At 40.0% G+C, this 288358-nt stretch overlaps 3 protein-coding genes across 9 annotated transcripts in view; all 3 read left to right on the top strand.

The window, feature by feature from the left end:
• Positions 1–68728: 68728 nt before the first annotated feature.
• On the top strand, positions 68729–225984 carry thsd7ba (thrombospondin, type I, domain containing 7Ba). 7 transcript variants are annotated; one of them, XM_035392652.1, is made up of 30 exons: positions 68729–69176; positions 115531–115818; positions 119460–119637; positions 146035–146875; positions 151697–151945; positions 152508–152677; positions 153437–153592; positions 157669–157869; positions 169003–169194; positions 170630–170864; positions 177127–177242; positions 179500–179632; positions 179799–179902; positions 192911–193105; positions 199906–200172; positions 200567–200745; positions 208335–208340; positions 210259–210392; positions 210484–210637; positions 212643–212784; positions 213127–213242; positions 213634–213751; positions 214779–214924; positions 217023–217194; positions 219492–219665; positions 220882–220977; positions 222012–222094; positions 223597–223789; positions 223989–224076; positions 225158–225984. In XM_035392652.1, the coding sequence occupies exons 3-30, from the start codon at positions 119484–119486 to the stop codon at positions 225237–225239; spliced, it is 4896 nt and encodes a 1631-aa protein (XP_035248543.1). In that variant the 5' UTR covers positions 68729–69176; positions 115531–115818; positions 119460–119483; the 3' UTR covers positions 225240–225984. The 7 variants fall into 7 exon arrangements, with proteins under 7 accessions (XP_035248543.1, XP_035248538.1, XP_035248545.1 ...); XM_035392647.1 differs by having other exon boundaries at positions 157666–157869; XM_035392649.1 differs by lacking the exon at positions 68729–69176 and adding an exon at positions 69890–69990 and having other exon boundaries at positions 157666–157869.
• Positions 225985–235044: 9060 nt separating this feature from the next.
• hnmt (histamine N-methyltransferase) lies at positions 235045–239333 on the top strand. Its single transcript, XM_035392692.1, has 7 exons — positions 235045–235282; positions 235963–236105; positions 237156–237208; positions 237691–237798; positions 238050–238180; positions 238449–238542; positions 238678–239333. Exons 2-7 carry the CDS (start codon positions 235969–235971, stop codon positions 239031–239033), a joined length of 879 nt encoding a protein of 292 aa, XP_035248583.1. The 5' UTR covers positions 235045–235282; positions 235963–235968; the 3' UTR covers positions 239034–239333.
• Positions 239334–284530: 45197 nt separating this feature from the next.
• Positions 284531–288358, top strand: part of spopla (speckle type BTB/POZ protein like a) — a 14878-nt gene continuing 11050 nt past the window's right edge. Inside the window, exon 1 of the mRNA XM_035394219.1 lies at positions 284531–284733. The gene's annotated coding sequence lies outside the window, so the exon portion shown is untranslated. The remainder of the gene's footprint in view (positions 284734–288358) is intronic.

Raw genomic sequence — 288358 nt, 5'->3', positions numbered from 1 at the left:
GCTTCCTTTTCAAAATGGAAGTCACCTGGGGAGAATTCTAAGATCTCTGAGGATTCTTCAGTGCTAAGTGGTTCTGGCAGGAGAGGCGAGGCGGGGGATTTTTTTTTTTTTTTCATTTACAAGTCATCTGAAGGTGAAATAGTGCTTGTTATAGAAAGCAATTATGCTCCGTTATAAAAGGGGAAGTCTCATCGCAGTTCTCAAAATGTAATTGTTTTTTTTTTTTTTTCTTCTGGGGTTGGCTTAGTGTCGTTCTTCATCATTCACCTCCAAAACGGGGTGGCGGTATTTATAGGAATCTGTCAAATTACGTGAGGCGACTGTCCTTTGTTTGGACAAATAAATTGCTTTCAGGGGATTAAAGGGGATTTGGGTAACAATTCACACGCTGCTATGGTCCAGACAGTCCTTTAGTTCTGCCCTGGCCTGGCCATCATGGGTGTAGTCTTTATTGAGCATCAATTATTTATACAGAGTTGCCACTAGATGGCACCTTTACTTCTTAGAATAAGCTACTTGGAGACGTGTGGGAGAAAGCACTTTTTTTATTTTCAGAAGAGATTTTGATGTCAATACATTTTATATCCATCACAAATCTCAATTATGAACGCTGTGCCAGAACAGCATTCCTATTATAAGTTATTTGCCATGTTTGATGAGCCCAGCATGGAGCTTGCTCTGAAACACCATATTGCCCATGTCTGTGGGAAGATCCTTCTTATTCCTTTGTATTTCCAAATGCCGTTATCCATACAGTTATGCAACAGCAAAGTTAACTCAGACAACAATAACTGAATCGTTACTGTAACCTGCTGATCCTTCACCAGTATTTTGCATATTTGGCCATATGATCCACTCTCAGTGTCAGGGAAGAATGCTAATGTTTCTTCCCCCTGCATCCGAAAACACTTTTCAAACTGTCAGTCAATGATGTCGTGATGAGAGATGGTATCTGTTGTTTGGCCTGGGCCTTTTCTTTCTGATCTGACTGCCCTGCATTTTTCCATGCAGCTGGGAGCGGTCAATGGGAGGTGGCCTTGTCCTGCTCTATCACGTTAGAGAACCAGGAAACCCCACCCCTATAAGCAGGAGTGGAGCAGTGGGGTAGCGTACCTAGAGTCTGCAGAGTTGTGTATGTCACAGTGAATCACACAGGTCCAGAGATTTTTTATAAAGCATGGGGCTGCCCTGGCTGTTTGGCTGCTTCTTTTCTTTTTTTGTGCAGTCATTTTCCTGTCACTGACATGCCAGGAACATCTGCTATGGTTTAGAGCATCTCGTATGGCTATTGAAGTGATGTCTTGTCCTTTATTTACAAAATACAGGCCAATTGTGCAAGCAGACACAAAAATGGGTGTACATCGGGTACAGATCCTGTAATTGTAAGATCTAGTCAGTGAAAACCAATATTGATCAAGTGCAAATCAGGCTTTTGAAAAACTGTCATACCTTGTTTTTAATGAAATAATTTTAAAACAATAATAGAAAACTAAATTCCAAAATGATCAGTTTCCATTCGAAAACCGGAAATACAGCTGAAAGTTGTGATGTAGATGAAAAGGGGGAAATGGAAGGGACCAAGAAAGGTGCAATATTCCAGGAAAAATCTAAATATCAATAAAAATGACATCATGGTTTTCCTTCACACTGGTTCGGTAATAAATAAAAAAAATCCTGGACACGAAGTCTACAGTTGTCCATAGGTTAGAAAGGACATAAGTGTCTCGGTAGAAGAACAGGGCTTTTGAAGTAATCCAATTGTCAGCACTAAGCCTGTTTTCTCTGTTTTGTAGCGGAGTGTGGGGGTGTGGGGGGGGGGGGGGGGGATGTTGGGGGTGGGGGGTGCGGGCGGTGGTGGGGTGCCAGCAGGTGCTCAGCAGCTCGCCAAAAGTAAGCTCTGCTATATTTATTGTAATTAGGAGATAATGGAACCTCGTTCAAGCCTCATAAATTCAACTTTACAGTTAAGCTGTCAAATACACAGTGGTACCTTCTTACGATCCTCTGCCTGCCTTCCAGTCTGTCGCTAAACTTTTTAAACTTTCCTTTGAACAGTTTGCTTTAATGTGTTCAAAGTTTCAGAGACAAAGAAAAAATAGAGGAAACGGCAAGGCTTCATTTAGAAATGTATGGTCAATGGATTAGGAAAATTCTTCTAAAGTTTCTGCTGTAAATTCTCTTGGAAATACCTAAAATAAAACAAATGCCATTATTTATGAACAGTCATCATTTCGAAGTTGTTAGTGCAGTTGAAACTGCAAATGATGATATATTATTTCCTGTTTTCCTGTAAAGAGTCTTTGTGACAGTGTTTATAAAAAGCAATTTTCTAGTAAAACTGAATGTTAGATGTGTGTATGTGTATACACTCAGTAACCACTTTATTAGGTACAACTGATTCTGAACGCAAATAGCCTGCTCCTCCAAACAGTGGCGGTAACTAAATATACAAAGCATGCAGACACAGTGAAGAGGTTTAGTTGTTGTTCATTCGAACATGAGAATGGACAAGAAAGATACATGGTATTGATCACTTGCCCACTGTAGCCTCATCTTCCTGTTCTTAGCTGACAGGAGTGGAACCCGGCATGGCTTTCTGTCGCTGTAGCCCATCTGCTTCAAGGTTCTACACGTTGTGCATTCAGAGATGACCTTCTGTCCAGCACTGTTGTAAACAGCTGTTATTTGAGCATGTGTGGCCTTTCTGTTAGCTTGAATGAGTCTGCCCATTCTCCTCTGACCTCTCTCATTAACTCATTAATATTAAATGCTTTTCCCACAGCACTGCTCTTGGTTCATCGCACCGTTATCTGTAAACTCTAACCACTGAAGTGTGTGAAAATCCCAAGAGGGCATCTGTATCCGAGGTGCTGGAACACCACCCCTGGCACTGAACATAGTACCACAGTCAAAGTCACTTAGATCACACATTTCACACATTCTCATGTTTAGTCAAACAACAGCTACATCTTTCACCATGTTTGCATGCTGTATATATTGAGTTGCAGCAACATGATTCGCTGTTCGGAGGTGCTGACTATTTGCATTACCGAGCAGGCATTCCTAATAAAATGGCCACTGATGGTGTGCTGTCAAACATATGCAGAGCAGGAGCAGTGGTTTTGCATCACTCAATTTTCTTTGCCTCACCTCTCCAAATCCATTGCTGCAACCTTCAAATACACCAGACATTTATGACTTGCTAGCTAATCAATCACTGCACATAACATCTTTGACAGTGATTCACACATCACCTCAGCAAGGTGCAACTTTTTCAGAAGTCCTTACCTGGCTCCTGGTGACTTCAAATTTTTGGATATGGCTGTAACCAGGGGTTATATTGAGATATTGGATACAGTATACAATATATTGCACAAATGTTAGATGGGCTCCTAGTCCTTGTCCATCCCATTAATAATAAAAAGATACATTTTCTAACCGTCCACAATATGTCTAAAGTACGTATTTTGTAATGCATGCCTTATATTTATATTTATAAACACAGATACATCTTTTTTAGCCACAAAAAAAGATCTTCCATTTCCTCCCCCCCCCCCCTCATTTTTCTATTTTTCTTATAAAGGAAATGTAAAAAAAAAAAAAAAAAAACCTGATGATATCTTTATGTTAAAGCTATTTTATAATTTTACAGGGACTCAGAACTGGGGAGAGAGAGAGAGAGAGAGAGAGAGAGAGAGAGAGAGAGAGAGAGAGAGAGAGAGAGAGAGAGAGAGAGAGAGAGAGAGAGAGAGAGAGAGAGAGAGAGAGAGAGAGAGAGAGAGAGAGAGAGAGAGAGAGAGAGAGAGAGAGAGAGAGAGAGAGAGAGAGAGAGAGAGAGAGAGAGAGAGAGAGAGAGAGAGAGAGAGAGAGAGAGAGAGAGAGAGAGAGAGAGAGAGAGAGAGAGAGAGAGAGAGAGAGAGAGAGAGAGAGAGAGAGAGAGAGAGAGAGCGAGCAGTGAGCAGAGCTGCAGGGAACCTCTGTCCTCGCTCCGGAAAGCGCTGCAGCCTCCTCGGGTGTGATGTCCACTGTCCATAGAGCCAGCCGCTCATCCTGCGCTTTTGAAATGAATCTGTCAGCTCACCTATTCCCTGGAAAGCCACACTGCTTTGGTTTCTCCAGCACTGTTTTTCAATTTGCTTGCTAGGATTTTGCTGTTTAGGTCGAAGAAATCTAATAACATGCTTGATTATTACTCTGTGGCTCCAACTTTGTAATGGGTGGAAGATAAAAAGAGAGAGAAGTCTCATGCTGTTTTGCAGTATTAATACTAATGGTGTTTTTGAGAGTCTCAAGGAATTGTGCCTTTTTGACAAGTGAAACAAAAGATCAGTTTGCATCTTTAGATATTTGTTTTCTTCTTTATATTTCAGGGATAGTATATTGTATAAGGGGAACATTTCTGTATCACTCTATATCAAACTGCACTTTACGGTCACCCTACACTCAGATTCTGCAGAATCAGACCTGTGCCTGTGCAGTCTGTGGAAACTCTTAGCCGAGGAGAGCTTGAAAAGCTAAAGCCAGTGTCATGTTTACCAGATTGAAAATTATTGCACTGTGTCCTTTTAAGATCTCTCAAAAATAACTGAAGCTTTTGATAAAAAATACATCTACCAGGCTAAGTGGAACAAAGACTGGTGTGTTAAAAAAAACCTACTGCTTTTCGAAAGGCTCAGTAATTCATTTCCTAAGTGGGTCTCCATTTTGCTGTGCTCGCAGGCTATTTAAATAGCGCATGCAGTGTCACCGGGTTAAGCTGCATGTTTAAGTCAACTGTCATGTTGGGACAAAGTCGACCTGCCCCTAAAAACAGGCACCCTGCCTTTTATATTATTCTGGAGCAAGACAGTTAGAGTGCCACTAGAATTAAGATTATAGGACAATACATCTTGCCCCTGCTTTCCACATCTGTCTGGTTTTACAACAGACTCGGATAATTATGTGAGAACAAGAGAACTGCACTGTACTTAAATTACAGAACCAATTAAGTGCATAGTAATGGTGTGCTTCTGTTATAATAAGTGTTGCTAATTATCAGTCCTAATTTCTACATTTAAAAAAAATTAAAAACATAATGGGCCCTATTTTGAAGGTGCAAAAAGCCAATGTGTAGCTATTATTATTGCAATTATAACAATTAGCAGACACACTGCTGTATAACAGCGTCAATTGTATTCAGCGTTCATCTTGAAACATAAGTGGTCATGCTTTGTCTGCAATTAGCAATTTATTTGTGAAACCCTGACTGATGACCCACTGTTGGCAAAATAGACATGTGAGAGTAGCAAATAAGAGCAGGAGGGAGCATGAGATATGTGACACAGGCACTCATTAAAGGGTAAAAGGATCGTGGAAATTGTCCAGTGCCACACCTTCACACCTTTGCCTCAGTACAAAAGTAGACCTGCGCATTTTGCCCTGGGTGCTCACGCTGCCACAGATACCAAAACAATTTGACTGCTATTATTTATTTCTTTAATTCAATTTTCATTCAATTAAAAAAAAAACAATTGCATTACCATTTACATCCTTAAAATATGGCCCATTGTCTCTGTTAGAGAGTGGGGGATAGTATAGGCGATTTTACACTGCTACAGGCCCTGTATTTATATGTTTTGCGTGGGCTGCTGTCCCCAGTGAAGATGAGAAGGTTTAGCTGGAGCCCGTGTGGAATGCTCTCAGGAGATGGTCATTCTGGGGACACGGTGCCTTAGTTACCAGGATTCTGCCCGCTTCCCTGCGGTTGTCTCGCGGCTGCTGACAGCTCCTGTGCCATTTCAGCATGTCGCTACTTCCGCTTTGACTTGAGGTTCAGGTTAACACCGATCATTACACAGCTGCTCCATACTCTTAATAGCGATACTGAAAAACAGATTCTAACTATTTTGAAGCTAGGGTAATTTAAAGGTGTTGTATGGAAATGATTTAAAATCAAATATCCCTGATAGATCATGGCCATGATAGAATTATATCTGTGGCTAACAGGGAATGAGATTCAGTTGGATAAATTTAGTTCCTGTAGATCCACAAGGATCTGAGCCAAAGAAAAGAAGGAACTGGCTTGGTTAGTGAACTACCTAATTTAGTTACTACATAAATATGGATGCAAACCCAGCTTGAAAAGCTATCATTACAGAATCAGAAACCATTTTTACACATGCATTACCTGTTTCAAATCTTGACAGGATCTACTAGGACCACTGTGGGTTTTCCCCTAATAATACGAGTGTTGTTGATCCCAATATCTGACACGTCAGTTGTATTTTTATTTTTTATTTGAATGTTGGTGCTGTTCACTTTCTCTTGCCACTAGGGCATGCTGTACATTTTAAGTACATGTTAAAATGCATGAAATGATTGGTTTTCTAAACTAGAGCAGACCACATGGTACATGATGTAAGGATGCATGTAGTCGATGTTATGTATACAGCTGAACTGCGGTTTTCTGATTGGCATTCTTTACGAGTAGAAGAAAGCTGGGAACACACACGCGACTTGACTGTGATTCTGGATAATTATTGCATGCTCTACTAATGGCATAGGGCAAACTATGGAGGCGGGGTATTGGATGATTGATAGATGTTTTTTCATGGCAAACGATTATAACCTAATAATAATGCATTTGGTCAAACTGATATTGTCCCCAGACATCTTAAATAAATTATTATTGTTAGAGCAGACAGCGTAGATTGAGATACACGATCATATACTAAAGCATTTTAACTTTCTGTACTGTGTTTGGTTTTTACTACTCACAACATTTATTGGAAAATAACTCATGTGCCCTTATAAAGCAAGGTCTTTCTCCCTGACTGATTAACCTTATTACATAGGTATTACTATCATTGACTGCTTGTTCAAAATAAGTGTTTTCCATTCAATGCCAGTTGGCATATTATCTTGACATAAATAATATGCAGATAATGAACCAGGAAATTATCAATATTTTCTTTGCTTCAGGTTATTCTTTTTCATGTTATTTGAGTGTGATGGCTTTTCCATCCTCCCAAGGTTACACAAAAGGGCACTGTACCCTCTTGCACATGGCTAAGTTCTGAACAACGCTGGCAGGATATCTAACTGATGGCTCCAGGTTTTTCATGCATTATTCATTCAGCGAATGGGAAAGCAGTTTCTTCCAAGAATGACAGAATTACACAATCACACGTGATACTAAAGTTCCTTACTGGTTTTTTTTTTAGCTCTGAATATTTCATGAGGATATTTTTAAATCATGTATGTTAAACCTGTCTATGGACATCAATAGGTACTGAAGTCTTAGGTACATGTAAGTCAATCATCAACTACTCTTGATTTAAATGAACCATCTGTGATACAACTTACCATATAGTGGCAGTAGGTGCTGCCATGTGTTACTCATGAGAGGAAAATGTAACGATGGCTTTCTGTGAATTTCATGTGTCCCAGCCCCGGTTAATACCAGTTTATATGACATCGTCACTTTGAACAGACAATTTAAGAAACTGGAACTGCTCCTACAGACCTCAGTTTGCCACTGAAACATGCAATTTTATTTGGTTGTTACTTCAAGAATGTAAGCTTGGCAATTGTGGCTTTAGATTCACATAATTTCCTCAAATAAAATCATTTAAAATTCCAATCGTTTAGCGGCTGGCTCCCATGTCCTGTGTCACACAACAGTTTAGGTGTTGATTTTTGACCTTTTAGCAATGTCATATGTGTTTTATCTGGACAACAGGGGAGAACTGTGCGCTTGACCTTCTCGCCCGATCAAATGCCAATCTCACAGCCGCGACCGTCGCCCTCAAAACCTCTATCAGTCATCAAAAGTGTGTCTTCTGCGGTGGATCTCCTCAATGCAGAGAACTCTGCCCTTAGACGAATATAATGTGCCTTCTGACATTTCCAGCTGAATATCAGAGACAGTTTAGATGCAGATTGCGGTCCCTGCAGCTCTTCTCTGCCTGGGATAAAATCAGGTTTCTGAAGCTGAACTGTAGAGTCTCTTTTGCTTCCTGTCTACTGACCATTTTGAAACTTTTTTGAATGCTATTTAATTATCATAGAAATGACACACCGGGTAGGGCACAATCATTTTTTCTTATATTGCATACATTGTACTTTAGAAGAGTTTTCATTTGCACGCAGACAACAAACCGCATAGAAACACATTTTGACCACCTGAGACCATTGTGGCAAATGACATCTGCAAATATTAACAAAATCTATATCTCTAAAACCTATTTGCGTTGAAACATATATCCTTACAGTGGAAGATTCATTGATTAGATTTTTCCTCTAAAGACCCTAATGATAGGAATATCCTCAGGTCTTATCTGATTTTTATTGCGTTTAAAGTGCAATGTAGCATATCCTTTTCACTTCTTAACACTCTTCAATCTTCAAACCTAATAAAGCGCATGGAAAGGGTCAGTCAGAATGCAGGGAACCCCTGCCAAAAGTGCCGTATTGCACCGCAGTTGAGCACCTTAAGTCCGGCAATTCAGGACCCTGAAGTCACAGTTGTGGGACTAGAACAAGAGTCAGCCCACTCTCCCTCTGCACAAAAACCACATTATCCCCCAATGACCGAAGAGGCTGCAAACGGCGGCACTCAGTGGGCAATCTAAATGAAATTAGCTGAGCATTTGGTTTATTTATGGACAAATGGGTCTTCTCGATTAAAAGGCATCATTTCAGTTTGTTTTCAAAAGAGACTTTTGGCTCTCTACAACTTTTTATGAGACATTTGGCTCTATACAACTAACAGAATTTATTTTATTTTTTTTCAGTTATACAATGCGGTGGGTTAAGCATGTCCGGGAGTACATGGCAAAAGAAGAATGGATGGAAAGATGAATGCAAACCTCTTTCACAGACGGTGTTTTATGTCACAAATTAAGTAGGTGTGAATAGCGGCGTTTCCCTTCCCTCACAGATGGCTCGGCATTTGGATGCCCTGCAGTTCTGAGCGTAAACGCACAGGAGCAACCTGCTGGATGTTTCCCATTTTTAATATCCGTCGTTGACATGGCATGTTTCAGAAGGTTAAGCTTTAGGCCACCGCGGGTATTCATAACAACACATTTAAATCGCCAAAAAAAGCATGCGCGTCAGGAGAGAGTGCAAGGCCGCAAGCAAGGCAATTGCCCCAGCGGCTTCTTCGCAAGTCACCGGGTTTCAGGCAGGTCAAAGGAAATGTCGGCATCAACGCGCTTCAAAACACGAGTCTTCATATTACAAAATAATTCATTTTCATGGCTCGAGTCATTAAGATAACAATCAAACATAAAAGTAACTAATGGTGCCTAATGAAATAAAATTTAATTAATAAAGCTTCATAAGCTCCATAAGCTTCTACTGCCTGAAAATCGTAATTCACCAAATTAGCCAACACCTGCCCCCTCTTATTCCCTACTTCCTGTAAGGTGTTGTGCAGTGACCGATATGCACACTACAGGTAAGTGTTCAGGTATTTAGGCACTCTAGGTAAGTGTACTGTTTCTTCACAGAATGCAATGGCAAACATGCAACCAGAAAATAAAAATGTGCAAATCATAATATATATACAATAATACAATACTAAACCATGCCACCTATGAGGCTTAAGGCTCCAGAACCCTGTCCCTAATAGTGTATGGGATACATAATTACAATAGTGAAAATACTAAGGAGCCTATATCCATTTGTAATAGCCTATGATCATACCCATCAATAATGTTAAAAGTAACCATTCATAATGTGTAGTCGATAATAACCATTTTAGTTCATAGATTTCGATTAATCAAAAAGTTGACAGTAGTCTTTTCATTTATTATTTCTGGGGTCAGAGGTTCAAGAACATGACCCACTGTCGCAGCTCAATATTTACCCCAGAACCTTTCGATCAGAAGCCTCCACCACAGCCAGAGCTTGCTGACAGACCTCTGCAGTGCATTAGTCTTTGTTTTCACCAAGACACAGACCTTGAGCATCCGGTAGAGTTTTGATGATACATTCCATCACCCACGAGTTTCTGGGAGCTGTGTCATCTGCTATAAGCACCGGGCCCCCAGGAGAGAAGTTCCTTCTAGTTTGTCTCCATTTACTTATTTCCTGCATTACGGGCAGGTGTTCCAGCATTTCCAGAAAAGGTCTGCAATGTATTGAATTTGCTTCCATCTACAGTTCAAGTTCAAGTTCAAGTTTATTATTACCCACATGGCAGAGGTACACTGAATAGCATGGGCATTACAATAATAAGGTTATTCAGTAGAGATCTGGGGTTAGTGAAATACACCACCGGTAGGCTGGATCTTTCTGGTGACCGAGTATTATTCAAGTTATGATCAGGCTTGATTTGTATTAGATTATTGATATGAATGTAAGGGGACTTGTATGATCGATAATTTAGGGGTCTGTAACCTGCAATTGTTGAAATTGTTTTAAAAGATTTAAAAGATTTACGACCTGTATCACATAAGTACTGGCCATTATAGCATAAGTACAGGCCATTTTCTAGAATATTCCTGGTGGCATGATTGGCTGGTACTTTAACTGAAGAAAATGGTTGGGGAGGTAATGGTTCCAAGTCATTAGGATAATTTGACACTGAGGTTACAGGTTCATTGTTGCTTACATCCACTTTGCACATTTCTGTTCTTAAATTCTCATCATTAAGGGTCTGCTCTTTGGTCACTGAATGCAGAATCTTCTTAACAGATCTGAGTAATCTCTCGCAAACAACACCATAGTTTGCTCCAGTTGCAGGGTTTAATATCCATTCAAGAACAACTGTTGTCAGCATTTTAAAAAATCTTGCTGCGATACAGAATTTTCTCAAAGCATTTATACAGGGATCTGGATCAGGGAAGCTTTCGACTTCTAGATGGACAGCACATGTCACCAGGCAGATAGCTCTGTACCTTTTTACATAAGTACAATCTCTTTTGACCTCTATGGGGCCAGAGTAGTCAATGCTCACATGTCTAAATGGTGGAAGGTCTAACATGATGCAATGGAAGGTCTGCTATCTTTTGTTCTCCTACTTTTCTTTGAAAACATCTGCAGAAGATACACCAGTGAGTGATTTCTCTAGCTAAGCAGTTTCTCACTAACTAATAGCTTTGTCGTAGTTCGGACAGCACGTAAGTTCTACCAGAATGACCCATCCGTTCATTGTTAATTGAGCCCGCCTCCTACTTTGAGCAGTCCATTTTCCAGGATAAAACCCTCTAACTTTTATTTCCCCGCATTGTAGATCCTTCATTTCTTCTTTGAAATGTTGTCTTTGAATGCATCGGATGATTGACTGCTCTGCCCTTTTCTTCCTCTGAAAGATTTTGCCCTGAAATCATTGTTTTGAGGTCATAAACTATCAGAAATCACAGTAGTACCAACAATATTGTTTTTTTAAAAAAAAAATCTTATCTTAAGGATTTACTTAAATTTCAGAATCCATCCAACTGCTCTTTCTTTACTATTCCATTTTAGAACTCACGTACTTAGTCCATACAACGCTTTTCTTCTTACAGAGTTATAGTATTGACAGAAATAACTATTTTAACCTCAGGGTCATTTGAGGTGATACGGTGATGGAGTCCCTTAAAAGTTTAGGCCAATATTTGTCTTCCTTTTCTAGCAAGTCTGGGCCCATGTATCCAATGCTTATCATTTTAGGAAGATGTTGACATCCAGACCTCTGGATGCATCATCCTCTTGGTTGTCCTTTGAACTCACTTATCTCCATTGGCTTGGTTTAGATAGCTCTTAGACGATGGAATGCCTGCTGGCAAAAAAAGGTATGGAATATGGTGTTTTCATTATTGATGTACTTCAAAACTGATGGACTGTCCAGAAAATTGATTCTGCCAGTGGTATTTGCAGTTCCCTTTTCAACATTCTGTCCATAGATGGTGTTGCTACTGCTTTTCCCATCACAAAGGCTATACACAGCACATTTCATTCTTGTTATTTGGATATCTCAGATAGCTTTCTGACTCACTAACATCACAAAAATGATAGAGAGTTTGGACAGTTTTGACTCCACCGAAGTCTGTTGATTTCATGCATCTGCTGATTTGGAGACTGGGCAGCTAATTGAGATTGCCACAACTTACACAGAGACTCAGGTAAGGAAGCCAAGTGGATTGTATACTGAACTTATGACTGAGAGCATACCTCTTCTTGTTAGTGGCCTGCTCTTGACATTGGACTTGAAACTGAATCTATCCCTCTAAATATTACATTAGATACCAAGTGCTTGTTTTCAGGTAACTTTCCTCTGCCCAGGTGCAATTCTTGAATCAGCTTCCCTTTGTCATCATCAGGAAATGATGCTAGAATTATTCTGCTGTTAACTAATTCACTTAGACTAGTCCACTTGTATTCTTTATGATAGGGTTCATTTTTCTTCAGTTTTTTTGTGGAGGCTCATATCATGCTGCTGCTGGTTATTGGACATAACTACATACATCACCATGACAAAAGAGGAGAGGTAAGTAGTAATAGCCATCTTTAAGGCTTATGTTGTTGGATACAATATTCATAAAGATTCTGTCTTTCTCTGACATTTCACTTCTTATTTTGTAATGCTTTTTTGATTGTACTGTTTGATGAGTAGTTCCATGTTCGCTTCTGAAATTATGTTTGCTTTCACTTGTGGCCTACTTCATCGGTCACAGTGTAGTTGAGTGGGCCACTGACCACCCATCCCAAAAGTGTCTTTACTGCACATGGTCCATATGGTTAACTATTTGCCAAAGCTCCATAACTTTCAGAATAGTGACCCCCAATCAAAAGCACAATATCAGCATCAATCTGTGTTAACTGAACATCATTCATGGCTTTTCTGAGATCATTGGTGGTAAAGAATGTCTCCTTTAAAAACCAGAATTCTGCTTTGCATGTCTACTTTGGGTAATGTGATAAATGTGCTGCCTTGAATGTCAATGACTTCCAAGTAACTTACTTCAAAGCTAGTGACGGGGCTTTTTTGTGCCACAGTTTTCAGCGTGATTTCTCTTTTCTTTCCTTGAGCATTCAGCATTTTCATGAGGTTCTCCATGCAAATGGTTGGCAAACTGCTAGGATCCAGGAAGGCATAGGCTGTAATAATTTCACTTCCCTTTTCTACTTTCTCCTGTACTGGCATGATGGTGAGTGCCCTCTCCTCTCTGGCCCTGCTGTACTTACCAGGCCCATGTAAGATGAGAGCACTGTGGACTGAGGTTTCTTCTTGGGAGCCTTTACTTGACCGTGAGTACTTCTGCGGTTTAGAAGCAGTGTAAAAACATTTCTCATTGTGTGTCTTTTTTCTCTTTATCCTCCATGTCCATACCCAGCAGACTTGGATGTGTTCCCTGGCAACCTTGACAAAACATCCTCCTTTTGTAGTTCTTACTTAAGTGTTCCTTTGTAAGACATCCAAAGCAGAGTCCTTTTTCTTTTGAGAATCCACCATATCCTTGTTCTGCTGCACCCTTAATTGCTGGCAAGTGAATTCTCACCTGTAAAGAAGAGACAGGGTATGCTGAACACATCAGATGGTTTACTTTCTAGGTTGAATTCAATGGGTGTGACTGAACCTGTCACAGTTGTGACTGCTATAGCAAAGATGCTTCTATTGTTATCAGTTTTGTCACAATTGGCAGTTTAATGCCGGGCATAGTTTTCTGCTGCCTCCTAATGCAGTATCCTGAATATTGCCAAACATTGGATCTGAGGCCTTTTTTGCTTGCCTCTCCAGGAAGGCTACAAGATCTTGCCGGTTGATTACAACATTTCATAATATCATGGGCTACTGATCTCCATTCCTCCCTCATCTTAAGTGGCAGTTAGAGGGCATAAGCGAGTAGAGCGTGGTTATGCCATCATTTGATGTTTGCACGATTCAGAGTCTTGTCAATGTAAGCATTCTATCTCATCACCCAGATATTCCAGAAGCAGTTGTTGCCTCAGGCCCAGTGTATAGGCAGTTGCTGACTAGATCTCTAGGCTGAGCAGAAGTGTATTGCTCAAGGTAACAGAGCCTATTTGGTTGACTTGAGTTTTGTTCTTAATTCCATGCTCAAATGCCCTTTTAAAAGACCTGAAATAAAGAGGGTCTCCATTAAAACTGGTTTATCCTTGATGGGGAGTAGAGTTAGGGTTTCCTGCTCGATGAGTGTTGCCACCAGGTCATTCTGTCTCCACATGATGTTTGAAAGAATATGTTATAAAGATGAGTGCCAGTAATAGATATATTGATTGGTCATTGGATAGGTGCCTACTCAATCTTTTATTTTCTCATAAAGGCTATGAATATTCAACTTCGTGTTGGAACTTGGCTCCAATTATTTATTTATCATACAGTATGTAAAAAAGAAGAATTAAAATAGAGGATATTTCTTCATCTAATATTTACAGAATAAAGCAAATATATTTTGAAATGGATGTTTTGATTACGATTGTGCTTTTTTTGATAAGCCATTGTATAAGCGGGATAATGTCCAAGGGACGGAGCATTACGCAATCTGAATGCCCAGTGCTGACGTAAATTACCCAGGACAAATTTACTACCTCTGTCAATTGTATTGAAAATATGGTTTTCAAAATATGTGATTCCATTGCAGTGGAAGCGTTCCTTTAGTAATCCAGCAAATATTCCATACCCTATACCATTTAGCAAGGAACACGTATTTATAATACCTCAACCACGTTTTCCAGTATTAAAATTCAGTTTGGTTTTCAGTCGAGTTTGACAGCATGTTTGTTATCATGGATAGCTAGTTAACCAACGACTGAATCATATTCAAAGGCTAAACTATGTAGTCGAGCTATAACTAGACAAAGATACTCTATATGGGCATGCATGAGCATCAAGCTGACACTGTTGCAAGAATGATATTATAACTGTTGGGTTGCTTACTCTTACAAATTTCTATTTCATTGAGTCAGACCAATGGCCATTCATTTAGAACTCTGATTGAACTTTTGTAGGTGCTACTTCACAGCTAGGCGTCTAAGGAAAAAAAAAGATTCTTCCCCATGCTCGGAATCGCTTTGGAATCGAGCACATTGGTCGATCACTCGTTCTGTGAAAGAATATAAAGTCAACATCCCTAATATGGTGGTCTTTGCTGTTTTCATCAGCTGTCAATGGAAAGCTTTGATATTGTTTTTTTCTATCTCCTTCGCTTTGACACCGTGAAAAGGTGGTGGTGGTTGCTCAAGCACAGTTCTCTGAAGAGGAGTTTTTTGAATAGCGATACGGATGTATGTTCAACTGGTGCCTGTTTGGTGTCCACAGAGTGAGTGAGCTGCCTTATTCTTTCATTGAAGTATGATGTCATGTCATAACCTTATGCCACTGAGTTAATTTGAGAAGACATGTCAAAGCATTCAGGGGCTTTTATTTTGGCAGCAGCTGTGTTGGTTTTCTCCTTCAATGATTTTCCTCAGCATTTGCGCTCGATATTTGGCTTCCTCCATATCCAAAGGCTGCTTGATACTGAGTGCAGCAGCAGCTTTGTCTGCCTCAGCTTTCCTCAGTGCTGAGGAAGCAGTAGCTGATGAGGTAGATGGGTAACTAGATTTAGAAGTTGTTGAGACCTTTGAAGATGTTTTTTTATGTGTGACCACTGAAGAGGTGTCATCAGACATAACATTACATTTAGCAGCACGAGACTAATGAAGTGTTTGTTCTTCATTCATATTCATTCGTTTTAGAAAGGCAATCTTTTTCAATTTTTAATCCATGTTTTAGTTTCAAACAGAAATTCTCAGAAATATTCAACTTCTTGATCATCTTTTCTTTCCTCAACAGGAAGCAATGTTTGCGCTGACTCTTGAATTTGTTCAGACTCAACGAGAGCGCTGTCAAATGTTACCGTGAGCCGCTTCACCTCATCAACATTCCCTGTTTGGTTTTGCGGCTCTTTAATTTTGTTCATTTTACAAGTGCAAGGCGCTAGTATAACCCTACCTGACCCAACGAGTTTCATTAACATTCCCCCCTCTGTTGTAACAGCAGGAGCAACCTGTGCATTTATTTCACCCTTTCTGTACTTTACAATATTTTATATCTCATTAACTAGGTTATTTTAAGACACACCGTCTTTCATTGGATGAATTTATAGTATTCACATTACATTTGTAAGAGACTTTCATCATTGCATCCACAAAGAACAGTCAGTTCATTCATTTACTTACTCATGAAGCTCTGATCAATCTCATCCTGCAAGAAACTAGAAGCATTATATTTTTGAACAGAATATAATGGCAAAAATGCAATCAGCAAATAATAATGCAAAAATCCATATATATATATATATATATATATATGGTTTTGTTTAAGGGTATTTTTATACAGTTTGGCCTCACCTCATGTAGAAATTACAGCACTTTTTATACATAGTCGTCCCCCATTTCTGTGCACCATAATTTTTGGGACATGTTTATGTTATGCAAATGAAAGTATATGTTTAGTACTTTGTCACATATCCTTTGGATGCAATGACTGCTTGAAGTCTGTGACCCACAGACCCACAATACTAGAACACATAAATAATTCATTAAGATAAATATTTCCAGACACAAACAATTAAAATGATGCTTTTCTTCCATGACTTTGTTGATTCAGAAGAGTTAGCAGAGTTAAGTTTATCTGGTATTATTTTTGATTAGCAGAAGTATTAACCCTTGATTAAAATAATAAAAGATATGCTGATGATCAGAATTATCTGCCAAGAGTCGCAATAAACTAGCCCATAGCTGTGTGGGGCTACATGAATCTGTTCAGAATTTCACTTCTGATCTTGATATAACAAATTTGATTGTTAAGATCACAAGGGCTATATACCATATTGTTGAGAAAAAAGTGGTAATATCACAATAATTTAAACTGAGATTAATGTAATTTATGTCAGGGTACATAAATGTGACGCAAAGACGCATCTTTGACGCAAACCCGGAAGTCAAGTTTGCTGATCTGCAGAACATCAAGGCCTCCAGAACCAGGCATTCTGGTCTGTTGTTCACTGGGAAGTGAACAGTGATTAACATATTATTTTGGACCTGGATCTTTTATGTCCGTGTATGTTACCAATAAACCAAACTCACTTTTCTTGTTAACACATGCATAGAACTCTCACTGACAATACAGTGTTATTAGCATGCTCACACTAAGTATTTATCCATTGATGCACGTTGGTAATGCTAATGCATATAAAAGCACCTAAATAAAAACCATTGACTAGTAACAGGGAATCTCAGCCCCTTTTGCCACAGAAACATTAACAATGTTGTCATAAATAAACACTTATATCTTTAATATGTACAAGCTCTGTTTTCAGAGTGCAAAAGCTAGGTCAAGTACTTATGCAGATCAAAAACAGGTTTGTACAAATCTGTTGTTTTTTGTATTGTTTTTTTAAAAAAAATACGTGAACACACAAGTCGCAGCAGCCCTGAGTGGTTGCATCAAGTATCCTTGATCACTTAACGTATGATTTTGTACTCCTGGAAAATAGTAGGAAGCAAAATACTGCAAAAAAAAAAAAAAAAAAGTTGAAATACTCATGTCCTTAGACCAGCTCTTAGTGGAACTGTGGGGAAGGTGTCTACATATTTTTTTGCTACCTCACATTTCACGCATAACTTTTGTCACCGACGCAGCTGCAAGTAACTAAGTTACCTAGGTAGTAGCTAGCTACTGGAGGATTTATTTCTGTTTGCGTCTGTAACTGACATCATTCCAGCAGAAAGAGAGAAAGCTTGTCATCACTCTTGAAGCCCATCAGATCTTTCAGCTCTCGTCATTGTTAAAAAGCCAAACCTGTGTTCACTTGGTGCACTCCTGTTTTGTCTCTTTCTTGGTTAAAATTCTGTTTGGCAGAAATCTTCTTTTTTCATTTTTTTTTTTTTTTTGCTTTTTTAAAAAATCAGTATAAGCTGTTATAAGGTTGAGCTGATAATTTTAGCACCATCTCTGCAGTATCTTTGATCTGTGTAGCCCCATCCTGCCGGCTCTGGCAGCGAGGGGAACGTTCAGCAGTATTGACTGGCAGGTGGGGAAGCCTCCTTGCAAAGAATCTGGAATCACATACTGTCCTGATTGGTTGTTAAAATTCAAGCACTGTGGAATTTGGAGGGGTTATTTTCCTGCTAATGCAGAGTTTTAGTTAGCTCATAAGCAGATGTAGGTAATACAACCACAGTCTGGAAGGGCTGACATAAAAGCACTTTCCATTTCTATTCAAATGGTAAATGGACTGCATTTATATAGCGCTTTTATCCAAAGCACTTTACAATTGATGCCTCTCATTCGCCAGAGCAGTTCGGGGTTAGGTGTCTTGCTCAAGGACACTTCGACATGCCCAGGGCGGGGTTTGAACCGGCAACCCTACGACTACCAGACAATCGGTCTTACCTCCTGAGCTATGTCGCCCCCATATTCAAAATGTATTTAAATATTTTAATAATACGTAGTATTTATGTGGATTTGAAATAGATGGAAACATTCTATGGCACCTAGAACTATGCATGTAAAAATTCAGGTTATATATGCTAATATCATTATGAATATATGCTATCAAATGTAGTACTCTTATTTTGAAATTACCTTATACCCAGAGAAAACAGGTCCAGTGCCTGGAAAGGAAAATCCGCTCTTTAAAATTCTGTTAAATTAAATTTAAGCCCTGCCTGAGTCCATGTTCAAACATCCCTTACATCATTTCATAAGCAGATTATTAGTCTTATATTAATTAAAAAGGCTTAGTTGAACTCCTGTGCCTTTTGTTCCCTCTCTCCGCGCCCGTTCCGAGAACAACGTGTACATGGACTCGGCGTACCAGGCTAGGTTTTCAGCCTGGTGGGAGAGCCCTGTTTTTCAGCACATTTTTCAGTTCTAATCTGACTCTCCCCTGATCTCGGAGGGGCCAGCTTTCCTCAAAGACGGAAAGAACTGGATGCTGCAATGCAGTCGGCGCTCACAAAAGACTGGAGTATTTCATCGGCAGCGGTCTTGGTCTCTTGAGCTCTTTTTTAAAAGCGTGCATTCACTCAACTGCTCTGTTTCCTTCAGGTCTTAACTATGTGAAAGGTGGTTCTCGCTTACACATGGTTGCGCTTTTATGTTGTTAAATATATATTTCAGTGGTGTTGCCTTTGTTCAGGAAGAAAGAAATATAAAAACACAAGTAGAGACAGATGCAAAAAAGAGCTAAAGCTTGGCAATGCTTTGAGAGAGTGTGTTGCACAGTCTGAGGGAAAAGGCAGTTTGCTCTGTTGCAAAGGCATGTCCTGTGGTCTACAAGAAAAGTTGTACTTGTGAGACCTGGTTTTTTTAAGGTCTTAGAAAGTTATCAGGTCTTAGATCACAAAGAGTTGAGAGGATGCTGGATGGCACAGGGAGAAGAAGAATGAAAAATGTCATGTGCGCTGGCACCAGCCATGTGTGATATATCCGCGTTGCCGATAGGTGCTGAATGGATTGTGCAAACAGGAAGTTCCACCTAGGTTCAAAGCTGTAAAAAACCAGAGTGCATTCCAACTGAGTGCATTCCAACTGCTTATTTTCTTACCTTTCCTTGCCTCCTTTCATAGTATGGAAGGTCAAATATATGTGAAATTCGCATCTGGAATCTCACGTTGTCAACATGGGTGCTTTCCACTCACTTATCTTATTTGTCCTTTGTCTCCAAGGTCTCCTTGACTGACCCAGAAATCGATCACAGTGCGGCATCTTTAAGGAATTTCCAATCTGTTTAAACTCCTTCCAGGAGCTAGGATGCTCGCAAAGAATTCTTGAGCAAGGAAGCAAGAGTGCATCCTTTGCGTAAGTTTTTTTTTTTGGTATGCGTGACGTATAATGATTGACCTGTGGATCCACCTCTCCCCATCTGCTACCTCTGTAATTAATGTGGCTTCAAACTGATGCGTGATTGATCAAGGACTTTCCAATTGCCTTATACACATTTCCACGATTCCTCCATCTGCATGTCCTTTCCTTGCTCCCTTCCCTTGCATCCTACAATGAGTGGAGCTAGAAGCAAGGAAAGGAAGCAAGGAGATAAATTAAGCAAATCGAATGAGCCTATGTTGACAACACGTGATTGCAGACGTCACACATTTCACATATTTTTGACCCATTTGGCGTTCCATACTAGAAAAGGAGGCAAGAAAATGAAGCAAGGAGGTAAGAAAATAAGCGGTTGGAGTGCACTAGATCAACATGCATTTACCTTGGAAGAGGGACAATGATCAAACATTATGCAACAAGCACATGCTGCAACAGTGTTGAGCTCAGCTTTTAAGAACTAAACTTGAAAGTGGAACTAGACAGGAGTCACTGCTAATGAAATAGAAAAAAAAAAGCTTTTCTGTTCCCTGGCCTTCAGAACATTCTTAATAGGATTGTAGGAAGAGAACAACCCTTTATTTTATTATTTGTTGTGGTTAGATGTATTTACTTGTTTTATATCAACTTTATTTGGGGAAAAATCCTAGCGAGATCTTCCGGACAGGTAGTGTAGTTTATCATTCTAAGAGCTCTTTCACTACTGCTTTCATATTTCAGTTGTTGTAAGAATCGTACAGATAACTCACGTCAGTATTAAACAGCATGGTGTTGGAGTACTGCAGGCTCAGCACATTAGCTATATTTACAACCAGAGATTTCCAAAGGATATTGCCTTTGCAGAGGTAACCGTGTATCTTGGATCCATAAACATTAAATTTCCATCAGCATCTTTTTTTCTCCATTTTTTTAAAAACTTCCTTTTTTTGGGTTTGAGCAGCATTTCTCTCCCAATGTTGCTATTCTTGTAGGCTTTTAATTGTGTGAATTTGAACACTTTGCTTCCTTCCTCTGCATGGAGAGCCATGGGAAAGACAGTACATATTTAAATATGAAAAGCAGCTGAAAATCCACTCTTCCACATAATTGCCACACTAATGATTGTGAATGCCTCACATCCTCTCAGAGAACATAGCTAGAAATATGATCATATTTAATGCATGATATTTTCATCACAGTGACAGAAGAACATCACATCTTTGAGATGGCCTATGACATACCACAAGCAGAGGAAATGAACCTGTATTTCTTGTAGGAAGGATGGTTGCTAATTCTTCTAAATTCTCATGATAAAATGGAGGCACTGTGATCAGTACATCCGTCTGTCTGACGGTTTGTCTTTCCCCAGATTTGAATTTATTTGCCTTAGCGCCCATTTCGGGCGAAGCATGTGGAGTGGGTGCACTGCATTAGTAGCTCTCAAATAACCAAAAATGAATTCACAATAAATAAAAAACATCTTGTGTTCTGTCCTGTGCCTGCGTCACTGGCTATGGATGTGCGCTTGTTAGTTTTTTGTTTTATTCATCTCATTGTAATCTTAGCATCCCTGTGCCTGCATCACTGGTTATGGATGTGCACTTGTTAGTTTTTTTGTTTTATTCATCTCATTGTAATCTTAGCATCCATTTACTTAATAACTGTGCTTATGTATGTGCGTGTATGTGTGAAAGAGAGAGAGAATGTGTGTGTATGTGAGACAGAGAGAGAGAGAGTGTGTGTATATGAGAGAGAGAGAGAGAGAGAGAGAGAGAGAGTGTGTGTATATGAGAGAGAGAGAGAGAGAGTGTGTGTGTATATGAGAGAGAGAGAGTGTGTGTATATGAGAGAGAGAGAGAGAGAGAGAGTGAGTGTGTATATGAGAGAGAGAGAGAGAGAGAGAGAGTGTGTGTGTATATGAGAGAGAGAGAGAGAGAGAGAGAGAGTGTGTGTGTATATGAGAGAGAGAGAGAGAGAGAGAGAGAGAGAGTGTGTGTGTGTATATGAGAGAGAGAGAGAGAGAGAGAGAGTGTGTGTATATGAGAGAGAGAGAGAGAGAGAGAGAGAGAGTGTGTGTGTATATGAGAGAGAGAGAGAGAGAGTGATGAAATCACAAGATAAACAGCTGTCTGTGCTCTGTCAGGGGAGATGAGCAGAGGCCGATTGTGCTGAGGTAGCCGACAGCTCTGCAGGGCGATTAAGTAATATTTCTCCCCAGAAGACGTCAAGGGTTGGAAATATGTATGTGTTCTCTTGTGTTGGTGCACAGCTTTCAGTGGGAAAGGATGGGTTATTTTAGTTCACAAGGTCGAACCTAGCATCCCCACTCCAACAGTGTGTGTGCGGGGAGGGGGGGCAAGGGGTCTTCCACCCCAGGGCCCACTGACCTAGACAGCCCACTGAAAGGGTGGTGTTTTACTGTATTTTTTCCTCATATATAGATATATATTTTGTAATATGTTGCACTGTATAATGCGATAATACATGGCACATGATAATAGGCATTATCCCACAATGGGGCTTGCTTAGTGCTTTGTAAACAGAAAAAACAACATGCTCAATTTTAATATTGGCTCTAATGTTTGTTAACAAGAGTATGTGTGTGCACACCTGGGGCAGAAAGTGTATACCTTTGGCACAGACTCGATCACCAATGATTTAGCGTAAGTTCATTAATTGTGTTTCTTTTATTTCTCTTTCATCCCTGCATAGCTATATGTATGCATATATATATATAAATTAATGGTCCTTGTTTGTATGCAGGTCTTTCTAAGAAAGTAGAGAGTTTAGATTAAGAACAAAAGGCATGGTACGTCGCAAAAGTTTTCATTGTTGGAGTACAGCATCCGTATAATTTGCCCTGAATAGCCTTATGTATTTTTCTGATTTTCCAGTGACATATATTTCTTCCAAAAAAGTCTTCAAACACATTGTTGCTCATTTATTTCACTGTGGTTGTTCAATAAAGGTGATTTCTCATGCGTTGGAATCAATTAATTGCATTTTTTAATTTATTGCATTATTTTCACATTTTGGACATAAGCCTATAGCCTTATGTATTTTTCTGATTTTCCACTGACATATATTTCTTCCAAACAAGTCTTCAAACACATTGTTGCTCATTTATTTCACTGTGGTTGTTCAATAAAGGTGATTTCCCATGCATTGGAATTAATGAATTGCATTTTTAAAAATTTAGCATTATTTTCACATTTTGGACATAAGCCTATAGCCTTATGTATTTTTCTGATTTTCCACTGACATATATTTCTTCCAAAAAAGTCTTCAAACACATTGTTGCTCATTTATTTCACCGGGGTTGTTCAATAAAGATGATTTCCCATGCATTGGAATTAATGAATTGCATTTTTTAATTTATTGTATTTTTTTCACATTTTGGACATAAGCCTATAGCCTTATGTATTTTTCTGATTTTCCACTGACATATATTTCTTCCAAAAAAGTCTTCAAACACATTGTTGCTCATTTATTTCACTGTGGTTGTTCAATAAAGGTGATTTCTCATGCGTTGGAATCAATTAATTGCATTTTTTAATTTATTGCATTATTTTCACATTTTGGACATAAGCCTATAGCCTTATGTATTTTTCTGATTTTCCACTGACATATTTCTTCCAAAAAAGTTTTCAAACACATTGTTGCTCATTTATTTCACCGGGGTTGTTCAATAAAGATGATTTCCTATTGATCCAAATCAATTAATTGCATTTTTACATTTTTTGCATTATTTTCACATTTTGGCCATAAGCCTATAGCCTTATGTATTTTTCTAATTTTCCACTGACACTGATTTTTCTCCAGAAAAGTCTTCAAACACATTGTTGCTCATTTATTTCACTGTGGTTGTTCAATAAAGGTGATTTCCCATGCATTGGAATTAATGAATTGCATTTTAAAAAATTTAGCATTATTTTCAGATTTTGGACATAAGCCTATAGCCTTATGTATTTTTCTGATTTTCCACTGACATATATTTCTTCCAAAAAAGTCTTGAAACACACTGTTGCTCATTTATTTCACCGTGGTTGTTCAATAAAGATGATTTTCCATTGATCCAAATCAATTAATTGCATTTTTTAATTTATTGCATTATTTTCACATTTTGGACATAAGTCTATAGTCTTATGTATTTTTCTAATTTTCCACTGACACAGATTTTTATCCAGACAATTTTTCAAACACATTGTTGCTCATTTATTTCATTGTGGTTGTTCAATAAAGGTGATTTCCCATGCGTTGGAATTAATGAATTGCATTTTTAAAAATTTAGCATTATTTTCACATTTTGGACATAAGCCTATAGCCTTATGTATTTTTCTGATTTTCCACTGACATATATTTCTTCCAAAAAAGTCTTCAAACACATTGTTACTCATTTATTTCACCAGGGTTGTTCAATAAAGGTGATTTCTCATGCGTTGGAATCAATTAATTGCATTTTTTAATTTATTGCATTATTTTCACATTTTGGACATAAGCCTATAGCCTTATGTATTTTTCTGATTTTCCACTGACACTGATTTTTCTCCAGAAAAGTCTTCAAACACATTGTTGCTCATTTATTTCACTGTGGTTGTTCAATAAAGGTGATTTCCCATGCATTGGAATTAATGAATTGCATTTTAAAAAATTTAGCATTATTTTCACATTTTGGACATAATCCTATAGCCTTATGTATTTTTCTGATTTTCCACTGACATATATTTCTTCCAAAAAAGTCTTCAAACATATTGTTACTCATTTATTTCACCGGGGTTGTTCAATAAAGATGATTTCCTATTGATCCAAATCAATTAATTGCATTTTTACATTTGTTGCATTATTTTCACATTTTGGACATAAGCCTATAGCCTTATGTATTTTTCTGATTTTCCACTGACACTGATTTTTCTCCAGAAAAGTCTTCAAACACATTGTTGCTCATTTATTTCACTGTGGTTGTTCAATAAAGGTGATTTCCCATGCATTGGAATTAATGAATTGCATTTTTAAAGATTTAGCATTATTTTCACTTTTTGGACATAAGCCTTTAGCCTTATGTATTTTTCTGATTTTCCACTGACATATATTTCTTCCAAAAAAGTCTTCAAACACATTGTTGCTCATTTATTTCACCGGGGTTGTTCAATAAAGATGATTTCCCATGCATAGGAATTAATGAATTGCATTTTTTAATTTATTGTATTATTTTCACATTTTGGACATAAGCCTATAGCCTTATGTATTTTTCTGATTTTCCACTGACATATATTTCTTCCAAAAAAGTCTTCAAACACATTGTTGCTCATTTATTTCACCGTGGTTGTTCAATAAAGATGATTTTCCATTGATCCAAATCAATTATTTGCATTTTTTAATTTATTGCATTATTTTCACATTTTGGACATAAGCCTATAGCCTTATCTATTTTTCTGATTTTCCACTGACATATATTTCTTCCAAATAATTCTTCAAACACATTGTTGCTCATTTATTTCACCGGGGTTGTTCAATAAAGATGATTTCCCATGCATTGGGATTAATGAATTGCATTTATAAAAATTTAGCATTATTTTCACATTTTGGACATAAGCCTATAGCCTTATGTATTTTTCTGATTTTCCACTGACATATATTTCTTCCAAAAAAGTCTTCAAACACAATGTTACTCATTTATTTCACCGGGGTTGTTCAATAAAGATGATTTCCTATTGATCCAAATCAATTAATTGCATTTTTACATTTTTTGCATTATTTTCACATTTTGGACATAAGCCTATAGCCTTATGTATTTTTCTGATTTTCCAATGACACTGATTTTTCTCCAGAAAAGTCTTCAAACACATTGTTGCTCATTTATTTCACTGTGGTTGTTCAATAAAGGTGATTTCCCATGCATTGGAATTAATGAATTGCATTTTTAAAGATTTAGCATTATTTTCACATTTTGGACATAAGCCTATAGCCTTATGTATTTTTCTGATTTTCCACTGACATATATTTCTTCCAAAAAAGTCTTCAAACACATTGTTGCTCATTTATTTCACCGGGGTTGTTCAATAAAGATGATTTCCCATGCATTGGAATTAATGAATTGCATTTAGAAAAAATTTAGCATTATTTTCACATTTTGGACATAAGCCTATAGCCTTATGTATTTTTCTGATTTTCCACTGACATATATTTCTTCCAAAAAAGTCTTCACACACAATGTTACTCATTTATTTCACCGGGGTTGTTCAATAAAGATGATTTCCTATTGATCCAAATCAATTAATTGCATTTTTACATTTGTTGCATTATTTTCACATTTTGGACATAAGCCTATAGCCTTATGTATTTTTCTGATTTTCCACTGACACTGATTTTTCTCCAGAAAAGTCTTCAAACACATTGTTGCTCATTTATTTCACCGGGGTTGTTCAATAAAGGTGATTTCCCATGCATTGGAATTAATGAATTGCATTTTTAAAAATTTAGCATTATTTTCACATTTTGGACATAATCCTATAGCCTTATGTATTTTTCTGATTTTCCACTGACATATATTTCTTCCAAAAAAGTCTTCAAACATATTGTTACTCATTTATTTCACCGGGGTTGTTCAATACAGATGATTTCCTATTGATCCAAATCAATTAATTGCATTTTTACATTTGTTGCATTATTTTCACATTTTGGACATAAGCCTATAGCCTTATGTATTTTTCTGATTTTCCACTGACACTGATTTTTCTCCAGAAAAGTCTTCAAACACATTGTTGCTCATTTATTTCACTGTGGTTGTTCAATAAAGGTGATTTCCCATGCATTGGAATTAATGAATTGCATTTTTAAAGATTTAGCATTATTTTCACATTTTGGACATAAGCCTTTAGCCTTATGTATTTTTCTGATTTTCCACTGACATATATTTCTTCCAAAAAAGTCTTCAAACACATTGTTGCTCATTTATTTCACCGGGGTTGTTCAATAAAGATGATTTCCCATGCATAGGAAATAATGAATTGGATTTTTTAATTTATTGCATTATTTTCACATTTTGGACATAAGCCTTTAGCCTTATGTATTTTTCTGATTTTCCACTGACATATATTTCTTCCAAAAAAGTCTTCAAACACATTGTTGCTCATTTATTTCACCGGGGTTGTTCAATAAAGATGATTTCCCATGCATAGGAAATAATGAATTGCATTTTTTAATTTATTGCATTATTTTCACATTTTGGACATAAGCCTTTAGCCTTATGTATTTTTCTGATTTTCCACTGACATATATTTCTTCCAAAAAAGTCTTCAAACACATTGTTGCTCATTTATTTCACCGTGGTTGTTCAATAAAGATGAATTTCCATTGATCCAAATCAATTATTTGCATTTTTTAATTTATTGCATTATTTTCACATTTTGGACATAAGCCTAAAGCCTTATCTATTTTTCTGATTTTCCATTGACATATATTTCTTCCAAATAATTCTTCAAACACATTGTTGCTCATTTATTTCACCGGGGTTGTTCAATAAAGATGATTTCCTATTGATCCAAATCAATTAATTGCATTTTTACATTTTTTGCATTATTTTCACATTTTGGACATAAGCCTATAGCCTTATGTATTTTTCTGATTTTCCAATGACACTGATTTTTCTCCAGAAAAGTCTTCAAACACATTGTTGCTCATTTATTTCACTGTGGTTGTTCAATCAAGGTGATTTCCCATGCATTGGAATTAATGAATTGCATTTTTAAAGATTTAGCATTATTTTCACATTTTGGACATAAGCCTATAGCCTTATGTATTTTTCAGATTTTCCACTGACATATATTTCTTCCAAAAAAGTCTTCAAACACATTGTTGCTCATTTATTTCACCGGGGTTGTTCAATAAAGATGATTTCCCATGCATTGGAATTAATGAATTGCATTTATAAAAATTTAGCATTATTTTCACATTTTGGACATAAGCCTATAGCCTTATGTATTTTTCTGATTTTCCACTGACATATATTTCTTCCAAAAAAGTCTTCAAACACAATGTTACTCATTTATTTCACCGGGGTTGTTCAATAAAGATGATTTCCTATTGATCCAAATCAATTAATTGCATTTTTACATGTATTGCATTATTTTCACATTTTGGACATAAGCCTATAGCCTTATGTATTTTTCTGATTTTCCACTGACATATATTTCGTCCAAAAAAGTCTTCAAACACATTGTTGCTCATTTATTTCACCCGGGTTGTTCAATAAAGATGATTTCCCATGCATTGGAATTAATGAATTGCATTTTTAAAAATTTAGCATTATTTTCACATTTTTGACATAAGCCTATAGCCCTATGTATTTTTCTAATTTTCCACTGACACTGATTTTTCTCCAGAAAAGTCTTCAAACACATTGTTGCTCATTTATTTCACCGTGGTTGTTCAATAAAGATGATTTTCCATTGATCCAAATCAATTAATAGCATTTTTTAAATTATTGCATTATTTTCACATTTTGGACATACGCCTATAGCCTTATGTATTTTTCTGATTTTCCACTGACATATATTTCTTCCAAAAAAGTCTTCAAACACATTGTTGCTCATTTATTTCAACGGGGTTGTTCAATAAAGATGATTTCCCATGCATTGGAATTAATGAATTGCATTTTTAAAGATTTAGCATTATTTTCACATTTTGGACATAAGCCTATAGCCTTATGTATTTTTCTGATTTTCCACTGACATATATTTCGTCCAAAAAAGTCTTCAAACACATTGTTGCTCATTTATTTCACCCGGGTTGTTCAATAAAGATGATTTCCCATGCATTGGAATTAATGAATTGCATTTTTAAAAATTTAGCATTATTTTCACATTTTTGACATAAGCCTATAGCCCTATGTATTTTTCTAATTTTCCACTGACACTGATTTTTCTCCAGAAAAGTCTTCAAACACATTGTTGCTCATTTATTTCACTGTGGTTGTTCAATAAAGGTGATTTCTCATGCGTTGGAATCAATTAATTGCATTTTTTAATTTATTGCATTATTTTCACATTTTGGACATAAGCCTATAGCCTTATGTATTTTTCTGATTTTCCACTGACATATTTCTTCCAAAAAAGTCTTCAAACACATTGTTGCTCATTTATTTCACCGGGGTTGTTCAATAAAGATGATATCCCATGCATTGGAATTAATGAATTGCATTTTTAAAAATTTAGCATTATTTTCACATTTTGGACATAAGCCTATAGCCTTATGTATTTTTCTGATTTTCCACTGACATATATTTCTTCCAAAAAAGTCTTCAAACACATTGTTGCTCATTTATTTCACCGGGGTTGTTCAATAAAGATGATTTCCTATTGATCCAAATCAATTAATTGCATTTTTACATTCACTGCATTATTTTCACATTTTGGACATAAGCCTTTAGCCTTATGTATTTTTCTGATTTTCCACTGACACTGATTTTTCTCCAGAAAAGTCTTCAAACACATTGTTGCTCATTTATTTCACTGTGGTTGTTCAATAAAGATGATTTCCCATGCATTGGAATTAATGAATTGCATTTTTAAAAATTTAGCATTATTTTCACATTTTGGACATAAGCTTATAGCCTTATGTATTTTTCTGATTTTCCACTGACATATATTTCTTCCAAAAAAGTCTTCAAACACATTGTTGCTCATTTAATTCACCGGGGTTGTTCAATAAAGATGATATCCTATTGATCCAAATCAATTAATTGCATTTTTACATTTTTTGCATTATTTTCACATTTTGGACATAAGCCTATAGCCTTATGTATTTTTCTGATTTTCCAATGACACTGATTTTTCTCCAGAAAAGTCTTCAAACACATTGTTGCTCATTTATTTCACTGTGGTTGTTCAATAAAGGTGATTTCCCATGCATTGGAATTAATGAATTGCATTTTTAAAGATTTAGCATTATTTTCACATTTTGGACATAAGCCTATAGCCTTATGTATTTTTCTGATTTTCCACTGACATATATTTCTTCCAAAAAAGTCTTCAAACACATTGTTGCTCATTTATTTCACCGGGGTTGTTCAATAAAGATGATTTCCCATGCATTGGAAATAATGAATTGCATTTTTTAATTTATTGTATTATTTTCACATTTTGGACATAAGCCTATAGCCTTATGTATTTTTCTGATTTTCCACTGACATATATTTCTTCCAAAAAAGTCTTCAAACACAATGTTGCTCATTTATTTCACCGGGGTTGTTCAATAAAGATGATTTCCTATTGATCCAAATCAATTAATTGCATTTTTTATTTTATTGCATTATTTTCACATTTTGGACATAAGCCTATAGCCTTATGTATTTTTCTGATTTTCCACTGACATATATTTCTTCCAAAAAAGTCTTCAAACACATTGTTACTCATTTATTTCACCGGGGTTGTTCAATAAAGATGATTTCCTATTGATCCAAATCAATTAATTGCATTTTTACATTTATTGCATTATTTTCACATTTTGGACATAAGCCTTTAGCCTTATGTATTTTTCTGATTTTCCACTGACACTGATTTTTCTCCAGAAAAGTCTTCAAACACATTGTTGCTCATTTATTTCACCGGGGTTGTTCAATAAAGATGATTTCCTATTGATCCAAATCAATTAATTGCATTTTTACATTTTTTGCATTATTTTCACATTTTGGACATAAGCCTATAGCCTTATGTATTTTTCTGATTTTCCACTGACATATATTTCTTCCAAAAAAGTCTTCAAACACATTGTTGCTCATTTATTTCACCGGGGTTGTTCAATAAAGATGATTTCCCATGCATAGGAATTAATGAATTGCATTTTTTAATTTATTGTATTATTTTCACATTTTGGACATAAGCCTATAGCCTTATGTATTTTTCTGATTTTCCACTGACATATATTTCTTCCAAAAAAGTCTTCAAACACATTGTTGCTCATTTATTTCACCGTGGTTGTTCAATAAAGATGATTTTCCATTGATCCAAATCAATTATTTGCATTTTTTAATTTATTGCATTATTTTCACATTTTGGACATAAGCCTATAGCCTTATCTATTTTTCTGATTTTCCACTGACATATATTTCTTCCAAATAATTCTTCAAACACATTGTTGCTCATTTATTTCACCGGGGTTGTTCAATAAAGATGATTTCCCATGCATTGGGATTAATGAATTGCATTTATAAAAATTTAGCATTATTTTCACATTTTGGACATAAGCCTATAGCCTTATGTATTTTTCTGATTTTCCACTGACATATATTTCTTCCAAAAAAGTCTTCAAACACAATGTTACTCATTTATTTCACCGGGGTTGTTCAATAAAGATGATTTCCTATTGATCCAAATCAATTAATTGCATTTTTACATTTTTTGCATTATTTTCACATTTTGGACATAAGCCTATAGCCTTATGTATTTTTCTGATTTTCCAATGACATATATTTCTTCCAAAAAAGTCTTCAAACACATTGTTACTCATTTATTTCACCGGGGTTGTTCAATAAAGATGATTTCCTATTGATCCAAATCAATTAATTGCATTTTTACATTTATTGCATTATTTTCACATTTTGGACATAAGCCTTTAGCCTTATGTATTTTTCTGATTTTCCACTGACACTGATTTTTCTCCAGAAAAGTCTTCAAACACATTGTTGCTCATTTATTTCACTGTGGTTGTTCAATAAAGATGATTTCCCATGCATTGGGATTAATGAATTGCATTTAAAAAAAAATTAGCATTATTTTCACATTTTGGACATAAGCCTATAGCCTTATGTATTTTTCTGATTTTCCACTGACATATATTTCTTCCAAAAAAGTCTTCAAACACATTGTTACTCATTTATTTCACCGGGGTTGTTCAATAAAGATGATTTCCTATTGATCCAAATCAATTAATTGCATTTTTACATTTTTTGCATTATTTTCACATTTTGGACATAAGCCTATAGCCTTATGTATTTTTCTGATTTTCCAATGACACTGATTTTTCTCCAGAAAAGTCTTCAAACACATTGTTGCTCATTTATTTCACTGTGGTTGTTCAATAAAGGTGATTTCCCATGCATTGGAATTAATGAATTGCATTTTTAAAGATTTAGCATTATTTTCACATTTTGGACATAAGCCTATAGCCTTATGTATTTTTCTGATTTTCCACTGACACTGATTTTTCTCCAGAAAAGTCTTCAAACACATTGTTGCTCATTTATTTCACTGTGGTTGTTCAATAAAGATGATTTCCTATTGATCCAAATCAATTAATTGCATTTTTACATGTATTGCATTATTGTCACATTTTGGACATAAGCCTATATCCTTATGTATTTTTCTGATTTTCCACTGACATATATTTCTTCCAAAAAAGTCTTCAAACACATTGTTGCTCATTTATTTCACCGTGGTTGTTCAATAAAGATGATTTTCCATTGATCCAAATCAATTAATTGCATTTTTTAATTTATTGCATTATTTTCACGTTTTGGACATAAGCCTATAGCCTTATGTATTTTTCTGATTTTCCACTGACATATTTCTTCCAAAAAAGTCTTCAAACACATTGTTGCTCATTTATTTCACCGGGGTTGTTCAATAAAGATGATTTCCTATTGATCCAAATCAATTAATTGCATTTTTACATTTATTGCATTATTTTCACATTTTGGACATAAGCCTATAGCCTTATGTATTTTTCTGATTTTCCACTGACATATATTTATTCCAAAAAAGTCTTCAAACACATTGTTGCTCATTTATTTCACCGGGGTTGTTCAATAAAGATGATTTCCCATGCATTGGATTTAATGAATTGCATTTTTAAAAATTTAGCATTATTTTCACATTTTGGACATAAGCCTATAGCCTTATGTATTTTTCTGATTTTCCACTGACATATATTTCTTCCAAAAAAGTCTTCAAACACAATGTTACTCATTTATTTCAACGGGGTTGTTCAATAAAGATGATTTCCCATGCATTGGAATTAATGAATTGCATTTTTAAAAATTTAGCATTATTTTCACATTTTGGACATAAGCTTATAGCCTTATGTATTTTTCTGATTTTCCACTGACATATATTTCTTCCACAAAAGTCTTCAAACACATTGTTGCTCATTTATTTCACCGTGGTTGTTCAATAAAGATGATTTTCCATTGATCCAAATCAATTAATTGCATTTTTTAAATTATTGCATTATTTTCACATTTTGGACATACGCCTATAGCCTTATGTATTTTTCTGATTTTCCACTGACATATATTTCTTCCAAAAAAGTCTTCAAACACATTGTTGCTCATTTATTTCAACGGGGTTGTTCAATAAAGATGATTTCCCATGCATTGGAATTAATGAATTGCATTTTTAAAGATTTAGCATTATTTTCACATTTTGGACATAAGCCTATAGCCTTATGTATTTTTCTGATTTTCCACTGACATATATTTCGTCCAAAAAAGTCTTCAAACACATTGTTGCTCATTTATTTCACCCGGGTTGTTCAATAAAGATGATTTCCCATGCATTGGAATTAATGAATTGCATTTTTAAAAATTTAGCATTATTTTCACATTTTTGACATAAGCCTATAGCCCTATGTATTTTTCTAATTTTCCACTGACACTGATTTTTCTCCAGAAAAGTCTTCAAACACATTGTTGCTCATTTATTTCACTGTGGTTGTTCAATAAAGGTGATTTCTCATGCGTTGGAATCAATTAATTGCATTTTTTAATTTATTGCATTATTTTCACATTTTGGACATAAGCCTATAGCCTTATGTATTTTTCTGATTTTCCACTGACATATTTCTTCCAAAAAAGTTTTCAAACACATTGTTGCTCATTTATTTCACCGGGGTTGTTCAATAAAGATGATATCCCATGCATTGGAATTAATGAATTGCATTTTTAAAAATTTAGCATTATTTTCACATTTTGGACATAAGCCTATAGCCTTATGTATTTTTCTGATTTTCCACTGACATATATTTCTTCCAAAAAAGTCTTCAAACACATTGTTACTCATTTATTTCACCGGGGTTGTTCAATAAAGATGATTTCCTATTGATCCAAATCAATTAATTGCATTTTTACATTTATTGCATTATTTTCACATTTTGGACATAAGCCTTTAGCCTTATGTATTTTTCTGATTTTCCACTGACACTGATTTTTCTCCAGAAAAGTCTTCAAACACATTGTTGCTCATTTATTTCACTGTGGTTGTTCAATAAAGATGATTTCCCATGCATTGGAATTAATGAATTGCATTTTTAAAAATTTAGCATTATTTTCACATTTTGGACATAAGCTTATAGCCTTATGTATTTTTCTGATTTTCCACTGACATATATTTCTTCCAAAAAAGTCTTCAAACACATTGTTGCTCATTTATTTCACCGGGGTTGTTCAATAAAGATGATATCCTATTGATCCAAATCAATTAATTGCATTTTTACATTTTTTGCATTATTTTCACATTTTGGACATAAGCCTATAGCCTTATGTATTTTTCTGATTTTCCAATGACACTGATTTTTCTCCAGAAAAGTCTTCAAACACATTGTTGCTCATTTATTTCACTGTGGTTGTTCAATAAAGGTGATTTCCCATGCATTGGAATTAATGAATTGCATTTTTAAAGATTTAGCATTATTTTCACATTTTGGACATAAGCCTATAGCCTTATGTATTTTTCTGATTTTCCACTGACATATATTTCTTCCAAAAAAGTCTTCAAACACATTGTTGCTCATTTATTTCACCGGGGTTGTTCAATAAAGATGATTTCCCATGCATTGGAATTAATGAATTGCATTTATAAAAATTTAGCATTATTTTCACATTTTGGACATAAGCCTATAGCCTTATGTATTTTTCTGATTTTCCACTGACACTGATTTATCTCCAGAAAAGTCTTCAAACACATTGTTGCTCATTTATTTCACTGTGGTTGTTCAATAAAGATGATTTCCTATTGATCCAAATCAATTAATTGCATTTTTACATGTATTGCATTATTTTCACATTTTGGACATAAGCCTATAGCCTTATGTATTTTTCTGATTTTCCACTGACATATATTTCTTCCAAAAAAGTCTTCAAACACATTGTTGCTCATTTATTTCACCGTGGTTGTTCAATAAAGATGATTTTCCATTGATCCAAATCAATTAATTGCATTTTTTAATTTATTGCATTATTTTCACGTTTTGGACATAAGCCTATAGCCTTATGTATTTTTCTGATTTTCCACTGACATATTTCTTCCAAAAAAGTCTTCAAACACATTGTTGCTCATTTATTTCACCGGGGTTGTTCAATAAAGATGATTTCCTATTGATACAAATCAATTAATTGCATTTTTACATTTATTGTATTATTTTCACATTTTGGACATAAGCCTATAGCCTTATGTATTTTTCTGATTTTCCACTGACACTGATTTTTCTCCAGAAAAGTCTTCAAACACATTGTTGCTCATTTATTTCACTGTGGTTGTTCAATAAAGGTGATTTCTCATGCGTTGGAATCAATTAATTGCATTTTTTAATTTATTGCATTATTTTCACATTTTGGACATAAGCCTATAGCCTTATGTATTTTTCTGATTTTCCACTGACATATTTCTTCCAAAAAAGTCTTCAAACACATTGTTGCTCATTTATTTCACCGGGGTTGTTCAATAAAGATGATATCCCATGCATTGGAATTAATGAATTGCATTTTTAAAAATTTAGCATTATTTTCACATTTTGGACATAAGCCTATAGCCTTATGTATTTTTCTGATTTTCCACTGACATATATTTCTTCCAAAAAAGTCTTCAAACACATTGTTACTCATTTATTTCACCGGGGTTGTTCAATAAAGATGATTTCCTATTGATCCAAATCAATTAATTGCATTTTTACATTTATTGCATTATTTTCACATTTTGGACATAAGCCTTTAGCCTTATGTATTTTTCTGATTTTCCACTGACACTGATTTTTCTCCAGAAAAGTCTTCAAACACATTGTTGCTCATTTATTTCACTGTGGTTGTTCAATAAAGATGATTTCCCATGCATTGGGATTAATGAATTGCATTTAAAAAAAAATTAGCATTATTTTCACATTTTGGACATAAGCCTATAGCCTTATGTATTTTTCTGATTTTCCACTGACATATATTTCTTCCAAAAAAGTCTTCAAACACAATGTTACTCATTTATTTCACCGGGGTTGTTCAATAAAGATGATTTCCTATTGATCCAAATCAATTAATTGCATTTTTACATTTTTTGCATTATTTTCACATTTTGGACATAAGCCTATAGCCTTATGTATTTTTCTGATTTTCCAATGACACTGATTTTTCTCCAGAAAAGTCTTCAAACACATTGTTGCTCATTTATTTCACTGTGGTTGTTCAATAAAGGTGATTTCCCATGCATTGGAATTAATGAATTGCATTTTTAAAGATTTAGCATTATTTTCACATTTTGGACATAAGCCTATAGCCTTATGTATTTTTCAGATTTTCCACTGACATATATTTCTTCCAAAAAAGTCTTCAAACACATTGTTGCTCATTTATTTCACCGGGGTTGTTCAATAAAGATGATTTCCCATGCATTGGAATTAATGAATTGCATTTATAAAAATTTAGCATTATTTTCACATTTTGGACATAAGCCTATAGCCTTATGTATTTTTCTGATTTTCCACTGACACTGATTTTTCTCCAGAAAAGTCTTCAAACACATTGTTGCTCATTTATTTCACTGTGGTTGTTCAATAAAGATGATTTCCTATTGATCCAAATCAATTAATTGCATTTTTACATTTATTGCATTATTTTCACATTTTGGACATAAGCCTATATCCTTATGTATTTTTCTGATTTTCCACTGACATATATTTCTTCCAAAAAAGTCTTCAAACACATTGTTGCTCATTTATTTCACCGTGGTTGTTCAATAAAGATGATTTTCCATTGATCCAAATCAATTAATTGCATTTTTTAATTTATTGCATTATTTTCACATTTTGGACATAAGCCTATAGCCTTATGTATTTTTCTGATTTTCCACTGACATATATTTCTTCCAAAAAAGTCTTCAAACACAGTGTTGCTCATTTATTTCACCGGGGTTGTTCAATAAAGATGATTTCCTATTCATCCAAATCAATTAATTGCATTTTTACATTTTTTGCATTATTTTCACATTTTGGACATAAGCCTATAGCCTTACGTATTTTTCTGATTTTCCACTGACATATATTTCTTCCAAAAAAGTCTTCAAACACATTTTTGCTCATTTATTTCACTTTGGTTGTTCAATAAAGGTGATTTCTCATGCGTTGGAATCAATTAATTGCATTTTTTAATTTATTGCATTATTTTCACATTTTGGACATAAGCCTATAGCCTTATGTATTTTTCTGATTTTCCACTGACATATATTTCTTCCAAAAAAGTCTTCAAACACATTGTTGCTCATTTATTTCACTGTGGTTGTTCAATAAAGATGATTTCCTATTGATCCAAATCAATTAATTGCATTTTTTATTTTATTGCATTATTTTCACATTTTGGACATAAGCCTATAGCCTTATGTATTTTTCTGATTTTCCACTGACATATATTTCTTCCAAAAAAGTCTTCAAACACATTGTTACTCATTTATTTCACCGGGGTTGTTCAATAAAGATGATTTCCTATTGATCCAAATCAATTAATTGCATTTTTACATTTATTGCATTATTTTCACATTTTGGACATAAGCCTATATCCTTATGTATTTTTCTGATTTTCCACTGACATATATTTCTTCCAAAAAAGTCTTCAAACACAGTGTTGCTCATTTATTTCACCGGGGTTGTTCAATAAAGATGATTTCCTATTGATCCAAATCAATTAATTGCATTTTTACATTTATTGCATTATTTTCACATTTTGGACATAAGCCTATAGCCTTATGTCTTTTTCTGATTTTCCACTGACATATATTTCTTCCAAAAAAGTCTTCAAACACAATGTTACTCATTTATTTCAACGGGGTTGTTCAATAAAGATGATTTCCCATGCATTGGAATTAATGAATTGCATTTTTAAAGATTTAGCATTATTTTCAAATTTTGGACATAAGCCTATAGCCTTATGTATTTTTCTGATTTTCCACTGACATATATTTCTTCCAAAAAAGTCTTCAAACACATTGTTGCTCATTTATTTCACCGGGGTTGTTCAATAAAGATGATTTCCTATTGATCCAAATCAATTAATTGCATTTTTACATTTTTTGCATTATTTTCACATTTTGGACATAAGCGTATAGCCTTACGTATTTTTCTGATTTTCCACTGACATATATTTTTTCCAAAAAAGTCTTCAAACACATTGTTGCTCATTTATTCCACCGGGGTTATTCAATAAAGATGATTTCCCATGCATTGGAATTAATGAATTGCATTTTTAAAATTTAGCATTATTTTCACATTTTGGAGATAAGCCTATTGCCTTATGTATTTTTCTGATTTTCCACTGACATATATTTCTTCCAAAAAAGTCTTCAAACACATTGTTGCTCATTTATTTCACTGTGGTTGTTCAATAAAGGTGATTTCTCATGCGTTGGAATCAATTAATTGCATTTTTTAATTTATTGCATTATTTTCACATTTTGGACATAAGCCTATAGCCTTATGTATTTTTCTGATTTTCCACTGACATATATTTCTTCCAAAAAAGTCTTCAAACACATTGTTGCTCATTTATTTCACCGGGGTTGTTCAATAAAGATGATTTCCTATTGATCCAAATCAATTAATTGCATTTTTTATTTTATTGCATTATTTTCACATTTTGGACATAAGCCTATAGCCTTATGTATTTTTCTGATTTTCCACTGACATATATTTCTTCCAAAAAAGTCTTCAAACACATTGTTACTCATTTATTTCACCGGGGTTGTTCAATAAAGATGATTTCCTATTGATCCAAATCAATTAATTGCATTTTTACATTTTTTGCATTATTTTCACATTTTGGACATAAGCCTATAGCCTTATGTATTTTTCTGATTTTCCACTGACACTGATTTTTCTCCAGAAAAGTCTTCAAACACATTGTTGCTCATTTATTTCACTGTGGTTGTTCAATAAAGGTGATTTCCTATGCATTGGAATTAATGAATTGCTTTTTAAAAGATTTAGCATTATTTTCACATTTTGGACATAAGCCTATAGCCTTATGTATTTTTCTGATTTTCCACTGACATATATTTCTTCCAAAAAAGTTTTGAAACACATTGTTGCTCATTTATTTCACCGGGGTTGTTCAATAAAGATGATTTTCCATTGATCCAAATCAATTAATTGCATTTTTACTTTTTTTGCATTATTTTCACATTTTGGACATAAGCCTATAGTCTTATGTATTTTTCTAATTTTCCACTGACACAGATTTTTATCCAGAAAATTCTTCAAAGACATTGTTGCTCATTTATTTCATTGTGGTTGTTAAATAAAGGTGATTTCCCATGCATTGGAATTAATGAATTGCAATTTTAAAAATTTAGCATTATTTTCACATTTTGGACATAAGCCTTTAGCCTTATGTATTTTTCTAATGTTCCACTGACACTGATTTTTCTCCAGAAAAGTCTTCAAACACATTGTTGCTCATTTATTTCACCAGGGTTGTTCAATAAAGGTGATTTCTCATGCGTTGGAATCAATTAATTGCATTTTTTAATTTACAGCATTATTTTCACATTTTGGACATAAGCCTAGTTATGTATTTTTCTGATTTTCCACTGACATATATTTCTTCCAAAAAAGTCTTCAAACACATTGTTGCTCATTTATTTCACCGTGGTTGTTCAATAAAGATGATTTTCCATTGATCCAAATCAATTAATTGCATTTTTTAATTTATTGCATTATTTTCACATTTTGGACATAAGCCTATAGCCTTATGTATTTTTCTGATTTTCCACTGACATATATTTCTTCCAAAAAAGTCTTCAAACACATTGTTGCTCATTTATTTCACTGTGGTTGTTCAATAAAGGTGATTTCCCATGCATTGGAATTAATGAATTGCATTTTTAAAAATTTAGCATTATTTTCACATTTTGGACATAAGCCTATAGCCTTATGTATTTTTCTGATTATCCACTGACATATATTTCTTCCAAAAAAGTATTCAAACACATTGTTGCTCATTTATTTCACCGTGGTTGTTCAATAAAGATGATTTTCCATTGATCCAAATCAATTAATTGCATTTTTTAATTTATTGCATTATTTTCACATTTTGGACATAAGCCTATATGGCCTTATGTATTTTTCTGATTTTCCACTGACATATATTTCTTCCAAAAAAGTCTTCAAACACATTGTTGCTCATTTATTTCACCGGGGTTGTTCAATAAAGATGATTTCCCATGCATTGGAATTAATGAATTGCATTTTTTAATTTATTGTATTTTTTTCACATTTTGGACATAAGCCTATAGCCTTATGTATTTTTCTAATTTTCCACTGACACAGATTTTTATCCAGAAAAGTCTTCAAACACATTGTTGCTCATTTATTTCATTGTGGTTGTTCAATAAAGGTGATTTCCCATGCATTGGAATTAATGAATTGCATTTAAAAAAATTTAGCATTATTTTCACATTTTGGACATAAGCCTATAGCCTTATGTATTTTTCTAATTTTCCACTGACACAGATTTTTATCCAGAAAAGTCTTCAAACACATTGTTGCTCATTTATTTCACTGTGGTTGTTCAATAAAGGTGATTTCCCATGCATTGGAATTAATTAATTGCATTTTTAAAAATTTAGCATTATTTTCACATTTTGGACATAAGCCTATAGCCTTATGTATTTTTCTGATTTTCCACGGACATATATTTCTTCCAAAAAAGTCTTCAAACATATTGTTACTCATTTATTTCACTGGGGTTGTTCAATAAAGATGATTTCCTATTGATCCAAATCAATTAATTGCATTTTTACTTTTTTTGCATTATTTTCACATTTTGGACATAAGCCTATACTGCCGTCCAAAGGCTAACCGCAGTAACTACATTTTGGTCGAAATTGAGTTATAACTAAAAATGAACTTCTTGATATCTGTTTTATCTTGTGACAAAGTTTCAGAGTTAAATTTTGCTTTGTTTTAGAGAAAATACGGTATAAAAATTGCAGTAACTACAAAACCCGACTCAAAACCATGGCAGACCGCAGTAAGTGAAGTTACTGCGGTCTGCTTTGGGATTCTACCGGCCGATTTTACGATCTACCCATCTAAGTTACCTCACGCGACTGCTTTGGGATTCTACCACCAGCCGATTTCACCCATCTAACCTCACACAACAAAGCTGTTTAAGATGGCACTATCCAGGGGAAAGAGGATAGTGGAACTGGTGTTGAAAAGAAAATACCCAGGTAGGCTAAGTAACGATGACATTAAGCGTTGAGAAACTAGCAATCACATTATAAAACACCTGTCAGCCTCGCTATATATGCTGACTGACAGGCGATGTTTAGTTAGCTAGCGTTATCTTACCTGCTCCCTGTAGCTGTAACATTATCATCTGTAACTTCACATCATCGCCCATGCCATGTCATGCACTTAAAGATTGTTTACAATCTAGCCTACGCATTGTAGGAATACGAGTGCGGAGAAAGAAGCGCATGTATCCGCAAATAATATAGATTAAAAATGTGCACAATTTCGTACTGCAAATGAAAATAAATGTAGGCTATAAGGCCTAGGCTACTCGCTAAAACTGCCTATTTGGGGAGAGCTGGCTATATATGATAGTATTGAGTAGCCTATTTTGTGGATTAATTGTATTGATACTCAAGGAAAATCAGGGAAGTTTCTGCCACTGCTTAGTGATTAAAACGGATTTTTCTAAATCGCATTTATCATTTAATCTCCCTAACACAATACGAAGAAGCTGTCTGTCACTTTCCAATTGATTAGTCAGATCGTTTGCATGCTTGTTAATCACTGAAAATTAATTAAAACAGTTTGAGATCAATTAGTTTAAAGGAAAGTTTTGCGCTCCACCAAAACACGCCGCTGTTTAAAACATGTAATATAATGAACACATTGTACTGTGATTCAGTGTAGCCTTGTATTTATTCATTGTGTTAAATAGTAAAGACAAGGATAATGAAAATTATTAATGTGATTGTCATCAAGGCAACAACAGTGGTGGTGATGACAACGATGATGAAATTGAAGATGATGATGCAAAGTTTAATTGATAGGAAAATAATTATCTAGATAGGTGAATAAGTAAAAAAGTGAAATGAAATGATATTAAGACTAAACGTCTAAAATTCTCAATTTGTCCAGACTTAATTAAACATGCACAAATCCATAAGTAGAGTTGTTAAATAGCCTACTGTTAAATACAATTATAACAAAATCAGTGTCAAAATAGTTTTTGTTCACTGACAACACAATATAAAAGCTGAGAACATTGTAGTTACTGCACTTTGCTTTTGCATTGCTCTTAGAACCATTTAAGGCAATGCAAAGGCAAAGTGCAGTAACTACATTTATGGGGTTAAAGGTCAAATCAGCCATCATGGTTTTTGGGCATAAAATTTACCTCATGAATACATGTACAATTAGTGCAATATCACTGATATACCTATAACACATTTGGCTGGCCAGTTAAAATACTTTAAAGCCATTTTTCTCAGTTTTACCCTTTGCGTAGTTACTGCAGTTAGGCTTTGTAGGGCAGTATACTTCAGGCAATATGGAACTGTTAGACAGGCGAGCGTCCCGAGATAACGTTCCACGACTTGTACAACTGCTTTATTAATCCGCAGTCCTGTTTTACTGGGAAGGCTCTGAAGGTCTCGAGACTTATAAATGCTCTGTGGCCTGTTGGGTGAACGGGGATCGAGCTGTGGAAGGCATCAAACAAGTTCCCCTTTCTGATCCAGTGCAAAGTTCATTGTACTTTAGCCAGCCACATTTCACTAGCCTTGGCTCGATCCCGCCCCCAGAGTCGCCCACCTTTCCCCCTGTAACTGCTATAATTCGGTCCAGGCGATTCAGAATTGAATCAAATACAGGGTGTTGTCTAAATGCTCGACAGTAAGGAGTGCCCACTGTCCCAGGGCCACGATGAGATTGGTTTGGACCAGTTTATTGATCTGTCACTTTCCCTATCAAGCCAGGTCCCTAAATAATCCGAGTCGAAGAGAAAGAGATGTTTTACCAAGTGTCTTACCTTGAAATTCAAAATCTCTAGGCAAAGAAATCACCCACAATTCCCAAAATTTGGTATTTGTAATTGGTCAAAACCACTACGAAGGATGAAGCTTTGCCATAGTTTGGCAGTGGCAATTGGCTGAATTTTATATTTAATAAAGCACAACATTTTTTTCACCAGCATTGTAGATTGCCGTTTGACACTTTTTAATGCAAATAGTCTGTCATCGCCTTAAAAAACTGGTGCTATTTATTTTGGCAGCTGGACCAGTGGAAATGTAACTACCCGGAGCAAGTAGAGCTCTGCCCTTAACATTGAGACCTGTGATGTGGCACAGATACCAATCTATAGTAGGCTACTTCAGGGAGGTGCTGGTGCTTCAGAATGATTCAAACACAGAGCAGGAAAACCAGCACTCACAGAAACTGTAATTATTTTAGATAGGCAGCGTGTCAGTTTTAACCTTTTGGCTTCATCTTCCACCGAGGATGAAGCCATAGGAAACGGGGGTGGGGGTGTTATAGGCCCCACTCCCATACTCTTGCCCCTCCATCGTGACACACCTCCTCTGCCACTGCCCCTCCCCATCCTATACTTCAAAGACCCATTTTGAAATTTCAGAACATTGATTATGTGCATTTTTGACTTTGACGTCCTGCTTTTCATCACTTTCCTTAATTTGTCTCTGTGAAAGATGGTGAAAGGGCAGTCAGAGAATGAATTAATGGGGCTGATTCAATTAGCTCTTTGATCGCTCCCCTGTGATCTGCATAACCGCAAAAAAACTGTTCTATCAGCAGAAGAAATCAATTTACATTTCTTCTGCGCTTTCAACGAAACCACAGTAGAGAGCAGACCGATTTTGACCATTATCAGCCTGTAGATGAATATGAGATCATTTCACAATGGTTAATTATACTTTTTAACTTGTCCTTTTCAACTCACTTTTAACTCAATTTTCAATTAATTTCCAAGTCATTAAAGTCTATGTGATTTAAAGAAATACATATTTTCATTAAAATGTATTTATACATGTATATACAGCCTGGATTGGTGACCTACCCAGAGTGTGGGTGGGTTTTGCCTCTCACTCAAATAACCCCCCTGCCCCTGGGTGTGTGTGTGTGTGTGTGTGTGTGTGTGTATATATATATATACAGCAGAGGTAAGACATTCGTTTATTTCACAAAAAAAACCCAAAAAAAAACATACAGACTCAGGGGTAGAAATATACTTTTAATTAGTAATTAAATATTTTAAATGAGTAATTAACTATTTAATTCATAATTAAAGTGATGCATGTAGTCTTCATCAGAAAGCCATTTTAGCTATCTGTGGCATCCTGATATTTCCGTAGTTCTTCTATTAATGTTTCTTCTCATAAGTTTGGTATAAACCAAAACATAATACATCACATTATTCATATGTTACACTTACTTTAATAAGGGTATTATTATTATCCTTTACACTTTTCTAAGTCCTAGTAATACCAAATATGTGCACAAATGCAAACCATTTCCAATATTTTAAACAAATTGGCAACAAAATGAAGTGATGAGAAAGATAATAGAAGTTATTTAAATTCAGGGTACTTTACGCTTTTCCAGCTTTTTCAGTATACAGCAAAGAACTCAAATATATGGAAAACCGTGGTTACATCTTACCAATGGTCTAGATCAATTAAGGTTAATTGACCCAGTTAAAGAGAGCGTTTTTCTAAACTAAATTTAAACTTTATTTAAGATTTTTTCATCTGAATTGACAGTAACATTTTTTGTAACATTTTTTGAACTGAAGCAAGTTGAGCTCTCTGTTAAATTTGTATGTGAGGTATTGTGTGTCGTACGCATTATTGTTATTTACTCTCTTAGAAAACGCATTTACATAATGTGACTCTCATACCTTCAATCATCACTGCTTAATCAATTCACAGCCACTGCAGGGTGAGTGGTTCAGTCAATACACACTCGCACTGTGGAGGTTTTATTTTTGTTGTTTGTTTGTTAATCGTTTGGATCGCACGGGTCACTCAGAGGTCCATATAAATATTGACAGTGAAGTGATGGTTTGACACATGCCATCTCAAGTGAAGTAAATGTCAAATGACTCCTTGGAATCAGCCCTGTGACCCTTTGGTAACAAATTGTGCCTCTGAACCACTGTGTCCTGCTATTCCCTTGCATTTGCTGTTGCAAGCAAAGCTGTTTGTGATCCCTTGCCAAGATACGAGAAAGATTTGCTAATAAGGCTTTTTTTCTCCCATTTTTTTTTTTACCTTATCTTCAGCCGTGGGATATTCTCTTCCTCATCAGATAAATCCGAAGCAGTTGGCACAATTGCTAAATAGCTATAGATCACTTTAATTGCTGAAGTTTTTACATATTTACAAAAAAAAAAAAAAAAAAAATCTGTTAAAAAATTTCACGTTGATTAGCATTTTGTCCCTACAGGTTTCCTAAACTTGATTAATGCATTCATTTTCAGACTTTTCCCAAATCTAACTAAGGTGACCTGGCAGCGATCCAGCGCCCGCTTCTGTCTCTGATAGAACGCAAGAGGGAGCCTCTTCCTCCCCATTGGTTTTTCAATAATCCAATCCATTACAGCTGACAACCGTTCCCGAGGATGCAGAGAAGTATACAAATGAGTTTTCATGTCCGTATCGATTTTTCATCCCGCTATGGTGCTTTCCATTTTTCCTCTTCCTCTTTGCTGATGAATGCAGTCTCCCTCTGCACCTCTCCCCACTCAGGCTCACGCCGAGGCCTGTGCCATTCGCCTCAAATGGCGAGCAACCCTCCTCATGTTCACCTCGCATGCATTATTGATGGAAACAGTTCATGCTCTGAACCATAAAGACCATAACACGGGAGATGTATTCATATTCCTGATTGACGGTAAGTCGATTGCATCTCCCAAGTCCGCCTAGAGGGTGTTATCTTTGTAACACAATGCGTTTTGCCGGAATCACTTTTCCACGGTATGTTTTCTTTCGTATCACAGTTCGCTTCTGCAGTCCCTCCCCCGTGATACCTCTGCTTCTACACATTTATTCTATAACTCATCTTTTGATCTATGATTATACTACAAACCAGCTTTATATATCATTGACACAATTTCTACCTGAACAACGATGTTACGAACTATCATTGCAAATGAAAATCTTTATGGGACAGTTTATGAAAAGTTGTTATTTGTGGAAATCTCAAATTTCACACAATGGGATATTTACCAAAGAAGTCTGGTTTACGAATCTTTTTAAACTTGTTTCCTTTGGACTCCATTCTTTTGTTAATTTTTTTCCCCCTTTTCTCCAAATTTGGAATAGTATTAACTGGCAGCTCACTGCTGCCACCTACGCTGTTGATTCAGGACAGCGTAGACATGCACTCTCCTCTGAACCATGTCACGTCAGCTGCTTTTATATTCACACAGTGATCTACGATTCAAGCTTGAACAGACATGAGTCAGAGATATACACAGCTCAAAAGGCAGACTGTGGGTACCGGATCGACCAGCGGGGCTTGCTGGCGACCGACGAGATACTTTAATCCTGGCCATCTGAAGCCTTCCCTGCCCTGGGCAAAACTAAGCCTAATTATGCATCGCTCTGTGGGGCTGCCGGCTTATACATTACATGACATTTTATTTGGCAGACGCTTTTATCCAAAGCAATACAATAAGTGCATACCGAAGGTCATTAGAACAACTACAGTACACAGGTCGGATAAGATTCTCAATTCTCATTAAGTATCAGTTATCTGTAGCCATGAACTTCAAGTATAGGTCACACAGTAAGCATAGGCAAAGTCAGTAAAATCATGGCAAGTCAAACTAGAAGTGAGGCATGATTACAAGAGATATAGTAAAGAGATGCAACATCAAGATGACAGCGCAAGTGCAACACAAAAGTGCTAGATGAAGATACAAGTGTAGCATGAAAGTGTTTAGAAGATTGAGATACAAGGATACAAGTGATATAAGTGTGATCCGAGATTGGGAGAAACCCTGTGGTCAAGTAGTTTCAGAGTTAGTCAAGAGATGCGTCATAAGACCACGGTGGAAAATGGGCAGTGACTGAGTGGTTTGTAGATGAACGGGGAGTTTGTTCCACCACTGGGGAGCTAGGGTGGAGAAGCTCCATAGTCAGGACAAGTAAGAATCATACTTCCGGGTGGTAGGGGGTACAAGTCGCCCTGCTGCAGCTGAGCGGAGTGGTCTAGCTGGCGTGTAGGATTAAATCATGTCTTGTAAGTAGGCGGGGGCTGTCGTGTTCATTGCAGTGTAGGCCAGAGTCAGGACCTTGAACCTGATCCTGGTAGCGACCGGTAGCCAGTGGAATGACCTCTGCAGGGGATTGACTTGCGAGAACTTTGGAAGGTTAAAGACTAGTCTGGCAGCAGTGTTCTGGAAGAGTTGTAGTAGCTGTATGGCACAGGCTGGTAGGCTTGCAAGAAGAGATTTTCAGGGATTTCCAGAAAATGACAGGAGATTACCATAGCCTGGACTAGTAGTTTGGTGGAGTACGTGGTCAGGTATTGTCGAATCCTCCTTATGTTGTACAGGAGGAATCTGCAGGACCGTGATGTTGCCGTGATGTGCTCCTTGAAGACCAACTGGTCATCCAGGACCACCCCCTCTTCTTTGCAGAGTGAGAAGCAGCCACTGTGGTACCATCAACAGTGATGGAGAGCTCTCATAGAAAGGAGGTCTTGTGACGGATGAAGAACAGCTCCGTCTTGTTGAGATAAAAATTTAGCCACCCATAACCCATGTAAATTTTACATTAAAATCCAGGGCCATGGGGCTCACCCATGCTACAAAACCTTTCCTTAATAGGATAAGCCACCCAACAACCCCCTCGAATTAGGAGATTAATTCGAGTAAAATGAGCAGGAGTTACCAGTGTACAGTGTTAACAGAATGTCTTACTATAAACAGAATAATTCTTGATGTGAATTGCTAGCCTACTATAGGATTCTACACAAGAGTTAGGTAATTATTTCCTAGAAAAAAATATCAATCTGCTTTTTCTATTCACATATGCTAATTTATTTGATTAATTTAAATACCGTTGTGCTTTGATTATGCACTGCAATGTTATTTATTATACCAAAATCTAACAATGGATTAAATATTACAGACACATTTGGATCGTTGAATAACATGTAGCAAGCAAGCTATCACACTGGAGTGGAAAATCTGGTAATCATAAATCATAAAAATCATAAAATTGTGTCAATTAGTGATCTCAAATAATCAGCCAGTCAATTAATAGGTCAACCGCCCAACCAAAAGCCAAACACAGTCTGACATGCTTCCAGAAAGCACTTTATGCATCGTTGTCAATACAATACATCAAGAAAGTGTAATAAAAGGAAATAATGGACTCAAAATTTAAGCTGGAGGGTGCTATGGCCTTAAAACCCTTCCTTCTTGGCCTCTTTTTGAGATTTATCTGACCGTGGGGACCTTCTGTGATTGTGAAATGCAAGAACCGTACCTTACAATTGAGTTGCGTAACATTAGACGGATTGTGCCGAAATGCAGTGTTCCCAATCATACTGAATTGACAATGAGCGAGCCGCATTTTCCGCCCAAGTCCTTTCCTCCCAGAATTTTTCAGGGAGTCTTAATAAGCCCTGGTAATATCAGTGTTCTGTAAGGTCATCCTCCAGAAATCCATGCTGGTAAAGGGCAGGTAATTGACGATGTCGTGGGAGAGAGACACCCATCTTCCTCTGACAGCGGGACTAACTGGGCCCTGTCAATTAGTGTGCTCTTACGCCTTCAACATACCCTGCCTTCCCCTTGGGAGAGGCACAGCCGAGAGCAGGGCAGTAAAAACACATATGCCGGCTTATTTATTTTCTTTCCCGCATTCAGTTTTCATTGTTGCGGAAACAACTTTATTTTTGAGGTAAATGCGGAAGGAAATGTATTTCTCCAAAAGTGTGCTGAATTTGAATGGAAGCTTGAATAACCTGCAGTATATCAGGTGACATATTCTGTGGTACATGCTACAACGCACATGTACACGTATTGTGCACATGCACATGTATTGTAGTATCAGTAGTAACAGTATAGCACAATGGTTACAGAACTGGACTTGTAGAGGCTGCATGTTCAATTCACGTTGGTGAGGCACTGCCAGTTGTACCTTGTGTGAACAGGGTACATCACCCAGAGTGTAAGTCGCTCTGGATACAAGCAGTTGCTAAATGTCTAAATGTAAATATAAATGTATCCCAGCAGGCTGGGTGGGTTTTGGTCCATAGGGTTTTTCCTGTTTCACTCTGTAATGGTGGCTCCTCAGGTTAATTAGCCACCTGACGTGTAACAGCTTTCTCTCACCTGCAGTGGCTGCGCAGCTCGGCTGGGGGACTGCACAGTGAACAGGAGGCTGCAGCTGGGAGAATGCCCTTCGGTGCAGAGCACATGAGTGACTGCTCTCTCCTGAATTGAAGATAATATGAATATGATGGGGCAAATGAGGAGAAAAAAATGGTTTTGTACATCTGTAGCTAAGGAAGGCATTCCTTTCAATTGCTACTGCATCCCTTGTGCTACTTACTGTACGTTCAGTTATGAGTTCGTTTTTTTCGGTTCTCAGAGAGGGGCATCAGCTTTTCAACAGGAGCATTGTTCTGTTTTACTGTGAGCCCAGGGAGGCCAGTGGCAGAGAGAAAAAAGCCTCATAATGAATACCACTGAGGAAATTAACACAGGGACTGCTCCATTGTCTCTGAAAATCCAAACTAGAACGAGGGCCTGTGTTTATTTTGGAGAAATTAACCATGTTCAGTGAACGCGGCCATGTCTCATCTATACCGTATCACATCAGTGCTAATCTTTAGTATCTCAATTTCTGTCATTCCTGTCAAAACAGCAGATGGTTGTGCAGTGGGTTGAGCTAGCATGCAGAAGCGTTTAATATGCAAAGTGATCCATGATCTCCTCTGTGATTACCTACAGTTTACCACAATGCTGCTTTCAAAAACAATGAGCGTGGCACGTGCTGTAAGCTTTTAGTCCCTTTCGCCGATTCTGACAGGCTTTTCAAAATCACCTCTTGATTGATGACTCAGCCTTCAAATTATAAGGCAAGAGAGTCCTTTTGTCTCCGCGTCAGCCTCTGATGCTCACCGAGCCAAGCCTACCGAAACAACTGGAACTTTCCGGATCATTTGCATTGTTTTTAGTAGAGTGCTAATCAGTAGTTACCACCTGTCCCATATCACACGAAAGAATCTTTTTTTTTTTCCACTAAGAAGAATAAATCTTGTGGTGGTGGGTGGTAGAATAAAAGAGTTCTCCAGATGTAAATAATTGAGCGATCATTATACATATGCCTGCCAGGTGTACTACTGGGATGAACAACTGCACATCTTATATTTTGCACATACATCTCCATTTTCATTACTCTAAACATGATCTGCGTGCATTACGACAAGGTTTCTCTGGGCCCTCTTCCTTTAGCTCAAAGCTGAGCCTAGTGATAACTTCAGAAACTTTTGTTCAAAGTGCTTTTGGGAACTAATCATCTCCATTTTTCGAGCTAACTACCACTTCGAGTAGCGGTGAAAGTAAGCCCTCTGGGTGAATTGGAATAATTCAGATTCCTGGGAGATAGAAGTCACTGGAACCTGGCAGGGTGATTGAGGTCTAGTCTAGTATATCATTTAGTTCTCAAATGTTTGTCATGCTCTTAGCACCAGACTTTATGGGTTCACCCATTTATTCCGCTGCTGTTCAGAACTCATTTGCACATCAACGGGGTAATTTTGTTGTCTGAAACTGTATGGTAATCTAGATTTATGAAAATGATGACACATAACAAGGCATGCTTCTGGAGGATAATGGAACATTTTAGAATGACCTACAGCGGTGCCTTGATTTTTATTGTACAGAATGATGGATTATGATCGATTGGGTACGATATTGATCCTGAGCTTAGTCTTAGTCTTTTCAAACCCACAAATCCACCCAGGTTAAGTGAAATTTATGAAATTCTAAAATTGAATATGAAATTTAAGCATTTAATGAAAACCCCTTCCACGCAGACACAAAATTCTATTTTTTTTCCGGAGGAAATGATAAGATCAAAAATAGCACAATTTTAATCTGCACAATTTTCACAGGCACGCTCACGAACCCTGCACAATATCACCAGCCCCACCAACCAGCTGTTATAATTAGAATAAGCTCATCTTGTGCTTGTAAAGTAATTAAGGCTGTTTTCTTCAAGTGCCTTCATCTGTTTCCTGTGATCAGTGAGTTTAAGGAAGTGAAATAATTCTGTAAAATAACAGAACAAATGAAATGCTGGAAATATCACTGGCATCTCCACTTGGACATTCAAATGACTTGCTTTGTTTTGTGCTCTGTCTGACGGCTGTCTTACCACTCACACCGCACTGCAGCTGTTCATCTCTGGAGACAGAGATGTTGGCTAATCTTGACAACCGAGGAGACACAAAGTGAAGCATACACTGTACGATTACAAAGCTAGGCCTAGTAAGCCACGCAGTTATTTACCTTTCTGTGTAGATCTCTCCGAGCTGAGCCACAATAACACATTTTCTATGAACCATACGAATTAGCTGTCTTGCTATAAAGACTGTACATACTTCTATAATGGAATTATACATAATCTATACACATTAGAATACATGAATATATTTTTTATATAGAGCATTTACATTTTTCAAATAGTATTCCTTATTTTTGGAATTTTCTTAAATGCAGAGCTAGACATTGTACATTCTATAGCACAGTAAACTATACTTCATACTTTTCTGAAGGTGTTCTAACAGAGTTACCACGATATGTAAAGATTTTCACAGTATCCCATGACATGTGCACTTGAGGTCTGTTTCAGGGATTTGTTTGGTGGTCTCTGTAAGAGATACTCTTACACCAACAATGCTCACAGTAATATTTATACATTTTTTGCCAGTATTCAGGGCAGAACGGATAGTGATGTATCAGAGTAGTGTCAGAGGGACTAAACTGTAAAATGTAAAATTGCAGTACCTGTCAACAGTGGCAGTGAAAATAACTTCCTATTTGGAATCATAGCACTTCTTTTTGCAATGCTTATTTAAACGTCTTGCACTGCCAAATGTTTGAAATGTACAAATCCACACAGACCATGACATTTTTATATCCTTTCTCAATTTTTTGTTGTTTTTGGTTTCTCAAATGCCTTTGATATCATTCAACTTTGCCTCATAGCAAAACGGCTCAATTTATTTTTATTTTTATTTAACCTTTATTTACCCAGGGTAGGTTCGCTGAGCACGGATGCTCTTTTGCAGCAACGCCCTGCTTCACACTCATACATACAGTATTCACACCTGGGAGCTGCCCAGTACAACCACAATCCTCTATTGTTGGCCACTGAGCAGCTCCACTGGAGGGAGAGAACATTTTTTAGTCAATTAAATCAGGGGATGATTAGGTGGCAAGTTTTCGCGAGAGCCAGATATTTTAGCCAGGACACCGGGGAACCCCCTACTCTTTGCGAGTAGTGTCATGGGATATTTAATGACCACAGTGAGTCAGGACCTCGGTTTAATGTCTCATCCGAAAGACAGATTTTTTTAACTTGGATTTTGTGGTTTATTTTTCATAATGAATAGGACACAGTAAAGGTAAATGATTATGTTATGTTTCCTATTTACTCACCCCACCTGTTAGATCACAGGAAACATAACATTATCATTTACCTTTGCATGTCTTCTCATCCCTTCAATAAGTTATATATGGCGGGTGACATAGCATGCATGACTGCCGGCACATTATAGCATTTTAAAATGATTTGGTAATTTATAGTCTCCTTAAAGAAAACTAAATTAAAGTAGCTGAAGATTTCGTAAATGGATTGGTCATTTCTGTAATTCATGGTCAAATAATATTTACTTTTAAGGTAATTCAGTACTAAAACTCAAGATATGATAGTTTACTTCAATAACCCACAATAAGACACGGTAATAAGCAATCAGTGTGTAGAATATGTTGACAGCTGTGAATACCAAAGGACATTTATTGATTCAAACTGACCTTTGAGCAGAGAATCTTTCCAGTGCCAGGAAATCTTTTTGTGAACAGTTCAATGACACTTTTTAAAAATTTATTTTATTTATTGAGTTTCATTTCACCTTACATGTTATCTTTGTCTGGCAACTGGAACATTAAATACCGAAACAGGCTAAATCAAATTGAAGTGAAGCTGTATATCACTGGGAATCATTTGATTACAAAATAAAAATCTAAGCTGTCCAACAAATAATTTGTATACCGAGTTAAATGTTTTTTGTAAAATTGTATATATTCCTTTCACTTTGAATAAAGACATCGGCCATCTGGCCAGTGGTAGAGGGAGTTCCCAGGCTCAAGTATAACCATTATAAACATGATTGGCCCATCACCCTGTGTAATGAGAAATGAGTAGCTCTGCTTTGGCTCGTAATATAATTTAGAGATGGGGAGTGTTCATTCCCCAGTGGAAATTAGAAAGCAAAACATTTATTGTGATATCCTGATATTGCCTGTTTTTGCATTTATTGTGAATTATGTTTATTTATATTGATCTGTTCTGTTGCTCTGTGAAGCTGGATTGAAACGAGTAGTGGTGGCTTATCCATTTATCGGGGTCATCCTTGTGTACATTGAGCTTAATCCTATGCTCAGTCTTATGTCTGTTTATATGTCTGTTTTATTGTCCCTAGCTTCTATTGCCAAACATCAGCTTGCTTTTAGGTAGGAGCTAAGCTGGAGCCATTGATAGAGCTAACACTGTTAGCATGCTGCCCGTATTGCCGAATATCCTTGTACTGGATGCACAGGGACATGTACAATTGGCATCAGTCTTCTCATATGAATCTGTGCAGGATAGCAAAAAAGCAAATTTCCCCAAAAGTGCTCTGTTTGTTGGCTATGGGAATAATATTCCAACTCCAGTCACCTCTGGCTCAAATCTGAATGGCTGTTTTATAGTATCAGAATCAGTGATTATCTCTTCTACAGACTCATCAGAGTCAGAGTCACTGATAATGTCCTTTGATTCAGAATCAAATATTCCAATGCTCTCCATTCCTGTCATTCCTTCGACCAAATGCTGTCCATTTGTCATCCCTTCAACCTAAAGGTGCAATAGCAGAGCTGTTTGTGTTCCCCAATAATGTCACACATCACAGGATTAATTTTCTGGCATGACTTTGGGTATGTCCATCAGGGGTGTCAAATAATTTCAACAATTTCAGCTTAATTTAATGAAACACTTCTTGACTAAAAATAATTGGTGTAATATCTTTGAGAGATGCTGTTATGTGGTGCTTAAGAGCCCTTTAAAAGCTAACAAGTGAATATAAAGCCCAGGCTTTCACACACGTTCCGCATCTTAATCTTTAAATGTTTGGGCTGTGTTCCACGTCTGCAAAATATGTGTTTATTCATTGGTGTGCCCCCTGTGTGTCCCCCCTTCCCTCTTTAAAATGGGACTGGACAGGCCACTGCCTGTCATCAGGTCGGCACAGGGGGAAAGAGAAGGAGCAACAGCTACTGTGATTCTGAGACAAGAGTCAACGTTCGATTCGCTCAATTACATTGAAGGGAATCGGTAATTATTTGATTGGCCAGTGATATGCCAGTCAGTGACATTGACCAAGGAGATGTGAGTGGTGGTCTCAGCTAACCAGGAGCAATTTCCTCTATTCATTATTGGGTAAAGCTTTAGCAGTCAGTTTTGAGCTAGTGGAGGATATAATTTTATGCTTTTAAGATGTTACAAGTGTTGATCGAGCTGAACAAGTCCTTGTGCACCTGCAGAAATAATTAGTGGTACTGAAGACTCCAACTTGAGCAAGGGCACTGTCATGTGTGTGAATGGCCATTATTACACACATAACGTTTTTGCTTGCAGAAGTGAATTTACACATTACATTACATTACATTACAGGCATTTGGCAGACGCTCTTATCCAGAGCGACGTACAACAAAGTGTATAACCATAACCAGGAACAAGTATGACGAAACCCCTAGAGAGAAGTACCGGTCCAAGTACAGGGAACAACCGCATAGTTCAACCTGGACCCTGGTGGATAGACTGATTAACACTAACAACGAGAACGGCAACAACGCAATCTATGGAAAAATAAAAATAAATAAAAATACAAGTAGTCGTTAAGACTGGCGCATCAACTAAGTCACCTATTAAACAGCTGCCTAGTTACAACCCTAAGTTTAGTCATTTACAGGGGGGAAGGGATGGGGAGAGGTGCAGCCTGAAGAGGTGGGTCTTCAGTCGTCGTTTGAAATGGGTCACAGTCTCAGCTGTTCTGACCTCCACAGGGAGGTCATTCCACCATCGTGGGGCCAGAACAGAGAGGAGACGTGTTCTGGAAGTGCAGGTGCGAAGAGGGGGAGGTGCTAGGCGTCCTGAGGTAGCAGAACGGAGGGATCTGGCTGGCATGTAGGGTTTGAATATCTTGTGAAGGTATGCTGGGGCTGATCCCTTGACTGCCTGGTATGCTAGAACCAATGTTTTGAATTTGATGCGAGCTGTAACAGGCAGCCAGTGGAGGGTAGTGAGCAGGGGAGTTACGTGGGAGTGTCTGGGGAGGTTGAAGACCAGACGAGCCGCAGCATTCTGAATGAGCTGCAGGGGTCTGGTGGCAGATGCCGGTAGTCCAGCCAGAAGAGAGTTGCAGTAGTCCAGGCGGGATAGAACCATTGCTTGGACCAGGAGCTGGGTTGAGTAGGTGGTGAGAAAGGGGCGGATTCTGCGGATATTGTATAGGAAAAATCTGCATGCCCGGGTTACTGCTGCAATGTTGTTGGAGAGGGACAGCCTGTTGTCCATCATCACTCCGAGATTCTTGGCGCAGGGTGATGATGTCACTACGGTGTCCCCTAAGGAAATGGAAAAGTCGAGGAGGGGAGAGGATAGAGCAGGAATAAAGATTAGCTCCGTCTTTCCCGGGTTGAGCTTCAGGTGGTGATTGTCCATCCAGCTCTGTATGTCCCTCAGGCAAGCGGAGATGCGGGCGGGGACCTGTGTGTCCGATGGGGAGAAGGAGAGAAAGAGTTGCGTGTCGTCGGCATAGGAATGATAGGACAAGCCATGGGCATATTCCAGTGATATTTTTATTTCCTCAATAGTTTAGAAGTTGCATGCATGCAAATCACCTGTGTGCTCACAGCTTTTCAAATCTTCTATTCTCACGACACTTCTGCCAGGGATATAGCACAATGATAAATTAACCCGTATTCATTTCTATATTAGGGAAGAGGCAACTCAAGGGTTGTTATTCCTTGGTGTTCTCGAGAATGATTAGGTTCCTCAATTGTGGTATATTAAGTGATGAACAAAAGGTAATCATTTATTGATCTATGTCTCACTGCTCTTTAGAGGAGAATTGAATAGTGTGGCCTTTTGTGGCCAGTGCTAAAACAATAATGCTGCTAATTGGCAGTAGTTTGTGAGGAGTGCCCCAGCCGGCTATTGAAGGTCAACAGATGACGGTGGGTAATGGTTAAGTGAAGACCAGTACAATAAAATATTAATTAACAGTAATGTCTTTGCGGGTTACCATTTAAATATGACTTTAATTAAGCACTTTTCATTATTCAAATGCACCTCCCAGTCTCATTCCGTTACTATGGTCAGTAGGGGCGACATAGCTCAGGAGGTAAGACCGATTGTCTGGCAGTCGGAGGGTTGCCGGTTCAAACCCCGCCCTGGGCATGTCGAAGTGTCCTTGAGCAAGACACCTAACCCCTAACTGCTCTGGCGAATGAGAGGCATCAATTGTAAAGCGCTTTGGATAAAAGCCCTATATAAATGCAGTCCATTTACCATTTACCAGTTTTGTCTGTGAAAATGACTGAAATTACTGAAACTTACATTTCCACCTACAGTATATTCATACTAGATTTCCTTCAATGTTAAGGATTGTATATGAAGTAATATTTAAATTCATCAAAATCTCAGCATAAAAGACATTTAAATTTTATTTAAATGAAGGTACGCTGAGGACTCCATGGCAAGCCAATGCTGTACAATGAGTAATTTTGTTCTCTTTGCCTGTGTTGATTGTTTCTGGCACTCAGCAATAGGGCCAAGATAGATATCTATGATACCACAGCATTGCTATAAGCATGTTCAACAGTAAACCTGCTTTTCATTTTTCCTGATTGTATTTGTATTTAATCGCCATTACCATCCCTTTTGCAGCTTAAATGTTCTTCTTTTTTTTCTTTTGTACATATTCAAACATCAGTACATTCCAGAAGGGCAAGAAATCCAGACCACACAGAAAAACCACCATTTTATTTCCCTTTCTCGTTTACAGTAGATGGACCATTCATGAAACAGCTCATTTGCACTCCTTCTCAGTTTTCCTTTCCAAACTCAAACTTAACAAATCCATCTCACCCTTGAATCTACCCACATTATCCAAAGTGCCATGGAACTCCTTACCCATGTCACTTAGGAGTTCTGGGGCCACTAAGAATTGAATTGTGGCCACGCTACGGGCCTCATAATGGCCACACCTGCCAGGTTTTGGGGGGATGCTGAGCCTGACAAATTCTGTGTTGACGATACGATGATAGTAAGAATTCCTTAGCGTCCTGTTGCCATTTTTGTCACACAGACTTGTACAGATCATGCATTATTTGTCACAAAGTAGACCGGAGGTAGTTATTCAGTGCGTTCTGTGACTCACCATCAGGGGAAAAAAGACTAATTTGAACCCTTACTTTTTCCTTTCTTTTCTTCCTCTCATTTCCCCCTCTTCATCAGATTTCAGAGTACCAGTCAGGGAACTGTATTTCATGTGCTCTTGTTGTGCTCTGGCTTTTGACTGATGTCAAGCATATTAAAATAGAATGCCTTGCGCTCTACACTCAATTTTAAATCCTGAACTAAAATTAAGGGTGAGACCAAATGTCAAATGCTCGAGCAAGAGATATACATGAAATCACATTTTTTTGTTTTTAACTTAGTGGTTCTCTAAGGATTTTCATTCAATTTTGTAATTTTTATTTATTTATTCATACAAATAGAATCATTAATTAGTAGATCATATCATCATGAGTCTGTACGCCTTGATCAAAATCAATTAAAAGGTATGCGGCATTTTTCATATAAAATATATTTTTTAAATGCTTGTGTTTTTTGGAGGAAATACAATGCTCTGTTTTCCCATGTTGCTGCAGTCAGAGCCGGTCCCAGGCATAGGTGACAAAGGTAATTTTTTTATTATTTCATTTCTGAACACAATGTTAAAATGATTAAATTGTAAAAATCATTGGAATCAATATACATAAATGCAATGCAAATCAGTTCATTAATTTTGTTATTCATAGTTGCCTGAACAGACTCCAGTACATTTTCTGTGGAGTGATGCCATTATTATAATTCATAATCATGTGTTTATAAATATGGTTATTATAACAAATGCAATGAAATTCATATAAAAGTGTTTTCATATTTGCATTTGTAAAGCATTAATTCTTTTCCAGGGATTGCAGTTTCAAAATAAGGGCAGTGAATGTGCCTTAGATGCAAATCATTTTTAATGTGTCAGAACAAAAAGTGAAGCCAGGGACATTAACATGAGACATCCTTACAGGGGGGGTTGGAGCCTGTCCCAGAATTCACTGGGTGAGAGGAGAGGTTAATGGCTACATCCTGGATGGGTGACCAATCCGTCACAGGGCCCACACACCATTCACTCACAAACTCATGCCTACGGCCAATTTAAGAGTCTCCAGTTAGCCTGTTGCGTGTCTTTGGACTGTGGGAGGAAACTGGACGACCCCGAGGGAACCCGGGGAGAACATGGAAGCTCGATACCTTCTCTGTGAGGCGACAGTGCTATTCACTGCACCACATTGCCGCCCATTTTGAGACATCTCAGTTCCAAGTACCAAGTTTTGCTTCTTTTTTTGAGTCAAATTATTCCATCCATCCGTCCATTATCCCAGCGTGCATTGGGCGAGAGGCAGGAATACACCCTGGACAGGCCGCTAATCTATCACAGGGCACACACACCAGTCAAATTATTATTTTATTTAATTGTTTTTTTTTTATTTTTAAATTTAATTTAATTTAATTTAATTTAATTTAATTTAATTTAATTTTTCATTGCATTAACATTGTTGCACCCATACGCCAATCTACTCTCAGACGAGCAAGGACAGGTGATTATTGGAGACCAGTTAAAATTCTTAGCGGCACACAATGAGCAAGGACACCTTGGATGAATGGTCCTGCCTGGAAACGCTCTCAGTGTTTGAACGTGATTGAAAGTGAATGAATAGTGACAGTCCTTTTCTGCCAGTGCTAACTTCACACGTCCTCGTGTTGCGAGCTCCTGCTATCGCATTGGCTCATTGGCTGACCGAAGGTCTATAAGTGAAATCAAAGCAGATTGGTCTGGACTACACCCTTCATAACTGAATGGCATGGCCTACAAAAGGCATATCTTCTGAACTTGCCATCTGTTCTTTATAGATGCCTATAAAGGTCAGATATATGGCTTTATTATTACATCGTAAGTCAAGTGGCCTCTTTTACATGTAAACATCTGGTGGTTTCTTGCTTCAAAACCATATTTTTTTCACTGTGTGTTATCACTGTGTAATTACAATGACCACATTTTTTTTTGAGAATGTTTTCACATTATGGTCCATTATGAATTGACTTATTGGCATGGGAAAAAACCGAAATGACATACCTGCTTTATAAAAGGAGAAAGAAAGACAAGAACAGAATGTTTTTGTAGTTTCTTTTATTTTATTTTTGGTCCATTATGAAACGTGAAGTCTGTCATTTGTTCTTCATTAGTGTTGACAGAAAGATTCTCCTCAAATGATAAATGGTTTGAATTTAATGACACTGTAAGAGCATTAGGAGTGTTAAGCCATTGCATCGTTTAGCGCTTGGTCTATTCAGAGCTGACCCCCATTTTGAAAGGTTTGCTCCCTGTTGCATAAATAAAGAACCGCATTCGATGTGTCACTCTGTATTTATGAAGCTGTATTTTCATTGTCACCAGTGATACGCCTTCCATCATTTACAAAAAGGCATGTCAGCTTTGGTTTCCATGAGAACAGCAGTAAATAGAACATGTATATTTTGACTGACAGCACATAAGGCATTGTATTATGAATCTATCAGGGTCGTGATAGGTTCCACATTATATTACATTCACAGCCAACACTAATGGCGACAAGGTTTTTCTTTTCTTTTTTAATATTAACAGCATGCCCTTAATTAAACTGTCAGTATGACACGCCACATGTGCTAAATATACTGTACCAACGGGCTGTTTAGAAATAAAAGTCTGTGTATTATTATAATGTTTAAGCAAGCAATATACATAACATTGATTAGGAATTTACTTGACAGGTGTCATAATATAGATTTCTAAACGCAGGTCTGATTAAATCCTTATATAAATCATTCACAGCCTTTTCACATTATGTCTGACAACCCTACCAATAATGCTCAGAGAATATAAACTATTTTTTCCTTGAAATCAATTGGACAGTGTGAAAAGTGAAATAGATTTTCTTATATTACAGTCGTAAGTCAATGATCTTAGAGAGGGTCAATCTGTCGTTATGCATCGGCTTCATTACAATGCACTTTCAAGTTCTGACAGATCTTTATAGCAGAGGCGGTGCCACAGGGAAAGAAAAGATCAGACTTAAGCACAATATCTGTTTACCGAACATTTTACTTTATTTTATTTTTTCTATTTTTACAGTGAGATAACGTAAAAGTGTCATTAAGACTGTTTTAAAGCTTCTATTTTGACACTTTAATCATTTTTGTTTACTTAAATTACAGTAAATTATTGGGATTTTATATGGATTAAGAATTAGAAGGTAGGCCAATTACCTCATTTGTCAATATTAGTCTTTTCTGAACTATCCCATCTTTCTTTCATTAGAACCACTGTTGTGGTAGGAGGTTATACTTCTTTTCAATTAACAATTATGTAAGGTTTTAAAATTGTAAAAAATTACTACAATAAATTTTTTAAAAAAAGGAAATACACTTACCATTACTGTCTGCCCTATAGCATAGCACGTTACCAAGCTAACTGTAATGTGCAAGCTAGATAGGCATTAGTCGAATTAATTCATTAGTTTGCCAGATATATTTGTTGCTACCCAGTGGCCTGTTTCAGCTCAGTGTTCATCTTTAATCTGGACAAACTAGCTAAAACCCTTTCTGTTTCTTTGTACATGTACACATGCAAAATGTTTGTTATTACAAACTTATTTTTTACGTGTGTAATCCACATTTTTGTGTTGCAGCCACCGTTATGTGATGTTGTGACGTGCACACAATTTTCCCAGGTGGAAAAACACCTATAGCTATGCGAACTGTCTGAAAAATTAACTTAGTCATATGAATATGTATATTGACATGTATTTCCTTCAGTTATTGCTGTGGCAGTCGATACATTTTTGTTTCTAATTGAGTAGCCTTTTAGTAAGTCACTTTAGCATTATGATCCTATGAGATTTTATTTTTTTTACTTATTTATTTAAGTTACTTAATTACTTATTATTAATGTTTATTTTTGAATACCAGTAACTACTGTGGTACAAACAGGCCAAGCACATAAGAGCATGCTTGATTTGAAAGTAGTGGCTATTACTATTGATTTGCTTAGCAGACCCCATTTCTGGGGTGAGTTTACATTGTATAATCTTGGATATTATCCATGTATGTGTTCTGAAGCAATTCTGATCAAGTCATTTACCCAAAGGGATAATGGCTGACCTTCAAGCTACAGGTTTATTTGTTTCACCACTGTGCTGCTCTGTCTGTCATGGTTCTGTGTTTTCCTGTTTGTGTTTCCCTTGTTGGGCCGCCAGATGTTTTGTGTCCTGCTCCCCCCTGTTAATTGTATGATTGTTTTCAATTGTCTCGTTATTCTATCATTGTTCCCACCTGTGTCTTGTTATCCCCTCCTTTTCTGGTTTGATTGTTTTTTTGAGTTCACCTGTGTCTTGTTACCCCCTGTCTATTTAAGTTCTTTGTCCCCTTGACTCGGGTGCTGGTTCCTTGTGTTTGTTTCCGACTTGTGTTTGTTTCCTACTTGTGTTCATTTCTGAATGTATGTATTCTGCCCGCTTTGGTCCTGCTTGTGCGTCGTTTGTTTCTGACTTTGTTTCTGCCTGCATTCCTGCTTGTGTGTATTCTGTCCTGCCTGTGTTCCGCCCTGCCTGTGTTCTGTTTTGTTTTTTTTTAGCTTCTTAAGAATCTTTTTGTGTTTATGGTTTTGCCCCTCATGGCCTTTTGTTTGTTCCCTGTTTATTTAGTAAAGTCTTTGTTTGAATTTCCCTTTTGGAGTCTCCTGTGTTTTTTTTTACTCTGCGCCTGGGTCCAACCCCCCGAACCCCTGACACTGTCAGACATGCACACTCACAACTGCCATAGTAATCTGCCTGGAGATAAGACAACATTTTTTTTGCGATCAATATACAGACGGATCACAAATTAAAGGAAAAACCAACAAAAGAGTCTTAGTAAGGTGTTGGGCCACCACGAGCTGCCAGAACACCAATGTGCCTTGGCATAGATTCTACAAGTCTCTGAAACTCTGCTGGAGGAATGGAACATGGTGGTGGAGAGTGTTGTCTAACACGTTGGTCCAAAATTTCCCATAGGTGTTCATTTGGGTTGAGAACTGGTGACTGTGAAGGCCATAGCATATGATTCACATCATATGATTCACATCATTTTCATGCTCACCAAACCATTCAGTGACCCCTCATGCCCTGTGGATGGGGGGCATTGTCATCCTGGAAGAGACCACTCCCATCAGGATAGAAATGTTTCATCATAGGATAAAGGTGATAGAGAATAACTTTGTATTGATTTGCAGTATCCCTTCCCTTAAGGAGACAAGTGGACCCAAACCATGCCAGGAAAATGCCCCCCATAGCATAGCTGAGCCACCAGACCCTCTCACTGTAGAGATCAAGCGTTCAGGCCTGTCGAGAATATGGTTGACTATATCTCTTTTTTCCACATCTCTGTGGACCAGTGCCTATGGTTTTTGCACCATTGACCTCTCAAATGTGCATTCGTCTTTGTAATGAGGGGTTTCTGCACTGCAACCCTACTATAATATCCCCCTCTGTGTAGTTGTTGACAGACTGTTCTTGCTGACACAGTCCGATCATGTCCTGTGTTGACATTCTCAGTCACCTGAGGAAAAGTTGCTCTTCTGTTTTTCCTTACGTATCACACTAATTCAAAAGCATCACAAACATCGAATGTGAACTTTCGACTACAATTTTCAATCCTATTTACTGATGTCTTTCCCATAGATCTAAATGCAGATATCACTTTATTTGCCATTTCTATTGAAACACTAGTCAATTGAGCAGTCTTTGTGACTGAAGCTCCTGCCATCTATACCCCAGCAATGAACCCTTTTTCATAGTTGCTTAAATCTTTTCCTCCTGCCCTTTTGATCCAAATTCAAGGTCAACTGGGCCTGCTCAGCATTTCTATACATGCCACAGGGCATGATAGGATGTTAATTGCTTAATTGTATCATGCAGTACACCTGTATGAAAGCATCTGTATTCGTTTTGTGTCTCTACTCATTTATTCAGGTTTTTCCTGTAATTTGTCACCCGTCTGAATCTCCCAAGAAAATTGGAAGCAAATTCAATCTGAGCTACTGTATAAACATGGATTGTTCTTTAAAATACATGTAACCCTGGACATGTGATGTGTGTCTGTTTATAAGAAATTGAGAGCCCAGTGCCTTCACCTAAAAGTAAATAATATGTGTGTTGTGCCATTTGTGTGATTTACATAGGAAAATGTCAGGTATAATTTATCACACTGATATATATATATATATTCCATATAGAGCAGCTCACATCTCCTGAATGATACAAACATTGGAAGTGACAAAAAATTACACGGGGTGAGGAAAATGAAAATATTCTTTTGAAAATTAATATATTCATTGATGATTTTACATGTGATTCAATGAAAACACATGATTTGATTAAAGCAGTGTTTATCTGATTAAAAACAGAGCCACCTTTTATCATTCATCACCAGCCATTTATCGTTCCGTTTGTTATTCATCATGATGGGCAGACGAATGTCACACAAAAGCCACACCCATGGATGCAGATTCATGTTTTCGCCTCGGATGCCCATTTTTCCCCCCTGGCAGTCGAGTTCAAGGCTGCAGCCCCCTGGCGTTTCAGCCAATGAATTGTCGCCAGGCTCTTCCGCAAATTCGGCAACTTCAGTCTCCCAGCAAACAAGTCAGCTATCATGCTAATGCCACTGCATAGGCAATTCTTCTTTCGAATCTGTTTTGCTTGTCTGTGAACCGCTTCTTTAAAAGTCACCCGTTATTTCTTGGCTATCTGCACTACATGGCCAAAAGTATGTGGACACCAGACATCCAATATCCCATCCAAAATTATGGGCATTAATATGGAGTTGGTCCACCCTTTGCTGCTATAAACTCCATTCTTCTAGAATGTGATTGTATGGTGTAGCATTAAGATTTACCTTCATTGGAACTAAGGGGCCTAGCCCAAACCATGTAAAACATGGGGGATCCAGATACTTTTGGCCATATAGTGTAGCTTTGATGTCGAACACAAAACCCAATAGCTAACAAGCAAACTAGCTAGCTAACTGGCTGACTAGCTAGCATATCTAGCTTTGCTTAATTCAATTCAGTAACGTTACGGAGTCAAATAATACTCATGGATTATAGACTGATAGCGGTCTATAGTGATCAACTACTTTTCTGACCTCCTGCCAGTCTGATTATAGTAGTATACACAGCTTAAATCCGAAAAGTGTTAATCTGCAAGGCAATATTTGACTAATTACCTGCCTGTGATGCCTAAACTTTCCCATTACTTTGAAGGTATGTGGTTTACACTCAAAGGCTGGAACTGGGGCCAAACCTTCCAATACTGATCAAAATGGGACAAATCAGCTTTGAAGGAGAATGCACAGTGAACCACCGTGCTTAGTAGTCTTTATGATCTGCCTCAAAGGCTACACCAACCACTTCTGTAACCACCTGCTGGGTCAGTTATAGTAGATACAACCTCTGAGGAGGAAAAGAAATTGCTGTGGCATCATCAATGAATGTATTCATTTTCAAAAGAATATTTTCTTTTTCATCACCTCAGTTTCATTTGTGTAATTTTTGTCACTTCCACTATTCATAGAATGGATGCAGCTAGAGCAGATTTAAAAAAAAAAAAATATTCTCAAGTTTCTGCTTTGATTTAGATTTAAACTTGAGCACCATGCTGGGATGAAATCCAAATTAAACATGAATTAAAGGTCTAAGTTTAGTTTGAGCAGAGAGCGAGAGACAGGCCTTCGTTTCTTATTTAACTTTTTTTTGGGAAGAGGCAGAATCTGAGGCTTGTACAATGGATGCTTTGATGTTTCTAAGTTCCCAGACACATTCGTTATGAGTGGAGTGAGGAAAAAGTGTTAATAATATGCTCAAGTCTGGTGATTAATATTTATGAGGGTTGTGGAATCTGAGGAGATGTCTGACTTTGGACCACTGCTCCTGACTAAAGAGTCAGATTTTTTTTCTCAAATTCTGTAACTTCACTAGTGACTTCACTATCTGAGAAGCATATTAGAATTTCAAAGGGAATATATTTTCATGTAATTTTAAGGGCCTACCACAAAGTTACATAATACGTTATTGCTATAAAATGGCTTTTCTTATTTAAACAGATGGCAAGCACAAAATAAACATATAATTGGTGTTTTCTTATTATTATTTGGATTGCTGGTATGCTGCTTTGGTAAGAACAACCCATTATTTAACATTGTTTCAAATTTTAAACATGGCATTGGTTTGAAACATGAAATAGATGTACCTTGTTAAAATAATTATGTGTTGCCTAAATATTTGCTAGTGTTAAATTATAATTAAATTATAGTTTACTACCTATTTTTGTTAGATAACTACTTCAGAATTGTTTACATATATACATTTTCTTAAATTGTGACAAACAAAAATAAATATATATGTATTTTCCTTTCTAAGGCATTGTTGTTTATAAAATAATATTAATATGTTTCTTTACAAAAAGAAGCACATTCATATTTGAATACACTTAAAGGTTTTTTGGTGTATTTAAATAAGATTGATTTTAGATTTTAACGGTTTTTCCTTCTAAGCGCTTTCCGTTCATTTTTTGGCTCGACCACAACAGCGGGGCCAGCCCTACAAACGCGAATGTCTGTGACTGACTGAGTGACTGAGTGATGAAGTTACACCATTGGTCGGCTGGATCACGTGTGTTAGGTCCAGCCATATACTGGTTTTCCTAGTCTTGTTTCCCATGCTGCTTGAAAGTTTGCGTAAAAAGCATTCCTGTGAGTGTTTAAGAGTTTACCGTCAAACCTTTCCACGATGGGCACTTTTTGATCCTCTCTTTCACTTTTCTCTATATTACTACCTTTGCATAACAGTCACTTGCAATGAGGTCGGTGGCTATGTTGCTGCTCTCCCTCAGGAGTTTAATTGATGCCTATGACAGTCACTAGTCAGACCATAGTTTTGCTAATCTTTGGCTTATGAGAAGACACCTTAAGCCCTTTGGTGATTCTGATATATTTTATTTATTTTGTTTTTTTCTTGAGGGGTTGGTACTTTCATGAAAGATTGGTATTGTTATAGCAGCTTGCATTGTAGCTTACTAGCTTGCCACCGGCTGGCTAATGTTCTTTTGTAGATGTTTCTTCTCATCTGCATCTAACTGTGGGGCTGTCATGGGTAAGGGATGGCCGTGGGCCACTCCCCCTGTTTGTTAAGCTTGTATTCCAGATTCTAGTCTGATAATGGTTTCTGCTATATAAAGAAAGATGAGTGTTATCCCAGATTCATCTGGTCTTTGTCTCCAGTCAGTCACTACAGTACTTAAGGGTGCCGCCATTATTATTGCCATATTGTGGATCATAGTCTTGCTCTGTATACATTACTAGTATTGTTTTTAAAATGGCAACTGGGTTTAAATCTGACTAAACAAAGAATCAAAGTGATTAGAAATGTTGATGTTGCAAAAGTTCTAGGAAAATTACCCAAGCAATGGGTGTCGGTCATACACAAATACAGTAAAACCTGCCTTGGGATCACCATTGTACAGCGGTCACCTGCACTTGACAGCCATTTTTGATGTCTTCCCTGGTTTTGTGGTACTTGTGTAAACATGTAATTGTAAACATATATGGCAAATATGTAATTTTAGCAACAAAATAATCTCAGAATCCTAATTTATTGTTCCCAGGGAAAGTGGACTTGCGAAAGGCAAGCCAAATGGATCTACGGGAGTGCAGTTCCAATTATAGGCAGACGGCATATTTTTTTATAGGCAAAGAAGCGTGAGCACAGATGGACATCGTACGTGAGTGGCAGGGGTTCGAGGGGTTATCATCGGAACTGCCAATTACCACATTGTGGGTGAGGGGGGAAACAATGGGAAGATCAAAGAGTTGCTTCAAACATGCAATTATTGTTGGAACAAGAAAATGGCAGACGAGGCCCGTCTTCCTACAATAATACGTACTCTCTGCTGAAATCAATTAGGAGTCAAAGAAACAGGAATCAGAGACTCCCCGTGAAGCCCCTGGTGTATAAAGTGAGCGGTTTATTTCCTGTGGGAATCCTACGGGTTTGTTTGGTTCTTTTAATGAGGTTTCATACTAAAATTAGGTTAAATGTCACACGTGTATTAAGTCTAATTTTCACGATAAGAATAATTGGCATACAACAAGTGATGAAAGACATTTTCATTCATTCTGTTGTGCCAACCGCCTTTGTAAACAAATAGACATTCTGGTCAGGGTGACCTTTATCAAGGGTGAACCATGAAAAGTTGAAATCTGAAATTACAGTGCAGTAATTAACTTAGCCTCTGTTTTTGGCTTTTCTATACCGTGCATATTAAGCATGCTATGTCATATTGTTCTTCGGTTACATCACATTGCATTATTCATATTGTGTGAAGGCACCCTGAAGGCATTGATGCATTGCATAATGTGCAGTAGAACTGGAAGAGGGGGCTACAATAGAAAACGTGTTTCCTCTCCAGTCACAGAAAACAAACCATTCAGTTCTAGACTTAAAGAACGCATTTAAAATGCACATCACGTGATCAGTTTTTTCTGTGATGTCTGAGGTCATATCTTTATCATATGCGACCTGTGAATGGATTCTCCGCGCCCTTATGTTACGCTGCAGAAGTGTGATTCCATTGACCAGGTCTCCTAACAAGTATGTCCCATTTACATAAAATTGTTCCAACTGTTCCTGGTACAATATGGTTAAATACTTCTGTGTGAATCGTGCAAAGCTCATTTAAAGAATGACATATTTGGAAATGACTGTATACTGCCCTTGAAATCTCAAAAACCTAGGAAGGAAAAATATCAAGGGCAAGAGTAGAGATTTGAACGCATCTCTAGGGACACTAATTTTAGCAACGGTGAAGTACCTGTTTCACTGTGGCCATTTTGAACAGTTCAGTTTTGATGAGTGAAATGAGAAACAACTGGTCGGAGACTAGCACCAACAAAAGAAAGGCGACAAACAAAGAGCAGAGAGAGAGCAGCAGCAGAGAGAGGGCAGGAAGAAAAAAACAAAAGGGGTGCAAGAGGAGTTGAGGGCACAGAATGAGTGTCGAGCCGGACTGGAAACAGAGATAATAAAAAAAATAAAAAAAGGTTGGGAAGAGGAACGAGGGGGAGGGCAGACTCGTCGGGAGAGAGACGGCAGGGCTGGAAAACGGGAATCGCGCCTGTCAGCCAATGAGTTGAAAGGGAGAAGGCGATGTCATTAGGAGGAGAAGTTCCACCTCCGCACGCCGGAGCCTCTCCGGAGTGAAAAGAGCACGGGAAAGAACAGCACACTGGCACATCAGCAGCGGCAGCTGTCTCCTCCTCTCCTCTACTTACGCTCCCTCTCTCTCTCTCCCTCTCTCTCTCTCTCTCTCCCCCTCCCTCTCCCTCACGGTCTTTCTCTCATTCACAAGCGCGCATAGGAGCAGGAAGCAGCAACAGCACAGGTAAGTCTCTGCCCTGCCCTGCCTCCTGTTCTGCTGGGGCTGCTTTGCCGAGTTGTTGAGCCGGGAGGACGCCTTCAGTTCTGCCGCTGTCTCTGTTGTTGTCATTGTTGTTGTTGTTGTTGTTGATGTTGTTGTCGTCGTTATCGTGGTCTGGGCGTCTCTGCCGGTTTGGAGCTGCTCTGTGCCCGTGCGAGGTCGAAAGTGAAGTGGCACGCGAGCCACCCGTAGCCCGAGCGAGAGCGCGAGCGCCAAGTTGTGGGCAGACCCGGAGAGCGAGGGCGAGAGCGAGGGCGAGGGCGGGGGCGCGTGGCGGCGGCGGGCGGGAGGCGCGGAGGCGACCGCGTAGGCGCTCTCGCCGGGGAGAACCCCGCCAAATAAAAACGCGGACTGGCGGTAACTTCAGGACGCGCGCCGCAGAAGGGAGGGAAAGTAGATAAAAGCACAGAGGACGGCTTTGCGGAGGGATGCCGTCCTCGGCGGATGAATTATAGATAGCTGGAGGGGGGTTTTACTGGGATGGGTTTACGTCCAGGAGCCCCGTGGTCGTGAAGGGATGACAGGTGGGGAGTTGTGGCCAGCTCTGGAGACTGAGGCTCCAGACCCCTGGATTGTGATGCAGCTTAAAGCCTGGCTCCCCTGTTTCTGAGTCTGAGTGAGACTGTAGCTGCTGCATCCACCGTATGCTGAGCAGTGCTTATTCCTGAGTGTGGGCTATTTGTGAAAATGCCACAGACACCGTATAGCTGCTGCAGCCTGTGTGTCAAATGTGTTTGCTCTTGTTCAGGGCAGATGGGCTGATCGAGATAACATTTGGGTAAAGTATCTGAGCTTTTATGAAGCATCTTTCACTGTAGACTCTGGCTGTTATTACTTATAACTCTCTGGGCATGGAACATTAACTCTCAATATGCAGGAACTGGAGGGGAAAGTCTATTTGATTTTCTTCCCTTTTAACAGCCGTGAAGACATACTGACTGAAATTAAAAAAGTCAATTTATGACATGGCATTCATATTGATGTCTGCCATTTTTCATTAATCAATTGGGGACCCATATATCTGGTTTCATTGATCCTGTAACCAAGCACATTTCTGAAGGGGTATTTTACCAATGACAACAATTTGGCTTGATTGATATTAACCATTTTGATATGCAAGATCTGATAGCTGATATTCTTTTAAATATTTTTGTGCTGCAGTTTTAAACTGGAGCCACATGCCAAATATAGCATATATACGTTATTGTGGTATTTTAGCCTAATGATGCATATTGTTTCTGTCATCCAGAAACGTATGTGCAGGATCTTTAAGTGTTTTTAAAAAAACCATACTTTTTGCAGCAAAAAAAGACATAAAAACAAATGTCATTTTGCACCGAGGTTGTGTTGCATACCTGGAACACATAGTCTTTTCGCTAGTTGAACCAGATGTGCCCTTTATGTATTCAAAGCGCATGTTTTCTTTGTTTAATGCGAGGAAGGTGTCAGTATGATTAATATGTGTGTGAGAATGGCGTCAATACGGGAGCAGTTCTTCAGGTAACAAGCAGACTCCAGTCAGTCTGTGGGGAATTGTAGACTCATACTCGGTTAACTCCGAGAGATAAGCGGGGAAATGGGTTACACACATTTGCATTAAAATCTAATGCGGACTAAAAATATATGTACATGTGTTTCGTACTCCTGCTGTGGTTCATAACTAATGCAGTAGTGAACTTATATTTTATTTATGTTGGAGTTAATAGGTCGCAATGCAATAGAAATCTGATTGTGGTGGATGTGGTGGAGTGTGGCCATTTGCATGCTGGGGTAAAGTGTTTTAAGGGATGTTTTGTTTCATAATTCCGAGCTGTTCTGGAGACAGGATAGGGGAAGTGGCTGAATTAGGAAATGACTCAGAAAATGTGGCGGCAAAATGAGGTTGCTCAGAAGGGCAGCAAGGAGCGTGACCTTACGATGATGGGTCCATTTCTGGTCTTTTTTATGTTATTTATTTGTTTGTTTATTTATTTATTTATTTATTTATTGCATTTTTACCAAAAATGTGTTCAGGCAGCAATGAGGCATACTAGGCGATGTTCTTTTCATGGAAAAGAAAAAAGGCAACACAGTGATACCTCTATAACAGTCTACACAAGAGTGATATCTTGGAATTTCTGTTGGGAATTTATTTTACTACAACAAGACATTTCTCTGACGGTATTATCAGTGTGAGTGGCTGTAAATGAAATTTGATGGGAAACAGTACCAATTTGAGTTCTTTGTTCATGCCATTTAGTGCCATTGTGCCAAGTGTATGAATCTAAATGGCCTCTGTTTGCAGCAGAAGTACAATCAACACCAAGCTCAGTCTGTTGTGCATGATGGTAGATTTCATGGATTTTCTTGGATTATGCTTTTATTGGTTAATCCATGTAGCCACTGTGTGTAGTCTTTCCATAATACAGTAGCGTTCACACAGATGTGTACATTCTAGATGTTCCAGCACATTATTCACACCTACTGGGGATGTACACAGAGACCTTGACATGCTGACGTGTCTATGGTTCTGAGGTTTTGAAAAATGACTTGATCTTTTTTGGATTGTATGTTACAAGCACAAAGCAATGGGCAATGGCAGCAAGAGAGGCACGTGTGTCACTGGGGGTTTTGTCTTGCTTCCGAACGGCAGAGTACTGAAGTACTGAATTGCACTGATGTTTCTATCCTTTTTAATGGCATTGAGAAGAGTACGCTGTGTTATGAGGTCGCTCTCCTCTCTTGGCTGATTTAAAAATGCGCAGATTAATCGTGACAGCGCAATCATCCCGAAAGCTGCGTTCTGTCTGTGTGCTTGCGCTGAGATTCGGCGCCGCGGTCTTCGTTTCTTATCCTCAAGACCCAGTTCTGTTCAGTACGATTATCTGGGTCTCTTCAACGCGGAGCTGCGAATTTGGGTCTTTTAAAAAAACAGGAGCAATCGTTGCGCCGTCGCCCCCCGATAAAAGTTGGTGGACTTGCAAGGAGTGTCTATAAATTTTCATGCGCATCCTTGACTGCAGCTCAAAAGCTTTTATTTCATCCCGGCAGCACTGTCTGGGCTTATGGATGGTGACGTCAGCGCGATGTAAACGGATACCGCGCGTCATTCATCACGACAGCTGCTTCCAAGTGGGGCTCTCCTGCACCCGTAAGTAAGACACTTAATCTGGATGGCATCCATAAATATCCGGCCGTATAACCGCATAAGCGTATAAATAATGACGTCTGGCACTTGGGCAGTTACAGTGAGATGTTCTTGGAGTCCTGAGGCACTGTTTTCGCAGGGTTCCTCACCTCGGTCCGCCCTGGCCGACGTGACAGGTCGGTCGCAGGAATGCTCAGCCTCGTCGGGCAGGGGCATGCCCAGCCCCGAACACTTCACACAGATGACAGACTGCCGTGATTCCATCCGAGCTCGCCATACGGTTGCGCCGTGAATCACCTAAACGAGTTTTGAGCCCCTCCCCGGTGAACGGTCACGTGACCGACGATAGAATTATTTGCCGGCCGCTAACTGCATCCTGCCCCGGTAAATATTGATCTATCGCCGACGCTGGTATTTCGGAGCGTTCCGAGTGTTCTTCGGGGTATTGATTAGCTCGCGTGAATCCGGTCTGCTCTGTGACAAAGGCGGGCGGAAGCATGTGGTGTGCCGGGCTTCTGACCTATAGATGAAGTCATCGCAAATCCCCCATAATGCACATGGACTTCGCAAAAAGTGGAAACAGGGAAACAATAATGCATTGATCTGCTTGTGAAATCCATCATCCATCTGTTATGCCTCCACGTAGACCTGTAAATATTTGAGTATTGGTAGGAAGAAAACCCCCACGCACACACATACATACATATACGTATATCACATCACAAGAAGATGAGGGTTGTGCGTGCTGATATATACACAATAGTGTGTCTTCTGAGCCTTGTCAAACACAGACCATCTGTGCGAGCGTGAGGGAGCTGGTCCGAGCGTGCGCTCGCAAACGAAACGCCCGCCGTGCTGTTTCGCTTCTCCCCGCAATCTGCCGCGCGACATCCATCCGTACAGGGTTTCACTTCGGACGTCCATCTGCTCTCGGCTGAAGAGGGGGAAACCCATTTCCAGGGAGAATCGATTGGATTGCTCACTCCTTTCGGCAATACGATCCCTCTCCTCTCCTCTCCACTGCCCTGCCCTAGCCCCCGCCCCACCTCCACTCCGGAAACGCTTTCGACGGCCGTGGATGTGAGATCACGGCAATCACCCCGGGGGGCTAAAAGCCGCTCCTTATGTGATTATGCGAAGGCCGTCATTAATGGAGCTCGGAGGCCGTACGGATTCAGATGTGCCCCGTCGCCGTTGATCGGAGCTGAGCGAAGCGCCGCTCGCGTTGCAGTAACTTTGAGTCCAGCGGTCGATATATACGGGCATGAGCGCAACGGCAGCTTGTGTCGACGACAGTGATGTAGAATATCGCTGATTACAGGCAGCGCGGCGTTTGTCAGGATCTGCGCGGGATTTCGCCATCATTTACGGCGTACTTATTTATCTCGCGCGCGCATACGGCCGCCAGCGTTTCGCCGGCTGTTCTCCGCGCCCGAGTTTTTTCATTTTCTGCAGACACGGCGCTGACGAAGCCTTGAAATGTTATATTCGAGCTCTGACGGATTCGGCTGCGAAGCATCAGTCCTGTGAAGTGATTGACGCGGCGTTCAGTCACGCGCCCGGCGTTATCGGGCAGAAACTTGGCGATAAGGAGATGCGCGCGTGTTGAGTTTCGTACCTTTTCGGCTGTTTATCTCACGCGAGAGACAGCTCTCTCCCGCTTTCCGCCCGGCACCCAGTTAAAAGGCTTTCTTAGATCATTCCGGAGCTTCGGCCCGCGAAACGGATAGAGCGGCAGAATATGCTAATTGCTTATATACTTGTCAAAGAGCCGGAGGACTAGCGTGAAGAAGTTAAAACGGTACGGCGTGACATCGTCAGGCCTTCTGGCCGGGCTAGTCCAGGCGAAGCGCTGGACCTGAGTGGGGTGACAGTCCGAAATCAAATCTGCACTCTGGACTCCCGGAGGATGACACACGATCCTCTGCAGCGCTGCCTGGGGCGGGGGGGGGGGGGGGGGGGGGGGGGCTGGGGGGGAGAGAGCTATTGAGTCGGGAGGCGGCTCCCACCTTCCACGCGATGGTGACTTCTATGGTTGATCGCGCCCCTGCTGTCTGGCGGCGGCGGCGGGCGCGCCGGCGCCGGGGTCATCCGGTGCGACGGCTACACAGGTCAGCGAGCGGACTCGAAAGGAGAAGCGGCGAGACGCGCGTGCGGAGGACGCCGCGCCTTCCGTGCTCTTCCTGACCGACAAAGGAGGACTGCTGCAAAGTAACTGGCTTACCGCTGCGACAGGGAATTTCTATGATGGGATAAAGAAATGTAGTGTGTGTGTGTGTGTGCGTGTGTGTGAGTGTAAGTGTGTGTGTATGTATGTGTGTGTGTGTATGTGTGTGTCTGTATTGAATTCTATTCTATATACAGCATTATTATTTTGAGGTAGTCCCTTGGCTTGGTTGCTTGAGCACAGCTTTCTAAAACATGATGACGGTGTAAATTCTTGGACTTGGTAAGCACTAACGCGCATAGATTCATATATTATACTATATAGATTCATATATTATATTATGTTGAAGACCACTTTGAAAAAATGAAATTCAAATGAATGCTACTGGCCAGTGGATGCCATTTGAATATCTCAATAAACTCCTAATCCTTTTATTTATTTAAAGGATGAGACTCGCCAAGTCTTTTTGCTTTTTGCTCCCCAGGGTTTTCTTGTTCCCCTGGCAAGGAAAATACATGTGCATGCTGTGGCTTTTTACCTTTTGTCAATGCCATGATATAACGTCCGGTTAAGGGAAGGTGACAAAAGCCTTAATGCAAATGTAAATGTAAACATCAAGGTCACTGAGAAAAAAAAATGCCTCAGAAATGTTTGTCACATTAAAATCCCAATCCCAATCGCAGGGTCTTCTGGTGCGGGCGATCAATAGTTAAAAGTGGAGGGTCTGAAATAATGGGTGTTAACCCGTGTGTGCATTCGTGCTTCCCAGGGGGGGGTGAGAACATATCCGTCGGCCCCTGTGCGCTGTGGGGTCCTGGCAGCCGGGGGCATTAGCATTGCAGACGAGCGCGCGGCTCCCTGTTCTCATTACGGGCGCGGACACCCGGGGGGCAGCGGAGCCTCCGATAGGCATCGTCTGAAGGTCGGGTCCCCGGCAGCGCCCGCCCCGTCAATACCAGAGCCCTTGTGTCCTCCGCGTGCGTCTCTCGTGTCAGAGGCACTGGGCCAGCAAACACAAACACTCAGTAAAGTCTATTGGCTCTGCCCCCCCCCCCCCCCCGTCCATCCTCCAACCTCTCCATCCTCCCTCTCCCCTCCTTCTTTTTTCAATTACCCGACTCCCTACCCTACGGAATGCTAATTATCTGGCGCTTGATATCCGCCTGATCCCCTCATCGCGGGTGAAGAGGACGAGGGATCGGAAGGAGGGCCTTCCCTCTTGACCGCCGGCTGCTCGGGTCCGGGGGCGAAGGGGGGGGTGTGGGGGAGGAGGGAGATCCGTGTGCGGAAGCCTTGTGTGTGCGCTTGAACAGGTACTCGAGACCCTCAGAGATCCTGTTCTCGCCTTCTCCATTACTTTGGGTTCACAGAACAGTTTTTACACGCGGTCTCTGTGTTGGTTGACGGGAATTACAAGTACAAGCCGTTGTTAAAGTCCGTAGAGGCAGCTACACCCCCACTACACACAAATATTTCTCTTCCCTTAGTCTGCATGCAAGACCAGCCAGTCCCATATCAAGTAGTTGACCAAGCGAGTTCAGTTGTTAGTTGGAATGTTGCAAAGTTTAAAACTGGAAAATAATGAAGGAATTAAGTAAATGGTTGATACTGTGATGTCATGAGAGGCAGATTCTTAAACTTGCTCTGCCAGGGACTACAGGCCATCATGGCCACTCAGTTTGGAACTACAAAGCCCTGATAAGACAGCCTGAGAGGCAGTTCCTGCCCAGCTGGCATTGATTTGACTGATTTTGAATTGACTGAGAGAGGAAGTGTGTTTGTTGGAGCTCTCTAAAAGTTTCTTGGAAAAAGAGAACGATAGATGGATAACTGGGACAAACAAGGCCATGTTTTTTGTGCTTTATATTGAACTTTCAGATACTTGGAAGCCCTTTTTTGAGTTTGCCTCCTGAGACAAATCCTTGTTAAAAGTGTAAAGAATTTTTTTTTTTTTCAATCCAGTCTGGTTTGTGGATCAAGTCTCACCACCCACGTTCCACATGGCATGAAGGTAGGGTTCCCAAACTCTTGTGACACCACAGTACAGCCTAAATATAATTAGCAACAAGGCAATACCAAGGGTGACAGAGGGAGAAAAAAGCAGTCGTGATTAAAAGAAAGAACACACTGAAATATCCCAACTGTCTGTTAGATATGACGAAAAGAGAAAGATGAGTAATGTAATGTAATTTAATTTTCACATTTATTTACACATTTCACATTTGTTCAGTTTTCAAATTAAAATTTTGATAGTTTTAAAAAAAACTTCACTAGTCTTTACTCAAAAAAAAAAAAAAGCATGGAAATATATGTAGCAAACAGTGAGTGTAAAATCACAGTTTCTGTTTCACAGTAAACAACTGAATGACAACAAGGTAGCATATTAGCTCAATGATCATCTCTGGATAGGTAGCAGAGCCTTTTAGGGGGAAATCTGTGGTGTTCCCTGAGAGAAAACCAGAAATAATAATGATGAGCTTTGAAACTGTGTTGGAGTGACATTTAACCTCAGCAATGACTGGTCCAGGTTACATCATTAAGCCTAGCGGTAGAGCCTTTATCCAGGTGTCATACAAAGGCTTCTGTGTGCTGATTGCTTTCTACTATGTAGTTATGGTCTGGTTGGCACGGATGCCGTACTAATGAGATGGCTGAATATAATTTAGATTTGATGGTATGAGGAACTTACCACTAAATGGCAAACATATTTAAAGGGCATCTACTATTTCACTCATGTCAATGGCCAGTAATGGCTTGGCAAATAATGTTACCACCAAACTTACCAGTCAAATAGACCTAAGTTAATATTGGTCTGAGCATGTAAAACATCAAGTCTATTGAACCTATTGTTGATTGTTTAGGGGACTACTTTTCACTTTAACATAGTGAGCACTGAAGACATGCTATATGAGTGTCATGCGACTGTACCCTTTTAAAACTAAGCTGCTCAATTTATCTCCTGAAGAGACTGCAACCACAGACTAGGACCACAATTAGACAGCTTGTCTGTAACTTCAGTTCATTATTCATTGTTTGCTTTATTGGAAAGGGTTCTTTTTAAAATGGATAATTGTTAATGTCTTCTTTTAATGTATTCTGACGTCTGTATTTATAAGTAATTCATTAATTCATCCTAATTAGTCCGTAACTAATCCTTTATGAGGTGTGAGAGTTTTTTTTGAATGCTTTTATGAAGGTTGTTATTGATGTATTAACTGACATTTAGGAGGTCCCTCAATAGGATCGTTATTAGTCACAAGCTAATTACCCTTTCCTCATTATTAAAACAGACATCTCTCTCACTTTCTCTCCTCTGCCCCCATGGAGAATGACTGTACGTGACTTTACACGAATGCAAAGCTACACTCATAATCAGCAAAACGATGCGAGTTTCATCCGGTATATCAATCGTGCTAGAGGGCATATATACTATATATGATTAAAGCAGGAACGGTGAGTACAAACCAGGACCAGCGCAAACAACCGACTAATGTGCAAACAGTAATGTGTTGTGTTCTCTCTTTTCATACCCAAATATGTCTACTTCAAGTCATTGGTGAAACAGTATTAAAGTACAAAATCAATTTAGAGTTTAATGAGATAACTGAACATGGAAACATTAGATGCCAGCCTCTCTGATGGTAACTGATGGTCATAAAATCTGAATCCCTCGTGCATTAAAATAACAAAACGCACATTGAGTAAACTTTCTTCTTTATTTATCACAGTTGGGGTTTGTAAAGCTTGTCTGCTGCGTGCACAGCTTTTCTCTGAGGGTGAACGAGCCACTCGTTCCCTTGCAGGCCATTATCTGTCTACACCTGCACTCTCCCAATTTTGTCCCCGGACAACTCTGGGGTGAGCAAACTAAACGTTACAGACTCACAAATCAGCTTTTGTGTGTCTTTGCTCAGAGTAAATGCGATTTTGACCGCGGTTTTCTCCGCGGATAGCTGCTCTGCAGACGTGGGACCGATCCGCTGATCTGTGTAATTTACAGTCAGCCCTTGTGTAGTCATCTCGGCGAATACAAATACCAACAATCCATTCAGACGCATTAAAGATCAGTGAATCTTCTCAATAGCTGCTCAGCAAAGCCCACCAGACTAAAATAAATCAAAAGCCAAGTACAGTTGGGAATTGTAGCTGAAAAATGTATCAGTCTCCCAACAGCTTGATCAGAAGTGATTGTGTTTGGATACTGATAATTAAAAGCAGAAAATGTCAAAAATATTAAATTCTGTTGTGCCTTCTTTAATTAGATTTGTTTTGATTCTTTGTTCTGTGGAATACTGATCCCTTGTTATAGCTATTGAAGCAAACTGTTAAGTAAAACGTGAATAAATGGCAACTTTCTTGCAGTTATTGTTCTAAAGTTAATTGTATTAACTGCTATGCATTATTTAAACACATTCCCCAGTTGTGTGAAGCATTCAGGCTTTTTATTGAACTCGGTACTGTCTGTTTAATTGCCTGAAAGGGTTTTTTTTGCCTGCTGCAGATTCCTTCACAGCATTTAGATGTTAAAATTGCGAGTGAAAAAATCCTGTCGTGATTCTGTGGTGGTTGGAAGGTCATACTGATGACTCCGATTCAAGAGGAATTTCATGTCTCAAAAATGGAAACTGAGAAATGATGCCCGTTAGCACAGAATAAGCTCTGTAGCCTATATATTGCTTTAGTCTAATTCATTAGGCCATTGCAACCAACAGCAGAATTAGGTTTGGCCTGCTGCTGCGTGTGCTTATGGTCACTGTAGTTCATATGTGCCTGTAGTGGCTCGTAGTTTGGAAAATAGGCACTGGCTCATGTGATTGAGTTTCCCATGCAGTGCTTCCTGTACGTGTGGGAGGCACTGCAAAACAGATCCCCCCCCTCTCAACACCCCAATAGGGCACTAACCCCTTGCACACAAGGGAAAAAAATACAAGATTGTCCCATGGGGAACGCATGTACTGTAGTTGTAAATCAACAAGACGGGAAAAACGCCTACTCTGTGCCCTACAGTTCTCTGTACATACAGATTCCAGTTTTTACTCTACATACTGTAGAATCACACTACTGCTTACTGTTGTCCTGACAGTTATTGGTAATTACGGTCATTGTTGTGTACATATCTGCCTTTTTATTGGTTAATTATGGTGCTTGATGCTGCAGTGGTCATATGAAAACAGGCCCACATGCAAATCCAGAAAGGAGTCTTACGGGGGAATCTCACGTCTCAACCCATTTTATGCTTTGAGAGACCGTGGTTTTGACATGAGGTGAATACTGATAGACCACTGATAGACCCCCCCCCCACCCCACCCCCCCATTTTGAGTTGCGTGTGTCTCTGCTGGCATTCCCTTGATTTAACACCGTGCGTTAGAAGTTCATAATCCTTGTCAAGTCTTGGATTTCTCTGCTGCTCCTCAGTTCTCCCTCGCTCTGTTAAAACTGCCGAGTGTTTGGTTAAAGAACTTAAGAAGATAAGACTTGTGGGAATGAGAGAGGGATTTGTGGTCTGCTGGGACTCTCATCCTTGAGCGCCGTACAACCTCGTGCCTGCATCATGCTGCTTCTCGCAAGTGACCTCCGGGCATTCTGTTGTGTTTCCTGGGGGGATACTGGACAATTCCAGACATATTTGGTGATATCCACTGCCAAATGTTAGCTTGTACTTGTCTCCGTGTGTTTTTTTTGTTAATGTGTAGAGTAAAATCAGACATTACTGTGGATGTACGTACATAGCTAGTGTTGGATTATTCAGACTTGTACACACACCCTTTGATTTAGAGGTGCATTATTACATTTGTAAATTTTGTACTTGACAGTCAGGGCAGACTGTCAAATGGATTAGATTATTTACCTGACTGTCATGTACCGTACATCATTATTTTAAAAACCACAGGGGGACATGCATGCACTTAAGGATACGGTAGGAACCCCACTGCATTGATCCAAACTCAAGGAGAATATTGGCAAGCTGCAAAATGCACCTAATAGACAGAGCCAAAAAAGTTCATTTCTAAGTAGCATCAGTGCCACAACATATTTTATGACCACTCGCCAAAGATTTAATGTGGAAGTAACATCATAGTAGAGAAATGAAGTTTTCTTTTGAGGAAGAAGAGGAGTAGATACTGTATGCCTCTGTAGTCAAATTCTTAGCTGGAATGCTTGTTTTTACAGCAACTGTAACTTCCTTTGGCCTCATTCGTCAGTACCAGGGCGCTGTGCGACCTGCTCGGTCCTGTAATGGGTACCAGCTTCCATGCTGCCCCACAGCTTTCCATGTCGGTGGTGGTCCCCTGGCGATTCATTATTTCTTCATGGCTAACCGAGGAGCCGCCGGAATTACAGCTCTCTTCTGTCTCCGAAACCAGCCATGCTTGATCCCAAACAATAGGTTGCATTAGCTATAACCCTGAGATGGCTGTTCAGGGCCGCGGTTAATTACAGCACCTCAGATATAGAAAATGGCTTTAATGTGATTTGGACAATTTGCTAAGTGGGATATCCTCCAACAATTGACGGACCTTGGTTCATCGCCTCTTCCCTGCCGTGAAGCCGCTTGCGTCTTTGTAAGGTGAATTGCGGCGGCGATATGGGACTCGGGGGGGATTGCAGGTTTGAATCCCCACTGGGACCTGGGTCTTGTGCCTAATATTGAGATTACTGTTGATAGTCAGCAGTGTGGCGATACTCTGCGTCAGTGGTAACCAACCCTGTTCCTGGAGATCTACCATTCTGTAGGTTTTTCACTCCAACCCTAACAAAGGACACCTCATTCAACAGCTTGTTGAGCTGTTAATTAGTAGATGCAGGTGTGCCAAATTAGGGTTGAAAGGAAAACCTACAGGATGGTAGATCTCCAGGGACAGGGTTTGTAAACACTGCTCTATGTTATGAGTGGCATATAAATTCAGTGTAGTACATTACAAAATTGTGCCAGTGTCAGTTGTCTTGAATAATAGTGTTCTCTATGCAGATATTGAATGAAATGTTCAACATGTACCTCTTTAAGGAATTGCTCATAAAAAGAGGATATTCTAAAGCATGCGTCAGGTATTTCAAGATGGTTTTTTTTCTTGAAAAACAGACGACTCAGCGTTTTATTAAATGCGTGAATAACCCAGAAGTGCCTCTGAATATGCAATTATGAAAAGGACTCTGATGCTGTTGAGCAGTGTGGAGTACTCGCAAACATGACATTGCTCAAGTGGTTTCTCTTGTTCCATTAATTGCATCTTCATTAAAATGGCAGGCTGAAGTTCAGACTGTACTCATGGGAGTTTGGGCATATCCAGGCTATATTTGCATTTGAAACAACGCTTCTGTAAACCTCATGAAACTCGAGTGCTTCAGTTGCTGAAGAAGAACTCTCGACCCAACACTCTCTGCCCATTATCATCCAATTTTGTGAATCTCCAGGTTGCTACACAGATCAGGGCCTGAGTGTAACGGCTTGAGGAAGATTTAGACCGGTCTCAGTGTGAAGGATGCCTCAGCTTCACCTGTCACCCACAGAGAAAGTGGTCTATGTTCTGGGCACTACATAATTTTTCCAAATGCTCTTCAGGGAAGACACAGTCCTTAAATGTTTTAATCTTGGAAGGTCAAAGATTATTTTTATTTGCTTTTATACAATCCCGACTGTCAATTCCAATTCTTGTCTAATTCATTATTTTGACAAGAACTGCCACATTTATCCATGTGCTGATGTTGCAGATCTAGCAGCCAGCTTGCTCACTTGAACATTAAAACCTGTGCTTGCCAATGTTGTCAAGTAACACTAGCAATCACTTACAAGAGCATCTGCAGCAGTTTTTATGTGGACATAAAACATTTAGAAAATAATTTTCTCAATATGATTAAACGCGAGTGCCTTGCTTGAAGGCACAGCCTCTCTCTCTGTCTCTGTCTCTCTCTCTCTCTCTCTCTCTCTCTCACATGCTCTCTCTCCCTCCCTCTGTCTCTCTCTCTCTCTCCCTCCCTCCATCTCTCTCTGTCTCTCCCCCCCTCTCTCTCTCTGAGGGAGTTTTGTGTCGCTCTTTTCTGTTTACATTATTACGTAGCATCATTGCATAATTTCCAAACCTACAGTAGGTCGGTTCAATAGAAATGAAATACGAGTGCTTAAGGGCACAGCATCAGCGAAACCACCTGACCTGAGTCAGTGCTCGAGGCTCAGCGTAACTCTCTTCCCCCCAGACTCCGCAGCAGAAGAGCTGCTTCAGAGTGGCACGGTGGGTAGCGTCAGGGCAGCAAGAGCCGGTATAGCTCAAGCCCTCTCGGTGCCTGTAGGGTTTTCTGTGGGTGCTTCAGGGTCCTCCTAACACCCAAAAGACAATGCCGGGCCAAGGGTTATCCCATTCCTTGTGAGCGGGCTGGCTTCGTGAATGCTGCCTCATTGCCAGTGGTTTGTGAAGGCACAGAATATGGCATGTATTATGTATTTTTGTTTTGTTGTTGTTGTTTTACAGTAAACCAACATCAAGCTATCCGATTCAAGGATGCATTTTGTCCCGCCGTTTGACAGGAGAGTGGTAAAATGGCAGTCCGTATACCCTTTAAAGCACGGGTTCTTAAATAAAGACTCAAATTATAAATACTTTCTAGGATCGGGACCCAAATGATAAATTTGTTACGTTTCAGAACCCTGTCAGATACATACATACTAGCATAGCCTAGCGCACTACAGACTCCGGGACCTACCATGTACTCCCGTGACCCATATTGGGTCCCGACCCAAAGTTAAAGAAACACTGGATAAAAAAGAAAAAAAAAAAGCTTGAACCATCAAACTCAGCATGTTGCAGCCTGAAGTACAGGACTGCCACATAAATTAACCAACAGAAAATAAGTAATGGTGTTGACCAGGGTTCTGTGGCTGAACGCACTGGTAATTGAGCATAGGGAGTCGAGAGTATAATTTAATCTGGTTCTCAATATGTGTGCCTTTTTTTAATCTACATTATTTTGATTCATTTATTAAAATGTGCCCTGACAGCGAAAAAAAGGACTTAATAATTTTGGGAACAGTTCAGTTTCTCGTCTCGCTGATTCAATGAAATACTTTTGGGACAGAACGATTAGCTGGCTGACCTTGACGCGCTGGGGAGGTTCGAGCGGACCAATTGCAGGCAGACAGCTGCGAGCGTCGGCATGTCGAATGATTACAGTTCTGGTTAACGGTTTCTGAGTGACAATCATTGTCGTCTCCTGTAAGTTAATCTTCTGAAAATAGCGTAATAAGATTTGTATTAGCATGGTGATTGATTTTTTTTTTTTTTAAAGGAGAAGGGGACAGCCTGCCCTATTTTCATATTTATCAGCCCTCCTTTCATATTTTCTTCCTTCATTCAGACAGGTATACATGCAGAGAGGGTAGCTGATAGAGAAGGAAAAGGAAGTGCCGTGGTGGGGAAACGAATCCCAGGAGGCACGTGGGGGGGCGGGTGGGGGTGGGGGGGTTTGGCAATGGTGGGAGGTTTCGAGGGGGCGAGCTCGCGTGACTGCACCAGACATCTCATCGGAGTGATTGATTTTTAACACTGTGAAATGAAAATGAGGGTGGACCGAAAGCATAATGCCCTTCTCTAAGCTCATATTTTCTAGATAAAACCCTAGATGCAGTGCACATATTTTTAGCATCAAACGAGAGTTCCCTGCAGGGGGGGCGGGAATTTGTATGCGTCGCAGATGGAATGATCCAGGCTAACCTAAATGACCTTTGTCTTCACAAACATGCTCTTGATTTACCAAGTTCTTGCATCATGTAATATTTAAACAGGAGTTATCAATGATGGATGTGACTCGGGCCTCAACCACTGTGATTTGAAGAGGCTGCTCAGGCTCTTTATCAGCTGGAGTGAGATGAAATGGGGTTTACAGACGGCATTATGCATGCGAGCGGAACACAGAAACACGCTCTCGGTAGCTCAAACCAATATAAGAACCGCACACGGTAATCATAATGGTTGAAATTGTAAACATTACATTTGTACAGGATTATTATTATGAGTTTCGTGGTGGCTGAAATGGGGAAAAAATATCCTGAAAGAACAGTAATAAAATACCTACATGCTTAAATTTGGTATTCAGAAAGAACCAGTGTCATGATGATTGGACCGAAAGTGCCTTTTAAATCTGGGAGTCTGTTATTTATTTTACTTTAATATGTTTTCTGTTGCTTCAATATACCAAGGAAGTGCTGCACACAGGAAAGGTAACAGATTGAGAGATTAAACATTTTCTGCAGTGTATTGCATGCCTACCAAAGCCTTCAGCAGACCATTTAGAATTCTTGTTTTCAAAAGCCAAATCATTAACGTGTATAGTTATGATTCCCAGTCATTCTTCTGGTCCTTCAGCGTTCTTCCTCAAAGAGCCCATGCCTCATCTGATACTAAAAAATTATATTCTGAACATTTTCAGCATTTACATTTTTCAGATCAGAGGTATTACGAGCTGCGCATTTACCGCCTCCTCTCATATCTCCAGATGTATGGCGGTAGATACTACTTAAACATCAGCATGTTGAAATTGAAATGCTAAAGACGCACGCTTTCACCGGTGCTTAATTTAACTTGTAAATCACAAGGATTTTCATATTTTATTTTAATCTGGCCTTCTTCTTTTTTTTTTCTTTGAAAGATCCACATATCCAGTCCTTTGCTTGTCTGATGTTGTCTGAGAGCGCCACGGCTGGACTCCAGCTGGTGCTAGCTCCGCGGTTTGGACTGCAGGTGTGGAAAACAGTCGCCGGTTTGAAGGAAAGTCTATGAAATAACCGCGCGCCTCATTTGAAGTGCTGCATATGCAGGGTGCGGATGGCACAGCGGTAACTCGAGAGGAGAAACCTGCCACTTCCAAATTGGAAGGAAAAAAAAAGAAGCAGAAGAAACGTATCGATAAAAAAGTCCCCATGTGATAAATGTACAGCGACAGCACAGAAGTGTGCCGCTTGCATAAACACTGATAATAATGAGGGCACCGCGTAAAACTGCAATCGATCAACGGTGATTTTGTTTGCTATGTTTGTTTTAATGTAATGCAGTCTATTGCAAATTTTGCTTTGACAGTCTAACACGCAAAATAAATATAAATGCAAATTTTCCACGTTCCATGATTAGGACACCCGTTGCTACTTTAATAATGCTGTTTTGAAAATGTTCTACTGTCAGTATTCTCAGTTTATTAGGCATAATTGTTGATTGAAAGTTTGGTTTTGGCCTTTTCAGGAGTAGCCTGTGTGTTTTGATTAAAGCTTTAAGCATTCCAATACTTGAAGGCCCTTCTGCCTTGAAGAAATGATGACACCTTATGCCCCAGCTTGACCTTTGTGCTCAGAAAATGAGAATCTATCATATCAGGAATCATAACATATAGAAATGCAAGGTAATTGCTTCTTTTCAAATTCAATAGAAAAAAATGCATTTTGCATGTAACCTATTGCGTTATGCATTTGCCTTTGGATGTGCAACTTGCTATTCAGAACTCAGGTACACTTCGGTTTGAATTGATTTATATGAATTGATTAATTAAACAGATTATTTTTAATCAATAGTCTTTCTGTCCATTCTAGTGTTTATTCCATTTAGCTGATGCTCAAAAATTACTGTGTCTCCAAAGACGGGAGCCTCGATAAAATGTAAATTTTTCTAATAAAATTAAATCGGCCACATCAAAGCAGGGGTTAGATTGCAGGTTTCAGAAAAGGAAAGAAAAACATAAAATAAGAGGGAGCCAAAGAAAATGAATCATCGAGAGGATAAGCTGCTTCCAGACTTTATTCATCGTGATATCCTTCTCCTCACCAAAAAAGAAAAAAACCTTAGAAATAAATAACGGTGTGGCTGAGCGGTTTCCTTCTGGACCCTGATCTGAGAGAGGCTCTCATAATTGGCGGCTGACTGATTGAACCTGTCTCCCCGTGAAGGTTTTATTGGATTTGCCTACGCTGAATCAGCCTCTTTCCCCCAGCCCACTGCTGGGCGCCCCAAAACAGGCAGAGAAACCTCAGTGGGTACCCGGCCTCCTCTTTTGATGCAGACACCTCTGATATTCAAATAGGGGGTTGGCTGAGAAGGAATTTGGCAGCGTTGGGGGGTGGTGGGGGAATGGCGGGGAGGGGGGGGGGGGAGGCATATCCTGTGTCTAAAATTCTCTGATAAAATGGATACATGCAAAGCCCTTCTTTTAGTTCTTGTTCAGAAAGGGTGGAGAGAAATGAGGAAATGGAATGTGGAGCCTTAAACCGTCCCTCGTTGACACATTTGAGGAATGCTTCCTGTTTTGCATGGACGGAAACACTGGATATTTATTCCACGCTAATGACTTTATGGGCCCTGCTACAAACACTGGGGCGCCTGTCGGTACATGAAAGGGACGCGTTCAAAGCAGGTTCAGAGATGTACGCTGGAAACGTGTGCTTTCGGTGTGCCATTTCCTGTAAATAAGTGGCTGTGTCACAAAGCCATGCTCCTTCATGTTTGTTCATGTACTGTAGTCTTCTCTCTCTACTTTTATACGACTGTCCATCCTACCAGTATGCAAATTGCATACTTGCTTAAACATTTTTGAAAATATATATATAAATAAAGAATAGAATAAAGAATATAGAATAAAGTCAGAATTCTGAGATTAAAGTCAGAAATCTTTCACATGTGACCGTAATCCTCTTCCGTATGTACGTGATGGTCACGATCATCTGTAAGATTGTAGGGTGGTCAGGACTTGTGATGTATGGTGTGAGCAGCTGGATAAAAATGACTTTTTTCGTCATGGTGTAAGTCATGCATAGAAACCAGAACATGTGTGATGCATAGCATTTTGTAGGCGCCAGTCAGAAAATACAGTACCGGTTGTGTATTCAATTAGCAAGTACAAGCAAAAAGCACTACAAAAATTCATCAATGGCTTTTTTTTTTAGCCCAAATAAATGCTCCAGGGGTAACACTGCAGAGCAAAAAGTACGAACATGGCACCTGTTGTTGATTAAACCTTAAATTCTCCCTTGGCTGAATTATGTGCACTGCTCCTTAAGACGATCAATAAACTAACTTGATTTCTTTTCCACCCATTATTCTCACTTGGTTACTGTTGTGTGTCATGTTATTGTCAATGTTGTACATCATGTTTTATTGTCAGAGTCCACATATTGACACTCAAGCATCTAACCACAAATTGTACAAAATGACTGGAAAAAGTTTGACGTGAAGGGAGAACATTGCTTTTCTGGGAATAAGGGATGTATCTACTCTTAGAACAGAGTAAAGGCCACAGCGAAGGGCTTTCTGAAGATTCCTTTAATGCTGGCCTCGTGGATTCTAAGAAATGGACTAAGAAATAACTTTTTATTAATATTATTTATCCTTTACTTTCAACTAAGTTCATTTTTTTAGCGAACATATTTTAGTAAGTATTATGTATAATGGCAGCACTAGATTTTTGCATCATTTGGAAGCTGACTTTAGCCAGCTTATTGTCACCAGTCATTCAATCACCTGTGCTGGTTTCACGGCTATAAGCTAACTGGTTTCATCTGATTTTACTCAAAAAACGTCGTTGCTTTCTTGATCTGTGTGTCTCCGGGTCAATTTCAGTGTGAAATATAGTTTTAAAGGTTTTAAAACAAGCTAGCACCAGAGCTCCGTTGGACTACTGAGACCATAGCTGTGGCAGTTTGGAGACTGCTTTGTGTTAGCTTTCATGATCAATATCAATGCCGAATTCAACGCAAAATATAGTATTGATGCTTTCAAATGTGAGATGACAAGGTAGTACTGGAGCTTTGCGTTGCTAGGAGGTCTAGCTTCAGCAACAGCCATCTCAGCAGTTCCATTACCTCTGCTTTTATCTGTGTAACCCCGCCCACCCAGGTTTTACAGACAGGCAGGCAGGACGGAGAGCTGTCCTGGTTGGTTGTGAAGATTCAGGCAAAGGCAAAGTTTACCTTGTTGCTATGGCATTGCGTTTCATTAACAAGCTTACCTATTATGCCCATAGTCATTGGTTGATAGGGGACGAGTCTGTGGCAGCAAATTCATCATAACAAATATTGTAGTGGAAGGTACAAATCATGTTGCCATGTTAAAATTAAAATAAACAATATAGTGACTAGTTCAAGTAGCCTATATATTCAACTAACAGTCAACCGATTGCATGTCCGACAGCTCGCAACATAATTAGCAGATATGCATTTAGACAGACTTCTAATTATTCGGCTGGAAAAACTATGGCTGACAGCAAGAAATGTGATGCTATGTTGTGCTGGAAATGAAAACTGAACCGGATACGAGAACAGTTTTTACGTCTTTCCCAAGTGGTTCATGAAAGAAAAAACAATATTAAAGGGACATTTGGAGTCAAGATCACTTCAAAAGCCAAGAAAGGTGTGGGAGCATAAATGCTATCACATTGATGCTGCTTTTCCACTTCTGTCCACTTTACTATAATCGTAACACCCTTGTGATTGGGGTGATACCTTCAAGCTTAATGTTATTCACAAGTCCTAAAGTTAGCGCCCATTATTTTTGAGTGTCTCCTAAATTTGCACGTTAGGTTTAACCTTAAGATATTTCGTGCATACACAGTCACAGGGTCATGCATGTGCAGTGTAGATTAATCATACCTTATTATCAATGTGCTGTCTCATTAAGATAGATTCATGATAGTGGTGTTCAGTATGGGAAAAAAAATCAATAATGAAACTAACGATATTGGTACAGGCAAACATTCCAAGTGCAAGAATCATACAGTTCTGTGTCCTTGACTAATTTTACACCTATGCAGTATTTCCTCAGAATTTCAGAGATTAGCATAGATTTTCTAAAAGCGTGCTGTTACTCATTAACTTTCCGATTGCCATTCTGATCACAGCAGGCTATGCATTTCCGTGGTCCCACAAGCCTTGATTGTGCTATTTATTAGAATACTTATCGCGCTACTTCAGCCGATCCAAATCATCGCTTTTATTTTTTTTTGCATAATTATTCATGCATGCCACAAATTAACCGGGCTGCCTAAAAATAAAAAAAATAAAATAAATAAATAAACAGCATGTGAAAAATCAAAAACCATGCACGTGCTAAATCAGACGTGAGTAATGGTCACTTACCACTTTATTGATAACAGCAAGTTAAGTGCACATTTTTGGGGAGCAGAACAGTACAGCAAGATTGTACAAAATTGAAACCAAGAGTTTTAAAATAATCAAAAGTTCACATGCTGGCCGGTCTATTGACTATTCTCTATTCTGGAGCACTGACATGCATTTCCCAGGCCGCTTTGGTTTTCTTGTGTGTTCTGTCAAAGTAACGGGGTATTGATCTCCTTGAAACAAATTTTCGAACACAAAAAATCCCTCAAGCTTTGTTCCTGCCTTCCCCGGAATTCTGAAAATAAATTACCTGATTAAAATTCATCTTATGTCAGTCAGTCAAATAGCTTAATTCTGCTCTGATACAGGAATGTGTGTGTGTATATATATATATATATTTGTAAGAACTTCAGGTAGAGAAAAATTCAATTAATATATGCGCATTTATTGAAAAACAAACCAAAGTACAAACTTTTTAAATTTATACCTATTATAACACAAAAATATTACTTTTACTTAAACATAATCTTTCACAGCTTTCCTTGAAATAACCTCCTTTGGCTGTAATTACAATTAAATTCATTATTTTAAGTCTATCCAATCATTTTGCAAAATGAGTGGTGGAGGCATGGGAGGGAGGATGAAGGGTTAATTAAATTGAGTGAAATTTTGTCTACCTTATTTTTTTTTTAAACCTCAGGTTGCCCAATACATTTAGCCTGTAGTGTAAGAAAAATAGACACTAAAGTGAGAAATATGGCAAAGGAGCTAGGCATCGGCATATGGGGCCAAGTAAACATTGTTGCAGGAAGACCATCAGGCAGAAGACAAATACATTGTGTCGCAAGAGAAACCATCGTAAAACTGCACCACAACTATAGAACTCATGCAACTACAGAGAAACCAGACTACAGTGAAATGGCAACTACGATCTGGTTTGTACAAACAGCACATAGCCTTTGCTATGTGCTGTTAACAAGAACAAAGTATTCAGTCGAGTTCTTCCTGTAGTTGTGGTGCAATTTTAGAACTAGATGCCAAGTTGTGTCTAAGATTATTTTTAAAGTAAAGCTCTAAAAATAAATATATATGTGCATATATTTACTGAATTCTTCTCTACCTAAGGTTAAAAAAAAAAAAAACCCACAGGTGGCCAAATACTTTTGGCCTGTACTGTATATGCATACAATGAGCTCCATAATTTTAATTAACAAAACGTAAAAGCAAATCACATGTATTTAAAGTGCAGATTCTCGGTTTTAATAAAATGTATTTTTATACATTTTGGTTTCACCATGTAGAAATGACAGTACTCTATATACATAGCCCCACATTTCAAGGCACCATAATGTTTGGGACAAATTTCTTCCAGGCGTTTCTGATTAGTCATGTGAGTTCAGTTGTTTCCTTAGTGCAGATATAAGCGAGTGGTCAGTATCACTCTCTGTAGTCTTGATTCTAGGCTTTAGGTTGAATTTGGAGTCTGTTATTTCCATGTGTCAACATGAGGACCAGAGTTGTGCCAATGAAAGTCAATGAAGCCATTATGAGCCTGAGAAACAAAAAAAAACATCAGATGTAGGCCAAACCTTAGGCTTACCAAAATCAACTGTTTGGAACATCAATAAGAATAAGAGCGTGCTGCTATGCTCTAATCGCAGAGGGCCTAGTAGGCTAAGGAAGACCTCTACAGTCGATGACCAAATAATTCATACTATAATGAAGTAGAACTCCCAAACAACAGGACTACTGAACAGAAACACTCTTCAGGAGGCAGATATGGATGTGTCAGTGACTACTGTCCGCAGAAGACTTCACACACAAAACTTCAGACGCTACACTACGAGACGCAAACCACCAGTTAGCTGCAAAAACAGGGTGGCTAAGTTACAGTTTGCTAAGAAGTATATAAATGATCCTGCAGAGTTCTGGAAAAAAAGGTCTTGTGGAGATATGAGACCACGATTGACTTGTATCGAAGTAACAGCAAGAGCAAATAGTGGGAGCTGAAAAGGAACTGTCCAAGATCCAAAGAAACCCCCTCGTCTGCGAAACATGGTGGCAGGGTTGTTGTGGTTTGGGCATGTACAGCTGCCACAGGCACTGGCTCACTTCATTGATAATTTAACTGCTGTTTGCAGCAGCAGAATGAATTCTGACCTGTACAGAACCATCTTATCTGCTCAAGTTCAAGAAAATACCTCCAAATTCATTAGGTAACATTTCATCCAAAGACAATGATCCCAAACATACTGTTAAAACAATAAGTGAGTTTTTCAAAGCCAAAAACTGGAGCTGAAGGTGGCTGCAGTACATGCCTGGCAGAGACATCAGCAGAAAAGATACTCAGCACCTGGTGATGTCTATGAGTCACAGACTTCATGCAGTCATTGCATGCAAAGGATATGTGAAAATGTCCTAAACAAAACTGCTTTCATTTATATAACATTAGTATTTCCCAAACTGTATAGTGCCCTGAATTTGGGGGGTGGAATGTAAAACAAAAAGTGCTGTAATTTATTCATGGTAAAACTGAAGTGTATAAAAATGCCCTTCAATAAAAGCTGAGAATGTGCACTTTAACCATGTGAGAATTGTTTGATTAGAAATATAAAGTTGTTGAGTACACTGCCAAATCAATAGAAAATGTCACACACACACACACACACACACATTTCCATTGCATTAGTTCTAAGCATTTAAAGATATGAGAATGTGAAATATTTAACACTGACTTGCAAGATACAAGATATATTTCTGGCAACCAATCAAAGGAGCACATTGACTACTGCATTTTCAGATGATAAAATGTTGTCACAATGGGAAGAGTTCTCTAATTTATTCTGGTCTTCACCCAGAATTCTGTCAACACTTTGCCTTCAACGCAGAAAATGTCAGGGCTAAAGCCATCTAAAGCATTTTCACTGCTTTGTTTTGGATTGCAGTGGAGTTGAGAAATGTGCAAGTTTTTGAAGTGTTGCTGTGGTGGCATTCTTTTGAAATATTTTCATAAAGGGGCTATACTGTCATTTGTTTTCCCAAAACAACCCTTTTTAAACAGTAGCAATCTATAACGATATTTCACAGGGAAGCTTTGTAAATTCGGACATGAAAAATGCCTTCATTTAACATGCTATATTATAATGATTATGAACTGATATGTTTGGGGCATTCTTATAACTGGAACAGACACATTGTGAGTCTCATATGAGTCCAGACTTAGCTTATTGGTTAGACAACACCAACAGCAAATCAATTTTTTCACAAAATACTGTTATAATTGCTTGCAGCCTAAATCTAAATCCTAATTGGATCCCTAGTTCTAAAGTTAAATGTAACCTTGGTTGTTCTATTTAAAAAAGAAAGGCTACATGAAGAGATGTATTGATTTTTCGTGCCAGCCCCACCTATGTGCACATTTCACGCATTGGGGCTTCATTACCTTTAATATTTAGGCCCTGAATGTACTAAGGATACATTGGTCCTGTGGTTCGTAGCTTGTCATTAACCTCCAAATTTTCAATGGAAGATTTCCAAAGGTACTTCAGGTGGTTCACCCAGTCAAGGCATTTGCTCTCAGGGTAATTGTGCAGCTCTCAGATCCTCTACCCTGTCTAGTTGAAATCCTGGTTAACAGGAGGTGATCCCAGTAGTGTGGTGGTTAACTGGCCACGGTGCTGTGCAGAAAGAGAGTTTCAGTTGGTGGAGTCGTCCCTGTCTCGTCGTGCTCTGCTCTGCTTGACCAGACACATGCGGCTGGTCTGCACCAGTTGCACTGGCTCCGCTGGCCTTTGCCACATTGAGCGGGCATATCAGCCGGTGCACTAAAACTTGAAACTGACTACACAGATTTTGGACAAAGCGCACACTGGTGTGTACTCCAAGAAATCGATGGGTTGCATAAATATTGTGTTGCAATCATGGCGCAAGCTATCAATTAAACTTCGGTATTCCAAATTGCTGGTGCAAAATAGTGACTTGTGTTTATAACTGAGCACAGTGGTTAAAGTCATTCAAATCAAAACAAACTGACTTATGAACTTCTGAGCAAATTGATTAAATAATACCGTGCCACTCTTTCATCTCAATTTGAAAGCCAGTATATTTGTAAAGGTTTGGCTGGTGATTACAGAAACACTTGTTGCTATCTTTTAGATTTCTCAATTTCAGTTCCATGTGCTTTGTAGATTGGCAGATTGTCTTAATTTATTCCTGAATTGAAAACTGATAATTTGGGAACTTTCTAAAATAACTTAGCCTTCCATTATGTAGACTAATTGAAGAAAGCTCTGTAAGCCTGACTTCATCCATTGTCATAGGGTTTAAATGTATGTTTTAATATACACAAATGCATGTGTAATTGATGAGTTAATTATATTTAATGATGTATCCTATTTGGGTACATTTATATTTAATGGCAATCACTGAGTTACCATAAATCGTCAGCTCAACCAACTTGCTTCAATAAATAATTTACCAACTATAGTGTCCTCTGGAAAAATAAAGGTCCACTTTTAGGTGTAGAATACATACTTACCTTATATGACTAAAAGTATCAGGATACCCCTTGGTCTGGGGATGTTTTTCATGGGTTGGGCTTAAGTCGCCCCTTAGTTCTAGTGAAGGCAAATCTTCTGCTACAGCATACAATCACATTCTAAATGATTCTGTGCTTCCACAACAGTTTGGGGAAGGCCCTTTCCTGTTTCATCATGACAATGCCCCTGGGCACACAGCAAGGTCCATACAGAAATCGTTTTGTCAAGAACGTGGTGGAAGAACTTGATTGGCTAGCACAGAGCCCTGACCTCAACCCCATCCAACACCCTTGGGATCAATTGGAATGCCAACTGTGAGCCAGGCCTAATTGCCAAATTAGTGCTCGACCTCACCTATGCTCTTCTAGCTGAATGGAACCAAATCTATGCAGCAATGCTCCAACATCTAATATGAAGCCATGCCAGAAGAGTGGAAGTTGGTATATCAGCAAAGGGTGGGCCAACTCCATATTAATGCCCATAATTTTGGATGGAATGTTGGATGTCAGGTGTCCACTTACTTTTGGCCATGTCGTGTACAGGACACATACTTTTAATTAATACTTCTGGGTGTGGCAGTATTAAAGTATTATTAAACATTAAAGGCTTAATATTCCAAATTGAAATGACAATTATCCATGTACATGGAAACATCATCTTTGCAATTTCTTACAAGCCTACCTTCTGTAGCATCCCACAAAAGAAAAAAAAAAAAACCTCATTAAAACAGTAGGCTTTTCTCTCTGAAGGGTACCACGCAACCTGACCCTTTAAAACCCCAGCTAACTGGAACTGCGGACTTCTTTAAGGCTTTAATAGAATTCGGGTTCGTTATCTCTTCTTATTATCTGTTTATTAAGTAATGAATTGTTCCACTTGGAGTTGAAAGCTGTTTTAGCCAATCCGGGTTTTCAGAGGCCAGGTCAAGGTGAGATGTAATCAGATCGGTTCACTCTGCCGAGCCACTGAAACGCAGGGTAATTACACCGAAAGGCACTTTTTCAAGTGTGGCTCGAAGATAAAGGGCGGGTCGCTGGCAGTATCACTTCCAGTGCCGTTTCTGAAATTTTAAACACCCAGTTCGGACGGAAGCGCTCCTTCGTAGCATAGAAAAACTCGCTCTCTGTTATTTGCCGTCCTTATTAAAAAAAAGTAGAAGGCATCTGAAAGGGTGGTTTCGTGCCTGAGGAGTTCTGATTATCTCAGCAAATGGCGCTGTGCATTCCGCACACATTCGAGAGTGAAAATGGGAGAGCGCTGCTTTTTAAAGGCTTGCTCGACCCTCCCTGCTGTGCTGTACTTGAAGGCTCCACTACACCTGGAGCTTACAGATGTAATTGACAAGAATACCGAGTTCCTTCTCTTTAGTGCAGTAGAGCGCGAGAGAGACTTAACACGTCATACTTGTTTCCATGCCTGCAGCTACAGATTAAAGGTAGGTCTTAAGAAAACAGACCTCTCACCTCCACCACAGGATATTGTGGATTGACGGATGCCCTTTGCCAGCATGATGTACATTGCTCACGTTTGGCACATTAACCATTTATTGGCATCTTGCTCAATGAACCTATTTGAACTAATGGTGTAAGCCCTTACTCAGATGGTACTGCCCTTATACTGGACATCAACTACAAGACACAATACAAAATTATTTCTCCAAAGCATTTTGTCAAGTGCAAGAACACGAGTTAAAATGTAAATTAAAGCGGCGCAAATTAAAATGCAAACTACTACCAGGTGATCGCAGCGTGGTTGCTTGAAAGCCGAACAAAGACAATGTTTACCATGCCAACACCAAATCATCATTTTCCAATGTGATTTCCCCTAGAATAGATAGATTGCAGTCTAATTCTGATCACTGCGGTGTGCGCTAAATGGATTTCTAGCACAAATGCAGTTCTGTAGGAATGGCGGTCTGATGTTACCCTCCCGTCCCTGTAATTATCTGCGCTGCTGTGAGACGGATGAATTCTCGCGTTTCCTTTTAAACCAGTGGCTGCACAAAGGCCTTTTTTCACCTTGTTCTCGTGGCACACACACACACAACTTTATGGTGAATTCTCTCTTTCAGGTTGGTGATAAAATGCTTTGACTTGAGTACATTGGATTTTTCCACCCTCCGATGTACATAAAGTGCCTGATTAATCAAATGATGTTTTTAAAAAAAGATTTTATTGCAGGAAGCAAGAGTATCCTTTACGCCGCTGTACATTTCATTGTGGCTGGTAATATTACCACCTGGGTTTTGCACATATACATGATTTTCTGCTCATCTAAAAATTCTAAGCACCTTTCATTTATTTATTTCATTTTATTTTTGGGGCTACGACTACTAACCAGTGATTGATTGTTTGTAATAGAAATCTTTTGCAGTGCCATGACATTTCATGACTAAAACTCTGGGATTATCTCTGTATCACCTTTAATAAAATAAAATAAAACAAAGGGGCAGCATTCAAAGATCACTCCGGGTGTTTTTAATGATCTGTGAAAACATATCCTGGGATGTTTCTTAGCCAATTTGCTATTAGCTGTCATATGTGATGACAAATTAAAACCCCTATCTCTAATTTCCATGTAATGTAAATGACTCTGAAACACACTGCCCATGGTATTAAAATAAAGCGGTTGCCATTTCTAGAATCTGAGTTGAGTGTGCTGTGCTGTGTGAGTGCAGCCAATCACGCGGTGAATGGAAATTTGACTTGCGCTATTGATTGTAGATTTTCGAGATGATTGGTCATTCGAAATGTCAGCTCTTGAAAACAATCATAAATGAAGTGAGAAATGATTGATAGTTCACGTATGATCTGAATGGCGACTAGCATTTCACGGTGGTCAACCCTCTAAGAGCCAGGATTGTATGGCTTTGTTCAGCGTGCGCTTCGAGCGCGAACGTCGTTGTATTTGTTTCGCTCTCCTATGAGCTCGCCGGGGGCCCGAGAATGCCTCGTGAGTGAGGGAACCTTAACGTGCTCGAGCTGAACAGCTGCATCCATCTCGGTCGGCGTTGAGGAAGGGAGAAGGCGTTGTTGCAGCGAGGCGTCTGGGATTTTTCAAATTGAAAATTGGAGAGATCTCACAGGCCGCTCCCATGCTCGGCAAAAGGGAAAACTTCCGGGAAGCGGGATAAAAATGTAATCTTTGATGGAATTGATTGGAAAAGAACACGGCGACTATTTGTTCCGGCGCGCGAATGAAATCCAATTATCCGTATGGCACCGCGGAGCGATATATCCTGCTAGCCGGGTGCGTATCGTGGGCACATATCACAATCTGTCTGTGTCCCAGTCACACATTCTTAACCAAGTCAATTTGTGCTGATCTCCTCCATGGAGGACAGAGCTGATAGGTGGGACCCCGCTTTATATCATCCTGTTGCGGGCCCTTATTGAGTCGCTGGCGTGTGGGCAGAGCAGCTGTCTGGCTGGAGCAGGCTGCCGCTGTTAATTGTGCGCTAATAGGCGGAACAGCAGGGCAGTTCAGAGAGACAGTTCAGCGATGCACGACCCCGTCAGCTTTGATTCATCACTTAGATGCGTCGCTCTAATGCGGTTATAGATGCAGCGCTGCTTTTGTGTTGCAAGAGCACTTACACACACACAGACGTGCACATATGGGCATGTGTGCGTGTGTGTGTGTGTGTGTGTGTGTGTGCGCGCACGAGCGTGCATGTTCACACACACACGGCCTTTCCTTTCAAGGGAAATTACTGCATTACCCAGTGTTAATTTTTTTATTTTATTTTTTCTTTACACTGGAAAGGGTTTGAGGGGAAACAAACCTGAAAAGTTAATTATTTTCTCATCAGCTCTCAGATAATTTTAATTTCCTGTTCATAGAGATAAAAATGTCATTTAATTTCATGTAATTATTGGCCTCACTAGTTCAGTAGACTGTGGGAGATGGCGAATGCTTGGAATTATTTAGAATTTATGTAAACAATATAAACGAATAATTTTGCTGAACGCGGCGTAGTACAGGCAGAGGTGTTCTGTGGCCCGTGGGGGCCCATTTAAAAATTATATCGTGAGGCACCCTCCTCTACATTCAGCACCACCCCATCAGCCTATAAGGGGCTTTCAGGGCACTGGAATTTCAACACCAATCAAAAGCTTACAAAATAAAGTAGCCGGATGTCCCACGATGTAGCCACGAGTGACATGTGCATGGCTGTTTTTAGGGCAATCTGGAAATTTTTTTTACAATTTTTGAAATTCTCGTAGCTGTTTGGGCCGCTCTGCTGATTGGGGGCCCGTTTCATTTGAAACTGTTGAAACTGCCAAGGCACGCCTCCGAGCATCGGCTCTGTTCAAATATTTGATTGTTTACTTGAATTTTTAATGTCCAAAATCAGCCTTTGGAATTCGGCAGTACACATCCATAGCCATCCCTTTTCATTAAAAAACTGGTTGAAAGGACCATTTTTACAATGTAAAAGAAATGTTGTTGAAGGGATATAATTACATTTTATTTACATTAAAAAAAAAATTGAGCGATTTTAGCATTTCCTATAGATGAGCATTTATTCGCTGATAACACTAGCAAGGCCGCCTGTTGAATCTCATTGCGTAATTCCCGACTTGGCTGATTACAGGATGCACTGAAAAGCTATTCTGTTCTGACAGAACTTTGCATGTAAAATCAACACTAAATGTGCACCCATGGAAAACATAATGGCTGCTCTATAACCGCTTGGCCGTCTTTCCAAACTCTACTCATCCACTGACCGAAAGCACGGGGGCTCGGCGACCAATCGGGTTCCAGCCACGTGCACGTGTCACAGTCGGTTATGCCGTGCGGCAGGGCTTCCGCCATGTGAAATGGCTTTTCTGAATAAGTGACACTGGCCGTTGGGGGGGGGGGGGCTAGGCGTGCTGCGCTAACGCACGAGGCAGGGCCAGACAATGGCGCGTTCCCCTGAACCCCGTCGTGATCGCAGGCGTTCGGACCGACGGCGCTTGTCTCAGGAAAGGCTTCTCTGGGGGTCGGCGCTGACAAATGAGGGGTATTTTCGGGTCCTCCGCCGCGTGCGACCGAGGACCTCGCTGCGGAAAAGATAACACACTTTCCGGAATCTTCACAGTGCGTTTCGGTGGCTTCCACTGTGTCTTTCCGTCTTAGATTTCCCTTGCCTGTAATTTGTTGTCGCGCACTTCTTGAACCAGAGAGCCCCTCTGCTTTTTATATCTTATTACAAGAGGAATATACCACTGCTAGGAGGTGGAATCAATATTTGTGTCCACGAGCCCAGAAATTTGATTTAATGCTGCTATCCTTCCGTTGAAAATGGTCACCACGCAGGCGGGGGCCCTGGGTGTAAATCTAAAGGGAGACGGGAGACATGCCGTCTGAAACAACAGGGTTATTTCCCTCCCACCGGAAGGTAATTTACTGCCCTCTCTCTCTGCTGAAAGCTCTTCGGGAGATTCCTCAGGCAGTATCACGACAACAGATTTTCCCATCATTAGGAAATGTGTATTCTGTAGGAATACTCTTGGAAATACTCTGAGATACTTAAAAAGAGATTCTTAAATGTACTTCTTACAAGTAATTTAACATTTGGAATTCATTCATTTGAAGGGTTTAATGTGTGAAAATGGGAAATAAGGAAATTGGTTTAAATAGGAAATATTGAAATATAGAAACAATGCTGAACTCATTTTTAACTAAGCCACTCCATTGGTAAAAGGTGAGTGTAAATTAACATAGGCAAGGTCCTGTTCTCAGCTTGGAGGCCCAGGCATTCCTTTAGCCAAACAGCTGTGAGTCTGCAGGGGGCTTCACCCTGCCAGGAGCTTCGCTCTGCCAGGAGCAGGGCGGGGTTTCAGTCTGCTGTTCACGTTGCTGTTGCATTAGTTCCTCTCAGCAATGCTCCAGGTACCCATGGTCAGTGAGCGACGTTCTTCTCCAGCAGACGTCGCAGGTGGTACGGTGGTAACCAAAGAAGCACAACAGTGATTTCTATCTACAAATACAAAAGAAAAGTTGCAAAAAATATTAATTTATCATGAAATTTTGATTGTGTGAAGTGATAGTCACAGTGACTTTGATTTCTGTTCTGGGTTAAGAAAGATTTAATAAATCAAACTTAATTGTTACATTAATTGCTCTAGGAACCAAAACAATGAACAGCTCGCCTGCATTCAGCTGAAAACACATCCATATGAAATCATCAAAAGGTGAGAAACAACAAAGTTTTTACGATCGTAAACACAAAAAACACAATTATTTCAGAGCTTACAGCTCTTTGATCATGTCTCTTCTCTACGGTGAGTCCCAGTGGTTGGATGAGCTCCCCTTTGCAATCGGAACAGCAGAGTCACTGCCCATCTTCCACCAGAGTGAAAAAAAGCGCTTATTTAAATTGTGCCTTGACACACCTAATGCCAATCATTTCCGTGGGTTTACTTGCTGTACCTATGCTACATTCCTCTTGCACCTAACTTTATTGCTGTAGGATATGTATTGACAACTACCACACCTTGTGAGACTGACTGGGCATCAACATTGGTCACTGAATAAACCTATATGTATGTACTCATGTTAGTTCCAGTGGATATGAGTTTCTGCCTAATGCTTCAATTTAATGTAATGCATTCTAACTGGATGCTGGGGTGAGTTATCTTAGGATACAGTGGAGCACTATCAGGACCTACCATGAAAATCCCTTATTAACCTGGGAAGCTACAGTTGCTGAAAAGGTTTGCGCTGAAATCCCCTCAGTATTTATTTCTTAATGAGTATTTTTTATTAATGAGAAATCCTCATATGATTATAGCCAAAGGATCAAAGCTTGTGGTTGCATCATTTTTATGCGTTTAATATTGGTATTTCAGACAGACATTTTATGAAATGGTTATTGTTTTTCTAAACATTCGTGCATGGGACAGGATGATCTGTGGATATGGATTGGCTAAAATGGAGTGCAGCAGTATTTTAATGCCTTTGCATTATACCTCACACTGAAATAATACACTTTTAAAATTCAGTGGAGTTATTGCAATTCTGCTAACAGCAGTTATGAGCTGAGATTTCTTAGGGCCAAATTTTAATCCCACACAAATGCTGTGGGCATCAAAAAAAAAACTAGAAATTTGAAATGATCATTTTAGCAACAGATGGCAATGATTCCACTTCCAGTCTCTTTTTTTTCCCAGTATCAAACTTGATGTTTAACCTTGAGGATACTCTTGTTCTTTCTCTGCTCAAATGTACCTGCATGGAAGCCATTCACCAGTGAGTTGAAACAAGACATTTCCCCATTAGTGGGATTTGTTTAGAATTGCGTGGGTTTTAATGGACGGGATGAATATGAAATGTTTATGACTATCCGCAGTATAGCCTGCCAAAATGAAATGCACAAACAAGGAGAAACATTCTTCTTGAAAGTGACTGTAAATCATTATCATTTTGCTCAATGTACGTTACAGATGTATTGTACCTAGCCGAGGTACTGTTATAGGTAATATGGAAAGTCAATCATCAAATTAAAAGCTCATCTTTAAATCTATAGCTTTAATACTGATCCTGCAGCAAAGATGATTTGGCTGAATGGCTTTTGCTGTCTAGTAGTTTCTAATAGTGCAAGGGTGGTAAAATGATTCTAAATGGCTGATGATTAATCCTATAATAAAACATTAAAAAAGAATACAACTGGAGTAAAATTGTATAGGCAAATTCTACTCGTATGGCTTTTTTGAATAAATTATCCTTCATTCTTTTTGTAGTAGGAGTGCAATGTTATATGCATATGTCTTTACAGAATCAAACTACCATCTCCTGCAATGCACCTCTTCCTCTTATGCCCTCAAGCATTCAAAAACCATGCATTGCAATCTGGGAAAATGAGGCGGTAGGGAAAAGAAGATAATCGTTCACTGTCTATCTTGTTTTAAAATTTAATGAAATATTGATGTCGTCATTGCGATCTGAATGACTTTTAATGCATCCAGGACATCCGCATACATTCCAGGAGACCCCTCCTGGCATTTGCACTCGCTGCAGAGACCGTACAAAGGGGCCCGAACCCGTTCAAAGATGCGTATCTGTCCCGGCATGAAGGGCTATGCTAATGCACTTCTACTGAAATGGCTGATAAACCAGGTGCTTGAATAACCAGGCGATTGTGCACTTGTCCAAGGAACAGTTTCCTCACACAAATCGAGGGGGCTAGCACAGAGCGAATGTAAATGCTAACATCCGCAGCTGCACCCAATGTCATCAGCAGAAGAAATGCAGTGTGCAGGCTTGGCTGCAGCGCTCTAAGGAAGGGGGTGAGCAGGATATACAGTATGTCTTAAGGTTTAAGCCCTCACTCTAACGGTTGATTGATGGAGGCGAGTCAGGTACAGTGCAGGACCAGTCCCTGGACTCCAGCCCTTTGACAAGATTCTATTTCTCTTTGAAACACCACTAATTCACTGACTCAGGCAGAATTAGCCAGGTTTCTGTGAGATCTCTCATTGCGCGCACACACACACACGCACACACACTATAACACTCTCCTACACCTGGTTTCTGTTTGTAGCTGTACACTTGAGATGTGGCAATGACGTACTTTGAGCCTTACTGCACAGTAAAGCAAACCAGATAGTTCTTCTGCATCTTTATCTGTTTCTGTCCATAATATCTGTATCAAATTAAAAGTATTATTAAAGGGGGGGGGGGGAGGAGGGAAAGTTAATTAACGTTATAAAATGCAGAGATCATGTTGTTGTCATGGATGATATTCAGAAAGACGTATGGTAATAATATTGAGATTTCAATGGGTCTCGTCTAAGTTAATTACAGCATTGACATCAATTACCAGCTCCGAAAGGTCAAACGAATTCATATCTTGACATTTAGATTGCAAGTATTGCTAATCTCTTAAAATACCAGGTAAAGGTATTGGCTGTTTTGAGGTGTCTGTCCCATATATGCTTATAAGGGGTGAATAATGGCTGCCTCGTATGCTAATAAGCGGCATGGCCTGAAATACCTGCAGTGCTGCCAGCGCTCACTCATTCAGGCAGCTGTTCCGTGGCACAGTCTCCCCGCGCCGCTGGTCTCAGTGCACGCGCGAACGATGAACACCCTTTTGTGCAGCAGCCCAGCCGCGGGGTTCGCATGCCGCTCGGGTTCGACGTGCCCGTGTCACGCCGCACCGACCATGCATTCTGCAGAATACAAAATGCAAAAAACTGTTCCCACCTCCTTTAACACTGGACACCTTCCAGGCCGCAGCCAAGAAACATTTAACTGTAAATCTGTGGTCTTATCTGGTTGCATTAGAGATTACTTGGCTGTGAGTTCTACTTCAGTGTACTGTGTTTGTTATAAACTTGTTAATCAAGCACCTGATTGAATCGGGGATGCACTGTGTTGACTCAGCCATCGCTGTCTTGATCTCTCATCCCTGATACCTAAGTACCAAGCGAGTGAATGTATTTAAAAGCTCCTTTATTATGGGCTTTATCGCAGAAACCCTCTGCTGGAGTTGTGTGTTCCTTTGAAGAAATGATGAAACATGAAAAATTGATTGAATTATGTATATTTTTTAAATACCAGCACGAGCAGGCAACCTGGTCTCAGGTTGTTGCGGTCCAGCCAAAAAGGGTTATCATACTGTACACTGTAAGAGGAGCAGTTTGACTGATATGATGGTGTTGGGTATATGTTAACATTATCCAGCTGGCAAACTGGCTAAAGTGTGATGTCACCAATGCTGCTAGAGCATACACAAAAACGCCTCCCTCTTGAGTGGCATCACGCTACTCAAATCCAATTTTTAATACTTCGATAATTAACTTAGATACTTTCAGACATTTATAATGCTGTACAAATCTGCTACATAATTATGGAGAGAAGTGAACAGCACAATATAGCCTAGAGTCGTTGCTTTGCGATGAGGTGAAAGAATTCCCTTCAAATACATTTAAAAAAAAAAAAAGTCTATACTGTATGTAAAACAATTAATTAAAAATGTACTGTAGGTTTCCCAAGATCTGAGATTTTATTGGTAATAATATGAAATTAATTTTCTAACCCTTTAATATTGGTTATGTTTTGGATGTAGTTATTTGAATGTAATTATATTCTCCATAATGTGTGGGACAAAAACTTTTTTATTTATTTTATTTGTAATCAAAAAATTCACGTGTGGTTAAAGTGCAGATTTCCAGCTTTTATTGTGTAAGCATCTGTGTGTTTTTTTTTTTTTTTGTTTTTTTTAGCAACAGAAAAATATATCTGAGAATTTGCACTTTAACCACATGTGAACTGTTTCATTATAAATCTAAAATTGTGGAGTATGGAGTCAAGTCAAATGTCTTTGTCCCAAACATTATGGAGCTCACAGTATATATCTATATCTGCCTGAAGTCTGCGACCCATAGATGTTACCAGACGTTCAAGATATTTTTCCTGTTGATGCTTCGCCAGGCCTGCACTGCAGCCATCTTAAGTTCCTGCTTGTTTTGGGGGCCTTTAGCCTTCAGTCTTGTCTACAGCAAGTGAATTGCATTTTCAGTTGTATTCAAGTTGGGTAATTGACTTAACCAGTCAAGAGAATTCCAGTGTTTGGCGCTGAAAAACTTTGTTTGCTTTAGCGGTGTGTTTGGGGTCATTGTCCTGCTGCAAGGTGAAGCGCTGTCCAATGAGTTTAGGGGCATTTTGTTGGTTCTGAGCAGATGTTTCCGTTCACTTCAGAATTCATACTGCTCTGGACGGAGCTAGCCAGTTATACATATGGAAACAAAGCATGATTAGCCCATTTCCCCCCTATGTTTGGGTACTCAGGGGGCCCTCCATGGCTGCTCGTTTTGGTGCACCGCAGCCACGACACCCCTGCTAATTCCGCTCCTGATTGTCCTGTTGCCGTTAGCAATCACATCATCAATAAAGAAAAATGAGCCAGTACCAGTGGCAGCCATACATGCCATGACACTATCTTCACCACCATGTTTCACAGATGATGTGTTAAGCTTTAGATCATGAGCAGTTTCTTTCTTTATCCACACATTCCTCTTTCCATCACTTTGGTGCAGGTTAATACTCATTTCATCTGGCCATAAGACTTGAGGTGAGCCCTCTGAGGTTATGCTGGTATGGTTTTCTTTTCATGGTAGTTTTTGACACCTCTATGCCCTACATCCTGCAGACAGTTCTTGATCTGTTTGATAGTTGAAAAGGGGTTTTTCCTTCACAATTGAAGATATTTCACTGCAGTGGTTTTATGTGGTCTTCCATCATGTTTGCTAGTGCTGTGCTCACCAGTGCATTCTTGCTTTCATTTTTTTCAGTCTCGCAATGGCCTCCTTTACAGGCATGAAAACTCTGTGGTCCTCCAAATAAAAATGCTACATTTAGAATCAACTTTGAAACTTTTGTTATCTGCGGATTAACTAATGATGCAGCCAGTCATCCAATTACTATGTGTGTGTGTGTGTGTGTGTGTGTGTCTATATATATTGTATGAGGACCAAGGGTGTTGGGTCTCAACACCGCCAAGGATCAGTAACAAAATGCAGTACACAAGGGAAATGGTACTCAAAGTTTATTAGGGGTTTTAACAAACTCGGGGAGGTGGGGGGGGAGTCCGCAAAACCGTTCTCGTAAACCAGTCTGTATTCCAAAGTCTGTATTCCAAAGTCTGTATTCCAAAGTCCGTAATCCAAAGTCCGTATTCCAAAGCCGGTTCCTCGTCCAAAAAGGGGGTTGTTCCACGCGCAGGGTTGTCCGTTCGTAGCAATCAAATCCGTATCGCAAAGCCAATTCTTTTTCTCCGCTCACTCTCTCCAACGTTGTTCCCTCTCGGTACTTTACCCCGAATTCCAGGACTGTTCTCCTTTTAACGCTGGTGTTGCCGCTGGTTGAATGGGATGCAGGTGCACCTGGTTAGCCTCGGAATTTCCAAATAAGGCTCTGGGGTGGAGCCAGCGCGCCACCACGTACCTCCCCTCAATCACCACTCCCCTGTCCGTCTCTGGGCGGCTGCCACAATATACACATATATATATATATATATATATATATGAAGGGCAGTAATATAAAGTGAGGCCAACCTTTGCTGAAATGCTAAACCATTTCAATAGAGCTTCATTGTTGTCATAATGTAACATGAACAATAAATCAATATAAATAAGTGCTTTTTGAGGGCCATTTTCATCCAGAGGCGAGCATCCACTTTGCTATGCGGATCTGTGGCTGTTTTGTTATGACGCCAGCGTTGCATAGTCATCTTGTGTATTAAAAAGGGATTACAATGCATTTAAACCAAATTAAATAGGTGCAACAGGAGGAGGCCTACGGCTGTGCTCTGTGATTTATAATATTCTCCTAAGATCCTGCAATTCATTTTTGTCCCCTGAAGGCGATATGAGTCTCTGGTCTAAATCTCAAGAATCATCCAATCCAATTATGCTGAGACCTACATTGCAAGGGGCATTCAATAAAAATAAACTGCAATATTTTGAAAATGTTTTCACTGAAACAGTTTGGTCATCCAGGATGCTCGTATTATGTCAAAAAAATGTAAATGTAAATTTTTCCTCCCAGGTCAGAAAAAATGGTTAATGTTTTGCAAAATGCGATATCACATTGCCATGATTACAGTAAAATAACTACAGGACAAATACTTTTTCAAAATTATATAATCTTCCTACTTTCTCAGTTACATTTTTTTTTTGTGGTTACATTTGTGGTGTATTTTGTTTTTCATTTTATAAAATCAGTTAAGTGAAATTAAGCTATTGTTCCATGTTGGTGAAATACTGTAAACTATGATTTCAAATGATGCATCACATAATTTCGGTAAGTGACGTTTTGCGAACTACTGTAGAAAGCAATGTGCACATTGTATACTCTCAAAGAAGTCCACATGTTCAGGGTATGTAAAATCAGGACTATTTACCCAAATAAATGATGTGAAATTTCAAGGGAGAGTTTTAAATATTTAACTACCAATTTTTGCTACTACCAATTATGAAGAGCTTCTCATTGACAGTGACAAAATATTTTTGGATTGAAGAAGAATGCAACAGTAAATGCAATTATCATAAAATGTATCTTTTGACATGTGGGCTTTAGGAAGTTAGCCTTCCTTTTTAATAATAACCATTAGCAAAAATGGAAGCTTTTAAATGCAATAGATAATATGGATAATCAAAATGTGTCATCAGTGCAGCCAACACGCTAACGGTAACTACACGCTAGTTGTATGGCATCAATTAAGCATTTTTATATTAAATTCTAATGAAATGTTATGAAGTTATGCTAAGGGCTGAAGTAGCAGTAATATATTCCAGCACACAATTGGGGGGGATAGATCCCAGTTGTGTGCTTGAATGTAAAGGAGCAAAAATCAAAGTTACTAAATGTTCCACTACGCCGAACGGCTAAAATGAGCAGGAGATGCACAAGTTGTGGCAAGTTCTGCTGTCTCACAATGATGCTGCTGTCATGTGTAGACCAACAGGCTACCTATAACCCACCAAACATCTCAATGTTGGTTAGAAGTCTAATCAACGTCAGTCACAAAGGTTATGATGACGATTAGTGAGGCAGAAATGAAAGTTTTTTTGTGACTTCTTGAGTACAAAACACTGATTTGTTGCAGGTATTAAAGTGGTCCCGTCATGATGTTTATCAGCCCTGCAGGCACGACACAGGTCAACAAATTGTTTGGGGGAAACTAGCAGTATAAATATATGAATATATAATGCTGACACAATAGTGGCAGCAGGAACTGAACAAAGCAACGTATAGTGCCTCTCATATCTAACCTTGTGTTTAAAAGTCTCAGCAAACCCTCAGCATGCACATTATCCTTTTTGGCAAAGAGGCAGGGGCAAACAAAAATACTGTATAATTAGGCTTAAATAATTATAATTTCATAAGGTGGTGTCTCTGTATGACTGAACACGAAAACTTTACTGGTCGCTTTAATATTGCTTTAATAGGCAAAAAATACTTCCTTATTACTGCTTTAGTATTTTATTTCATTCATTTTTTACCAATAATTCACTGTTAAATCTGTTAAGGCAGGGAAACTGTTCATAATATCAGTATTATTGTGCTGGTGTCCTTCCTTCCTGCAATGTTGGTAGCATCCATGTCTCCAGGGAGATTGCAAATGGACCAAGAAAAATGAAAAATCACCTGAAAATGTTGAAAGATGAAAATATATTCATTCGGCTCGCGAATGCTGTTTTGTTCAATGGCTGTGGCTCAACAAAAAAAAGCTTATGTTTCATAATTCTTTCATTATAATGTTGGTCCTGAGTCATAAAATGCGCTCTCCCGTAAAAGCTGGCCAGAGCAATTAGAGGGGCCTCATTTGTATGCAAGCCCCAGACGTCATTAGCTGGAAGACTAGTACGGGACATTTTAAGTCACAGGATTGGGTTTCGTCTTCGCTTATTTTTGGAAAGTGAAAAGTGTTCTGTTTCATTTCGCTTGTGTTGCACTGTAGAGAGGTGGTCTGAATGGGAGGCCCATGTGCTCCAGTGGCAGCCTGGGTGGAGCGAAGTGCTGATATGGCTCGTTTAATATGGCGTTGTTACTGCCCAGTGTGGACAGCTGCACTGAAGCCATTTTGTCTCAGGGAAAACTACATGTGTTAATTCTTGTTTTGTTGGTGAGGATGTTCATTTCACAAGTCAGGTTTCCTGAAATCTAGCACTCTAGCAAGGCGTTTTGTGCTCCATGCTGGAATATGCCTCAAACGCAACACTGCAGCAATGAGAAATACAAAATGCTATAAGTCTGTCATCCGACTTATAGTTAGTGTAATATGGGAATTTAAGTTTGTCTACACACTAACGATGCAATCGTGTGTACATGACTCACTATTGCAAATGGACGTGAATAGCAAATCTGAATAGCAAAGAACAGGAAATAATTTCCTTCATGCATGATGTGCTATGCCAGTCAGCAATAGCTTATTAAATATAACAACCACAGTGTCTCTTGGTGCCCATCCCATTTATAATAAACTTCAAATTGAGTAAACTTACAATAATATTGAATTTCACCAGTTGAACTGGATGTATTTCATTAAAACAATGTTAAAAATGACATTTATCTTATGTTCCCATCTCTGCAAAATTGCATGTCCAGATAGTTTACCTGACTGACATTTTAAACAGCATAGTATGGGTTGTAAATGCTGCAACTGATATATTTTGACACCACAATATACCGGGAGACTGTGAAAAAGAAATAGTAATGCATGTGAATGTTTACTTGTGAAGGGACAAATGGCTTTGCAGGTGTTTCTGATTAGTCAAATATGATCAATTGCTTCTTTAGTGCAATTATGAGAGCTTTCAGTATCTAGTCTTAATTTTAGGCGTACGATTGCTTTGGAGTCTGTTATATGGAGTTTGTCAGCGTGGGGACCGGAGTTGTGCCAAGTCAAGGAAGTCATTATGAGGCTGAGAAATATGAGAAAAAAACAAACAAAAAAACAGTGAGAGACATAGGCTTAGGCATGCAAAATGAGCCATTATCTCATTGTGTAGATATGAACTCAGGTCATTTATGATCATAAATATCACCCTTGCATAACTCATGTTAGGGCCATAGTGTCTGCTGGTATTTGGGGTGTTCTCGGCACAAGTGTTTCATTTAAGTCATTGATTGGCTGAGGAATCCACACACCTTGTTCTCAAGGCCTTAATCGGCAGCCATTGAAAGGAAAACACAAAATCCCGCAGACACTGCGGCCCCCTGGATTTTCAGTTTGACGCCACTGTTCTAGGGGCACATGGCAGGCCCGTGGCTGGACCGTACGGACACCATGAGTGTGATTTACAGATCCTTTCCCACTGTAGGTTTGTCTTTTATGCGCCCGGGCCACCGTTTGCCATCATACAGACGTGATACTTTTTCCAGCATCACATTGTGCCGTTCAGAACTGAAGTGTATGACACCTGCTTCCATTCTGAGCCAAATGAACACGAGGCAAAAGCCATACGCCTCTGTTCAGAAGTGTGTAAGGCAGTCCGGGCATGCACCTGGTCTCGGTTACTGTATATTGACCCTTCGTCAACACTTAACATTCTGGACCAATGTGGTGTTTCAGGTAATTGATTCAATTTGACATTGTTTTGGGGATGGAACAGAACCTCAGTCATTATATTTCATAAGGCTTTATAGTTTTGAAATATCTCCCCCACACCCCCATGCCGCCACCCCCATTTCCTTATTGGCTGTGTCCAAAGAGTATATAGCATTAAGTTATGGTCCAGAAACAGGTGTTTTTTTCAACCATGAAGAAATTCCGTAAGGATTATGATCTGGTGCACATATCAGCATTATATCACTGTGCTTTATTTGTGAATGTAGAGTAGCACGACTGTACAATTATGCCCATGGTCAAAGTCACTTGCCATTCTAATGTTTGGTCAAACAAAGAATAAAACCTCTTCACCATGTCTGCATGCTCTATACTGTATTTATTTGTAGCCACACGATTCACTGTTGGGAGGAGCAGGCTATTTGGACTGACCATATTGTGGTGTGACTTAAGTTGTACAGTATATATATGTTTGGTCTGTTCGTAATTTCTGGATGGGTAACATAAAATAATGCGATCTTCAATTAAACTGAAGTGATCTTCAGTAATATTAGTTTATTACATTTTTTTTCTCATTGAACTTCATTCGACTTTTGCAATGCATCGAACTGTGCCAAGTCACCTCAATAAAGCAAACATTGATTGTTACAACAGTAAAAGTAGCAAAAAAATAATAAATAAAGTAACCTTTACAGTTAAACTTACTGTTTCAGCTCCACAAAGCTACTGTACTAATTCCCTGTGTCTGCCACAACCTGGTTGTCCAAACCAAGTGCCCCTCACGAATATAAAAATGCTGCTTACTTTATTTAAACTCCCAAAGAGGTTCCAGGTTATTAAACTGAGGATCTGCAACTGAACAAGCAGATAATTGCATTGGTAGCCAGAGCAAATCTTGACCAAACTGATGAAGTGTGCTTTATATTAATTAATAAGCAAGCTGTGGCTGACTGCAGTTGTTTTGGGGCAATTTTCTTATAACAACTGTGCACAAAATTTAGTTTGTTAGGAAAACTAATTAAACTTTCCAAAGTAGAATCTCTTTATAATTTCCTAGAAATCAATTTGTTGCAGAGAAAACTAACTGTTTTAATTCATCAGTATCTAAACGGCCTTCTGCTTCAGCTTTGTCTCTTAAAATTTGCTCTGTCTAAAGACATTTACTTTATAATTAATCAGGGCAATTTGGAAATCTTTACAGCAAAGCATACGTTCAAAGGCAAACTAACGGTATCTGCCAATTTACTTCGCTCGCATCTGGAGTTCCACGGACATGGACAAAGCTTGAGATTAAACGTTAAACTTCAAGGATCGCATTTGACCAGACCGCTTCGTTTTTTTGGACTCCTGGAGTTAACGAATGCGCGTAACTTCGCGGCGCGTGCCGGCGTTTTAATTAGGCGCATACGTGCTCGATGGAGTCTGTGACACCTCCAGGTGGTAGAGCCGGTTTATAGGTGAAAACGGACGACTATTTCAGGCAGTCACATGCAAAATATCGGCATTATTTTTTTTCCCAGGGCAAAGCAGTTAAAAAAAAAAGGAAAAATATCATATTTCTGAGTGGTATGTCCTCCCTCTGCCCCTGGCCCTGCGTATTTAACTATATATCTGTGCACCTACTTTTCAATAAACAAACGAACAAACAAACAAACAAACAAATAAATAAATAAATAAAAATGAACATTATCACGTAACTGTGTACTTTTTGGCTGGACCGCAACAGCGGGCCCAGCCGTACAAACGCGAATGTCTGTGATTGAGTTACACCACTGTTCGGCCGAGTTATGAAGTTACACCATTGGTCGGCCAGTCCAGCCATATACTAGGTTTTGACCTGGTCTTGTTTAGGGATATCCGCAAACCAGGAATTTATTGTGCTTTCGCAGTCAGATACAGCTGTCTTAATCACTGTATCTCCTGCAGTCATAGGATGCCAGAATGTAAATAACTGCACAGGTTCTATTTACCCAACAGATGCTTAGCTCTGGATTCTTCACACTGAACATTCTCCCTAGGATTGAAGCCAAAATCGCACCTCAAACGCTTCCAACACAACCTAACTGTGCATGACTAATAATAGCTCACAAACCCCTCACAAGCCCCTGTTGTTTATTTTTAGCATACTACAAATCCAGTTTTTAAAAAAATAATAATAATAATTTTTGCTAGGCCTACATGTGATTAAATTGAAGTCATTACAATACAAACCATTTGGAATTAGTTAATGAGGAATGCAGCACTAGGTAGTGCAACATTTGTGCCACTTTATCTTGCTTAATGTTTATTTTATAGGGACAAATACGTTTAATCACAGATCATTGTAATTAAAATCCAATGCAGTGTATCGCAGCATTCATATCATATGCTAATTTTCCGAAGCTTGCCCCTAGCTTGGCTTTGAACACACACACACATACAATGCAAAATAGAAATCATCACAAAATACATAAAACACAAACACTACTGTATATACTATTTATACACTTTTACGTAGCCTATAAGGACCTTTAAAATCTCGGGAATATGCTGCATAAGCTTCTTTCTGGCAGTGCTGTCATCCATGTAATAAAGACCACGGACACTGCATTCACATATAGAACTTTCCATTGTTCCCAGAAAAGCTAATTTCTAAATCAAAATTAGACCAGAACAGATGTGATATCCGTGCTCATCATCAGTCATTAATATATTATCTCCAGCAGTCATATTTGCTTCCAGCATGTGATTGTCAAAGACTCTACTGTAAAATGTTGCAGTACAATTAACCAATATTGCATCATCAGATTAAATGATGAAATCCAAAGATTATTGGAAAGGCTCTCTAAATCCTCCTAATGTTCATAGCTTAAAGAGCCCGGCGTTTTTTAATTGGCAAAAGAAGACAAGGCTGCGTCCGTGTAAATGCAAATGATTCCGTTTCATCCCTGGGACAGACGTGAGCAACATCTCGCAGATTGATCTGGTTTGAGGGGGGGGGGGTGGCGGGGGGGTGGGGGGGGAAACCCCACTTCAGACAGCTATGAAATGTTATTTCTCTCGGTGATGACTTGGAAATGCGAAAACCCCAGTAGCGTTAAGCGGAGCCATTTGAGACATAATGGCGGGGAACGGCGGTACACTTCAAAGCCCAGGGAAACGGCGCGGGGTCGGGGAGAGATCTGAGCCCGCCGGAGCGTGGTCGGGAAAGTCAATACGCGAGGAGAGCGCGGGAGCGCGGCGGTCACAGGGCCGAGGGAAGGGGAGGCGAGTGTTAATAGAATCTGGGATTCGGGTGGAATGGAGTCTCCGGAGAGAGCTTTCTCGCGGAGTTGACAGGTAATAACTTTCGGTCTACTTGGGAGAGAGATGGGCCCCGCAGATTTTGACAGTGTTTCTGAAACGGATTCGGCCGCTGACAGAGATGGACCTTGCCATAATGACTGTACGCCATAGTTCTCGGTTAGTTCATTATTGTTTAAATTAATGACAGTTTTCCTGTTTGGATGATACTGGTCATAAGTGTTCAAATGATCAAATGCATGCCAATGATTCATAAGAGTAACATTGAAGAGTGAAATAACTTGACTAACCAACATCCTAGGTTCGACTGTCTCTCAGAACACACTGATTTAATTCTGTTTTAGCGAAGCTTACAATATTAGTACAGTTCATTAATAATGGTGAGGAAATGTGGTCATATATATATTTATGTATTTAAATGTATGCTATTTTAAATGGCCTTCTCATTTTTCATTTTATATGAATAATTTGTAGTCTGTGCATTGGCATCAATGGAAAGATCCATTGAGCTCCTATTTCATACCCTGACTGATTATTTTGCCCCGTTTTGCGAAAGTTTTTTATTTTATTTACACAAAGCTTTGATGCACATGGGTAAAAATTGCTGACGTATTTATTTTACCAGGATCATAACAAACTTCAGCATTGCCATTCAGGATAAGCAATCTGCATAATTGTATTATTTTTTAAGTGAGAAGATACAAGAAGCTTACTGCAGAGGTTTGCAAAAATGTATCCCAAAATGTGTCATTCATGCCTACAGTTTTACAATGATCGCCATGGTTATACTGTAATACAAAAATTAAGTACCCACAGATTATTTTCATGGTAAAATTAGTCAGCAGATTCATCTACTGTATTTATACTTTAAGAGATTATTGACCTTTTTATCTTTATATTTAAAATCAGAAATGTTTTTGAATGCATACTACATAGTAATATTTATAATTTTATAAATAGTTTATAAGTGTACAAACCATGGTATAACAGGAATAATTACCATTGTTCAACCAGTTACAAAATCTTACACCTACAACCAAGAGTTCATACCATAGATTTTTTATGGTAAAACCATATGTATACAAGCATGAAATAGCTATAGTTACTGTGGTGTGATCATATGCATCCTAGTGTCCAAACTGAAGAGTGATAACCATATTATGTATTTGAGTATGAAAGGTTAGAAATCTTATACTTACTCAATTTCATTCAAACCGCCAGTATTGGTAGAACTGTAAAAAGGTTCATGTGAGAGGTTTTTGTAAGAATAGCGTTGAACAGTATGAAACGTGTAACTTTCCTGCTTTATGTTTGAGATCTCATTCTGAAATGATTCAAGGCCAACACACTGTCACACTGACAAGGTAGTGATTATTCAAGGTTTTATTGCTGAACTAATACTTACAGATACAGTTTGAGGTCAAGTGACATTACTAGGGTTCCAGAACAAATGCATCGGGTTATTTACTTTTATTTATTAACCTGAAATGCCGTTCCAATTTTGATGAGATTGTGGTAAAACCATTCTTCTGCAGTAAGCTGTGTGAATGGCTGATATGTGTATGTTAGTAGAAGGAAAGCTTAGGGTCCGTTACTCATGTGGAACAAACAGCCATCACTCAACGTTGCGGCCCACATAAGGGTTTCTCAGCAAACAGTACATCAGGAGTGAGCTGAGCGCTCAGAAACGCCATTAAATGGGTTCACGCTTTAATCAAACAAAGCTCAAGAAAATGGCACTGCATCCCACTACAGACAGACGCTGTCCGTCTGAACCGCAAATCCACAACTGTAGCAAGAAATCCTACGCGAGTATCCCGTGGGAGATTTAGCTAAGCTTTTTGCTCTAAGGGTCAAAGTGGAAGCTACTGCACAGCAGGTACAAAAAGCGAGCGGGCGTCAGTAGATGACAGCAAAAATCACCTCATTACTGGAGAACAGATCAGTCGTATCATGACCAATCGGTAGCGCTGTTGATGCAGCACTCCTGTACATCTCCGTCTGTCCGCTTCCTGTCCTGAACCCTCCTCTCCTCCTCTCCTCCTCTCCTGTCAGCCGTGCCATCCTGGGACCGGTCTCTGGAGGCGCTGCGTCCGGCGGACAGTTGACCCGACGATCGCCGGGGGGGGGGAGTTTTATCTGCGCCCAGCCGAGAGGGAATGCTCTGACGGGCGCATCTTCCACCTCCTGCTCTTCCAGAGCTGGGAGCCGCACCAGAGTGCCAGCTTGACCATGCGTCAGCAGAAAAGGTCTCTACTCGTCCCCTCCCGCCTCTGCCTTCGCCACCGCCGGTAGAAAGAGTCGCTGAGCTCATCAGTGATGACCGTCGTCTTTCCAGTTCAGGTACGGCGCAGTAACGAACAGAAGCCCTCTTCCACGTGTATTCTTTGACTTTATTGTATATGTCGACACTATGTTCGCACAATTGACCAAACGTCTGAAACCACTTGCAACAGGTGTTTACAAGATGCCATACAAGTGAATCGTTTCATCATAAAAATGTTGAATTATTATAATTTCTTTTACATTTGAACAAATTGACTACACGGCAATAAGAAGGCCCAAAAATGCAGTACAGAATAGGTGAATCTGTATGACTTATGAGTAATTTCTACCACCCTAAGGTTTTCTGGAGAGTATAGGCTACATTATCTCCTACACAGATAGAGTACGTCCTTTCTCAGACTTAGAAATCTCATTCCACATCACACTTAAAAAATATTTTGCCTGGTTCTCGAGAGAACTTCTGTTTGTGTTATTTCCCAAAATAAATGGTAGAACAAGTTAATACAAGTGTACGATGGATCCTCGTATTACCATCCGGATATAATCTTCCATAAATTTAACTTGTCAGAGTGTGTGCATAAGATTGTAAAGCACTATAAATAATAGGAGACAATGTAATGCTTTTCTAATGTACAGTTCAGTTAAAATCCCCACACCTCTCTCAGTTCAGCATGCTTATATCCATCCTCCTTGATATTTCCTCTAAGTGTACTCTGAAAGCCTCCAAATGTTTTGTTTCAAGTGTGTGCCAGTTGGTCCCAGGTGTCTTGGAACGGCGTACACAGAAACCCTAATGCACACAGAAAACAGTTGGTGGACACAGATAAAATCCAAGGTGGAACTGATGTGATCAAAATGGCCTCATTGGGCAAATACTTGGACTGAGATGCAAGCGAAAGAACAGCATTTGGGGAAAAAAGGAACTCGGAACTGATGCCTTTGTATCCCCTCCAGCCATTTTGGCTCCAGTCTCGGAAGGTAGTAGACCAATAGAATGAGTCGGAAAGACCAGCATTCCTCAGAACACTTGGCTCAGGCATCTCTCCAGTTATTGTTTCAGCAGTTTAATCAAACATTAATTATTTTGACCACCTGTTTACTGAGGAGCAGACAGAGAACCTCAGTTCCCTGGCCAATGCTTCCGAATTACGACCGCGCTGTCGCGGTGTTGCGGTGATGGCGAATTGGACAGCGAGGCCCGAGCCTCATTGTTTAGAAATACTATATAAGGGTACATCCCATCCACACTGTGAAATCCACAACAGGCCCTTCCACGAGCACCGCACGCTCAACTCTCTCCAGTATCTCTGACATCAAGAACATGTGGGCTGTGCTCGACCCAGTTTTTTTTCCCCAAATCTTAGACTGAGGTAAAAAGCTGCAGGGGCTGCTGGGAAACGCGTGCAGGAGGAGGGGAGGAGCGGGGGAAGGGGGGAAGGGGGGGGAGGGTAGCGGTGAGCGTGCGAATGCGTTCACACAAAACCCCAGAGCTGCTGCACACCCGCACGCTCTCTCGCACTCAGTCGGTAAGGTGAGGCGGCACAAGCGGCGCGCGGCGACGTCTCTCAGCGGGAAGCCGCTGGCTTTGTTTGGAGCGCCAGCCGCGTACCGGCCCCCTACAGGAGGAGGCTCGACTCCCCGCCTGGAGTTCTGGCAGTCTGGAAGCTCTGCGCGTTAATTGGCATATGCTTGCATACATAATGCCAAAATTATATAAATGGGCAGGGGGTGGATTTAGAAATTGCCAGCTATTAAGTTATTTAAGCACAGAATTGGATATTTACTAAAAAATGATACCCAAGCATGTGCTTACACCAACCTTGGTGTGCATTTGGAAGGAGCTGCTCCGTGTAGCTAGCCAACTAAAAGCTAAGAGAAAAATCTATGTCGAATCTCTCCCTCTCCTTCTCTCTCCTAACCCATGTCTCACCCTTCCCTTCTCTCTCTCTGTCTTTCTCTCGCTCTCTCTCCCTTGCTCTCGGTTCATAGTGAATGGAATCTATCCCAAATCAGTTGGCAGCCGCTGACTTTTCTGAAAAATGATGTCGAAGCGATTCAAACACTTTCCAGGTTTCAAACTGATACCTGGCCCTCTACCATTTAAGTTATTTTATTCAGATATCTGAAAAAGATCAACTTAACAAAATATATGGTGGAAAGCTCCTAGAGAGAATTCATGCAAGCGGTTAAAAAGGACAAAAATCAGTAGCTTTCTTTCAGCTGAGACAAAAACAGCAGAATCCCTCAGTATCCCAGATAATAGGGAAGAAATATAAATATATATATTGGTTCACCCAATATGGATGTAAATATTTTTGAAATTAAAGCTGACCGTCTGCACTTTAACCTCATATTCATTCTCTCATTTCAAATTTAATGTGCTGGAGTACAGAGCCAAAACAACTAGAATTGTATCCCTCTCCAACCACTCCAAATATTTATGGATTGCACTGTTTATATATATTTTTGGAAAATGAATTTTCCATGCCATTTTCTATCTCCTAAGTAGAAGGCTATAAATTTGTATGGTAGATATTGAATTGGAATGGGTTTCAGATTGAAAAAGAAAGCTTCTTTAGCATATCTTTCTTTACTGTGTCTGTTTGGATATAGAAAATATGCAGTAAGGGAACAATAGAGCTTTTATTTCAAGCCACGTGAGTTAAACAATCTTTCAGTGATCATGTTACTGTGGCATCACTCAAAACAATCATTTTATAGGAAATCAGTCTCAGATTAAATATTTCAGTCATTCAATCATGCAGTACAATGTATGTTCATGCCCTCCACCCCCAAACACCGACTAAAAATAAACTCCAGGTGTTCTCTTCCAAGGTACACAAGCAATTTTCTGGACACTGAACGTATTCCATGGATATTGAAATCATTTGGAAAGTATAAAACCTTTTGCCATTGTTTTGTCTTCTTGTTAATCGTTTATTCTTGCTGAAGGAAAAGAAGCGATGCTAAACATGTTGGAGCTCGCACTGCAAAAGCTGAGAGACAAAGCTTTCTGATTCCACCGCAGCATAGTTGCTTTTCCCATTGCCTTGTCCTGAACAGGCAAATGATGTCACGATGAATAATGCCATCCATCTGCATAGTGTCAGATGGCTAACTGGACTTGCTCCAAGTACCAGGGACATTGGTGGGGTGAACTACCATGGGTTTGCATGACTAAGCCAGTCAGTCTGGTTTGAGAACGTGTGAAATGGCGAAACAACACCTAAATAAAATGTATGACCAGAATTTGCAATGCAGCCATGTGTAAAATAAATTTTCTAGGCAGAACAAAAGAAACTGATGAAGATGAGAAAAGATGGCATGATATTCCAAGGTGCAAAATTGAAAATGTGCTTTAATTCAGAGCAGACAAAACATGCAGGGAGAACTCCAGAACATACTGCTAAATGTATGTAACAGAAAATTCAGTTTGAGGTAAAACTTAACACCAGCATTTGGTCAATTGACAATTAAATTTTATTTAATTACATTTTTGGTGCTTTAACTTACTAAAGGGTTATCCATTTTTTATCTGAAGCTTTTATGTATACTAATGTGGTCTAGCCTATTTGGTGTCCTTGGAAAAAATTGACATGCCCCGCCTCCCTCATATTTACAATTACATTTTAAACTAATTTTCATTTTTTTGCCTTCATGTAAATATGATTAACTGATATGTTGTTCTCCTTCTACAGGGCTAAGAGAAGGACATAAAGTCAATGTGCTGGACTATGATTCTAAAAGATGACTTTGGCGCTGCTGCCTGGACTTGGCGAAACAGGAATTATCTTCTTCTCCTGATGTCCCTCATAGCCGCTCAAGGGAAAGGCGATCTGGAATATCCGAAGGATAAACACTACACATGGAAAACAGGTAGGAGGAATGAATTACGTTCCCTTTTGCACCTCTTTGACTTGCCCCAAATTCCTCATATGAACCGAGAGGTAGATTTGCTGAAAATCCTGTCAAAATAATTCAATTTTCTTGCAAAAAAACAGTCACGGTGGATTCAAGCAAGCAGGGCCTCATTATAAATGATAGGTTGATGACATTAAAAATTCAGCCTTTTGTGCAATTTGCATTCAAGAAATCTGAGGCTGTACTATTCCTAACACGGGAAGGGAAAAACATCACGCCTGAATAATTTCCCAGTGCCACGGCAACATCTGTGGTCATTATCATAATCATGTGTTTTCTGTATTCTCGTCAACGGTGGGATGTTCGCAACGAGCATAAAGGGAAATGCACTCCAAATTATTTAAAAAAACAATGAAAATGGACGACCGCGCTTAAAAATACGAATGCGCACACGTGAAGAAAAAACGCTCCAAATCATGAATCCACGCATCGAGGAGAAGCGCAGCACAACAGCTTGATACAATACAACGGAAGTGCCCTGCGTCACTTAGGGGGAGTCACGCAATGGATTGTACTCTTGTACAGAGAGGAACATGTCACGACTGCCTTGGACTTGGCAACGGGAAGAGACCAGAACCGCATTCCCTTTTTGTTTTTTCAGCTTTCGTTTCTGAAGCGCAATCGTACAGTTGCATCGTTTTTTCATTTTATCTGGAGAGCGTTTCCCTTTATGTTTGTGCTTTTGTTTCTGAAGTGTGATCGTCCTTTTGTATCGTTTCTTGATGTGGAGTGCTTTTAGTTTTGAAGCACTGTTGTCCTTGTAGGCCACCGTACTTATCCATCAGCAAGTCATGGGACACAATGCTTTGGCAGTGCTTGCATTCACTATAGCTGTGGTGTGGGCCACCTGCCCCCAGTCTTCAAACCTGCAGTTTGTAATGACACTATGGTTGGTCTCAGGTGATTTAGAGCTTCTTTAAATGCTTTCTGGAGTAAGATTTCCTGGAATCTGTTCACATGTACTTGTGAACAGAGAAACCATCATATTTCTCTTGAAATACAAGTCAAGGTGAGATGAGAAGTGTCGTGGGATTTTGTCTTTTCAAAGACTTCACACATTGGTTACTATGACAGCATTTTTCTGCTGGAGATCCGTCTAATTATTTAATTATGAATGGCAACAATCATACTGCACTGTTCAGCTGTTCATGAATTTTGATAAAGAGTAACTGCTGTTGTTTGGAGGGAAAATGTTTTACCACCCAAAGCTAGATTTGTTGACAGATCTATGGATGTGGCCAATTGCTGGCAGTCATTTACTTTGCTAAATATTAGAACCAGTGCCTCTGAAAAACTGTTATTTGTCTTCTGTAAGCGTTTTTATCATCTGGCTGGAAAAAGAAAAACGTGAGGATGAAATAGATAAAGGATTTTCATGAACCGATCCTGTACTTTAATATGAGATTTAAAAAATAGAAGTTCTAGAAAATAGCTTGTAATGCTTCAGAATTGATCTTCAGCATATCTACTGCAGTAAGCAACCTGAAACTGGAAGGAATTAGTTTCTAAATTCTCTTTTGTAACTTTTGTTCGAGATATCAAACCCAGAAAGAACTTAAATGGTCCTCTTGAAGTTGTTTGCTGTTGGAAAAATGGGAATCCATTTGAATAATGGATGAACTGCATTCAGCAAGGATTTGGTGTGGTAGATATTCATTATGAATTTGCACATGCATATTAATTAGTGACCTGCCACTTTCAGCCATGGAAATGACATAAAATGATCAACATATTACTGGTCTGGCATATAAATTCTAGCTCGGCTCATGAAAATGCATGGCTTCTCATGTAAATACATGGGAAAAATACACATTCTTATTTAAATGAAGCACAGTGCTGAATCCTGGGTGGTTATGGTCAGACATTGTCTGACCCCCCCCCCCCCCCACCCCCCTCCAAGATGACATCACAACTCTTACATCTCTCTGCTGTAGTCCCAGTAAGGACCTGGCTGCCCTCTCTTAGTCTATTTGCACTCCAGACCACATACTAAGTTGTACTGCAATCAGGCTGCATAGAAAAGAACAGAATTATCACATTAATTTAGTGGTTGAAGCAGCAGGAGTGGCTTCCCTCTGTGCCTTGGTTGCCTGATTATTTTACACTCAATCTCTAATTGTTCTCCTGTTTTCACATTCCTATGTAGGCCACTTGATAATTTCCCTTTTTCCATCAAAGTAACTGGCAACCTTGATATCCTGATAACAACAACTTTTTTTCACTGCGTAGGAGTGTCATAAAATATAAAATTAAAGCCAAGTAACTTGTGAGCAGGTGTGATGACAAGGGAGGGAGCACCCTTTGGTTTTAAGCATCACCAAGTCTTTCAGTTTAGCATTGCTTAATTCACTCTTGTAAATTAATTGTTATTGCTTGCCATATATAGATTTGTCATGTATAGGTTTAGGTTGGACAAACCGTACCATTTTCATTGTCCGTTGAAGTTGAAGGACTGTTGAAGCACAACCATTGATTCAATCCATGTTATGAAGCATGACAGATCTATATTACCTTGCTGCTTATTGATGGTCAGATTCATTGTATTATATCCCCGGTTTTGTACAGTATTACTGATACTACATTTAATGCCATACATTTAATGTCATGCATCACATGATTAAAAAGATTATGTTATACATAGGCACATTAGATGCCTGTGCAACACATGATTGATGATCATCATGATTATATTTATAATGTACACATGTCATTAACAGACATTTCCAAATTAATCTTTATATCAGGGGAACAACATGTTTACTGTACATGTGACCTTTATTTCGAGAAAACAACCCCTTGGCATTACACTAATTAAGAATCCGCTTTATTGATTTTGGATTGTGCAGTAATCTTAATTCTTTCAAAGTGGAATATAAAAGTTCAGTCATTTTGCAGCTTGCTTGAGCCAGAATCCATGATTGATTCACTGTGACTCTCTCAGCTCGTATAAGGATTCCATTACCCCCGATAACATGCCCCAGATCAGATGCAAGGTGTGGAGATGCTCTGAACTCTGATCATTTCTCACACATTATAGATATGCATGGTTTTGAGCGAGGAATTTAAATTAAGGTTTATGAAAAGACAGAAAGGTTTGCAGTGTGTGTCAAGAACTGTGGAATTAATTGAGGCGGTACGTGTCTTGGTCCACAGGGAAAGTGTCAAAAAGAAGCTTTGTGTTCAAGCAAAAGCAGTTTTACTTTACCGTGCGTCAAATGGTGTTTGGTATTTCCGAATGTCACAGAGCAACCTGAGCATGCATGTCCATTCAAAGATTGTGCTGTTTGAAGTTAAATATGTACATTAAACCCATCCCCTCTTTGGCAGCTATGAAATGACCATCTTGGGGCTGCCTTCCCTCCTAATAGGGAAATGCTACCGGATGCCGATCAGCAAGGCTGGGTGTCACAGAGAGTAATGATGCAGAGCAAATACGGCAAAGTTGTTGAAAACTGTATAAAGAAACTGTAGAAAACAAGTGCTTGAATAAAAAAATTTTTAAAAAATGAACAGGCAGTTGCTCGCTACTATAGAACAGCCTCCGAGCGGAATAGGTTGATAGGCTGGTGCATTCTTCATGAAAGAAGGCGCATGCTTTTTTTGTCATGAACAGAATGTTGTCAGAAATGGAGCATGTTCAAATTTGCATTACTAAAATAACACATGGCTACCATGTGCCTGTTTTTATTTTATTTTTTTAGTTTGTTTTGCTACACTATGTTGTGCATTTTGAGGTTTGCATCTTTGAGTGCCTGCTGACACTGATGTTACTGTAACAGGGCAAGTAGCGCTGGGCGTCAACACTGTTGACAGGAGCCGTCAAACTTGTGCTTGCAATGACTGACAAGGAAAGGAATCTTGATCCCAGCCCATTTCGGAATTTGTACACATTGTCACACTTTGTTTCTCCCAATGTTTGGCAATAGGCTGTTGTTGAAATGCAAATGCCCGTACAAGTAACACCGTGGGCTACGTTAAGGTTGACAGCTGACATCCAAAGCGGTTAAAAAAATCACAGAGAGCACCAAAAACAGAGGAAATTGCGGAAATGCCAAAAAATGGGAAAGCAATGGAACCTGCAACTTCCATGCAAACACCCAAGCTTACTGATCAGCATACCCCAATCACATCATGAAATCCCCATCTTCAGTTATATGGAATTATTTTTGTTATCATCATGCTAGATTTTTGTGGGGTCTTGTTTGGCCTGTTTTGTAATTGGAGGGGGGTATTATTCCAACCCCCCCCCCAAAGAGATGATGGTGACTACTGGGAAACATATTTTGGTTGGCACGTAGGTGAATATGCCATTTTGAATACATTGAATCTCTAGGTGACCATGCTGCACTTAAATGAACAGTATGAAAAGTCATATCCCCAACTTCTCAAAGGAATGCTTACCTGTAGCCTGACTAATTGGTGCTGTTAGGACCAAGGGTGAGAAATGCAATGTTGAGCATTGCTTTAAAGCTAGAAATACGTAGGGGCAATGCATAACCGTATGCAGGGCCTGCTCCTGTCTTCCACAGTCTATTTTTTCATGTAAACAGGCTATAAATATTTATCCTTTTGTGTGCATGGAATATGACCGATGACAATGGCAATGCATTTCCATCCGGCCTGAAATAGTAGTTTTGAAGTGCAGGATTCCTCGGGATAGTGGTCATTTCTATGCATTGCATTATATATAAACTATGTGTCACACCTTCCATATGCTAAAGTTGCAAAACGTGCTTTGTGGAGATAATAAAACTGATAAAATGTGAAAATGGCAAGGTGCAGAAAAGTTATGCGTAGGTCTCAGAAACATTTGTATGTATAGGTCTTCAAAAGTCATATGTAGTGATATTTTGACCTTTCCATGTTCTACTAAGAGAGCTCTTTGACGTGACCATAAAGGCTGACGCCCGGTCTCTGTGGACATGCCAGTGGACAGTCTCTTAAATGATCTGTGACGCATCTCACACGAATTCAGAGCTCGGAGTGGTTCCTGCCTCAGTGTGGGGGGAATGGCCATCTGTTAGGCGGAACAGAGAGGGAGCCTCCGCTCAGTCCACTGGGTGACTAACGGACAAACACCCAGTGGCCACGGCGCCCATTATCCATTAGCCATGCGGAGAAATGAATGCCCGGAGCATTTATCTACCGTTTGATTACAACAGCACGCCCGCCAACCAGAGGATTCGGCGATGGAGAGCAGCGAACAGTTCCCTCTGAACACCTGCCAATTAAATCAGGAATGTAGCTGCAGAGAAACAAAATGCCTTTTCACAGTTGACGTTTGAATTCTCTCCGTTTTTTTTTTTTTTTTTTGCACCAGTGCGTTCAGTGCGAAACAGTGTGTGAAAGTTAATTTAGTATCACGTTTTTTTCAATTCGATTCATTTCTAGCCCTACAGATATGTTATTTAGTTTGTGAGTTGAACAGTTCTTCGCATAACAAATATGCTTCTCAGAATAGTGTCGTTTCTAACAAGCAACCATAAGTTTTGTAATTGAATATTGCCTAATTTGTTGAGAACCAGGGCTGTCAAAACCCCAAAAACAGAGATCTAGATCACTGTGATCCGAGTTAACCTTACAACATCTTGCAGACAATCCCGAGGAGCTGTCGACTAGTTCAGGGGTTCCCAAACTGGGTCCTGAGGCTTACGTTCCAAGGGGTCCTCACCATAATGGGAGGAATGTTTCCCCTTTAAGCCTATTTTATTCAGGCCTGTATTTCCATATTTCGTGAAATGTCTTTGACTTTCTGATGGTTTTACCTTGTCCTGTATTTTGATTGCTGTTAATATGCATATTGTAATAAAATAGCTGCTTGTCATTTGATACAATGGCATCAAGATTTAGATTTGACTCATAATGGGCAAATAACCTGAGCACTACAGGCTGTTATGAGTGTTGGGTAAAGCTGTCTAACATCAACTCTTAGGGAGGTTTATTATGAAACATTTGGGAACTCCTGCACTAGGGCAATGTTACATTCCACAAGTGGCCTTGTGCCTACATTAGTAAAATGTGTAGAGATCAGATATTTTTTGACCCGAAAAAAGCTTTTCCCATTAGAACAAGGGCATCAAACCGAAGTCCTGGAGAGCAGCCAATTAAAAGCCTCGAGAACAAAGTGTGTGTATTCTCGAGCCAATCGACTTAAATGAATCACTGTTTCTGAAACCCTCCTATAAACATAAGACGCTGCGGCCCTCCCGTTTCTGGATTCAAACAGCCGTGCCTGGACTCTTAATAGCGATGCAGTGCTGAAAATAATGAAGGGAAGAAGCTCGGGGCAGTGGACTAACTGCTGCCCAGAAACTTTTCACTTTTTAAATTTCTTCGGAAATCCGTCTCCTCCGGGGAGGGCTAGCAATCTAATGCCTCGGACTCTTTTGGGTTTCTCATTAGCCGCAAGCCCCCGCATTCACAAGAAGAAATGGATATTCTGTCCAATATGGCCTGTACAGGTGAGAGCACCCTGATCTTTCTTCCTTTGGAGGGGGCAGGAGGGGGGGATGGGGTTGCAGCATAGGAGTGACTACTAGATGGGTATCTTGGTGAATGGGTCCAATGTTTGCAATTTCAGCAGGACGGCTGTTTAGCATCAGCATACTGCCAATGATTATATCACATGATATATATATATATATATATATATAATATATATAATTACAGTGACCAGGCAAAATTAAAGCAGTGTCTTTTCCAACATAAGCCACAGGTAAATGCTCATAATATTATGAGAAGGGTTCACACAGACTGGGGAATTTAAAAAAAAGATTTAAAATTTTCTGCTCATCAGGGAATCGTTTTCAAGCTGTGACTGAAAGCTTATCAGAAAATGTAATCCACACATGCCAGTAATGTTCCCATCTGACTGACTTTGTTTTCCTGTCCTCACCACAAACCAGTACTGTGTAATTTATAGTAATTAGCTATTCCGTTTCAACTGAACAAACATGCAGAACAAACATAAATGTGACCCAGTTATTTTTTGTTTCTGTAATATATGGTTTATAGGTTGACAATAGTTATCAAGTTTTTTTCAACTAATTTTGCATGTTTGTCTCTGATAATGTACCATTACTCCCATAACTACCAACTACCACCAATTTATCACATTGCAGTATAACATAGCTCTCTAACTACCGTGATTTTTCAATCTGCTGAAACCCCTAAGCACCAAGTAGGTTCTTGTGTTCGTGTCATGTCGTATAAACTTATGGCAGTGTTCATGGAGTTAGTAAATCAGTTCTGTTCCTCGCAGTGACTTTGAGCTTTTATCAGCGCTCTCATCAAGGCTCAACGCTAACACAAAAAGACTGATACAGCTGTCAATTTACACCGATGCCCTCACAAGAATGGCAAACACATTTATTTTGAATGTGCACTTGGAACTACACTGACTGTACTTGGTTGAGTAACTGGACTGAAAAGTAGAGACATGTCTATTTTTGAATTACGACCAAATCTTTTCCACTGCGCTGTATTAAAACTAAATGTCCAGGAGAACAGACTATGCCCTATGTTTATCTTCTGCTCACCCTAGAGAGCCACTTTCATGTGAACTGAAAGTATAATTACTAATTATTTAAATTGGCTGGCAGGCAGATATTTCACCAGTAATTAATGAGCTAAATTTAAATTTCATTTGAGGGATCTACTAAATGGGCAGTTGTACACAAAGCAAACAGGATAATTAACTCTAGTCAATCATGAATAATCTTCAAAGGAATCTTTTGTAGGGTGGTCCATATCAGAATGAGGGCAAATTGATAAAAAGGTACATTATTGTAATTCCAGCCTTTTACTACCCTATGTAGGGGAGTACTGGAGATTTTTGTGGGGAAAATCACATACAGAAATAGCTTAACACTAAAAAGTGTGGAGTAAGTTCTTTTGTGTCACTTTAGTTTTCAAAATGTAATATGTCGATGGGTTACATGGCTGTAAACCGCCCAAAAGAAGAATAAATAAATAAAATAAGAAATATCGAGTGAGGTCTGTGAGTGGGAAGCGGTGGACTGCAGGAGACTGATTGGAGAAAATCAGTTATGCAAGTTGATTGTGGATTACATTACTGATGCTCTTATCAGCAGTGACTCACACAAATTTAATTTTTTACACACTGTCCATGTACACAATTGAATATTTTATTGTAGCAATTCAAGTTAAGCATCTTGCTCAAGGGTACAATGGCAGCAGCCCAGCTGGGAAGTAAATCCACAATCTTTGAGCCCAGTTCCCAACCCACATATTGCACTGGTGTCCTAAACGTTTACGTTGGAGGCTCCTAACACTGGCACTTGTACAGTTTATGACTCCTTTGACAGATTTACGGCTGGAAATTCTGCGACACATTTCTCGTTTATTACCTTGCTAAAGGGTACAACTGCAGAGCCTCACCTGGGAATCAGACACATGACCTCCGTGAAAACAAAATTTGTATTATTATTTGTGTTTTGGAATTCAATTATAGCCTTGATACCTAGTTTTTCATCTCTGATTTGGGTTGTGATATGATTGTCGCATGTACATCATTCTACTGGTACATCTATTTGAATATCCAATTATCTTGACCTATTATCTTATCTTGACAATGTGACATTGTTTTCACATCTGAGGCTACAATTTCGTGTGAAATGTCATGTAAAAATTCATCGCATTTGCTTATGAATGAATTGTATGGTTGGCATGGCTACACAAAGTCAGATAAATGAAATCCTTTCAGTATGTGTCCTTCATGAATGCTTTTGGAATGCAAGCTTTCAGTAAAGTGCCCCATAGTTTGCATATAACATGTGATTAAGGAAGTAGCCAGGAAAACATCCAGTTCACTTTGTGGCATTACATGAGCCCTTTAGTTGTTGATTCGTGTATGTTGAAAATGAGCAATCACAGAAGACATCTGAACCTTCACATAATGGAAGCCTGCATGCCATTACAGCTACCTCTTAGGACATGCTGTAGGTGCTTTGCCATGTGTGTCCTTTGAGATGTTCTTTCCAGCATGAGCTTGTCTCAGAGGTTTTGGCAGGAGTAAAACGCATCACCCAAGCAAATGAAACCTTCCCCAGAGAGGCAGTCTCACCGAGCATTCCGTCCTCAAGCAGCTTGTGTCTGCAAACTCAGTGGAGTTGCACACCATTCCAAGCCTCTGCTCGCTCTCGCTCTCTCTCTCTCTCTCTCTCTCTCTCTCTCTCTCTCTCTCTCTCTCTCGACTTCCTCTCACTCTTGTCCTCCCCCCACCCCACCCCCCCCTCCCCGGGAACAAGTCACCAGAATCCATACATTCAGCTCACAACACACATGCTCATTAATCTTTCAGCATTGAAGAACAAGTGTTTCTGATTTTTTTTTTCCAGCACACTACACTATACCCGTTCTCCAGCTTTCTGTGCTTCAGACATCCAAAATGTTGTCCCAACCCTCTGATACAAAGTTGTTATTGAGCTCTGCTATAGGGACATAGGTAGGCATCTGTTGATAGTGTTTCGATTTCACAGGCTGTAATGAGATGCAATTAGTGTACACGTAATTGGAAAAGGTGACGCATCATTTTCTGCCCAAATGGATTGACTCAAGAAAGATGGCACTAGAAGAGACTATAATTGAGCCAATGATCATCAAGCATTTTACACCGTTTCCTCTTTAGTTAAGGTACAGTGTTTTGTTGGTGCTATGTTGTGCATAAATATAATACATTTAAGCACTGGGTGTAATGTGAAATCCTATATCTGAACGTAGGATCAGCAGAAAGCGCCCCTTCTGCTGAACCAGCAAGTGTTTCGCTGCGGGAGGTTTCATTCGAGGAGGCTGCCTGTTATTAGCCTCATTATCACCCACTTAGCCCCGAGTGCGCATGTGAACGCCACATCTGCACAGCTCCCCGCTCACCCTGACATCACGGTTACCGCGGGCGCTGAAAAAGCGCTAGAAAAGAAGCCGCTCGTCTCCGCTTCAGCGGGTCGGCGCCGGCGATGTTAGAGATCAACGGGTTCTCGTTTTCAGAAAGAAAAAAAAAAGAAAGACAGCCAGGTCCGAACCCCCGGACCCCCTGTTCCCCGCGGCCTTTCGGCAACAGAAGCGAGGACGGGCTGAAGAGATTTGATAGCGGTATTGACGTGGCCTCGACCTCGTCACGCTGAGGGCGCACGAGCGATCTGAGAGATCCTCACACCCTCAGCGCTCCCTTCACAGGAGCGTCGGCTGGCACGCGCATACTCACTTCACCGCCCGTCTTCGTGGTTAGCCAAATTAGGGCTTGGAAGCAGGGCTCGTTGCCATTTTTACTTATTCTGCTATTGTAATCTGTCATTGGCAACACTTTACCATAAGGTCACATGAATTGGCGTCAACTAATGCGGTTGTTAGCTACGCACTACTGAAAAGTTAATCTGCGCAGCTTTGTTAATATATTTGTACGTCAATAATTCATGTTACCAACTACACTAGTTAATGCCAAGTCATATTGGGATTTAAAAAGAAAAAACAGTTATTGTAGTTAATGTTTAGCTAGTTCTAAGTTTATCCTGCTGTATGTATTACTAATGTATAAATGGTCATGTAACATTAGTTAATGCCAGTTCATGTGGCCTTATTGTAAAGTGTTACCCTGTGATGTACTGTAGTACACGAATGAAGAAATAAATCCCTGCCTTTGAGTCTGGTTACCGTGGCAACACAACAAACCAGAACTCCCGCGACTGTTGCAGAACTTTAATGAAAAGCTTTGAAAGCCGACAGATGGAACTGGACAAAAATGTGAAAAGGACACAATAGATTTAATGAAGTAATTAAAGTTTATCATGAACAAGCCATAGCAGAGAATGTGTTGCTAATCAAAATGGCAGCTCAGATAATGTAAATCAGCAATGACCACGTCAGGCATGAAAGCCAAACGGCAAAGTGGAGTAATTAAAAAAAAAAAGAAAAAAAAAAAGAAGCATAATAGTACAAAGTCCTTGTCAACCCCCCCCCCCCCCCCATAAGCCACTCGTAACCCATACTTCATCGTTGTCATAATTCAGCTCAAACTTGCCCAAATTTCACAAATGGTCATCATAACAAATGCATGTCTGCACATTCTGGTTCTGCGAGTTCCTTGTGGATAAAAGGTCCACCAAGTAGGCTAATCAAAAGAATATGACAGAAATGACAAGAATGCAAATGACTTTCTTCCCACACAGCTGCATAGTGCCACTAATTCTATGAAAATACTTTACATATTAATATTGTCTTTTTTTCTGTGAAAGAGATTAACTTATATTATCTAGCAAAGACTGTGCTCTTCCTACAGTTGTTTCCATGCATTGACTTCCATAATTAAGATGGTGTGCTGCTGTAAACCATTGAAGCAGCCTCTTAGAGAACTGAATGGTTTCTTTTCAGTTGATTCAGCTGTAGTAATTGTAACATTTTCCCAGAGTCCCATGATTTCGGAAACACTTCAGACTGCAATTTTGTAGGAAAGGCTTTCCTAAGACATTATGGGAAAATCATACAGTACGTCTCGTCAGCTGAAAAACATAAAGAGTTATGTATTGTAAGCAAACGTTTCTGACTAAAAAAAAGAAAAGAAAAACTTGTAGGCAGCTTGACCTAGCAAAGCAGCTTGGTACATCAAATTAGCATGGCAGATTGTTTCTCATCACACACATAAGGTATCCAGATGACTATTAATTAGGTGATTATTGTTCCTTAAAAAAAAAATTTAAAAAAAAAAGCTAATTTGCTGGTATAAAATGACTTAATTTACAACAATTGGACATGTAAAAAACTAAGCTAAATTCTGAATAAAAAGTATGAAAGTCCATTAGAATACGGCTCACTAACTTTCCAACTTTTCAAGTAATCCTTGATAAAGCCACTTTCTTCAGTTTGCTGTCACTGTCAATAAAATGACACCTACCAAGTGTTTCTGGTCGGCTTGGATTTTTTGCTTGTGTCTTCATTACATGGTGACTTAAATACTGTTTGCTGTTTTTGGTAAAGCAGCATAATCACAGTAGTCCAATGTTACTAGCCTTCATACGATTGGAAAACATAAAAAACTGTGTGACAGAACTTGGCAGGGATGGACTGATATTGTACATTTCAAAGGGTAGGGTACAGACAAATAAATTAATGAATAAATTTAGGTTTTAATTCGTACAATGGAATTCTACCATATATTTTTAAAAAAAACAAGACTGGTGGAGGGTCTATCTAACGTCTAATGCCAAAGGAAGTTGAAACGGGTGATTATGTTCTTAGCCACAGAAGGCTGTGTGAGCTCGTGGAAGGAGAAGAGAACACTATCAGCGGGAATAATTGACCCCACAGGCCTCCTGGCCCCCCTTTGCAGTCAGGGATCAGTTTCTCTTTGAGGAGTAGTGGGGTCAGTTGCGCGCGAGGCACCGCCATCCCAGACTCCAGAAAGGCATCACCCGGGTAACAGATGGCTGTGCAGTATGTGTTCTGTGATGCCTGGGAAAACGCATACGGCACTCAGGCCACTGATGGGATAGCCATAATTGAATATATACAGCATCTCTAAAATATGTACTTTTGGTTCAAAATTATTTATTAAAGTAATTTAAATTTTTTATTGAAAAAAATAATGGAAATTATATGTTTATGTAAAACCTTCAGGTCAAACAATACTAAGGCATTCAGACAAGGCAAATATCCCAAGACGACTCCATTTTAGATTCAAATCTTGAGGAATAGTTTCATGATTTGAAGAAGTGAAGTCCTGTCAATTAATGTTCCTTGGAAGACCTTCCCTGAAGAAGGCTGTACTGTCCTGACAAGCAGATGGCAGATGTTGCGCTGAGTCTTAGACCAGTCACCTTTGCGCACAGTGCACATTTCATCATTTAGCTAGTTGGAGAATGACTCGCTCATTCTGCCACCTCGGACATTTTTAGCTGACTCACGAGCAGTTCCTGGGAGCACAGTAAAATTGCTTACTGGACCTGTGGTGAGCAATCACTACAGAACTCCTCAGGCCATTTTTCTGATAGTGATAGAACAATAATGAATGGGGATACACTATTAACCAAGATGTGTTTGTCTATACTTGATAAAAGCATCCAAAAAAAGAATACGAAAGAAAGAAAAAAAACTTTTTCAAGACTTAAGTGTCTACAAAGAAAGATTTATGCCCCACCCTGAATGAACTTCCTATCTTGTAGTTCTTTGGCTCGATGCTTCACAGCCATCTGTGGGCTGAGGTTAAAGATTAAAGATGTGTTTAATGATGAGTTCTATAGTTTGTGTTGGAAACTGATCTCGGTCCTCAACGGAGTGCAGTAGCAGACTGTCTTAAGACAACACCTGCAAAATAAAATATGGAATACAAAAAAGTTTTGCTTTAAGCTGCATAATCTAAAACTGCCGAAAACCTAAAAGCATCTGCTCCAATTAATCCAGTGCCGGATGGTCTTCCAGTGGGAATTGCGAGGTGAGAGTATTTCTCTCACTAAAAGGTGTAATGTCTTCCTTTCCACCTTCATGCCATCATTATGCAGGAATTTGCCTGTATATGAACTATGTCTTATCTCCTGGTGGAGAGCACAATAATCTCATCATCAATCATCGCACAGTTAAATCTGCCAATCCATTTGAGCAATTTAGCTATTCTTAATTAATTAACAGGGCAGGTTTAAAGCGCGATCTTTGGCCACTTATATAAGACTAGAGTTGAGCTATTCGGATTTTAATTTGAAGACAAGTTTTGCCATTTGGAATTCAACTATCCTTGACAGACTGAAAGGGGCAGTTTCAAACTGAATTGTAATGTGTCCTATTAAATGCCCATGCTGTAGCATGATAATGCTGTGAATTTGTGGAGGTGTAATTAGCTTCACACAAGAGCCAAGCAAGAAATGACAGCTTCTTACTTTCTGAGCAAAACATGCTAATTCATACCATTGAGAATTTAAAAAATAAACTGCCCCCCCCCTTTCTCTCATCTGTAGCCCAACTTGTGCTTCTTTCTATTGCATTGGCAAAGAGTAAATACAAAAAAAACACAGAGCATTAAACAACAGATAAAGGATATTCAGAAAACAATTTCTAAAGGCTGTTCCTTGATATTTACACAGCCATGTTTGATGTTGCATCAGTAACTGTATGTGTATATTTCTACTCGGCCACTGATCTCCCCAAGCTTGGAAGCAATGGAAATAAAATCTGCATCTGCAGTAGGACCTTTCAAGATCAATGGATTATTTTCAGAGATCAATTTAAATAGTGTTGCTTCGAGCCCAATTTACTTCTGAAGATACAAAACTCCCTTTCATTTTTATCGCTTTTTTTAAATTCTTCTTGGGATGAATATCAGACATCAAAGTTTTGAATCGTTCTATCTTTTGGTGGTCATTATGTTCTTTTTCTTTAAACTTGATACCCATCTTTGTCAAGACATTGTAGACAAATTGTCTGAGTGTACGTAGACTTTAGTTCTAATTGAAGTTTGAAAAATTATTCCCAGTATTATTGCTATCGTTGTTTTTGGATCAAGAGGATGAGCAGAAATCAGGGAAGACATTTTGTATCATAATGGTTGTGCGGTGCAGCTGTTCTTGCAGTAGTGAAGAAAAAATTATAAAAAAGCAAGGATAATGACTTGTGGTTTGCCTAGCCTAGCAGTAATATCTTTTCACACATAAAGGAATTTAATTATATACCACCGAAAGGTAAAAATGCTGGATGCCATCATTGTCCTTTTTAATATTTTTTTATTTCTTTTTTTTTTTTTGTAACATTTTATACAGAAAGGGGCTAATAACATTGTATTTTATGTCTGCATGTGATAAAGGGAGAAACTAATAAAATCAAGTTAAATAGGAAGGTTCGCTGCACAATCAACAGGACTAAATTATCCTAAAATCACTGGCTAGCAGCATGCAGCAGACCACTCCTGCAATTAGGCTTCCCTTCTATTGCAGTCAGATCTGGAATTAGCGCTTTTTGGAGGCTCTTAATTGTTTTACACGTCCAGCTTTCCAGTGGATGCCTTTATTTAGTCAGGTAATCGTTTCTGCGTTGAATGATTAAGAAGCTTATAAGCTCTCTGTTTGCCTTCTTTAATGTCTTAATAGTTACTGTGGACTAACTTTCCTGTCCAAGTGTATAATGCTTGCTATTAAGCAACGTGGCAAGATTTGCATGCAAGGAGTTATGTTCAGGTAGTAATTTTCTGTTTCTACCTTATCAGGGTATTTTTTTATTAAAGAAATCATTGGCATTTAATTGCCTTTATTACTTTTATTTTTACTTTTTTGTCTCTGCGATGCTAAGTGCCCTTGCAGGTTTACAACTGTGTGGTACTACATTCAGTTCATTACATTACTGTTCTTCAGCAGTTGCCCTATCCAGCAATTTTTTAAAATATTTATTTTTAAATTCACTTTTTAATATACATTTTGTCCATTTGTACAGCTGCATATTTACTGATGCAAGTAAGTGCACAAGGATACTATGGCGGTACCCTGTCTGGGAATCAAACTTGCAACAACTGGGTTATATATAGTATAATATTCTGCAGTGCTGACCATTATACCATTATTCTAAACCAATAAACTGGTCCTGTACATTTCTTTGAAGCAGCTTAGGTTTCAAAAATGTGTCCATTCTGGATGTTGACATCTTCCATTGAGCTCAGCTGGCAGGTATTGGTTTTTCCTTTTTTTTTTTAAATAGTGAAATTAGATATCTGACCATACTCTCATATTTTAAAACGGTGGCGTCACGTTCAAATGGCCTGGAGCTCTTTTGCTGCCTCTTCCCTGCTGAGTGCTGACATCACACAATAAAAGGTTAAAGATACCATCTGCTTAGCGTAACAGATGAGCTGCTCATGTCCGGCGATCTATACTTACCGCAGCCTCTCAGTGGCTTAAAAGGCCATACGGTGTATGAGACAAGCCACTCTGACATGCACAGCCCTTCTTACGTGATGTTCTCTCGAGTCTTAGGTGAAGTCTGGTGCAGTGGTTCTCAAACTCTGTCCCGGGCCTAACCCTAACCCACCACGCACCCCGTGTATACAGGTTTTCGTTCCAACCACAATTGCAGTCCCAGAACTGTTCATTTTTTCTTAATCATGTGCTCTTCATGTTTAGAGGGATTATTTTCCCTCTTAAGCCACATTATGTCAAACAGTGAACATAAAGAATAATATTTCCATGTTTATATTGCAAAAGCTATGACACATTTTTTGGATCGCATAAAAGACTGAAGTTAATCAATAGGCACCTAATTTGGTGGCTGAACATGGGTTCAATTTCTTTCATAATTTTTTTCTTAAATGTATTATTGCAATGCAGGTTTAACTCATTAGCATTTGCTTTGTCTTTGAATTGTTCATTATCTTCCAGCTGGTTAGTTTTAGTGACCAGGTGCCCACTCATTCGCCAATTAGGGGCCTAATGTTTCACTGCAGTCTTTAATTTGACCATTTAAAAAATAATTTACCTCTTTTTCATGTAATTGCTTAAGCACAATATGAGCATGGCAATTTTATTATTTGTGGTATGCATAGCTACTTCTGACATTATGTGGCTTAAGAGAGTAAATGATCCCTCTAAATACAAAAGGCACCTAATTAAGAAAAATTAACAGTAGAATTCTGGTATTGCAACTGTGGCACTTTTTTTTATTCCTTTAGTCTGTGTCCCTCTATGTAGCCCCAGGGGGTGGCAGCATGGAAGACCTCATTTGGAGGGAAATGAAGGAAGGTGTGTGTGTGTGCATGTGTGTGTCTGTGTGTACTGTACGTTGTGTGTGCATGCGCATGTGCAAGTGTGTGTGCGCGTGTGTGTGTGGATGTGTGCACGCGTGTGTGCGTGTGCATGCATCCCTGCATGTGTGCGGTGTGTGTGCGCGCGTGTGTATGTGTGCGTGTGTGCTCGTGCGTGCTTGTGTGCGAAACACTAGCTATTCAGTGGTCCAGTTTCTTCGTTATTCGTCTCTCCTCACCAATATATCAGGGAGAGAAATGGGAGTCTAGGTGTCTGCAGACCTTTATTGTGCCTAGAGAGTTTTTTTTTTTTTTACTGCTCCTTCCATAGCTACGGTTGGCTGTGTTTATAGATTTGTGTAATGTATTATTGAAATCCAGATTTATTGTTATCATTCCGAGTGTGACCATGGCTTTACACTATATTGAAATTTCAGTGAAGGAAGGAATAGAGCTTATTCACGAGCCTTCATCTCTTCACCAATTGTTGCCGTTGGTCTTAAAAGCCTCAAAAATATCTGCTCTTGCAGAATAATGCTATTTAATTGAAAACCAAGATCAACAGCACACAAGAATGAGATTTTGGACACCACCTCATACTTCGTATATCATTGTTACTAAAAAAAAATAATAAAGTGTACGACCAATCGTATCATTTCATTTAAATAATCAAATGAATGATTCCAGGGTCCCACAGCGTCTTCCTTTGCCAAAATTGCAAATCACATCATGAAGTCTAACTACAAAAAATTGCTTTTCTTTTTTTTCTTTCTTTTTCCTACTATTTCCAAAACAAATTTATCTGTTTTTCCAAAGAGACACAGGTGTGTCGATGACAGCCACGCTGAGTCTTCCGCTCGTGATTTGATGACCCCCCCCCCCTCTCTGCAAGTCACGGAAAACAACAGATTAATGCATGAGCTAGAGGAGGGACCGGTGGCAGATGGAGGGAAGCAAATCTATTTAGGCTCGGCGGGTGACGTCCTCAGGTCACCCCCCCCTAGTCAATGACAAAAGCCTGCCTGATTCCTGTGCTGGCTGTGCGTAGAGCTTCCTGATAGAATGGCCTTCCCTGTGTGTTTAGGGGCAGAATCTCTAATTGATTTTTCTTCAGTTTATGCGGAAAACATTTCTGGCTGAAAATGTGCCTAATGCTTGGATTTTTTTTTTTTTTTTTTTTGCAGTTGAAGCCAACGTGCTCAAAGTGCACCACGTTTAAACGGAATAAGTGTACAGTACAAAAAAAAAAAAAACAATTTATAGCACTTTGAATTTTCAAAACCTTTCTGTTCCTGTCATCTAAGAAAGATAGGGCTCCAGTTATCCTGTTTGTTTATCAATACACGACACGAGAGAGACAATACTTCAGGCTCTTTCAGTCGAGGCTTGCCCCCGTTTTGCGCTGATCGTTCTGAAGAGCTGTTTCTCATTCTATTAAAGGTCACTTAAAGCCTCTGCACGCTTGGGGATCACATATAATATCAGTTGTATGTAATGGATAGAATCCCATCAGCCGCAAGCGAAATGGTTTTCATGGCTACGTCTTTAAAAGTACTGCCTCAGAGTCATGCATGGAAAGTTTAATTTCACGTGATGACTGAAGTCAGTATTTCAGGCGTTGGCGTCATGATGGTGACGCATGGCGGTCGTGTGGATCCGTGAAGATGCAGCTCAATTTAAATTCAAGTGGCAGATGTTAACCGTAGTGATGACGGAGATCAGTCAAGCAGAAGTAATATACGTTAAGATTTTTACTTGTTAACTTCCTTGACATGACTAATGATCCTGCTGTTTGAAATGTAAGCTCTTGTTGTGTGAATGGGGAGACTCTTTTAATTGGATCATTCATGGAAATAATGCCATAATTTGGCATATTTCTGCATTATAATGCTCCAGTCACTTATTATGATGGCATAATAAATGATTGGAGCCAACTTTATTGAACACAGGTCTGTGTTCATTCTGCGTCTCTTGAGACATCAGTGAAGAAGCTATGAATTGTACAAGATGGCTTTGTAGCCCTGGATGGATGAGTGTGAATCAGTGTGTCTTAGGCGAGAGACTGCTAGAAGGGTAGGAGACCGGGTGACTGTATATTCGCTGATGCCAGACTGAAAGTTATAACAGAATCCTTCCCCAGGGATCAGTCTGTCACAGACAAAAACATGCTTGTCATTAATATTATCCCTTTTATGGTGCTTTTTTTCTTTTTTTTTTTACAACAAAACAAACATGGTTGTGCTCCTGTTGGCTATCATCTCTCTTGTGATGATTTATTCATTTGTCTGCTTTCACGTTAGCAAACGCACTCTATTATGCTTTTTTTTTTTTTTTTACACTTAAAAAGAGCTCATCTGGTAACATGGTTTGGAACACCATTGTTAGAATAGATTTGTGATTATGTATTGCATTTAAAATGGTGCGTATTTGATCCTGTGAATGTAGGACATAGTGTTGCCTGGTTGAAAGGAAGCCACCGTTTTTTCAAAGCGATGCGGCAGAGTGTTAGATCTTCGGTGTTGATTGAGAAGTCAGCCTCTTCGCCGGTTCTCTGCGTAATATATTGATTATTATGGAAATGGCCATTCCCTGTGGCTTCCCGCCCTCAAATAGCCCCACCCCTTCATTGTAGACATTGTTTTCTTTCATGTTGTCATTCTCTCAGATGTTGGGCTTATTGGCTTTAAGTAAATGGGGGTCCTTGTTAAATAATATTTGCACTCCATTGAACTCCGAACTCCGTTAAACCTGCCCGTATATTTTTCTCTTTTATACAATATAATTTCAAATCAGTGACCACAAAATTGACTAGTGAGGTAAAAAAAATAAATAAATGCATTTATCTTTTTGGGTTTTTAAACAATCAGTGGAATATGTGATGCTTTTTTTAGAGCAGCAAAAAAAAAAAAAAGATTTTGAGATTATTTAATTTTTTTAAACTTTTTTTATTTAAACAATTCACCACAAGCGTTGAATTAAATATTTCCAAAAAATTTAAGTAGATGAGAAGGAAATAATGTCCAGCAGTGCCTATGTATTAATCTGTCATATATTTTTATTTAAATTTGTTGATTCAGTTGTATAGTATCTACATTGTATTATACATTCAGTAGCATACATCTATTATGTTATAAACATTTTACAACACAGACTATAACAGGATCCAATTTATAATTCATTAAGACTGACAAGACTCATAGGAATAATGCCCATTACTGTACATATGTCAGCAATGTTGTTTTGTCATTATTTAGAAACCTAAATTAACCTCCTTTAAATTATGTACAGCTTCATGCCGAATAAAGTTTTGCCATTGGAACTATGCACCCTAGCTGAGTTTTGGTATCACAGTGAGAGAATCAAAAGCTCAAACAGTGTCAAAAGTACAGTGCCTAAAAATATTACAATTACAAAGCAGATTTGGCAATGTATTTTTTACTGATACATTGTTGTTGTTTTTTGGCTATATTTGTGTTGTTCTCTAAAGTTTGGAGTTTCACAGTGACATACATCTGCATATATGAGGATTATGCAGAACCTGTTTTCAGAATTAGGGAAAAGGTTGACTGGGTAATACAAATTAGCTTTTTCGTGACAGTTAATATTGTTACACCCTGAAGGCAGCTTGTAAACAAAACTAATTTGATGACGCTCCCTTGGGGACATCCACAGTTATTTGACTGCACCAAAGACAGAAAAACAAACAAGAAAACAAACATAGAAACATAAACAAGACTTGACTTAAATTTGAGGATTGATTTTTCTGCGCATTACTTGTGCAAATGGTTGATTTTGCACTGATGTAAAAATAATAAAATGATATTCATTTTATTATTTTATTTGTTGAAAAATAGCACTTATTTTGACACTTCCCCCCAGATAATGGAGTAATTTCTACTTGTAAACTGGCCCAATTCTCAGGGTGTCTGTAATGAAAACCATTGTTCAGGTGAATTTGAGTGTAGGCTTGCACAAATGTGGAAACTGAGAAAACTCATTTATTTCAAACAGAGGAACCAAAGAATTTGCAATTGTGCCATGAAAAGTATTTGCCCCCTTCCTGATTTCCTCTATTATTGCGTATTTTTCACACTGAATGGTTACAGATCTTTTAATATTAGACGACGGGAAACTGAGTAAACACAAAACACATTACTATTGTTTCATGTATTTAATGAAAAGTTATCACTTTTTCACATCACTGTATTTAGTACTTTTAATAAGTAGATTTAAGTAGTTCTGGATGATGGAGTGACTATGGTATAAAAAACATTAAGTTGCTTCATATATTCACTGACAAAGATACTGTACACCACTAGGCATACATTGCAGGATGCCTGGCACTAGGAGACAGGCATGCTTATGTGTTACAGAAGCTTTTAGCAATGTCTGTCTATTGCACACAGCTCTTTTGATTAGGAATCTGAAATGAGTAATTAAAGTACTAACTAATTATACAGCATTCTGGTACTATTAATTTTTTTTTGTTTGTTTCTTGGAATATTGATGATGATTGACAGGTTCAGAATTATTGCCATTCTTGATAAAGATGTCCAAAAACAAAATTTAAAATAAAGGTCTAGGAATGCAACCGTTCACAGAACTTGGTTTTTGATAAAGCAAAGTGATACATTTTCATTCATTAAAAAAAAAAAAAAAAATGTTATTAAAGGAGGAATGCTGGGTGGCTCATTCGATTAAGGCCCCATGCTGTGTGCACAGATGAGCCTCGTGGCCTCTGATCGAATCCAGACTGTGCCAGGCACTGCCACCTGTGGCTGGGAGCTTCTAGTTCGTTTGGGGGTCTGCATTTCATCATTCTACAGTGACCCCGGTGGAAAATTATTGTTTCCCTTAAAGAGGTATTCTTAAAAAATACCAATTTTAAGTTTTGTGACTCACTGTGACCCACCTGAAAGCATTGACCGCCAGGTTAAACGTGGTGTGCTGTAGTGCAGGGTGTCTTTCACTTCCCATTCCTTTGCAGAAGGCAGTCAATTGAACACATCCATATTTCACCTATTGTTCCAATTGCCATTGAATACTAATAGATATTGTAATAGTTACTGTAATTATAGACAGGGAAGCATATCTGATAAAATGCCCTGAGTATTTTAGTGATATTTAATGAAGATGGTGCTAACTGCTGCATGCCAATATTTCTGGCACATTTGAAGTGTTGTTACAGTAACTGACAGAGATTAATGGGCAGAGGGCTGTTTGTCTATCTTTCTCGGGGGCTGGATAGTGGCAGCCTGCTTAATTGCTCGGCGCTGGAGCAGAGGATCCTGGGTGCCTTATTTTGGGATGTCTGTCAGCGTATCCATGCCGCGGCACATCTCTATTAATCACGAGCGAACCGCAAATAGACTGCGGGAAGAGCAGAGGCAGGCTGGAGACAGGTGAAGTGGACCTGAAAGCTGACCCTAAAAATAAGACCGGTCTGCGTCAGAGAGAGAGAGAGAGAGAGAGGGAGGGAGAGGAGGAGGAGGAGGAGGAGGAGCCCGTCGTCTGAGGACCTGGGGAAGAAACGCCTGGCGCAGATGATGCGCTTCCTGTCGCCGGCTGTCAGTGCAGCCGCGGCAGGTCCTCTTACGGCCCTCCTTCTCGCACACCCACACAGAGTTTTTGTGCTTTTGTGTATCGCGCAGGGGTCAAGCTTGCACACCCGTACCGGGCAGAGAAACGCCTGCATTAAAGACAGATGCAAACCAGTACATACAGTACGTGCATGGCAGCCCAGGGCTCTGCCCTTTACATTTAAGCTGTGTCTGTCAACTTGCACACTTTCTGCTCAGCAAGTGTTAGAACAGTACAAGTGTTGGATTTTATGAGTGTTTATGCAATAAGTACGTGTCCTCTATATGCTGTAGTCTCACTGCTTCTCACATGAAGGATGTAACCTTTCAGACAAGTTGGCTTCAAGCTAATACTGCTGTCCCCTTGCTGATTTCACCGTGACAACCTGTTCCTTTACCTTTACTTGACTCTGTACATCTTCTTGTTTTTGTTCACTCTGCTCTCACCTACTAATATTCTTGTCACACATTTTTGTCCTGCATTCTTGTCCCATAATAGACAGTGACAAATTATTTGTTAGTAGTTGTATTGTATTTGTATTTGTTGTTGGTGGGTGGTATAAACGATATATCAGTAGAAATACATGCCACAATATGAATGTGTCTGTACCGGTAGAGAATGGATTTTGATGGTTACATTGCAGCATCAGTGCAAAATTTCTGAGCACAAAGCTGGGCTTGACAATAAAGTGTGCCTACTGGTCTATGGCTATTGTGGGATTGGTTCAGGTCAGTTGATTGATTTGTCACTTGTCCAATTGAGCTAGTCTTATCTGGGTCAAAGAGTTGCTTTTACCATCCTGGTAACATTGCTAGATTCAATAATAAAGTGATAAATCTGAATGAAAATTCTAAAAGGAGATGTCACGTTCTAGCAAGCTCGCATGACATGAGTAAATTAAAACAGTAATCAGTTCTTTTTTTTCTTGTCTAGTAAGAATTATTTTTTGATCAGAATGCCAAAACATTATTTGTATCTTGTTTCTTCCCGCTGTTTCATCTTGATTCTGTTACAAGTGTCATAATAAAATTATGAATTTATTGTGTTATTATTGTGAGTTGGCATATAATGGCAAATAGTTATTTTTATCAGAACGCAAGCGGATTTGTGTTAAAAATTTAGATTTTGAAATCCTATGGTCTGAAGACAACTCGCCTCAAAGTCGAGAATCTCCAGGAAAATGAAGGTCATCCATTATTTCCAACATTTGACACCTGCGATTGGGAAAAATCGCTCAGAAAAAGGAAGCTTGTCCATAATTTGGCCTCTGTGATTGGCAGATTCATACTTAATGAAGGACTGCATTTAAATAAAAAATAAAAACAGCATCGCAGATCGGTATTTTGACACTTTTTTAATGAAAATAGTCAATATAACTTCTTTTAAAAAGTGGTTGCATTTATTTTGGCAGCTGGGCCTGTGGAAATGTGCTCGGGGCAAGTAGAACACCGACAAAAAAAATCATTAATGTCAAGTCCTGGAAAAGATTCACACTGATTGCATCACTGCTTGCTAACCCTGGCGGCTGTTCATCCAGGAAGCATCACTGATAGGCCCAAACAAAATAAAACAGAATGTGGGTGCATGCTTCCCTTTTACATGAAAACAATAATGGTTAATTAATAATAACCTTATAGTTAACTCCAGGGAGCAGTTACTAGCCCTGAGCCCTGAGTATTCCTTTTAAAGCACGTTCTGTTGAAATTAGAAGAAAAATAAATTACCCTGATATATATTGTTACCGTCCAAAATTCAAAATATATCCTGATATAAATTTTATGCCACGTCGGCCAGCCCTAAGAAGTCCACATACATGTCCAAGCGTCCATGGCAACATGGAAACAAAAAGCCATCCGTGTTGAAGAATGTGGCGTAAACCACGCGCTCTGTTCATGAGCGCGTGGAAGGAAATCACCCCCTGGTGCGTTTTTGAAAAAATGATATTAAATGGTGAGGTTATGGGAACAATATTCCGCTCATTAAAGCGGTGAAATATTGGATGGTTCATGCTCAGAATATCTTATTGTCTGTTAGACCCAGTGGTGTTCGGCCCGTTCCCACTGCCCCCTCAGGTTTTAGATTTGGTCTCTGTCAGATTATAATATCTCTGTCAATTATCGCGTGTCGTAATTATGTCGTGCGGCAACGTCAGTGATTGACACTCTGTGTATTATAAAAATAAAGCCCCCGGTGCCTGCGTGTGGTCCCGCGCAGCTCCTCGTCTCCCCCTGTGACAGAATGGAAATGAGATGTGGGGTACAGTGCAGATCCACTTACTCCCCTGTCTATGCTAATTAATGGGAACCAAATAGCATTGTTGTCCTGATATGCGGCGGCCGCCTTTTAGCTCAATATGGTGAAATATTTCCAGTGCGTTCTATGCTGTGTGCCGTTACTGCTGTGAATGTAATACTGTCACACTTAGTAATAAAATAGGGGAACTGTTTTTGAGGAACAAAATACTTTAGTATTGTGGACATAAACCATCCAAATTTTGTGTGTTTTTTTAAACACCGTACCATCTGGTGCTAAGGGAGCATTTTATTTATGCAAACAAAAGTAACAGTGTGACTAATCTTAGGTGTCAGGGCAGGCTTGAGAAAAAAGAAATGAATGCTTTGCTCTGAAACATTTGAAGAATTAATACATAAACCTCTAATCCACCAGTAAAGACCATGATGTGCATCTACAGAACAGGTCATGGCTGAGAGTGTGATTATAGAAATCCAATTACCTTTTTATACAATACTTGAATCCTGCCTGAGAGCTTGTTACTAAAGTTCTTTTGTTCAAAATTTCACACATTTTATTTTCCTTTTGCCTGCAGTACAAATGTTTTCCTTGAATTTAAAAAATGACCTGAAAGAGGTCAGAAGAGCAACAAAAATTCATTAACAAACCAGATTTTTAAATGTCCATCTGAAAATATCACTGAACAGCCAGTATGAGGGGTGGATGGTAAATGGTTATTACTCGGAAAAAGAATAATTATCAAAATTTAAAATGATCAATAATGGCATTAATTAGTAAGATGTGTGAATAAATTAACATTGCAGTAACACTTTTCAATAAGGTCATGTGAACTGGCTAATGTAGTAACTAATGTAGTAAACTACTAACAACAAAAGTTAATCTGTACAGCTTTGCTAATGTATCTGTGCACCATTAATTCATGTTAACAACTGCATTAGTTAATGCCAATTCATATGACCTTATTGCAAAGTGTTACCAACACAATCATTAAACTGTTTATGAAAATATGTTCCCTGAGGGGGCATATACTGAGGAGCATCCAGTAATACCAGGAAAATATCTAGTAATACAATTTCATGAGATGGTTGAACAGTCAAGCCCTCAATTTATTTAAATTCTGCTGTTTACTTAATTTTTGTATTTTCTTCTTTTTCTTTGCTGGTACAGTAATTATTCTATGTTAAAACTCGCTCAAGCTGTTCGCCCTGTCATCATGTACAATACCAAACACTTGTCTGTTTGGTAGACATTGTTAATAAAGATGCAAAAACGCCGTTTGACTGGAGCTCTTATAAAAATGCTATGCGCTAATCAGACCGTAGCATGTACGTTCCAGGCTGTGAACGAGAGAAACTGGCTGTCAATTTTCAACATGATGCACACACTTCTGTTAACCTTTCTGTTTTTCATTATCTCTCTTTCATTGTTGGTCTGACGTGGTATAGCAGTATGCTATTCAAAAATCGTATTGTCTTCAGCGTCACAGCTGCCGCAATTTATAAATAAATGTGATGTATGACTAACCACAGCATAAGATACAGGGCCCGACGCCTTTAGATGCAAAAACTGTGTTTGGCGCCGTTTAACATTTTTAACCATGCTTCAGGTTTCTTGTCCATAGGACTATTTGGGGCCTTGATGTGAACGTTTAAGATGCAGCATACCTACAGAGATCAATACAACATGCTGAAATGTCTTGTTCTTAATATTTTTTGCATTGGAAGTTTTATTTGTTCTGAAAATAAGGTTTCTTTTGACTGTGCTGACAGCCACCTCCTCTCCTCTGCTCGTTGCAGGCCAGTGGAGTAGGTGTATGGGGCAGAACTGCGGCCCCGGTGGGCTGCAGACCAGGATGGTTTGGTGCGTCCACACGGAGGGCTGGACCACGCACCACTCCAACTGTCACCACGGCGACAAGCCGGAGAGCCAGCGGCACTGCTTCCGGGTGTGCGAGTGGCACCAGGAGCTGTTCGAGTGGGAGGCGTCCGAGTGGGGCGCCTGCGCCCTGGTCCCCCGGCCGGCCGCCGAGCCGCGGGCGGGGCGGGGGGCGCGGGGGTGCGTGACGGCGCAGCACGGGATCCAGCGGCGGCGCGTGGGCTGCGTGCGGCGGTCCAACCGCACCGCCGTCACCGAGGGCATCTGCGAGCACTTCTCCGCCAGGCCCGGCGCGGAGCAGGCCTGCCTGGTGCCCTGCCCCCACGACTGCGTGGTCTCCGCCTTCTCCGCCTGGTCCGCCTGCAGCCGGACCTGCGGCGCCGGCCTCCAGCACCGCGCCCGGGCCGTCCTGGCCGCGCCCGTGTACGGGGGCGCCGGCTGCCCCAACCTGACGCAGGTGCAGACGTGCGAGGGCCCGGCGCCCTGCCCCGAGGGGGAGGGGGAGCACCGCTACAGCCTTAAGGTGGGCCCCTGGAGTGAGTGCCGGCTGCCCCACTCCAAGGACGCCTGGCTGGGCGGCAGGACCACGCTGGACTTCAGCGCCGACGCCGGGCGTAAGAACTCGGTTCGGCGCCACGTACAGAACACCCACCACCACCACCAGCACCACCACCACAACTCCAAAACGCTGGACGTGGAGATCGGCTATCAGACGCGGCAAGTTCGCTGCACGAGAACCGATGGCAAGAATGCCATGTTGAGGTAAGACACTGGAAAACGAATAAATATACTTTAATTATAAGTGCTTTGATTTTATCATCATTTATTGCTCCGAATTAATGGCACAAATGCCTTTAGCTGTCAGTTTGAGCTAAATGGCACAAACTTCTTGGCCAAGCTATGTTTGTTGACCCTGTACTTTGTTTTCCTTTTTAGATGTTGTTTTTTTCCCCCTACTGCAGAGTTTAGTTTTGTTTTTGTTTTTTTGTTTTTTGTTTTTTGCTGGATTATCGGGGGGTCAGGCTTGGTCATTTTCAATTTTTTCTGTAGAGCTTCTTTGTGACAGTGTCTTTGTAAAAAAGCACTACACAAATAAAATTGAACTGCTTCTTACTCGGTGTCAGCTGCAAGGCAAGTTTTTCTAACTGTTCTTCCTTATGAAAATAACTGTCGCGCAGTTGTCTGTGGAGGCATGAAGTTAAAGCTCCTCTCCAACTGAAACATCACGGTCGACTCAACTGCTACTAACTCTGAACAGCGTAGCTTGGCTATGCCTGAATAAGAATAGCATTTCAGTTTGGTTGCTAATTCAGGTAAAACTATTAACAGTCATATTTCAGCCCTCAGTCACAGTACTCTGAAACCAATTAATTATCTTTCTGCTGTGCCATAATTAGTTAGATTCTAATTTTGTTTGTCCTTAAGGAGCTGTCCTGTGGTTGCTTGTTAGTGGGGGCTAATTCGTTGAGCCTCAGGATCAGCTGGGTGAAGGATGAGGTCAGCTGTCAGCTCTTGGAGTTGTGCTTTATAATGATAGCGATGAGGCTGTTGATTTTTAGATGAAACCAGAATGGCATTGTACTGCGAGTACATTCATGGTAGGCTGCTGGCATAATTATGACAGGCAGGCCATCATTGCGATGTGATGTTTGTGATGGCTTTTTCTTTTTGCGAGGCGTACGCTTTTACAGAAATATGCATGCTTTTGGGGTCGGGTATTCATTTTCCAAAATCTCTTTCTGTGAGTGGCTCCACATTTTGGCTCTATTTCCCCAAATTTGCTGTGATATAGTGCAATTGGTTGAATTACTAAAATGTATATGTGTGTGTGTGTGTGTGTGTATGTGTGTGTTTATATCTATGAGAGAGAGAGGGAGAGAAAGAGAGAGAGAGAGGGAGAGAGAATATCTGTCCATCTGTATGTATTATTGCTAAATGCTTGCTTGGTAACTACACCACAAGTCCATGTCATATGTTGTAGGCAGCATTATTACCCTGTAAGGCTTTTTCACACATGGTGACACACAGAAAATCTTTCAGTATGACTACACCCTTCTGCTGTACATCTTGAAGATAGATATAAATTAAGAAAGGGTTTGGTTGCTAATAGATCACAAGCTGACCGGGGTTGCCAGATTGATTAAACTCAATACAAGGCAGCAACATGGAATTACATTGTGAAAATACATTTAATAATGTAATATATTGGGTGTGGGTTCATTTATGACTTGTTAAAATGTACACATTTGTGTGTATTGAAAGATCTCTAAAGTGTTACTTAATTATATCCGATAAATCTATGTAAATGTATGATAACACACTAGAAGGAGGCCTTCTGTTGTTATGATTGACAGATTAAAATTTCCATTTGTAATCTGCTATAAAAATAGACATGGCAATCATCCTCTTATCAGTTACAAGTGGAAACCAAGTTTTATGAAGTGGTTCTGAATATATATTTCCCACCTGAGTTAAATTTATTCAGTTTTTCTAATTACAGTCTAATCACCAAGTAAAATTACACAAGACTGAACATCACACACATTATAATATACAAAACAAATTAAATTGTTTGAATTAAGCAGATAACAATATAATTATGCATCATTTTATGAATTACATTTATTTCATTTATTTGTATATTAGATAATTGAAATGCAGTTACGCCTCAGAGATTTCTGGTTTGTGATTCAAAATAGATACACACAAACAGGCAAGAAATATGTAGGCTTATATTTACACTGTGTGATATTTTAAACCTGACTAATATCAGTGTGATTGCCACTTAGAGAACCATGATAAATAATGCTTTATTCTAGTGCTGCCCCCCCCCCCCCCCCATAACCATCTTACAGTTTACCTCTTCAAAGTTCAGAATCATGGTTTCACACTGCTATACATGCTTTTCTTAACTGTCAGCTGTCAGCATTATTATTTTATTTATATATGTATATTTCAAACCCAGTCCTCCATTTTGTAACTCAGCAGGGAGGGGGTGGAGGTAGAATTTGGAAGAGGCAGCATTGAGGCTTTGACTCTATATCTTAGGCTACATTTTTCCTAGGGGGTTCTAGCTCCAGGCGTTATCCACCAGGAAGGAAGTTGGTCATTGTTGTGACATCGTGCCGATTTGTCCTATGTTCAGTGCACTGCACATATGTCCCTTTAATGCATGTGTCTTTCATTATATCCACAAAATGAATGTGTGTCCATTGGCAAGCAGGGTGCGAGTACTGGGGCTAATGCGCAACCTGAGCGAAGCCAAGGCGTTTGATTGATAGGTCTCTCCCTGGTGGGTGTATTTGAAAATGAATTCTGGGAAGTACAGTACGGAGCTCCGGATAGTGGGTTACAGGTTACCTGTGGTATAATCTGTCAGGGAAATGCGGGGAAACCCCACGCATGGCTGCACTGGGGGGCACTCCATTCAGTCTTCCCTTACGATGGCCTCCATTCAGTCGTCATTTGTCCTTAAAGTTTTCTTGTAAATAAATTTAGTTTGACGTGTTCATTTTGGTGATTGTAGTCTCCTCTAAACTGATCAAACTATGCCAGTGAAGTAACAGCTTCTTTTGCATTTATTTGTCTAGATAAGTGTAGTCTTGTTTAAGTTAAAGACAGGTTTATGTCAGAAAAAAAGAGGCCATTGCTAGGATTGCTTTATATGACTGAATGGGAATTGGTGCAGACATTTGTCATGGCAAGCTATTTTCTTCATAGCCTGCAGTTCTCAAAATTTTGCATAGTAGTATCATGCTTGCTTAGAAACTATTGATTTTCAAAGTGAATCTCATTTTTTTATTTTACTTTTTATTTGGGAGGGGTTGGCAGTCCCATTTTTCAATAAAGATCATCAATCCTCCAGTGTGGGCTGCTTTAATCAAAAAGTGCAGCTATTTCGCACAGGGACTATGCAGTCCTAAGCACGAAAAGTAGGTCAAAAAAAAAAAAAAATCCTCTTGAGAAGCACATAGATATCCGTTAACCAATATGAAACCCAGCGACTTTCTCAAGACCTTGTTTTATGCCCTGAAATGTACTAAAAATTACAAATGTGAAATGTCTGATGGCTGATCACTTTTGCACACATTTCCCTTTGTATATAAGTCTGTCTGTTTTAAGACTGACAAAATAAACTTACACCTGCTTCTGCATCGTACATAACATATTATCATTAGATTCACTGGACCTGTAAATGCATTAAAATAATGAATTGTTACATTCAAAAATGAGTTTGTTTCACATTAAACCCTTAAAAATTCTGCATAAGTAAACGTATGATTCATAATTTGTTTGTCAGGGCATAGTAAGCTATCTAGTAATAAAATTAGCACATTAATTATAAAAGTGTTACTAAAATTTTAAGGAATAGAATAGAACTTTAAGATGCAATAAAAGAACCACTTTGATTTATCCTCTTTCATAAACCAGCCTAGAATAGCATAGAAATTATAAAATAATTAATATTAGGTTTTGATCTAGAACAAATATAGCCAGTTCAATTGTTTTAAAATAGGGATTTCAATAAATATTTAACTGTTCTGTGAAACAAGAAATGAATGTTTGCAGGGTGGGGATTTAATTGTCAATCCCAATAAAATGTTTTGGATTATGATAGAAAGCTCTTTGTCCCCTTTAAACTGAATTAATGTATGCTTTAATCTGAATTTAGTATGTGCACAATACAATCACCACAGATATAGCAAGTTATATTTTACTTTACTGATAAGAGTGCATTGTTTCTTTTCTGACATATTCAAACACTGTTGGAGGTGTAGTAACAGTGAATATCTTACTGTGTCCTTGTGAAGTGACTCAACTTGATTTTTATTCATGGATATCTTGTTTCAGGGTACGAGAACAGTGCCCCGTCTGGGGATTTAAATGTTAACTTCTGAGTTACAAGCCAGCTCTATACCCTCTGCCATAGAGTTGCCCTTGGCTTGTTCATTTTCCAGCATCCAGTACAACAAGGGTTTTTGATTTCAAGGTGTTCCCTTAGTCTCCTTGTTTTGTCTGTTCGGTGGGAAGCTAGAATTCCCTATGTACTATAACAATCGTACTCTATTTTTATGACTCAATCCATTCCAATATTCTCATCTCTCTTCTTCGTCAATATTTTCAGAGTTTTGTAAGCCTAAATAAACAGGAAGTGTTACTTCGTAAGGCTGTTGCAGTTGTTGCTGTTAAACTTTTCCATTCACACATGCCCAAACGTTCATACATAGAGGTTGAGATTAAAGCAACGTTTGTCCTTAACTTTCACGTGCAGTTAAAAGCAATTTTTTTGTTTTCTTCACAATCGCAGTTTGGCGAGTTCAACAGTCAGTAAAACTAGCTCACCAAACTGATTTTGTGAAAAAAGGTGCAACACGTTACAAGTTCAGGACAAATGTTTATTGAACAGACAGCGCGCTTGCCTGCATACATTTGCATTTTTTCGTCCTTTTGCTTTCAGTCATTTACCTCTGACACAAGGTCAAGATCAGTGACCTGATAGAAAATGTCAGACTGCTGCACTGCATCAGTAATATGAAAAAAGGATTTGCAATCATGTGTTGCACCCCAATTTTCCCGCCGCAGCCTTTGTATCCACGACGACGCCCCTGTGACATTTCAGTCCTGCGTGATGCCCCGGGATTGCGAGACGTCTGAGTGGTCAGCGTGGAGCCCGTGTTCAAAGACCTGCCAAGCGGCGGACCTGTCGCCTGGTTACCGGATGAGGGCCCGCGGTCTGAAGCAGATTCCTATTGGTGGAGGCCGGGAATGCCCTGCCCTTGAAGAAAAGGAGGCGTGCAACATTGTTGGGGACTTACTTCCCAAGTGCCCAAGGTATGGGACATTTAGAGAAGCTACAGAAAACTACTGAACTGGAATGAGCAAGAATGTGATTATTGGGCACCTTGTGCTTGAATTGAGTCACAACGTTCAACATCTCCTTATTTATTTATTAAATGTGATTGTTGGGCACCTTGTGCTTGAATTGAGTCACAACGTTCAACGTCTCCTTATTTATTTATTTATTTATTTATTTGTTTATGTATGTTTTTGCTAGTACAAAAATCATTACAATTTGTAAAGCAAATTTAATCCACGCATAAAGAATCGTTTTAGCTTGATGTTGCAAACAATGCAATTACATAATGCATTCATGCAATTTAATAATAGATGAGCAACCAAATAACATTTGGAAATGAAATGAAAAGACTCAAGCCTTCTGCCCACCCTACACACAATAAACCTTCTGCAGTTTATCTCCATAAAGTGAAACCATGATTATCTGTGAATGTGCTCATTTCAATCAGTGGTTTTAGTGCAGGTCCAGTGAGATTGAAGCCTCGCTTATTCTGTGATTATTAGATTTGGAGATGGGATGCTCAATCTGTTTCGGCAGGTACGTGTGGAAGAGCACGGACTGGGGCGACTGCCAGGTGGCCCCACTCCTCAACCAGCAGTACCGTCGCCACAACAACCTGAGCGCCCTTTGCGGAGGGGGCCTTCAGACCAGGGAGATCTACTGCATACAGGTTCCTGACGAAAGTGCGAAGCATCACAGCAGGCAGGGTGAGGGGCGTGCTGTGACTGACGGAATGTGCTGTGCGCGTGCACGTCGGAGTAACGGTCTTCATAATGCGCAAGACAGCCCTTTACGAGCGTTGTGAGACTTGCTGGGGTAACAAGGTCAGAAGTAACTATGAGGACAGCCGCACTGTGTCCATGTGACTCCTGATACTGTATGTATGACAGCGTTGCAGTCCACTGGCAGCGCTATAACTAAGCTCTCTCTTTTAACCACAACGATGCTGTAGACCATGGATATTCAAATCTGGACCTCAAATCCAAATCTGGCCCTGGTTTTCTCTCCCCCCCCCCCCCCCCCCCCACCCCCAGGTAATTAACTGAACAATGTGCTACTGATTGGTCTGACTGTATTCACGCCTGGCTCCCAGGTAAAGGGAGGGTGGAAAACCAGCAGTTCTTGGACCTCGAGGGCTGTGTTTTGAGTAACATGGCTGTAGGTGATTTTCAGTCCAAGTACAATGGTGATCTGTCCTTAGTTATAACATGAAAAAATATATTAAAAATTTTTAAAAAGTGAATGAAGAATTGTATTTTATTTTTTTAATTCACAAACATCATCTCAGGGCAGGAAGTCATTGGAATTGGAAGAAAACATGCAATGTTGGGGGGAAAAAAATGAAAGTTATTTTATTTTCTTGAAATAATTGGTGTTTTATAGCTTGTCAAAACTCAGTTTGTGCAAAAGAAATGTAAATATTCTATGCCATTTTGTCCTGTAATTCTCCTTGGTCGTCTCTTCAGTATCCAGGCCTGTGAGTGGACGACTGTGTGTAGGAGACATCCCGTCTGCAGTCCAGCCGTGTTACATCCCCTGTCCGGAGCCCTGTCTGCTTTCTCATTGGTCTGCCTGGGGGGCCTGTCTCCACGACAACTGCATGGAACCACAGGGGAGGAAAGGTGGGGGAACAACTAGACAAACTGCTCATGTTATCTTCTTTTTCCTTTTTCCTTTATTCCCCTGTTCCATTGCCTATTATCTCATTTTGTAATGTCCTTGAGGTATATACTCAATGTATGTCATTGAAAAATGAATAAATACAGTAGAATAGTTAAAAGATTAGACAACATACGATGCACATAAATGATCCCTGCACTATCTTTTCTAGGTAGAAAGAAGGGGTTCTAAAGACAGGAAACAGTGATGTTGGAATAGCACATTTTACACACAAAGACTTGCAGTGATATTTCCAATGCTCCAATCTGCCTACATATTTTAAATGGTATGGTCTGTGGACATTATTTAACAAGTATACATTTTTATTCATTTATAGACATTTGAGCAATTAAATAAGTAAAATAAATATTTTTACTTTGTACAGAAGTAGGATTATTGGTGACCTCACAGTCTCTAAAGTAACCAATGGACACCTTGTCCACTGGCCAGAGTTGACCCTTCTGTGTGTCTACATGAACCTCCGGGTGACATGACCTGCCCTGAGGTCCAGCGCTGTGATGAGCCCTCCCTGCCAGCCGCAGGCTTTCCCCAGGGACAGAGGCCTCTGTCCAGGGTCAGCAAGGCCAGGCACTAGGCTTGAGAGGGTGGTTTGATGGAGCGGCGTCAGATCATTGCATGCAAGGGAAGGTCAGCTAAAAAATCCAAATCTGCCTTGTTGAGGTTCATAAGGTCACACTCAGTAGGTCTGAAGGGACTGTGGGTGGGAGTATTTGATTGGTTCATGGAGGTGAGTAATTTATAGCTCAGTCTATTAAGGGGTTAATGAAGGCTCAACCTCTCTTTGCTAGAATTATGCTCCACCTGTTTGCATGTAACTGTGAAAACCGAACATATATACAAACTATGTACAAATACAAACTTCCGGGTAAACCCCCCAACCTGAAGATTATGAAAAAAAATGTTAAAAAAAGAAAGTACATGAACTGATTTTTCTGTCTTTCTACCCTGTGAAGTGCATATAGTGTTCCTAGCTGAAAATTCACACAGAGAATACATTAAACCAAATATAAAGTAATGTGCTGGTGAGCTTCGTAAATAGGTTTATTTTATTTATTTATTTTTTTAAATTCTTTTTGCCATTATCATTGCAGGTGTGTTTAAAGTTAATAAAGTTTAACGTGTGGAACGAGCTGTGCTTCAGGTTAGGGTGCGGGGGCGGGCGGGCAGGGTCAGGGGTGTGGGCTGGCGGGCGACGGTTGATCACCATTCATTTGAAACCTCTCCCTTGCGCTAATGCCGGAGGGAATCGGCGAAGCGAGGCTGACACGGAAACCTGCTGTGTGAAGTGAACTGGTGTGTGTGTGCGTGTGTGTGTGTGCATGTGCGTGTGCGTGTGCGTGTGCGTGTGCGTGTGCGTGTGTGTGTGTCTGTGTGTGTTTTTTTTCTTCTTCTTTTACCTGAATAAATGTGATATGACCAGAGATCCTTTCCATTATTAATGTCCTGGGGGATGCGTCTCTGCAGAGCTGTTTTTCGGCGGTGTGGAGGTGGGCAGGATGGCGGCCCGACGGTTGGGGATTGATTCTTCGCTCTCGTGTTCCTGTCTGAGGGATGTCTCGGACTGCTCTCCCAACGCGCCGCTTTTTTTCCCTCCAGGTGTCTCCTGTTTCAGTTTGATTGATAGCGGTAATTTGTCCGTTGGGAATCCAGGGGTGTCGGTGTCATATTCGGGGGGGGGGGGGGGGAGCTTTGGTTTGCCCCGGCTAATGTGTGTGGGTCCTAATGCCAAATATAAATCATGACTTTGCCTCAAGAATGAATTAATGAATTGAAGGAATAAAGTAATTAAACATTTGATTAGGTCTATACCCACATTATTCTCTGGAATGTCTAAATTTCCTCTGAAAGATTTTAGTAATGTGACATTTAGCAGACTGGCTATTAAATTCTGTGAAATTGGTGGGTTTGCACTAGTCTTGATGACATATGAGAAGCATAGTCAGGCCTATATTCTCAGTGTCTCAGCATAGGGTCTGATCTAGGATCAGTTTATCCTCTTGGCTCAGAATAGAAAAGGGTTGAATGTGGGAGGGAAGCCCGGTACTAGATCAGCACTCCTACCCAGGTGCTTTGTGAATACAGGCCTCCGTTTTGTTGCCATGTTGTCAGGTGCTTTGTAAATACAGGCCTCAGTTTTGTTGCCATGTTGTCAGGTGCTTTGTGAATACAGGCCTCAGTTTTGTTGCCATGTTGTCAGGTGCTTTGTGAATACAGGCCTCAGTTTTGTTGTCACGTTGTCAGGTATCTGCCTACCTTTGTCTTGAACATTTCATCTGGAGAAAAACACTGAAAAGTGCCGAACAGTGCTGTAAAGGTATGGGGTATGCCGCCCCCATCCCAAATTGAGATTATGGATTGCCAGGTAGTTATAGGTCGCTATATAGTTATTATATATAGTTATTTGACTAATATGTGAAGTTTTCTACAAGACATGAAATGAGCATTACAACTGTTGGCCCCCTCCCCTAAAACTTAAATGCCTCGCTGTCTGAAATACCATGGCCCCAGCCCTGCTACAGTCAGCCATTGGTTTGGATTAGCACTTAGCTGAGCTAATGTTTGAGTGCCCCATGCATCAAATCGTTTCAAAGTATGCTCTCCCATGAAATCAAAATGTATTTTTAATGTACAGCAGAATACCGCAAAGCACTAGAACAAATATGAAATGTAATGTTAGGCACCTTGCTGGGAGGCCCTTTACGTCCACCACCTAGCAACCTGACTGCCTCCTCTGCCCACTTTCAAAGAAGTTTCTAAATATAGAAATGGTATTCGTGATGTCCAGGTCCAAGCAGATAAGTCCCTGTTAGAATATTGTTTACATTCACGTGAATGATTAAAGTATAGAGAATGAGGTACACAGGACAAAGAGGACAGGCTCTGCCAAATCTGAGAAGTGCCAGGGCCGTGACCCCTTTCCCAATCGCCATTCTGGCGCCTATTGGTGGTGGTTGTATATAGTCTGCTTGCAATTCTAAACCTGCCAGGAACAGGACATTGATCTATTACAGGGGCTCTAGCATGCTCTCTCTCTCTCTCTCTCTCTCTCTCTCTCTCTCTCTCTCTCCCTCTGCCTCTCCCTCTCTTTCTCTCTCTCTCCCTCTCTCTGTCTCCCTCCCTCCCTCCCCCTCTCTCTCTCTCTCCCCCTCCCTCTCTCTCTCTCTCTCTCTCCCTCTCTCTCTGTCTCTCTCCCTCTCTCCCTCCCTCCCTCTGTCTCTGTCTCTGTCTCGCTCTCTCGTTCCCTTTGTTGCTTCAAAAATTGGGTCATCCCCGTTAGGTTCTACTGTCGACAGCACAATCAGCAGGTCTGCTATAATCAGGAGGTACGGACAGAAGAATTAGTGAAACAGTCTATGGTGTCAACTGTCAAGGATGAGCGCATGCTGTGAAAAAAGATGTAAAACAAGTGTGAAAACATATTTGTGTGAATACAATCGGTTTTATTGTATCAACCTCACCCATTCCATCATGTGGATGTCCATGTGCATGAATCACTGGTGAATTCTAGTGCGCACTTTAAACAATTAAAATTCTGTATTCAACAGTGCATTGCTGTAGCCGTTATAAATAAGCAGTCATATTGAACACATATAACAAACGTTTTGAAATGGCTGCAAACTGTAGCCAAGCCTTTACTGTACTATTCTCTGCACTCTTTCCCCTCCAAGTTGCGGCTGCCTCAGGGTGTTGGTCTGTTTATTATTGTGAATGTTTGTAGCAGGAAGCAGATGGGTTTGAGAATCCAGGCTATGCGAAGGTGTGAAAACGCCGGTCTGCGTGAATACCCACAGCCCGCAGCGAGACTCTGGGGGGGGCGGGGTGGCGAAGTGTTAGGGTGAGAGCGGATAGACAGGACGTCCCGTTTTATCGCCCCTCTCCTTGAGCCGCTTTTACTGCTCCTCACGTGCTCCCGGGCCGTAAGCCTCGGGGGCGGGGCTAGGCGGGGCGCGGCGGTCCACCCGGAGCTCTCACGCCGACTCTGCCCCCCCCCCCCACCCCCCCTCCTCCTCCTCAGCAGGTTTCAGACAGCGGAGGCGGCAGGTGCTCCGCGGGCCAGCGGGGGCGTCCGGGGGCTGCCCGCACCTGTCCGAATCCATCCCGTGCGAGGACCCCGCCTGCTACCTGTGGCGCGCGCGGCCGGGGGGACCCTGCGTGCCTGCCGAGGGGGCCTGCGGTCCCGGGAGACAGGAACGGAGCGCGCTCTGTACCGACGCTCGAGGTAGGCCAGTCTCCTTCCCAGACCGGGCACAGCGAGAGAGCGGGAGAGAGTGCATGCGGTCGAGCGAACGGTCGGCGTCAGACTTAATGAGGCATTTCCATGCCTGTGCGGCTCGGTAATGGCCTGCGTGCATGCCCATCGCATCGCGTTTCACGTCCGTGAGTGAAGGGGACGATGTTCAGTGGCTGAAGTGTGTCGTACGATAATAGATTAAAAGTCAGAATAAGGGTTTCCTGTGATAAATATTAATTGCTCATCTTTGTGTCCTACACCTAATTACATCTGTGTTTTGCATGCTGTATTATTCTGTCACAATAGATTACACAGATATTTGTTAAGGAGATGGCCAAGGATCCAAATTAATTACTTTTTAAATGTGCTTGATGAAGTATGACACAATGTCTAAGATGTACAATGGCTTAAGACTTTTTTGTTTAGTTTTTTTTTTTTTTTTAGTGAGGAGCTCTTTTTAATATTAATCTATGTGTATGCCTTTGCTGATATCTGATACTTAGAGTTTTAAACCCAGTCAACATGTCTCCAAGAGGTCTCATACCTAGTTTATCTTTGCATTGTGACTGACAAAAAAATCATTTTGGTGTCCTTCCCGAAAAAAAGTCAATATGAGTCCCATACAGGAAATGACATTTCCTGTGACACCCTGTGTTTAATGGTTGTCTCAGAATTGTACAGGGATTATCAATGCATGGTTAGTATTCCCATCTTCTGTTGTTGCTTGATTTGACACTATTTGTGTTCCTCCTTTAGCATATCACCATAAAATGGAGCCTGGCTACTCCACATATATATCATTGACAAATCAATTCAAACCACACAGAATGGCAAGAGAAATAGGGTAACAAAAACATTGATAATGATGGGTATTATTATGAATACTATGCTCATGATTTTAATAATTATATCAGTGGCTATTATTATGTAAACAGAATATAAGTTTTGAATAAACTCTGGCTGCACTGTGTGCCCACTTGATTTTAAGCAAAATAATCTTCCAGAAAGCGAATGTTTCTGTTTTGTGATGTCTCTGCGATTTATCTGTGTGGGTTTTCTGGATATGTTTATTATTCCTTGAGTTATAGCAAAATTTGGGGATGTGGAGAATTACACAGACAGGTTTAGTGGGTGCAGTTTTCATAGTGGGTACTTTTTTCTCCCTTTTTCATTTAATTTGAAGTATTGTACACATTTCGAGATGAAAGCTTAGGTCCCCGCATAATCTCTCAGATTTTTATCAGTGTTCCATTCGTTGCGTGGTGGACGTTAGTCTCTTAGCAACAAGTCTGCAGCTTTGGAACATCCAGACCATACCCAATTACCATATAACAAATCTAATTTGGTTATACCCTTTAACTCAAAGGTAATGGATGGCATTGAGAGCCTTTATACTTTTAGTCAATACTTTATTCAATACTTTATACTTTTGGTCAATGCAAGGCTTGCCACGACACAAAGGTAATGTTTGTAACATATAAGTACACGGAATTGTTTGTAATTGATATTGCATAATTTTAATATTTGAAAATTACTGTCAAGTTTGAAAATTAGAATGAACCAATACAGCAGGAGAGGCGGTGCTATATCACGAACACAGTCTTGGCTGTAGGGGTGTTGTTAGACACAATGCGAAGCAGAGCATTCACAGAGTATTGTCTGTATTCATAAAATCAGCACAACCTTGAGTGCTGTATTGCTTTTATAAAACGGCACATTTTCAAAAAATTAATTTATGACACAATTAATTATTTATTTTGTAATATTATTTGTAAGTAATGATTTGTGTGCTGGGTGATACTGTTTACAAGGCAGATGTTACCAGAATATGCACACACTATTATTATTGTATTTCATTGGCTGTGATGAGAGGAACACTTAAAATATTCTTTCACCTTTTTAGCTCATGTATGATGATAGTTGTGAAACTAAAATTACATGTGGGAGAAAAAATGTAAAGCTGTTTGAATAACTGTTACTGTATTAGATTTGCAATCACTGTAGAATGCGGTCTCGGCCAATCAGAATCCAGGATCAACACAACCCATTTTATAAAGACAAATACAATACTGTCATTTATGAAAAATAGGGGTTTGAACTCCAGTTAAGCATGTTGCAACTGACCCAGTATAATTACACAGGTATTTGTGCCACTCAATGTAAACTGTGACCATATTAGATAAAAATAGACAATGATCACTGGCATATGTTAATGTATCACAAGCAACAGACTTGCTCTTCTCTTCCTTCCCATAGTCATGTTATGAATATTCTTTTTCTTTTTTTACATTGTTCTTAGTTTTTTTTTTATTAAAATTTTTTTATTATTTTTTTATTGTAATCAGATACGCATTCTTTATAATCCATATATTGACATGGCCAGGACTGGATTTTACATGAGGGTAAATTGTATTTTTCTGCTTTAATCGATGTAAGTAGTAACTCTCTGTGCCCTCAGCATTCCCAGTGTTATTTCTGTGCAGTCAGTTGCTATGCAGTCTTGAACCCCCACTGTCTGCAGGTAATGCTTTGAGTGTTATCCGACACACCATCTAGATGTAATTAAAGCTAATGTCAAAACCTGGACCTCTGGCATTGAAAGATAGGGTACTTGGCAATCAACAGGTAGAGATTAACTAGAAAATCAATTTTCAATGTGGAAAATAAAACTGACTTTGTGTTATTTCTTTTTCATTTCTGAACTCTTACTTGTTGCTGATTTAACTCTTCTCCTCCCTAATAATATTTCACGTGTGAGTGCAGGAATTCTTCTTTAAGGTGACCTTACACATAAAACAGAATGAATAATGGCTTTATGGTCTTCCAGCAGTTTATTCTTTGCGGTGTCCAGGACCAGGCTGTTGGAAAGTTTGGAAATTTCATCAAGTGAAATTTCAGAATATGCTAAAAGAAAAAAAAAGAAAAACAAGGATTATTTTTCTACAGACATTTTTTATGATTTACATGGTTTGACAGTTTTGACATTTTTTTCAGTAAATGAACCACTTATTGGAATGTTAAAAACTATCCATCCATCCATCTATTATCTATACCTGCTTATCCTGGTCAGGGTTACAGGGAGTGCTGGAATCAATCTCAGCGTGCATTGGGTGAGAGGCAGGAATACACCCTGGACAGATCAGCAATCTATCACAGTGCACACACACCATAAACTCCCTATTCACTCACACACTCATGCCTATGGGCAATTTAGAGTCTCCAGTTTGCCTACCTGCATGTCTTTGGACTGTGGGAGGAAACTGGAGTACCAGGAATAAACCCATGTGGGCATGGAGAGAACTTCTCACAACTGGAATTCAAACCCAGGACCTTCTTGCTGTAAGGCGACCATTGCACCACTGTTCCACTCGTTGTTAAAAACAAATTCAGTGCAAAATATATATATGTGAGTCATTGAGTTTTGTCATGTGATTGTTTTAATTGGTTGCTAGTTTATATCTGTAATGTTCAGCACTTGTAAAAACCAAGAGAAGCAATAGATATACGTACAGTAAATATCTGAATGTCCTAGAACCTCTGTTTTAAATGACTCGTCAGAGAGATCGATTCTTACCTCAATAACTCCTTCCTTATGCTTCCCTTCCTACCCAGCACATATGTTATGGGTTTTGGCTGAGGCACTGTATATTGTACATTGTAAATATGAATAGAATAGCCCTGGAGATTTTGTTTAGGAAATAGAGCAGAGCATCATTTATTTGCATTTTCATGGTCATTGTATTTGTGTACTGTGCTACGGTTTCAGTTGCTTTCTTGGTATCAGTTGTCAGCTGTTGGGCATTAAGTGAGGTGTCCAGACAGCAGTCAGTGACACAGAGATTGTGGGTGGGTATGGCTAAGTGTCTATATGGAAACTTATTGCAACTAGATAAAACTTTCTGAGCGCCATCACAGCCCTGACAGATGTTACCATAATATTCACACACTATTATTCTTGAGTTTTTAAAAATTTATTATTATTCAAATGAGTAGTGTTTCAGCTGTTGTGAAAAGATGAACACTTGAAATATTCTTATCACCCCTGTAAGGGTAACTCATGTATGATAATAGTTGTGAAACTAAAATTGCATGTGGGAGCAAAAACGTAAATCCTCTGGGAACTGCACGCAGCCAGATACTGCATTATATTTGAGTTAGAGCTCCAGAGCTGGAGCCAGGCATTAATAATGCAGGAGACCCCTCAGGCAGCAATCCATTTACAGAGCTCTTTGCACCGAGAGGCGGTCTCTAGTTTTTAAACTGAACGCTTTCTTCACTAATTACAAGCCTTTAATTCGGAATAAATGTATATTTCTCACTTCATCCCTTTTTATTTTTTTGACTTCAAATCAATTGTTTTTGCCTAATGAATGGATTGTGAATATGCATTGTGGGACCATGAATGGCTCCACCCTGATGTTCTCTCAGTGTTAAACCACTGACGTCCCAGACATTTTTGGTAGTGCCTGGGGAAACTCGATACTGTCAAAATGTGTTATAGAAAATATTAACATACATGAGTCGAGAGAATTGTGTCGCTGACTGCACAATCGAAAAGGACAGTTGTAATATCTGCATTTTGAGCTAGACCGGTTCCACCTGCAAACTACTTCCTATCCGTCAAACTTAAGGAGTGCAGGAGCACCAATTAAATTTGATTTATTATTTCAATTTTTTGAGGTTCATCTCTCTGGCACCTGTCACTTCTCATTGGTTTACCAATACTGTGAAAATTCAGGACCGCCATGTTTCATCCTGACGAGCGTATTTAAGATTTATTTTATGTTACTTTGTTTTTCAAGTTCATAAATACAACATGAATCAATAGCTCCTGTATTTTCAGGCCAAGAAACAGTCTGATTTTAATGCGCATTTCATTTGAATCAGCAATGACATGAAGTATTCACTTCTTTTCAAATAATTAATTGCATTTTGTTTCATTTCACTGCTCCTGTTGTTGAGATGGTGTAAATGTGTATCAAGATGACCTTATTAATGTAGACGCTGACAAGAGCTCTTTCCTAATTTTATTAGACCTAGAATCTGGGTAAGCTTCTCAGAATAATTTTTAATGGATTTTTTCTCTCTAGGGCAGACGGTTTGCGGTCTCCATTTTATGTAATGTTCCAATTGTGGGATCGTTCAAGGGTCATGCTTAGAGCCAATTCTGTTTTCCATTTATAGGCAATGTACTAACAACATTTCTTTTGTGTTGCTTCTACTTTGTGTGGTAAATACCACTGCTGAACTTTAAAGGTGAAAAGCGTTCATTAAAGTCAATTTGTTAACATTTGTAAGCAATTAATATGCTTGTGCCAAGAACACTATGTGCATTTGTATGTGCGTGTGTGTAGTTTCTTCACATAGTAGCTCACAAACATTCTTGTAATAACCAAAGCTGTCCCTCCCAAAAAGATCTGAAAATCCTTAATATGTCACCATGATGCCCACTAGGAGAGCTGGTTAATTTACCCATAACGTTAAACTTTGAATTTTATTGAACATTGACCACCCCCCCCCCCTCCCCCTCCCCACTCTCTTTCACTAGATAAAAAATGCAGCTTTCTTTTAGTCCGAAGTCAGTTTGTAACAGTTGAAAGTGGGCATTTGAGTCCAGAGTCACGCATTCTCCATTTCACCTCCGGTCTTTTGGAATATCCTGCTGTCTTTTGGTTCTTGAGTTTCAGTCTAGGCTCAGCCTGGGATTGCTTTGAGACAAACACGCTGTGGTTTGGTTATTTTCTTTAATTCCTTTCTTGTGTGACTAACTTGTCCGTGTTTGTAACGTTCACTATTGTGGTGACGTATTAAGGATTTTCTGATGTTTCTGATGTTTTCAGTTCATTTCAGTTATTTTTATTAAGGTAGTTGAACCTCATATTTTGGTGTGACGTGAATTGTTGTTGTAATTTAATACATTTCTTAAAAGTTGATGCAACAGTTCACTCTGCCTATCAACAAATTTAGCAATTTAATTTTTTGATAATTGATAAATTTGATAATTACCAAATTAAATCAAATAAATATAGTTTTACATAAGTGAGGTGTTTTGATTGTTGATGCATCTTGTTTGGTATACAGAGTTACAAACGTAAAACAAGGGTGTTGATGCTTAAACCTGCTATGTTCAGAAAATTATTAATAATAACATATTTCACATAAAACTCACTCCCTTACACTGCCTTTATTTAAAATGAATAAATACAAATAAATTCAACATACTGTATAATGAAGCAATGAAGCTGAGAAAAGGACACAAAAAGTCATAATAAGAGATCAGCTGAATGAGTGGGACTGAAGATGCATATTAAATGGTAAATCACTTGAGTTTTACAAGATTATACACTTTTTAAAGGACATTCCCATGCACTTAATTTGAAAATACTCAAATTAACACTGCATGCTCACTTGACCTGTACTGTCTGTGTGTGCCCATCAACATTTTTTACTGGAAGTAAAACTGGCTTCATGGCCCATCCAGTTATGGCTGTGTTCCAGGGCATGGATGGGTCCTGTGGACGTCTGTTGGATCTGAACTATGCTTGTGCCAACTGGCTGGCAACACAGGGGATGGAGGAATTCAGACCATGCCTCATTGCTGACATGTGACCCTGAGGCCCAATCAGGGAGCTTGCACAAGCTGCTGAGTACATGGAGCGTCTTCCTCTGACTCATGTCAGTGGCAGTTAAACTTTTGAACTGTAGCGCGACGCAGTCGAAATGACATCTCGCAGATTTCAGCAGAGTGCGCTCGCTCCCCTGAACTCCCCCACATTGCATGTGAATGTCTTTGTGACACCATCATGCCGCACGCAGTTGCCTTTCCAGTTATGGTAATGCCGCGCGCATCATTTATTAACTGCGAATTGCAGAATGTATGCGTTTCCTAATCGGCAGAGACCACGGCCTCTGTTTTAATTACCACAACATTTGAGGATTCTTCTCATTTTCTCAATAGGTCGTTCAGCACTAATCTTTCATTAAAAACCTGGTCTTGCCTATAGGGTTATAATGTGGACTAATCACATGTCCCTCCAGAACCCTGGAAGGAGCTGCTGTGCTTTCAGAAAAGCTGTGTGTGTAAAAAAAAAAAAAAAAAAAGAAATTCTGTGGACTGTTGCATCAGTGAATGTGAATGGCCTTTATCTCGGTGTACCACCTTACTGGAACATTGCAAGACTTCTTTCTAGTTATAAATTGGACCTGTCCAATCCTGACAGACCACCTTTACTTACTTTGACTTTGTTTGAACCAGTAGAACTCGGTCCTGGGTAAAGTGCTATAAAAAGCTTTGCTGAGTGCCTGAGGTAATGTGTTTGGGTCACTGATATTGCATGCAGGGTTTTAACTGCCCTTTTTGAACATGAAACTGTGGGCACTCCACAGCCATCTGTTTTCCAGCTGACTCTCGCCCCTATCAAAGTGTCAGTTATTTGCCCAGGCAATCAATGGCAGTGACTGTAATCTGGTAAATGACCTTTCTATCCATCGGTCCAGACTACTGATGACTGGTCTATGGTGCGATTGTTCTGATTAATTATCTAAATTAAGCAACGGGACATTCCCCTGAATTATTGTTCACATTTCTGCTTGAGTCAGGAATATTCCGAGCGGAGAGTTGGCATTTCTTTGGTCTAAAAATAAAAGTGGCATAAACCTCCCTTGCTCCATCCCGGAGGAGTGTTCAGGGGTTGCCTTGGCTGTACAGATTACCAATATGCTCCCTGAAGAAGAGCCTTTTGATGAGAATTTTGAACTGAAAGAGTCTTGTCTATATTATAGTGCCTGTGGATGGCTGTTTGATTGTACTCATTGTATTCAAGAGACTCAATCAAGTGAAGTGACAATTATATCAAGTGCCGATAAGGATGTATTTGCTAAAGTCACATAATGTGTAGTAACCTATGGAATGCTAAAACAACACTCCCGTTGTTCTGACATCACATTTTAAGTGTGTGTGTGCCATATGTTTGTGCATTATTTATTTATTACATCTGTTAATGTTGGAATTTCCTAAATGTTTCCTAAGTATTTTATGGAAGCAGTAAGATGATTTTAAGCTGCTATTCTGCAATTGCTCACCTAAATAAAGAATACAAATCGGTGTTCAAGTAAAGTAGTATCTGATTTTATAAGAAGGTTATGAATTACAAACATATTTAATATATTTAATATATATATATATATATCATATTAGCATGAATTTGTTTTATTTGCCATGTCACCATATATTCCAGGTCTCAAAAAAGAATTTTGAAAAACTGCTTTTCTGTTATAATGGCAGACTCAAACACAATGAAGGAGCCTTTTAGAAACAGGAAGTCTATTTGTTTTTCATTTCCTCTTAGACATTTTCTAAGTGTTTCTTTGCAGTAAATATTTCATAGGTAGCTCTCTGTTGTGGGCACTAGACTACTTGCTTGAGTACTATTAGTTTTATCGTGCGAATGGCCTGCTTTTATAACTTTCACCAAGTTACCCCATAACAGATACAAGAGATGACTTGTATTAAATAATCCATGTTACACGTAGTAAGTCATGTGACCCATGTGTTAGTATATGCCTTTTTTTGTAAAGAACTCTATAACCAAACTAGCAAACCATATGATCATTCTTAACTTATATACACTCAAATAGACTCTTTAAATACATTTATATCAACTATAGTTGTTCAAAAAAAGATTTCTATTTAGTAGACACGCTTGATTTCATAGTAATTAATCGAAAGACAGCTGAAATGTAACCTTTTAATTTGCTGGGCGAGTAGCTCATTTTCAATTAAGGGTACTGTTCTCATTGTTAAAATGCATTTCAAACGTAGATTGTGATTCTTAGGAAGAATGCTTTCTTAAGTCAGCATGCACAGTCACAGTTCTAATTGTGTTCCGGCATTGATCTGTGAGATCTCACAATTTTAATACATATCTGAGGCTGGGCCCTTGATATTAGTATCTACATTTTTAATCCTTAAGCTTGCCATTTAATTAAGGGAATGAATAATATCTGTACTGTATGTGATAAAACTGCTTTTGTACATTATATTGTATATTTCATTGTGGCAAAAGCTGGGTATGTTTTTATTTTTTTTTTAAGTTAAAATGTCACCACCTATTTCTCTTTCAGCACTGCCACATCAAATTTAAGTCCAATCCAAACATTTCAATGAACTTGTTTACCAGTATTTTTATTCTTTTTAAGTGTACATTTTTCCAGTGAACAGTAGGTTAAGTGTTATTTCCCATGATGTTGGCACCAGGGTTGCAGGATTATTTAGTCACAGAATGAGTGGCAGTGTTGCTTGATGGGTCTCTGCAGCCAAAGCTGTTCCCTGATGTTTGCACACTGAGGACAGCACCAGCAGCTTTGAAATTCTGGAAGGAGGGAAATAAAGGTCCCTGCGGCTATTTTTATTTTTTTGCGAAGGCTTTTACTGATGGTGCTAAATGCGTTTTAGAAAGAAACATAAGACACATAAACGCATTGTTTTTTTTTTGTTGGTTTTTGGAACAGTGCTTTTGTAACTGAGTTCAGCTCAGAATAAACAACTGTCAGACACAAAAGCTCAGCTGGGCATCACAGTCTTCAAAGGGACTTTGACCAGTTTTTTGGGAATTATGAACAAAATCATGATTTGGAAGATATTTTTTTATATATAAGGATCTGCTTTTGCCTCCAGACTAGCCTGAATTCTTTGTGGCAAGGATTCACCAGGGTGCATTCCTTTGGTCCATGCTGACTTGGTAGCATCATGCAGCTTCTGCAGACTGTTTTTGCCACATCCCTAAAGTGCTCCATTGGATTGAGAGCTGGGGGCTGTGCAGACCAATGAAATAAATTGAAGTCACTGATGTCCGTGGAACCAGCTCGTGTAAAATCCCAGGAGGGCAGCTGTTTCTGAGATGCTGGAACCACCATGTCTCGCTCCATGGTCAAAGTCACGTAGATCACACGGCTTGCAAAATCACAATAACAACTATGCCACTTTATTTAGTCAGTTATTTATTTTTAAACATAAGAATATAATTTTCTTTCTGGGTATAATGAATGCAGTTAATTTAGGAGACGCATATTCTGCTAATGAGACTAAGAAATTATTTTACTTTCAGATAATGTCATGCACAGTTAGCTTACTGGAAGCAATGTAATGGTAAGAAAAAAAGGAATTACTGCCTGTAAACTATCATAAATCTTCTGTGCCAATGCATACATGAAAAGAAAATTGGGATTTGATTATTGCTTCATCTGAATTACAGTGCACCACTTCAGGACAGCCTTTGACAAAACTGTGAGAATGAGCGGAATCAAAAAGCAATCAGCTGTGTAGGAATTCACATTATTTTTAGATAAAATAATGAACAAATAATACTGGAATGGTGGTGTGTTCTGTCTGGAAGCTGTATAAGAACAAATGCTCAGTTAGTTTTTAATTAGTTATATTTAGATAGCTTTAGTTATGTTTTAAATATCTGAAGTGGGAAAGGTAATGAATGTTCAGGTATTCTGTATATTTTTTGGGGCATGAAACACATCAAAGGTGTATGTGGTAACAGGCATTTACAGTAGGTACGATGCTAGAGTATAATTTAGTCTAGAGTGTATCGCATTTATAAAATTTTAAAAATGCAAAAAAAATCTATATAAAAACCTTTGAATATGTGAAATAATTTTTTTTACAAACCTGAGATAATAAAACCTTGGAAAGCTTGACAAATATCTTACATCACTCGGTCTACGAATTTGAGGATCTTAAAGAGACTGTGGTGTGTGACCTCATCAGAGTCACTAGTTGAACGAGTTCTGTGTATTTAAAGTGAATCTGTATAAAACATTTGGTGCTCGCTGAACATGCTACCCAAGCTATGGTCCGGTTGACTCATCAGATGCACATCCAATATCATACAAGGGATGTGGTATCTTCAAACACCTCTGAATACTACAATATACATATTTATCATTGGTAATTACCTAAGGGGCGGTTCTCTTTCTTTGGACTGAGTTTTGAACTGCAGAATAAGTGAATGGGTTAAAATGTGTGTTAGATTTTTTGCACACGTGGGTGCTGTTTTGTATATGAGATGGGTGTGTGGGTACTGTATGGCTAATTGGACTCACTTCCCGCAGGTGAGGTGGTGAACAGCGAGTTTTGTACGGAAGCCCCGCCTCCCACGCAGGTGTCCTGTCGCCTGTCCTGTCCCAGAGATTGCGTGGTCAGCTCCTGGTCCGACTGGTCCCCCTGCTCCCACTCCTGCACGACCAAAAACTCTGAGGGCAGGCAGAGTCGAACCCGCACCATCCTGGCCCTCCCTGGAGGAGGTGACTATCTGATAAATGTTCCTTATGTGTGTGGTCCTTATGCAATGCCGTGCTTGAAATTGAACTACAGGCTGATCATTGACCCCACAAAAGGGAGTGATCTGATATGTGTAAATATGTATAAATGGGTTAAACTCTAGCACATCTTAATTATAAGTATCCAATTAATCGCTTTCGTTGCGTTGTGTTTGTAATCTTTCCCTCGGTTAATCAGGTGTGAGCAGGACCTTTTTAAACCAGTTGAAATGCACTGTGATCTTACCTGGAGATTTCATTGTGGCACAGCGGGAGGATTGCAGACAGAAGGCCGGGCCATCCGTCTTCATTTGAAAGGAGCGGAGCTTAGAAATCATCCGCTCCTGCGCGTGTCACTTTTGTCATGGATTTACCATAACTTCAGCTTAAAGCATTCTTATCATTTTCACAGCTGTCTGAGTTAGATACCAGACCCTCGGGCAACAAGTGGCAATTAATCCATCGCTGTTGGGGGAGGAGAAAAAAAAAAAAAAAACAACAAAATTCCTACTTTAAAAATCAATATTTAATCAAAAAAGTACTGTTTGCATTCAGAAACTTGTGTGATTGCGGAGACCGGCTATCTTCAGGCTGACAGACTGCTGCCGTCCAATGGGATCTGACCTTAAATTATTCTGTAGTGGACCCGGTGTGACACAAATCGCTTGGGCCCTTTTGGAATGCATAAGCAGTGGTATAATTATGACAGAAAAATACACGAGAGCCCGGAGACATCCGGCTCGCGCATAATTGTCGCTGCGTTTCCAACGGCAGCAAAATGGAAATATGTTTTCTACGCATACTCTGAAGACCAACCAAGCATCACCGACCTGGCAATTCCTCATTAATATTCTCGCAGTTGGAGGGATAATTTTTTATTTCACGTTGTGAAATAAGTGGAATAGTTTGTCTTTCTGGTGCGGGGGGGAAAAGCAAAGCAGACTGAACACAACACTGTAACATAATTCAACGTAGGGTTCAAATGGCTGAATTTGAATCCCACCAAAATTTTAAAATGAATCTGTTCTAGATGCAATGTGTGTGTGTGCGTGCTTGAAAATGTGCGTGTGCGTGTGTGTGTGTGTGCGCGTGTGTTTGCTTGCGTGTGTGCATGTCCCTGTGTGCACGTGTGTGCACACGTGTGTATGTGCCCGTGTTTGTGTGTGTACGTGCATTTTTTCACGTGTGTGCGCATGTGTGTTTGTGCTCGCATGTGTGTGTGCGTGAGTGAATGTGTGCGTGTGTGTGCATGTGTGTGTGTGCTTGCGTGTGTGTGTGCGTGAGTGAATGTGTGTGTGTGTGCATGTGCGTGTGTAAAATGGTTCACATAACTGTGAGACGGGGAGCACGTGGAGCATGCAGAAGTGATGGGGTTCATAAGCTGAGCTGCTTTAGCGCTGTGCTGTGTGTTTGGGATTAGGGGGCGAAGCGTGTCCCGCGGCCACCGCCCTGGAGGAGTGGAGGTCCTGTAATGACCATCCGTGCGTCACGTTCCACTGGGAGACTTCGCCCTGGGGCCCCTGCTCGGAAGACCCCGCCATCGCCTCGTTGAACGGCACCACCGTCTGGACCCAGGAGCCCGCCTGCGCCGTCGGGGTCCAGAACCGCAAGGTGTCCTGCGTCAAGACCAACGTGGGGCAGGTCATCCCAAAAAGGTACCGGCTCTTTGGTGTGCAGCGTATTTTAGTCTACTTCCCCTTCCTCCTCTTCCTGATATTTAGCCAAGCGTGATTGTACTGCGTCCGCTGGACATTTTTTGACAATACTGTTGCATGTCTGGGGTCCGACTAGAATTGGAGAATTTCATGGTGCAGACTCAGAAGTCTCCTGAGAGAATATGGTTACCATGAAAACCGGTAACTGAATTTGGGCTCTTTTTACGTGCCGATATTAACGTCAGGTCATGAGCACACAATAGGACTTTTAGACATTTGGCAGTATCACTGGGAAATAAGATAAGACTAACATGCATGTATTTTAGCTAATGCAATACCACCACACCTCCATGACAATGACAATGACGCAGTCACTCGCTTCAGCACTCCCTTACTACATATTAAAACCCTGGCCAATGTTCCTTTCTGCCTAGCGCATGGCTATTTCAGACTGGCTTTTATTTCTCTGCGTTCAGTTCAACTGTGGAGTCGCAGAAATTCACAGTTTAAACGTCTTCTGCTCCCTGACTCTTGATTCCACATTGAGCACTCACGCCTCTTTTAACTGCTAATTATGTTCCAACTGATTATTTCATTAGTTTTAGTGGAGCTTGGCTTCACATATGCATAGGAGCTCTCTGCAGGCGCGGCGTTAGCATTCCTCAGAATTGTAACCCTCTTGGCAGGACGTGTGGTGCAGTCCATAGGGTGGCTCTCTCCCTGTACCAATCCCCCTTTGATCCCCACCATGGCACTTTCTGTCCTGTGATCCCTCTTCTCTGTCACCCTCTTTGCTTTCCCTCTGTCCAGAATAATGAAAAAAAAGTGTCTGTATATATATATATATGTATATATATATATATATATAATAATACAAAAGAAGGTACTGTCTGCTCTGTTAAAAAAAGAAAACTTATCTTTTTTCTTGTGAAAGTTTTTAATTTCCGGTGAAAATGAGATTGCGTTTCATTCATCAGCACTTTTGAATTCATAATAGTATGATATCCGTAGTTGCAATTTACTTTCTGAACACTAACTTCTCAGAAAATGATCAGAAACTTCTGTCAAACTTAAATGCACTTTTTTATTTAAAAACTTTTTTTGTATTTTTTTATGTACTTGTTGCTTGTTCAATTTATTTTTTAACAGGAAACCTGTCGCTGCTGTACAGTACGTCTGATAGAGTGGATTTACTTCTCTAGGACATGTTTTATCTGAAGGAGGAGATAATGTTGAGTTTCATGTGACCTTACAGAGAGGGATCAGGATTTAGCCTCTCAATCATGGTGTCTGTGTTGTAATATGGGGCTCACTGAATGAAACGTTCTCAAATCCACTCTTTTGTTAGATTATTTTGAAGCAAAAATGCACCATTATGCATTTTCAGTTTACACTCAATTTTCTTTGTCATCCTACTAGGGGTGTAGCCAGACCTGAATTGAAATGCAGATAATAGGTTTTATACAGGTTTTTTTCCCTGTGTTAATGGTATTCTAAATTAATTCAGAGAATGAGATTAGTAGAAAAACTGACCAAAAGTGCGCAAAAGAACACACGTGCTTACATACATTTCTCGACTCATTTTGTGAAACCGAATACTTAGGAATCTGAAAAGTATAGTGAGGAAATTGAAAGGAATATTAGTTTTTTCTGAAAACAAACACCCTGTTACTCCAAGACAGACAACAATCAAGGAATTCATATACCCCTTCAGTCGACTTAATTGTTGCTACCATCTTGCTAAAATACCGCTGGGCTCTGATTTATAATCTCACCAGTGTTGTTATGCTAGTGTTTTAAGCAGTGTGAGATGGGCTCTGATGTATAATCTCACCAGTGTTGTTATGCTAGTGTTGTTAAGCAGTGTAAGCTGGGCTCTTGAAAATCATCGGTAAGTGGTTGATAAGACATCCCACTTTGATCTTCTGAAGGTGTCCTCAGCAAATCATTGCCAACTCCAAAGCATTATTGGACCGTAGGTTGTTTAACTATGATTTGTGTTAGCCTGTGAGCACGCTGAAGCTCTTTATCAAAGTGATTTCCAAGGGTGTTGCTGTATGATTGTATATATTGTAGCACGTCGGGAAACTGCACATCAGAGCGATATCTCCAGTTAGTCTGGCGATTTTGTTTACATTGATATAGAGCACAGCACACAATAAAGCTGTTTTAGCTGGCTAGTAAAACGGAGTGTTGTTATTATTTTGGGAGGCCATTTTAATGGGCTCTCGCGTATGTAAGCGAGCAGCCAGTTGATAACTCCGAAGCCCCAGCATGATTCCACACACATTTACATTACATTTATTTGGCAGACGCTTTTATCCAAAGCGACGTACAAAAAGTGCATTTTCATGATCGTAGACAACTGCTGAACACGGGTTCAGTAAGGTACAATTACTTATTTTGTAAAGCTATTTCTAGCCGAGAACAAAGAACACTATCCTGGTCTAACATCTGCAAAGCCAAACTAGGCAGAAGAATAAGCTAGAGTATTAGGACAAATACAATTTACCAAGAAGTGCAGGGATGGGGCAACATGTAACAAGTGACAGGAAAAAGGGATTTTTTTTTATTTTTATTTTTTTAATTATATATATACACAGCGTGGTGGTGGTTATTCTAGGTATAGTCTGAAGAGATGAGTCTTCAGGCCACGACGGAAGATGGATAGTGAGGGGGAGGTTCGGAGAGGGACGGGGAGTTCGTTCCACCACTGGGGAGCTAGGGTGGAGAAGCTCTGTGATCCCTTTGGGCGGGTGGGAGGGGACACAGCCTCAGGGCTTTCCTACGGGGAGCTGCAGGGGCCCGAGGGCCGGGTCACTCTGGTGCACGTGCACGCGCACATGCATATACACGTGCATGTGTGCTCCTGCATGGTGCTTTTTACCACATCCCAGCCAACAGCTGGGTTATGACTACCGAACCCAATCTAATGTGAAATTTTAAGCTAAAAATATGTCCAACTATGAAAGAGGAGAGAGTTTCAGCTCTGTGGTCAAATGCCTACTTATTAAGCCCTGACATTACAGATGAGGAGTTGTAACAGTTGAAATGGCATGCTGACATCTAACATGTTCGACAGATCTGGGTTGTCTTGAGGTAGTTGGTGAAATGACATGAAGGTGTTTTTGTAATTTTTTTTTTCCCCACAAGTTCAAATTGCAGGAGCAGGAACTATTTTCAGACCTGTCAATTTGTTGCTGCTTTGAGGCACTTTCATGTGTAGTGCTGTTGATACAGGCAGCCGTTCCTCTTATTTCCTTGAGCACAGCAGTCTTCGGCTGCACTCATCATAGATAATAGTTCCAACTAAATTAAATGTAAATAAAACATTAACAGGTAATACAAACACCTACAACCTCTGGAGGCATGATGTTGTTGTACAAGCAGCTTTGGAATTACTTGAAGTATATATTCATGTAACTGATGCCCCTACACCAGCCATTGTGAAGCTGGAATGAAATTACATGAAAGTATCTAAAAAAAAACTGTTTGGATTAATTAAAAGCATGCACTAAACTTGAAATAGTATTTTAAAATGGTGAACGGGTGAACTGCTGTGGTGTAGCAGATTTTACTGTTGTGGACATGCTAACACTTGTAATCCTGTTTCCTCTGTTTTGTATTTTACATCAGTGGTTCAAATTCCCAGCTTTCCTCATACATCTATGGCAGCTGACGCACCTTTATCGTGCCTTATCGTACAGCCACCATATTACAGCTGCCCATCGCCCATCTGACTCACCCATCATGGCCTCCTGCCCTCCAGCAGCTTCTAGACCTGAACCCTATGTTCCCTCATGGGCCTTTTGCCTACGTCGCTGACATCAGCACTCTGGCTGATAGACTACACCCCCACCCCCACCCCTTATTTTTTGGTAGCATTTGCATGGGGGAGGAGGGGGGTGCAGTACTGATTTTCTGATCTGGTGCAGCCCCCACTGAACTCCAGCATTCTGCTGCACAGGAGGAGCATCCCTACGGCAGCTGGGCTGTTCATCCTGGAAGTACACAATACTCCAAACATAACAGCAGGGGGCGCCACTGATAAATACTGCCTTCCCTCTACACAGTACTCCAAACATAACAGCAGGGGGTGCCACTGATATATGCAGTACTACCCCGCCTCTACACTTGTTGGTCCTGTCTGGTCTCCTTCCTGAGTGTGTGTCACAGACCATGTCCTCTGGCTGTATTTCTGTAATCCACTGAAAAAGTCCCTGCCTTTTTATTGCATTTGAACTTTTCACCCTTAAATGGCACCTTCATAAAGAGATAAGGCTGAACTGTCTTGGGAAATTAATTTAGGCTGAGCATTCTAATATTAATTATTACAGCCTGACCGATATGGGATTTTTCAGACAGATACCGATACCGATTTTAGAGGGGAAAAATTCACCAATTACCGACATGGCAGCTGATATAGTGAATTTTTCAGCTTTTTTTGTGGATTTTTTCCTCCTCTATCATCTCAGTAATTTCCCTGGATGTTGCCATGTTTTCGCAAATGTAAACAAATGGACAGGAGTTCAGGATCTCATTACCATAGAGACAACAGTAACCACCAATCGGGCCCTTGCCAAAGTATAGCATGAATGCCAAACGTTGTGCCACACCCTCATTTTTGTTTAGTTCAGCTTTTTGAAAGTTTTGTGTGACAGTATAAATGAGCTTTGACAGTCTTCCTCCCCGTGTGGTCTTTGAGTAGAAATAAAAGGTTATCGACTGAATGTTCAGATCAGACAAGCCATGATGCTGCGGTCAGCGAGAAGTACTACATGTAATCCTTTGAGGTGTTTATTTATTGATATATATATATATATATATATATATATATATATATATATGTGTGTGTGTGTGTGTGTGTGTGTGTTAATGTACTGTATGTCATGTCCTATAAATGTATCAGCCACACGCCATCGTTGATTACCGATAGTGATGTGGTACAAATATTGTATAGCATACATTGAAGGTTTCTCTTTACTTTTTAATCTCACAATAAAGCTGACAGCCAAGTCCAGTATTGTAATTATCCGAACCTCAAACTGCATTAAGTTCAAGGCATAATTATTATCTTTTGTTGTCACTTATGTAGCTCTGACAGTATTGAGGTAGTTTGAATATCTTTTTACTTCTCTGACGGTACATTTTTTCCCTTTGCAAAAGCATTACTTCTGTCCAGGAATACATCGGTTTTTGTATGCTCTTCAAATGGAATGTTTCCTCTTCACCACATGCCTTGGTCTTAGAAGCACATTTATTTATTTATTTATTTATTTATTTATTTAATGTGTGTGTATGTGGGTGTGTGTTGTAGAGAGATAGAGAGAGAGAGAGAGAGAGAGATAGATAGATAGTGTTTGTGTGTGTATGCATGAGTTTGTGCATGTTTGTGGGTCTGTGTGTGTGCAAGTGCATGTGTTTCTGCATGCATGCCTACGTGTGTGTGTTTGTGCATGTATAAGTAGCAGCAAAAGAAAACTAGTTATCAGAACATGTTGTACTACATCATTAGCGATGAAGCACAAATTGAAACGGTCTGACAGGCATTCTTTGTGCTATTTTTTCTGAAGGTGTGCTGTTGAATTTGTTTTGTGAATTCCTGGGTTGCAGCGAGCAAGGAAACATTGTACTGATCCAGTCCTGTGCTCACGTTTATGTTTTGTTGAGCAAACAATGTAGTATGAGGCAAGAACTTCAGCGAGCTCGACAGGAGTAACTTGATTGTTGATTCATTTGCTTTGTGGCAGAAGCTGGAGGCAAGTGTATTTCTTTTCAGAATCTTAGAATTCAGCGCATGGCGTTTCTCGCCAGTACGGTGATTCACATCTGCTTTCTCACCATGGGGTACACCGAAGGATCTAAAATCAATAAAATATGTACTGTGCATAAAATAAATTAGTGTCAGGTGTCGACTGGGCAGTGGAATGTGTCGAGGCCATTGCTGTGAGCTTAACTGCCGGTGTGTCGAATCTGCATTCACAATCCCTGCATTCATAGCCTAACCAAGATTCCGATCACAGCTTAGGTATGCACCCCTGAAAACCTGAAATGGTTGACTGGAAAGAAAGAGGGTGCATTTTTGAGAATCGAATTCTCGGCATTTCAAATAAAAATGAGAAATGTAGACAAAATCATTATTTTGCTACTTCATCACGTTTTGTCTGAAGGGAAAACACATATCTGCTGCCTGCCTGAAAATCAAAGGAAATCAGATTTCAATGCTGAGGGATAAAATCAAGGTCCCTTCTTGTTGTCCTAGATGCCCAGATTCGTCACGGCCAGACACCGTTCGCCCCTGTGTGCTTCCCTGCAAGAAAGACTGCATTGTGACTCCTTTCAGCGAATGGACACTTTGTCCTGTTACCTGCCAACCAGGTATTGTTTCTGAGAAGCGACCAGGGCTGCCGTAAGGAAAGTTAGGGCCATTTCAAGGGTGTGTGTGTATGTGACAGCATGTCTTTGGGCTGTAGTGTAGTGTGTGACAGCATGTCTTTCAGATGAAGTCAGATATTTTTGCTTTTCCAGCTACAATGTCCATTTTTTTCTTTTCTTTTTGTTGACTTTTTAAAAGGCCTGAATTTGGATTTTTAATGCACTGTAATTTAGCCTTGATGTAAGAAAAAAAAAACCTTGATTTAAACAAAAAATAATATTTCAGTCTCCATATGTCCTCTTGCCAAATATGTGCCTCTTTGCTGTATATTGAAGTTCAGTTCCTTTGTTTTGGAATACAGTTTAATCTTGAATTTCAGTTATGCATTTAAGGAGGTTACTCATTTGTTTTTATAATACCTGCAAAATTGTTTTATGTCAAGTGCAGTAATGTGGACCTGAATAGCTGCATTCTCCACTGAAATAGTTAAGAATGATTATTAGATGTTTATAATTTTTTAATTATACTGACAGCAAATTATTGTGTTAATATATGTATAAGGCTTTAAAACATTTCAACTTTACTTTAGAAACTAGAAAAAAAATGTCTCATCCTTTACAGCAGGACTGAAATAAAGAATTCTGGCCTGAAGGCAGTCCAAACGGTTTATACTGGATCGTAAGATGGCTTGCACATTAGAAGGTTAAAATGGAAATGTTAAGTAGCACGTGGAAAACATCAGTATTCCATGTGCAAGTGACAGAATAATATACAGCAGAGAAGAAAGAATAAAATAGGCCATTAGGAAATTATGGGAGAAAGCGTGGGAAGACTCTGTGTTAAGAGAGTCTCGTGAGCAGACACATTAAATCTCTCTTGCCTGAATACAAGCTCACCAAATTGTCCTTTAAATAAAGTCATTCTTTCACCTCTGAACAAAAACGGCAAATTATGTTACCAGTTAATTTAACACTGATGCAACTTGCAAATATTAACACTAGGAACACTGGCGTAACTTGCAAATATTGTTATTAGTAGTTGTATAACCTGTTGTTTGAGGCATCCCTAAACTTGCTAGTCTGCTTTAATTCCCAAAACATGCAGCACTAATATAGCAGTACATTGTCAGTAAATAAGTAGGGCTCTTTGGAATGTGTTTGTCTTTGGCTTGGTTTTATATTATTTCAGTTATCTTTGATGGATCTTTGACACATATGCATTTTTTTGGCAGTGACAGCAGTCTCAGTTATTCTTGTTTATTAAGCAGGTACACGCTATGCCCACCCTTGGACCAGTCAGAATTGAGTATTCAGCCAAGCCGTTGTATAATTTCCAATAACGGGACAGCCCATTGTGTTTATTCCTTACATAACACCCTTAACAAAACGACGTTAACAAATCACTGCAAGCGATGACATTCCGTTTTTATCAACATTAGACATTACAAAAGGGCGCATGTCACTACACCGTCCAAAATGTAGAGCCAGGGCAAGATGAATTACCAGAGTTGCACGGAAAGGTAACCTGCGTGTAATTGTTGTGAATGTCAAACGTTGTGAGGTAATGCAAAAGCATTGCGAGGGTACGCAAAAGTAGCTCAAAAAAATAAAAATAAAAAGGAATCCCCACCATGACCCTTAAGGGGCTCTGTATTTTTTTCATCCAGTCCAGGTTTTTATTTCTTCCAGTCCAGTTTTTTTTTTTTTTTTTCCAGTCCAGGTTTTTTTCTTCCAGTCCGGTTTTTTTTTTTTCCAGTCCGGTATTTTTTTTCCAGTCCAGTTTTTTTCCTCTTCCAGTCCAGGTTTTTTTTTCTTCCAGTCCAGTTTTTTTTTCATCCAGTTCAGGTTTTTTTTTTCTTCCAGTCCAGGTTTTTTTTTTTAATTTTTATTTTTTTATTTCTCAGTAAAGGGACACCTCGGCCTTTTCACAGTTCTAAAATCAATGCGCTACAAAATCCAGCATTCTAAAGCAGTTTAAGCACCGTCGTCAAAAACAATGATTTTGGTTCCATATGTCAATTTTGATATGAGTAAAGGATTTTTTTTTTCCTATTAAGGGGTGGTGCCTCCCCTTAGTGCTTAATAAACTTTTGGTCATTTTTTGAGCATGCACAACATTTATTTTTGTTTAGGTTACTTGCCAAGCATGAATACAGGCACACGTGTTATTTTATCTTCATCCTTACCTGCCTATGAGATATTTCAATAATGTAGATCCTGCTATGATGCTGAAGTTTCATTTCTGTTTTCCATTCCCAAGTCAACTCAACTCCAGCCACCCAATCACGATACAGAATCATCGTCCAGAGATCAGCCAATGATGGGCAGGAATGTCCAGACACCCTTTACGAAGAAAGAGAATGCGAGTCACTCCCCGTTTGTCCAACCTACAGGTAAACTTGCCCCAAAAAATTTTTTGTTGGGTTAATTTTACTGAATACAGGCAATACAGTATGCAGTTGAACAGCCTGAGAAGTGGCTGTGCAAATGCTGCTGGATGCAGGGCAGATGTTTTTTCAGACGCTGCATAAGGATGGTCGTGTGTCTGGTTTTTGGCAGGTGGAAGACGCACAGATGGAATCAGTGTGTGCTGGTGCCTGACTCAGTCAGGCAGGGTCTGGCAGGTCCAGGGGAGTCCTGTGGCAGAGGTCTGGAGACACGCGGTGAGTCACTCTGGCCATGGCAGCTTTCTCTGAGTCCACAGCCTGGATTCAGTCAGCACTACCCCTTCCTTTTGACCTGTCGTCCATTTAGTATGGATTTATTTTTTTTGGTTAATTGGTCATTTAACGGCTTTCCCAAAATTAAAGACCACACTTTAGCATTTGAAAAACCTGTAAGTGAGCAGATTTACACACATGCACATTTTTTAAATCAAGAAAAAGAAAATTAAAAATTAAGAGTGCACATTCAAGTGTTAAATCTTTTTCATCTTATGGATTTTGGCAATCCTTTCACTTGGCAGCATAACAATTCCTTGTACAAGTATTTTTTTTTTTCAGGATATGACCCATGCCATGTCTATTTCACACATTCTCTTGTTGGTTCAAGAAGGGTTCAAACCCAGCAGGCACTCTGGGTAATGTGTGTGCAAAGATTACAGGCGCAACAGTGTGGATTGCTGCAATTGTAGATATCATTTTTTTTTTTTTTTTTTTTTTTTTAAAGTCTTGAATTATTTTAATCGTGAAAGGCATCAGCTAATTTCAAATTGCCGTGATATCCGAACCTCAGGCTTTGCAGCTGTTGCTCTGCACAAACCGTGGAATCTATTGCAGCATCACTCTGCAAGTCATGTCATCGTTCATTGCAGACCTTAAAGGTTTAGATAAGTCGCTTCCTCTTTGCAGACTAAGACAGCTTCGTCTGTTTCTGTGCGCAATTTAAACAAACTGCCTCAGCATTGCCATGTGCTAACAGACAGAAGGGGTGTGTTCCCCAGCACGGTGAAGTTTGGGAATCAAACACTGGAAGGACAATGAGATGTTCATTCCAGAAAGTTCTTGGTATTTCAATAGAAAAAATATATATCTAATGTTTTCAAGACCAAAAAATACTGATACATAAAGATGGTAAGAGGAGTTATACATGAAGTTAAAATAATAATAATAATGATGAGATTGTGTGAGACTGAATCCTTGCTTTTCTTTTTAGTGTACATAATCAATGAATGCTATATATTGAATAATTAATCAATACTAACAGCTGGAGAAATGTGGTGCATTTAAGAAGGGGCTATATTCCCAGCCTTACACCCAATGCTGTCCGCAGCGTAAGGAAACTCCTTCCAACAGAGTTTTTCAGTGGCCCCAGTCAATGGATGAAAAAAGAACCATTTCAATGGTGACATCATTTAAATGCGGTAGTCTGTTACCCTTTTATGTTTGCCTACCATGAGATGCATACATACTATGCTCTTAATATAAATGATGTTACATGTTGACAATATTTCTGCTCGGGTACTAATTCTGTAGTTTTTCCACATCAGGAGCCTCCAGTGTTGATGTATAATGGCTGTTAGTCATTGGTCCCCTTGTTTAAAAGGCAGAAACTGGTGTGGTACATATTGTAGACCTACTGCCATACTCTGTACTAATTATCTGGCTTTCAAAGCTGCAGTGCATTATGTGTCAAAGTGTGCCTCTTTTATCTGTGCCATCATAATTTCTCATAAGTGTGTGAACATGCGGAGAATGTATGTGTGAACAAGTGGGTGTATCAGTTTAAGAATCTGTCTTTCATGCAAATAATTAAAAACCCACTGTCATGGGGCGCCCTTCTCAAAGTAACACATTGCCTAATCACCTGACTAGAGCACCTTAGGCCCCTTTTCCACGGTGCTGTAGAAGGTTCTGTCCTTTGTATCAGATGGTTAAACTGAGGTCCTGAATTGCAGTGACTAGTAAAGGTCTATTAACCCTCTTTTGTAACGGTAGGAGTAGCCAGCTAACCATTCCCCTATCGCTGACTGTCTATACAGTTTCATGTATTCTCTACTCCTTTTCATTCCACGTGCTGTCGATTCGCAGTTCTTGGTTTACTTGGTGAAATTAAAGTAGATGGTAATTCGTTTTATGAGTAAAACATCTAAACCCAAGCTAAATTTTCCAGTCATATGTACTGGGAGCTAAGTGAGAGATAAACTTAAGCAAGATAGCTGACAGATATATGCGTGGTAGGAGGCATTAAAATGGCTCCTTTAAATTTACCATTTGATGTCATCACAAGGAGGGGGAAAGGCAAATGTAATAACTCTTGCCACTTTTTAAAGGGCATCGTGTTCAGTGCAAAATCTTTATCTGGATGGGAAGCGCAAGCTTGCGGACAGGAACGAACGAGTCCAACATCGCCAGACCTATAACGCCCTTCACTGCACAGGAGGAATAACACTCTTCCTCCAGCTTAACTACCTGTGTGGATAGAGCCGCTTCCTTCAGTTCCCAAAGACTGACTTGGAGAATAGCTTCCCTTGATCAGCGGAAAAAGACAGAATTCAATTTATCCAGAAATGCATTAGCGTCTTCTGAACCGGCAGTTTATTTCATATCTATGCAATTCCGAATATGTATTTATTCTGAATTGAACAGCTATGAAATGCATTAGTTTCTTCTGAAACGGCAGTTTAGGTTATACCTGTACAAGTCAGGACAAATATGCATTTAAAAAGACTTTTTAATTTGTGAAGGTAGAGCGAGCGATACACCACCGTTATCTTTAATGGCCTTGACAGGTGTAAACGTTTTGACTGTTTCGGTTTGAGAGTTTGCTAGGTGTGTCTCCATGAATTTATTAGACCAACATTTCCTAGCTTAGATTTGTCTCTTGCCTGGCTCATAACCATGTTTTTATATTGCTTTCAACAGAGAAATTTCACTTTCCCCAAGAGAAACCTGTCTGTAGTGTGTTCTATTAAGATTGAGAGCAAAAGAAGTAGATAAGCCTTGAATAAAATAAATTCAAAACCTAAGAGTATGACAATTGATATCAGGGGGGAATTCATTCTTTTCCAGAAAATCTGTGATAACATCATTCATGTATTTTATAAAGACATTGTTCTGGAGAACATTAAAAGTCCAGGTCTTTGAGCGTGGTCCCCCTGGAGCAGTACTGAATGTAAACAGCGAAGGAGCTCGATCAGATGTTGGTACCAGCAGTATCTCTCATTGCAGTTTCTGCTACACCTTTACTGTACATTACTGGGGAAAATGAAAGCATAATCCATAGGACGGAAGGTTTTATGATGAGATGAAAAAGGTTCATGTCAGAACAGTGGTGCCAATGTGGAGATCATTCATTCAAAATATCTTTTCAATGCATTGAGGGAGAAATCCCACTGTGCGCTAAATATTTGTAGCACATTTGTCAAAATGTGGGTCAACAACCAAAACTGAAGCACAATTTGTATCAGCGGTTTGAGCTTAATGTCATCAAAAATATGCAGGGGCAGATATTTGGTGTGAATACAGGAGCAGAGCATAATTTAGAAAGGTTGTAAAAATAACCAAAACCGAATCTTCCATTCAAGTGAATCCTAAACGCAAGGAAGAATAACCCCAAATTCATACTTTTTTCCACGTGAATCCATTGTCTCAAAGGTCACCTGCTCTCTTTGGCTCAGTCTGCTCAGCTTTTCTTTTTCTCCTTTTCTGGGAAGCAGAGCGTACCAGATGTTTCCTGAGTCACATCGTAATTTAAATAGTGAAGTGAACAGAAGTTTCTGAAGCAGGCAGATGTAAAATATAATTGTGAAAAAAAGCATGGGCAGGTGTAATTACTCAGATGCTGGAAACCATGTCATGTAAGCTCATTACTATAACTTTTGCGTACTTATTTTTTAAATGAATTCATGAATATGATATATTCATCAGTATAATAGCATTTCTTTCCACCAGCGTTTGACATTCTGGCATTCCTTTGCATATTACACCTATGGAAATAATTGGAACCATGGTCATCGGTCAAAATGGGTCGGGCGCCCATTAAAAATGTTAAATGTGATCATTTAGGGAGGGGGAGAGTCTGACTTTTTTGGACAACTTAAGTGACCTTAATCATTAACTGAATTTTTAAAAATAAGCTACTTTATTGCTGTGGTATATTAATGGTATATTAATGTCTGTATTAATGATTGGACTATTTCAGCCATGAACTAAAACTGTGACCTTGGGTGATTTGAGAGCATTATTAATTATAACTACTGTCCATTTAAACTAGCATTTGTCTGAGGGATATGTGACCTGCTCTGGTTGGTGTATAAATCAAGTCTTGCATTCATTAGTCTATGTAATTCTGATTGTGTGCTATGGGATATGATATATGGCCATACAATTTCTCAGCTGTCAAAACTGTATAAACCACAGTTATCAAACAGTATGGCACAAATCTCTGCCAATCATGAAAATGCGTATTTATGTCAGTATGTCATTAGAGGTATTTTAACAGTGCTTGTGCACTACCGCTTATGAGTGTAAGTAGGGTAGTTTTAACTGGGCATTATCCAATCATAAAACCCACCACCATAACTGTTCAACAAGCTTTTGTGGCACCAACATAACGTGTTCCTTTTCTCCCTTTTCCTGCTGCAGTGGGTGCATTGCATGTTCTCTGCCACAAGCGCTTTTCTTTTTGACAGATTGTATTGTATTATGTAATTTTGCAATTAAACAATTATTTAATTACTTTAATTACATGTAATATGTGCAGTGTAGTATCAAACCACTGAATTGGCAGGTGGGTCATGTGCCTAAAAACGGGGAAACTAAAATCATCAGATAAATAAACTTATTGATCTTTGTGTCTTTCAAAAGAAACTATTTCAATGATTGTTATAATTGTTCCGCTCTTTCTATTTTATTTTTTTAATGAATCATATTGTTCTGACAGTTTTGCACAATGTGCAGGGATTGACATGCAGCATATGTCTGTAACTTTGTACGTTCACACTGAAAGTCTGATTGTTACTGTATGCGTGTCTTGCATACTGCTGAATGTGTGTCTTGCATACTTCTGAGTAGAGGCGCAATTTCTGAGCAAATGTGTTTTTGTGAATAACAGACAATTAAGTGGTATTGCATGCAATTAAATTTCAATCAGTATGACGGCAAAGCTATTGTCATAAAAACTTAATCATACATAATATAATCGCTTTACTCTATCGCTGTGGCAGACAGGGTCATTATCCATTTAATTTGCAAAGTGTGTTTTACTTTATCCAAAAATAAATACATAAAAAGGGATAAAAATGAATAAATCTATGCCTTCATAAATCATGAGTGTGTATATTTATTGCTGGAAAGCCTTAGAAATGATAAACAGTTGTATGATAATATCACTGCCTTTAGCATCTAAACTAATTTATTATAGATATGACATTTACAGATCTATCAGATATTTTTCCTGCGTTGCCATGACAATGAGTCTTTAGGGCTTTAAGTAAATGGTCTGCATGGTTTAATTTATGCGAGGAACAAACCTTGTTGCACAGACCCTGCTGCATATTGCTTGCAGCTAATGCTATGCTTGCATTTGCGGAAAGATGAAAACTTAAATAAATGTGTTTATTTTATTATTTAGAGTCGATTGAATCAATAGACTGCCATCTTCATGTTTCATTGTATTTTAATTTATTGAGTAAAAATCCCTGTGGTTTGCTAAAATTTGCCTTTGGAGGCACAAAAAAATGCAATGTCCAGTCATTTTCTTAGAGCTATTGCTAGAACTTTATTGACCTTAAATTAGAGGCAGTGACTATTTCATTTTGCATGTTCACCAGGGCATGGCATTTTTAGCCAGCTTCTCGGAGACAGTACAAGCTTGTACTGAGGATTACTAATGTCTCCTCTCTGGGTTTCTGTTATACTGAGTAAGCCGAACATGTTTGAAAATAAAGTTAAAGTGCACCTGGTTGCATTGTGCTATGGAGTGTAATTCGTATTGAATTATCATGCCATCCACGCCAGTCTCCTTCCCATGCACAGACAAAAAGTGCTGTGAAGGATGTCGGGTGCTGAAAGTAGTTGATAGTTCACAAGTTAGTATGAGAAAATGCCCCGAAATGCAGGTCTCGGTTAAACGGTCTCTGGAGGGATGCAATATGGCGCGCAAGGTTAATCGAAGGAGTGAACTACGTCCAAGTGCAAATTTGACTCTGTGCTGCCCTCACGATCCTAAGGTCACAGAGAGCAAGGCTGTCTCTGCTGTTACCTGCATGCTGAATGCCCATTTCATCAAGAGGCCACAGCAGGAGTCTTAAAATGCCATGCCGACTTTTGTGCCCTGAAATAACAGAACACTTACAGTATAGTAATGCATACACTATTGTAGATGGTGTTGAGATAGTGGTCATCTTATTGTGGACATTCAGTTTTACTGCAATGCCGGTCAACCAGATATTATGTGGAACTTTCCTAGAAATGCATTTTCAAATTGGAAATAAGAGTGCTTTCACACCTACCTTGATTGGTGCAGCTCTGTCAAACTTTTTTCTATGTTTGCTCATTTTATGGGGTGTGAAAGCTCCACCCACACTTGGGTGCACACCAAACAAGTGAACTGTGAGCTTAAAAAAAACAGCGGTCTCAGTACTCTTCCTAGTGAGCCCTGGTGCAGTTGGATGCTGGTGAGAACACAGTTCCACGATGGTCCAGACCAAAAACGTTATGTGGTCCAATTACAGGAAATGTTGGCTGTGATTTGGGTGAATATTGCAAATAGAAGGAAAACATACAAAGCTCCATTTTATCTGTGACAAACTGGAGCCTTGAGCCCCGCTCGCAGGTGTACATGGAACCAAGAGGAGATCAAGTTCCTTCTAGAAATATTGGCTGAGGATTACATAAGACAGCGGTTGGAGGAAAACCATTAAATGCAGTTACAGTAGATTTGATATTTAGTCAGAAGCTGAGTCAGAGAGGATTCGATAGAACTGAATGACTGAAAACTCAAATCCCCACAAAATTTCTGACCAATCAGCAAACGCCCACATGCAGGCGCGCAACCACTAATCTCTGTCTGAGCCTCAGAAAAAGAGAAGATTGTGGCAACATGGCAACTGGAATCCTCACAAAGCAATTTCTGAGCTTAAACATGCTCGTTTCACAATGCGTTATCAAAACTCTGCATCAGTATCTTGTCCGACATTAGTGGTAGGCGACACTGCCAAAAATATCCATTTTACAAACAGTGCAGCACGGCACACACACACAGGCTGCTTTCCAACCACTTAATCTTTTTCCTTTCCTAGTATGGATGGCCAAATGGGTAAAGAAATATGTGAAATTTACATCTGAAATCACACGTTAAGGCAGTTGGAACGACCTTGCTCTTTTAAGCATCAGTTCAAAGTCACGTCAATGACAGATGTGGCAGACGAGGAGAGGTGGATTCACAGGTAGATTATTATATGTCACACGTTCAAAAAAATACTTCTGCAAAGGATACACTTGTGTTTTCTTGCTCTAGAATTCTTTGGGAGTCTCCTAGTCAGTGTTTCTCAACCCTGGTCCTGGGGACCCACTGCCCTGCATGTTTTAGATGTTTCCCCGGTCCAACACACCTGATTCAAATGAGTGGGCCTTGCAAAAGCCTGATAACGACCCATTTGTTTGAATCAGACGTGTTGGAACAGGGAGACATCTACAACATGCAGGGCAGTGGGTCCCCAGGACCAGGGTTGAGAAACTCTGTCCTAGCTCCTTGAAGGAGCATTTAATGGGTTGGAATGACCTCAGAGATGGTGCACCTCCATCAATTTCCAGGTCAGGAAAGGACCTTGGAAATAATGGACGAATAAAATACGCGATTGGAATGCACCCACATTGACAATGACAATTGACAATTGACAATTCCTGCCGTCAATTTAACATTTTTTTAAACCTGTTTGGCCTTCCATACTAGGAAAAGAGCCAAGGAAAGGAGGTAAAAAAAATTTTTTTTTTTTGAATGAGTTGGAACGCGCACACAGAGATTATTGAGTAGTCAGCACTACACTCTCCTGACAGTAGATAGCACTGCTGCTGGAATAAGCACACACATGGTAGCAGTAAGTTAGCTACCGATAGCCAGGCCTCCACTAATAACAGATAACAATAGCAACAGGACAGATGACAACACATTGTGCCATCTAGCTACTTTTTTCAGTCATGTTGATCCTTGCTCCTTAGCTATCATCGAACAGGTTGTCTAAATTAAAGTTTCACACGTCTGTATCTGGGCAACGGCAAGCATTCTGACCTTTTTTTTTTTTTTCCCCACCAGCATCATTTAGCATTCTGATCATTTCATTGTGGAGGAGAACTGAAGTTACATCACCACCCATCTGGCTGCCAGAAGCAAAGTGCTAATGTGATGCACTGGTTTTATAGGCTATTTTTATTTGCAAAACGGAGTGCGTGTGTTATAAGGAAAAAATAGAAGCCTATATAGCCCAGGATTGGGTGTGCCACTGCCCACTTGTACATACAAATCGCTTTTTTTTCTAATTGGATCGTTGCAATGCGAAACCAACCGGACTAAATACAAAACATGGAATGTGACAACTGGCTGAACTCAACTGTGCAGACTTTAGCTCAGGAACTAGGTGTTGGAACTGCCTGAATGTCTTAATAATAGTAATTCTGGTAGTTATATTTACTGGTAGTTAGTTACTGTGCATAATTTTATAATTTTAGGACAGGAATGATAAAAGTACTAATCAAGCTGCATATTTTAGAACTTGACAGACTATGAACAATTTGTTGAAAAATATACATGTATTTTTCTGTCACATTTCATCATATTTCAGGATTAACGACAGAAAAAAGCAAATTGGATAAGAAGAACTTCTGAACATTCGTAAGACACCTGCGCCGCAAGAATTAATGAGTATTGAAAAGCCATTCTCTTAGACAGAAAGGTTTGACAAGCTCTTTCAAAGAGGGAAAAACTTAACTGCAGTGTCCTTTTCTACAGTCTGCAAAAAATGTCAGATTTCGAAGTAGCTGCATTATTAAAGATGATCCCTGCCAAAAGCAGAGGTAACGGTGAAATGTTAATGATTTGGAAGGAAGACGATATGAAAGACCATGCTCTGGAGGTAAAGGAAAGCAGAAATTACTGTGCTAATAATGGCTAGCTTTCATTTTCGAGTCAGAAAGTCACCTCTGAAAAGTCCACTTAAATGGTAATTGGTTGATGGAACTGAAAAGCATAGTTTCTCAATTAAAACTTTAAATTCTATCTTAGGAGACAGCTAATAATGGCCTTGAGGCAAAAGGACTTCACTCACATATACAGTGCAGTCCTTACTGTGACACATTTTATTTATTTATTTATTTATTTGTTTATTTATTTATTTATTTATTTATTTATGTGTTTTGGCTCTGTGTTCCAGCACATTGGATTTGAAATGAAACAATATACGAGGTTAAAGTGCAGACCGTCAGCTTACATCCACATAAAGTGCTCCATGTAGAAATTACAAGCCTTTTTATACATAGTCCCCCCATTTTAGGGGACCAAAACTAATTGGAGAAATTAACAATCTTAAAGTCATCCAGTTTAGTAGTAGTTGGTTGCAAATCCTTTGCATTTAATGACTGTCTGAAGTCTGTTACCCATGGTCATCACCAGACACTGGGCATACTCTGCCAGGCCAGTACGGCAGCCATCTTTAGTTTTTGTTCGTTTTGGGGGATTTTTGACTTCAGTTTTATCTTCAGCAAGTGAAACAGTTCCCGTCAATTTTTTGGCCCTGAGTTTCTTTTGCAGTGTGTTTGGGGCCATTGTCCAGCTGCAAGGTAAAGCACCTTCTATTTAGTTTTTGGGGGCATTTGGTTGGAACTGAGCAGATGAGATGTTTCTGTAACTCTTCAGAACTCATCCTACTGCTGCCGTCTGCAGTCACATCGTCGTCGAGACAAGTGAGCCGGTTCCAGTGGCAGCCATACACGCCCAAGCCGTAACACTACCTTAACCGTGTTTCACAGATGAGTGCGGTGCTTTGGATCCCCTTTCTTTCTCTACATTCTTCTCTTTCCAGTTCTGTTCCAAACTGTACCAAACAGTTGTTTTTTGTTTTGGCGGTGTCTCTGATTGATTGATTGATTCTAATTTCTCAGCCTCATGGTGGCCTGCTTTAGTAGCATTGACTTGTCTTTTTTCCTCAGAGAATGGCAACAGACTCCAAATGCAAATGTGATGGCTAGACTCAAATCCACGCCTTTCGTTAGCTTTACTGTGCATGAACTAATGATGCACCAACACACAGGTGGCCAAGAAACGGCTTTAGCAGCCAATTACTTTAGGTTCACCCTGTATGGATGTAAATAACTGCAAATTAAAGCTGGCTGTCTGCATATTCCTTGTTTCTTTTCACATCCAATGTACTGGAGTACAGAGCCAATACAACAGAGATTGTGTCACTGTCCAAATACTTACAGACTGGACCGTATACTAAAAAAAGTAATAATTTTAAATATCCCTGCATTCAACAGTTCAGTAAAGTGATCAATAATCGGTATAGTCAGGTAACTATTCTCCTGTTTCTCTCTAACGAGTGAGTAAAACAGTGAGCGGACGATGAAAGAAAGTGGAAATATTTCATTCAGATTAGTAGAGCCCACTTATGCATTTGCTGTTGTCAACCTTGCAGGCACAATGGGTTTTAACAAATGAAATAAGAGCTTGAGTAAAGCAAATTTCTGTTTTAGAAGGGGAGTTGAGAGGAATGTTGTCTCGACAGAAAGATGCACTGTTATTGATTTCCCAAGGCAATTGCAGGCTTTTTTTAAGGCATAGTAACTTTTAAACTATTGGATCAGCTGATAACTTGCTTAATGCAGATTTAATGCTTTATTTCTTTCATTTCTATTATGTCTTGTCCATATACCATATTAGATGCATCTGTTCATCTCAAACCTTAATTTGGGAATCTGGTAATTGGAGACATTTACTGTATACACCTAGTTATAACAGCAATGGTTTAGCTAATAATAAGAAATATTAAAAGATTTTCACCTGCTGAAGGATAAGAAGTACCATTTTTTTGTTTGCAAGAAACTAATTCAGTGTCACTAGATGAAGGAGTAAGGTGGAACAATAAACATTTCAATTATTTAAAAAGAGTTATACTTATGATTCTATTAAGAAATGTAGTCAACTCATTATAGCCTTACTACAAAAATGAAGAGAAATATTGGAGTATTGGTTTGGAAAGGGCCAGGAACTCTACCGCCCACATGTCAGAAATTGTAACTGGTTGGAAAAAACATGGATACATTTTTAGGGGAGTTTTATTTATGAATGAATAACTTGCTAGCCATCTGATTTATAAAACAACAGTTGTCTCATCCATATGATTCTTCTAATTGAAACAAACAATTTATCTGCATTTTTGCAACTAAGAAGATGCTTCATATTTTGTGCATTGATTAGTCACCCGTGAGCAGAATCTACACAGACCAGATCGAGTCAGATGGCACATTTATTCTGATACTATCCGTTTGCATACCTCATCAACCCATTTAGGATCACTATAGACCGCTTCTATTTTAAACCGGGGGGGGGCAGAGGAAGAAATAATGGCGTGATTATTCTTTCCCAAGACCACTAGGACCCCTTCTTTAGCCTCCTCTTCCTCCCTCCCACGCCCGTCTTCATCTCGGTATTCGGCAGAGGGCAAAATTTAAAAGTCAAATACAAATCAATAGGATGTGTTAGAAGCATGTTTTCAGATCAGCAATGCATCAAAGGCATTGTAAGGGTGATATTCGAAGATGAGTACATGACCCTCCCGAAGGGAGGATTCTGTCGATGAAGGCGCTCGTTTTGTTTCGTATCAACGGTTTGAAGAGTCCTGTTTAACACAAACTTCATTTCAAAAAGGGCTTTCTTTTCAGCGCGCTCGCTTTTCTGCTCCCACTTCATTATGTTCGCTAGATTATCAGCGTGTATAAATAAGGCGATTATCTTCTTCTTCTTTTTTCTGCTTTTTTTCCCCAGATAGAGCGAATCCATTTCGGTTGTTGTTGCACCTCCTCTCTTTTACCATCATCGGCATGAATAATGTGAAACACAGGCTCTGGCCTAGAAAATAAATGTTTATTAATAGTATTTGTGACTAAATATTGTATTTGATATTGTAGAGATGGTAGAACAGTTCATTTAAGACTCTTTTCCCTTTTCTTCTTGTGGGATTATAATGTGAAATCACATTTCTGGGAAAGAAGAGGAGGCAGGTATGACTTTGATTCTGTGTTGGCGAGACATTTTCCCAGCCTCTTTCTGAGGTGGCAATGTTCTCAGAGGTTTTTTTTTGTGTGTGTGTGTGTGTGTGTGTGTGTCTACCGAAAGCTCTTATAAAATCCAATAAATATCTCTCTCTGATGTCATCGCATCCGCTCGGCGCAGAAAGACCCACGTGGAGGAGGAGCGTGTCGAAGCGTTCCCTCGTTAAAAGCAGACGGACCGATTTCCGGCTGCAGACAGAGCGCTCGTCCTCGCCTCAAAGCGGGGTTCGGATGCGGAGGCATTGTTCTCTCCCGAGGGTAACGGCTACCACCGCGCTGCCACCGCTCCCGTAATTTACCCAGATGGAGCTTCGCAACCTCAGAACGCATTTCCGAAATGGAGACTAAAACTTTTTAAAACTGTCTAAAACCGGCGAGGATCCAGCTAAATGGGTTTATCACAAAGACTCGCAGTTTCTATTGTGAACACAGAACCCCGGCAACAAAAGTCGAACCTCGTTAATTCAGTTCTTCTTTTCAGGCGCTGGAACGCCGAGTACTCCGAAGAGCCAGGAATTCATTTTCTTGTAAAGTTGTGTGTTTGATTGCGTGAGACTTTCCATTTTCTCCATTATGTTAATCAAAACCCAAGCAAAGTGGAACCAAGGTGGAGAAAATAAATTTCACAGTATTAGTGCTTAGTGATATTTTCTCTCGCAGATGGCAACTGATAACAAAGGCCAAATCAGCAACCATTAACATTGTTTACACACATTTGAATTTACACTGAAAATGGGCAGAGATATAAGGGTTTGCTGAGGGTTAGCCGTTGGTTTTTAAGAGTTAGCAATTGGTAGCACGTGGCACTGCATCTGTACCCGTTATGAGGCTTGTGACGCCTAACTGTCAAACTACCGCCCGAATGATTAGGACGCCTTGTGGGACTGACGCCTCCCGTTCCTCCAGGTGTGACGTGCGTGGGCGAGGAGGACGACGAGCCGGCGGACGTGTCGGAGTGCCTGCGGTGGGCCGGCGCCATGCCAGCGCGGGTCCAGCAGTGCCGGGTGCCCTGCAAGGACGACTGCGCCCTCAGCGGCTGGTCCAGGTTCACCGAGTGCAGCGAGTGCGGAGGCTGGCGCAGCCGCCGCCGCTCCCTCACAGGTACGCCTCCCGGGCACCGCCACGCCCGCTCCCTCACAGGTACGCCTCCCGGGCACCGCCACGCCCGCTCCCTCACAGGTACGCCTCCCGGGCGCCGCCACGCCCGCTCCCTCACAGGTACGCCTCCCGGGCACCGCCACGCCCGCTCTCTCACAGGTACGCCTCCCGGGCACCGCCACGCCCGCTCTCTCACAGGTACGCCTCCCGGGCACCGCCACGCCCGCTCTCTGACAGGTACGCCTCCCGGGCACCGCCACGCCCGCTCTCTCACAGGTACGCCTCCCGGGCGCCGCCACGCCCGCTCTCTCACAGGTACGCCGCCCGGGCACCGCCACGCCCGCTCTCTCACAGGTACGCCGCCCGGGCACCGCCACGCCCGCTCTCTCACAGGTACGCCTCCCGGGCACCGCCACGCCCGCTCTCTCACAGGTACGCCTCCCGGGCACGGCCACGCCCGCTCTCTGACAGGTACGCCTCCCGGGCATGGCCACGCCCGCTCTCTCACAGGTGCGCCTCCCAGGCACCGCCACGCCCCGCCACGCCCAGAGAGACACGCTCGTTCAGGCCGGATGCTCATCCACTCCCAATCTAGGATCACTTATCACTTACATCCTTCCACTTTGTTCCTGTAGCACTTTCATATTACACATGTACCTCTATCCAGCACTTGTATTGTTATCTTGATGTTATAGCTCGTTCTCATGCCTCCTAGTTTGACTTAACATTACTCTCTGACCTAGCCTATGATTGCTGTGTTAACTGGACTTCATGTGTTCATGGCTTTGAATAACTGTTACATAATGAGTATTGTACCTTATCGGACCTGTAATTTGTAATTGTTCCAGTGACCTTCGGTATGCACTTATTGTATGTCGCTTTGGATAAAAGCATCTGCCAAATAAATGCTATGTAATGTGGGTAAATGGGATCCCAAAACTGCGCAGACTGCTTTCCTGCTGCGTGTGCATGGCAGCTCCAGACACACGCATGCCTACTCCTCATTGGAGAAGAAAAATTAGGAAACAAAATTTCTACCGTCATGAACACTCACTCAGTAGGCTCGATGCATCTACTAAAAAGAAAGAAAAAAAAAACCATATGTGCGCACTCACCCTCACGCACACATGAACACACGTCTATAACCACACAGGGAAGCACACGCAGAGACACTCAAGCTCGCTCGAATGAAAGACGCCCACCCTGCACCTCCGATGGCTAGGGTCAATTACTGCAGGTTCGATAACCAGCTGTGTCTGCAAAGGAATCTGTGGCAGTGTGAGACTGCTGGCCTTATCTGGCCCAGGGTTGTGGTGTGGGAATAAAGTGTCCAGGGTTGCTTGGGTTACTGCTGCATTAACTGCTGCTGACAATGTGGCGGGAGCCTACAGACAGCCAGCTGTGCTCCGACCATCACTAGCTCTGTTGTAGTAATGTATAGTGATTTTAGTATATTTAATGCATGTAATCACTATAGTGACCTATAGTGATGTTTGACCTGTGTAAAATAGTCAGTCGTTTGGGGATGATTGCATCAGAGGAAAACACAAGCTTTAGTGACACTGCTGCTGCTTGCAAATACACGTGTGCACGCACACACACACACACACACACACACACACTGTGTGCATTGGTTTTTAAAAAAAAGATGTAATAGTTAGGGTAGTAAGTAAGTAGTTTGTTCTTAACAGAGCAGTTGTTGATTTGAACCAATTCAGTTTCCAAAATATGCTTCTATTCATACTTGGAGAATGACGAATATTAGATAATTGGTTAAAAAAAACTTTTTACCCTTTGAAAAGTATGTTTTTGGAATTAAATATATATATATATATTTGATGTTCTAGAGCTGGTTTCAATTACCTGTAGTGATTGTTACATCAGCACTGGAATGTTAATTTAAGAATATTTTTTCAATCACGTATTTGTGATCTTACACCTTAAAGGGTGTAAGATCACACCCTTCCTGTATTATGTATTTGAATTAATTAAATCATAGCGTATAGTCATAACCATAACCTATGTAAGCCAGGGATAAAAGTGTAGCATTATATAGAAAAATACAGCAGTACACCTTATTGTAGGATTAAAATGCAATAATAATAAATGAAAAATAAATAAATACAGAAGATACATGTACTTGTTACACCTGCCAGCGGAAATCTGAACAATTTCTACTTCTTCCAAATTCTACCTTAAGACAGCAGTGCTGTAGGTAGTAGACAAATAAAATGTGTGGCTTCAGGCTTGCAGTCTCAATTTGGCATAATTCCCTGTCCCAGCAGTCATGCGTCAGGATTAAATGAGGATCCCCTCCAGTTCCACACAGTCGGGTGTCACGCCTTCCCTTTCCATTTAGTTTACATACCCCCAGCCGAAATTACATAGTATGCCTTCTGCTCTTGGGCTGATGCCATTTGTCTTCATAAATATTTGATCTCTTGCCTCTGGGCCCAGGGCAGATCCTGCCTGCTTTCGTTCATAATGCTCTTAACTTAAGATCTAAATTACTCTTTCTTCTGCGTTTGGTGAAATCGGGAGATTTCCAACGCTTGCGTGCGCCGGGGCCTTCGCCTTGGGAATCTTCAAAGATAACGCCGGCTCGTGCCCATTAGCGAGATTGAGATGCGCGGAAGATCCGTGAAATGCATTTAAAGCGTAATTGAATTATGTAATGCGTGCGTAGCGTTATGATTTATTTGATAATGATTTCTCAAACTCCGCTCGGATTGCTTTCGTTTGTCTGCGCGCGGCTCTTTTCTTGGCCTAAATAAAGAGGTGTGTACGCTAGAGCAAGGGCTGCAAGTCACTGTCTGTGTACAAGGGGCTCCAACGCCAACACCGACCACAGGCCGCAGTGTCACTGTCTGTGGTACAGGGCTGCAACACCGACCGTAGGCCTCAGTGTCACTGTCTGTGGTACAGGGCTGCAACACTGACCGCAGGCCTCAGTGTCACTGTCTGTGGTACAGGGCTGCAACACTGACCACAGGCCTCAGTGTCACTGTCTGTGATACAGGGCTGCAACACCGACCACAGGCCTCAGTGTCACTGTCTGTGGTACAGGGCTGCAACACCGACCACAGGCCTCAGTGTCACTGTCTGTGGTACAGGGCTGCAACACCGACCACAGGCCTCAGTGTCACTGTCTGTGGTACAGGGCTGCAACACCGACCACAGGCCGCAGTGTCACTGTCTGTGGTACAGGGCTGCAACACCGACCACAGGCCTCAGTGTCACTGTCTGTGGTACAGGGCTGCAACACTGACCACAGGCCTCAGTGTCACTGTCTGTGGTACAGGGCTGCAACACCGACCACAGGCCACAGGCCTCAGTGTCACTGTCTGTGGTACAGGGCTGCAACATCGACCACAGGCTGCAATGCAGTGGCTGTGTCACATATGCGTACACGGAAGCCGGTATGAAACGGGACATCTATATGCCATGCATCTATAGCAGTGATTAGTACTCAATGTGTAATGAATTACAGTGCGAGAGTGAGTGTGTTACGGGGAGAGAAAGTACAGTGGAGTCTGGAAGTATGTAAGGCGTCTCAGGGGCCCTTCATCCTCGCAATCCACAATCCTCTTTTCACTGCAGTTATTTAACTCTAATCTCTCCTCAGAGTGCTGTTTTTCAGGCGCACGCCTGCCATTTCCATATATACCCATTACCCGCTGTGAACGATTTTGAGAGCGTGTCGGAGAGTCAGTGAAGGAACTCTGCGTTCAGGCGGGGTGTGTTTTCCTAGTGGAAGCGCTTGTTTCAAATTTAGCATTGCGCATCATACCTTAGGACCCTGCTGAGAATCCAGCCAGTATCAAACGCCTTTCCTGGGTGACAGTTTTAATCCATTCCCGGGAAGATGAACTGGCAGACCGCAGCAACACAATTTCTGCGTTTCATCAAAGCCTCCTCTGCCCATAACAGGGACTGCCGTGGCCCTAAAAACTTAAAATTCAAGTCGTAACGTCTTTCTTTTCTTTCTGTCTTGCTTTTGGTCAGTTTAAATCGATTATTTGCTGATCTCACCAATCAGCGTAGGTGCAGGCATAAACAGACACCTTCTTTAGATTCTGAGTCTTTAATGAAAAGGGGAAAATATTGTGTGCGCTGATCCACAGCAGCTGCATTATCACTCATCCTGTATTGGCCCCCTATGATATTAGGTGCGCGCTCGGGCCGCGTCTGAGCAGCTCCAGCAGGTGGCGGCTCGCTCTCCGGGACACCCGCGGTACCGGCGGCGCGGGGGAATTAACGCGGAGAGGGGCGCCCCAAAGACACTCGCGCGCCGAACATCGTCCCGTTTTCACCATCTGCTTTGGACCGAAGGACGCATCTCGCACGCACTTTCAGGGTCCGTTTCCAAATAAATAAATAAAGTAGGCCTGTAATAAATACGTTGCCACGTTACCTATTCATCTTTAAGAAACGTTGATAACCCGTTGATTATCTATCCATATTATGGTAGTGACTTCTATTATGACTTGATGTCAATGTTGCAATCTGGCAATATTTCAAACCAACCAAAATACAACGTTCATAAATTATTTCTAAAACGTTTCGTACTCTGTGATTGGTTTATCACTCATCTGTCTCACTCTCTGCTTGCTTTCCAAAATAATTTATAGTCAATACTTATTCCGTAAATTTAAATATGAACCGGTCCTGCTGGGAGTGCGTTAGGCCAGAAATCCTGAGTGTTTCGAGGGCTGTACTGGGATCAGTTCCGCTAGATGCATTTACCGCTCGCGCTGCACCGAACGAAGCGCAGCCTTGTCAGCACGGAGCTGCGAGTGTAACGTTCTGAGCAGCTAAGTCCCTTAACAGCAGTCTACAGGCCCGATTACGCACAGAGCCGTGCACAGTCAGTATCAGTTCTGGATAAGGAGGCTGTGCCAATTGGGTGGTGGCGTGCTATACGTAGGCTATAGCTGATTTGCAAGTGCTGGCTGCGCGCGCTCCGTTCAAACGCCATTCTTTATTAACGAGCAGAGGCGTTCCTCTTCAGCGCGAAATAACGTGTCTCGGCGGTGAGAAGGTTTTCCCCTGGATGCATCACTTCACCCGTTTCCAAACACGACGGAGCGTGCCATGGCAGAGGCTGCTGCCTGCCGCCGCTCCGCGAGGGTACTCTGGCAAAATGAGCAAAACGCCGAGTGGCGCGGTGTGAAAGGCATTTAGTTTTATCCTCATTAGCATAGCGGGATTTGGAAAGCATGGGAGGGAGGGGGGGGGGAGAGAGGGAGAGAGGGGGGGAGAAGGAGAAGGAGAGGGAGAGGGAGAGAGGGGGGGAGGGGGGGAAGGGGGAGAGAGAGAGAGAGGGAGAGGGAGAGAGGGGGGGAGGGGGGGAAAGGGGGAGAGAGAGAGAGAGAGAGAGGGGGCGGGGGGGAGAGAGAGAGAGAGAGAGGGGGAGGGGGGGGGGGGAGGGGGAGGGGGAGAGAGGGAGAAACCCTGTCAGGAGGAATTTGTCCTTATGGGCGCAGAACCAATGTTTACCTTCACTGAAACAGCTTTTAGATAGGCCTACACAACATAGTGGGTGTGCAGACAGCGCTTGCATTGGCCACAGTGAGTGGTTAAATAAAACTAAAATAATTTCAAGTGTGTCCACTCTACCTGACATGGTCCATTTCACAGAGTTTTATTTTTTGTTGTTGTTGTTGCACGTGTCGTGGTGGTTTTCACAAGACAGCATATGACTTCGGAATTTGAAACTGAGTTTGAAACCAACTGATTCGGTACTGGTGAAATTCCAATTTCACACTTTTCTGTTCTTAATTTAGGTTTTTCCAAACGCAACAGTGCATCAAACATGGCTTATGTTGCTCCTGCTCAGTGAAGGTATTGAACACCTGGGTTGATGTGTCTGTTTTTTTTTTAGTGTTAGCACAGCAGGGTGCAGAACGCTGGTTTGTAAAAACAGGAATGTAGATGGCAGTGTAGTATAAAGATAAGGGAATTGAACTAGCAGCTCTAGCATTGTCGGTTCTATTCCAAAGTGGGGCACTGCTGTTGTATCATTGAGCATGGTAGCTAACCTGCATTGTTTCAGAAAATATCTTGCAGTATAAATGTATCATATGTTCAGATGTAAGCTATGCAGGTCACTCTGGATAAGAGCATCTACTAAATGTCTAAATAATGTAACAAACAAAATTATATAGAAATTCAAAAAACTGCTTGGAGCCCAGCATTTGTGAAAGGGCTGAAAACACGCCTGAAATTTCACAGCAGCTGTTTATGGGTCGGTTTAGTTCTTGCAAGGTGGTGAATCTGTTATACTTTTCCTGTGGTCCTTTCACACAGTTATTATTTACAATGGCACTTTACCAATGATCTTTAACTTTAATTGCTTGCATTATAACACCGAAACAGACGCGTTTAATCCGCTCTTACCGTACATTGTTTTAATACGCTTTGAGATAAACAATTTAATGGCGGCAGTTGAAATGTCAGGCCCTAATCAGACCCTGCGGAAAAAGGTAATGAAGCCGGCTCTGTTCGCTGCTGAACGAGTCAGATCTGCCGTCTTCGGAACATACATATTTTAAATCACTTTTTAAAAGCACTCGATGTGCCACTGTTTATGACGAAGAGTGCTTTTTATTTTTTTAATTTCTTTTTTTAATTTCTATTCTGAAATAACACCATTCCCTATTCCGTGAGAAGGTTTCGTTATGACCTCCTAAGATTGGAACGGTAATGTGTTTTTCAGCGCTGTTGGCTTTGGGTGCCAGCAGTTAGCGGCCATTTGTCCGTGAATCGCAAACCGATGTCGGCCTCCATCTTTGTCGACGCAGGCCGCAGTAAGAAGCGGGAGAAGTGCCATCGGGCCGAGCTGTACCCGCTGGTGGAGACGGAGGCGTGCCCGTGCGTGGAGTTCCTCTCCCGCCCCTACGGGAACTGGTCCGACTGCGTCCTGCCGGAGGGCAGGCCCCACGGCCCCCCGCACGGCTGGAGGGCCCGCCGGGACGCCAGGGAGTGCGGACAGGGCCTGCGCTACCGGGCCCTGGCCTGCGTGGACCGCGGGGGCCGCCTCGTGGACCCCACCCTCTGCACCGGCACAGGTTCTGATCAAGCGCTATATGCTACATTGTGCTTCTGCACAGTGCATGAGTCTCCATGGTGACTTAGAGAGAGTACGGCCTTGCGCATGCATATAGACTTGCTCAAACACATATCAGCCGTGCCTTGGTTATGTATTGCTGTTTTCCAGATGATTGCACACATAGTAATTGTTAAAATCCTGACTAGGACAGTGTGGCACATTATATTTCACGTGTATAATGGATATGAAAAAGAATAAGATTACAAAGCACCCTCTAATCACGTTCTTGGCAAGTTAAGCCAAGCAGAGTCCAGATTTAGTCCAGATCTGATGAGTTGCTCTGTTGCCTGTCTATGACTAGCCTGATGGTCCTCGTCTCCTCTCTGACGATGTCCCTGATTGGTTAATTTTAGGCTATGTGGAGGAGGTGTGCCACATCCCCTGCCCCTTGGACTGCAGGCTGAGCGACTGGTCCGCCTGGTCGCCCTGCAGCGCCTCCTGTGGTGGCGGGCTGAAGGTGCGCTCCAAGTGGCTGAGGGAGAAGCCCTTCAACGGCGGGCGACCCTGCCCTAAACTGGACCTGAAGAACCAGGTGAGGTGTACTACGGAACAGTCGACAGTGCAGGGGACAGCTTTCTTAGCCACCATGTTGATAACTAAACTTCCTATTCCCTGAGTACCTCTATTCTTATTGGCAACTGCATGTTAGTGTGATTTGTGATGTTAAAATAGACAGTGGTATGCAAAAGTGTGGGCATGTTTTTTTGAATTTCTAATGTTAAAGAAATACACACAACTTCTGTAGGCAGGTTACAAAATTTAAAAATGACATATTTCTGAAACTTTTAGTGCACAATTAACATATATTTAACAGTTTGGAAGCAGTCAGTAAAAATAAAACAATAAAGTCCATACATGGTGTGTTGGCTGAACTGCATTTTGATATGAGCTCTGTTGTATTTTACTTCTAGAGAAGATTTCTTGTAGCAAAAATAATAATGAGCCAGTCGTGAAATAATTGCATTTCTTCAGTATCTGGACTCCTGTGGAACAGAATGGGCACTTGGCATGTTTTGTGTGACCTTTCATATATAGCTTCTTTAGCAGCATTTACCCTCTAATTGGCATTGCTTCAAAATCTCAATGCTTTTTACATGGACAATATGCACATGCATATTTTGTGTAGACTTACAGTTTAGTTCTCTGCTCATTAAAAATCAATTTGTGAGGAATCACAGGCAATGCGCTGGTCTTATTTAAATCCTGACCATCGTGGCTGTAGCCTGGCCCTGCGATGGAGGGGTTCGGCTGTCAGGGTTTTTCCCTCCTAATCACTCTTGTAGTGGATCAGGCGCCTGCGATCTCCCTCTATCAGCTCCACCAGGGGGCCCTTCCTCCGCCAGAGTAGTCGCACAGAGTTGGATTGTCGAGGGAAAAGACTCAGCTGTTGACTGCCCTTCTTTTGGGGAGTCCACACGGGTGCTGGGGCACCCCCTTGTGAATTCAGGGAGGATGCTGCTCTGACGAGTCAAGCCTAAAATCAAGGATACCTTACCAGACCTTTCAAATTATGGGACAAAAGTTTAAGGGGGAATAAACAATATGTGTGCGTATGCTTTTCTGTTACCATTTTCAAAATGCAAGTGCGTGCATGCGTGCCATTTATGTGCTTATGCTTGCTTTCACTTCCTTCAGATCTGACTTCAAGTAAACACCGGTAGATCAGTCTGTTGCATCAGCAGTATTTTGTGTTATATGCATTCATAGTTCTAATCACTGCTAGATACAGAAAAAAAAAAACTCCTTAATTGGCCCTGGATGAATCAATTATGCGCCAGTAGCACTGTACTTTAAACTGGAAGCTAACTGTAATATTAATGCAATTTAAAATGTATTATGAGCATCTTGTGGGCGCTTGAGAGCTCTTTAAAGGCCATTTGTTTCTGGTGGTTAGTATGCAGATGAGACGGTGTATGTGAAAACTATGCGCACGCGTTCTTTTGGAGAAATGGCTGCAGATGGTAAAGTGCCTGCTAAACAAGTTGTGCGTTTCCCCTGTTGAACTGGCCTCTTTCAACCTGCCACAGGAACCGGCACGCCGCTTCTGCTGCGGGCTTCTTTAATCTTTAAAAACCGGAGAGGAATCCTCGCGCTTAACGTTTTGTCAGCGGGCATACTGCGGCGCTTGTGCCTCTGCATCTGTCTGGCTTTATTTGTTTCATTACACAGCGAATCTCCACTGGGCCCAGAGCAAATGTAGTTCACTGCGAACGCCGCGTGCTCCTGGTGGGGCTCCTGCCCTCATCCTTGCCGGCAGTTTGCTTTCCGTTCCCTTACCTTTATGGGTGTATTCAGCTCTAATCTGTGAGCACTGCTGTAGCGTACTCAAACGGGCGCACTGCAATAATTCTTTATGGATCACATAACGTGTTTACTGTGGGCCACAAATGTGATGCTTCTATTTTATAATTCGGTGGTATTTTGTTGTATTCTGCTCATTTTCTAGGTTTGCCTTTGCCTGGTTATGTTTGTATATAAGATTTATGTCATTCAGAAAGCACTCGCCAAATTGAGTGCCTGTCATAAGCTGCATATTCAAAGCTGCGGTTTAAGAGCAAGATGAAACCGTTTTAATTTATTTTTTTTCATGATAGTTAATAAATGATGAGCAGACACTGCGCAGCCTGGCTGCTGGTCTTGCACTAGAACCAGGGATCACTTTTGTTTGGTGTCCCCATAGTCCCCAAAGCAGATGTTTATTTGCCTTTTTGTCACCAGTGCCCAAAGTGACTCAGTGTGAAGCAACTGAAATTAGATTTAGTCTAGGGGTCAGCTCTGTGAGAGATTAAGTCTCTCTCTATCTTTCTTTCTCTCTCTCTCTCCCTCCCTCACTCCTGCCCTCTTTCTCTCTGTCTCTCTCTCTCTCCCTCCCTCACCCCCCTCCCTGCTCTGCCAGGTGTGAAGTGTATAGGCATGTGCCAGTCAGTGGGAGATGACAGGACTTGCTAAATTAGGGTGTCACACCTAAGATGACTTATTAATTGGTCACTGGGAATAGTCATTTATTGCCCTGCCTTCAGATCGCTGGCGGCTGTGACACCGTGTTCCCATAAGCCGTCACTTCATCAGACAAGCAAAATTTAGCCAGAAGCAACGCCGTCTCCACACTACCACCACAGTCAGTTTCTACTCGTCCCTTTCTGACACAGCCAATATGCAACATAAATCCAATATGTTTGCCCTAGATGTGTGCCTGAAGAAAACCATTCATTGTACTCTGTACCCAAGTTAAGAAACAGAGAGCTTGCTAACGTAAGAGTACCCCTAAGGTTAAATTAATTCCTGGACCTAACACTACTCACTTTCATCACCAGCCTGCTCTGTACTTGCATTGCAGTTTTACTTGATTGCGGTTTGCACTATTCACTTAACTTTTTATATCATTGTATGTTTATTTCAGATGATGCACTGTAGGGTGAAGGGTAGAGCATTTCATTCACACTTCATTCTGAGCTTGATCCCGTGTCCTTGAGTGATTTAACTCAGAGGAGGAGGTCGAGCGTACGGACAAAATATTCAATTTGCAGTGAATCACCGACAGATAGCATCTTCTCCCCCCTGGTCTGAAGAGCTGCCCGCTGCCAGGTCCCTGCCCACTCAGAGTGCCCTCTGCCATATGGCCCTGATCATTGGACCTGAAACAGATTGGACAGGAGGCTGGCCTCCTCTAGCCAGACTTAGAGTACATCATTTAACAAACTGCCTAAAGCTTTACTCCGAACTGATTATGTCTCTAATAACTCTCATTCTGTCACTCTGTATAAATCCAGAGGGGAAAAAAGGGATAAAATCAGAGTTTTCAGGAGAGTTTTTTTCTTCTGAGAAACCAGACTGCTTCTTCTAAATGTGAGGTTTATATATATATATATAATATATATGTGGAAAGAACAAGAACAAAGAACATAAGTTGAAATAGTTTCTGAATATTTTGTATTTATGATAAAATTTTAACCTTGTAAACTCTACGAGACTTGTAAGATGACCTGCTTGCAGTAATGAGAATTCTCATTCAATTTCTTCAGCTTTCCATCTCACAGAAATCCCCAGTATTCCTAATGCACTTCATCAAATGGCAATCAGTGGTTGGCCGCAGAAAACCTATCCAGGATTAAACCACATTGTGCTTTGATTGCATTTTTGATGAATGCTGGCTGTTGCTGAACTTTTTTTCTTTTGTGCTTCAAAATGCAACTAATTCTGTCTTTGTAGAGCAGAACCACGTGTATCCACCCGGACACAAAGACACACACAACCCTGTGTACGTAACTTTTTAAATTGGGCAGAGGACTAGTTCGTATATTACATATCCACACACCCCCACCACGTATAACAAGATAATACAAGCCACACATTTTGTTCAAAGATGTTCCACATGTACGACGAAGAGAATACTCATGTATTTGTCAGTTGATGCTTCCGATGACTGAATGCATCATTATCTTTGTACTACAGTTCATTTACTTTTTCCAACTTTTACCTGAATATCATGCTGCTTTCCCAGTCACAAAACAATCACATCTTCCTTTATTCACTGTAATACAATAATCCACATGTCAATTTAAGTTTCCGTAGGGAATAATGTGAAATAATTGTTAGCTGCCTATTTTCAGTGTTTTCTTGAACGCACACAGAAGTTTATGAGACTGATATTTTGTTTTGGGATATGGTAGTTCACAGTAACCAGTACCTTTAAAGGTTTCTCAATGACTTACACAAAGCAAGAAGGCGTTTGTTAAGAGGAAATTTATTTTCCATCTTTGTATCCTGATTGAACCGCTCAGCTACGGTTAGCCTATGATCCGTAACGAGAAAATATCTCGTTCAGAGAGTAGTGCAGTGAAAGATCTCGAGGCGAATTAGCCCAAACCACGGTGGCAGTCCTGTATTAAAATGCTTTCGTTAGGCTTGAATTTCTTTTTTTGTGGAGCTCGCCCTTGGCGTCAGCATGCCGGCGTTTGGATGTGGCGGATTTGAGGTGTCGGAGGAAGTGGAAAAAACACCGCCAGAGCGACACTTCCGCGCCAGTGATCATCTCGCCGCTGCAAATCGGAGCTTTTGAGAGCCGTCACTCTGGTGAACGTTCACACGTTTCCCGCGCCTGAGCGTGCCTGAGGTTTATAGTCCTGGCAGGCTCTCGACAGTTCAGCTCAATGTATTTATTTTTTTTTAAAAAGGTATATAATTATAAATTAATTCCCACCTCTATCACTTGTTCCATCAGTGGGATGTGAAGAACCTCAATACTTGGAAACCAAGCAAACGGTGACATTTTTTTTTTCCTGAATCACTTTATATTTAACCTGGCTTAGTTGATGTATTTAATTAAGAGACAGTTGGCCAGTGTTTTTTATAGCTCGCAACCTAAAGATTTGGCTCTCAAATCCAGGTAATGCAGTGAGGTTTGTGGCGAGGTGTTAGGTCTGTCACACGGCATGAAGTTCGGGTGAGGAAGGGTGGGTATTCTGGGAGGAATCTGCATATTTTTCAGACAACCCCAGGTGGTGGAGTTCAGTTTGCTTTCTGGAGACTTTCCAGTTTCAGCAGTCTCTCCCCCTGTGTTCCTGATGGCCTGGAACATTTACTGCAGTTACGAAGGTTAGCCCTGGACATATAAACTGATTAGAATTGCAAAGTAAGATGGATGAACATTTTTTGAAATAATGAATACCCAGGGGAAGAAAGACAGCAGGGAATGCTGTTCCTCTCTGGAAGAAAGGCTGTCTGCAGCATGACATCATAGAGAGATACGTATTATACTTACAGTAGGTCGGTAGATCAATTTCTTTATAGAATTTATAGATGGTACACAGCCCAGTGTCCAAAATTTAGGCTCGTACAGGTACATCAAGGATGACTGACAAAGAATTGTGATACTGCTATGGAAACAAGCATTGTTGCATGTGTGGCTCAGTGTATGAGGTACACTGAGTGATATACTGCTTGCTTGCAAGTAATGCATTTAATTGTATTTTCACCGAGAATCCCATCCATCCATGCACTCTTTCACATGCTAAAGTTACTTTCAACATTTTGTGTGTTCTGTGAGGTCACAGAGATCGATCTGACTCAACTCAAGGAAATGAGCATTCATTATCCGCGGTGATGGCTTGACACCTTGATGGAATTCAGAAAGGTGCTATCTTGTGTGCTTTAGGACTGCACCTCTAGAATATATTTGCCGGAGGGTGCGTTGGATTAATATTTTTGTCTCGTTGAACGCCCAACTCTTCGTATTCCGTTTTCTGAATTGTTGTAGGGCATCGGGCTGCCGTGCGGCGGTGTCTGTTAGGGACCCGGCGCGGAAGACGCATTCGTCTCCGCGAGCCGTCCTCAGGCGCCGCTGTTTTCTCCCGTGTCCGGGAGACTGACAGAAGCGGCGACCCGCTCTATTTGTAGACCAAGACGGACCGTGACAGGTGAAGGGATTTACGGAGAGGGTGTAGCGTACCTGGGGGGGGGGGGGGGGGGGGGGGGGGGGGGGGCCTACAGCCCGCGGGACTGCTGCTGCTGCTTCCCCCTGCGTATCGCTCATTTCCCAGAGCTGTGCGAAAAGGTCTTGCAGTGATAAAGTCACCGTGGATAAGAGAGGCCTGCACTCGCGATTGCCGATATCCATCTCGCGGCCGAGGCCGGCAACAGCGGCATTCCACGATGAACCCCGTCTCGCTGCCTGCCAGCGTGACTGCACGTTTGAGGACGGGTCCCTGTCTTACGCCTGTCATCCGGACCACATATTCACACAGTAAAAGGTCCGGTGTTGATTCAGCTCTTAACAGACAGAGAGTGGGAGACACATTCCAGAGCAGGCCCAAGTGTTATCTGCTAAGAGCTGAATTAACTCTGGACGTTTTACTGTGCAGTGCGGTGCCGTGTGCCAGGCTAATTACCCTCTCAAAATTAATCCTGCACCCTTTTGAGTTTATAGATTGTGTTCATAAATTCATCCTCAACTATGTCCTTGTATTTTGCCATGCGGTCCGTTAATGAGAATGTACAGCAACACATTTATTAGATGTGCTTGAATCATTGTTGTTACCATTTCACAATTTGTATTTATTTCAAGGGCAAATTAACAAATTTAAGCAACTCCTCTGTGTCATGAAATCCTGGAATTGCTATGAATCACTATGAAAAATGGCTGTCCATGACTTGCTAGGTAATTCAAAATCGGTGCAGCAATGCAGCTGCTGCCCTTAACAGGCCGTAGAATCTCCTAAAGCAGCTACACCCACATGCTACTTACTCAGTGCTACTTACATCTTTCATCAGTGCACCTTTTTAAATGTATCTCGCCTCCTATAATAATGATTCTTAATTATTAGGTTATGGTACGACAAACAAAAAAAAAAAGCTTATCTGTCTTCATTTGTGTTATAACTGTGCGTCAAAGAGCGACTGTTTTACTGACACAGGAGGCTGGTAATGCCAAACACCAACGCAGTGTCCACATTTTAATGGGCAGTTCAATATTCAATATGAACTGCATCCACGCTGGCCAATAAACTCTCATTACTGGTGTACCTGTTTGCTTTCACCTCGGTGCCGGCCTACTCTGCATTTTAAAAATCACGCCATTATGTTAAGGCACAAGCGAGCCCTCAGGAAATCTGAACACAGACTTTTAAAACGGGGATGAAGCAGGCAGGCTCCGAACTTCAAGGGGGTTGCATTTGCTTCTGAGTGATTTTTGTGGCTCACTTTAGGATGAATGTACTAAGGCACAAGATGGGCTCTGCCTTTGGGGAATAGTTATTTTTCTTTCTTCCCCCCCCCCCCCCCCCACACACACACACACACACAGAAAGCTCTACACTCAGCAGAGCCGTGCCCAGGCCTGGGAACAGCACACAGGTTACTGCAGGATTTGCTTCCCCTCGGCATTAATCATTCAATAAAGCAAAATGATTATCTGCGGCGACGGTGCTTAATTAGATCATTTGCACAGTCTATAGACACAGATTAGTGCAGCGAAGGCAGGTTTACCAACCTTGCGAGCACAGATGGAAAGTCTAAAAAAAACAAAAAAAAAAAAAAACATACTACTCAAACTAATGGATATATCATTTTTTTTCCCCTCCCTCTCCTGCTTGTCACGCACTGCTAATACGGATGTCCACAAAGGCTCAGGTCAGTGCCGTCCCGTGCTCCTCCTCTGCCACCGCTAATGAAAGCGAATGCATGCCCGCCGTCCCGCTTCCCGCTCGGGCGACCCCTCTGCTCGGGCGAGCGCCCCTGTGCGCGCGCGGCGGTGGCGCTGGCTCCGTTTGATCCCAGTGCTCACGTGGATGTGAAGTGCGCCCGCAGCTGTTCTGCCCCATTCCATCCTCTGCTCGCCGCCTACCATTCGTAAAAAAAAAATAAAATAAAGTTTGAATAAAAGTCCGGTGCGTCATCTTGTGAATCATCAAAAAACCTTTTTGAAATCCATCTCATATGCGCCGACCGTCTGGTATTTTTCCATTATAAAATAGGGGTCTTGAAAGCAAGTGTAACCGGTAGATAGGACAGGTAATGCAAGAAAATATATTTAAGTTCCGTAAATAGGAAGAGGAAGGGCCTTTTATGCGTCAGCGCTTGATAGTTCTTGTTTCCATGACGTGAGCAACGCTGGGTGCAGCCTTCTAGTTGCTTTTATTAAAGTTTTATTGTGGGTGAGTTCTCGTACTGTATCACATTGGTAGCAGGAGAGTGACTGATTCACTTTAAAGTCTAGTATCCAGATGCAGCACTGAAAATAGTTGTGTATGAAATGTGTCAGACTGAATAATGGCATCCACACGGTTCACTCTGTATTTGGATCACATATTATACATTCAAACACATGTTTAAATGTGTTTATACGGATAGCTATCTGTTTTCACTTTTGTAAATATTCAGTGTGAGTCTGTTCTGTGTCATTTTGAGTCCACCACAGGAAACTGTAGAATATAATGGGAGGGGCTGGTAGACCCATCCTAAATTAAACACCACACCACCCTTTCACATCCGTGTGATGATGGCTTGTGTAATATATGTGTGTGTTTGTGTGCATGTGTATGTGCGTGCACACACACAGAGAGTGAGGCTGCTTTGTGAATGCGTGTTCAGGTTTAACACAGACCACAGACCACACCCTACAGTAGTTTTCCATTATAGCATGCGCTGTGATCCGAGTGTGCCTATTAGGAAAAGAGAAAATTCCGATTGACATTGTGCGTGAGGTCCAAAAATACGCGTCCTTATTTGGCAGCCTAATGGCATGTCTAACTGCGCGTGAAGTGTCATTTGGGAAAATGCCGCCGTTTCTTTTTAACATTTCCGGTGACCTGCCAGCGCCGTTGGTGACAGCACCTGATTTTCACACTGCTGTTGTTTTGAAATATGTCAGTAATTGTATAACGAGCCGGCTCTCTCAGCCAGACCATGGGAATTAAATATTATTGTATTGGCAGTGCTTTTAACTCAGTGATGAGATGAGGATTTTGTGACCTTTACAAGCGTTATCACTCCGAAGTTCATTTTTTGTTGATATCGTTATCTCGTAATAATGATATAGCCCATTTTCAAAATGACGAATGTTACACTTGCATGCTTGCCAACATCTCCATTAGATTAGGACTCCTGGTTATTTACTTGTTACCAACCACTGGAAAATGGCCAAATGTGAGAAACAGATTGTTTTTTATGTTTTCTTTTAAATTGAACGGTTGCTGAGTTTTGCAGTTGTGTGCATATAAACAGTAATGAGGCCCCAGTGGTAACGTGAGTTAAGTCAGGCAAAATAAGGCCACCCTATCACACACTAAGGAGAGAATCCATTACATGTATGTGTTTTATTGTTGTTTTTTCACAACTGCAATAATAATAATCAGAATAATGGCAAAACATTATTATACATATATATTTTTTTTTACGTCAGCTATAACACGTCAATTTAATAACTCATATAAAAAGTACGGAAAGCAGACTCTAGTTTATTATTTTCTGTGTGTATGGACCGGCTATGTGGGTTTGGTTCTGATGTTGCCCGGTAACAGCCCGGCCGTGCCACCGTGTGTGTCCCCAGGTGTCGGAGGCAGTGTTGTGCTACAGCGAGTGCAGTCAGTACGCCTGGGCGACGGAGCCCTGGTCCGTGTGCGCCATCAATGCCGTGGACAAGCTGCCGGACTGTGGGGAGGGCGTGCAGAGCCGCAAAGTCAGGTGAGCGGGCGGGGCCGCCCCCGAAACACGTCGTGCCATGCTGCGCGTGAGGTTGCGGCGGTAACGCCTCCCGCCCCAACCCGGTCTGCAGGTGCGTGAGGGTGAACGGCGAGGGCCATGGGGACAGCGTGGAGGACGGCCTGTGCGACCCGGAAGAGATGCCCTTCCGAGCGCAGACCTGCTTCCTGCCCTGTCCGGACGACTGCGTGATGTCACAATGGGGCCCGTGGAGCGCCTGTCCCCTGGTAAGGACTATTTCTCAAGATTGCATCAGTGCCTTAAAAGTACTTACAGGCACATCATACTCTGTAATTTCTGTTCAAAGATTTCATCCCAGTTTTTCAAGATCCATCTGTAAGCAGCAGTTTATATTGCAAAGCAGTTTATATTGCAAAACCTGGAAGGAACACAGTGTGTAATGTTATTTTTACAGTATTTAGTAAACCAGTACATCTTACACGTTCTCTTTTTGGCCCTGATAAAATTACCTAGATATATTGGGGGAAAAAACTAGGTTTCGCTTGTTGAAATACAATTTGTGTCATTGTCATTTTTTATTAGCTAACAGCAAATCCTATGTGTCCCACCTGCTCCACAATACAGTGCCCACCAGAATTATTGACAAGCTCAATTAATATGAGCAAAAGTACAGGATTATATTCAGTTTATTGTTTATTGCCTTCTATGCTCAGAAAAATGAGAAAATTATGTAGTTTGATTGTGGTACCATTGATCGGAGGAAAATCAAATATTTAAAGCAAATCTTTTCGTTTTTTTAAAGATGTGTGTCAGAAATATTGGCGTACCTGTATTTAGTACTTTGTGCAGCCTCCCTTTCTATGCCAGGATAACAGCAGTGAGTTTTCTCCTGTAATTTGTTTGACGAAGTTGGAGAACACATAGCATAAGAGTTCTGAGGCCCTTCCTCCATACAGAGCCTCTACTGAGCCCTTGGTCCTTGGATGAGGACTCCCCTCTTCAGCTCACCCCATGGGCTTTCAATGGGGTTCAGGTCATGCGACTGGGACGGCCATTGCAGAACCTTGAATCAGTGAATCATTTTTGGGTTGATTTTGAGGTTTGCTTTGGATCGTTGTCCTGCTGGAGGATCCAACCATGACCCACTTCTAGCCTTCTGGCAGGTGCAGCCAGATTTTGGCCTAAAATCTTTTGGCATTTGATGGAGCCCATGATGCCATGTATCCTAACAAGGTTCCCAGGGCCTTTGGAGGTAAAACAGTCCCACAACATCACAGATCCACCACCATACTTCATATTGGGTATAAAGAAGGCTCTTTTCTGCATAACTAGACCTATTATTACACCAAACACACCTTTGGTATGTGTTGCCAGAAAGCTAAATTATTTATTGTCTGAACAAAGCACCCGTTTTCAATCTAAGTTCTGGTGACATTTAGAAAACTCCAGGCACTTATGTTTGAGTTGTAATGACAGCAGAGGCTTTCATCTGGCAAGCCTTCTAAATACTGTACTGTAAAAACTCACCCACGGACATTCTGAAGTATTGGCGAGAACAGTCATTGTACAGCTTGAGCTCTTGTGTCACTGCCTTTTCATTTTCATTTGTTCAGAAGAAAGATTAACAACCTCATTGTCGCTACTGCTACTTGTGAACATTTCTTTTTCTGTTGTGCCGAAAACTTCCTTTCAGATATGGCGAAAATTTGCTTTGGACTCTGCGTGAAAGGTTTTGGTGCAAAACTGTGAATATGATATGATTCTTGTTAGTTGCATCATATTTGGTGTGAACAGACCCTTAAGGCCATGGTGTTAAACGACTGACATTTTTATGGCTTCTTTTGCTCATATCTTCCAGGGTTGCCGATAATTGTGGTGGTCACTGTATTCTGAATACAGAAATTACAAGCCAAATCAAGTCAATTGCACGAGTCAAATCGATTCAGTGACTGAGTGCAGATCATTTGTTCCCCTTGTAAATAATTAGCACAATTACTCGACTAGCCTAATGCCCAAGTGCACAGTATCGATCAAGGTGAGAACTGCCCTCACTAATGACCATTACAGCTGATCATTAAACTTGCTGATGGAACCGGTTCCACATCTCAACCGCGGCTCGTTGCGGCCCAGCGGCGATGGAGACGCAGATCGTCTCACCGCCGTGACGTCCCTGGCGGGGGGCAGTTTGTTGAGCCCCACCTCACATTTCGCGCATTTACTTTCGACGCTTCTTCGCGGTGCTGAGGCAGCATTGTGTGCGATTTCCTGTAGCCATGCGACCAGAGCACGGTGAGGAAGAGGCAGAGACGGATGCTACGTCCTCCTAAGCCCGGGAAAACCTGCCCTGAGGACGTTCAGACTGAAAACTGCATCCTCAACAGCACCTGCTTCTCCTACCAGTACAACCTGTCAGGTATATTTAGCCCTTGAGTTTTTTTTTTTTGTACTCAGCTATACCCACAATTTTTCAGATGTGCTCACTTATTGTACAAGCTGTTCAATGTACTCAACGACACCTGTTAACTTTGCAGACCTAAAAATTTTAAAACAGGTGTGACCTGTCAGCAATACTCACCTCTCCTAGAGACTTTGCAGTACTCTTATCTATAACTCAAATTTTAAGGTACCTACCCTAGAATCTGGCCGGTATGCTCAACCACAACCATAATCTTATAACACTTACTAACCCTAGAATCTGGTTGGTATAGTCAGCAACATCAAACGGCGTAACACAGTGCGTACGTTCGTTCCACAGACTGGAGCACTTGTCGGCTGAGCGAGAACGCCGTCTGCGGCCGGGGAACGCGGACGCGCCTGCTGGACTGCGTGCGCAGCGACGGAAAGGTCGCGGAGCCGAGGGCGTGCGAGGAGGTGACTGCATTCTCCTCCGAGCGCGCCGCGTCTTCATTTCACCCCCCCGGTCTCAAAGGAGACGGGCTTTAATTCTGTTTCTCAATAAGGTTTCCTGTGTGATTAAACTATTAATAAGTGTGGAGGGTGGGAAGATCAAGACCTTTTGTGACTAATTGGCTTTCCAACATTAAAGAAAATGTTTCGTGGCACTCTGCATGCGCCGCGTGGAAGCAATTTAAAACGTTCCCCCTCAGGATTCAAACTTGCAGCCTACTGATAACAAGTCAATTTCCCTAACCGCTCTCTCCACATCGCAGCCCATTAAGCTGCCGATTGTTTTTCTGTGGCAATATCCCAAGCGAACTAACCACCAGCTCACACTTTCCTGGCCATTGCCCCTGTTGTGCAGTTGGGCCTGGCGATGGAGTGGGAGTTGACTGTTCATTGCGCGGTTGCCTGTCCTGTGAGCTGTCTCCTCTCGGAATGGTCGCCGTGGACTGAATGTTCACACACTTGTGGTAACCAAGGTATTTATTTTTGTTATGTTGCCTTTATGGTTAAAGCATGCGTCTTCTGCTAGTTTTATCACCTGTTATTGCGCATGTAAGTGAATGGCAAATATGTAAACATTATAAATTGCAAAGATGCAATGTGTCAAAATAGTCCAAGAAAATATGCAAACAGGAAACCAATTAATCGCATGACAGACTAAATATCTTTAGGATATGTTTGTCAGAAAATGACAAGTTAAAATATCAACCGTTTATTTTCTTATAATGAATGGCTCGTCAACCAAAATGAACATTTTAATTCAATTGATAATTGAGGATCTCCTGCTTGTTTCCAATTACTCAGGATGAGAACTTGTATTAGCTCATGCATAATGAAAGTGCTAATTATCTGACCTTAGCACGAATGTTGTCTCGTCTCCTGGACCCATGTTCCATGGAGATCCATGCCTGATTAGAACGTTCACCAGTCTTCATTAATCTTAATTTGCTAGTGGAGGTTGCCTTTCCATCCAGAATCCAGGGTAGCAAGGATGATGCCTTTTCAAGATGTGTGAGGACTATCCTGTGCATGTTAAATGCAATAGATCTATAATGTTTCTCGACATGTCGGTACAAATTAGTTCTCAGCTATAGAATGGTCTGTCTAACATTATGCACCTTGTAATCTTCAGTAACTATGTCGTAGTCCTAAAATAATTATACAGACCACCAATTTAAAACCGTAAAACTCATGGAATTTGGTACAGAGACATAATGTCATTTCCATAATGATGCACTGTGGGTGGTTTTATGAAAATGCTCATGCAGATGTTATGCAGTTTGTCACAAGACAAAACAACATTATTTTGTTGCATGGAGAGTGCCTGTGAAAGTCATGCGCCCTCTGGAGGCGAGGGATGGTATTGTCCGCTGAGTGCACACAAGGACACCACAGGGAAATGGAGAACGTGTCAGACGGTTACTACCCTCCTCTGTGGAGACACTAGCTGCTATTGGCTGGAACAAATGAAGAGGGAATGATGGAGAAACGTGTCCCCCGCAGGTCACATGCTGCGCTCGAGGCGTGTCCTGCAGCAGGCCCGTGAGGAGGGCCGGCCGTGCCCGTCTCAGCTGTCCCAAATCAAGCCCTGTCCCATAAGGCCCTGCTACAGATGGGTGCTGGGCGAGTGGTCCCCATGCCACGTGGAGGTACGGGCTTCCTCATGTTCCTTCTGAAACACACTGTGCTACGATTATCTATGTAAATGTTGTCTTTATCAATTAAGTCTACTGTGTGAAATTACTCTTGGATTTTGCGGCAGCATTACCCATATGACAATATGCAGTACAACTGCCTGTGTTAACATGCAGCATGTTTTTCAGAATGCTCCAACTGAAGTTCTAAATATGCTAGTCAAATGTGCACAAGATTTATAATTCTGTCTATAGTTCCTGTTTAAATAAGCAAACATATATCAAATTGTTGGAGTTCATTTGGAGTGATTGTTTCTAGAAATGTTTTTTCCCAATGCACCAGCAGTGGTGTTTTCCATATATTTTTGCTTACTTTACATTATCGTAGTGTCATGGGATTTTAATTACATAGTGCGTTTTTAAAAATGGCAACTTGAATGCTGGTTTCAGGTTGTTTTGATGACACAATATTATGTAGTAGTCAACTTATAAGTGTGGGAACTGTGTCATTTTCCTGTCATTTATTGATATTGTTAGCGTTCTGTAATCTCATCAATACCTTACCTGAACCTGTGTGTTCGTGGGAGCTAAAATGGTTTGTCCTATACAGCTGAAATTATCTTTCACAATACATTTGTCCAAGGAAAAATGAACCGACTTTGTTTCTGAACTGATTTCAGTATCGTAGCACACGTGCCGTTTCTGTCTGGCGCAGCTGTGTTTCACTGCCTACGGGCCGGGAACAGAACTGATCCTGAGGCTGCGGCATATCATTGGGCTTTCGAGAGAAACCGCACAAAGGAGCTCAGTGTGCGGTGAGCCACTGAGCTTCTCCAAAATGCCCCCGTTGCCTATCTGCAGCCGGCCCAAGTATTATCAGACCACGTACGGTTATGTGCATATTTGCCTATTTAAATCATGTCCGGGCACTGTGTGTGTACTACGGCTATGTAAAAGATAAAGGGCGAGTCTGACCACATTTTAAAAACCTATGCTGACCTGCGTGTCCCCTACATCAAGGGAACTTTGTGTCTTTGAAATGTGAGGCACTTGTTCATGAAACAGAATCTGGGATCTGCAGCCTGACCGTTAAGAGTAAAACGCAGGCTGTATTTGGATTTCCATTTGTTCTGAAGTCCTTCGTTTCCCTTGTCTGAACAGGGGTTTTAATTGCATTTTCCAGGTCTTCTCTGCCTCTCTAGTCACTCTCCCATTGATTGGAAACAATGAAATTCGGACACTAAAAATCAGATTGCTTTTCTTTGTCTGTCAGTGTCTGTCCACGCTTCAGTGTGTTTTAATTGACAAGATAAAGAAATTTGCTTCACTTATTTTTTTACAGTACAAATATCACCTTCTTTCTCTATCTCTCTCTGAAATATATATACATATTTGCATTGCATTTGTGTCCTCTCGGCTCGTTCTGTGTACACAAAAAAAAACAACAATTCTGAATAGTTTTGCTAAACAGCTTGAAATTACCACTGACAAATATTTGAAGGGCATTTGTTGCATCAGTGATGACACTACATGCTGAGCAATGACAAAAATACCGCCCCAGAACTTTCCGGTGAGAGCGAAATGTTTACAGTTCATTAATACCTTCACACTCTGCCACTCAACATTTTCTCTAATAAATGAACTCCCCCTCATTGTAAACATAATTCAAAGAGGGCGTGTGGTGTTATTACACACTCTGGTACGTTCGCGAGCAGCATAAGCACTTTTGCAGGTTATCTTGTCGCCGTGTGGCTCTTTGGCTCCAGGGAAAAGGGGTGAATAACATTTCCAGCTCCTTCACATCACATGTTTACCTGATATGTGTTTTTAGCTGCAATGTAATGTTCAGCACAACTCTAAAATGTAAATGTAACCATAAAAAAAATACAAAAAACTATATATTTTTTAATATATTGGGAAGGAAGGTAAATTTAGAAATTGTTAAAAATATTTCTCGCTTATTATTTAGGTGTCAGTTTCTAGTACTTCACTGTGACTTTTTATTGCTTTCTCTTTCTCCCACTATCCCCTCCTCTCTCTCTCTCTCTCTCTCTCTCTCTCTCTCTCTCTCTGATGTTCTTTCTCCCATTATCCATCTCTCTCTCTCTCTCAGGGGGCAGAGTGTGGAGAGGGTGTGCGGGAGAGGAACCTGACGTGTGTGGTGGAGCAGGGGGGTGCAGCAGACCTCTTTCCATCCCGACCGGTGGAGGAGGAGAAGTGTGCAGATAATCTGAGGAAGATGAGTGCACAAGACCTGCGGGTGCCCTGCTCTGTGCCCTGCCCTGGTAGCGTGCCGCTGGGCTGGGCTGGGCTGGGCTGGGCTGGGCTGGGCTGGGCTGGGCTGGGCTGGGCTGGGCTGGGCTGGGCTGGGCTGGGCTGGGCTGTGCTGGGCTGTGCTGTGCTGGGCTGGGCTGGGCTGGGCTGTGCTGGTTGTGCTGTGTTGGATTACATTACATTGCATTTTTTTTGGCAGACACTTTTGTCCAAAGTGACGTACAAAAAGTGCATTTCATGGCCATGGACAACTACAAAACACAGGTTCAATAAGATACAATACTTATTTTGTAAAGCTATTTCTAGCCAAGAACACAGTTTAGTTCAAACAGTGAACACTATTCTGACCTAACCTCTGCAAAGCCAACTAGGCAGAAGAATAAGCTACAGTATTAGGACAAATACAAATGACCAAAAAAGTGCTGGGATGGGGGAACAAGTGTCATAAAAGGGGGAGGGGGGGTGGATTTAGAGTGAAATATACAGAGTGGTGGCAGTTTAGCCCAGGTATAGTCTGAAGAGATGAGTCTTCAGGCCACGGTGGAAGATGGGTAGTGAGGGAGAGGTTCGAAGAGGGACCGGGAGTTCATTCCACCACTGGGGAGCTAGGGTGGAGAAGTTCTGTGATCCCTTTGGTCAGGTGGGAGGGGGTAGACAGCGCCCTGCTGCTGCAGAGCGGAGTGATCGAGCAGGTGTATAGGGTCATGTCCTGCAAGTAGATGGGGGCTGTCCTGTTGGCTGCAGTGTAGGCAAGGGTCAGGGCTTTGAACCGGATCCTGGCAGCGACCGGTAGCCAGTGGAGTGATCGTAGCAGAGGAGTGACCTGGGAGAATTTGGGAAGGTTGTAGATGAATTGTTTTGTGCTGTGTCTTCTGTTGTGCTGTGCTGTGCTGTGCTGGGCTGGGTTGTGCTGTGTTGTGTTGTTCTGTGCTGGGTTGTGCTGTGTTGTGTTGTTCTGTGCTGTGTCTTCTCTTTTCTTGTGCTGTGCTGTGTCCTCTGGTGCACTGTCATCTAAAACCCTGTGTCTAAGTTACCTTTGTCTGAGTTTTGAATCCCAACCCCATTTGTCTACCGGAAAGCCCGTCTTTCTCGATGTCTTGCTTGAGGATATTCACTTTCTCCTTTTGGCACCAATCCCATTACTTCTGACAAGGACCAAAACGAGCTGTGCATTATTACATTTCACTAACATCTCCATATTACCGGCAAACCAAACTAAACAGACTGGTGAAAATATTTCATGAATTATTAATAGAAAGAGGAAGCGAATAAGATGCACGGTAGTTCTGTTTTTACTTTCAGTAATGTAGGCAATGTAACCCTAATATTTTCAGTTTTTCTTTTTTATTAAAAAAAAGAATGACATCGCCATCAGTTTGTTGATAGGTAAAACTTGTGTGTGAGACCACTGCATCATCTTCACAATATACATATATAGTGGAACAATGTTCAGATGTCTAAGAGCAAGACTGTGAAGCCCTTGGTGATACATTATGTTTACAGAAATAACAATCTGAAAACAAAATAAATTTATGAAGCACATTTCCCCCATTTACACTTCCCCTACACAAGTGCTGTGTTTCTCTGTGTCTGATACCTTTTAATTGTTTTAAAAATGGTGCCACATCTCTTTTCTGTGGTCACTGTGTTCCGGCTGCAAACTGAATGCCTTTTCATTAGCCTGTCTCCCTAGCCAATCAGCAGCTCCTCATGCGTAAAGCAGATTTTCTATAACCTTAACGCATGCTGGCTCTGAAGGGTGGCATTTGCGCCAGTTTGGTGGGGGGTGTGCATGTGCTGAAGAGGGTTAACACAGAGTGTCTCTGGTAGTGAGCCAGGCGCGACTGTTACACTTGAGAAGATTTTCCCCTTTGGAATCATCATCGCTGAGATATCCTCACATGGTTTTCATGGTTCAGTAATTAAGAGAGCTGGGGAACAGAGGATTTGCATACATGTTTCCTTCATAAGAACATAAATCTCGCTGCTTATTATTTTCCACATCATTTGAGCGGTTTGTCCCTTGGTGCTCTGTTCTTGAGTAATTGAAGTTAGAAATACCAGAATGCAATTTTCTTTTGTGTTTTACCGTTTGTTTGTTTTTTTGTTTTTGTTTTTGTTTTTGGTTTCCCAATCTGCTTTGGAGGGGGATTGTATTTCTATTTTATGTGCGTTGGTACATGCAAAATTGACTGACAATTATTTTTGGGTAACTTTCTGGATGCTAGGACCAGTTGGCAAGGTAAAATACATGCCGGTAGTGTTTAATACACCTCCACACTCATACCACCTTTCATTGTTAATTAAGGCGATTGCCACCTGACCGACTGGTCGTCATGGAGCTCCTGTCAGCTGACCTGCCTGGATGGGCGGAGCTTTGAGACCACTGGACGACAGGCCCGATCCAGGGCCGTGGTCATTCAGGTCATGGAGAACCAGGACAACTGCCCGCAGCAGGTCTTCGAGACGCGACCTTGCAAAGGTTTGTGGGAAGCTTCTAATGATATGAATGGGCTCGCTTGCTTTGTTTGAAGCCTAGTGTTAGACATTGACTGTTTTTTCCATGTGCAAACTTTGATCTGATAATCCAGTATTATATGGATACATTCTCCTCATCAGTTACCCATTCAGTTTGCACAAATTATTTTAAAAATGTTTTGTACATTATTAAAGTAGAAAGTTTCTGTTTTTTTCCCTCATTTAGTGCAAAATAACTACTATTTTGTATGTATTATTTATGTATATTCAGTTCTTCTGTCTCTATTGGAATAGTTGTATAATTTATAATACAGCATTTGATGAGGTTGTACAAGTTAATTAACTTGTAAAATAGCATGTAATACTTATATTGGACAAGCCTACAGTGACAGCACCATAGAGTATTTCTTTTCATGTAGAACTAATGCGAGATTTGCAGCCTGTAAATGAATTGCTGATATAGAAAGCTGGTAAGAAGACAAAAGGCCTACCTGCAGTCACATCTGGCCAGTTTTCACCGACCTCATATTTCCTATATCGTCCGCACATGAAGAAATTAGATTCAAAACTATTTGGAGACATTTTGAAACCATATTTCACCAACATCCCCCCCCCCCCCCTTAAAAAAAAGTGCTTGCTCGAAAGATTCATATCAGATGGAGTACATTCTTTTTTCCAAAGCAGACTGTTCTACAAAGGAAGCACCAAGAGCACAATTTCTATGGTAATCTCAAAAAGCAGTGCTGTAATGGATGGATGATGTCAGCAGCATCGTCTTCTGGTGAATGGCGTGATTGAAAGTTTCAGTTTGGAACTGGAGTTTGAATTATACATGTTCACGCTTATCCCCCCAACATCCCCGCACAGACAAGCAAACGCCGTCCTCTGAGTCATCTTTTCATTCTGCAGTTCACCAGTTATGTATACACTGACACTGAGTCAAAGGAGGGGGTTCCAGTGTAGCTCGTGCAGGCAGACTTGTGTAGCTACTGTCTGCAACCACGAGAGTAGCACGGTCTGGATCTGATGCCACACCGTTGAGCTCTGTACACTCACGGAACAGGATGAGCCAGCCAGCGTGCCCAGGAGAGGCAGTCCTGTTTCGTAATGGACAGGGCGCTGCTGGCACAGCGCGCGCTGCCACCGCCGTGGCCTTTCCTCGGCGGGCTCCAGCGGCGTGCCAGGCAGTCAAAGGAACGAGGCGTTTCCTTCTCTTCCAGGAGGGAAGTGCCACAGCTACGAGTGGAAGACCAGCGGCTGGAGAGACAATGAGCGATCCGTGTGGTGCCAGCGCTCCGACGGGGTCAATGTCACAGGTGCTGTACCCGCCCCCCCGCCCCCCGCCCCCCTCCCCTACCCCCCGCAAGACGGTGGCAGAGAAAAACACGGTTTCGGTGCATTTGAGCTTATTTTTAGCTCTCTTAGCAAAGTCTTGGGAGTGCGAGGCAGCCCCCCACTCACCGATGCATTTGTCGTAGGGGCGCCACTATGGCATTTTGCTTCAGTTAGAGATCTCAGCTTGCGACTAAAAGGTTCGCTTCCTGAGTGCGCTGCTGCTGCTGTGTACTTGCGCGCAGTGCATACTCTGAATCGGCTTAGGAACCAAGGAGCTGTATGACAGAATATTATGCATGAGAAAAAAACATCGGAAAATAAGAATAAGCAATATATTTTTGTAGTATTTTGTAGTATTTTGTAGTCTTGAAACCCTCAAATACTTTGCTGCCAAAAAGATTGGGTATTTTTAAAGACCAGATTTTAAAAGGTTTTTAAAAACGTTTCACTGGGACATATGCCTTCTGCTTATTTATTAATATCTATTGGCAGCTGCAACATACAGTATAGAAGATTAAATGCAAAACTTGTCTTTAATACAGAAATGAGGTCTTTTGAAATTGTAATTTGGCAGTTACAGAACGCAGACATCAAAATGTTTTCTTTCATCAGTGCACACTGGAACCACGCAGTGGCTCAAGAAAAATGTAATGAAACACCTTTATAAATTGAAAATAGAGCAGATGATTGCAGCATCTCAAATTAGCTTGCGCAGAAGAAATAAAGGCAGATGTGCAGTAAATAAAAGACCAAGTGATCTTATCTCGGTAAGGAATCGTCTCCAGTGGGCATAAGCACTGCTGCCACGTTCTCTCATGCTGCTTCGGGAGCTCGAACTGGAGGCATTATTCTTGGATCTTTTTGACGTGTAATTTTCCATTCCAGAATTACAACATTCGGAGGTTGATCGGAGCCACCGATAAGGACCCAAAAGCATTCCTCAGATATGACACTGCATTAATTTGCTTATCGAGGCAGATACGGGCGCAGTAATTTTCTGCTATCTCTGCTTTAGGGGGCTGCTTCCTGCAGAACAGGCCTGTTACTGTCAGACATTGCTACCCGCCCTGCACCAAACCTTTCTCCTACTGCACTCAGGTAATGTACTCTCTTCCACAGACAAATGTGCAGTGATGAATTGAAATTGCTGCCGGAACGGTCTTCCTTCTGTCTATATATCTAGAAGCAGTATACAAGAGGAGTAATCTAGTGCAGATTCTAATATACGAGTCTGAGTGGGAAATGTGTATCTTTCTCATATATTATGCATTGCACATTTTACATTGTGTCAACAAGCACTCTTAAAGTAATTTGCTTCTATAAATGTCAAGAATCCTATTGTGTATATTGACTGAATTTATAGAAGTATGTTCAGTTACTTGCTTTTGCAATTACCAAGCATATGTAACACGTGTAAATATCCAGTGTGTGTGTGTATATATATATATATATATTCACACACACAGTGAGCACCATAATGTTTGGGACAATGTCATATTTTTTCTTGATGTAGGTCTGTACTCCATAATTTTAGATTTGTAATCAAAGACTTCATAATATGTGGTTAAAGTGTGTTGGGGGGGGCTTTTTTCCATTATGGTGAGAATTCTTTTGTCATCAGCTGTAGAGGTCTTCCTTAGCCTACCAGGCCCTTTGCGATTACTGAGCTCACCAGTGCTCTCTTTCTTCTTGATGATATACCAAACAGTTGATTTTGGTCAGCCTAAGTTTTGTTCTATGTCTCTAACTTTTTTGTCATATTTCTCAGCTTCATAACGGCTTCCTTAACTTCGTTTGGCACGGCTGTGGTCGTCATATTGACAAACGCCGATAACAGAGTCCAAAGGAAATCAGAGCCTAGAGTAAAGACTAGATACTGAAAGCTCTACTGAAAGCTCTCTTATACTCGCACAAAAGAAGCAATTTAACACACCTGACTAATCAGAAACACTTGTGAAGTTCCCAAACATTTATGATGCCCTGAAATGAGGGGCCATGCATAAAAATGTGAAACCAATAGTTATTAAAATAGCTTTTAATAAAAGCTGAGAATCTGCACTTTACATATGAATTGTCTGATTACAAATCCAAAAGTCTAGAGCTAAATCAAGAAATAATGTTTTTTTTTCTCCCAAAAATTATGACACTCACTATATATATATATATATATATATATATATACACACACACTGTTTGATACCCTGCATGCAAATACACCTGTAAACTGGTTTAAAATGAAAATTCATATGATTGGATCATTACTGCCCCCTAGAGCATACTTTATGCTACTGCAGATCAACTCTGCGCAACAGAAGCTGGCCAGTGATTTTATTGTGCACCTTAGAATAAATGAAATATCTTGAAGCACATAAATAGCCTTTCATCTGATGAATTGACATGAATAGCTTCTGTGCCATAAATGTACAGTTATATTTTTTGGAGGCATATTTTGTATTTGTTATCGGTACAGATTTATACAGACTCAAAAGCACTAGTTTATACATGAGAAATGATTGGTCTGTCAGATTTACATGGTTTGTGCATGTTGTGCCTGCAGAGGTGCGTCTTTGTGTGTAAAATGATAACCGCGTCCCTTCCAGAGTGGGGTCTGTGGGTGCGAGAGGGGGTACACCGAGGTGATGACCACACACGGGTTCCTGGATTACTGCACCAAGACCCCCGGAGCGGACAACAAGAAGGCTGATGTGAAGACCAGCTCGGGGCGGCTCAAGCCCGACACTTCCCAGATCCACAACTTCTTCAAGGAGTGGTCCCTCCAGCCAGTCGGACCGGGTATCTAAATCCACATCACCTTAATTCCACTTCTAAAAAAGAAAAAAAAGAAATAATGATCAGCTTTTCTGAGTGAATGTAGATGGAGCCTAGCTTTTTGTATTAGGGGGCTTAGAGGGGCATTTTGGGAAAACTTAACGGTTAATTAATTTGACAGATCTGCGCACACTATTAATATCCTGCTCTTACGATTCCACAGATGGCAGAATTAAGCTGTGGGTCTACGGGGTGACTGCTGTCGGATTTCTCCTCATCGCCTTCATCATCACTCTGTCGTTCATGTTGTGGTCCGTATATTACCGTCTTACTTTCAGGATGCGTGCGGCCCAATATGAAAAACACTGAAACGCATTATTGAGTCTTTCCTTCCAAAAGCCATTTTATTATATGCCTGAGGAAGACCGGTTTGGTTGAAACACATCGCGTGAGCCTGAACCAGAGCATAACTGGTGTGGATTATAGTATCAATTATTTTATTGCATCTGAGCACAATAGATTGGTTTTCACACTATATTAAATTGTACACTTTGCACTTAAGTGACTATTCTATTTGTGGTGTTTATATTTATAATTTTCTTTAAGAGTCTCTGCACCCACTCTTGTGAATCTGTAACTGAAAATCATGTCAGCAGCCTTTCATATTCTTTTATGTCAAAATTTGCTTTGAAACATATCTCTGTTTTAGATCAAAATGGCAACCTTGGCGACTGATATCCAATATGTATTTTTTTTTAATGACACCCTGAAAAAATCATGGTTCTTCCTGTGGTGCAATTAACTGAGGGTGTCATTCATTTGGAAACAGTATTCAAATTTACAGCCAATTGTCAAATAATCCACAATTAAAATGGTGAAAAAGTGTTAAAAAATCCACCATTCATATGCTGAAAATGGGTACCCACTACATCCCACAGTGGGTCTAGATCTCTATAAAATTGTGATTTAGAACCACACGGTGAATTGAACTGTCGGCCACATCTATTTTAAAACACAAATGCGCTTATCCTCATTTATATAAAGAACGATGGGTAATGTAGTGATTATCCATTTGAATCCTTCATGCGTTCCCTTAGGGTCAGGTATTTCCGTAAATAACGACGATAGGTGCGTGTGTGTTTTAAAATGGGTGTAAGTTCACTGTGTGGTTATAAGTCAAGATTTTATGGAGATCCAGACCCACTGTGGGGTGTAGTGGGTACCCATTGTCAGCATATGAATGGTGGATTTCGTAACCGTGGATTTTTACATGGTGAAACTTTGGTTCGCAGTCGCCCTCAAGTGGTAACTTGGTAAAAATGCCACTGATGCGCGAGACGGCATGATCAATAGGCGAACTAAAGCTTGTGCTGTTCCGTTCCTTTTTTCCAGGAAAACCCCGAAGCAGAACACGAGCTCCTCTCCACCGCAGAAGCCTCTCACTCTCGCGTACGACGGCGACGCGGACATGTGACGGCACACAAACCGTCTCGCGTGAAAACTTGGGACATCAAAACACACCACGGAAAATGTGGGCGAACCAGCCGCGCCGAGGTATAGGACGTCTGCCCATAGGAACATATGCAACATTTAAAAGACACGAGAATTCTCCCAGGCTTGGTCCTTTTGGAAAGATGCTTCCTCAGTGGATTTTATTGTGTTTCCAAACAGGGAAGGCTGATAACTTTCCATAAAAACTTGCATCGGGGGTGCATAGAGATTTGTGTACAAGAACACAAGGGCAGTTTTTTTCTTTTTTTTTTTTTTTTAGATCTTGGCAAGTGGTATTCCTTGGACGTACATGAACGGAATACATTTGCCTCACAGCAGTTTTATTTACTTATTTTTTTAAATAAAGAAAACTGGGGAGGGTGCTCAAAGTTCAACAGCCGTCAGCGGCTGTCTGTAAGTCCTCTGTGTATGGAAAAATACTTTTCAGTTAATGTAGAAAAAGCAACTATGCACTACGTTAGTGCTAATTATTTCTGTTTGCTTTACAGGTCAACGTGTTTTTCTAGTGTTTACATTGTAATGCAAGAATTTATTCTGTGAAATTGTGTTTTTTTTTTTTTCTTTTTCAACAACATTACAGGACTCTGTATTTCTGCTCATTGCAATATGCCAAAATAGGTTTACCGGTGTTGTGTAAAGAGACATAAATGGCATCTCACTGTTCTTGCAGGACTTGCTTGGTTATTACAATACATTTTAAACCATTACCGTGAGAATGGATTATTCAGCTCTATTAACAATTTGGCAACTCTCCACTACTTATAAATGAACAAGCGAAAAGAAGAAAATGTAAAAAGAGAAAAACAAGGTCATTATTTATTTATTTATTGTATCTTTGGAATTACATTCATAGGTCTTGGAGGTCTTTTTTTCCCCACTGAGGAAAGTTTTTAATAGGGCACATATTTCCATTATGTCAACACATTGACAATCTGTGTCTGTCACAACGCATTCTTCCATAGCATAAATGTCCCATGTGCCCTATATGACACTGCCACCCCTGCAGTCCAGTTCTAACGATTAGAATGTTCCGGACTCTGAGAGCCTTGTTTCTATAATTACATTAAAGCTCCATACTCAACATTTGTCTATAGATGAGGCGAAAAAATACATAAATGTTTTGGCACGCTTCCTTTGTCAGTGAAATGGTGTTGTTAAATTTAGCGTATGTATTTTCTTTCTGCAGTTCAACCTAGGCCTTTCTGTCCGACGGTGGTGTCACACACCCTTGCATTAAAGTTAGTCAGGTTGGCATCTGCGGTGGTAATCTGAGTCCCGATTGGCTCCTGAATCGGCTGCCAGATTTCTGCCGGCTTAATGGACGTTGCTTTGCTCGGGTCCGTTAGTGTCTCGATTTCCAGGAATGTAATTGCCATCCCAAGAAATACCAGATCTTAGATTTCATCCAAGAAAAGGTATGTACACAGAGGAGCATTCATGATTTATTAGTTTGATTGACTGGTTAATTGGTAGACCGTCAAGTATGTCCTGAGGTTGTAATGATCCAAAGTGTCCTAACGTGTCTTTCATTTTAGTTAATCAATGCAATCAATGCTGGTTTTTCTCTTTTTGATTGTCTTCAGAAAGACAGGGTGGACAATGTTCTAGTACACACACTAGAGAAAGATTGAAGTCTCTCAAACATGGAATGTATTTTTGAAAATTATTTGTGTTGCCAGTGTGGGGTGTAAAAGTATGATTTTTGTTTTCATGATAAAACAAGGTAATGACCATACTGATTTGAACTATGAGCTGTGAGTATCCGTGCATGCAAGATCGTCTCTGCTTCGACTGTCCGTTCTCCCAAAGTGACCTTGCAATTTGGTTTGATGTCTGTCTGTTGCACTTCAAACTAAGTAAACTTTGTTGACTTTGAGAGGCTTGCCACAGTCCTGTATCTGCCCCCTATGAATTTATAATGTTTCCAATACCCTCTCAACCAGAAGTGTCGTGGTGCCACCCTAAAACTACACAGGAACCTGTGAAAAATAATAGGTCCATTAACAGGGTAATTTATGTTTCAACCTTGTGTACCAGAATGAGTTTGTGAAGAAAGAAAAAAATTGTGGTAGTCTGTGAGATTATAATGCGGTCATCTATCTTACTGAAAAACTAAAAAAAGACAAACATTATGAAGCTACTTTCATACAGGAAACGTGGAACATTGCTGTACAAGCCTTTCCAGCAATTTAGAGGCTTCTCTTGTACAAACAATCAAGGACAAATTGGCTGAATAGCATTGAAACATAACGGTGCCAATGATAATCATCTGAACAAGTGTCTGTCAAATAATCTTTGAGTGTGCTTGAGCCAGAAGTGTTGCAACTTTGATCACACTGTTCTGGACCTGGCAAATTCCGGAATTCAGATGCTCATTCACCTGACCCCCTAAAAGTTTCAAAACCCTGCCAGGTAAGGCAGCCGGTATGAGAAGGGATTAAAAAGAGTACATCTGCTGAATCTGTGCACGTACTGAATTAGACTGTGTCCCTGGTAATCAGTGCACATCCAACCACTTTCTAAAATGTACTGTATTGCAGAGAGGCAGTAAGTTAACGTATAATTCTGTTGTGACTTTATGAATGGATGTGTTGTACCTCACATTTGCTTATAGTAGGATTCCCCTACAAATATCCCTACAATGGAACCAGTTCATTACAAAATATAAGCCCACACAAACCCCAAAAAATCTTTCTCTCTTTGTTTTGCTAGAGGTGGATTTGTCCAGCCATTTGTCTCATGGCTACCTGCTAAGTTTAAAGGTAAGGAAATTGTATGTGATGAATATGTGGTGTGCAGAATCAGTCTATTGGCTGTCCATTTATCCCTGTTTACTTTTTCTGCCTAATCTTGATGTCATTGAACACCTTTTGAAGTTCAAACATGCCTATGGTTAAGGGTCAGCCAAAAAAAGGAAAGGACTTTTTTCCAGAGGTTTGCAGTCTTCATTTTTCAAGAATAGTGGTCAGTGGTTGTACCAGAGTTTTAGGATTCAGTCTTCATGAACATTTATCTTTTAGCTGTGTGCTATAGCTCAACTGGGCCTCACTCGATTTACACCATTTACATAATATGAAATATAGAAAGATATGAAAGAGTGCTGCCGATGTACACTGTATCAGCCGATAATGGTAGAATGAGCTCTTTGGTATTGGGCAATAATACAAAGACCTAGTTTATTATTTCTGGATAATTTCCATACAGTATGGACAGCTGTGTTCGCTGTTTTTGCTTTTAATTAAACTTTTCATTTTCGTCCTTATCAATACATTTATAGGCACTATAGTAACCCTCCAACATATGATGCTTTGGCACTGTGAAAATATTCACATGTACTTAATTTGTTTGGCCAGTAGAGGGCTCTCTTCATCTACATTTCATTGTTCCCCAAAAAGTATTGCCAAATAAGATATTATTGAAGTAAACTTATTATTCATCTTAAAGTCATTCAAGGAGAGAAATATAAAGGATAACTTAGTGTCACACTTGTGGACTGAACTTGTGGCCTATTATAAGACAAATTAGTACTTAACCAGAATCTAAAACTGATAATATATTTCTGCCTCTTATACATAAGCAAGAACTGTGTTATAGCTATGGGCAGTATGCTGATTACAACTGAGAGCAATGAAGAGCTCATATTGGAATTTAGTGTTTGAAATTTAGCTGAAGGCATACACAATAGAGAATGCTACATTTGTTCATTTTTTTATGATACAGGTTGCTTGCTATTTGCAATCACACCCACATTGCGTTGCTGCTCTTTTTTATACCAACGTTTTGGTTGATATTGTATGTACACTTTTTCCTGGATTAGCTCTGTTTATATCAATAAGGTTTCGACATAAACATTCACCCCAATGATATAATTTTCCTCCTTGATATCCAAATGTTTACCTGTACCAGGGTTTTCTTGCTTTGTGTTTTGTTGCTGCCGTGTTTGTTTCTGTCTCCCCCTACAGGTGAAAATGAGTATGTCACGGTCCTGTTTCTGGTCAGAAAACGTGCAGGAGAGGGGATGAACAGCGTTGCCTGGCAGCCCTCTTCAGGAGATGCTTGGAGTCGAGGACGTTGTTGACCATCACTTAGCAACTGGACTAAAAGTTGCCTGTAATTGGGGGTGCTGAGGACCACTGGAGAGTTAAAATGATGTGGGACTTAAAATAGATAATCTGCATTGGCATAAATAAAGTTTAAATTATCTGAAAAAATTTTGGGAGAAAATAAATTTTAGCCATTTAAAGAAAACATCAGTATGAAATATTGCTGTTGAAATATCATTCTGGAAAGGGTTACAAAGTCATATCTAAGGCTGTGGGACTCCACTGAACCACATTGAGAGCCATCTCCAAATGGTGAACGCTTGGATTAGTGGTGAGTCTTCCCTGGACTGGCCAGCTTGCCAAAATTTCTCCAAGTGCACTGTGACAACTCATGCAGGAAGTCACAAGAGATCCCAAAGAACTGCAGTCCTCTCTCACCCCAACTAAGGTCAGTGTTCATGACTCCTTGATAAGAAAGAAACTGGGAAAAATCGGATTTATGGGAGAGTAATATGGGAGAGTAATAAGGTGGATACCACTGTTAACCATATCAATGCACATCTCAAATTTGCAAAAAAACAAAAAAAAACATCTGGATGATCCCCAAGCCTTTTGGGATAATATTCTATGGACAGATGAGTAAAAAGTGGAACGTGTTGGACAACACCGGTCCCATTATGTCTGACGTAAAGCAAAAACAGCATTTCACAGTAAGAACATAATACCAACAGTCAAAGATGATGGTTTCAATGTGATGGCGTGGGGATGATTTGATGCCGCAGGACCTGAAAGACCTGCCATTATTGAAGGAACCATGAATTCTGCTCTGCACCAGAAGATTCTTAAGAAGAATGTCGGGTCATCTGTCTTTAAGCTGAAGCACAATTGGGTTATGCAGCAAGACAATGACCCCAAACACAAAAGCAAGTCCACATCTGAATGCCTGAAAAGAAACAAAACGAAAGTTTTGGAGTCACCTAGCCAAAATCCTTACGTTGAACCCAATAGAGATGCTGTGACAGGACCTGAAGAGAGCAGTTCATGCTCGAAAACCTATCAATTTGTCTGAACTAAAGCAGTTCTGCAAGGAAGAATGGGCTAAGATTCCACCACAGTGATGTGAAAAACTAATGTCAAATTATAGATTTTTTAAATTGTGTTTGGTTGCAATTATTGCTGCTGAAGGTGGTGCAACCAGTTAGTAAGTTTAAGGAGGCGATTCGTTTTTCACATAGATGATATGGGTGTTTTCTAAAAATAAATTAAGAATTAAATATACGAAATGACTTTTAAAAAAAATGTGTTTTGTGTTTACTCACATTCCCTGTCTAATATTAAATTTTGTCTAAAGATCTGAAACCATTTAGTGTGACAAATATGCAATAATAGAGGAAATCAGGAAGGAGCCAAATAATTTTTTACATTGACTTGTTCAAGGGTACAATAGCAGTGCACCAACTGCCAATCAATCCTAATGCCACTGAGTTACAAGCCCACTTCCCTAACCAGTGGGCCCTGCTTGCCCCATTCACGTCTTTGCGTACGTTTACTCCAACTCCGAAACTCCTTGTTCACTATTTACTGTGATCAGCAAATTCATTTCAATTGAATTCAGTACTGATACTATAAACAGGGTGCATTTTGCATGTCCCTCGTGCACAAAACATTGGCTGTGAGACAGACTTGGCACTGATTGCCAAACAGCTACTTGGACAATCCCTTGAAATATCAGTTCTTGGAGAAATTTATATATTTAAAATCTTTGTTTCAATTTGATTTGTGTAGTTAAGCATGTCGGTTCCAGTTAAGGCAGAAATGAATTAAAATGGTCATGTCATTGAGCACTTAGCAAGCAACTCTGAGATGGCACACTCCTGTCACCTCCGATCCATCCATTTACACTCCATAGAGGGCATACTGCTGTCCTGCAGATGTCTGCATAACACAGCACTGATAAGAAAAAGGGATTCATTTTAATGATAATTTAGCAGTTGGTAGAAGCCATGTCATTCTATGAAACTTAAACAGGTTTATTCTATGAAACCTAACTAGATTCTGATTGGATAGGAAAGTTAAAATAACGACTCCTGAATATTAAGCAGCCATTTAAAAAATAGGAAACAAAAAGGCTACACCTGCCAGAATCATTATTTTCTTAAGCAGGACAAAACAAATTTGGTGCACTTGCCTGCTATTTAGTATACTTGTTGAGTACACTGAATGAGAAAGTTAAGTAGGTGAAATTTTTAGTATACATAAGTGTAGTGTACTTAAAAACTGAGGAAGATATACTTATTCCTGGAGATTCTTTCAACATAGATTATTTAAAAATATTAGGGAGCATACTTTTCAGGACATGCTTAGCTGAAGTTTTTCTTCAACAACAACAACTTGAGCATGGCTGCGCAAGGGCAGAACATCCTAACACTTCGGCCCCTGAAATATGACATGCAGCTTGACACTATTCCATCAACAAACAAACACAGTTGGCAGCAAGAAATTTTAATGCCAGTGAAACCGGTGTATACCAGTGTGTTTAAATGTATGTGGTCTTGTTTACTTTTTACGGTACACCGGTAAAACTGACCTTGCACTGTTTACCGAACAGCTTTGAAAGTGTATGCCTTGACTAAATCGGTGTGTAAACTACACATGTGCAGGACAATTTATGACACTCCCATAATACAGTTAGAATAGTATGCTGGTATTTTTCACATAGTGAAAAATAGTTTTTCACATGGTTTGCTTAGTAGATGCAGTATGCTGAGCATGCTTTATACTTAATCAGACAGTTATATTAGCAGACAGTGTACTGTACTTTGAGGACACAGCCCACACCTTCCCAAACTTAATACGCCACAAATCCTGCGTTAGTACAATATTTTGGAAAGCCGTGTTCATATTCAGCTGTGTACTAACAACTGAAACATACGTACAATCGACTCCATGCAACTAAGCAAAACATACAGTACATCATCTGAAGAAGAATTTTATTTCTGGATATTGAAGATGTTTCTTTTTCACATTTGCATTAATCTATTATTTTAGTATTTTGAATAATTCATTATTCTTTCAATACTTTCTTTTGAAAGGCATCCAGCACATTATCAAATGAACTATAAATAAATGAAGATTTGCTTCTGCTGCGGCTCTGGACAAGGAGGACTGAGCATCTGTGTCATGTGACTGGGGCAAGTTTGAGTCCGAATTCTTATTAACAGCACAAACAGCAGTGATTAATCATGTATGTAGGAGATACACCTCATTATTCTTAAATGACAAGCGTTGATTAATATCTGAAACAAAGAATGTCCCAGCACAAAATGTTAGACTTTTTTTCTTTTTTTTTTTTTTGGATGAAAGCAAATTCCTGAGTCACTTACTGTATAGAATGAAAGATCCCACAGCACCTTTCAAAGGAGCTTAACTACAGGGTCTGTTTAACCACCCCTCATGTCGCCTTATTGAATCCTTTCCTTGTAAAATAAGAGTGGGGGTTGCACGTGATTTGTCAGTTAAATCTGAAAATATGAACTAACTGGTTTATTTAGCATGTCTGTTAAATGTGAGGGGGAAAAAATCATATGTAGCATACATTTTGGGGGAAATGCCATATTTAGGATAAATCTGAGAGAAAAGAAAAACACAGAAAAAAATGTGATGTGTTCTACTTTACATTTGGGACCCCATATCTGTAATATATATATCTTTTTTTTAAACCATGCTCCAAAACCAATTTGCCTTAAAACCAAATTGAATCTTAATATTTTAGGTAACCCGGCTAAGGTATTTGCATATTTTGAAGCGCATGTTTTCATTACAATTGGCGGAGGTAGTACATTGTCCTCGGGTAATTTCCCTCAGCTTAGGGCATTCAAAATGATCAGACGCTCTGAAATTATCCTGCTTATACAACGACTCATCAACAAAAAAGCATAATTGCAATCAAAGCATATGTTACAAAACATGTATTTGCCTTATTCAGCTCTTATTCGATGAAGAAATATCGTCTATTTTACTGCGTTTTTTAATTTTTTACATTTTTTGTGCATAGGCTACTGTATGGTGAAGTAATAAAAGTTCCAGCTCATAGTTGTACATGCATAGCCTTTGTGAGAAAATAAAAAAGATCGAGTAGGCACGTGTCCATCGAGTAACTGATCAATCCATTGTTTGTACCCATCCCTTATATGAATTTGTCTACAGTGAGAGGAAGACTGTATTTCATGCAATGGTCAACTGCATCGATGTCATAATAGTCATCTGTGGAAGTGGACAAAAGTGCTTTCTTGTCAATAATACTAAAAGTACTTCCAAGAATATTTTATACTTATTCTATGTGAGTATATTTACAAAGTATCCAGGTTGTGTGGGCTCCACCAGATAATGTTAGGCCAGCCCGTCAATTGGTTACTATTTATATTGTATAAACAGTCAGTGAAGAAACAAAGTTCAGCATTCAATATATTGTAATTATTAACATCTAGCTGCACATAATCTTGTTGGCGCTGCCAAATTTATATTTTGTTTGGAGGGATAGAAAAAACATGTTTTTTATGCACAAGAAAGCTAACAAGAGGTCTAGAGTTTATTCTACTGTAGGTGCGCCATTTGCATTTGGAGTCTGTCGCTGTTGCATCTCAACATGAGGACCAAAGAAGTGTCAATGTCTGTAAAGCAGGCCATCATGGGGTGGCAACAATCAGAATAAATCAAGCAGAGACGCAGACAAAACATTGGGAGTGTCAACATTGACTGTTTGGTACATTGTTAAGAAGCCAAAACGCAATGTTGAGCTCAGCAATAGCAAATAACCAGGTAGACCACGGACGACCACTGTAGCGGATGACCCAAGAATACTTTTAACTCCATTTTTAACTGTCAAATAGATCAAGAACACTCTCAGCTTTGTAGGCATAGATATGTAAAAGACTTCCATGAAGAGAAGACTACACCCAATAACCTCTTTTTTTCTTGATTTGACTCTGTACTCCACAATTTTTTAATTTTAATCAAACAATTCACATGTGGTTAATCTGCAGATTCCCAGCTTTAAATAAACTGTAAACAGCTTCATCATGTTGAAATGAACAACACTATTTATACATAGCTCGTCATTTCAGGGCAACATAATATTTTGGACATATTTAGTTGTCTTATTTTTTCTCTTCAGTATATGAAACACATGTTGAATTGGATTCAGATCGGGTGACTGACTTGACTAGTCAATAATTTTCCAGTTATTGGCTTTGAAAAACTCCTTTGTTGCTATACCCGGAAGTTACGATCATTATCTTGCTGTAGGATGAACAGCCATCCAATGAGTTTAGAAGTATCTACTAGTATTTGTAAAAAGAAAAAAAAAATTTACTAATTGCGCACTTCATAATTATTTCTGGTGCTTCTATCAGCAATTATGTCATCAGTGATACAAGTGAATCTTGGTCTCATCTGTCGACAAGACCTTTCTCCCGAAGTCTGCAGGCTCTTTTAGGTGGTACTTAGCAAACCTTACTTAGTAACCTGGCCCTGGCCCGTATAGCTCGTTGTCATGCCTCCTAGTTTGACTTAACATTACTTTCTGACCTGATTGCTGTGTTAACTGGACTTCATGTGTTCATGGCTTTGAATAACTGTTACATAATGAGTATTGTACCTTATCGGATCTGTGTTTTGTAGTTCCAATGACCTTCGGTATGCACTTATTGTACGTCGCTTTGGATGAAAGCGTCTGCCAGATCAATATAATGCACGAGATCCCTTTGCTGTTGTTGTTAGGCTACTGTATTGAACAGAATTTGCGCGCTGCGTCTTTAAAAAGCAGCCATTCTTACGAAGAAGTAGAAGTACAGTAGGAGGAGTCCAAATTTTCTTAGAGATCTTTGTTGACACATTTTTTCTTCTGATTTCCTCTTGGCTTGCCGTGGGTTCAGAATTAATTGAAGGTCATCTGCACAGAAATGTGAGTATTGAATATGCAGTCCACAACATCGAATAGAAAGTGAATCTATTACATTTTTTATATTAAAGCAGCCATGCATTGCAAAAGGGGCGGGGAGGCTGCTACTTTCTGCCAGACTAAATGTAGGATGAAACGATCGGAAAACGCTGTAATCAAAATGTTGAAAACAAAAAACAGGAACATTAAATTCAAGGATCGCAATAAGCGCTAAATTTCTGGTTGACAGTGTTAAGCGGGCCGTTGGCATGACAGCATAAGCATTCTGTAAACTCTTCCATCAATAAATATTCGCGACCATTCCTACAAATTAAATGGGTTGCAAACAAAATATGTGCATGTATTCTGCAATACATTGCACGTGTGCAAGAAACGACAGAAAATTTAAGTCACCGAGTTCCTTGACTTCTGTTTTCTGATTTTTGACTGAATGCATGGATGCACCTGATGGATTCGATGGCCGTATTAAACCCAGCATGTTTCAACATCTTTGGCATGCAAACGTGAATGGCAGGTACCCGCAGTACTTCGGCAGCGTCTGTTAATCATTCTTTTATTTAACTTGGTTCATATTGCCACTTGAATGAACCTGCTGAAAGTGAAGCCACTGCTACTGACATTATATAAATTTGACTTGAATGTTTACTGCATATCCTGTGACGTCTGGATTTTTATTTTTGCAGAACACCATGGCATATGCATTCAAGTTTCTTACAGATGATAACAACAGATACATAAAGTCATTCCAGCTGTTCCTGGAGCGCTCGACAGAGCACCAATGCATGCTCGACTTTGTCCACGGTGTCCTGCCTGACATACTAGCCAGGTAACGTATGTCTCGCTATAGAGTGCCAGCATGAAGTAATTAAGGAAAAATGGTATTAACACGGAGGAGACAGAATCCTATCCCACCTCAAGCATTGCTCCTTTACCCTTGTGCTAGATGGTTTTTCTGTATGTCAAATTTCTTTGACTTCATCAGTCAGTTTACTTAGGTGTGTCTCACTAGTTAGTAAATACATGTGAAACACTACGTTTTTTTGGTTAAAATGATTTTAAGAGGATTTTTTACATTTTAAAAATGTGTACAAGACAAACTACTATAGTTAACTTTTGTAAGTCTTGGGCCTAAAATGAGTCAATCAGTATCTGAACTAACATCCCCAGGCAAGTTGAGAAACCAAATATTGGAATAACAAAATCTATTTCTGTCTCTCGTGCAAGGCCTGACAAAACTACCAGTCTTCTCCATTCTTGTCGGGTACAATTTTTCCACCCCTTCCCTGTGTGCATGTCATGTCCATTAATTCTGGCCCCCTGGTGGTGGAATGGTCTTCCCACTGTTGTCAGACCCCACCCATCTTCCAAAGCAGACTTCAGACTCACATCTTTATATTGCACCAGGGCTCCACTAATCCCCTTTGGATATACTTTCTCTCTCTTTCTTTCCTTGGATTTCCTTTTGGATAATGTTATTAGTATATCTGTATATGATAGGTTATCTCTCTAATTGTACCTTCTTGTTACAATACAAATTGTTGTTTGTTAGGTTAATACTACATTCAGTGATTATAAATCTGCCTTCTTGGTCATAGTGAATTTTTATATTCCTGAGAGTAGAGCATGTCTGTAATGTAATACTGAACAGAAAGTTGAGGAGAGCCCTGTGATTAACATCCTCTCCAGGGGCAGAACTTGTTCATCTGCTACTTTGTGTTGAGAAAATGAGGTTAAGTTCCCCTAGGCTCATACACAGATCAGCTCATGTTTAAGGTGTTGTACTGTATTTTAGCTAATTCACTGCACAATCAATGTAGCTGTGATGACAGCAAGTGTCGTACAATGAAAAGGAACAAACTCATCTATGCTTCTGCAGCATTGGAGAAGGGAGGTCCAGTCTCAACATTTTAGGAGTTGGAAGTGGTGCAGGTAAGACATTATTTATAAAGTATTACTAGTTACCTATAAACAAAGCAAAATGTTTAGTGCTTCATATCATATTTGATACTCTCGGCAGAATCAGAATTTGGATGCAGAAATCAGTTATAGGAAATGTTCAACAATGCTAAATAATCTCTGATACAAATAATAATTGATTTTGATTGTGTTTATTAGCCATGCATTCAACAAATTATTTCACATTCTACCAAAACTTTGATGTGAAATTGATAAAGTGGGCTGTCCACGATTCACAATAGATTAAAGGCAAACCTATGGGCTAATGTAGTTATTTTTATCAGTATACAGTACTTTGTTTTCTTATGGTGTACCAACACACTGATGGTTCAAGATGTATTTATGTCTGTATTTATGTATTCATGCATTCATGCTGCAGACCTCTAAATGGGTGGGGGGACTTGTGTGCCAAGGTGCATTTTTGTTTTTTTACAACTGAATCATTTTCTTTTTAGGCAAGATAGACGTGGAAATGTTGTCTCAGTTGCGTCTGAAACTCCCAGGATTGAAGGTGGACAACGAGGTGGTGGAGCCCAGCCCAGAGATGATGTACAACTACAAGGGTAAAGTCAGCTGTTGTTTGCACAGCAGCCCTAAGGATTGTCCTTCTCTACTTGTGTTGTATGGTCTGTGCTCGAATGAACCGGTCTACTTCAGTATGTGCTTAGGTGAAAATATGCATTTAGGTAAAAATGTTAGAATTGTTTTTGTAAGAAAAGATCTCTTTAAAGAATACTTTGAATGGTCAGTGATATACCGATTATGTATGCATATTATTTATGTTTATATTATAAATGTTTTTTGTTTTGTGCAGTGTTAGTCTCAAAGAGTCCAAATCTTGAGCATGTTAACTTCAAGTGGAATAAAATGACTGCGTCTGAATTTGAAAATCACTGGCAAGAGAAAAACCTCACAAAAAAGATGGACTTCATCCACATGATTCAGGTTCTGATACCGCAATGACCTTGTGGTGATTACATTACGCCAAAGACTTGAATTCTCAACTATATTTTACTGAGTGATTTGTGTGATTTGTATTACAAGAACATCTAAACAAGTGGAGAAACAAGTTATACACATCAATTTATTGTAGTTTTTAATATAACATTGTTAATTTTATTTTTTGGGAAAGTATAATGATTCAAACCATGCCTCATGATGCAATTATTGTCTTTTCACCTACCAAATTCTCAATCCGCAATTTCATTTTCAGATGCTGTACTATGTTGCCGATCCTCGTGCCACTGTGTCATTCTTCCGCAGTCTCTTGAACAAGAATGGGAAACTTATGATCATACTCGTCAGTGGTAATGTATTTATACATATAAAAAAACACATTGCACATATATAAATATATTATACATGGTATAATATATTTAAGATATTTTACATACTTAATAATATCATGCTAATAATATCATGGCTGGCATTGTTCTGTGCAGATAAAAGTGGATGGGGAAGGCTGTGGAAGACCTTCAAGGCCGATCTGTCCGTAGGTGACATAAGCCAGTGTTTGACCACAGGGGACATCAAGAGCTTCCTTGATGCCAGCGGAATCAAATACAAAAACTACCAGCTGCCATCTCAGATGGACATCACTGAGTGCTTTAGCGAGGGGAATGAAAAAGGGGAGCTCTTACTTGATTTTCTGACAGAGGTGATCGAGTTCAGCAAATCTGCACCCCCTGACCTGAAGGCAGGTGTGCTGGACCTCCTCCGCCACCCAGACTGCAGTAGCGAAGTGGATGGAAAGGTTGTGTTTAACAACACACTGGAGGTTTTAGTGCTAGATCCTTAAATGGAGAGCAGGATGCCAGTCACGTACACTGAGCAATGCCCACAAGGCTTTGGGTTGGCCAAGCAGGGAATCTCAGGTGTGCCTTTAATAACAAGTATTAATTTATTAGGTTTCACATAATTATCTCAGAACTGTGCTTGTTTAATTTTCACAAAACTGTGATTGTCTATCAATTTTAAAACAAGAACAAACTTTCAGACTCCATAATGTTCATTCGGGCAGAATGTTCTCAGCCACACTCTGTCCCAGTGTAACTTGTGTAAAACTGTGGTGCACATTACTGATTAAAAAACTAATTAACAACACAAATGTCTGTATTTTCTCTTCTAAGAATTATACATAAAAATGCTTACAATAAATTTCAGATGTTAAATTTGTTATTTGTTAAATAGTGCTATTTTATATTTAAAATGCATTTTAGAAATATTATGAATAAGGTAGCTACATTGTGAGCCAGTGAAGAATACAGATATTCTGTTGGGACTTTAAATCGGAGATTGAGTGGCCCTTTTTCATAAGTAGATAAAGGCCGTTGAGTTGGTATCCCTCTGGGACACAGACAGTACAAAACAAAGGTCATCGATGATCAAGGGGAGACTTACGGGCTACCGCCCCGATGCTTTCTGATGCATTGTTTTGAGAGAGATTTGGTAAGTATATGTATTTGGCTATAATATACCTTAATATCAGATTGAGTTTCAATCATATGTCATCATAATTGGGTTTTTCTGAGTTTATCATTATTATATTTTGAAGACTTTCTTGGTTGTTTCGAGACACAGGTACAATTTGCCACCCGTTGTAGTGGAGGGGTTTGGATTTCCCTTTTCAATGACAGCAGCACTGGGCATATAGGTGCATTTTATCTGACATAGAACAATGAGAGTGTGTTATATTAATTAAGTCTACAAATGCCATTATTCTTTTAAATTTTTAAATGAATATTCCATTAATATTATCATTTCATGTAGAAAAATGCTGGACAAAGAAATACATATTCAACATAGCAGAGGATGGTTTGAATCATCAAGCTCTGAATTATGTAAGTATGAACTAATACATACAGTACAGGAAGGTGCAATCGATATTAACTGTAACAGAAATGCTAATTATTTCTTCATTTTTGTTTTATGTGAATATTACATTTATTACATCTTACATGTAATTATTATGTCAAATGGAAATTGCTGCAAAATCATCAAACTTAAAAATACAGTGTTCGCATAATTTGTGCCAGTACTGTGTACAGTGAGCTCCATAATGTTTGAGACAGAGGGTTAAAAAAGAGATTATTTTATTTATTTGGCCCTGTACTCTTCCGTTTTCGATTTGTGCTATTGACATGTGGCTGAAGTGCACATTCTCAGCTTTTGTGTACGATATTTCTATACACTTTGGCTTCACCATGTAGAAATGACCACTTTTTGTATATAGTACCCCTATTTCCATACACCATAATGTTTGGGACTTATTGATGTTGTGTAAATGAAAGTAGTCGTGTTCAGTCTTATTTGCATATCCTTTGCATTTCCGTTTTTTGGCTTTGAAAAATTTCCTTTGTTGCTTTGGCAGTATGTTTGGGATCATTGTGTTGTTGTAAGATGAAGCACCTTCCAATGAGCTTGGAGGCACTGATAAGATGCTTCTGTAATACACAATACACTTTATATACACTCAGTGGCCACTTTATTAGGTATAGTAACAGTGTCTAGTACCTGATAGGGTCCCCCTTGTCCTCAGTACAGACTTTTAGCAGCATGGTTTCAGTAAGCTCTTGGAAACATTCCTTTGGGATTTTGGTCCATGTTGACTCAATAGCATCACACAGTTCCTGCAGATATTTTAGTAACACATTTATGCTACCAACTGAGCTCAATCTGGGGACTGTGCAGGCCATTGGAGTAAACTAAAGTCACTGAAGTCCATATTCATGGAAACAGCTTGAGATGATGTGTGCTTTGTGACATGGTGCATTATCCTGCTGGGCGTATCCATTCGAAAAATGGTAGACTGTGGCCATAAAGGGATGCACATGGTTAATAACACTGCTTAGGTATGCAGTGGCATTCAAGTGATGCTCAGTTGGTATTAAGGGGCCCAACGTGTGCCTAGAAAGCATTCTCCACACCACTACACCACCACCACCACCACCAGCCTGTCCTGTTGACAAAAGGCAGGATGTATCCATGAATTCAGGCTGTTCATGCCAAACTCTGACCTATTTACTTTTTTAGAGAAAATTTCCCTTTTGACCTGCTTATCTGTCTCCAGTGACGCATTATGTCAATGGCCTTATCGTAAGCAATGTTTGATTCATTTACCCTGTAATCCCTGAATTAGCTGTAGCATTAATACAAGGATCAGGGGCCCGGTTACAGGGGCTTAATGTGTTACAGTGTTTAAATTCAGATTGCTATGGCATCTCTAATTCATTATATTATATTATATTATATTATATTATATTATATTATATTATATTATATTATATTATATTATATTATAGACTTTTATGTTGGCACAGCAGCCATTAACTCATATTGTGCTGTTCAGCTAACAAGACTAATAGGTCCAGTAAAATATTTGTGGTTTGTTAATGTACAATTTATTGCTACATTCAAATACAAAACCAAAATTACCAAGTCTGTTTAACTCAGAATTTTACATTGGGCCAACGTAAACAAAAAAAAAAAGTGTTATGACTTGTAGTGACATACTTAAAAGTAATCTAAATGATCTTAACAAAACCGCACAGATCATCAGGATAAAAATAGAGGGCGGTTTTGCTTTACAAACATGCGGCAGCATGTTGCTTTTATTAGTTCCGCAGCATCATTACAAAATTCTTTAGTTTTAAAAATAAGGGTACTATTTCAAGATTCCTTTTTATCCCATGGGGCAGCACAGGGGTGCAGTGAATGGACCCATCGCCTCACAGCAAGAGGGCACTGTGTTCGAATTCCAGCCGACACCACCCAACATATTTCTGGATTAAAAAAAAAAAAAAAAAATGTTTTAATTCTTTTGAAGAGCATCCAGTATGCTAACATTTAAATAAACTATAAATGAGTGAATGAAGATTTGCTCCTTTGGCTCTGGACAAGGAGGACTGCCTATCTGTGTCATGTGACGGGCGCAAGTTTGAGTCCGAATTCTTATTAACAGCACAAACAGCAGTGATAAATCATGTTTGTAGGAGATACACCTCATTATTCTTAAATGACAAGCATTGATTAAAATCTGAAAGACAAAGAGACCCTGCACAGAATGCTAATTACGCTTGTTTTTTTTGGATGAAAGTCAGTTCCTGAGTCACTTATGGAGTTAAAGATCCCACAGCACCTTTTGAAAATTGTTTTTGAAGGAGCTTAAGTCCAGGGTCTGTCTATCCACCCCTCATTCTACCTTATTAAATCTTCTGTTCGTAAAATAAGAGTTTTAAGTGAGTGTTGCACATATTTATGGATGAGATGGATTCGTACATGTTGTAAATGTTGTAATATTGTTGCTATTCTATCGCCATTATTAACTATAAACTGTAAGAGGGCTCATGTCATACTTGTTGCATTTCTCCTCATTCTCTCCCATTGTTTCTGAATCATTGTTACTTTTGTACGATGCTCTCACATTACTGACACCAGCCTGACAGCGAGCACTACAGCTGAATGCATGTTTCTGTTACAGTACACTACACTCTTGTGCAAACCAGGAACCATTTTCCACACTACTCAAGCCCCACGGCATACTACAGGAGTGCTAGTGCCAACCTTTTCAATAGGCAGTCGGCAATTATTTACCATAAAACACAAGGAACCCTGGTCAACATAACCCCACTGTTCCATGCCAGGAAAAGAATAGCCATGTCCCACAGCTGCAGCCTCCTGGTTATGGACCGATTGGAATATTATGCAGTGCATGATTTATTTTCCATGGAGCAGTCCATATCTGGAATGAACTGCTTTGCTTGCACTTTTGCTTATCTTCCACTATTGCATATCTTACAGTGTTCACTAAAAAAGGAACTTTAAGTTAAATATCTTTTTTAAAAGATCCCACTTTTATTCTTGGGGCAGAATCGGAAACCCATCTATGGTTAGAGGAAGATTATTTTTTCCCCATGCAATGCTCAACCAAAACATGCTCATCTGTGGAAGCGGACAAAAGTACGTTCTTGCCAATAATACTTAAAATACTAAAAAGAATAGTTAATACTCATGCTTTGTACTGTAAGTATATTTACATAGTGCCCAGGTTATGTGAGCCCCTGCAGATAATGTTAGGCCAGCCCATCAGTTGTTTACTGTTTATATTGTATAAACCGTCAATGAAGAACCAAAGTTCAGCCTTCAATATAATTATTAATATATAGCTGCATGTAGAACTTCATAAACGTGTTGGTGCTGCCATATTAATATTTTGTTTGGAGGGTTTGAAAAGATCATTCAGATTTAGATCTTGAAGGTACTTTTAGTATGGTGTAATAGTGCTATTTCTTCATTCAATGCTTTTCAGGGAGATTTTGGTAGATTGTTTGTGAAAGATAGAAGAGATAATGGTGTCACACCACAGAATAATCATCATACTCATCCAGATGGAACGTGATAGGTCTATTATCAAGAGCAGAATTATTTCGTCAGGTTGCTGCTCAAGCAGGGAGATCAGCTGTGGGCTACGTGCTCATTGGGCGTGACCTGACATAACAGTGGTAATGGGATTGGAATTGCCAGACCAGAGGTCGTAGAGTAGGGTGTCAAACTCAATTCCTGGAGGGCCAGGGTTTATTCTGGGGCTTGCTCCAACCTCTGCTCTTAATTTCTTAATTACGCGGTCTGGATGTATTATATACAGGCCTATGGTAGTGCCCTTCAAAATGATTCACACCCTTGATAAAGATGAACGAAGGAGACTGTAAATATTACCAAGCATTGGAAATGTTATGAGAGAAACATTTTAAATGCGTGTATTTTTCTCTGTTCAGGCAAGAAGTTCAGCCAAGAAGACAGCTTTCCTTAAAAAGTGTTGTCTTTTTATATTTCAGGGGACTATCAGAAAGTCTATCAGTCTGGCTCAAAATAGTACAGAACAAACATTTCCGCAAGATCAGATCAGAAATCCTGACACACAGAGAAATATGTTGGCCTTTGACCTCAGCAAATGTGTAACAGAAAAACAAGAAATGGGGGATGTCTGAGTTATTTCCGAGTCATGTGCTTGCCGATCAGCATCCTAAAACACAATAAAAAAAGTAAAATTGTGTTTTTCTAGTTATTTTTAGATTTTCTTTTTTTTTTGTATTATCAATTACATTATAACCATCATAAATGCTAAGATATTGTAAGAGTAGATTTACCATAAGTGCTTGCTTCCTAACTTGCAGGAAAAACAACACAGACCAGCGTAAGGTCCAAGCTGGTATAAGCTGGGCTATTGCTGGTCGAAGCTGGGCAGTGCTGGTTTTACACTTGGTTCATTTTTAGACATGCTTGGTCAAGCTGATAATTGCTGTGCAGACAAACCAGCTTTATCAAGTTGGTAATGTATTGGTCATGCTGGCAGGTCAACTGTTTGCAGCATGCTGGACACCAGCGTTACCTTCATCAATGCTGTTAGTTTAATGGAAATCCCATAATCTTTCCTACTTTCATTTAGTCTGTGCATTGTTTCGTTGATTTTTGAAAGTTCTGGGTATTCATTTTCTTTGTCTCTGTGCACCAGATACAATAGGAACTGATCTCTCTTTGATCTCACTAATACCTTGACTTGGATTAATTGGCTCTGACATCATTTACCACATGAAGCAGCAAGTACGGAGGTCTTGGAACTTGAAAATGTTATTGAAACATTTTATTGATATATACAGTGTGCTCCATAATGTTTGGGACAGAGACTTTTTTTTTTTGGCTCTATAATTTCAGATTTGTAAGCAAACAATTCACATGTGGTTAAAGTGCAAATTCTCAGCTTTTATTAAAGGGTATTTTTTTCTATAGATTTTGATTTCACCCTATAGACATTACAGCCCCTTTTAAGTATAGTTCTCCCCACTTCAGGGCATCGTAAGATTTGGGACAAATGGATTCATAGGTGTTTCTGATTAGTCAAGTGAGCTTTCTTGGTGCAGGAATAAGAGAGCATTCAGTATCTAGTCTTGATTCTAGACTTCTGATTGCCTTTGGAGTCAGCTACTGCCGTTTGTCAATATGAGGACCCCAGTTTTGCCAATGAAAGTCAAGGAAGCCTTTATGAGTCTGAGAAATGAGAAAAGAACAGTTGGAGACATAGGCCAAACCTCAGGCTTACCAAAATCAAGTCTGTGAAACACGAAGAGAAGCTAGCCACCTGAAACAAGCAGGAGCTGAAGATGACTGCAGTACAGGCCTGGCAGAGCATCACCAGAGAAGATACTCAGCACTTGGTGATGTCTATGTGTCAGGCTTCAAGCAGTCATTGCATGTGTAACCCGAATATTTGGAAGAGGCTGTTCTCCAAGTCTCGGTCGAGGCGAAGGTGTAATGAACTGGGCTACAATGAGTATCGTCAGGTATAACATTTAATGGAAGTAGCCAACATGGCAGGAGCAGTAGCACAGCAGCATGTTACCAGCACAATCCTCCTTCCCAAAACTAACCAAAACAAGATGTGTTCCCTAATTAAGGTCCCAGGGGGAACACAAGAGGGGGAACTTAAATATTTAATGAAGACTGAATACAATATGCGTATAAATGGAAATGTATAGACTTAAGAGTTCAATGTAAATAGTTCAGTATTACCAGTTACAAAAATGACAATTGTTAAGATTTAAATAATACACATGGCTGATACAAATAAAGGTTACACATGCAACAGATATGTGACAAAGAACTAAACATGACTCGTTTAATTTACATTCATTCACATTACGCTTCCCTGAAACGGAGGGTAAGTCTTCCATTTTAAAATGCCCTTATAGTGCCTGTTAAAATATATTATGATTTGTGTCCGCAACACGCTGTACTAATTCAGAGCCGATGAAAATGATAATTTGCCAGAAAATCCACTAGGTGGGGCTGAAGAGTTGAATATGTGTTTGACTTTCACAACGTGCGTTGTTGTGATTGTGGTCTAAGGTGAAGATTTGAAACGGTAAGAACGTGCGCGGCGAAATTGTTGGCTTTATTTTGTTAAAAGCAGGATACATAATGCGAACAATACGCGCTATAAATGTAGCATCACACGTCTCACTCAATGGGCATATGTTTGCGAAACAAGATAGTAGTTAACATTTCAGCTTCCACATTCTTAATGCTTTTCAAAGGATAAAAGTGATAAAATAGCCTTTCATTATTATTTGTGGTATGTGACGTGTCATCGCCTTTTATGTAAAACTGGTTAATTGTTTTATGTTTACCTGCATAATCTGACTCACACTATTTATGGAAAATCGTAGAGCCAAATTGCATCCTATTCTGCTCGTTCCAGGAAGTAATTCAGTATCACCGTTTTCACATGGTTCCTCTCTCCTGGGCTTCAACTCGCTCTCAGGTTGGTCCATAAAAAATCTATATAGACTGTGAAAAATGCCTTTTTTGGTAGGCCCTGTGAATTGAACAGCCGGATAACGTAACCGGCGGGATTAAAGCAGTGGGACCTATAGCTTCCCATTTGCCTTAATCTCTCAGTAATTGACATTCATTTGAATGCATGTCTGTGTTTTTTCTACCTCCTATCATGTCACGCGGTTTGCTGCACCCTGGCTGCATTACAAAAGGTCCTTGCTGTGGAACATCCTATTAAGAAGTGACAGAACATTTGTCATTGAGGTAATAACCCCTGCAGCAGCTTGTGAAGTATGTCAGAGAAACTGTTCGTACACAGTATTTCCCTACATGAATTGCTCTGCTTAATGTCTCATAATGCCGTTCTGATTCTGCTTGAGTCTCCAGAAAAAGATATCCGTTTTAAATATCCTGTTTTACTGTGTTGCCTTGGTTCTATTTTGTTGTCTTCTTTTACAAACACTCGCTGCATTAGCCTACTAGGTGCTGCTCACAAACAATAATGAGCTATTTGGGAGGACAGTTTGTGTAATGACCTTCAATGGGCAATCTATCTCTTAAAAGTAAAATTTCATGTTTTAAGACATGTATCTTACTTACATGCATCATTTATCTTAAGTACTTACATGCACTAGTGCTCACTCATCTTTGTAAGTAATTTGGCCTGTAACTTGGCTCTTTTGATGCCTCGGTGATGCAAGCCAGCCTTTACCAGTCTAAGCTTTTCCTTAGAGTGAACAGAGAAATCATATTGTTGGGGAAAAGACTTCATGGCTAGTGTACTGAAATGTAAGGTTAGGCCTTCCTCCACTGAAATTATGTGTGACTGAGATTTATAGTTTCATTTTGGGTCTTGACAGTGAAAACACATAAATTAATAATAAAACCGCAACCAAGATGCATGCAGAAGGAATAGAATTCGTCCAGCTGTCACTGCCACACCCTGAAGAAACTGTATTTTATTTATCCTTTGGGCAACTACGTGGATTCCTTTTCTTAATTCTCCAAGCATTTGAATTGTGAGAGTGCATGCTAACCATGACATAGATCTGTTTCCATTTGAATGGCCTAGTTTGGAGGAATTCTCTTCATGTGTGTAGAAACACTAGTTTCCTAGCAGGGGCAATGCATAAGTATATGCAGATTCTGTTGTTTCCTTTCGGTCAGCTGCCAATTAAGGCCTTGGAAAAAATCAGTGACTTAAATTAAGCACTTAACACACAGAAAATTGGCATTCAACAGCAGCCTTCCCATTTCTAGGGCTCTAACTATTGTAATTTGACTTTCTGGTTGATTGGCGCATTATTGGGCTTACTCATGTCCCGTAGAGAAATGTACTCGATTTGATATATAATTCATAGCAATTTAGTACCTCAGTACAGCACACTTTCATTATGTGGCAGAGGCAAAGCAACTTTATAAAGGGCGTTTAACATGGTAAGCAAGTGCCACTAGAGCCAGGGATGGGTAGTTAGACAAATCAGTGCCATTGGCAAAACACGTTCCATCCATCCATCCATCCATCCATTAAATATACCCACTTATTCCTGGTCAGGGTCACGGCAGGCGCTGGAGCCTATCCCATCAGCAATTGGGCGAGAGGCAGGAATGCACCCAGTTTGCCAATCCATCGCCGGTCAGAGAAACATTAATCTAGGCAGTTATAGAGGAGCCAAGGGTTAGCCTTTGTTTTTTCTTTCTCTTTCCCCCAGATATAGTACATGAATGTAGGTGTAGGCCAAAGAGGTGGCAGGTGGCAGTAGACGTAGTCTGAAGATTTAACTTTGCATTTAACTTCGATGACCGCTGGTTCTCTGCGGTTTTCTGCGAGCGCGTCGCGTCAGAACTGAGCGTTGGCCGGAGCGCCCTGGCTCGAAGCGAAGCCTCGGTGGGTTTTACTTCCTTGCGCAGAGCTCACGGGAGTTTAATGAACGCCTGCCTCTTTCGTCCCCTCTTCCTTTTCTCCTCCTCCCTCTTCCTGCCGCTATCAATCAGAGCTCCTTATATCACGCGCCGTGTCAGCATGTGTAGACCTGTAGGAGGTTCGAGCCGACCATAAACTGCCCCTCTAATGTTTCAAATGGAGTTTAATGGGCAGAAGCCGGAGCTCGGCCTTGAAATATGGCCCTGATACGGAGCCCGTAAATGACTTGCCCCAGCTGAACCCCCTCTGTATTTCATCCTAGGGAATTAGCACCATTTAGCGCCCGTGGTTATATAGTGCCTATCATCGCCGGGCCGGGAGGTGGATGGCTCCGGATGAATGATTTCTGCCTGCCTGTTCTTTTTTTTTTTCTTTCCTTTTTTAAAGAGAGCGTTGATTTAATCACACAGGAGTATGGTCCGGCCTGCAGCCCTGAGGTTTCCCTGCTGCTAAAGTCCAGGGTTGAGTTAGCTGATAGGAAGCTTCACTCCGGGTTCTCTTGGCTTGCGTTTGCCCTTTTCCTGAAAAGAAATGTTCAGGTTTGCTTTCGGTCCGACTTGCTGGAACCAACATTTTCCTTCCATTGTGTCTAAGGAAGGGCAAGTTAATAATGAGCTATTGTACAGTCCTGTATGTTTGACTTACAGTGATTTACCCAGTTGGCATTACCAATTATATTTTCACCTGTATGTGGTGTGGAAATAGGCTGAAAATTATTATAATTTTTATTTGTCATTATAGTACCACAAATGCTATTTTTGTTTATCATAGTAAAACATTAAGTGTGCTATTTTTAGTTTGGAATGTTCTTTATATATAATTTGTCTTCTGAATATTTAATTTTTTCTCTTCAGGAAGAAACAAATTTTTTTTTCCATGCTTCTGAAGAGTGAGTGATAAACATTTAGTGCAGTTAATTACTCTTGGCCACTAGCCAAATTCGGAAGGTAAACCTGTACATGTGCACTTAATTAAGACCCCTGTCAGATGTTAACTTTGTCAATATGGAGAGCTAAGGGCAATGTCCTCCTTAATTACTCTCAAGAGTGCTCATCTCCCCGCAAAGCTTGCATTCACATTTTTATTATCTAACAAAATTTAAATGGAGCAGCACACAGAGCATCATATTACAAGCCAGGTTTATCACTCTAAATAAATGATTATATGATTTGTTTTGATTATGTAAATCCACCTTGTGGTCAGAATGGAGTTTAGGGCATTACGGCTGATTTACTTGATGGGGCTTGTTTGATAGGTCTTCGCAGTTACTTGCGCAAGGCGCAAAGGTTCATCAGAGATGGTTCGCTTCATTACTGAGCCCCTCCCATTCATTTTAAATGAGATCTTCAGGATTTATCTCTATTCAGAACCAAGTATTCTGTTATCACTGCCATTAAACCCACATCTGCACTCTAGGCCAAATAGTGTGTTCATCCTGACTGACGGCAGTGGGAGGGGCCTCATGTGTAACTAAGTGTTTTTTTTTTTTATGGTGCATTTTGTACAATGGAAGCTGTCTACTGGTCCTTTATTATTCTTTCATCCGTCTATTTGCTAAATATTTTCCCGTAGTTTTATTAAAATGTAATTCTACTGCATTGTTAATCACGTTCAAAATGTGATGAAAGAAAATTAAATAACATTTTTTTAAATGAAAAAAGAAATCCAATAGCATATATTTTTTTCTATAAATAGTTTACATGAATATTGATACTCCCAGAATGCATTACTCTGTGGTTATTTCCTTAGTAAAATTATCTAAATAACAAGCTACTAACAACAAGCAATTTAGGAGGGGCGGTGGGGGGATGGGGGTGGGATGGTTATGTAAATGTCTAGATAACCTTCTAGGCAATTCAGCTTTATGGAAGCAACTGATGTATTTACATGTGCAACAGTGTTTATTTAAGATTTGTTAGTCAATTTACACAGGAACCCATTTAAGTAAATCAACACTGTTACACATGGACATCCACAGTCTTTAAAGGTGCTTGTCTTTACTAAATGAAGCAGGCACAAACAATACTAATTGTAATCAAATAGCAATGTAATATCTTAGACTACAATGTGAGAACAAACAGAAGTCAACTCTCTCAATGTTTATCAGTTGCAACTGTTGGTTCCTAGAAAATTTTTGAAGTATATGATAGAAGTTGTTTTCTACAATTTATAAAGAATAAATTTCATCACTGGAATAGTATTGCTGAATAAATTTCTTATATTGCTTTTCTTTTTTGTGTATATGTATTTGTATGTAGCAGTTATGGCAAAATATTCATTAAGTTATTTGTGGGCTCAAAGATCAGTTCCTGGTTTTGGGCTAGCTTTTACCTACCAAGATAAATCAATGTCTCTGTTACAGCTGATTTCCACACATCTGTTAGCTCTTTCATTCCAGTTTTGTGGTTTAAGTATTAATATATTCCTATAATTATGGTACTACAGATCATGCAATTTGCCTGCGGCATTGGCTGCTGTGAAACACAAGACAATCACAGACATTTCTTTGCCAGTCTTCTGTCAATGAGGTGTATTTGCAAATGGATTTTGTTGCCAACAGTGCGAACAGTGTATCCTGCTCTCATTTTAAGGAAAGGAAGTGAACCATTCCTATGAGAAAACAATCAATTAATATAACGAAAAATAATTTAATTTACATGAGTACACATTGTGAAAATGTGCACAGTATGTCTATATTATTGAAATACGATTTATGGCATTACTGCGTTTTTAATGACTGTGGGCATGGTTGCACTACTGTGGGTGGATATTTGAAAGCACATTAAATGTTCAATCATTTCTTCATGAACATAATATTTAGTTCATTTCAACCAGTCCCATAATCGCTGTGCAAATAATTTCAGGCGATGTAAAATCTAGTTCTTGATTATGTACAGTACCTTGCCTGAACTTACGGTCAGTACACAGTACACAGTGTTAAGACTGAGATGCAGACTACACCCCCCCCCCCCCCCACCACCACCACCACCACCACCCACCCAATGCCACCCACCCAATGCCACCCACTTGCCGACAGAATACGGACAGATGCAGTGCTTCATGTTTCATGAAGGATACGTAAAGTTGTAATTACAAGCATGGGAACCTCTGTGTTTAAAATAAGCACGAAAGACTGGGGCCGTTTTGTGTTGACATCTGTGGCTGAAACAACCAAACAGTACCTCCGTTCTTACCAACAGCCTTCTCCGGTACGTATCCATTCTGCCGATCTTAAGACCGCCCCTTCTCCGGGGAGGGTGCTCAATTGTGCATGGGAAATTAGTTTGCAACTTAATGCACTATTTAAAGGCTTCAGTCTCTAGAGTGGGCCTTTGCCTTAATAACATCTAATCACATTCCCATGGTTCCGTTTTCATTTCGGCTCTGTGTCATTCCCGGAGAAAGCTGGTCTAATGAAGTGTTCCTTTATATCGTCAAACGGCCATGTTTCCCACCTATAAAACCTGTTTACAGCTCCCTCGAGAAAACAAAGATAATCAAGATGGCAATTAAGCATCATACGATGATATTACAGGTGGTAGTCACCATTTACTGTCTGGTTTTAGAGAATCTGTGTTTATATTTTCAGGTGTAGCCAGCTGTAATTAGTTGAAATAAAGAGCTCATCCTTCTCACTGCTCCTTCATTGAAATTTCATAGCTTTCTCATAATGCAGCACTAAAGCACAAAACAACAACAGGACGACAACATTATAGCAAAGTAAAGCATTTATTACGACAGAGCTGACATAGATTTGTGTCCCTTTTGCTTCCTTGTAGCGCTCAGGAATTGCTCCAGGGCATTGCGCCATATTTTTAGTTTCTTATCAATAGCTATTCTGCTTTTTGTTATTTTTCATTCGTTATAATTTTGTGGTTGGAGTTTATTATTTTTCCCCAGAGAGGCTTAGACATTACCTAGTTCAGGTGGTCAACATCGTGCCACTGGGGCATTAGATGTAATACAGTATGTAGTTAAGGTAATATAAATGGTTTGCTGGGTTAGAGAATATGCATCATGCTGACTTGCCTGTTGTTACTGGATGCACTGAGGTAGCCTGCGATGGCTTGCCCTTCATGGATTCCTTCTCCATTCCGTTTTACTGTTTGACATTAAAATACTGTCGCATCACGGTAATGATTCGCCTTTCTATTGCTTGTTTAGCTTTAGTTTTTTTTTTCTTTAATGAATATTTGTCCCTTGAATCGGAGCCTGGGTTTGTTGTGTGATTTGTTTGGGGTCTCGCATGCGCAGTTTTAAGTTCTCTGGATCGATAGCAGCATTGATGAGTATCCAATAAAAACCATTAGTTACCAGTCAGAGCCTTAATTCTCCTGTGGAATTGATTTCAGTTTGAATGATCCATCTGCAGGAGGACGGAACGTAATGCCATTGTGTGCTTTACACCAGCTCCCTCAGAGATAGACGTTCTTTATCACAGAGAAACCATTCTGTCGTTTCTCCACAATAAAAAGCAAAGTAATGAAGCTTCTTTGGGTGCTGTCACCCCAACGCTGCTTCATAAAGAACGACACAATCTTTTTTTTTTTGCAAGTTTTCCAAAAATGCTGGCGTACTATGAGTCAATAAATTCCTACAGTATACAGTATCTACTGACTATTCTTTTCCTGACCAGCTTGTAATGGTGCCTTATGACCTACCAGAGGTGGGGGACTGGAGTCACACGACTTGAATATTGTCAGACTTAAGTCCCAAATTTGATGACCTGCGACTTGCTTGACTATAATTAATAAAAGACTCGACTTGACTTTGACTTGGTATTCATAACGTGAGACTTGATTTTTACTTTGGACAGATGGCTTGAAAGGTTAAATAGTTGTGCTTTTCTTTCAGCTCTGCGTATATTATTATGGTATTAGTGTAAACAAAAGAGTGTGCAGAACTGGGGAAAAAGTGTATCACCTTGGTCGGCTGTCGCAATGCGGCAGACTTCATGATTAATGATTTAACATGCTAAGTGCAACTAATTGTACTTCTGATTCTTGCAGTTATTGCTGCCAAAGGTGGTTATTAAGTTTAAGGGGGAAATTACTTTTTCACATAGGCAAACGGGTGTTTGATAATTTTTTTCATTAAATGAAATACTAATTTAAAAAACCTGTTTTCTGTTTACTCCTGTTACCTTTGCCTAATATTACAATTGGTCTAAAGATCTCAAACCATTCAGTGTGACAGATATGCAATAATAGAGGAAATCAGGAAGGGAGAAATAACTTTTTCATGGCACTGCAATGTCAGATGACTTGACTTGTGAATTGCTTGACCTGAGCAATGGCTTGACTTGTCTTGCTTGACTTTTAGCAGGGACTCAAATTGACTTGCTTGATTCTGAAAACTGTGAAACTTGAGACTTGACTCGAGACTTGAAGGTAAAGACTTGACACTTACTTGTGACTTGCATACGTGTGACTTACTCCCAACTCCGTGATCCTCAATTAGATATGAAATATATGTATATGTATACGGTGTAGGCATATTTCATGTTATATTCATTTCAATACATGTACTGTGTAAGTGCTTTATTTCTGTTAAACAATTTGTGAAAAAACGGGTGAAAATGTCCCGTCCTACATGCTAATTATACATGAGTGTGCTTATAAGCTGGATTAATATATGTATGATTTAAAAGGTTTGTAAAGAGCTGGTGATTATTTACAAATGGCAGCAACCAAAGGAAGCAGAAGCAAAGGACTCAATCAATACTTTATTATGCATTGAGATGTAGTCATTTGTTCAACAGCACTGCACAGCAATCATTAGTCTCCCCTCCTCTGACTATTCCATCTCTCCTTTTTAATGGCAACACATTACAAACAAAATTGTAATGCATTTAGTATGTAAAAATGCTTTTCTGGATAAAAATGAGTAAAAATCAAATCTAGTCCAAATGAATTAAGGAAATGTGCAAATCATCTCATTTCCTTCTGAAATGACTGAACACCAGACATCTGAAATAGCAGTGGCCATTGCATTACGTTACATTTTTGGCTGGACCGCAACAGCGGGGCCAGCCCTACAAACGCGAATGTCTGTGACTGACTGAGTGACTGACTGACTGAGCGATGAAGTTACACCATTGGTCGGCTGAGTTATGAAGTTACACCATTGGTCGGCCAGATCATGTGTGTTAGGTCCAGCCATATACTAGGTTTCCTAATCTTGTTCCAGTGAAGGTCAGTTATGCTGTGGCTTGCTCTCTGCATACGCGTATGATTGGGTCTCCCCCACTCGGCTTGTGGCTGTGGTGTAAAAAGAAGCAGCTGGTTGACACCGCGTGTTCCGGGGAAAGGCCATGAGCTGTCTTCAAGCCGGCAGCTGAGGGCATATATGAGCACGCTTCTGCATAGTTCACAAATTGGACATTCCAAATTTGGGGTGGGGGGGTGGCGGATTGTAGGTGCCAAAATAAAATTAAAAATAATAATAATAATAATAAACACAGGAAGGAGTACTTCTGTCTTACAGCAGGCCAGTTCACCAGAGCTGTTTCATTACTAAATCACAGTTAAAGTGGCTAATATGCCGCATATCAGTGACACAAATAATGTGGATTAAATGAGTAACGTGACAGGAACAACTGAAAGCCGGGAACTGGGAGCTGTGTAAAGGCGCCAGGGCGAGCCTCCAGAGACAAGCTTCCTCTCCCCTGAGGGTATGGCTGCTTCCTACAGCAGGCCTGCTATTCCCTGAGGAAACGCATCTGGACGCAGACGATCTCTCCGCGGTCTCGCTCGCCGTATTACACGCACCGCTCAGCTCCCTGTGATTCAGACGCCTCGTTTCTCTCTCCGCCGCGCACGTTACGGTGGGGGGGGGCTGGGGGGGGGGGTCCCGGAGCCAGAGCGATATTCTCCTTCATTCCCATTCAAGCCCCGAGCCCGCCACTGCAGTTTGGGCAATGTACTGTAAAAGCACACGCCTCGGCGCTCCGCTGTTGCTTACATTAGCATATTTGCTCAAAGACATTGGAGCGTTTTAGAGCAGCGTTACTGACCTTGAATGCAATGGAGGAATTTGCTCCTTTCAAAATAAAGGAATTGTATTATCGAACATCTGAGATTAAAAAAGAAAATAACATTTTTTTGTTCATCGGTTATGCTGTGTAAATTTATACGCACGCAAAAGGGTCTGAAACCTTTGCTAGCCAAACGAATCAGGACCGCAGTGACTTAAGGCTGTAACTGTGAATGAGATACTTTAAAATAATGGTTTTTCAGTGTCTGTTTGATTACGCTGATACACAGAGCCACAGTTACTATCGACTTTATCATCTTTATGGGGAGCCTTAAGCTGAGTCACAAATTTAACAAACCAAATCTGAGAAATACAGCAAGAAAAAAAACAATACGAATATGCAGCACATGGTGTCTGAATTGAATGTGGGAAGAATGATTTTCATAAGCAGGATTTCGTCTCCCTTTTTTGCCTGTAGAGTCCTGTCTTTGTTCACCTGTCACACTCTCTAATGTGTGATGAGTGTAATTATTGACATTACCATGAGTCATATGGACACAGTGGTGATTTCTGTACAGCAGTCTGCTCCATAGCGAACAGAACAGAGCTTGAGATTTAAGTATCATGGAGAATCGGATCAAAATATGCATCTGACAATCATCAAACTGAAAAAAGCAACGGATTGCTGTAAACTCCTGAAATTCCTGATTCCTTTGTTTAAAAATTGGTGACTGTTTTTTTTCACCCCTTGTCGTCTGCTCATATCGCCAGACGTCCGTGGCGGCTTTTAAAATGTGAAAAATAGCAGTGTCAAATTGAAACATAACCGGTATTACAAAATCCTGTGCAGCTAAATAAAATTTTTAAAAAATCTCCAGCAGTTTACTGTAAATGGAATTGCAATGCAAGGGAGCCCTGTTCTATTAATCAGAGCTTGATGTTACGATTATAATTTTGTTAAGAGCCATTATCACGCTGCGAAAGAAATCAAAAGACTGGAGCGCAGAGGGTGAGCGGTGCCCTGCGAAATCTTAATAATAATGAAACATATTTATGAGCATTAAGGTGGAATGTAATAGCGGGCCTGGCCAACATGTTTATTTATTAAAAGAGGAAGTGTCTGCCTCGGTCGCTATCAGTGAAGCTTGACAGCCGCCGTACCGTGGTGATGCATGGCCCAATATGGGGACCGGAAAAGTGAGGGGGGTGGTGGGGGAAACCATCGGCTCAACGTCGCACATCAACATGAAAATCAGGCTCTCTTGGAAACAGCCCCCGGCAGTACATCCACCTCCAAAAAATGAATAATCTTGAGGTCATAAACCTCCAAAAGATGCCTTAGGCTTTTCTTCTCTTTTTTTTTTTTTTCAAAAAAAAGAATTCAGAAAATTTCATCATTCCCATTCGACAAGGGCAAGGAATTCTCCACTAACAGATTTAAATTTATAACAGATATATCCTGTGTGTTAAAAAAATAAAAATAAATAAAAAAAAGGGTGACAGTAAATAAGGCAGAGTAAGAGAGTAAGTAAAATGGCTTTTCCACTGGGGGGAAAATGTGCAGTGACCTTGGCCTGGGAGCATGGGAATAAGATTTCTGAGGAGAAACTTTCCCCATCCATCACCAAAGGCTTGAGCCCGGTCGAGCCACACCGAGCACTTTATGATTTGCATTCCAACATGTTGAAGCTCGGTAATAAAGAAAATAGCTGATTTTGAAAAAAGTTAATTGTAGTAGCTAGTGGTCGAGTAAATCACTGAAGTTCTATTGATATTATATGGTTTCATATTAAGTTGTGATGTACTCTAATGCTGAACCGTGTAGTAAAAGCCTTCTGTTACAAATAATAGTAATACATGACACAGCTGTAGGCCCTCATATGTTTAGCAATGTATTTTTTTAGGTTTGCTGTATTACTGTACACAGACGGGTGACAACCTGAATAAATGAGTTGAGACACAGATGTTTCTATACAGGTGTACTGAATGATACAATTAAACAATTAACATCTTATCATGCTCTGTGGCAGGTCCAGTTGCCTTGATTTTGGATCAGGATGGCAAGAGGGAAAGATCTATGATATATATCTATATAGATGACTAGATGCCTGTGTTTTGATCTGTGCAGGCAGTGTATACTATACAGTGAGTGAGTCTTTACTTTTCTTTTTTTCTAAAAGTGTCTTTTTTTCTTTCCTCAAGTGGTGTTACGATAAGGCGGTAATCCTAATTACAGACCCACAAATTTACAAATGCAGCCAAATACCAGGAAAATTCATTCGCTCATAAGGATAGTGAAACAATGGGTTTTCCATTGCTGAAACGGATTCTATCTTAAAGCTTGTACTGTAGACTCCACTTGGATTGTAGTGTCTGAATGTTGTAATTACTGTCTAATGACTTACTCCAAGTCCTTGACCCAGTTGTGATTCTTTATCACAGCAGGCTGCTCGAAGTCAAGATTAGTTTTTTAAACTTTATGGAGAAGGGTGTCCGGGCGGGGGGAAAAGTAGCTAATGCTATTTCACAAATACATGAAGGACACACAGCCCAAAGCTATTTCGAAAGCAATAGCCCATTCCAAGAAGCGGTGTGAAACTAGCATCTGCACAGCTTTTAGATTCCTTCTACCCAGCCAGCTGGCTGCAGAATTACACATTTCTAATCTAAAACGGGAGAGCTCTACTCTGGGCTCTGGGCAAGCATCTTGGAATATCCCTTTCCGATTTTTTTTTCCCCTCATATTTTTTTTTTTGTTGGAGACTTTGTGGGGTAGATTGTTACCCCGAAGGCTGGCTGCATTTATTGGTAAATATGCCCTTAAACAGCAGATATAAAATATGTTGAGGTTATTTATAGACGTGTCCTGGCCACATGTTCGACCCTCCTGCAGAATTGCACTTGTTTAATGAGGTCTGAGCAGTGAATTTCCAATGCTAGGTCTGGCTCAGTCTCTCTCTCTCTCTCTCTCTCTCTCTCTCAGTCTTTCTCTCCATCTCTTTTTCTCTGTCTCTCACTTGTTCTTTCTCTGTCTGAATAATGTGATGCGTCGACATCAGAGTTTAATGTTTGAGTTTTTTTATTTAAATGCTGCAAAACTACCACTTATCTTGTAGATTTTTAAAAGATGTGGGAGACTGAAGTGGAGCCCATTAGTGAAGAGGACCATGAGCTGTCATTTACTTTCTAAATTTCAAGCTGCCAGCACTAATGTAATGTTTGGTTCTTTCATCTCTCTTATAGTTGATGTATTTTTCATATTACATATTTATACTGTATATATATATATATATATATATATATATATATATATATATATATATATATATATATATATATATATATATAGTGGACTGGGGGTTGATCTCATTCTGCCAAATTTAATGCTGTATTTCTTTTCTCTTTGGATGCTGATTGAAATGTTTGATGCATAAAGTGTTTAAAAAACTCATTGCAAGACTTAATTTTCTTTGTCGCTGTCTTCCTCTCTCTCTCTCTCTCTCTCTCTCTCTCTCTCAGAGACGCACACACAAACATACACAAAGAGAAACAGAGCAGCCTGGAGAAGAGAGGTGGATGTCTTATTTCAAGGAATGCGTGCGTGTTAGCCATTGCCTTGCCCTCTCCCTTGAGCAGAACTCACGACCGAGGCTCTTTCACGACACTACCCGACGCGCTGTGCTCCGCCGGGCACGCGCAGAATCGTCCGCGGCGAATGGAAAGCTTCCGTCGGAAACGTTAAGCGTTCCCGAGGAGCGAGCGGCGGCCGTCGCGTTCTGTTCCCGCGCTCGCTCCCCGAGCCTCGGCGGAAAACAAGTCGTCGGTATTTCGTAAACATCTGAGCGGAGCGCCGGCGGGGTCCTCGCGGCCCGTTACCGCGGCGACAGGACATCAAGCGATGCACTTTAAGGTTAATTAGAAAAATTATCTCATCAGCGGAAAACAAATGGGCCAGCGCCAGCTCTCCGCCGGCAGACGCGCTAATCTATGGCGGCTCCGTTCCAGGCACACCTGCGATTCGTCTCCGTCAAGTCCGCGGGCGGGCCCCGTGGGCCCCGCCGAGGTTCCACTCCGCCGCTCCGCTGTGACTGGGGTACTAATGAAAACAGAGGAGGGGACCGGCCCGGCCCGGCTACCGGAGCCTGACTGGGCTCCTCTCCCTCGCAGCCCCACCCCTGGGACACTGGCTGAAGCGCACAGACACAGTTTACCTCACCTGAGCACGCGGAGTGAGTATTATAGTAGCGCTTAACTCCACGCTCATGGCAAACACTCATAGTGTTAAAACAACTCCTGTAGTCTATTTCAGTCCAGCAGAGATTTCTATTTCAGTCTTTCAGAGTTTACAATTAACCAATTCAGAGTTAACCACCAGTTGATTTTGCACAAAATATTTTTCAATGCTCATGAACATATAGAAAATATACGATATAACGCTAGAAGGTATGCCAGTTCCTTCCATAGATTATGAGCTTTAAGCCTCATAAAGAACCAATACTCAGTATTCCACTTGTCCTTGTAACAGAGAGAGACAAAGAGAGGAGGGAGCTCTTTTCAAGGTGACATGAATTTATGAGCATTGTGCTTTGACATCTTCAAGGCCTTTCCCCTCGACCTTCAAACCAAACCCCGGCCGTCCGACGCCATAGGCCCCCCTGACCTTCACGGATAAAGCTGATAGTACATAAAAAACGCTCTTCTTCTCTGCTCTGTCTCAGGCATTCTCCCCACAGCCGAGTCCGTGCCCTCTCTTTTGTCCAGGGATGTTTCTGCCACAGCTCTATTTGTTGCCTGCTTTGGCATTCATGAGGAGCGGTCAGGCGAGTGTTTGCCTGCTTCGCTAGTTCATCATTCACAGACGGCCACTCGGTATACCGGCAGATAGTGAAGACGATCAAGGAATTCGGGTCAGGATTGTCAATTGAAAGACATGAGCTGAAGCAACTTGTGTGCGGACACAAACAAACACACGCACAGTACAAACCTCTACTGGCTTTTATTCCAGTGCACACATACACGGAAATGTATGTGTGTATTTCACGCCTAAGAATGTCCACAGGATGGATACCTTGTACACTGAGGGATGTTCCCTGCCTGCCTCCTTCAGGGTTATATCCTGCTGAACTCCCACGCAGCTAAAATCTTTTATAGGGCAAATTGAAATTAATCTAAATTCTGAGCAGAAAAATGTACGCATGTGTGTATTTGTGTTTAAGCTGCTATTGAATGATACTGTTTGAAAGAAAATGGCACTCTCACGCCATCAATCATTAAACCGGTCTGATAATAAATCTTCCATTTTTAACATTGAAGAAGATATAGCAATACATTACAAAAGCCTGGCCGTGTTATTGTGTATGGATGGCCTTTTTTTTTTGTCTTCATATATTGAAAAGTGGAAATAACTAAGGAAATATTTTGGCCCCGTTTCGTGTGGAAGAAAACAGCTCTCATTTCTTTGAGAGATGCGTTTGACAGCACCATCCATTGTCCTCAGATAAAACCGATAGCGCTTCCCATATTGTGGCAGCCTGTCGTACATTATACCTAGATCACAGAGCGGTGCGCCCCAGGAGCATGGATGCCTTTTCAGTGGTGAAGAAACCATATGTTCCACCTGCTGGCGGGTGACAACGAGTGACCCTGTTTGAGACGGAAAAAAGGGGGACCCCCATCCCGCTCTCTCCACAGGTGCGCTGTCAAAACCGCGTCTCGGAAACGCGTGCGCCATGCGGCCGCCTGCCACCGAACAGGATATTAATGACTGGGAATGGCGAACGCCGCAGTCATCTCGATGGAAATGAAGCCATTTAAATGATTGAGCGCGTGTCCATCGATAACCGCTTTTCGTCTGTTACTTTAATGCGAGAGAGTTTTTTTTAATGTTTCTTAAAGGTTTGTTCATCTCTGGATGGGGAAATAATAGGTGTAATGCGGGTCAGTCTGCAACTAAACTAATTGTATCCATGGCGGTTTGGGGGTGAAAATGCATAAAACTTCCATTCGTTGCATGCTGAGGTTATGCTGAATGATTGGCAGGAATGACTGACATGCTGGTATTTGATAATAATTGTGTATCGACGGAGCAAGGAGGGGTCTACGTAGCGATAAAGTCTGAAATCATCCAATCCCGCTCTCTAGCACCTGCGGTACTCCCAATGTGGGGTGACCTCTGTGTACCCCCCCCACCCCCCGAAATGCTTGTTTTTCCCCCTGAAATCTTCGGCTGAGAGGATTCTGTACAGCAATCAGGGTGGGCTGACATTTGTCGACAGGCTCGTGTGCCGTATCAGAAAGTAATACGCGCTCGTGTATCAGTGTGAAGGCGAGGGCTTATTGCGGCTCTGAACTGGGTGAGCGCGGGTATATATTTTCCCGGCCTCCTTCCCTGACCTCTGCGCCCCTCCTAATTTAGTCCTGATCCGGCTTTGTTTTACAGCACCTGCCATTTCTCGTCGACATAGATGCATCTTGACCTTTTTTTGTCAGCGGGCCAACGCGGTGTGTAGCAGGTACCGCGGCGCTGGCTTCTGAGTGGCCCAATGATTGCCAGAAAAGAACAAGAGTGAACGACCCCTGCTTTGCCCTCTGAGCCTGGCGTTGAATGGGAGAAGGAAAACAACAAAAACAAAAGCCCTGACTCTACTGCCCCGGTCTGTGGAGCAGAGCCTCTGTTCACTCTGCTCAGGGTACTGGTACTCTTTTTATCAGCACCTGCTTTTTTTCCACGTTCATGAAGAGTTATGGCCAGTGACGTTGCGCCTGTAACAAACGGCAGACATTGCGCCTTGATCAATTATTCTGTGACCCTCAAACATCACAGCCTCGTCGTTAATATGGGATGGCCAGATGATAGATCAAAAGATGCTTCAGTGAAGCAACCCTGGGCTAATGTCAGCCATTGCTCATATGCTGGCTCTTCCCACCACTGGAATCTGTCACTGGAGATGCTGGTGAGAAGGACTTTCTCGGCCATAATTTTTCCAACACGCACACGCGCACACACATGCACGCATGCCGCACATGCACACACACACACACACACACACACACAGACTTATGATACTTTAGTACAGCTCGTGGAATATGGTAGAGTTCCACTTTTTAGCAGATTGACTAATGTGTGGTAATCTCACTTCGTAAGCTTACAAAGGTGATCCATTCTCATCTGAAATTCTCAATGCTCATGTTCTCATGTACCTCAACATGCAATATCTGCAGTTTTGAAACAATATCTATTATTGATATATTACAGACAAATATTTAGTCATTTGACCTGGCAAAGGTATCCCAACAATTAAAATTAAAGTCTTATCATCTGGTATGTTCATTATCAGTCACTCATTCTGTTTTTCAGCGGCTTGAGAAATAAGTCATGCTTAATTAATAAGTACTAATATACTGTATATGTTACTTGTTTTATAACAGTATAAACAGACCATAAATATCCCACTCTAATAATAAACATAAACTGATTAGCTTATTTTCCTGTTACACTGATATTAAATTAACAAATGCCTACCACTAGCAACACATGCCTCTTTAAGTGTGTTTTGTAAATGTAAGCGATGATCTTTGAAGTGCATGTGGCTGAGCTTCTACAGGTAGCTGGCTGTGTTAGCGTTATTCTTTCTGTCAGCGTACTCAGGTGTCAGGAGTCTGCTTACTTGTCAGGCCTGTTCAACTCAGTGTCTGGAGTGATTCATCTTGTTGCCAGGATCATTAACTTCTCAGTCGAAACACTGACAGGGAAAAAGTCAAAGCGGGCTTTGAAAGAGTGTAAGCCTCTTATCAACACCTCTATATTAATTCAGTTAATATCCTGTGGATGTTTCTTATTTGATACATTTTAGTTTTTTTTTTTTTATGTTTTAATCATTATGAGCAACAGATCTGTGGGGAAAACAGGTATTTGGTGTTTCCATTACATCACATTAAGTTTTATGGTTCATGTAGTATTTTTATCTTTCATATTCTCAGGGATATTAATTATAATTCCAATTCAGGAACATTCAGAGCTTTACCAGAAATGTAAACAGTTATATTCATTAAGCCAAAGTGCATTTCCATATCTATGAATTTAATGGGTTTGTTATGAGCCTCATTTCCAGTAAAATGGTTCAGTTCAGGTAATGTCACGAATGCATATCGCTGTTTGAATGCTTGTTTATCAAGTATTTGAACTAGTTGCTATAGTGATGCTAATGTATGTGTATGCCTCTTTATTAACCTCTTTCCACTACATTACATTTTGAAATTAAGCAAGTTCCATTGTGATTTAGCTAAAACTTTATACGCATTTACAAATTCCAGCCATGCATGTTACTTTTTACTGTTTTACTTCTTCTTGTTTAAAGAACTTTAACTGATTCATTTTCGACTAAAGATTCTAAGATACAACATAGTGCTTTATGTTAATATTGTGTTGTTATATTGCTGAGCTTTTTATAAGGAGAGTGGCAGGTATCGCAACAGGGTCTCAAGCCTTTTTCTCAGCTAGCAAGTTTCGTTGTTTTTGGAACAAAAGAAGGTATTTTACAAACTTTTTCTGTCACAGGTGCTCCAACACTGATATTATGGTGGCATCGGACCACCTATACTATGACCTGTATGCGCGGAGCGAGTTTGGTCAACAAACTCTTGCTGCTGCCAACCAATGGTTGGCCTCAGCAATCACACGTTTCCATAATCAACCAATCACATGCACACAACACATTTTCTCATACCCATCCAATCACATGCATGTATCACCAATGGAGCGCCTTTTAAATCCAACAGTCCGACTCTGACAGCAGTCCGAATCTCCAGTGCTTCTGCCTGCGCTGCTTTTGCATGCTCTGCTTGCTACTGCACAGCATTGTGCTCAGAGAATTATGTTCTAACAATCAGTGCTCTAAAGGATATAGTCTACCTGCTGAGAGCTGTGTTCTCTGCTTGTTCTGTTGCGGCCTATGCTTTTAAGTGATGCCGACTTTTGTGTCTATTGTTGCCAAACATTTAAACCTGCCATATGGTCTGGCAGTCAAAGGAAGACAGTGTTATTGAAGCATTTGGTTATTTAAATCGAAACATCCAGGTGTGTGACCCACGCATTTATTCATTTTCCTTGCTTGGTTATCATAAGATGATTTTATTTGTAATCCTTCTGACTGGTTGTTCCTTGCTAACATTGTTAGCACCAAATGAATATCTTGATTTTTTAAGATGACTATCAATTGCTAATGCTTGTATAATCTCAGGTGATACCTAACCTAATGGATGTACATTCTACATTTTTGCATTGCTGATCGCCTCTCAGAGAAATACCACCAAGAATGGGAGTTTATCTAGTATATTGTTGTCGTTGGTTTTGATTACTTGCTAGATTATTCTACTGGCAGAGATTTGTAGCCGCTTACAGCTGATAATACATAAATTGTGTCTATGAAATAATGGGTGCCCTGTTGTACACATAGCTTTTCATTAGGTTGTGTAAGACATACAGTCGGGTTGGCCTGGCTACTCATAGTCCAGTTAGTCTAGTTCACATAATGTTAGCATGGCCAACGTCTTATCTAGGATCACTGCTTGCGTTCCATCTTCGTGCTGGAGGGATATTTGTATAGTCTCCTGATTTTTCAGGAAACAGCAGGTGCTCTACTGTGCACATAGTTTTAGGGTTTGGCAATTGGATGATCTGCTGTTTGGGGGTTTCTGGTATTCCTCCTGTTTAGTTGGGCAGATGTATTGTTACAAGTGAAAAAATAATCCCTGTTGAGCTCAAACAAAACACTACATTTCTTAAGATTCAATGGACTTCTGTATTTGAAAAGTAATCCAATCCACTGTCTAGAACCAATGCTGAACTTGACAATTAAACCATATCTTTCATTTTTAATGATGGACATTCTCTCTTTGTTGAAAATGTACATGTTGTTCAAAAAATATTGCAAGAGCCGCCATTGCAAAAGGTTGTACCTTCTTTTTTACCTAAGGAATCTGAGTTGGCAAATTGCTTTTTGTACCAAACAGTACCTCTAATCATCCTGCAATTGTTCACCCTTTGATGGCTTATCTGACATACCAATCATACCAAGCACCTTTGACTACAACCTTTCAACCTTTTCTTTTCTTCCAGCTTTCTCTGTCATGTTTTAAATACAGGTCCTATTTAGCTTCACAGTCATATGCTGTTGGACTTTGACGGAAGACCAGATGACATACATACACAGATATTGGGCGTATACATGCATGTACTTGCGTGGACCTCTGGGTACTGTGTGTGTGTGTGTGTGTGTGTGTGTGTGTGTGTGAATACTGCTTTCTATATTCCTTATGCAGGTATACGGATTAATTCATCTTTATAATTTTGTGAAAGATTTATTGTACATATGTTGTTATGTTGGATGGTATTGAAAAGAAACAATCAGCATTACAAAGTGTGGACTTGATAGCTGCCTTTTCCCCAGTGAGTATTTTCAAACGCTTAATGATTTTTTCCCCCAGAAAATGTAAAAATTAAGAGGAAAGCCAAGGTGACCTTTAAGCACAAAGGACAAAACAACCTTTTGCTACAGTGTATTTACAAATCTCCACCTTTGCGTAAATACAGTCTGTGTGGAGTTACGCATTGTTGTGTTGCTATAGTTCCGTACTGTACGCTCTGCAGGCAGTTGATTCAGCTGATCTCCTCCGTGTGTGTTACTCATCTTTAATGGGACTATGGGAAAAGGGGGCCGATAATAAGATAAACACTAAACGCAGGGGGAGGTTCGTCTCTCGTTCCTCCACTTGATTAGTTCGACGTTGTTTTTGTTCTTTTGCCGTGATTGAAGTGTTTAACTGAAAGTGGGAGAGTGGGACCGGGGGAGGGGGGGGGGGGGGGGGGGGGTCACTACGCCTGTGTGCCACAGAATGCCTGCGAGGCACGACGTCTTAATGTCAGGAGGAAATTAACTCCCGTGGCTGAAGGCTTGAATCTTAATTCATTACTCCACAAACAGTACAAAGTGGGGAAATTGCTTTTAGGTGCAAGGTCAGTAAATACTTATTAAATAAGATGTGAGTGTTGACCTTTTCATGCAGGTAAAAGAACAAAAACTCTTATTTGAAGGTGTGTTGTTTTTTACCCTCTGGATCGGCTTTATTTGACTGTTGAGTTATTAATATGTGACAAAGCACCAATTGGGATAAAGCCATTTCATTTTATTCACATATTTTCATTTATAGATACATTTTCAAAACACTTTTAGGGGATCAGGTACATTTGTAATACGAAATTTGATGGTCACTGAGGTTAACTTTCTTTTTAACAAAAAAAAAAAGAAATGTCCAGGTTTCAAATTATCATTAAAGAGCTGATTAGTCTTTGGAATTCACGACTGAAAATCGAGGGAACATTTTTGGACTTGCAGCTCCAAGCCTACAGAGTTTAGATATGCCTGACCAGACAGTCTCTCTGATTCCGGGTGGTGGAAACATATTTAAACAACCAATATTAAAAGAAGTACTCAGGATTATAATTGGGAGTCCAGCAGAAAAAAAGAAAGGGCAGTGTTGACAGCACACACCAAAATATTCAGCATGAAATAATTTTATTTATTTTTACAATTGATGAGTACTGAATTGTTGATTTAACACTGGGCATTTCACTGTGCACTAACACTACTAGAAAAATAAGATGGCGGACACCCTATTAATTTGCTTGCCCCCTGACTCCCTTTCAGGGGTGTTAAATAGTAACTACTGCCTTTGAGAAAAAGTATATGACCTTCAAACATTAACATCTGTGAGAATTACATTATGTGGCGATTCCAGTGCTGTTGCTTTTTAAATGTGTACTGTATCAGTTGGGAAGGTGCTGTGAAATACTGTCATCTGTCCTAAACTGCAGGCTTTTGAGTTGAGGAAATGCTGTAAAAGGTATTTCTGTCTATTTCACTTTGAGATCATCACTCTTTCCTTCCAAGAGCTCTTCAGTCACCCATCGACTTTCGAAAAGGTTTTACTCACGAAGACTCACAAGCCGGAGTTATCTTTAAGACACACCCCACGACACAAGCAATTTTGCACCTTGTAATGTTATGTCAATATCTCCTGACAAGAAGACAAATGTTGTTATTATTTTGCCATTTCAACGTTTGCGCAAGTTTGGGGATCTGCCGAGGCACTCTCTCCCTCAGAATGTCAAGTGATGCGAGGGTAGTCAGTAAAGAGCAGCATATTTGTTCTCGGTGACAGACTGATATGATAGATTCGGCTGCACATCTAAGAGAAGCCAATCCTATAGTCATCCTTATAGGTGCGGTCTCCACCATATTTTCTATGGAGATAAGATGCAATCCAAACTGCCTGTTTTTTGGAAGCGTTACTTTAATTCCCTTTTTATTTTTATTTTTTTCTTTTGCAGAAATGCTAGTGGTAATACAGTTTGTCCTTTGCTAAACTCGGGTTTGCTATTATTTAATGATTTTGGAGAACTAAAGAAACATTGAGGTGATTTAGTGTCTTTACTTTTTTCCAAGTCTTTTGACCATCATTGTAGAGTTCATCACTTTTTTAGGCTATATATTGTACTGTTTTTATTGTTTATTTCAGCCTGATAATAGGTGTCATCCAAAAGGACATTATCAATCTGTTTGGTTGATAGTGTATAGGAACATAAGTAAATATATCAATAAATTAAAAAAAACATTGTGACATGTTTGGCTCACAGATATGTTGCAGTGTTGGATGTGCATATCAGGTTACCGGGAGCTGTGCTTATGGCAGAGAGGAGTTCACAGTAAGAGACAGCAGGCGGTAACTCTGTTTGCCAGTGGGCAATGACACATGCCGCATATCATCGCTCCCTCCGAAGCTAAATTCACACGTTTTTGTCACAGATGAAGAAACAGTACTTTAACTACCCCTAAAAAAAACTGCAAGGCTCATAAGCTTCTATTGACCTCTTTTTGTGATCAGAACCTGCAAGTTCTATGTCACCTCCAACTTCACGTTGAATGCTATTCCGTTGTGGTCACGTGATCAGCGCCTGATCACACTTTAAGCATGCCTGTCTCTCGCTAATTAAATCAGAGAGCTACCCGAACATTGTGGATTGTGGGAGGTGGCGACTGAGAGTGAGTTATGGCGTGGGGTTGGGGGCGGGGCTGAACCAGGGGAATTGTTCAGCGACTCGTGCTCAGAATGGGATCAATCCAATTACGTTTGCACCGAAGTGACTTTTCCCAGTCATCTGTCTGGGGAATTCCGCCACAGTCAATTAGAATTGTCGTTTTTAATCTGAGGCGGTTTCCCAGACGCTGGTCATTCCCCATTAGACTCATTTTCCCCGGGATCCTGGCGGCCGATAGACATCTCTGCAGCTCAATGCAGGAGACGGAGGCGAGACAATAATTAAAGAGCTGGCATTTACTCCCAGCCAGCCCTCCCGGAGATCTGAATCTGCAATTACCTTCTACAAAATAGCATTGTCAGGACAGGGCCAAACGTTAATAATGGCTTTCATCTCTGTAGTGGGCTACAGAAGACTCTTCTTTTCTTTGGAGCTCCGGTGGGATTCCTTATTGCCTTTGCTCAAGTGATAGCACTTAGTGTTTTGCTAAATGTAAAAAACACACCTGGGAGGTAGAAAGATTATTATTGTTATTATTATTATTATTATTATTATTATTATTGTTGTTGTTGTTGTTGTTGTTGTTGTTGTTGTTGTTGTTTTATTATTATTATTATTATTATTATTATTATACAGAAAGCATGAAAGAATGACTGAAGTTAAATATAATTTGGGAAGAACCATTTACAAACTTTCACTTTGACCATACATCTTTCACGTGGTGTAAAAATGGATGAAGAAAGAAATAAAACAGATTTGTATGTGCAGTGGTTAGATCGGAATCTGGGCCTTTGATTTCCATTTTCAAAATGGCCTGCAATAGGCAGTAGGTAACAGGAAGGAGAGTTCAGTTTAGCTTTTTCCCTCTCTTACCTGGCACCCCCCCCCCCCCCCCCCCCCCACCTTCCCTGACACTTCATCAAGTGAGGACCATTTGCACAGAAGGCAATTAAAAGCTTTGGGGGTTCTCGCAGTCAGAGCAATAGTTCCCCAGCCCCAAGCCGGTGCACGAAGCCAGGGCTTTATTGGAAAGCCCTCCTTCTCATGCAGAAATCACATCAGTAATTTACCCCCAAATAGACTCCAGGTAGCATTTGCGAGCCAAGAGCCCATCTGCATTAATCAATATGAAATGATCTCACATTTGGACCACGGGGGCTCAGCCATACACCTGTCCATAAATACAATGGGGCAGGCATGCTGATAAGCACACAGGGAAGTCAGCTTTCAAGGTGAAGTGATCTATGTAATGAACCAAACCGGAGGAAAAAATTGCTTCAATTAAACTGTTTAACAAAATCTTTTTCGTATGCAAGTCATGCTTCAATTAAAATCTTTATTACCCTGGAACCTGGAATAAACAAAATGGCAAAATTTACATTTTCTACTACGTAATTATGCTATACATGATTTTTAAATGGGAAAATAAATCATCTTGTTCTGCCCTCCTGTTCACATATCATTAGTTGTTCGTACTGATTGCTCTTCATTATGAAGTGACATGTAGCAAACATGATAGCAGTTCATTTACTTTTAATTTGCGCTGTTGAGACGTGTGACAGTAACAATATTGCCTCCTGCAGCATATTTCATATCAAATGGATCAATATAGACAGTTCGGCTGTTTTTTTTTTTTTCTTTCTCCTGTGCATCGAGAGCAAACCCATTAGTAACTCTGACACTCCTGCCGACTGATATCTGGCTTTCATGTTGTGGTATCAGTCAGATCTGGGAGCTGCGCTGGTCTCCCGGAGCCCGGATTGCTCTGATCATCCTCGATTACTGGCGCTCTGACGACCCGCAGAAATGAGAACGATCCCGGGGATGATCTGCGCTCGTTAAGTCAGAGGAAATGCACGGATCAGTACAAATCAGACCAACTGCCAAGACTTTTCCTCTTTTTTTTTTTTTTTAGAAACCTCACACATGTACCTGCGTATGAATTTGCACATGCAGTCAAGCAAGCACATGCACGGATACATGAATATACTAATGCACGTACACACATAAGCATAAATGTACACATACACAGACAGACACATGCCTTCACGCGCATATACAGGCATACAGACATGCACACACTGCAATGCAAACACATATAAGCATAAACATTCTGTGGTATAGGGAAACCCAGTTTTTCTAGTATATCCAAGTAAATGCATCTTGAGAAGTATAAAACATTTGTATGATTGTCACCCATTCCCTGTTTGTGTAATAAAAGCAACAAAAGCAAAAAACCAAGAAGGCATGGGCTAACCTGAAAAAGCTTCTCAAATTAAATAATGAAAATACGTCATTGATATATCATGCTTATACTGCGATAAACTGTCTGATATGAACAATGCGCTATGGAGGAAAGTGTGTTATACTTCTGAGTCAAATGTGAACACCGCAGTAGGACCTTAAACCTCTAAATGTCTAGACCACTAGACCTCTGAACTGTGTAAGAGCTGGTAAATCTCCGAATCTGTGAGATAAGGAACAGCTAGTCCACTTCTAATGCAGTTTAGTGGTGCGGTGGTCTAAACCTGAGGTGCAAACGCACGCTATGATTGTCACAATTGACTGAAGGTCATTAAAGTTTGGCCATGGGGAAACCAAAACGCAACGCAAGGAAATTTTATTTGCTTAATGATTAGCATTGTTATCATTTCTTTCTATTGTTATTGCAAGTATTATGGAACCACCCAACACCGTATAATATTGGCATGCACTATAGGGCCCGGTGAGAGAAGTGACATTTAATCTGTACTATATCTTCAGTCTGTTCTCTGGTTTGGTGTGTGTGGGACACTGCTTTTATGGTACATTTTAACTCTGAATCTCTCAGTGCTCTGAGTACCGTCTTATGAATATGGTCAGGAGATCGAGGAACCCCCTATATTCTGCAGTAAGTTCGAAGCAATCTTAAACTACCGAAACATGGGTTTATCATTTTAATCAGAGGAGTTTTTTCAAAAGTTTAGTATTTGTAACATTGAGGCACTTTGCTTTTTCTTGACTTTTGAATAAATATTGCTTAAATTTAAAGCGAACGACTGACCACACTGGAGTATTGTCTGGCCATCTCACTCACATTATTGTTGACTGTTGACTGTGACTCACTGTGTTCACACAGACAAACTCCTGCGGGCGCTAAGAACCTCCATCCAATGGTTACATCACACCAATTCAATTTAATGGCAAAAGTCCCTCATGACTGCCTTACCCTGACAGAATCTGCTGAACATGAACACAAGGTTAGTGAAGTAACCTTCTCCTATAATTGAAAGCCAACCACGGGGCAATATTATCTTTCCAAACTGATGAGATCAAAGAAAGTGAATAAGAATTATGTTTCATTCCTTCATAGGATCCTTTTTATACAATCAAGCAAGTATGTATATTATTATTACAAAAAAAGGACCATCATTTGTCACATTGTTATGCAGTCTAATAGCTGATTTTCTCTGGTGAACAAGTAAGAGAAGAAATCAATAGGTAGCCCACATGGGATAAGACCTACAGAGAGCATGGAAAGGAATCCATATATGAGTGCATGCCTTTGGAACAAGAGATAAGCATGTCCTTAAAATGACCATATGCACAGGCAGAGATAATTAAGATGTGTTGTGGATTAGCTTGTTTGCATGTCTCTTTATCAATGACCATTCAGACGGGTCACTTCTCTTGCTTAGACTAAGGCTTGGTCCCAGTCTAGAGCCTTTGGTGATGTATTTACAAGTGTGGACAGTGGTCTGCACATGTGTAAAGACTAAGAGACACTATTGGGACTACTTTATAGCATCATTTGGTCACTGGGTTATTGTTGCATTACGTTGCATTGTTTTAGCCGATGGTCTTATTCAGTGACTTACAATGTAAGTACATTCAAACACTGAATAAACATAAACATAAAAGGTGTATGCTAGTAATTTACTGCAACCACTGTTATTTTTACTTATTCTGTTTAAATTCCTGAGTGCATCCCAACAAGAGTTATAAATCATTGATTTTATGCAAGTAGTTGTATTACAGAACAAACTACTGTAATGCTGCATGTTTTGTGGGCTATTTACACAAAAAGTTTAAAGGTACACAAAATTGCATGGTTTCTGTCATGAAAATATGGTAATAACATTATTGTATTCCTACAGTATGTTAAGCCCACTATGTTCAATCCTGCATGCCTTCTGTTTACAGGTGGCTATTACCAGTAGAGAGTAGATTTTCAAATGTTTTGCCAACCTGTGGAACTGTGTCCCTTGCATTTCTGCAGCCTGTGAAAATCCTTTCTTACAGAATGGGTTCATGAAGGGCTCACAAAGTGCACATTATTAAGTAAGTCCCTTTGAGCGAGGACTTTCATTTGAAGTACATACGTGCTTAAATGTGTAGATTGGGATGAGGCCTAAGACCCAAATGTGGTGCTGACTCCTCTCTTCTTTCTTTGGCGTCCTAGTTCTCTGTAGAATCCGACAGAGCAGCATCAGGATTCATGCTGTGGCTTGGACACTCCCAGTCTCACTTTCCTCTTCCTGTGTGTCCTTCATTTTTCCCCATAAACGCCGCGGAACGTGCGGACGCACCGCGGCCCGTCCCCGCGCCCGCCCGCTGCAGGGAGTGACCTTCCTAATCCTAATCTCCCTCCCCCGTTCGCAGGCGTCGCTTTCCGCGGCTTCGTTTTTTCAGGTTCCCCGACAGACGCGCCCGCGTCTTATCGCCGCGGGGAATCAGCAATCGCTCACTGGGCAGTTTCGCGGTAATGCAATGCCACCAGCCAGCATTTCTAACCGTTATCAGCATGCACTGCAAGCACAAAGGATCAGCCGTATCAAAACATTCTGTAGCATTTCACTCCACAGCCGATAGCCTAAAATGCATGTGAGTCTGGAAAGCTCTGTGGAAAGCTTAGTATTGTACAGTTACAAAAATTGCACTGCTTATCATTCTGATTGCGAATGGTAAGAGATGGTATGTTAGATGGCTTGATTCACTGTAAAACCATCAATTTAGTATAACGTGATCTGATTGGTCATTAAAACCTTGCTACAGCCTTTGTGTATTACTGTCACCCTGTGCGATGACATCACGACCCGTGCCTAATCAATGATCTTGGCGTTTCTCTTCAGTGCACAATGACAATTCAGAGAAAATGTGCATAAGAAAATTGTTCAGTAACCCCCAGTTCCACCCGTCTCCCGTTTATAAACCGCTTCTCTTTTGGTAAGCAAAGTTCCTGATGAACGCCCAAATTTAACTGCTGCCTGCCAACCCAGTGTTTTTGCTGCTGTCTTGCTCTGTAGAAGGAAAAAAAAATACAAATGTAGTCATAAAATACTGCTTCTAAACCCCACTGTCAGAAAGTGAGATTAAAAGTGGGAATCTTCCGGGACCTGTCAGGCAGCAGCCAGCCCAGCTGGGAGCGAGCGAGCGCACGCGTGTGTGTGTGTGAGTCTGGATGGGAAAAAGAAACGTGTGTTATCTGTAACTCTGCTTAAGAAATGAAATGTGCTCCCGCCACATCACTGAATTACTGCCCCCCTCCCCCCCTCCCTCAGCACCATTTCACATCAAGGCCTCCTTTCTTCTGACAAGTAGGGGGAGATGTTAAGCTCTATAAAATGGCTAGAGGTGGTTAAATCTGGTGGTGGTGGTGGTGGGGGGATGGGGAGAGAAACTTTATGCATATTTTTTCCAATTCAAGTGTATTCTGCTGTTATGTAAATTTATATTTTCATGTCGTTTATCGACACAAAAGTGATAATTAAACGCCCAACGGTAGTCTCCTTTGAATAGCCTTTAGCTGGCTTTTGCCTTTTGAATCTGTAATTAAACTGCAAATTACATAAAAAATACAAACTATTGTTAGCCAAATATTTTTGTATTAATTTGAAATCATTTTCTAATCATCCCCAACCAAGCCTTGAAATTTTCCAGTGAAAATTCTGTCTTTAAAGTACATGAACACACAAGAGCATCAAACAGCAGCATACTAATCGATCATTTTGTCCCCCTCATTGGAGTGCTAGTTCTTTTATGTACGATGTGGCGCAATATGTAACACAAAATGATACTGCTGGACAAAATGAAGGAGAAATAACTTCAACTGTATATTTCTATTCCACAATTAATTTGAAAATTAACCAAGAAAAAATAACTTGTGCATTCTGGTAAAATTAGTAGCTAATTTCCATATGAAGCACGTCAATTAATAACAGATCACTTCTGTGCAATTTCTCTCTTCATTCTATGGGAAATGAGCTATAAAGAATGGTGGTAATTGTCAGTGGACATCTCAGTAATAAAGCATCTGCTTCATATTTCACACTACATAAGCACCGCTGTCATAATCCAAATGCAGAGATTGCTGGAAAGAGAAGAAAATATAAATAAAAAATCACTGGGTACTTAATTAAGTTTGCGAGAAGGCAATTAATGCAGTTTCACCTTGTTTGCAGTTTCATTTGATCCACTCTCTAGAGTCTCTATAGTTCACGTTCCCAAAAACGTTCGCCCATATCAGCCTCCACTGAATCTGTTCCTCTGATTTTGTGTGTATCCTCCTCAGCAAAGCAGCTTCCCTATCCTGCGAGTATGCAGTTTAATAATATAAAATGATAAAGCTGATATGCAGATGACCCCCTTCAATTTCATCTTTCAATACCAAATGTTGTATTCAGGTCCAGATTCACTGAACTGAAATTCTGTTTACCCCCAGTTATTTTTACTGAGCATTATGAGTTTCGAATACTTAACAATTAGATAAAAACCTGTTTAATTGTTAATAATGCAAGCAATGACCATGTTCCTATTACTTCTCAAAATATGCACTTGCTGTGCGTCTGAAGTGGAACATAGGGCATTAAGAACATCATTACAGAGGGTCCATGGCCTTCCATAAAAGACTGGGTTCCCTTTGATTCTCTTCACACGGGCATTGTTAGCAGAACATTGTGAGCGGTGTGACCTCATTTACAGTTGTCTGTCATTTGCATACCCCATTTTGCTGAATAGATTACAGAGATTAGTGCTGGTCCCATTATGTTGAGCTCCCCTCCTTCTCTGGCAAGACTGGGCATATATTTCTATAAATCACTTGTCAATATGGGTGACAGCAAATAATGGTTCGGATGGCTTGATATGACCAGTTTTACAAATATACCCCATTATCCCTTATCCCACTATCTTTTGTCATTTGTAAGCGAAATACCTGGGAAATATGCAATTGCTTTTCTCAGTTCATGTTTTGTTTCTTAATCATCCCTGCGTTTGATCTAAAAAAAAACAGTAGTGCCGCATATATCCTTTGAAAGGACTGCACAAAAGGAAGTATTCAAAAACAGTACTTCATGGTGGTTGTGGATTTGTCTTCTAAAGCAGTGTATCACAGTATAAGCTTTGAGCTTTTCTCAGCTGTTCTGACAGTCACATGAAACAGAGGTAGAAAGTAACCTGTCACACTCAAATGAGAATATAATGCCCAGTACTAGCATTACTTTTACAAATGTTTGTGTGCGTATAGTTGGGCGAAGGGAAAAAGAAACTCTCGTTGTGTTGTGGCTGGTGAACTACTTTGGGAGGTAGTTCTGTTCTAAAATGCTTTCGCTCTTTGGCGCCCCGTGGTTCTCGGGGAGTTTGCGATGCCCTTCCCGCGAGGTTGCGAAGGTCGGATCGGGAGCGCGGGGCTTAAAGCGCTCGCCGTGCCTGAAGACTCGGTGGAACGCGAGCTCTTATTTTTGTGGAGGCGCGGGGTCGCGCGCTAACAAGCGAGCGCACCTTGGATGCCTGCTCCAGGGGACCACGTATAGGGCCGGCGGGTCTCTCTGGACCCCTTAACCAGGGCAGCGCTGTGAGGCTCGTGTGCGAGGCTCCGGAGAGGCAGGAGCACCGCTGGACCGGCTGTCGGGGTGTGATTATTTCCGTCGCGCGACCTTTATTGTTGTGTTTTTATTAAATGCACTTGGTCATTTTAAAGCCTCACATTTTCCGGCTCTGAAAGGTTTCCGCTGAACCTGACTCGGTAGATTATCTGGAGCTAAAAATAAGACTTTCTTAAGATCCAACCCCAGCCTTTTCACTGACATTGTACTTCCCGACCAGCACAGTTCTTACAGAGATTAAAGAGGCTGCATGCCCAGACAAGAGAAATAATGGGGATGTAGTCTGATCGAGCTCATTGTACATGCAGTTATTCAGGAAACTGCGCGCTAAATAGTCTTACCTCTGTTCGCTCCCTGTGAGCCAGCTCATCTGTGAAATCCTCTCTGAGCCCACCAAGGGTCTGCCAAACCCCCCCCAATTCCAGCTGTTCACACTGTTGCCTTTTCCCAACTCAAAAGTATGATCAGAACACCCACTCTATTGCAAAATTCTACTTTCAAATCTAGTTACATAAACGCACGTTATATTAAACAATATGCAAATTTAAATTATTAATAACATTTTACAAAACCTAGGCCTTAAGCCTAATTCAGATGTGGTCCATTTTTATTAAATCACTTCATATTACAATCAGCCTGGGACATAGCCAAAAAACAATGTCTTTTTTAAATACTCAATGCAGGCCGTATCCACAAATGTGAAATGTGTTGTTAATACAATAAGAGACTGCAACTGTACATTTACACTTTTTATGAAAAAAATACATCCTTTGTTCATGATAATCTGAGCAACTACTGTGAATATGTATGATTTCAATTTAAATTGTCATGTATCGAATGGAATTGTTCTGAAGAAGCTTCTTCTGTGTCAATGTTCATCCTGCTCCTCAAAGACTACAGCAAAGCAGGCAGATCTCCAACTTTATCTGGGGTAAAAACCTGACACCCAAGACCAAGGCTGGAATTTGCCCAAGATTTTCAGAGCCAAACCAAGACTAAGACTGGTCTGCGCCTGGAAAACCAAGACCAAACCTCAATCAAGTAATGACATAGACGTAGAATCCTTTAGTTTGGGGGGGTACAGTTTTTGTGGACAAGCAATAAACAGACTCGACTAACACCAGCCTTGGTGAATGGAGACATACATAAGCACTGCTGCCTATAGCACCGAACTGCTAGCTTACTGTTTTTGGAGTTATCCCAAAGCAAGCATGGAACAGGGAGCGGGGTGGGGGGTGGGGGGGGTGAGTATGAAAGGTTGGCTGTTGTTTTGTTTATTATAGTTGCACTTGTACTGCCTTGTGCTGCCTGAGGACCAGTTTGGCTGAAATGCATTTTGTGTGCATGACTCTGAGCATAGGTACATTGTGCTCTGTTTCCTGTTGTAAAGCCTGATTGCCTTTTTCAAAATCTGTGCCTCATATACGTGCGTTAAATCTTAATTCTGTGCAATCAAGAGACTTTCCTCTGTGCGCTGGGTGCATATAAAATAAACATTAAAAACGGAGAGAGAAAAAAATCTTTGACTCTGTGTAGGCCTTTAAATGATCTGGTAGTGTAAATTATACAAGAAGGTCTTTGAAAAGAATTAAAATTTACCTACAAACACCCCCTATCATTGTACATAGTGAAGACCCCTGATAAAATATTGGCAGCAAGTTGGCTTGTTAATTATTTCTGGAGTAGCAACAGTACATACAAGGCTATTCCGGGAATGTCCTCTCAACCAAAAACAAAATAAAAAAGCACTGAGACCCTGACCAGTACCTTGAGAAATGAACCTCAGCAAGGCCATAGTGTATGGGTATGACAACCCAGACAAATATCATGACTACCAAGACATAGCCAGTACCAAAACCAAGGGATAGCCACTATTAAGATAAGGTTATTTTTTCTGTTTTTATTTTTATTTTTTTATTTTTTATTTCTACAGGTTTTATACTGTAGTGTCTTGAGTGCCTAACATACTACATGTTGCAATTAGTTGAAAAAAAGTCATTAAGACACACGGATCACTTCCCTGCTATCAATTAAATGGAAACCAGGAAAAATATTTGGTGCTATTTGTCAATATTTCAGTAGAGTCACTGGCTATGTTTCCCAAGTATTCACAATTCATTACAAAATCACTGATGCATTGACAGAAAATGATGTACTTTGTGTTTTCAATTAAGAATATCAATGAAGAACAATAGGACAGCCTGCAGATCACAGCTCTTTTCCACAAATAACCTCCCATTAAACAAAGTATCATTCATGAAGGGTCATTATTTTGACTGCTGAGTTTGTCATTTTGTAATGTAGGTGTATATTGACAAAATCTCCACAGTAGTACGGCAGAACTACGAGCCAACACCAGAGAGGTACATCAGTTTTATTTTTTATGATGACATAATGCCCCTCACATCATACATTTCGGTCGCATTCTCTCTGATTAACTTATATTTCCTTTGTGATTTATGAATGTTTATGATTTGTATTCAGCAATTTTTGGAATATTTAGCTATCTCTAGATGTCAGCGTAAACACGTCTAAGGGGGCCATGAATTGAAATTTATGTAGGTAAGAAGTGGGAATAGGTTGGAACTAAGCGTAGATAAAAATGTGCTTGTTTTTTTCCTCTATTTCACTGTTTGACATTGTGGAATCCCATATCTAACTTAAACTGGATCGTCATCATTACTCTGTGGAAAAAAGTAGATGCCAGAGGTTCCAAAACTCATTACGGATCCTTTTAGCCTAAGATTATAATTTGCATTCAAACAATGAATTTAATTAATAGTGATCATTGTAGAGCACTGAAGTATTTAAGCGTGAAACTGATGCAAAGAACGTTAGCCACTCGCTTTGTGGAATAGGCTAGAAGGTTTCTGCTGGGATTCACATGGATTTCAAACAAACTGACAGCATCTCTCTCTCCCAGTCAACTATAATGCGTTGTTTTTGATTGCTTGTAGTCCCGATTCATTCACTGGTATCTACTCATGGATGCACTCACTATGTATCCAACAGCACAGATGCTTCTGGTGTACTGGTGAGCATGCCCATGAAATAAAAAAATCATACAGGCAGTACTGCCGTATTGAACAGAGATGTGTCTGCAGTTTAATCATCCAAGAGCAAGAAGTGCTGCTTTCTGACAGAAAACTCCTGATGTCTAATTAGGTTATTTGGGCCTGCAGGCCAAAACAGACAGCATCGCCTTCATTACACATATCCTCTGTTTCCATATTCCAATGGAGCTCTTTCAAGTATTTTAATCTTACTAAATCTCAAAGAAAATGGGAAAGAATTAACCACTTTACACATAAACCACGTCTTGGAATGTATGCCTTAAATACTTAGAAGTTCAAAGAAGCACCGCCTCTGAATATCAAGGCATTTCGAAAGAATTTTGTTTTGAATTTTGAAAATTTACTTTAGTGACATCTGTATATTATATCCACATGGCTAACGAGTCATTTAGAGTTGAGCCAAGTCTTGATGTGTACTAAGCACCATAAAAAGACACATTTTTGTGTCATATCTGGATATCACACCAGAGGATGTACGATTACAGTTATCCCGTGAGGGTTTTCTTTGCACAATTAAGCGAAGCCAGGACTGGTAAGCATCATTCATATGAATGTCGTATCAGACAAGCCACACTGAGTTCATTTTTCCTCTGATACCAAGTGGACGTCTGCATACCCTAAAATTACCTAGCAATTTTATTCATATTTTGAATGACCGTTGTCCATTAGAGAAATAACACTTAAAGACATGAAAAGTAAAGTTTTCATGTGTGCTCAGCATATGAAGTCTAATCAGCAGAACATTCATGGTGAATGAAAAATGTCTTTTTAATGCAATTATGGACTTATTCTTCATTTTGTAGGGATGATACATGTTACTGTTCAGCACCTCTGCTAGTAAAGTGTCTGATTATGTGTTTGAGGAGAAATGTAAGGATTTTATAGTATTGACCATGAATACCTTCATGATTGTACCAGACACTCAATTTCACAGTCATTTGGCATCTGTATAAACAGATCTATTTTTGATGGCTCTGTTATACAAGACTGTGTTCATACTGGTCAAGTAGTAACTGTAGGGTTTTATAGAACATTTTAGTCAATTATGCTTTTCACACAGTGAGTAGTTTTACATTGCAAGTAACTGTAGCTGCATTCTTTCCAACGTGTTTCCACAATAACCACATAAACCTACAATATTTATTGTTTTATACATTTAATAATCAAAGAAAAATGTTTTAAAATAACTTTATGAATTAAGGAATATCATCGTACTTTATTTATCCAACAGTGTATAATGAAACTGAAATTAAATAACATTGAAATAAAGAAATTATATATAGTAAAAATTTTAATAAATGTAAAAATGTACCATTTTTGTCTTTAATATTTGGAGCACATTTTTTTATGTAATAATGAAGAAAAAACCAATATTGGTAAGTTGTATGAACTATGAAGAGTACCAATTGTTTCAACTGTTAAGAGTGCAATTTACCATTAAAATGTTATTGGGGTAGCATGTGCCACACAATACATTAATAATTCTGGTGTTTGCTTGCATTCAAATGGGCCTGGTTTTAGTGGCCAGCATTGTAGTAAATGAAGAACTTCACACTGGCCATTCTGGCATAAAACTTATGTCATGTCTTGTGATGCTGGAGAATAATCAGAGTTCTTTCACCAAATCACTGTCCTTCCCCTTCTCATCTGCCTCCTCTGGCTACCAGTTTGACTTGGATCAAATTCAACACCTTGTGGCTAGCCCATCTGGTCGCTAAAGACACCACTCTTCTATGTCTTAAACAGATAATCAGACCCAACACGCCAGCTAGATTTCTCCATTACCCCAGGGCTACCTGTGGGCAACTGCACAGGTCATGTCCCCTGTCTGTTCTGGGCCCCCTAGGTAGTGGAACAGACTTCCTTTGCAGTCTGGACTGCAGAAACCCTAACCTTTACCCGACACAGACCAAAGATCCCCCTCTACTGTATCATGGCTGTCCTGATCTTATTTAGTTATCCTCTGTGTAAATATAGGTTAGCTGTGGCATTTACTTTTGTTTGAAATATTAATTGTTGGCTTGTTTAGCTCGACACTTATTGATTATAAATTAACCATCTGTGCCTTCTTGGTGGTATCATACTTTTGAATTCCTGAGACACTGATGTTCTCCACTTTGGTAAGTCACTCTGGATAAGACAACCTCCTAAGTGCTTGTAATGTAAATTGAACATAATGTGGATTGATTGCTTAATTAAGCATATATGCATTTGTTTGTTTGTTAGTTTTGTTTTTTTTGTTTTTTGCAGAATGAACAGCAGCAATTTGTCCCAAAAATAGCCTAAGGTTATATTTCTGTTATGACTTACAGTTTTACTGAAATTTAAAAATGTATTTATGAATATAAATATAACCTTGGGCTATTTATCTGAGTGCAATTATTTGTACTACAACTGTGGTAATACAATAAATAGTTATTATAATAATAATCATAGAATAAACATAATTTATAGAATGATAGTTCCTGGTAATATGAAGCATCATGGTACTTTTAACCGCTCAGACAAATGATTATTCACAGATAACTTAAATTGCCATAACATGTTCCAAAAAACAACAACAAATGGGCACCACAAGTGATTTTTTTCAAAGTGAGACAATGTGAAAACTACTCACTTGAAAGTTTTGAAGATTTGTTCTAGAAGCCGGTTCTATAGTCTGCAGGACAGTGAGCAGATCTCTTGAATATGGACCAGACTTTTTCATTCATATACCAGTGCCAGCACTGGAAGGGATAAGGAGGAAGGTGTTTTCAAAGCCATAAAGCAATGGAAGAAGCTGATTATTCTTTTATTATTCTTCCTGATTTAAAAAAAAAAATACATTGGCACTTCACATTTATTGGCATGCCAATAAAGCTCAATTCGACTTTGAGAAGGGATAGAAATGAAAGAAGCACAAGACTCCTGTAAACCAGTTTACATTGTGATTTGCACTCTAATCTGTCACATTTACCTGTATATACATGGTTAATATAGTTGTTATACAAAACATTGATTGTTTATTAGCTGCGACTTGGAAGGGGTAAGCCTTTTGGGTAAATTCTAGAAAGATATGTAGGGTTAACAAAAGACAGAGCAATCTACTTTGCCCGTTTTATTTAAATTAGTTTGTACCATCAATTACAAACTCAAACAACCAAGACTTTCAGTCAAAACATTTTTGGTCAAATCAAAAGATGTTTGTCTGCCATTAGCTTTGGTCCAACTTGCTTCATTGTTACTGTAGTATAACGGTGTGTTTCATTTTTTATACATGATCTAATTACATTTTTTCCGAATCTCATAGCTGACAAGCTGCAATAATATGATAATATGATATCATCCTCCTGCAATATTAATAACAATTCACTGCATACATCAATTCACTGAAAAACACAGTTGAATACCTCTTTAATGTCAAGGATATAACTGTGTTTTAATTGTTGAGATCAATTTATATATATATGAGGGACGGACAGGGTGTGCATTGCTGCCCAATCAAATCATGAACCTCTGTATTCTGTAACTGTCTAAAATTTAGTCTGATGAGATGATTTCACAGTTAATATAGTGCCGCTGAAGATAAAACTTTTCAAGATCACTTCTGAGCGTTTTCTTGCAATGAAGTTTTCACGAGAGAGATGTTTCTGTTTGATTGTTGTTAATGGTTCTCTATTTTTAGAAATGTATGATTTTACAAAATAGCAGTGTAATGATTAGCTTATTTCTCAAATGGTTTTCAGAGGCTAATCACACTTTATCAAACCAGTCATCCATTAACACTTCTCATGACTATCTGACTGTTGGCTGTGACAAAAACACTGAACTCACATTTTCAATTAAACATATTTTCCCCCTCAAATTAGTTTCACTTCTGAGCATCTGTCATGGCTAGTCTAATTCAGAATTATATCTTCACTTCAGGTTACTCATTTATATACTGATAGTTCATACATATTTTGGCAAGTGTATTTAGTCCCAGACTAAGTTCTCAAAATGTTCACGCCTACCCCTTGTCTTTTCTTGATAAGGCTTAAAAAAAACTCAAATATTGAGTCAGTTTCAAAACATATACCCTGTCCATGTTAGCAGAGCCAGTTTGGTAGGCTGTTTCAGCTTGAAAGTGCCAAAGCCATCCACAACCTAGCAACACAACCTATATCAACACTAGAACATACTGTAAAAACAACTACAGGTATACTGCATGATGGGTATTTGTTTAATCTACAAACACTACATAAATTAAATCATTCAGAAAATAAGTGGAGAAATAAATAATTATTTTCCAGTGCTGTAGCCTAGATATCTGAGTTTGTACATGAAAGTTCAGCTTCAGAGAGTTTGGCTACTGTGAATACAAAATAAAAAGTAATTACTACATACAGATTAAAACTGCAAATAGATATTGCCTAGTTGAGAAATGGATCATAGAATATATCCCAGGATTACAATTAATCTGGCAATTACAATGATATGTTCCAAACAGTTTGGACTTGCCTGTCTCAAATAAAATGGAAAATCATTAAACTCGTTTTAACCATGCAGTTAATTTTGTTTAATATTTTACTGTTATGGTGTAGGCCGCACAACATTGCTCATAATACCCTATGTAATATAGCCCATAGGCTGTTCCCAATGAATCACTGATGAAATGAGCCAATTAGATTATCAAAACCCAGTTGTATGAAAGTGATAACAAATGAACATAATTTCTATAGCGTTTATTTAGAAATAAAAAACAAAACTCTGTATTTGTAAAATATAGTCTAGTTGAGAAGTTACCATTTCTATAAACTCAAGAAGAAACATTACTTAAGTTAACATTAAAAGTTCCTTGATAAAAAAAATGTATAGATGGAAACAACAAATTATGCATAAAGTTAGTTACACGTTTGATAATTTAGTGCCATGCGCGGTATCAATAAAGTCCATTCGAAAAGTTTAGCAGACATTTAAAATGTCAGAAAATGGGCCCCTAGTCGCCGAACAGGGCGAGGGACGTTATCACTGGCGATGCAAGCAGGAAGTTTAACCAAACGCTCCCAACAGCGCATGCGCTGTTTGTGGAGAAAGCTATCTAGAGCTGCTGTCGCCGCTATGGGTATAGCGCTGTGTTGAGAGAAAAAAATACACCAATTATTCGTTTGGAAAGGATAAAAAGTTAATTCTTTACAGTGTTGCCATAAAACAAAGGCAAGGGGAGCGACAAAGACGTAATATATGTGGTTTGTCCCAGGTAGAAGAGGGATGGAAAGGTTTGTAAATGATTTAATTTTTATTTCTTCCAGCGTTGGGTTCTCTTACAGTTACACAAAGAGGAACGTTGTTGTTGGACCAAGAGCCCTTTAGCTAATTAAATGTGAATATATTTTTCAGTTTCACGATTTTGGTTGCCTAGCCTATACTTTAAGCTTACCAAAAGTGCAAGCATTGATGGGCCTTTGTTTCGTAGTACCGCTTGGCTTGTTTTGGCCGGTGGCATTCATTTAGGCCAAACTGGTTGGTTAGCCTTAGCTAGCCAAGTGGTTTCCCCTTGTCTCTCCCCTCGTTTTTTGTGCCGATAGCTTAGTTTACTTACTCGCTAGTATTTTCTCAGGCTGGACAAAGGATGCAATACCTAACAAGGTCGTTTGTGACTTAGTTGGCAATCTAAGTTAGTCAGCGAATGCTGGATTGATGCCTGGCAAAATGGCTAGTTTGCGTGCAACATGAAGCTAACCTGTTAGCTAGCTGTGTGGAAGCTAGTGTGCCAGGCTAGTACTATATCTGGTTTAGCTGGAAGTTTAGTCCGTGTATTTCTTGTTTCCAATACATTTGGGGTAGGAAGAGATTTTCTGCCAGCTATTAAAATAAGACACAGGCGTCGTTATAACTTTTAATATTCTTAGCTAGCTATCTGGCTAACCCCATCATGTACGTTAACTGAAAGCCTACAATTTAACTTTTGACTCGACGCAGTTAACAGTGCATCTAACTAAGTAAACTTTGATTCTGATAGTCTAGATTCGGTGGATTAATGGTTTTTTCAAGGAAGGTATAATTGGCTGAAAACACACACAAAATCCGTGAAACTGGCAACTCTATATTTTGGTGCCATATGTTGCATCAAACTTAAAAGAAAGAGACATAATCCCATATGTTTAAGTGGCAGTGACTGTCAATTGTAAATCTGAGATTATTTGCATAACGTCGTTGTGTGCATGCTTTTTTAGCAGCTTGTTGGTCGAACTTGCCCGGACTTATTTAATTTCGTTTTTTAAGGTTTGCCGCATTAGATTCGTCACCGGGATCATTTACCTTCTTAAAATTCAAAGTGGCATGTTAAATTAATTTTGGGGGAAAAAAATGCGACAGGGGCACGAGGTCTTTAAATAATAATAATAATAATAGGCCTAATAATACATTTTAAAACCTTTCAGGCAAGCCCTTGTAAAACAGGGCTTGCCTCAGAGCTTATTAGATTACTGTAGAAATAGATGCTAAATTAACATCAAGCTTGCTCATGATACAGTCTACAGGAGACCAAAATTCAGGACATTTGTCCATTTTTGCATATTGGCTATTGTAAGACCAATGTGCCACACTTCAAATCTAGTATAGTCATAGGCGGGATAATACCCACCTGGGACATAGGTGGGGTGTTTCAGTGTAACCTGAAGTGTATGTGTGGAAAACAGAGCAAAGATGAGGGCCCTTTCAGCTTGGAGACATTGCAGGGAATAGGGCCTAATTGTAGGATTCGTGGAGAGGAATGTCACTCCTGCTTTTCTGCACCTCTTCACGCTTTTTACCGAGGTGACTGATCTTCACCGTCTCCATGCAGAAGTATGTCTGTCAATTCGATTTCAGTTTCAAAAAGCTTTGTTGGCATGAAGTATAGCCACTTTACTAAATAAAACTGTACAATATGGATTATGCTCGGTATAGTTTATTGATTAAACTGCTAGGTTGTGGATTAGTTGGGGGATAAAACAAGCCTGTCTTTGAGTTTATTTGTTAACCTTAAATAAAGGGAAATCCTAGTACTAATATTAAAAGGTGAGTAGCTGCAGTGTGAAATCTGTTTTCTCTTTTTCATTAAATCACTGGGGTCAGTATTCCAAGTAGTCAAAAATAACAATTTGTGCCTCAAATTGTCCTCTTCTTTATTTTCTGTTGACTCACGAATGCTTTCTGACTCATTGTTTTCTATTGACAGAGACCCGTAAAAATTAACTATAGGACCAAAAGTGGCAGGCTAATTTCAGTCCCCCAAAATGGAGCCATTTACCAAATGAAAATGTATTCAAATTCAACATAACCTGCACACGTTTGTTGACTGCCATTGCTATTACCACTACCATTTTCTTTCATAATGCCATTCTCCCCGCTGTGGAAATACCACATCCTTTTAAAGAAATCAAAAAGATTTGCCAATGTGTTGTCACAGGTCAGTAGGTTTACACTATCTGTGGAACAACTGCACACTCTGTAATGTCATTCTATCTAATTGATTAATGCTTCAAATGTTAAATAGTCAAGTAATCGGGTTGCTCCCAAGGCCTTGTGGACATTATTTTGCCACACGTTGGCACATTTTGAATGAGGTTTTAAAATTAAAAACAGCATGAATCCTGGCCTATTAAGGAAAAAATGGCTGCAATTCCTGCATGGTACACTCAATATGGATGTAAGTCCTCTCAAATTAAAGTTGACAGTCTGCACTTTAACCTGGTATTCATTCTTTTAATTTCAAATCCAGTTTGCTGGAGTCCAGAGCCAAGACAAAAATCTTGTCACTGTCCAAATACTTATGGACTGCACTATATAAAAATAGGCTACATGTGCACTCAAACATGCATGCACCTGCGAAAAAGTGCCATCAATAGGGTAATTACATTTTCAAAAATGTAACGACTGAAGACCTGAACTTCATGTTTCTTGAAATATCGCTTTGGTACAGTCATTTAGCGGCCTGAAGTAGATTTTGCTCTCGTCTGAAAGTGATTCTCTGTCATTACTGTAGCTGCTCCCAAGAGGATAAGCTCTGCCTTTTCTCTTTGGCAGCATACTCATTCAACATCATCTCAAACTAATGATGAGGGGTTCCAAAGGCACATCAGGACCAAATATAGTGCGGCTTCATCAACGGTGACAGTGATGAATTCACCCTGTGTGCTGTCAGTTGAATCACCGTGTTGAATCGCACAAGTACTTTCCTAGGATGCTTTGGCTGGTGACGTTTCGGTAGCGTGCGACACACCCTCTTTTAACGTAAATCTTCTCAGGTAAAGTAAGGGGCTGTAGGCTGTGTGTCATTAGATTCTTCGACCAGACCGGGAGGCCGTGTAGTTTACATTCCACGCTAGCAGTGAATCGAAGCAGACGACCCAACAATGCGTGTTTGGAAGGCGGTGTTTATGCTTTTTCAGGCTCGCTGGGGGAGCCGCAGAGAAAACGTCTCGATGTTCCAGAGACGGAAAAAGAAATATCGTGTGTGGTTAAACTTTGTGTTTGTGCAGCAGTCTTTCTGAGCTGCCCTCCGGACTGCCATGGGGAAACGAGAGAGCCAAGTTCTTAGTCGTGTCCTGTTGTGTTGCCATATTCGTATTTCCTTCTTTTAAGCACCATATCACATATTCAGAATGTTAGGCCTAAATGCTGGAAGTTAGTAGTTGCTGATTTGGTATTGATAATTACTGTCAGTTTCCAAGATTAACAGGAAGCAAAGCAAAAATTATGCTGCCTGTATAAACTTCAGTATTTCAGATAGCGTACGTCTAGAAGGAGGTTGATCCCCTTGCTTTTTTTTTTTCTATTGACAGTTTATGCTTTTATTAGCCAAAGTAATTTATCGTAAGTGCATTTAAACTGGCTAGAAAAAACGATTTGACCATTCAG

Source organism: Anguilla anguilla, chromosome 15 (genome assembly GCF_013347855.1).
Source record: "Anguilla anguilla isolate fAngAng1 chromosome 15, fAngAng1.pri, whole genome shotgun sequence".
Lineage (NCBI taxonomy): Eukaryota > Metazoa > Chordata > Actinopteri > Anguilliformes > Anguillidae > Anguilla > Anguilla anguilla.
This window is presented reverse-complemented; position numbering and strand designations above follow the sequence as displayed.

Excerpts from the sequence above, each read along its gene's own strand:
- thsd7ba (XM_035392647.1), top strand. The coding sequence starts at position 119,484 with ATGTGCTGGACTATGATTCTAAAAGATGACTTTGGCGCTGCTGCCTGG. Across the intron at positions 119,638-146,034 it reads ACACTACACATGGAAAACAG|GCCAGTGGAGTAGGTGTATG; the intron begins GTAGGAGGAATG and ends TGCTCGTTGCAG. Across the intron at positions 179,903-192,910 it reads CAGAGGTCTGGAGACACGCG|GTGTGACGTGCGTGGGCGAG; the intron begins GTGAGTCACTCT and ends CCGTTCCTCCAG.
- hnmt (XM_035392692.1), top strand. The coding sequence starts at position 235,969 with ATGGCATATGCATTCAAGTTTCTTACAGATGATAACAACAGATACATA. Across the intron at positions 237,209-237,690 it reads AGGAGTTGGAAGTGGTGCAG|GCAAGATAGACGTGGAAATG; the intron begins GTAAGACATTAT and ends TTTTCTTTTTAG. Across the intron at positions 238,181-238,448 it reads ACTTCATCCACATGATTCAG|ATGCTGTACTATGTTGCCGA; the intron begins GTTCTGATACCG and ends TTTCATTTTCAG.